The sequence below is a fragment of the Eulemur rufifrons genome, chromosome 18 (genome assembly GCF_041146395.1).
Source record: "Eulemur rufifrons isolate Redbay chromosome 18, OSU_ERuf_1, whole genome shotgun sequence".
Classification (NCBI taxonomy): Eukaryota; Metazoa; Chordata; class Mammalia; order Primates; family Lemuridae; genus Eulemur; species Eulemur rufifrons.
The window spans coordinates 64,614,143-64,902,500 of record NC_091000.1 but is presented as its reverse complement, the minus strand read 5'-3'; the positions used below and the strand labels follow the sequence as shown (position 1 = coordinate 64,902,500).

The 288,358-nt window shown below is 46.3% G+C and overlaps 1 protein-coding gene across 8 annotated transcripts; it reads left to right on the top strand.

Annotated features, from left to right (window-relative positions):
* The first annotated feature begins 78,780 nt into the window (after positions 1 to 78,780).
* Positions 78,781 to 255,916, top strand: RREB1 (ras responsive element binding protein 1). Of its 8 annotated transcripts, none has more exons than XM_069493447.1 (13): positions 78,781 to 78,800; positions 184,119 to 184,237; positions 187,376 to 187,506; positions 188,480 to 188,692; positions 193,535 to 193,624; positions 194,679 to 194,842; positions 217,400 to 217,544; positions 218,120 to 218,256; positions 232,877 to 233,066; positions 234,632 to 237,536; positions 244,723 to 244,887; positions 250,493 to 251,308; positions 252,530 to 255,916. In XM_069493447.1, exons 4-13 carry the CDS (start codon positions 188,522 to 188,524, stop codon positions 252,982 to 252,984), a joined length of 5,238 nt encoding a protein of 1,745 aa, XP_069349548.1. In that variant the 5' UTR covers positions 78,781 to 78,800; positions 184,119 to 184,237; positions 187,376 to 187,506; positions 188,480 to 188,521; the 3' UTR covers positions 252,985 to 255,916. The 8 variants fall into 8 exon arrangements, with proteins under 8 accessions (XP_069349548.1, XP_069349547.1, XP_069349545.1 ...); XM_069493446.1 differs by lacking the exon at positions 78,781 to 78,800 and adding an exon at positions 123,515 to 123,788; XM_069493444.1 differs by lacking the exon at positions 78,781 to 78,800 and adding an exon at positions 123,515 to 123,792.
* Positions 255,917 to 288,358: the final 32,442 nt, after the last annotated feature.

The window sequence follows — 288,358 nt, the reverse complement described above, 5'->3', positions numbered from 1 at the left end:
ACAGTGGCTCACACTTGTAATCCTAGCACTCTGGGAGGCCGAGGTGGGAGGATCACTTGAGAGACCAACCTGAGCAAGAGCGAGACCCCGTCTCTACTAAAAATAGAAAGAAATTAGCTGGACAACTAAAAATATATATAGAAAAAATTAGCTGGGCATGGTGGTGCATGCCTGTAGTCCCAGCTACTTGGGAGGCTGAGGCAGGAGGATTGCTTGAGCCCAGGAGTTTGAGGTTGCTGTGAGCGAGGCTGATGCCACGGCACTCTAGCCGGGGCAACAGAGTGAGACTGTCTCAAAAAAAAAATAAATAAATAAAAAATAAAAGTTTGTACCCTTTGACCAGCATCTCCCCATTTCCCCCACCCCCCAGCCTGTGGTCACCACCCTTCCACTCTTTGCTTCTGTGAGTTCGACTTTTTTTAGATACCACATGTAAGTGAGATCATTCAGTACGGAACCACCAAAAGCCAAATAGCCAAAGCAATGTTGAGAAAGAGCAAAGCTGGAGGCACTATACTTCCTGATTTCAAACTACATTACAAAGCCATAGTAATCAAAACAGTATGACAGTGGCGTAAAAAACAGACACAACACATAGGCCAATGAAACAGAATAGAGAGCCCAGAAATAAACCCACACATATGCAGTCAACTAATCTTTGACAAAGGCACCAAGAACACACAATGGGGAAAAGATAGTCTTTTCAGTAAATGGTGTTGGGGAAACTGGATATTCATATGCAAAAGAGTAAACTTGGACCCTTATCTTATGCCCTCTGGAGGGTCCTCAGAGACCATGGGTCCATCCCTACCCCATCCCAACCCAATGTTTGTACCCGTCAGCGGGAGGGCTGGTTAGCAATTCGTCAGCCTCCTCTGAAATACTCTCGGGGGACTCACTGCCCCTCCTCCACGGCCTCCTACCCTGAAGCTGCAGTCACCAGCCTGTGGCTTCTGACATGTAATCCAGTCAAACCCCTCAGATAAAAATCTCTGTGGGAGTGGCTTTAAGAGTATATGCACAGATTGGGTGCTTTTATTAGCATTTAGGAATTTACAACTAAGAATGGAATTCTCTTCACTTGAAAATGGGTCCCAACAGCATGTGTCACGTGACAATGCTCCTTTCATGGCGCTTTCCTGGTTTGCTGCCCGTGGGTCTGTCTGCACTCGTCCACTGTGGCCTTGGTCAGCCTCAGCCCCTCTACACTCACACCTGAGCTCCCAGCCCTGTCCCTGCCCTCCCAGCCCCGTTTTAGCATCAGGATCACAGGTAGGACGGGCCCCAGGCAGGAGGCTTTGTAGACCCTCAGCCCAACCCTCGGACTCGTGGCCTCCTTCCCTCCTACCTCCTGCAGCTCTGTTATTTCACCGCTGTGATCCATGCGCTGCTCCAGACCCCACAGCCCTCCCCTATACTTCAGTTCTGAAAAATGGAATCTCATCTGTTCCTCTTGTCTGGAAATTTCTGGATATCTTAGCATCCCAGTCCTTCAAGACTCCCCCTTGGACGGAGGCTCTGCTTCATTTTTGCAGGGGTGTGGGGCCCGCCACTCTGAGGCCTGCCGTGCCCGCAGCCCCTGCTGCACAGAGCAGAGCCACTCCAGACACCGGCCCACACCATGTCACCTCACCACCTTGGCCTCCGCTCGCCGCACCAAGTAGTGGACGTTGCCCAAAAGCAGCCACCTATAGGCCAGCCTGAGAGTAGGATGGCGACCCCAGCCCGTGCCCAGCCTCAAACTAGGTCTCTATCCTTAAGAGTTTTCAACGCGATGCACAAAGAGAGAACCAACAGGTAGTCTAGCGGCACACAGAGGCGGGAGATGCAAGCAACGGTGGCACGCAGAAGCCACGAGGTGGCAGCCGGCTTAGGAAGGAGAAGAGCAGATTGGGAACAGCAGGAGAGTAGGGCAGAGGAAGACAGAGCCGGCCCGCCACAGTGGAGAGACATGAGCGGAGACAGTGCCAGTCCCACCACACTGTCCAGGGGAGAAGGACTGGTCTCAAGAGTAGCACCGGGAACAATCTCCCACCAGGTCCCCACCTCCCTTCCTTCTCTGGGTGTCCCTTCACTCGACCCCCACCACCTGTGCCAACCTGCCTTGCTCTCTGCTCTTTACTACCTGAAATAGCCTAACTAAATCAGCAAGGATCCTCTCTATGGACCAGGGACCAAGGGTCCAACGCTGAGCCCAATCCGGCCACCCCAACCCACTGTGCCCACTGAGCACGGCAGCGGTGGCCCTCCCCAACTCCCAGAAACAGACAGGCCTCAGGACAGGAAAGCCTGGGCCCTGCAGCCGTCTGGGCCTCTTCGGGCACATTATGCAAGTCTCCCTGTGGTTAATCTCCCGTCCATAAGCTGAAATGATCGCACCCGCTCTACACACCCACGGCGGTGCTGGGAGGATCAGCTGAGGCCGTGGCAGCAAACGTAGCTTGAAGGACCAGCAGCTGCCTGCAAGAGGGACGCAGAGGTATGATTGTGAAAAATCACTGGCTACCCGACACCCAGGCTGACGGGTACTCTATGTGTGTCCTCCACACCCCGTTCGTCACTTCTGCCCTCCCGGGCCCCGTCCTGCGCCCGTGCTGCTGGGTTCAGCCCCTCTGCTGCTGCTTCCTTTGGAAGTCGCCCCTGCTCTACCAGGGCAGAGTCCCACGGCTTGTTCTCGCTGTGTCCTCTGTTCTTCCTCTTGGCAGAAGCTGAACTTTCCCTAGGAAAAGTCTGGTGTCCTTGGGCGCATCACCATTGCCCGGACAGCTGGCACTTTCTGCCCCCGGGGATCCCACAGGTGAACAGGAGGGACAGGCTCAGCCTCACACTTTGAGTCCATCAAATCGTCGCCTTTCGCACCCGGGACTTCATTGCTCCAAGGCACTTGGATCAGCAGCGCACTCGGGCTCCCCCGGCCCTCACTTCCCTTCAGGGGGTCTGTGGCCAGGGACTAAACCACTGGCTCTCAAATTGAGGTCCCCAGACCAGCAGCAACAGCAGCAGCTGGGAACTTGTCAGAGACGCAAATTCTGGTGCCCCAGACCCCCTGAATCAGACCCTCCAGTGTTCTGGGTGTAGCGAGCCCTTCGGGTGGCTCTGATACACACACAAGTTTGGGAGCCACTGTCCTGTATTATAAACTTCCTCACCTCTGTGAATGCACAAAGTCCACCCATGTGTCCCCCTGGCGTCCACCCGGGACACAGCTAGAGACATGCCCTTCAGGGAGCGAGGATCTGATGGCTGCTGTGACCGCGGCCCTGCTGATTCCCAGGGCGGCAGCTCTGGGTGCCCTCCCCTCTCCCTGAGCTCCTGTTCCGCTCACCCTCCCTTTCGGCGGCAACACTGTGTCCTGAGGAGGCTGCTGGGGTGCGGGACACAGGGCTCTGGGCTTAGCAGAGAGGCCCAGGCCCCTCCGCTCACGGGCGTGTGAGCTGATGGCGGCAGTGAGCATCTGGCCCGGTGCTCAGGGCACCACAAGTTGCTTCCCAGCACCGCGCTCCGCTCCCCCGCCCGCCTCTGAGTCTCCTTCCTCTCCAAAATGGACGCTGACACCCAGCGCATAGAGGCTGCATCCTAAGTTGTATGCACAAAAGCACTTTGTAAACCTTAAGCTTTGCTGACCAAAGTGCGGCCCATGGGCCGGCAGCACTGGCATTCCCTGCGAGGGGGTTAGAAATGCAGAAGCCCAGGCCTCCTGAATTGGAATCTGTATTTTAACAAGGCCCCAGGGATGCATCTGCACTGAAAGTCTGAGAAACGCTGATTAAAAGAATTCCATTGCCCCGGGTAGAGTGCCATGGCGTCATCATAGCTCACGGCAACCTCAGACTCCGGGGCTCAACGATCCTCCTGCCTCTGCCTCCCATGTAGTGGGAATACAGGTGCTCGCCACCACGCCGGGCTGATTGTTCTATTTTTCTGTAGAGAGGAGGGTCTCACTCTTGCTCAGGCTGTAAAGACCGACATTTTTAAGGTTTCATGTCCGAATGGCGAATCGGTTGTCTCAAGGAGCACAGATCCTGCTGGAAAGTAGGACAGTGCTCGTTTCTCCAAACCCCAAAAAGCCCAGGCACTGTCATGGGAACAACGCGAATGTCACTCTGGTAGATAAAAGTGGAGTCTAATGGTTGTGCCAATTTACATTTTTTAAAGTGAAACATGTTTGCAAGTGTAATGGCATGGAACTCCTCTTTCATGGACTTCTTCCTTCTTTGTGCCCCACTCCGAAACCACATTGTTTCTTCTTTGATGACGTCTCTTTCCTTTGTCCCCGTCCCTCAGTCTCTGATGTCTCCAGCCCAGTCCAAGCCCACGTTACAGCTCCCTATTGTCCTGGCCCAGCGTGTCTCGGTGGCCCTGGCCCTGCCCTCCTCCAGCCCTGCCCATCTTGCTGGGACAGCCCTGCCCTCAGGTCACTCCCTCCTTACAAAGCTCAGAGGCTCCTGGCTGCCGACAGATGGAGTCTTCGCTGGCTTTCCAGGCTGTCCGCAGAGGACCCCTCCTGCCCGTCTAATGTGCTCCCACCCCTCGACTGTGTGGGGCCTGCCCATCCCCCCTCCCCCGCCAGCGCTGCTCTTCCTGCGCGCACCAGACTTTGAGCTCCTCTCTGCACTTTTTCCTAGTTACGAGGCTGGAACTCTGCTACTCGCCTTCCTACCGCACGATAGAAGTTAGCCATTTGTAACTGAAAACCCCGTTTCCTCTAGAAACATGTTAAATGTGGACAGCCTATACCATCAAACAGCTTGAACCCAGAAGAGAGATGAACCACAGTGCCAGTGGGCCTTCCCCACACTCAGGGTTTGGGAGGCATGATGCTTCTAGAAATAGCACGTCATATAAAAGAGACCACAGCTCAGAAATGTCCCCGCTCTACCACCTACTAGAAGGGACCGGGGAAGGTTATCTAACCCTGAGCTTCCACTTCCTTGGTGACGAAAGGGGTTCCAGGATGAAGGCGCTGAGGTGGAGTTCAGCTTGCAGGTTCCTTACTACTGAGCACCTGATTTATTACACATCAGCAACATCCAGTGGAGGAATCAGGTCGGGTGGAGGGAGAGGCTGGACTGCAATGCAGGCCTGACCAAGCCTCAGCCAACCTGCTGGGATCTCTGGAGCATATGTGGGCCATCAGAGTTGACCCCTGTTGGCTGGGATGGCCAGGCCTCTATCCCCCGGCCTGGGTCCATCGTCAGTGCAAATGCCCAGGATGGACATGGCATTGAGCAAGGGACTGACCGCTGAGGCTCTGGGCAGCACATCTCCATGCTCACCACACGCTTGTAGAAGGAAGCAATAATAATTGGCCGGGCAAGGTGGCTCACGTCGGTAATCCTAGCACTATCAGAGGCCAAGGCAGGAGGATCGCTTGAGCTCAGGAGTTCGAGACCCGCCTGAGCAAGAGCCAGATCCTGTCCCTACTAAAGTAGAAAAAAAATTAGCCGGGCATGGTGGCACACGCCTGTAGTCCCAGCTACTCAGGAGGCTGAGGCAGGAGGATCGCTTGAGCCCAGGAGTTTGAGATTGCTGTGAGCTAGGCTGATGCCACGGCACTCTACCCACGGTGATAGAGCGAGACTCTGTCTAAAAAAGTAAAATAAAATGAAAAGAAGGAGGTGATAATAAACAGGACCTACCCTACGTTGTCATGATGAAATGAGCTAAGCATTTAGATGCAGCATGTCAAGCACAGAGTGGCATTCAATACATGCATGCTGTTATCGTTACTGTCATCACAGGTCAAGTAAGAGTTGGAGGAAGAGTTCTCCCGTCTTTAATTCATCCAGTGCACACTCGTGGAGCACTTACCTGTGTTGGGCACTGCCGTAGGCTCAGGAGCGCTGCTCTGAGGTTCCAGGTGTCCAGTCGATGGCCACGGCTGGCCTCATCAGGAAGAGAAAGGCTGAGCGAAGGCTGAGGCGGTGAGAGACAGAGGAGACAGCCGCGCAGCAGCCCTACAGAGGGAGCAGGCCTAGAACGTTCTCGGCCAGAGGGGCTGAACAGAGTGGGCCAGAGGGCGCGGGGGAGGGGAAAGGCAGAGGGGTGGGTGGGGTGTGTGCCAGAGCAAACCAAACTCAGAACCCACCCAAGCTCCCCACCAACTTAAAGGCACAGAAATCAGCTGATGGAGCAACAGGGGACACAATCCGCGAAAGTTAAGGCTGTGGGAAACTCCTTGGCAAAAATGGTCCAGTTCCTTCAAACACAACCCAAACCTGCAGAATTGGAAGGAAAAAAGATGAAGAGGAACCTATCGATTAAGAAAGACTTGAGCATATCAATCAATCCCACTACAAACACAGTGTGTGGATCCCGATTCAAACAAGCAAACCACCTTATAACTGATCCCCATCATCACCTTACAATTGAGAAAATGAAACAATGGCCGGACGTTTTAAAATAATAAAGAATTACTGCAAACGGTTTTTAGGCATCATAACAAAATTGGGTTTTGTTGGTTATTTTTTTTTTTTGCATCCTTATCTTTGCGAAATAAATACTGAAATCTCCATGGATGAAGTCATATGATGTCTGCAACTTACTTCAGAAATAGTCAGGGAGTGGGGGGAAGTGGATAGGGGTGAGGATGGAAAAGATCGGCCATATTTGACAATGGTTGAAGCCATGATAGTACATGAAAGTTTGTTATGCTAGTCACTCTGCTACGGTGTTTCTTGTATGTCTGAAATTTCTCAGGACAAAAAGTTGAAAATGTACGCACCGATCATTCTGAAGCATCATCTCAAACTCTTCCAGTTACCAAGTTGACCGGAATCCAGCCCACAGCCTCCCTGGAATCTCTCTGTCATCCTCAGACTCTCCCATGATCACTGAAAGGAATGCTGGTCCTCTCCAGCGCCTGGAGCCAAAAGCAGGTTTTTCCAGGCCCACCTGACACCCCAGAGCTTGACAGCCGTCCAGCCAACATGCTTGGCTGTGGATGCCAGACAACCGGCAGACTCATGACCTCCCAGGGCTGGAGATGAAAATCTGTGCGTGTGCACCGAAAGACAGGTACAAGAACGTTTATGGCAGCTTTATTCCTAATCATCAAAAATGGAAACACCCAAATGTCCATCCACAGCAGATGTGTAAATTATCATATAATCATATGATAGAATACTGTACAGCAATGAAAAGATCAAACTTCAGACACGTGCTGAACAGAGATGAATTTCACAGGCATGGCACTGAGTGATGGCAGCTGGATACAAAAGAGTACATATTATCTGATTCCATTCATCCAAAATTAGTGGGTCGGGGGTGAAGGAGGGCTACTTACCAGAAAGAGGCATGAGGGTTCTTGGGGGTGCTGGAAATGTTTTCTACCTCGTGGTTACTTGGATGCACACATATGTCACATTTCATCAACCATACATTTACGATTTGCTCACTTTACTGTGAGTTATACTTCAGTTTTGGGGGGGTGGTTTAATGAAGAAAAAATGTTCTAATAGGGAGTCATATGTATCAGGTAATCATATAAAACATTGTCCAAATTTGGAGACTCTTCAGAATAAAAACAAACACTATTAAAAAAGATGTCACGGCAACAGGCCTAAGCCAGGATGCGTGGCCACCCTGCTTTACTGGACGATGACTTCTCGGAGCCCTTTCCTGCCTAGAAACCAGTCTGTAAAGTCCAGTCACCTCTGGAACTTTTAAGAATTCCCCACTTGGGAATATTGCTTGTCTCGGGAATTCTGGTTTATTTGGTCAAGAGCAGGGCCTGGTATCCACCTTTTTTCCTTGCCTAACTCCTGGGTGCGAGTAATGTAGAGCCAGGCAGGCAAGGTTGCCCCGGTCTCAGGACAGCAGTGCCCCGCCAAAAACGCTCAGCATATCCCATCGGCTGATAGGTTTGAAAAAAAAAAACAAAAAAAGGAAAGAAGGCCATGTAGAGAAGATCAAGGGCCAGTTTAATTATATGTGAGTTTGTATTTATTGGGGGGACTTACTGTACATGAACCTGTATCTCAATGTGTATCTTTTATTTCAAAGGTAAGTGCCCTGTTTGCTCATTCTTATCCGTTGAGCTTTTAGCTCTCACACTTAGGTTAGATGTTGTTGATTTTCGATTGCAGAAATGATCTAACAGAGCTTGGTTATCCACACAAGGTGAGCAGCCATCCTGGTTTGCCTGGGACTGGCCAGGCTTTCACCCTGAAAGTCCTACGTCCCAGGAGACCCCTGAGTCCTCAGCAAACAGGGCCAGCTGGTCACTTGCAGTAAAACACATTACTTTGGAATGGTTCTAGCGGCCACACGTGATTTAGGGAAGAGAGATTGTGGATCTGGAAACTGCTGGGAATTCAGGGACATCTCCAGTCCCAGCACTGCAGACACGAGTTTAGATAATGACTCTGTTCCATAGTTCCAAATTCCTTTCCTCTGTGTGCGGGAAGCTCAGCCCCAGGCCACAGTGGTAAGTATGGCTAACAGGCCTGGGGACATTCCTGTCTTGCCCAGCTCACCTCCGTTCCTTGTAACATTGAGTGAGAACCAAGACACTAGTCCACCTCCAATTCCCACCTGTGCACGGCGTGAACTGTCTCTCTGCCTTCCACAGGCCAGGCTCTGATCGGAGCCTGAGAAGCCTTCATCAGCGAGCACAGCTCCTGAATCTGGAAGCTCCCTGCTTTGGTCCCTAACCTGGCTTGAAGACTGCCTCTTCACCCACTGTCCATGCATTTTGTTATCCTTAAAAGAAGGTTCACACTCAGTCTCCTTTGCAAGCTGAATGCTTCAAGTATCTGAAAGCACACCCCTAGATCATGCGGATTTTTTTTTAAGCATTATAGGAAGAGGTTTCTGAACCAACTGATTTCTACCGATACTTTGCTATATATTTTGAAAGAATTGGAAAACAAAATGCACAGATACTACACACTTCATGTGTGGGCAGGGGGCCAATAAGCAGCCCCTCCCCTTTTTAAAAATATGAACCCTTTTCTTTCATCAGCGTATGATGCCCCTTTTCTTGCAAAACCTACTCATTTTCACCCACTTGACATGCTTAAGAAACTTCACTTTATGCTGCCAACAGGTCTCGAGAGCCATTCCTACGTGGCTAAGAAAGCTCACCCTCTCCCCCACAGAGAGATGGGTGCTTGCTTGTTGTTAAATTTATGAAGATTTACTGGAAGACACAGTACCCAGGAAAGAATAACCAATGACACTTTTCATCAACACTGTTTCCTGAGGAGTGGTGGCCAGGAAAAAAAATACTTGAACTAGAATCACTTTTCAGAACTGCTTCTAGCCAGCTATGAGATAGCTTTTGCCTCTCAAAACCTTAGTTTTCTCATCTATAAAATAAGTCGTTTGGATAAAACTATCTCCATGGCCTTCTTTCTGGTCCAAATTGCTCTAATTTACTGCATTACTTTTCACTCATCCTTCATCATTTATTTCTGATGCACAGTTGACAGGGATCAAATGTATGTTGAAAACAAAATAAGATAATGAATGATTACAATGCAGTGCATATTAAAGATTAAACAAGTCCATTTTTAAAATATGAATAATAAAGATATTCATTATATTTAGAAACACAAATGGCTGATAACTATATGAAAAGATGTTTAACCTCACTACCAAGCAGGAGAATTAAATTGAGATTCCATTTCTTGTCTACCAAACTGGTAAAAATGTAAAAGATTGATAATGTCAACTTGGCAAGGATTTGGGGAAACAGAAGTGCAATAGACTTTTTAGGGGCAATTTCACATTATCTACCAAAATGTAAAAGTTTAGTAGCCTTTGGCCTGAATCTACGAACCAGTACTACAGAATGGCCACATATGTTGCATCACTGTGTGTAATTTTTTAAAATCAGACATAAACTAAATATCCTTCTACAGGACAGTTGGCTTAAATGTGCTTCCTCCAAAGAATAATTAAAGATATTTAGCCTCCCTTTAGGAATCTGCACATTGGACTTCAGTATTTAAAAAAAAAAGTTGAAGTTACTTCTTCTCTCTGCTAAGAACTATAATTTGCATTTGGCATCAACCACTTAGAATGAGTAGCTTCCATCTTTTTTGCATCGGGCACACAGATAATGTTCTTAGGTAGAAGTTCATTGCTCTACCTTTTGTGCCATTCTTCAAGGTGATACAGAGAAATCAGAAGGAATCAAGCATGCAAGAAGAGAAACCCCGTCTCTTCGAGTTGAGAGTTTCGTTCGTGTCTGCGAAGCCCCTGCGTGAGTCAGCCTGAGAACCATCCTGAACAAGCAGAAAAGTCCGAGTGTCTCCCCTACAGGTAACTTCAGTCTGACCTTCAGTATTTCTTGGGGTCAAAGAAGCCACCATGGAAGGGACAAAAATCCAGGTCAGCTGTAGCACAAGGAAATCTGAGCAGAAAACAAGCCCATCGGGACAGAGGAAGTGACTGTGTCTTCTTTAAGTTAAAGTAAGACCAGAGCTCTTCAAAGGGGGCGCTGCGCTGCCGGAAGGAGGAAGATCAGCTGGCGACAGGGAATCTCAATCCTCACAAGAAAAGGCATTTCTAAATGGAAGGTGAGAAATTCAAAGAGTTTTTGAAACAATAGTCACTTCTCATACAAAGCACAGACTTTTTAGCTGAAAATGTGCTGCTTTTCCAAGCACATTAAAAATTAACCAAAAGAAGTTGTGTTGGGCCCATCTTCGTTCTATTTGGGAAGTTTTATTAACCTGAAGTTTCTGAACATACTATTCTCTATATAACTAAAAGAGAAGACAGTCTATCTAAAAGAGCAAGCAGAAAGTATTTTACAGAAATAAACTACATATGGATTCTAGGCTGCGTAGCTAATCATTACGTACACACACAGACAACCGTGGTCACGGCCACGCCAATAACCAAACGCCTTTAACACTCAGCATCCTGGATGTTTGAACATTTCCTCCAGGAACGCAGTGTTTTCACAGACACCATCGCATTTCTGCACATGACATTCTCAGGATGTTCTGACAGGCAGAAACGATTCCTATTTGGTAACTATAAAAAGTGAGATGCCAAAAACCTAACTGACCTGCCCAAGGTCACAGAGCCATCAGCTGGGGCCTGCACACCAAGCCTGCAAACTGTCTGTGCCTCTCAGGGGCCAATGTCATCCACACAAAAATTATATTTGAGCCTTTCAGCAACCATTTTAGACACGATCTTTCTCCAAACCACATTGTGTTAATAATAGAGTTGTCACTTTGGTTCCAAGAATTCGCTTTCCTGGTGAAGCATTCAACAAGCCTCTTCCTCCATCCAAACTGGTTTGCCCAGGTGTCTCAGCTCCACAGGGGGGAGGAAGGGAAAATCTGGGAACCAGGACCTGCAAATTGAGCCAACTGCAGGGTCCAATCACCACCCCAGCAAGTTTCCCCCACCTGGATGTTAGTTAATCCCCACTCTGGGCATAGGTCACAACCTTTACACTCAGTGCAAACAGCAACCAACCAACGAAATCCCTAAGGCGTTTTCTCAGTATCCCTGAAAGTGGTCGGCTGGTCTTCCCCCACAAGGCCTTTCGGGATCTAGTCTTGGGTTCTTGGCGTCTAGAACTGATAGCAGTTAGGGAACATTCCCTGCTCCCTCACCTCTGGGCCTCTGTATATGCTGTGCCTCTGTCCAGAAAACTCTCTGCTTGGTTCCCTTGTCCACACTGCTCCTTACCCACCCACTTGTCCCCGATCTTATAGGTGGCTTCTCCCAGGAAGCCCTCCTGGCCTCTCTCAGCTGTGTTTCCATATCACCCGATACATCCCCCATCGTAGGACTTAAACAACACTCCACGTGCACTTCCCTGCTAACCTGCCTGTAACCCCTATTCAGACCAGAAACCCCATGAGGGCAGGCACCGGCTCTTCTTTGCCTTTGTAGCTGCAGCCCTAGGACAGCAAGCGGTTGGCTGTAATGTTGGAAATCAGCGGGTGTTTATGGCTCACCACCGTGGCAGGCCTGCTGCTACACACTGAGGATAGGAACATGAAGAAGTTACACACTTTGCTTTCAGATAAATTGTAATCTATTAATTCACGATTTTTTTTACCTTTATTTCATATACAGATAGATCTTTACAAAAACACAGCTACCCAGTGGGCACCTGCTGAGAAGGGACCCAGAGAGCCCTGAAGCTGGTTACAGCTAGAACAAGAATGTCCTTCTCTGTGCTAGGAGTGATGTTCCCAAATGTGTAGCCTCAGATCTGGCCTTTAAACTCCTGCTTCATGGGAACAAACAAATAGATGAGAATACTCTGGACCACAAAGAAGCACCATGTCTGCTGTCTTAAGTCTCCCAGTGGCAATGAGATTCCAGAATCGAATCTGATTAGCAACAAATGCAGGGTGAGAAGTGAGAGAGAGAGAGAGTTTCCTTTCCTTTGCAGTCATCCTTTTCACAAAAGAACTGCAAAAACATGCAGCCTCCATCCTTCTACCTGCGATCAACTGTAAAGGAGTGCAGTCTGCAGGCCCTTGAATTTATCTTCCTGAGCTGTTCCTAAACTAGCACCCTTATCCCTCGAAACCATTATCCTAGTCTGTGGTTCTCAGAGTTGGTCCAGGGGCCAGCAGCATAGCATCACCTGAGATCTTGCTAGAAATGCAGATTCTCTGGCCCCAACCTGGTCACACTGAATAAGAAGTTCTGGGGTGGGGCCCAGCCCTGGGTGCTTTACAAAGCCCCCTAGGTGCTTGGGATGCACACTCACATTGGACAGCCACTGCCCAGTTCCTTATCTTCACAGCACTTACTGCAAGCTGAGTTGTCTTGTGTTTTTATTTAAATGTCTTGTTTATTTGTTGTCCTCCCTTCCTGGAGGATTTCAGCTGCCTGGAAACTGGCATCTTGAGGTGGGGAAGGGAGAAATGAAAAAAAGAAAGAAAGAAAGAAAGAAAGAAAGGAAGGAAGGAAGGAAGGAAAGAAAGAAAAAAAGAAAGAAAGAAAGGAAGGAAGGAAGGAAGGAAGGAAGGAAGGAAGGAAGAAAGAAAGAAAGAAAGAAAGAAAGAAAGAAAGAAAGAAAGAAAGAAACTGGACCTTTGTCTGTGTGGCTCAGGTCTCTGCACCTTCTGAGGGCTTAGAAAGGGGCCATCACATAATAGGTGCACAATGAATAATTGTCAAATAAACAAACAAATCTTCCTATATTTGCTTGTTTTCCCCAATTTCCGAAGAGCTGGCCCTGAACAATCCCAGAAGAAGCTAAACCACCCTTGTGAGTCATCTGGCCGAGACTGGTTATCTGTCAGCTGGTGATAAGGCTTCAAGGACAGGAGATGCAACCAAGCACAGCCTGCCTTCGTGTCCCTGTGGCCCAGATCCCCAAGGCTGGAGTGCTCCCTCCCCCCCCCCCCCCCCCCCCGTGCTGAGCTCCCCTCCCCTGCTTTCAGAGGCCCCATCTCATAACTGAGACACCTTAGGCTCCCGAATGGCGTCAGGCTCACTAAGGAGATGCCCTGTACAGGTGAATCAACTCTCTCTCCTGCACAGGGAGCCCTCCCTTCTCCCCTACCTGCCACGCCCAGAGAAGAAGAAACCTGTTGCCATTACACTACATAAAATCCTATCTCCAGGTTTCACTGCAGAATTGTTTGACAAGTTCTTCCTTTATTAGCTGAAGGGGCAGAGAAATAACCATTCATAAAAACAAAGAGAACAGCTTCCTCCTACTCCACGTTGTGCTGACTGCATCTTGTGTAACCTCTCAATGAGCCAAATGTAGCACGTGGTGTCTGTTTTCCTCAGCTGAGGATACTAAGGCTCAGAGAATAACTCTTCCAAGGTCTTGCCGTGAACCCTGACCCCTAACTGGCTCTGACCCCAAAGCCCTTCTTAACCTCTGGCCTCTCCCCTGCATGGGCCAAGCCGGCTGCTGTATTTCACCCAAACACCTGGGTGGTAGGGAAAGAGAAAATGAGGTCTCAGGAAGGAGGGAGCCAGGCTTCCAGCTCCTCCGCCGTCCGCCCTGCCCTGTGGCTGCCACACCTCTCTTGCTGGATTTGCCCTGGGCCTGCCTGGGATGGTTAATATTAACCCGGGGCGCTGGGCGGCTGTGCCAGGGCCCCTGTGGAAGGTGGGATGCTGACTCACGGCCTATGTGGCAGCCAGCCGGCGGCCTCCTGGGTCCTCGTGAGCTGAGCGGAGGGGGGCCCTGCTCTCGGGCAAGGGAAGCGAAACTGCTGTTGTCAGTTTCTCTGTCGGAGGAGGCAGGTTGGAGGGTCCCTCGGCAATGGAAGGAGAAGGAATTCCAAGCAGTTTTGCAAAAAGCTTCCCTTGGTGGCCTCCCCACTGCTCCCTCTGCTTTGTGTGTGTCCAAAGGACGTACCCACTTTTACCCACTCACACTAACACGCACAGGAAGCCAGCTGTGGCGTGAGGGCTTACACTGGCACAACAAGGAGGAGCTCCTCGCACCACGCACGCCTGCCGAGCCTCAGACCCTCCAACAAGCCCCTGCGGACTGCAGAGGTCCCAGTCGCTCTGCCTCTGCACCCTGTCCCCACCCTCCAGCCAGGCGCTTCCACACACCCAGAGCGCGGTCCAGGATCTCCGGGAGAGGATGAGGAAGCCGGGCCCCACGTGCCTTTCTTCCTGCCCCATGTGCTTCCCACCAAAACTACAGACGTGCAATTGGAATGGTAGAAATGGACAATTACAAAGAGGAGGGAGAGGAGGACCAACAGATTTTAAATTACAGTATCCTGAATGCAAGTTTGCCCTGCTTCTTGTGATGCCTCTAAACTGAAAAGACAGGGCAATGCTGAGACAGGCTTGGGTATGTTGGCATGGGTGCAGCCATCCTCTCCGCCTGACACTGCCAGTAAGTTCAAAGAAAGCCACTCTCCATCCTGCGCTAAGGGTAGCAGAGGTTGGAGGTGGAATAGGGGCGGGGTTGGGGAGTAGGGAGTGCAGAGGGGCAGGGGAGAGCCCCCACGGGGCAGAGGCAGGGCTGCAGGCACAGCCACAGTAAACCCAGCCCCCGGCCACAGCCCTGAAATAAAGCCCCGGCTTTCAGGAGCTTCTGTTCTGCTGCAACACGCCTGAGTGCTCCGTGCTGTGGGCGCTGGCTAATCGCCCCTCTGATTCACACCGTTATTAAACCAGCCACTTGGGCAGGACGGAAAATCAGCCAGGGCCCAGCACTCCGGGCAGACACCACGGAGAGCAAACTCGGAACACACAGACGGGCAGGTAAGGAAACAGAACAACTGCCCGATGCACTTTCTGCCCCAGATGGCAGCTCCATGTCCCCCTGGAGCAGAGGAAAGCCGTAAGTGGAGAGGCCGGGCTCTCTCTGGACCACAGTGGCTTCTCCCTGGAGCCACCATTTCCCCTTGCCGTTCACGCCCTGATTCCTGCACCAGAATTGACCCATCCCGCTGGCCGCAGGCATCCCCACCAGCCTGTGCCCCAGGTGTGGGTCAGAGCACACGGCTGACATGGGCCCACAGTCTGGGTGAGCTGTGCTGGGGGCCCAGATCCTGTCACTCCCTCGCCTGACCCTGGTTTCGACAGTGGGTTAAAGTTCAGAAGCAGCCTGGTGAAAACATCCCTGCAGATAAGCTGGGCCTTTCCTGGCAGATAACCCCAGCGGGAGAGAAAACATTTGACAATACCTCTGAGCTGGCCTCTAACCAGTCTTTCTGGTACTGATCACCAATTGCAACTGGGTTAACAGAATTTGAATATTTTTTTCCAAAATAAACAATAAGCCTGGTGCTTTCTTTTCCATCCCACTTTTTCAAGTGTTCTAGCTTATGTTTTAGTAAAGCAAAACATGGTCTTCCAAGGCGGTTTTTCTGCTTTCAGGCTGCTTGTGGAGCCAGGGTTTGGGACCCACCAAGCAGATCCAGGGTGACTCCACTGATTTATGGAGTCACCCCGAGCCCCAGCCGTTGGCAGGGAGGATGTGGGTGTAGGACTCTTAAAAGGGACCTGAACTTTTTCCTCTAGCCGAAATGTTCAACTGGACTCAGAATCTTTATGAATCCCATGGCACGGACCATCAGCACACTCAGAGTGAGATGGTGACTAGTGTCACTAATTGACTAAGTGGAGACGGGATGCACAAATGGAGCCCAAGCCTTCAGGAGCCTGCAGTGGAGTTGGGAAGACAAGAGCAAAACACAGAAAAGACAACAGAAATACAGAGTTTTCGGACCCAAGACATCTCCGGCATGGTCATTGCTTAGGCGGAACTCGAGCTGCTGAGATTTTTAAAAGGAGGCCATGCACAGAAGACAGGGCAATCGCTGTGGGCTGTGGGTTTGGAAAGAGATCGTAGGACAAAGGACTTTGGAATGGAAAACAGCTGTTGCTCCTCAGGACTCCGTCCTACCCTCTTTATTCTTTCTCTTTCTACATACTCCCCCTGGGCAATCTCGCCCACAGCTTCAACTACCACCTCAATTCAATGACTCACAAATCTTTATCTCCCGTCTGGCCCTTTCTCCTCAACTCCAGACTCCAGTGGTCTGTGAGGTGCCTTCACTGAATCCCAGCTGGTGACTCCAACTTGCCATCTCTTTTCTCCCCCTGTACCTGCTTTGGCTCTTCCGTTATCTCCTACTTCTGTGCACCTTCCAAAGTGCGATGCCCACCCAGAGAGCTGGGACTCACCCTGGACAACTCCTCCTCCTCCCTGGCCCCACGTCCAAGCCCAGGCACTCATACCTCCTAATAGACTACAAGCCAGCCCCTGCTCTCCACCTGGGCACACTCTGTCTTCGTCTTAGGTCCTCGCTATTTCTGTTGCCTTCTACCTGGTCTCCCAGACTCAAGTCTTGGTGCCCTCTGATTTTTCATAGCAGGTCAGTCTTGCTAAAAGTCCTTCACTGGTGAATGCAAATGAAACCCTCTCTCCAAAGCATGGCCACAAGCAGAGAGACCTGGGCTCAGCCACAAGGTACCTGGGTTTAGTGTGTGCAGCATTTTAAAATAATGATTTTAAAAGTTTACCATGTACTTAGAAAGACTAATTAGTTAAAATAGGAAGTTTCCAGTTGGTGCATATTGTTAATAACACCCATAGACAGCCATCTAAGAACACCCCGGGCTGATTCGAAAGTGCTGTTCCCTGTTGCTGCCCCTGCACCCGAGTGGTTACCTTGGGCACTGCTTATGAGACTTTCAAGGTCAGGCCCATCCACCTTGCAACCTCCAGTCTACCAAGTTCCACCCACACCCAGTTTTGAGCCACTTGAGGGTGTCGGAATGGGCGTGCTCTGTCCCACCTCCATGCCTGAGCCTGATGCGGTTCCCTGTGCTTCTCCTGGTGACTCAGTGGTTCTCAACAAGTGCCCGTTTTTGTCTCCGGGGGGACATTTGCCAACATCTGGAGACATTTTTATGGACATAACCTAGAGGAGGGAGGCTGCTATCACTGGCATCTCGTGCCCAGAGGCCAGCTCGCTCCAGACATCGTGCAGCGCACAGGACAGCCCCACAGCGAAGGATTCTCCAGCCCGGGCCAGATCCACCCTCGCGAGACCCACTCCCCAAAGCCCTCCTCTCCTCCAAGAAAGAGAGAGAAGCGATCTCTTCAATCTCTTCGCATAGGTCCCAACCTCCCCTGTAGCAATTATCGTGCTGATGTGACTGTTCCCTTCTGCGTCCCTTTCCTGAGCTCCTTGAGGCCGAGGAACGTGTCTTCTCCATCTCCTTATGCCACTGCAACACAGCACGTCATGAGGTTTTGGTGACCGACATGCAAAGAAGAAAGTGACTGAGTCTGATCAAGGCCAGAAGTATTTATATATCTGAAACCAGTATCTACCCACCAGGATTCACACAATGTCTCATTCCCACTGCCATTAGCGACATTTAACTTATAAAGACTACCCTGTGCCAAGTATCACAGACAACATAGATTCTAGACATGGATTATTTTTCACTTCTGCTTACACAGTAAAATTAGCTGTGAGTCAGAGCATCAAGGGCAAAAGAGTATTTCAAATACCAGCTATTGCTCTTCATCAACCACCAAAAACTATATGTACACGCTTAGTGCACGTGCCGCCATGAGAACAGTGCGGACATGGCGGTAGGAACATCAGTCAGAAGAACAAATTCTTGGGAAGACTGTATGCCAGAAAGAGGCCTCAGAAACTCTCCCTTTGGGCCACAAAGTAGGTATAAAATATGTGGAAGCAAAAAGGCAAAACATCCCCAAAGTAAAGCCTCCCACACAGCTAGGTTCCAGACACTAACTCAAGTCAGTTGGTAGGCAAGCCAACGGGTGAGAAAGTGAGGAAAATGTAAAACACATCTGCTTGGGTCCTCGCTGGCTTAACCCAGTGTCTGCTTGCTGTCACCAACAGGGCTGCTCCAGACGCTGGTACCCACACACCCTCCCCTCTGATGCTGTCGGTGGCAGGATGCCCTTTATCCAAGAGACTGGACACCAAGCCGGTCAGCCAGAGGGAGGGAACCTACGATGAGGAAGCGCAGACATTACGACCAAACTGTGAAGTGAACGGGCTGTAGGAAAAAGACAGGCAGACTCAAAACCAAAGAAGCTAATGAGACCATGACCCTCCCTTCCACCACGCATGCGTTTCTTGTGCGGTCTGCAAAGGGATCTGTGAGGGCCCCCGGCAGCCCACGTGGGAGCCACGTGGAAGGACTATGACTTGGGGCCTGTTCTCTCCCATCTGAGAGCTCATCTCCGTCACAAGGCTCTGCTCAGAGTGGTAACCACCGCAGGCCACCAGGAGCCCCTGAAGATGAGAAGGTGCGCTAGCAAGAGATGAATGTTGTGCTGTTATTGTCGTGCTGGATACGGCGTTAGATACGGAAACCCTACCGCACGGCAACATCCCCTAGAGATTAAGATTATAATTGAGCAGGGTCGCACTGGCCCATCAGGGAACAGTCTTTGCTTCAGGTGTGGCAGTGAGTCCTGGGGTACCGCAGCCGCTGCTGCTGCCCCTGATGCTCCCAAAACAGGGTCTCGCCTGCTTCTCCCCAGCAAGCCCGGGAGTCATGTCTGTTCTCCGTGGGCCTTCAGCCCTCCTCTGCCGGCTTCTAAGCTGTCTTGTCAGGGTGGAGACAGGTCACACTTTTAGGAGCTGGACCCTCCAGGGGCTCACCCTGACAACATCAGTCAGACTCCAGCTACCTTGGGGCTGCCTGTCCTGGTTTCTCCTAATATCCCCACAAAACGCTAACCTTCCATTGTCCTCAGGCTTCCTTGTAGAGTGCAGGGGACAAGCAAGGTACAACAGTGGAAACCAGGGGAGTGATGAGCACGTATGGGATTCGGAGGGCCACAAGGTCAGGCCTACGTACCCAAAGAGAGGTGAGGATGTGGGCAGCTACCCAGGCAGTTCCACGGAAAGTGTTTGGCCATCCTACTCTGCCCTTGATTGCATGGACGTGTAAAGGGAAAGGATGTTGGTCAAATACAGTGGTTCTCAAAGTGTGGTCCTGGGACCACCATCGTGGCCTGGGAACTCATCAGAAATGCAAATGCTCCCACCCTACCCCCCATACACTAAATCAGAAATTCTGGGGTGGGCACCAGAGAGCTGTATTTGAGGAAGCCCTCCAGGTGACACTGATGCCCCCCTGCTCTAATCTATCCGGACCAATTCCTCAGCTTTCCTTTGAAGAGTCCTTTTGATCAGCAGTTTTGGCATCTGGGCTCAAAGTTGCCATTTTTCTTTTCGGTTTCTCTAGCAGAACGAGGAATAAGAGCAGAATGAAAGCAGGTCACGTGAGAGAAACGAGATCCCAGAGATGGGAGAAAGGACCCCGCACCCTTGACATTCAGACACCTCCCAGCCAGACGGGAAGCAGTGAGCCAGGGCTTCAGCCTCTTTTCCAGGCCTTGACCCTGACCGCGCTCACCTCCCTCAGGAAGGTCAACACCCCCTCGCGGCCACTGCTCCCTTCTTTTGAAAGCTCATCCCAGCCCCTGGGTAGGGTTGGGAGCATTTCCTCAGAATACTATGCGTCCCGTACTTTTGGAGGGAGTACTGAGTTTAACGCTCACGATGACATCATGGACATAAAGTCTAGACAAACTGTAATGTGCTGAGAAATAGGTTGCCTAGCAGCAATCCTGGAACACAACCTCTGTTAGTAATGGAAGCAGCAGCAATAATCCCTTCTAGTTCCAACTTCTCGTATCTGATTATCTCTGTATCTTTAGAACTTAGCACCACCCACAGTAGGTAGTTTTAAAATGTTTGTTGAATAAATTAATAAATGTTTACTCACCTAAAAAAAATTGTTACTACCGCATTTTGCAAGGTTGCCTCTCCTGGTTTCTCTCAACCTACATCCACACTCCCCTTCTCCCTGCCCCTTTCTTCCTATTTGGAATTCAGACATGATACCTGGACGCATGGCAGCTATCTGTGGCCCTGAGGAGACAGACAATATGATGAACCCCAATGACTACGGATGATGAGATGGAAAAGCGGAAAGACCCCAATCCCTGGAGGCGCTGTTGAACAGATGCCCAGCTCTGGTCTGTCCTCTCTGTACTGCTTGTTAAGTGGGCAAAAAGAAACATTAATTTGATGTAGAAACTATAGCTGGTCTTTTCTGTTACAGCTAAATTCACTCCCAACTGTTGAATGCAGAGGGGCTTGGATGGGCTGAAAAATATATTGAGGATGTAACGGAGACACGTTATTGTTTAAAAAGGGTTGGAAAAGAGGACAGAGGAGAGACAACAGTGACCGTGGTTTTGCACAGCTCGTGTCTGCAAAGCTAGTGAGTACGAGAAGGTAAATAGTGAACACCAGCAAGAGGCGGAAATGCAAAGTAAAGGATTTACCTGCAAGTCTTCAACCTAAAAATCTTTTCTGCATGACTGCCTCCGTACGATGTGCTGCAAAGTTGCTGTCCACAGCCTGCTAACCAAAGGGGACAGACGTGCCCACAGCTCTGCACGTCAAGTCCATGAATTTATTCTCCACAGTTTCTAGTCCAAATTAGGTTGCCTAGCAACAGTCCTGGAACACAACCTCTGTTAGTAATGGAAGCAGCAGTAATAATCCCTTCTAGTTCCAATTTCTCATTTCTGATTTGAGAACAGATTTCACAGCAGTAGATACAGAATCACAAAAGAACCCATAACCCTGGTTTTTCAGTCCTCAAATTATCCTGAATCTGAACTCTCTGACAGCTTCTCAAGCTTCATTATCAAAGAGACAAATAAGAAACCTCAAGCTGAAGGCAGATTCACCAATGGGGGCCAAAGCTTTGGGAGAGAGAGGCTCGATGCCCCTCTTGGGGTCTCCATCAGCATCTGGTCCTCCCCTGGCAGCACCAAGGCATTAAAGGATCAGGAGCAGGAAGGCTCCCATACAAGAGCCCTGCTCTGGCTTCACCTCTGCTGGTCGATAGACACAATCTGGCACCTGTGCTTGGCCCATAGCAGTTTGCGCAGGACTTTCTTGTGTATCATAGGCTTTTTTTTTTTTTTTTTTTTTTTTTTGAGACAGGGTCTTGCTCTGTTGCCCAGGCTACGATGTTGCAGTGGCATCATCATAGCTCACTGCAACCTCCAACTCCTGGGCTCAATGGCTCTCCTACCTCAGCCTCCTGAGGAGCTGGGACTACACGTGTGCACCATGATGCCAGGCTCATTTTTCTATTTTTTGTAGAGATGGAGGTGGTCTCACTCTTGCTCAGGCTGGTCTTGAACTCCTGACCTCGAGCAATCCTCCCACCTCAGCCTCCCAGAGTGCTAGGATTACAGGTGTGAGTCCCTGCACCAGGCACATCATCGGCTTTTATTTTGAGCCTCTCAGCTTCCCTGTGAGATGGGAAGGCAGAGACCATCAGTCCCTTCTGGCAGGTGAGGGGGCTTGCGTGCCCCCAACCTATCTGTCCCCTGCTTCAATACGGAGATCTCAGGACTGAACAGGTTCTTGGAGATGAGCTAGTCCAGCCAGTCACCTGCCTGCCACCTGCTCACTATGTGCCAAATCAAGATTCTATCTGTGCTGTTATTTACTTGGAGTGTTTCTATAATTGTCCTAAATAATAGCATCACAGGCTGTATGTGTTAATTATGCTTTTCCCAATATCTACCACCCAAATTCATCTCTCTCTATCACTAGTGGTGAACATAGCACAAGTTGGGAGACTCTGACTTAATCCAATCCTCTGATTTTTGCCTTAAAAGAACCTGAGGCCCAGAGGGGCAGCATCACTTGTGCTGGGACCTGAAACATTCCTCTTCTCTCAAACCCTTGTGTCTCATGCATCAAGTCAGCCTGGTTGGTTCTAGAACTCCCAAAGGACTGGCCCTGAAAGTTCCAGACTGAGCCAGACTTTCAGACCCATTCCAGCACGACTTCAGTCACCTCCTCTTACCCTCCTGGGGAGAGCAGGCCCCACAGTTGGCCTAAGGTGAGTTGGTAATGATATAGGTCCCGTTCAACCCTCCTCCTCTTCCTACTCTACACCCCCAGTGGTTGCCACAGACATCATAGATCCTTTAACATGAGCACCAGAGCTAAACACAAAATATTTGGCTACGCACAGAACGTTACATTCACTCTCCTAGTGACTTGCATTTGCCCAGCAGGCACAGCCTGTACCCCCACGTTGGTCAGCAGTGGCTCTGTTCAGTTGAGCTCGGACTATGTACCAGGCATTCTACTGAATCTGACAAATGAGGAATCAAACATGGCCTGATTCCTACCCTCAAGAAGCTTCTAGTCCTGGAGAAGGCTTCTAGTAGGAGAGTCAGCTACTGAATTGGATCATTTCAATATAGCATAGTTGGGGCTGCGGGAGGGACTTACCTGGAACGAAGCAGAAGGTCGCTCCAAAAACAAGTGTTCTGCTCGTCCCTGGCAGGTACAACAGCAGTCACACTTAAAATATCTCTACATCAGCCACATGGAACTAAATTCTCCCTTTCTCCTCCCCCAGAATTTTAGGGGAAGAGAGGAGCTGATATGCCACAGGCTGCAAAACCTAATCAGAAATAATCTGTTCCACTCGAGAAACATTTACTGAGCATCTTCCATAAACCACCCTCCAGATGCCTGCACAGTTCATGGAATTTTAAGTTGAAGAAAAAGTATATACTTATTTGATTTCAAATGAAAAGAGTAAAATTTAAATTAAGGAACAATTTAAGCTCAACAACTCTTCTGAAATAAATGAAGAAATAGATTTTGTTATTGACTATGTAACAGCCATGTCATGCTTGGGCATAATAAGGTTACAAGTTTGTCCATGGAGCTTACTATTAGAAGAGAAGGTCACTTTCAATAGAGCAGGAGGAATTTTGTTTGTCTTTGGTCAAATATTTCTATGTATTAAACTTCAGAATGAATCCCAACCCCAAAGCTGTTGCATATCCTATTGGGTTGAATGGGAAAACATGAAGAAAATAGATTTGCACATAAACCATTATGTGTGGCCATTGAACTTTTTAGAATGTGTATTATTTATAGCTTTAATTGAGCATCTGAATGTGCCCAATAAATCACCACACATATTAAAAGGGTGCCTACCCTTGCTAGTGGGTATGTAAAATGGCTCAGCCTGTGGGGAACAGTTTGAGGGCTCCTCAAAAAATTAAACAGAATTATTGTATGACCCAGCAATTCTACTCTGGGTATATACCCAAGAGAATTGAAAGCAGAGACTTGAGCAAATATTTGTACACCCATGTTCATAGCAGCATAATTTATAATAGCAAAAAGATGGACCCAACCCAGGCGTCTATGAACAAATGGATAAACAAAATGGAGTACATCCATGCAACGGAATATGATTCAGCCTTAACAAAGAAGAAAATTCTGTCACATGCTACAGTATGATGAATGTTGAAGACATTATACTCACTAAAATAAATCAGACACAAAAGGACAAATGTCATTCTGCTCAAAAGAGACACCTACAACAGTGTAATTCATACAGACGGAAAGTGGAATGGTGGTTGCCAGGGGCTGGGGAGGAGGGGGATGGGAAACCATTGTTTAATGTATACACAGTTTCAGTTTGGGAAGATGAAAAAGTCCTGCAGATGGATCGTGATGATGGCGGCACAATGTGAATGTACCTAATGCCACTGAGTTGTATGCTTAAACAGACGAGAGCGGTGGCTCACGCCTGTAACCCTGGCCCTTTGGGAGGCTGAGGCAGGAGGATCACTTGAGCCCAGGAGTTTGAGTTTGCAGTGAGCTGTGAGGACCCCACTGCACTCTAGTCTGGGCAAGACAGCAAGACCCCATCTCAAAAAAATAAATAAATAAAATAAAAATAGTTAAAATGACAAATTTTATGTTATGTATATTTTACCACAATAAAAGAAAAGAAAAGCAGTGCCTGCCCTAAGGATAATACAACCCTCCAAATCCTTAATACCTGTGGCCACCCTGGCCCTGACCCTTCCTACCCACACCTTAAAAACCACTCTCCTCAGCCAGATGCGGTGGCTCACACCTGTAATCCTAGCACTCTGGGAGGCCAAGGCTGGCGGATCGTTTGAGCTCAGGAATTTGAGACCAGCCTGAGCAAGAGCAAGGCCCTGTCTCTATTAAAAAAAAAAAAAAAATTGAAATTAGCTGGACAACTAAAAATATATAGAAAAAATTAGCCGGGCATGGTGGCACATGTCTGTTGTTCCAGCTACTCGGGAGGCTGGGGCAGGAGGATCGCTTGAGCCCAGGAGTTTGAGGTTGCTGTGAGCTAGGCTGACGCCACAGCACTCACTCTAGCCCGGGCAACAGAGCGAGACTCTGTCTCAAAAAAAAAAAAAAACCACTCTCCTCATAGGCAACAGGGAGATGCTCAAAGGCTTTGGAGGATGAGTCTTTACCCCAGCTGGGCAAGATTAACTTACTTCATAAAGGAGAAAGGGCCAGAAGAGACTTCATTTTCCATGACTGAACTAGTGACACTGTCAACAAAAGCCACAGTGCTTGCGCACCTGGGATATATCACCGTCAGGACAAAGGCCACACTTTCCAAGGCCCTTCTGGATTAAGGGAGCTGGAGAGAGTCCCTCTTAACTCCAGCTGTCTCCAGTTCTTACTAAAATTAAGAGGGAGAGGCAGGGGTTTTGGTGTGAGAAGAAAGAGCCAGTAGAGAACAAGAAGAGAGAAAAGGTAAAATCACATAAACCGCTGGGACCAACAAACTGTAAGCATAGCGGTTGTGTCTGATTTACTGGTCCAAGAAGTCAGGATTGGGGCGGAGAAGGAATTTGTGTTTCTGAGAATTCCTTCCACAAAATTGTAGCCTCTTACCTTGAACGAGCACCGTATACCATTTATCACAGCTGCAAAAAAAAAAAAATTATATCACCCCAGAAGCACTGACAACATGCCGGGGGAGGGGGACTTGGGGTAGAAAGTGCAAGGAGTCTCTGTCAGCTGCCCGGCTGCGCTGTGGAGCGCACACCGCGGAGACAACATGCAAACCCATTCTCAGTAATACTTCACGATGCAGCAAATGTGAGCACTGAATTAAAACAGATTTCTACATGCTACTGGATAGTACTTTGTTACCCCTTCAAGCAAAACATAAAAATGTTAAAAAGAAGATGCACAGGAAGTATTCTGCAAGATTTAAATTGCAATGTAAACGTTAGTTTACTTCTTTATCAACCTGCTCGGGCCACCAGAACAGAATACCAGAGACTGGGTGGCCTAAATAACAGAAATTTATTGTCTCAGTTTGGAGGCTGGAAGTCCAAGATCAAGGTGCCAGCAGGGTGGTCCCTGGTGAGGCCTCTCTGCCCGGACTGCAGATTACCGTCTTCTCACTGCGACCTCACGTGCTTTCCTCTGTGCGACTGCAGAGAAGGTCTCTGCTGTCTCTTCCACTTCTTATAAAGACACCAGTCCTATCTTAGGGCCCCACCCTTCTGGCTTCATTTCACCTTAATTACCTCCTTAAAGGCCCTGTCCCCGAACACAGTCACATTGGCAGTTGGGGTTTCGACAGCCGAATTTGGGGGCACCCAATTCAGTCCATAGCAACCCGCTGCCCTCTTTGCCTAGGAGTTTACAGTTTTCAAAGCACTTTCACGTACATTCTCATTTTTCATCCTCACGACAAATCTGGAGACGGACAAGCAGGCGTCACCCGCTGCACGGAGGCGGAACCTGAGGGTCGGGGCTTCCACGGCTCAGCCAGAGATACGACACTGGTCAGTGGCAGAGCTAGAATTCAAATCCAGGTCGGTGGGACTCCAGGGTCCTTCGCAAAAATAAAGAATTCCACTGGTTCAAGTGAAAACATGTACACTGTGTTTAGTGCTTGCTATGACACTTCACAGGGGCAGTACAGAAGGAGAGGCCCAGGAGGGGAAAGCGTGTGGCCTTGGGAGGCAGAAACGTGGGCATCTGTGCCCCCGCGTCTGGGGCCCCCCGTTCCCTGCTCTGCTGCCTTCCGTCATATCTAATACGACCTCCCTTCTGTACCGAATTTAGGTCGCCCCTTCTCCCCCAGCGCCTTGTGACCCCTGCTGAACTTGCCCTCTGAGGCGTTTGTCTCCATCACTTTTGGAAATGGACCCCTTCTGCCCAGAACTAGCCGTTTCAGTTTCACAGAGCTACCTCCTGCGTCCCAGCCTGGGCCACCCAGACCTGCATCTCAGTCCCGCTCTGCTCTGCCCTCTCCACCTCCACAGTTCCAGATTTGTTTTTAAAAGTCTTCCCTGAACCTCACACACCTGCCAAGAAGGAATCATTGTGTTGATAACAACCTGCATCTCAGTGACGTTACAACATCCTTCTCCCAAGGTTGAAAAAACATGAAACAAAGAGCCATCCATCTCTGCCGTCCTAGAGGCCACGTCCCCTGGTCCCGGGTGAGAACTGAGAGCTGGGAGCGTTCCTTATCTTTGTTTTTGCTTTCTTCTAGGAGAGTTTCCAAAATAAAGAGATCCTGCAAGCTGGCCCCCCTTGAATGTAAAGAGACAGAGTAGATGTCCCCTCCCTCGGCGCAGTGTTGTGTAATTACGTACGTTCTGAACGTCAGTGATTCTGCAATGTATTAAATTCCAGCCGCGAGCGCCTGAGCGCCGGACTGTCCGGGGAGGTGGGTCCCGTGTGCTGCTTCTCCGGCTGGCCCGGCCCAAACCCCGATTCCCTGACAGACACGCAGCTGGCAGACCCTGTAGGTGGGCACCCTCCACGCAAGCTGTGCTCTTTAAATGCTCACCTCCTTTGGGTTAAGAAATGCACGTTGAGATTATAGTGTCATTGTTTCAACCGGTGAACTAAATGCAGAGCTTCCTTCTGATTAAAACAGGCTGTGTTTCAAAGTTGTTTTTACGTTTTAGGTTAACTATTCCAGTTTGCCCACAATTGAGGAGTCTGCCAGAATGCAGGACTTTCGGTGGTACAAGAGGGAGAGTTCCAGACAAACAGGGACACTTGCTCACCCTATTAAATGATGGGAAACTTGGAACCCATTGTAGGATGCACGACCTTTGGGGGCAGAGGGTTTCTTCTTGGTTAAGTCACTTCGTTTTTCTGTACTTATCCCTACGTTTGTCCTAGGCAGGGGTACTGTCACTGGCCCCAGTGTTCCGCTGTGAGGGGAACGTATTCCACTGTGCACGTGTGCAGAGCCAGCACTCGGCAGCGTCAGGAGGGTGGTGGGCAGGAGCAATGATGGACGGGCCGTTCCCAGTCCCAGAACCGGCAGCCATGTGGAGTCTCAGTTCGACAGGGTGTCTGTGCCAGGAAGGGCTGAGACACGAGGGGTGACGAGGGCCAGCTGAGGTCAGGGTCTGGAACACCAAGCTGGGCTCAGCAACACGGACAAGTTTCAAGATCGAAGCAGGAGACTAGTGTGTGTTGAGGACCCTAAGAAAGAGGGGCGTGGGCAGGGGATGGGGGGGCGTGCAGGCTGGGACCACCAAAGAGAGAGGCATGCCAGGCAATGGCATGGGAGGCCTCTGTCCAGAGCAGTAGGAAGCTGGAGCTCAGACCCAAACTGCCCCAGAGGGCACCTCCCAGGAGCAATTTCAACCGCCCAGGACATAGCTGAGAAACTAGAAATACCAAGGGGATAAAAGACCTCAAAGGAGCCAAAATCAACATCACAGTCCCTCACAAAATAGCCCCTCTTGGACCACGGTCAGATCTGTGCACTTTATTGTATATTAATCATACACCATTTAAAACAGTTCTAAAATACATTTATTGATGGCCTTTTTCTGATTCAAAAGTAATACATGTTGTGTCGATTATCTGTTTAAAAATTCAAAAATCATGAGTCACAATCATCCTTGGAGAGGAAAAAAGGGGAAAAAAGATCAAAAATTCAAAAATCAAAGTAACTAAAAAGTATACAATTACTCAAAAGTTTATACAGGTTTGTGAACTCAGACAATTTACATTTCTCTGTAAAATGTAAAACAGTACTTGTTTCTTGATGTTCTAGGGAGGATTAAATGATAAACATGTATGTACAATGAACCTGACTCATAGTAAGTGCACGATACCTGGTGGGATTTTTCATGCCAAAGCCCAGCTCCATCTGCCCTCAGAAGCAACAGAGGTCTCCACCGCCGAGGAGCAACATCTCCTTAGACGACAGTCAGTGGCAGACCTGGCTTGTCTGGGTGAAAAAGTTTTCAGTCCAGGCACTCATGAAATGACATGCCTCGAACACTTTTTGTAAATATAGTAGCAAAACAGGAAACAAGGCAATGTTAAAGGAAGCCTCCCTCCTCCAGGAGTGGATTTGCGTTTGTCATCTTTCATTGCCCACATCGTATTGCGGAGCATATGTACGTGGTGCTATAAATCACATGTTCTGCCAGGAACCTCTGGCTGGTGCAGAAATGAGTGGTTCACTTACTAAAAGAGATGAGATGGATGTAGAACTATACATCACAAATTTGTCAATGTCATCTGCAGGATGCTTATTTAATCTCTATTGTGATAAACGAATTAAAGAAACCTGATATACTTTAGCTAACAAGCAGCTATGTACAGATTTTAAAAGTTTTTTCCTAAATGCCTTGATTTACAAACTGTAAGAGTTCACTCTAAAGCATGTTAGGACCCCGTGGCAGGCCAGTGGGGAAGGTGAACAGTGGGGATATGCCAGGAGAAGATCAAAATTAATTGAACCGTACACAGTACTGGGACACACAAAAAAGATGCCCAGCAGTACAATACATAGGGCCCCAAGACAGGTGGCAGACTGCCTTGTCCTCAGTCCATAGAAATATCCAAAAGCAGCTGGGCATGGTGGCTCACACCTGTAACCCTAGCACTGTGGGAGGCCAAGGTAGGAGGATCCCTTGAGGTTAGTGGTTGGAAACCAGCCTGAGCAAGAGTAAGACCCTGCCCCTACCAAAAATAGAAAAAAATTAGCCAGGTGTGGTGGCACATGCCTGTAGTCCCAGCTACTTGGGAGGCTGAGGCAGGAGAATCCCTTGAGCCCAGGAGTTTGAGGTTGCAGTGAGCTATGATGACATCACTGCACTCTACCCAGGGCAATGGAGTGAGACTCTGTCCCAAAAAAAAAAAAAAAAATCCCAAAGTGCACAGGTTAAACTTGGGTGCTTCTGTTACTCTCTAGAGTCAGAAGCTCTATCATAGCTCACCACAACCTTGAACACCTGGGCTTATGTGCTCCTCCCACCTCAGCCTCCCAAGTAGCTAAGACCACAGGCGCAGCATGCACCACCAGACCTGGCTAATTTATATTTTTTTATTTTGTAGAGATGGGGTCTCACTATGTTGCCCAGGCTAGTCTCAAACTCCTGGACTCAAACCATCCTCCTGCCTCAGCCTCCCAAAGGGCTGGGATTACAGGCCTGAGCCACTGCTCCTGGCTCATAATTTCATTATTAAAATAAAATTTGGAGTCTTTAATAGACAATGTCGGCTGGGCGCGGTGGCTCACACCTGTAATCCTAGCACTCTGGGAAGCTGAGGCAGGAGGATCACTCAAGGTCAGGAGTTTGGAACCAGCCTGAGCAAGAACGAGACCCCATCTCTACCAAAAATAGAAAGAAATGATCTAGACAGCTAAAAATATATATAGAAAAAAATTAGCCGGGCATGGTGGCACATGCCCGTAGTCCCAGCTACTTGGGAGGCTGAGGCAGAAGGATCACTTGAGCCCAGGAGTTTGAGGTTGCTGTAAGCTTGATGCCACAGCACTCTAGTCAGGGCAACAGAGTAAGACTCTGTTTCAAAAAAAAAAAAAATAGACAATATGTTTGTCCTAGGAGTCACTCTACTGTCCTTCATTTGTGGAAAGTCATTATAACAAATGTTTCAGGCAGTTGGAAACTTTGAGACCCTTCAAATGATACTTGCAAAGGCATCAGGCTGGTTTAAATGTATAAAAGCCAAACCTTGACATGTAGATCAACAGGGGATATATTTCATGCATTTCCAATCTCCTCCCTGCTAGGAATTTCCAAGCTCATGGGCCCCACTTTCCCAAAGTGGAAGCCAGAAACTACCTTTCCCAGCCTCCTCTGCAACTAGGGCAAAGACATGGATTTAACCTCAGCCAATCAGATGCACCTGCGTGATTCTTTTCCAGCTGTGTTATGAAAAGTTTCAAACAAGAGTACATGTAGAATTCTGGGAAGATGGAGGCAGGGGCATAGTTTTTTAATCTCTCAGGACCCCCACATAAAAACAGATAAAGGAACTGGAAATCGAAACCTCATTGCCATAGACAACAATTACAACAAAACAAACCACAACATTTCCCCTCCCCCCCCGCCCCCCCCACCGTGAACCCCAGAATGCAAGCTCATGAAGACACCCCATCAGCAGTCACGTGGCCACATTGTCTGTGTGGGAGGAAGCAGAGAGAGGTGTTCTGGGGGGCCTGAGAAGGCGAGAACCCCAAAACAGCCAGCAGGTATTTAAAGGAGAGCTCAGTGGGACATTTTCAGAACAGCAGCTGAAACTGGAAGAGCTTTTGCTGAATACAATAGTTATTGAGTACAAGAGGCTTTCAGGAAGGACTAATGGATCAGGAGAAATTAGCTCCTGTGAATTCTTTTTTTTTTTTTTTTTTTTATGTGAGGCAGAGTCTTACTCTGTTGCCCAGGCTAGAGTGAGTGCCGTGGCGTCAGCCTAGCTCACAGCAACCTCAAACTCCTGGGCTCAAGCAATCCTCCTGCCTCAGCCTCCCGAGTAGCTGGGAAGCTCCTGTGAATTCTAGAAACTGGCAAGTCAGGCTCCCTTTCAGGACACAGCCCCGCACTGAAAAGACACTTCTGGGAGTGGAATCAAAATTGAGGCAGGCAGGGACAAAGGAAAGGGACAGTCCAGTTAAAAATAAGAGAGAAGAAAAGAGTCAGGAAATCTCAAGAAACTAAGCTACCATATTTTTTAACACCACATGAACACAGAAGAAGGTAAAATTACAAAGCGTACTCTTACCCATGCCTCCTTCTAAAAGTTCAGAAGAATTAATTTCAAAAATAAGCAGTGAAAAAAAAGAATCATAAGATCAAATCCCGTTTGCTGTTATTATAAAAAAAAAAAGGATGATACGAAGCTGAAAAACATCTAAATAGATAATGAAAACCTGCCAGAAAGGCATGCCTAAAGAAGAGACCAAAAATGTCACTTTCTGCTTAAAAGAAAAAACTAAAATAAAATTTTAAAGGACATAAGACATAAAAGAACAACATAAGTCAGAACTAGGATAAACACAGAAATACAGAAATGAGGGCCGGGCGCGGTGGCTCACGCCTGTAATCCTAGCACTCTGGGAGGCCCAGGTGGGTGGATCGTTTGAGCTCAGGAGTTCGAGACCAGCCTGAGCAAGAGCGAGACCCCATCTCTACTAAAAATAGAAAGAAATTATATGGACAGCTAAAATTATATATAGAAAAAATTAGCCGGGCATGGTGGCGCATGCCTGTAGTCCCAGCTACTCAGGAGGCTGAGACAGGAGGATCCCTTGAGCTCAGGAGTTTGAGGTTGCTGTGAGCTAGGCTGACGCCACGGCACTCACTCTAGCCTGGGCAACAGAGAGAGGCTCTGTCTCAAAAAAAAAAGAAAAGAAAAGAAAAAAAAGAAAGAAAAAAACAGAAATGAGGTAACAAAACTCAGGAAATAATTGTATATAAAAGATAACATCACTTCAAAAATGAAGAGAAAACTAGAATGAATAAATACAATCAATAATGCCTCAAGAGAAATAGAAAATAAAAAGAAAGGAATTTTTAAGATCAAAAATAAAGAAAGAAAAATTAATAAGGGGCCAGTCACAGTGGCTCACGCCTGTAATCCTAGCACTCTGGGAGGCCAAGGCAGGAGGATCGCTCGAGCTCAGAAATTTGAGACCAGCCTGAGCAAGAGTGAGACTCCGTCTCTATTAAAAATGGAAAAAATTAGCCGGGCATGGTGGCACACACCTGTAGTCCCAGCTACTCAGGAGGCTGAGGCAGGAGGATCACTTGAGCCCAGGAGTTTGAGGTTGCTATAATGTATTGACACCACGGCACTCTAGCCCATGACAACAGAGCAAGACTCTGTCTCAAAATAAATAAATAAATAAACAAACAAGGTATGCAAAAAAATGTGACAAATACTGAAACTAGGCAAAGAAGATCCAACATTTGGAATTATAAGAAGCTCAGAAGGAAACAAAAAACAAAGCAAGGAAGTAGAACAAATACTAAAAAGTTTATTTCAAAAACTTTCCTAGAAAAAGAAAAAACTGGTTGAAACTACACACACACTGAAAGAGCACAATGAATACCTAAAAATGCCAACCCAGAATGACCAACACCAAAATATATTCTAGTAAAAATTACTGGACTTTGAAAGAAGAATTAAAAACCCTTTAGGCATCTAGGCAAAAGCAGATAGTGACCTTTTAAAAAACAAAATAAAATTATCATCAAACTTTTTGATAGCAAGACTTTATACCAGAAGAAAACAGAGTAATGTATTAAGATTTTCAAGGGAAGAAAATTTGATCCAAGGGATTAATATCCTGTAAAACTGACTTTAGACTATAAAAGGCACAAACCTCAGACATGAGAAACTCAGGGAATATTGTTGCCATAAATCTCTTCTGAAGACTCTACCGGAGAACAAGACTCAGACAACGAAGATGGCCAGAGAGACTCCAACAGAAGGACAGGTGCTGAGCGTGAGTCACCGAGGTAGCTGTAGAGCTCGGACTGACTGAGGATGGAGGGGAGAGAGTACAGTGTACAATGACCAGAGACACTCAGTAAAGTAGAGGTAGAATAACCATGGGGAGAATGGGCAGAACATAGGGAAACAACATATATATTTAACTGTTCACAGTAATGCTACTGGCCATGGTAGTATTGGTGTTGTTAGTCTGAGACTTTGTGTTTTCATTACTAGATAAAGTAAATGAGCAATTATAGGATATTCTAATTATATCAACCCCTGTATTTCTGAGGATCAGGATTTTCAATATGAAAGAAAGGATGTATAGATTCAATATAAAAAGGTAAAATTTAAAAACCTAGCCATGGATTTGAATTGAAAGTACCAATATAAACCCATGCATTATTTTATCTTACCCTTTATCTTAAAATATATATACACATAAATGTATATACATATATGTGTGTATATATGCACATGTGTATATATAATACGTGTATGTGTTATACACACATACATGCATGTGTGTGTACATATATTAATATATACCCACTGATGAGGCCCAGAAACAGTTGCCAACCCAATAGCAACAAATGTTGTTAGTAGCCAGATCATGGTCTTAAAATGCCATTTCTCACTGAAAGGAAATAGAGCTTCTTTTTTTTTTGAGACAGAGTGTTGCTTTGTTGCCGTGGCTAGAGTGAGTGCCGTGGCGTCAGCCTAGCTCACAGCAACCTCAAACTCCTGGGCTTAAGCGATCCTGCCTCAGCCTCCCGAGTAGCTGGGACTACAGGCATGCACCACCATGCCCGGCTAATTTTTTCTGCATATATATTTTTAGCTGTCCATATAATTTCTTTTTTTTTTAGTAGAGACGGGGGTCTCGCTCTTGCTCAGGCTGGTCTCGAACTCCTGACCTCGAGCTATCCACCTGCCTCGGCCTCCCAGAGTGCTAGGATTACAGGCGTGAGCCACCGCGCCCGGCCAAAATAGAGCTTCTTAAAGAAATGGCTGATTCTGGTCTGAGACACGATGTGTACAAAATGAGCCTGAAATTTCTTGTCAAACCAGATAGTGAGGAAACCATTAAGGACCACAGAGTCGTGTCAAAAGAACTCAGGAGCCACATGAAAAGGTTTCCACTAGCAAAAGATAGAACAATTGTAGCTTCAAAGATGATAGCTATAATTGAATGAAACTCATCAAATATGTTGTAATTTATGAAGTCATGTTGATTTAAAAAAAAACTATTAGTTCACAAACTGTGGCTGGTAAAATTAAAAATATATATATACTAATTGGTCATCTTTAGAGGATGATAGGGTGATAGGAAACCAATTCATGATATTGAAAACTTATAATAAAAGGAAGGAACCAAACATTTATCCTGCCTTTGTATTATGACCTGAACAACCTGTAACGAAAAAAGTAGATAAGCGTTAAGAGTATCTTTATTAAATTATTCTAACTAAAAGTTTTCCAAGAAATGAATAGAATATCATCATTTTGCAACCTCCAGTGATTTAATGGATCCAGGCAATGACCACCGATAGCTGCTGTCGTCACAAACATAAAGACAAGCAGCCGTTCTGTGCCTCCTGGTAAAACAACGTTTCACAGTGATGCTGTGTATCTCGCAGTGGACCCTATTCTGCTGTGTCAGATTTTCTCAATATAAGGGATGCTAAATTTGATCACTTGGTAAAGGTGGAGAATACATGTGATTTTGATTTAGAAAGGATTATTTTAAAAGATAAAAGAGATGGTTTTTAAAAAGGAGGAAGTCACCCGAGATCCATTCTGGCCAGGGCCCGGAGGACAAGAAAGGGTGGCATCTACCTTTCACGGGGACTTGGCAGGGTTCCTAGGAGCAGTGCCTCACGCCCAATGCTGGCAGCAGTCAGTTTCCTACTAGCACAGTCTGACAATGGCATCGATGTAATTTAGCCATCATTTCTAAGTGCAAAGCTCTCCTGGAAATTTTTTGAGCTAATTGATGTTACTAGATTTTTGTTTTTCCTAGAATGGATTCTCTTATTTGTAACTAAAACACGCTGACTGACACAGAATCCAAAAGATTGACAACTGCGTGTGTATGCGCGCACACACGTTTGTGCAAACTTACATAAATGAGTATCCTAGATGCTATTGATTGCTCCAAATTCAATTTTAAAACCTGGTTGACTGACAAAAAGAAGTTATTTGATTTGATTGGTGTTTGCCTCTGAAAGCCTAGAAGATGAACAGAAGCTTGGCTTTCACAGAACGCTGTTTATTTGACAACTGCTGGGGGCGTATGGACAGTAATCTTTGGTTTGGTATAAACCTGACAAGAGAGTGACAATGACAAGCTTTCTCAGAAAATTCTTAAAGAAGCACTTGTTCTGGAAGCAATTAAGTCTAAAAGCCCCCTCAGTGTTACTGTTATTCCGCATTTGCGTGTCTTTTCTGCACCACACTTCCTTGTACTTCCTACAGGGTATTTTGCAACTGTAAACTGTAATAGTGTCCAGAAACGTTCACTGCCTCTGCCAGGAGAGAAGTCTCTCTTCTCTGCCCGGTGCGCTCAGGCTTGGCCACGGGACTTGCTCTGGCCGGGGACGGTGAGAGTAACGCATATCACCTCCAGCTCGGAGAGCCAGTGTGGCTCTGCCATGCTTTGCCCTCTGCCTGTCTCTGGTGTTCCCAACAGAAGCTTCTCCGTCAGCCTGAGTCCCAAGGGAAGGCGACTTGGAGCCTCAGGTCCCACAATGAACGTAGAACATAAATATGTGATGTTGAGACGTGGAGCCCAGTCTACCAGTGGAGCCCAGCCCATCCTGCCTGATAGGTTTATTAATTGCTTATTATTGGTAATAGCTACTATTTTGTAAGCAGCATTTGTTACTTGGTTAGTATTTTGTAACTTTACAGATGAGGAAACAAGACCTGCAGAGGTGAAATAACTTCACACCTGATTAGACGCAGCTTTCAGACCTAGACTGAGTCAGTTTAATGCCACCTGACAGACACAGCCCATTCCCGCGTGTCCTCCGTGGCATTTATGGTGTCTTCCCTGCTCTCGCGGGAGTGCTCAGCAAATGCGCACACCTGATGGACCGGAGGGCAATGACTGCATGGCAGCTGCCGAACGTGCAAATAAACAAATGACCACAGCTGGTGCCTGGCTTCACAGTGGTGTGAAAGCAGTAAGTATTCAGTACGCTCCTCAACATACGGGGAATGTCCAATCAACTCATTATCACGTGAAAATATCACACGTCAAAAGTTGTGATATTTTCAGTTTATGGGTTTATCCAACATAACCTCGTCATAGGCAGAGGAGTAGCTGGATTTATTGAACGCTAATTGAAAATCACATTATGTAGGCCGGGCGTGGTGGCTCACGCCTGTAATCCTAGCACTCTGGGAGGCCGAGGTGGGCGGATCGTTTGAGCTCAGGAGTTCGAGACCAGCCTGAGCAAGAGCGAGACCCCATCTCTACTAAAAATAGAAAGAAATTATATGGACAGCTAAAAATATATATATAGAAAAAATTAGCCGGGCATGGTGGTGCATGCCTGTAGTCCCAGCTACTCCGGAGGCTGAGACAGGAGGATCGCTTGAGCTCAGGAGTTTGAGGTTGCTGTGAGCTAGGCTAACGCCACGGCACTCACTCTAGCCTGGGCAACAGAGTGAGACTCTGTCTCAAAAAAAAAAAAAAAGAAAAGAAAATCACATTATGTAAAGTTGTTTAGGATCTCTTACAGAACACAAAAGAGATACAGACCACATCTTCAAAAGCTAGATCATGAAGATGTGAAATGGACCAAATATAAGATTTAGAAGCAGTGTTGGAAGTAGGCTGCACAGTGGACAGAGCACTAGACCAGGAGTCCAAGGGCCCGAATTCTAGTGTCTCCCACAGCTGTGTGATGTTGGTAATCATTTTAACCTCTCTGAACCTGTTTCATCATACAAAAAGATACTAATAAAACCAGCTCCTGGTGTCAAATGAAATAATATATGTGCCATGGTCTGAATGTGTCCCCCACATTCCCTGTGTTGGAAACAATCCCCAATGCAACAGTGCTGAGAGGCGGGGCTTTGGGGGAGGTGCTTAGGTCACCAGGGCTCTGCCCTCATGAATCAACGCCGTTATAAAAAGGGCTTTCAGTGGTGAGTTTATGCTATTCTGCCTGGTGAGGATACAGTGTTCTTCCCCACCGTGAGGACAGAGCATTCACGGTGCCATCTTAGAAGCAGAAACCAACCTTCACCAGACACAGGCTCCTTGATCTTGAAATTCCCAACCTCCAGAACTCTGAGAAATAAATTTTTGTTCTTTATAAATTACAAAGTCCCAGGTATTTTGTTATAGCAACACAGAATGGACTACGACAACATGTAAATCACTTTAAATCCCATGATAGGTTGAAATGTCCCAGCCGGGGGTCTGTCTGAACAGGGAAATGGGTAAGTTCAGAAGAGGACTGGGAAGATTCCTCATCCAGGGACCATAACCCTTTTGCGGCAGGGCACTTGGAGAAAATAGAATTTTTGAGTTACTGAAGTGTCTCTTTTATAGAATACATAACACATATTAATTTTTTATTTAATTAAAACTTTCTGATTTAGGAAACATACCATAGCTATAAAGTACAAAAGAGTAAGGAATTGCCAAATTGGAGGCATCTCTCAGCAATCTAAACTTCAGGACCTTTGTTGTTGGACACAGTGTGATGTCATTTTCTCCCTGTAGTCAGGGAGAGGCTTGGAATTCATATGTAAACATAAAATCTCTGTGCACACATGTGTACATTTGCAATTAGGGCAAGAAGTGTGCTGAAACCAGTGTACATACACCTCTCAGTCTTCTTCACCCTAAAAGGCTTCAAATCGGAAATGGACTTTGTGTTCTGGGTTACTGAATTCTAGTTCCAGAAATATCCCCAAGCAAAAGAAAAAGGATTGAGTGCCCCGTGCATGAGGGGAACTTTTCACAAGTTATCTCTAATGTTCACAGCAACTCTTCAAGGTCTGGAGTTTAAGAGGATTATATAACCTGCCCAAGGTCACACAGTTAGCAAGTGATAAAAGCACTTCAAATCCTAGTCTGGGTGACCCCAAAGTCGAGGCTCTTTCCACCAGACCAGGGGTTGACAAACTGCAGCCTGCCCACCACCTTTATTTTTGTACTACCTGTGAGTCAAGAATGTTTTTCACATTTTTAAACAGTTGGAAAAAAAAAATATTTTGCAATATGTGAAAACAATAAAAAATTGGAATTTCAGTGTCCATAGATAAAGTTTTTTTGGAACGCAGCCCCGCCTACTTGTTTACATATCATCTGTATCTACTTTTGTGCTACCATGGCAGAGCTGAGTGGCTGCGACAGAAACCCTATGGCCAGAAAAGTCTAAAGCATTTACCTACCTGGACCTTTACAGAAAATGCTTGCCGCCTCCTGTTCTAAACCCTACAGCCCTGTAGGTGTTCCTTTCACAGACAAGGAAACAGAAGTCCATAGAGATTTAGTAACCATGCCCCAAATAAACAACATTGAGACAGACGTGGGTCTGACCAATGAAAACTCCTAAACGTGGCGGGTTTCGAAGGAGCTCACAGCCTGTCCAGGAAACGTGCTGCCCACAACGGAGACAGCAAGCAGAGTGGAAAGCCCAGAAGCTGCACAGGCCACACCAGAAATTCAGACCCTGGCAGAGAACAATGGAATCATCTTGGGAAAATGGAAAGACAAAGAGACAGAGTATCCGGGAAAGACAATTTCATCTGCAGTGCGCAGGCTGGATTAAGGGTGAGAACTCAATGTGAGAGGGTCACCTGCTAGAGCAGAGTAAATCACTCTCAAACTTGATCTTTCACTCAGTGAAACAAATGAAAATCAAACAGTAATAAATGAAAACTATGGTACAGCTGCAATTAGTATGTTTATAACATTGAGAAAAAGTTTATGAAATGTGATTGGTTTTGTAAAAAGAAAAAAATGTCCTGTGTGAGTGTATATCCATAGGGAAAAAGCCAAAGAGAGACTTACATGGAATTTTTAATGGGGCCAGCGCGGTGGCACACGCCTGTAGTCCTAGCACTCTGGGAGGCCAAGGCAGGAGGATTGCTTGAGCTCAGGACTTCAACACCAGCCTGAGCAAGAGCGAGACCCCCATCTCCACTAAAAATAGAAAAAATTAGCTGGGTGTAGTGGTGCGTGCCTGTAGTCCCAGCTGAGGCAGGAGGATCCCTTGAGCCCAGGAGTTTGAGGTTGCAGTGAGCTACAATAATACCATGGCACTCTAGCCCAGGCAGCAGAGCAAGACTCAGTCTCAAAAAAAAAAAAAAAAAAAAAAAACTTTTAATGGTAGCTGCTTCTTCAGAGAGAGAAGGAATAAGAAGACTTGTGTTCTACTTTATACACAGTTACAGCATTTGAATTTTTATCTTGAGAACACAATATTTGCAAAAACTTAAAAATAAAATGATCTAAGAAATAAGCAGACCCTAAAATTGTGTTAAGTGTGTCAGTGTGGAAGTAACTAGGAGGTAACCCCCAAAAGCTATTAGATTGGTAAAATCCAAGCAAGTCCTATAAACTGGTTAACTATATGATGCCAATGTCAATCGCCTCATTCTGATTAGCGTACCATATTATGTAAGATGCCACCACTGGGGAAAACTAAGTGATGGATACATGAGACCTCTCTGTATTATTTTTGCAACTTCTTGCTCACCTATAGTTAATTTAAAATAGAAAGTTTAAAAAAAACCTATTAGGTTAAACTACATGAAGTTATCAATGCTGGACAGTCTTTGACCCACAAATAAGGCAATTTCATATAGCTAACTTTATAGCTAATCTAAAAGAAAGCTGTAACTGAATTAGTTGTATTTGACCCTGTCTGAAAGAGCTGTGGCAACAGACAGGGCAACCTGCTCCGAGTACACCTTTAATTCAGCAAGGTTTCTGGGGAGCAGGTGTGGTCATGAGGTCCTCAGGGGCTCCAGCTCCCTCTGTTCCAACTCCACCCTCACTAAGCAGCTTAAGTACTAGGAACGTGGGTCCCCTGTAGCCCCTGGAAAAATACACACCTCTTGCCATGCAGGCTAACTATCCTTCCCCTAAGAGTTTCATTAGCAAAACGCAGTTGGCACAGTTCTTGGTGAGTGCACAACATGGAGTTTGAGGCCCTACTAAGCCCAGGATAACGCTTGAGCATAAGAGTCACGTGCCCATGCTGTGCCTGTGGGGAACTGACCATGGCTTCTGAGTGGTCAGCACAGGCCAAAGACACAACTGGGACATTGGACCTCAGAGAGACCCACAAGGAGAAGCCGGGCCTTCAGCAGCTGCTCCACAGAACCAGCCCTGGGCTGCTACTGCAGCCCTTCCGACATGGCTGGGAAGCGTGGGGCTTATTTAGGCCAAAGAAAAAGAGCATATGTTCTGTCAGGTAGAGTTGGACACAAATCTTGCAGGCAACAGAAACTGTAGGATTGGATTAAGGAATAAATGGCCCCAGGATATTAGCCTCAATGGTAGAATACCAATAAAGTCCCTGAGAAAAATTGTCAAATATATTGCTTCAGGAAGAGTGTTTGCATCTTCAGTATAAAAAAAAAAAAAAAAAAACTAAACCAAAACTGTCTTAAAATTAAATGAAATGTTTACCTTTTCCTTCTTTTTTTTTTTTTTTTTTTGCCTATAACCAAGCTCTGTTCAGTACTAAAAAAATATTTTAGAGAGCATTAAATATTTGGGCGAGAGAGTATCCGAAGACAAGAATAGCGCAGACAGCCAGCGAGGCCCCCTCTGAGGGGCGTGTGGAGGCGCACGCGCATTAGCTCCTAGGGCTGCCCAAGCAGTTGCCGCAGACTGGGGGCTTCAGTAACCGCCCATTGACCGACATTGACCGCCTCCCAGTACTGCAGGCTGGAAGTCCAGAACAGAGGTCTTGGCAGGGTTGCTTCTGTTAAAGGAAAAACTTTTAGACACAGTAAATTTAGCCGTTTACTTGAGCAAAGAATGATTCATGGACGGGGCAGCCCTCTGAACAAGAAGAGGTTCTGAGAGCTCCACCCAGCAGGAGCGGGGAGCTTTTACAGGCCAAATATAGAAGCAAGTAGAGAAATCACCTGATTGGCTACAGCGAGGGGCGTTTGCCTTATTTGGGCATGGTGTGATCAGCTGGCTGCTTGTGATTGGCTGAAGTCCAGCCGTTAGAAAAACATACTGCTAAGTTAGGTTGCAGCTTCTTACATAGGAACTCTAAGTATGGAGACAGCCTCGGGCCAATGCCTTCCTGCTTATTTAAATTAAATAAATTAAATTAACACTTCCTTCTTAGGGCTGTGAGGGAGAATCTGTTCCATGCCTTTCTTCCAGCTTTGTTGGCTCGCTGGCAAGCTTTGGTGTGCCATAGTGTGTTGAAGTATCACCCCAATTTCTGCCTTCATCCCTGTGTGTGTTCTGTGTCTAAACTTCCCTTTTTATAAGAATACCAGTCATATCCCATTAGGTGTCCACCTCACTCGAAATGACCTCATCTTAACTAATTACATCTGCAAAGACCCTGTTTCCAACAAAGGTCACATTCTGGGGTACTGAGCATCGGGACTTTGGGATATGAATTTGAGGACACAGTTCAGCCCACCACAAGGGGCAATGGTCACTATTCACACCGAAGCCTTCCAAATTCCTTCTCTTATAGTCACTCTTTGTGGTCATCCCCAGGGACTGATACCTCCTTCATTAAATATGAAATGTGGTAAAAGTAGACTCTCTGAAGCAACAGGAAAGCCGCCAACAGGGTATAGAAAATCCAATGGCATGGGAGTAAGACTAGTGGCTTTATAAGAAGAGGAAGAGAGAACCGAGCTGACACCCACGGCCCCCTCACCATGTGACTCCCTGCGCTGCCTCGGGACTCCGCAGAAGCCCCACCAGCAGGAAGGCTCTCACCAGTGAGGCCCCTCAACCTTGGATTTCTCAGCCTCCATAACTATAAGACATAAATTTATTTCTTTTATACATTAATAAGAAAAGAAAGAAAGAAAATCTGATGGAGAATCACTGAAGTTAAATGACATCAGGTCGCAGAAGGTGTCCTGGCTGGCCTGAGCACGGAACTTGTGGGCTGTAGCCCTGGTTCTGACTCTAATCCACTGGGAAGATTTGAGCAAGCCACTTTGCTTACTGAGCAGCAGTGACCTGCTCTGTAAGATGGAGAGGCTGGACAAGCTGGCTGTGCCACCCCAACTTCCCGAATGAGCCAGCCGAGGCTCAAAGAGCATAAGTGACCGTGTTCACCCATTGGCTGTGTTGGAACCAGGGAGAGCTCTTCTTGTCTAGTGCTTTCTTCACTGTTCCTACATCTTGCTGAGGTTCCAAGTGCAATCTCCTGGGCTCTGAGACTCCAAACACTAACTACAGCCTTTAAGTCTAACCTTCCCTCAAAACCCCTGGCCTACCTCAAGATCAGTAAGTCACCCCATAATCTTTTTAGCAGGCCTGGTGGCCAGACAGCCTATAATTAGCTTGACTGGCATCATCCAGCCCCACAGAGCACAGAACTGCTCTGGGCGGGACAATTGCTGGTATTGAGTAGACTCTGAATTTGCTCGTCTCGGCAGTTGGTTTTGCACGGCCGCAGTTCACAGGGGGCTGTCTGGACATCCCATGCCGAAGCCAAGTTTGGGCAGTATTAGAGGTTTGCATAAAGTCAGACCCAGCATGCCAGAGTTTGGTTACTCCTACTCCTATGCCCAGCCAGGATTTCCCCAGGGGTTCCACACATCTGAAAATGGAAAAAGCACTAAATCCTTAACCAGTTACCCTTCCTTCAACTTTCTTCCATGTTCCACACTCACAAATAGCATAAGAAGTCCTTTTTCTTATGAGAACAGTCTGAAAATGGTTAACACAGATTGCTGGTTAGCGTTAGCCACAGGGAGGGAAAATGTAAGATATTAATGTCACCTTTTTACCCAGCAGTGTGAGCATTTGAGGGTAATAATAAACTCTTATTTGCAGGGTCATATGCCACAATATGTACATATCCCTAAAGAGCGCTTGCAAAAAAGGCAATAATGGCTCAAAATAGACTGTCTCAGAATGGCTAAAAAATAATAAGCTTCTTGCCTTTAAAATTAACAACAAAAAGGCAGCATATTGTGTGTGGGCCTTCACTGGGCCAGCAGGGCTGCAGTAGAATGTGCTCAAGACCTAGTTCTTGTCCTCACTGTTGCTTCCCTCACAGCGGCGAGGCAGGGTCACACAAGGCAGTGACAAGAGCAAAATCTGACTGAAGAGGTAACACGAGAGAAATGCAGGATTTTAGATCTCGAAAGAACTTTTGTGGCCCTTGAACTCCAGCTTGCCTGGTCCTCAGTGTTCAGTAATCTGCCCAAGGTCACACAAGGTGAAGCAGGAAATGCCAGAGGAATCTTCCAGTGGAAGGGTGTTAAGGTTTGGGGTTGCTACAGAGTACGCTGGCCTTGAGGCCAGGAGTCCTGCATTTCAGCCCCAGCTCTGCTGCTGGGTGACCTTGGATACATCCCAGAGCTCACAGGAATCATGTTCCTCTGCAAGTAGAAGTGGCAGCACCTATTCATGGTGTCGCTGCAGGTATTCAAGGAGATAACAGAACTTTGCAAATGTAAAATGGCATTAAATGAAACTCATCAAGCAATAATATGAGTAAGAAATGCTGTACAATGATTGCAAGATTTCAGAAAGCTAGTTGCTATCCAATTGATAAACACCTCCATCTTTGCAGCAGGAAATAATTGCCATAGAGGAATAATAACACTGGATACTTATTCAGACCTTTCCTGGTTACCAAGTGCCTTTACTACAGCCATCTGCATTGATTATCACTGAGGAAGCCAGTGAGGAACCAAAGCTCAAAGCAGCCAGCAACATCCCCAAGGTGTCCAAGTTAAAGAATGGCAGGGCTAGACTTCCAGTGCTAAATGAGGCATTCTATTGACAAAACCATGTTACCTCTGCAAAACAAACTGCCTAGTCTGGGCAGACTGGTATCGAGAAGTGTTTGCCTTTTGTTGACAGAGACTCGTCAGGACCCAGGACCGTGGCTGGGCTGGTTTGCAATATCACATGGACAGTTGCCGAGGGTGCATCCGAGCACCCAGCCTGCAAACCAGCCTTCTCCCTTCTGGGCACTGGAGAGGAGACTCTGCTCTGCTGCATGCTCAGGGCAGCAGGAAGTGAGGCTCAACACAGCCACGTGGTGTCCCCGACCTCAGATCCTCCTCCTGGCTGTCAACACCTCTTGTCAATCAGCACAGCAGTATACACCTATGAGCCCTGTCCAGTCCCTAATCCCAAATCCCAACAGAACCTGCACAGAGCAGCAGTAATTCTGTCCCTGGGTGGAGAGGTAGGGTTCAGGGTACCAAGTCTCTGACAGAACATGGGGAAAGAGAAATCAATCAAGTATCCAGATGTTTTATGTGTGTGGTACCAAGAGTGCACATGAGAAACTATTCAGCTGAATTCGTAAATTCGGTTTTTTATCAGAATATTTTCTCACTGTAAAGAGAGCAACAAAGACATAAAGGAAGTCTCTCTGCTCCTCCGTTTCCTCCTGTTAAAATCTCAGAGTTGGCCGGGCACGGTGGCTCACGCCTGTAATCCTAGCACTCTGGGAGGCCGAGGCCCGAGGATTACTTGAGCTCAGGAGTTTGAGACCAGCCTGAACAAGAGCGAGACCCCGTCTCTACTATAAATAGAAAGAAATTAGCCAAAACAACTAAAAATAGAAAAAATTAGCTACCCGGAAGGCTGAGGCAGGAGGATCGCTTGAGCCCAGGAGTTTGAGGTTGCTGTGAGCTAGGCTGACACCACGGCACTCTAGCCCAGGCAAGAGAGTGAGACTTCATCTCAAAAAAAATAAATAGATAAAATCTCAGAGTTATTTCTGGAAGCCCTTTTGGCATTATCCACCAAGTGCTTTAAGATATTCACACTCATTGACCCAGTGATTCCTTTTATACGAATCATTAGCAGAAATTCAGACAAAGATATGTGTCTGGAGATATTCCTCACTTAAATCTCAGTGTTTACCACAAGAAGGAAATGTGCCCAAAGTGTTAACAGTGACGGCCTGTAGGCAATGGGATTATAATAGAACTTTTTTTCTTTTTCTTTACATGTTTCTGTAATTTCCAAAATTAGCTATAATGAGAAACAACCCAAGTATACATCAACAGATGAAGAGATAAACAAAATGTGGTATATGCATACAATGAAATAGCCTTCAGCCTGTTAACGGAAGGGAATTCTGACACATACTACAACGTGGCTGAACCTTGAAAGCATTGTGTTCAGTGACATAAGCCAGTCACAAAAAGACAAACGCTGTAAGGTCCCACTTACAGGAGGGACATGGAGTAGTCAAATTCATGCAGACAGAATGTAGAGTGGAGGCTGCCAGGGGCTGGAGGGAGGGGCATGGGGAGTTAGTGTTTAATGGGGATGGAGCTTCGGTTTGGGAAGATGAAGAAGGTTCTAGAGATGGGTGGCGGTGATGGCTGCACAACAGTGCAAATGTGCTTGATGCCATTGACCTGCACACTTAAAAATAGTAAGTTCTATGTTATGTATATTTTACCAAAATAAAAAATAATTAAAGAAAAAATATCTGTAAGTATGTATTTTACTCTGATACTCGAGGGAAAGAAAAATAAAATTAAGGGGAAATTCAATTACTGTTCTGGTTTTGACTAGATGTTCTCCCTTCCAGCACTCGCTGTCCCAAGCCAAAGAGAGATTTCCAGTCTGCAATCTCAGATGTGTGAAACAGATTCTTATCTAGGAAGAGTTAAGCCTCATTGTTTCCTTTTAATAAGTTGCTTTATGTTTTGTACTAAGTTTTTGGGGGGTTTTTTGTTTGTTTTTTGAGACAGAGTCTTGCTCTGTCACCCAGGCTAGAGTGAGTGCCCCAATCAAAGCTAACTGTAACCTCGCATTCCTGGGCTCAAGTAATCCTCCTGCCTCAGTCTCCCAAATAGGCTGGGACTACAGGGGCATGCCGCCACACCCAGCTACTTTTTTTTTTTTTTGGTAAAGACAGGGTCTCACTATGTTGCCCAAGCTGGTCTAGAACTCCTGCCCTCAAGTGATTTCTATGCCTCTGCCTCCCAAAGTGCTGGGATTACAGGCATGAGCTACTGCACCCGGCCTACAAATTTTTTTATTATGGTAAAATATACATAAACCTAAAGTTTACCGTTTTAATCATTTTTAAGTGTGCAGTTCAGTGTCACTAAATACATTCACATTGTTGTGCATCCAACACCATCATCCATCTCCAGAACTTTTTCATCTTCCCAAACTAAAATTCCACCTATTAAACAACTTCCTATACCCTCAACTCCCATATCCTCGACTCACCGTTCTGTTTATGAATTTGACTGCTCTGGGTACCTGTTATAAGTAGAATCATACAATGGTTTCTTTGTGACTGGCTTATTTCACTTAGCATAACGTCCTCAGTGTTCATCCATATTCTAGCATATGATGAGATTTCTTTCCTTTTTAAGGCTCAATCATAGTCCAGTATATATACCACATTTTGCTTATTCGTTAATCTGTCCATGGGCACTTGGGTTGTTTCCACCTTTTAGCCATTGTGAGTAACACTACTATGAACCTGGATGTACCAATATTCAATGCAAATTTTAAGAACTGATGATCCGTATGTGTCCAGGAAAATAAGTAGATGACCTCTGTCTCACTGATACCAGGAAATCGCTTAATTCATGGAATCAGAAAACATTAGAGCAGGAACAATTATAAAATCATCATCTATATTTATTTATAGACAAGGAAACAGACATGAAGTGACTTAACTAGGATGGTCTGTATTAATAAAATGTTCAGTTCCTGCGTTTGGGGCGGAGGGGCTGTTGGAAAGAAGCCCCTCTCCCAGGCAACTATCCACCCAACTTGTCCGGCCACATACCTCAAATTCCCAACACCAGAGATTTATTTACTTAGATGAAGACACTGGTAATTTTACCAGGAATCTCCTAGTAAAATAAAAATAGCTCCAAGGGAAAGTCATTGTTGACCCACAACCCTTTGTCTTGAAAGACTGGTTTTCCACAGAACAATAAGCTTAGAGTGGGGTTCTTAGGGAAAAGAGCGACACAAGGAGCTCGATGAGCAGGCACGTCTGGGGAATTTTCAGCAGATACTCCACAGGCAGACAATCGCCTCTTGAAAAGCTCCAGGCATCCAAGGTAGTGAATACCAGGGCTCAGATGCTGAAGACCCTGACAAGTCAAACTAAAAGAGGCCAAAGGCCACCTCAGGCAGCACTGCCGTGCTCTCTGGCTAGCTTGCTACTGTATGCTGTGCAAAGCACAGGACTTCCCTGAGTGACTTGGGCCATGACTCAGTTCTGGATGTTCAAGACATATTGTACTAGGCTTTCTCAGCCATATAAGGAAAAGACTTTTTTTTCCCATTAGCAAGAATGGAAAATGCCCAAACTGAGGAAGTCATTTTGTTTCAACAGGTTTCAGTCTCCAGCGCCAAAACGTTTTTCAGATGGAGCTGAGGGAGCTCTGTCAGTAAAATGCAGCGCCCTGAGACCAAGAGAACTCCATTATCACACAGCTCGTTAGCACCGGCATCTGAACATGCCTTGGTCAGAACAGCTTTCTATAAACGCAGCAAGCACATTGGCTCCACCCTAACAAGGTTGATTCTTGAGGGGAGTGTTATTTCTACCTCCACTTCCAACGTTGTGAAGTGGTTCCACCTGTGCCCGAGGAAGAACAACAAGGTTTGAAAAGAGAATTACGGTGGCCCAAGGAAATCATGCACCTACAAGTATATTTGACAATAACCACAAAGGTTTGTGGAATTGCTTTTTGCAATTCCACAAATCAAGGCCAACGACACCAGAAACCTTTCTATTTGTTAAAATAATAATAACAATACACAACAAACTAATTGGACCATAAGACATGAGATTTACTGTTATATCTGCAAAGGAGTCAGGATGATGTGGAAATTGTGTAATTAAAACCAAGCCAGATATCACGGTAATTAACACATTGACTGCCACACTAGGGGAAAACATTTTTTCTGTGGGGCCATGGTGTTTTATTACAAAAATCAAATAAAAACTTCTAAAACAAAATGATCCTTTCTAATTTAATGAGAAATTTTTTAACTTTTTATTGTTTCTGTGTATGAGTTATATGCAACTTGAAAAATAGTTCTTGCAGCTCCCAAGGTGAATAGATATGGGAGTTACATGTGCTTCACGAGACCCGGGGCTCAAAACTATCGTGAGTTAAATACAACTCACATGGCAGTTAATGTGCTAAGGAAGTTTACACACATTTGCTATATAGTTTATGAAACTGGGAATCTACCATGCTCTGGTGAGAACCCAGAAGGCAGTGTTTTCTGGGGTCCTGCCATTGTGGTGTGTATAGTATCTCATACGTATTGCCCACAATAACAAAATAAGTTCACACCAAATTAACCTAAACCATAAAAATAAAATAGTAACATTAACCCAATTCCCATCGTGGTGATGTTTGGTTTACTTCACTGGCAAGTGAATTGAGTCAACATCTGTTTTATTTATCCTCCCCCATGTCCCAGTAGGCCGAGTTCACATTACCTATTAAAACCCTCCCCCGAGCTTAGCCTCTGTCTCACACGGTCTAAGCAAGCACACAGGGCCGTTTGAAGCTAACCCCTAACTGACAGAGACCACAGTACTGTCTGCCTTTATGGATCTTACTGAGGTGTTGATAGCCCCAAGAACTGGGCTGGGATTGTCAGAATCCTCTCCAGCACTTGTAAACTCAGTTTTATCTTTCTGTTAAAAAAAATTGTATGCACGAAACACATGATGTTAGCACACACTCTTGCTAGAAAGGACTGTAGAGGGAAGCATGGAATACCTCATATTCTTCCATCGCCTTTTCTGAGCATTTACATACATGTCTTCTGCCCTCTTTTGCAACTAGTGTTTTTGTTTAACAAACATGGCTCAGATCCTAGGTCTTCCGCAGGCTCCCTGTAGGCTTCTTATCAGGGGTGTGAGAAAGGGTTTGGCCTCCACAATGCCCCTCCAGAACCTGTTCCTTCAGCCCATTCTCTCCATCAAACCCTTCTTGCTCCAGGAAAAGTCATGTCAAAGCACGGGGACGCCTAGGATGCCTGTCGCTACAACACGCCATGCCAGGAGGGGTGCTCCGGCCACACCAGAAACCACAGTGAAGAACAGAGGCCCAAATAAAGGTAGCGAGTGCGAGAAGGCAGCGCATCTAGGATGCCAAAGGAGGATGGGGTGGGTCAGGTCGGAGGACAGAGCCCAGGGTATGATGTGTGGGCTGGTCTGCCAGATTTAGAGTCCAGAATGGGACAGACAGGAGCACAGGACATTGGGAGCTGGGGGAGGGACAACAGAGCAGTGAAGCAGGAAAGAGAGGAAAGAAGCCAGTTTGAGACAGAATCCGCTGCATTCACCCCTGTGGGCTCGGGGGGAGGAAGAGCTGCGACGAGTCCCTGTCACCCACTGCGAGAAAAGGCGGTGCCTTCACAGAAGTAGAGAAGGCAGGGCCCAGAAGCAGGTTTGGAGAGACGGCTGAAGTGAACATGTTGGGGGAGGAAGATCATGGTGGATTTTTCCTTGTGGTTCCTTTCTGCTCCCTGACATCATTTACTGCAATGCGCGCATCGAGCTGAGAAAACAGGTTACTGGTTCCTCCCTGAATGCCCTCATCCCTCACCCCACCTTTCTTTGGGTTCGCATCCTTGCTAATTCTCTTATCCCCTGTGATATCTGTTTCCTTGGGGAAGACCGCCTGTCTTTGTCACCTCTGTAGCACTTCACAGAGAATTCAAAGGGGACTTCCAGTTTGGCAAAACAGCCAGCTCCTTCTTTCACACTTGCAGTAAGTTTCTACCTGCAGTTATGTCACCACAGCTGAGGCCCGAAGCCCCCCAAGCTTCCCAAGGGCCACCAGGCAGAGAAGGCAAGTCACAGGCTGCTAGAAGGAAACAGCAGTGATCAGAGTGGTGGAATCCAAGATGTCCTTATAACAGCTGAGTCACAGGGAGGAGGAGGGAGTTGGAGAGGAAAGATGGAAAAAGGCTGCATAGGGACAGAAATAGGAAGTCATGGGCCATCTTCGTGGAAAGCCCGTACAAAATATAGGTGGAGCTTATGCCCTCGGGGAGAAAAGAATGAGGAATAAAATCCCCAAAGCTTAGCAGTATTAGAAGCTGTATAAAAACATTTGGAAACACCATGACTCCTTTTTGGCATGGGAGCAAATATGAAAGACAATAGCTTAAATGAAGATCTTCAGTGTCAAGAAGCAGAAGCCTCTCTGGAAGAAGCTTTGGCGGGTGTCCCCAGAGGCCCTTGGGCCCCAGGTTGCCCAGACGGCCCATCTGACCCTCAGGGCTCATTGGCTCGAGCAGCATGAATGTCCATCCCAGCCGGAGGCCTGAGACAGTAAAAGTTGGGGAGAGAATGGAATCAGAACACTGGTCCAGGAAAAAGCAGGCCCTGGCAGGGGTAGGGCCTAGGACTTCTGAGAACTTTACTCCACCACACTCTGTCCAAAAACCAACAGTAATATAAGTTTCTCAAAAACAAGTAAACACAGGCCAGGAGCAGTGGCTCATGCCTGTAATCGTAGCACTCTGGGAGGCCAAGGCGGGAGGACCGCTTGAGCTCAGGACCAGCCTGAGCAAGAGTGAGACCCCGTCTCTACTAAAAAATAGAAAAATTACCCAGGCGTGGTAGTGGCGCACCCGTAGTCCCAGCCACTAGGGAGGCTGAGGCAGGAGGACTGCTTGAGTCCAGGAGTTTGAGGTTGCTGTGAGCTATGATGATGCCACTGTACTGTAGCCCAGGCTACAGAGACTCTGTCTCAAAAAAAAAAAAAAAAAAAAGAAAACAAGTAAACACAAAGGAGGGGAAGTTATAATAGGAATAAATAGTATTAATAGTTATAATAGGAATAAAAAGTCAATTCCACTGCCTATACTTTTTGGAAATGCATTGGAAGAGTGGATCAGAGAAGGGTTCCTTGTGGCTTCACAGTACACAGGGTCTAGCAGACGGTCCCCTCAAGTTCCAGGATATCTTGTCCCTTCCAGCACTTAGAAGACCTGTAGTAGAAGGCGATTGTCATGGGGGTGGCGAGGGCGGGGCCAGCGTCTGGGCCGCAGTATGCCTGTGTACAATACTATATATTGTGTTGTAATACCACCTTTGTTTGTATCTAGCTGTATTTATTATAATGCAATAAGTCTGCCTTATTTCACTGTTTTCTCTCCTCATTCTGCCACAAACATTTCCCCACTTGCTTTTGTCACCATGAGATCCACAACCTGTGGATGCATGTGACTCTAGTTTTGAGCAAGGAAGTGTGACTTGGAACCAAACGCTTTTGAGGAGCTGGGGGTAAGGTGGCTTCAGAAGGGACGAGAGCAGCCAGAAGTGAGAGCAGAAGGACAGAAGTGAGACGGGCAAAGGAACATGCGTTTCATTGGATTTACTTCGCTTAATATTTTATTTCCATGTGCGCTGCTAGTCTGTACTTCCCTTCAGTGGTAAGAACCAAACATCTCCCCCCTGACATTGCTTAATGAATTACGCCACTTCAATCTTAGCACCGCAGCTATAGAATGGTAATTGAGTTCATGCCTAAAAGTGGCATTTAAAAAAAAATCAATAAGCAATCTAAAAAGCTAAATTTTAGCAATGTTAATTCCTAATGTTTGGCCCTTAAATCCAGGAATTTGATTTTTAAAGGTTTCCTAATTACTTCACCCAAATCAGGCTGAGTGAAAACCACTTTTGTCTAAAATGGTTTTGCACATAGCGACTGTGAAGCGATTGCTTTGTTCCGTTTTACACTATGCAATTTCACTGAAAGGCGGATGGATAAAAGCCAGCCAGGCGGGTTTCTGGACATTACCCTGTCCTCCAGAGGACACGCCTCCAGGGAGAGCGCTACCTTTGGGCCTGTCCTCACAGGGCCACTCTGACTCCCTGGCTCTCCCAGGAAGGTTGGCCAGCGTTTGTAGCCAAGGGCGCAGACATGGTCCTTTACTTTAGGAGAATGGCTGCCTCCTGCTTCTGCCAGGGGGAGGAGCCCAAAGGGACCCTCACATTTTCCTGAAGTCACAGGAGAGGGGACTCTTATCTTTGAGCAAAACTCACCTCCCTCTTCCTTGTTCACTCATGTCCAGCAGGTGTTGGGGTTGGGGCCGTGCTCTGCCATGCTCTGGGAATACCAGGGTGAGTTACCCCGGGCCTTCAGGCCCATGGACATGGGGCAATTGCTCAAGAAGACGGTTACAACCCAATGTAGAAGGTGCTGGACCCAAGAGAAGCCCAGGTTCCATGTGAGCACATCAGAGCAGAGCCTAAACCAAGCTAGGGCTGGAGGAGTCAGAGTCAGGGAAGACTGCCTGGACAAGGCAACCCTAACACCTACATCCAGTCAACTGGTACTAACTGAGTGATTACTATGTGCCCACCACTGCTCTGAGTGCTGAGATATGAAGTCTTCCTCACTAGAAACTCACACTCCAGAGGAAGTGACCTGCTAATGGGTAGAGGAATGTGACAGAGAGTGACTCAGTGGCCAGGAAGGCCTGATGAGGTGATTTTTAAGCTGAGACCTAATGATAAGATGAAGGGAAGGGCTTTCCAAACAGAGGAAATGGCCTGAGCCAAGGGCAAGCTTGATGTGCTACTGGAGCAGGAGGGGAAACAAGACCAGTGTGTCTAGAATTTAAGTGAACTCGGGCAGTGTGACATGGCTGAGGTCAGAGAGACAAGCAAGAGACACCCAAGGTTTTATTGTATTCATCAAGGGAAATCATCAGAGGGTTTTAAGCCAGAGTGACAAAATTAGGTTTATGGTTTTAAGTGGTCATCCCAGATGCTTGGTCTGGCCAGGGAGTGTGGAGAAGGGAAAGTGTTTGAAGGAAGCAGCATGTGCAAAGGCCCTGGGACAGATGACCCATTGGCAGGGGTGGGGGTGTCCAAGGCTGTTCCGAGTGCCAGCCGTAGAGCACAGGTGGGATACAGAGAGGCCAGACCAGAGACTCGCACCAGGGACTGACCAGCAAGATTCTCACATGCCACGCCACGCTCGCCACGCTGAGCACAGTGGCATCATCTTGAAGGATGCGGACAGCCACGGGAGGCCTGGAAGTAGGACTGACATGATCGCGCTTTAATAAGCTCACTCAATGGCTTTGGATCGTGGGCAATGTTGAGGTAGGGGAGTCCCCAGATAACAAGGACCCAGTGTGTGGAATAAATTCTATCTGTAAAGACCCAAAAATCTACGCTGTTTTTCAGAGTTACTAAAATGTATTAACATTCTTCACATTCTTACACGTGAAACAATGGTTTTCTCATTCCCCAAAGCTCAGTGGGTAAAGGAGAGAATTTGATTATTCCAACTTAAGGCATGTGGATATAAAATATGGATTTACATCAGAAATCCACTAGTCCTTTAAACAGAGAGGCAGCATTTCCTAAGGACGCAGGTTCTTCAGCCAGCAGGGCAGCGCACCTTGCGAGCTACGTGACGAGGGTCAAGCTGCTCATCTCTTGGGTTTCAGTTTTCGTGTCTGTGAAATGGGAGACAACACGATATCCACCTTATAGGGCTGTTATAAGGCTTAAATAAGTTAATACAAGTAAAGTACCTAGACCGGAGCACAGCACAGAGTAAACACCTTCTACTTGAGTGCCATCTTATTCTGTTGTTCTGACGACTTTCCTACGGCACCTCACACTGCTGATCACTCTCTTCCTCCTTAAAGCTCTCTGCCTTCCTTTGGCTCCGGTGACTCTGGACCCCTCTGGCTTCCTTTCTTTGACCGCTCCTGTCCAGATTGTTTCACTGCTTCCTCTTCATCTGCTCACCCTCTAGGGGTTCCTCAATCTCTTCCTCAGCTATTTCTTCTGTATGGACGAGTCCCAAGCCAATCTCCACGGTTCCAGCCTCCCCGCTGGGCATGGCGCCCCCATTTCCAACCTTGCTGCCCCACCCTGATGTCCCTTCCCCAGCCGTCTTCTCCAGTTCTCTGTGACAGTGCAGTCGCCCGTCTACCCCAACTGGAGTCCTCAGTGACTCTCCACTCTTCTCTCTCCCGAGTTCTCCACGCTCAGTTGATCAGCCAAGCCCGGGCTGTGTTATTCCCTCCACGCCTTTGGAACATGCCCTCTCCTTTCCTTTCCCATGGCTACCATCCTCGTCGCCTAAACTGTTGCACCTGCCTCGCAGTGGTCTCCTTGCCTCTGATAGTTACCTGATATCTCTACTTGCTCTCCTCAAGTCCCAAGCGCCATCTCTGAACTGCCTTCGTGCTGCTCAGAGTAAAGAGAGACCATTAGGTTTGAATGTTGTCAAGCCCTTACCCCCCGAGCCTACTCCCACCCCAACCTCTCTGTGTGGACGCGTCTGCTGGGCTCCTCCCCCGTCCAGCCTAAGCCCTCACCTGCGCTCTGCATTCTCCTTCTTCCATCTCTACTCCAGATTCTACTTCCTCTCGTCTGGACTTGTCCCTCTTCTGTACAACCACCGAGTTTTGACTCCCGTGGTCAGTACTCAGGTCATTGTCAGAAACTAAGGGATTCTCACCAGGGCTAAAAAATATGCACCAGCTACCAAAGCCAGTCTGTCTCCAGATCCTCCTCCGGCACGTAAAGATAACCAGGGATCACCACACATTTGAGAAAAATCAGCAGATGCACTGAAGAAATTAGACCCTGGGGAAACAAGCACTACAGGAGAGAGATGAGAACATTCAATTAAGTATAATTAGTGTCTCAAGAGGGACGTGCGAGGATGCCAAGCCCGTGAGCGACTGGCTGCTCAGGAACAGAAGCCGTCAGAATGATCGGAAATTGAAGATGGAATTGCGAGAACTCAGCTGAGGGGATGAACCACAGTGGGTGCCCTTGAAGAGTGAACCCATCAAATGGAAGACTGGGCTAACTCTCCCCGCCAAAGCTCAAAAGATCAAAGAGATTTAAAATGTGAGCTAAAAATTAAGAGGCATGGAAGAGAGATCTGTGAGTTAGCAGCTGTCTTGTAGGGATTCCAGGAGGGCGGGACAGAGGACTTGGGACAGGAATAAAGAAATTATGGAAGAATATTTCCCTGTGCTGAAGAAAGATTCACGTCTTTGTAACAAAAGGGCTCAGTAACTAATGTGCAGAAAGAATGAAAAAGCCGGCTGGACACGGTGGCTCACGCCTGTAATCCTAGCACTCTGGGAGGCCGAGGTGGGAGGATCGCTTGAGCTCAGGAGTTCGAGACCACCCCGAGCAAGAGCGAGACCCTGTCTCTACTAAAAAAAATATAGAAAGAAATTAGCTGGACAACTAAAAATATACATAGAAAAAATTAGCCGGGGCTGGGCGCGGTGGCTCACGCCTGTAATCCTAGCACTCTGGGAGGCCGAGGCGGGTGGATCACTCGAGGTCAGGAGTTTGAGACCAGCCTGAGCAAGAGCGAGACCCCGTCTCTACTAAAAATAGAAAGACATTATATGGACAACTAAAAATCTATATAGAAAAAATTAGCCGGGCATAGTGGCGCATGCCTGTAGTCCCAGCTACTCGGGAGGCTGAGGCAGTAGGATCGCTTAAGCCGAGGAGTCTGAGGTTGCTGTGAGCTAAGCTGACGCCACGGCACTCACTCTAGCCTGGGCAACAAAGTGAGACTCTGTCTCAACAACAACAACAACAAAAAATTAGCCGGGCATGGTGGCACATGCCTATAGTCCCAGCTACTCGGGAGGCTGAGGCAGGAGGATCGCTTGAGCCCAGGAGTTTGAGGTTCCTGTGAGCTAGGCTGACGCCACGGCACTCTAGCCCAGGCAACAGAGACTCTGTCACAAAAAAAAAAAAAAAAAAGGAAAAAAATTAAAAAGAAAGAATTTATTCCCAAGGAAAGCAACAATATGCAACAATAGAAAGGCAAATAGACTAACTGAAAAATGGGCAAAGGGTTTGAACATACACATCTCCAGAGAAGATACATAAATGGCCAATAAGCACATGAAAAGATGCTCAACATCATGAGTCAATAGGGAAATGCAAATCAAAACCACAATGAGAATCCACTTCACAGCCACTAGCATGGCTATAATAAAAAAAAAACTAACAAGCGTTAGAGAGGATGTGGAGAAAATGGAACCCCGTATGTTGCTGGTGGAAATGTAAAATGGTGCAATTGCTTTGGAAAAGAGTTGGCAGTTCCTTACAATGTTACATGACCCAGCAAATTCAACTCTTAGGAAAATAAAACATATATTCACACAAAAAGTTGTACAAGAATGTTCACAGCAGCATTGTTCATAATAGCCATAAAGTGGAAACAACCCAAATATCCATCAATTCAGTAATGAATAAGCAAAATGTAGTATATCCATACAATGAAATATTCTTTGGCAATAGAAAATAAAGTACTCATATATGTCACAAGAAGGATGAACCTTAAAAACATCATGCTAAGTGAAAGCAGCTAACCACAAAGACCACATGTTTGTGCTACCTTTTACAGGCATATTCAGAATAGGCAAATCTAGAAACAAAAACTAGATTATTGGTGCCTAGGGCTGGAGGAGGCAGGGGGAAAATGGAGAGTGACAACCAAGGGGTATGGGGTTTCTTTTAGGGATGATGAAAATGTTCTAAAATTGATTGTGGTGGCAGTTGCACAAGCAACAAATTACAGTTGTTGCTTCTGGGAAGGGGAACTTGACAGCTGGGGCCAGGGGTGTCCCTGCATATATATTTTTCACTATCAGCCCCGTGTGCTTGTTGAATTTTGTATCACGTATATATAACCTACTCACTAACAAATAGATAAAATATCATTTTACAAAGGAATTACATTCAGAATGACAAAAGAGGTATAACTACAGACACAGTAAAAATTCAGAAACTATTAGAGAACCTCATTTATATTTTCAGACCCATACATATGTAACTCTAGATGAAAAGGGTAATTTTTAGGACAATATAAATGTCAAAAATTGACTTTGAAAAAAGGTAGAAAACCAGAGACCCAGCTAATGGCCAGATAAAGAATTTAAAAGATAGCCAAAAATATATCTTTCCCCCTCAGAAAAGAGCATCAGCGGCAGAGAGGCCTTACTGGTACATTCTTCCAATCCCTCAAAGAACAGATACTTCTTCCTTATGAACTGTTTCCAGGCATAGGAAAATATCCACTCATTTCATAGGGGCAAACATCATGTACTACAAAATGGATAAGGATAACAAAATGGAAGGAAGGAAGGAAGGAGCAAGGGAGGGAGGGAGAGAGGGAGGGGGTAGCAGAAATAGCATTTCAGCTTTGTTTGACCCACTCTGTTTCTCTATTGATTCATTTTAATTCGCTGAATTTTTGGCCAACATTTAAAAACCAGCATATTTCCCTGGTGGTCTAAGTGGTTAGGAAAGATAACAAAACAATAAGCAACAATAAAACACAAAAAAATTAAAACAGATATTTCACATAAAATCAGACTGAAATAAAACATGTGACAATTGTTACAAAGGATTAAAAGAATATTCATGTTTTTAATTCTATAAATCAGCAACAATGACAATGATGTTGATAATGTTCACTAGCATTTATCAAGCACTTAGCATGTGCCACAACCTTTATATACTTTTTTTTCCACAGAGGAAAAGGACAAACAACTTAATACAGTAAAAAGCCAAAGATACGAGCAGGCAAGCATAGTTAGATGATGATCAATAGATGATGACAAGTCGAAAGATATTCAAAGAAACTTACCTTCAATAATATTGAGGGAAGCAAAAATTTAAACAAAGCTAGGACACCATTGTTTACCCATCAGATTAACAAAATTTGAAAAAACTTACAATAATCAGTGTCAGTGCTAGTATGGGAAAATAGATACTTTCATTCTCCCTGGTAGGAGTGTTAATCGGTACAATATCATTTTAGGGAACAATTTGAAAATACTTATTAAAAATTTAAAGTGCATGCCTTTGACCTCCTGCAAATCCACTTCTCTATGTCGATCCTAGAGAAATACTGGAAAATGTATTCAAACGGTCATGGTATTAGTTTTCTATTGCAAATTACCACAAACAGCAGCTTAAGGCAACACAAAATTGTCACCTCACAGCTTCTGAGGGTTAAGAGTCAGGCACATTTTAGTTGAGTCCCCTGCCGGGGATCTCACAAGATTGAAGTCAAGGTGACAGCCAGTGCATTTTCATCAGGAGGTTGGACAAGGGAAAAAGCTGCCTCCGAGCTCCTTCCACTTGCTGGCAGAATTCATTTTCTCGTGATTGTATGAGGGTGGGTCCCCATTTTCTTCCTACCTGTCAGAAAGGCCCACTCCACCAACTAGAGCTCACTATCATGTCCTGGGAGGCACGTGACCTTGCCACATGACCTCCTTCCTGTGCCTCCCTGCACCTCAAATCCCTCCCTTCAGGGATCCTCTTTTAAGGGATCCCCTGATTAGGCCAGGCCCACCCAGCATAATCCAAGTCAGTCAATCCAATCACCGGGTTGTATATCATCCTAGTCTGCGGTCCTGCCCACACTCAAGGGGAGAGGTTAACACAGGGCAAGTGCACTGGGGGGATGGGAATCTTAGGGTAATCTCAGAATCCCACCTGCCACCCCCTGCTCGAGAATGTTCTTGCCAGCAGAGTTGGTGCAAATAAAAAATTGGTAACAACATAGAAATGGCCAAATAAACAGCGAATGTTTACATAGACTATGTACATCTATACTATGGAATATTGGGTGGAATTGTTAAATTGAATAAGATAGATCAATCTGATATTATAAGTTTAAAAGAAAAGGCAAGTTGCAGAACAATACATACAGGAGGATCTCATGCTGGTATAAATAGATAAATACTGTGTTCCTGCCTCCAGGCTTGTCCTCTGTGATCCTCTACGCTGCTGCCAGAGAGGCCTTTTCACAATTCAAATCTGATTGCACCACCAGCCCCTGCACCCACCACGTTCCCTGGCTTAAAACCCGACCTTGGATTCCCATCATTCTTAGGATAAAGGCTAAACAGATCTTTATCCTGGCCTGGGGTGTGGCCTTAGCCGATCTCTGCCGCCCTGTGCTCCAGCCACAGCTCTCGCCGTGCACAGTTCTCCCTCCACCACGGAGTCTCACCAGCGACTTCTCCCCCTGAAATGCTCTCTAGTCACCCGCTTTGCTGGCTGACTCAGTTCATTCTTCAACTCTCAATTCAAATGACACTCTCCTTTCCCCCAATCCTTCCTCTGCCCCCAGCCCAGCTGGGTACCTTGTCACAAGCTCTATTCACACTTCCTCACTCCTAGGTGTTAAGTGTTCATTTATTTGTATGCTTATTTCATCTATATCTGTCTCCCCTAAAGACATTGAACCCCAAAAGGGCAGGACTTTTTCTGGCTTTGCTTATCATTGTGCCCCCAGTGCCTGGTTCACTGCCTAGCACAAAATAGGGGCTCAACCTATATCTGCTTCCTGACTCTGGCCTTCCTGTCCTTTTCTCATCAGACTTTGCAAACCATGCCCACGCACTTTCACATCTCCGGGCCTGCGCACATGTCATTTCCTCTTTCTGGAAGGCCTTTCCATTTTTGATTAGCCCAGTAAACTCTTACTCATCCTTCAAAGACCAGTTGAAATGACCCCTCTTGAATCCAGGCTGAAACCAAAAAGGAGAACACCAAAATGTTAATGACAATGAGATTGCAAGTGATATTTGTTTCTGTTTTATACCTTTTTATGCTTTCTAAATGTTTTGCAATGTTATTACTTTCATAATTAGAAAAAGTAAAATAATTTCCCAGCATATTCCAAAAAAAAAAAATAATAATCGCTCTGTGAAACAACAAATGAATTCCCTTCTCAGTCCTCCAGATCCCCCTTCTCACAGGAGCGTGGCCTCTCCATTCCCCTTATCTATGTGCATCTGTCTCTGGGTGCTCAGTGTGCTGTACGGGACTGTTTGCTCACAGACCAAGCAGCCCCCTAGACTGAGCTCTTCCCATCGCAACCCCCAGCACTCGCCCCAGAGAGGAGCTCAGTAAGTGCGTGATGAGTGAGTGAATGGACAGCCGGTCTGCTCTCTCCCCATGTCTCCATGGCTCCCTGTGGATGTCCTCTTTGGGGTGGCCCTGGGACTGTGAGGCTCACTGCAGCGGGCAGGCATTCTGCCCACAGGAGGGTGGGGCAGGCTCCAGGGGCGCAGGCTTACTGCAGTGGCTGGGAGGGAAGGAGCCCCTGTAGGGAGGAGGAAGATGGGAACAGCAAGCACAGTCATGGGAGAGGGGAAGTGCAGTCAGCACAGTGGAGGCCCACCGCAGGCAACATGGCGTCTCACCAGGCAGGAAGAGCAAGCGCCCCAGGGCAGCCCCTGTAGTGAGTGAGAGACCCCCAGGAGGCCTCTCCTCAGCCCTGCACTGTTGCCCAGCGGGACCACAGGCCATGTCCCAATCCCCGGCCCCTTACATTTGCACATGATGTCCTCTCCACCTAAAATGGCATGCCACATACCCAAATTGGGGAGTGAAAGGCTGAGGAAAGAATTCTGGGGCCAAATCCAACCAGGAGCCTTGTTTTCCCAAAGACAGTCCAGAGGGAGGAGGAGCTGGAGCTGGCTGGAGGACAGGCCAAGGTCAATGCCACAGGGCTGAGGGTCCCATCCCCAGGGCTGTGCTGTAACCCTGAAAAGAAAAGGATGGGGCAGAAAGTCAGTGAGAGCAAGCAGCTCAGAGCCCGAGAACACAGGAGTGTGCCGGAGTCCCCGCCAAGTGGTACTGTACTCAGGGGCCTACCCAGAGCTAAATCTCTCCCTCCTCCCTTCCACCCCCAACTCCAACCATAGGAAACCGCCAACAGTCCACTGGGTTTGTCCTACAAAAATGGCAATTTCAGGTGGTTCAATCTGACAGGCGGGGAACTGCTGATAGCAGGATCTTTTTCTTTACCTGTATTTCTTGCCGTGTAATAGATAAAAGAAATAAGAACCAAAGAAATTGTTGGTCTTATGAATTTATCTTTACTTTGTCAAGTAATTTATTAGTAGTTTCAGAATTCCTCTAAAGTCTTCACAAGAAATTTAGTCTGTGTGCAAGCTTTTATTACATAAAATGGAGCCCACCCGCAGCCCAGGCACAACAAACACAAAGAGAAAGGGAACTGCCAGCAGCCAAGACTCTGGCGGTGTCACTCCCTACTCTCTCACTCACTCACTAGGACAATCTCGGAAGGAAGATAATGTTGGTCTCATTTCAAAAACTAGGGAACTTGTCTTATGGATTGATCTTAAACACAAGAAATCACACATTTAGCTTTGAAAAAATTCAGGAACAGAGGTTCCCAGAGGTCAAGAAATATATGGAACATCACATAGCTAATGTGAGTGGCAGAGGTCTAGTTCAGGTCCTGATGGTTCTAAGGCCCATGACCTTCCAACCCCAGCCCTAAGGAGATTTTCTCGTAAAGCATTTTATCCATGCCCACGGAATGAACACACCCTGCAAAGATGAGTTCATCAAGGGAAAGCATGCACACAAACACAAAGCATAAAAGCAGCAATCACTGAAAAGTAAGGAAGATGTCTTCTTCAAGATTCTGCTGGTGTTAAAGTTTCTTTGCTTTTGTTAAAATAGCCCACTCGGGTGTAAATGTGTTTGACCCACATGTATCTGTGTCAAGGTGTCATTGTTCTGCATTTGGCCTGCGGGTTCCAATTCCATTTTGTGCCATTTCCCTTGTTATTCATTCTCTGGTCCTTGGGAATGACAGGCTGGTCACAAATTTCTTGAAAGAGGCACCCCCTTTCTTTCTAATACACCGTGCAGACTGAGGTGTGAACACATCACAGGGTGATGAGTTTGCATGCCAGGGCTTTGTTGCTAAGGCAGTCCACATTTTTGCACATAATGATGCAAAGTGTTCCCCCCACAGAGCTTTGATATTGCCTGTCAGTGAAGGATGAGAAATGCAACCTTGGGCCACGGCTGGTGGTTCATGCATGTAATCTAGCACTTTGGGAGGCCGAGGTGGAAGCATTGCTTGAGGCCAGGAGTTCAAGACCAGACTGAGCAATATAGTCAGACCCCATCTCTACAAAAAATTAGCCAGGTGTGGTGGCACGTGCCTATAGTCCCAGCTGCTCGGGAGGCTGAAACAGGAGGATTGCTTGAGTCCAGGAGGTTGAGGTTGCAGTGAGCTGTGATGACGTCACTATAATCCAGCCTGGGCAACAGAGCAAGACCCTGTCTCAAAAATAAAAAAGAAAGAAATGACAACTTGACCCTGAATTCTAAGCCCTCTGGGCCAATATTTTCCCTGTCCCTCTTGGCTATGCATGCTCTTCCTCCCTTGCTGCCGAGTCTGAAAAATGAAGAGCCTGCAGTGGCAATATGGGGCGGAAAGTAAAAGGGAAGGCCATCGAGTGCAGAGCAGAAAAATCAAGACATGAAAATCCTTTTAAGGGTGCACACTGAAACTAACACTCTGTAAACTGTTGAAATGAGCATCCCCCCACCCCACCCCTGGTAAGGAGAGGCAAGTCATGCGCAAGCGCCCCTGTTCACAGTTACCAGGCATTGCGTGCGAGTGGTGAGGTCCTCCAGCCCAAATTCTAGGCACTGCATCACGCTGTTCCTCTCTTAAAATCCGTCATTCTCCATTGTGCTTTCACACAGATAGATCTGACTTCTGCAATTTAGAACCCAGAATTTACAAAATTAAAGGGAGGCAGAAACTAGGAGCACACAACTGAAGTGATCCAACAGAACTTCCAAAATAAGGGCTTCTCCCTGACGGTGCATGTGGATTTTCCAGACTCAGCCCTTGCCTTCAGCGTCAGGCCTTTCTGGACAGAAAGGAACGTGCTGCAGACACTGGGAGGCATTGGGGAGCAAGAGCACATGGGATTGCAAAAGAAGGGCCACACGAAGGGACAAAGGGGAAGGAGGAGAAAAGAGCCTCTCAGCACTTTAAAAGCAGAACACGGATTACTGTCCCCACCCTCCTCTCACCATCTCCACATTTCCTTAGTAAAATAAAGTTGGGTTCGGGGTGAAATGAAGCCACCAAGCCCCTTCCTCTCAGGTCTACGCCACAGAGAATCTATCTGTTGCCTTGGACGTAATATGAAGTTTCTGTTTTTTGGTTTTTTTTTTTTTTAGATGACAGCTTAGCAAATTTTAATGTGTTTATTTCTACAGTTTGTTTTTATTAAAAGTTTTGTGAAAAAGGAAATTCTATAAATAGTAAAAGGAGGGAAACAGTGCCACGTGGCCTGAAGCGAATGGTGTCAATACATTTATAAACAAGGTAAAGGTGCTCAGCCCATTAAAAGGACAAAAATAAAACTAGTTACAGATAGCACAACTGTTCATTTCACGAGTTGGGAGTGAGAAGTGTTGCATCTCAAGTTTTAGTGCCCTAAAATGGCTGGCAGTAGTTAATTCTCCATTCTCTAGCCTTGATCATCTGTGCTGAAGTTTCTGTCTTAAATTCTCTGCATGGGGCTAAGAAAATCAAAGGAAACTTAGGCTACACATTTAAGCAACTGGGGTCGTGTAGAAAATGGGACTTTTTCCTTGCCAAATAAAGTAGCTACAAGGGAATTTTCTAAGGGAAAATTTCCCTTTGGAAGAATTAAAAGAAAGAAAAAGTCACTAATGCTTTGAAAAATAATGAGGCACTAGAGCGGGTACCAGGAGGGTGACAGAACAGGTGAGTTGGCGTGGACAGACCCCTCAGTCACGAGAAACGGTCAACACCTGGCAGACGAACTTACTCGGGGGTTCTCGGGCCTCACTGGAGTAACCCCCATGATTTCCATCATCATCTAGGGAACTGTGATGTAGTTCAATTCTCAAAAAAAAAAAAAAGTTATTCTTCATTGGCTTGAATTTTTAAAAAAAAAAATATTGTCAGAGGTGGGAATATATTAAATCAAATAGAAAACAACATGGAAAAGAAACATCAAACATGAGAATTGTTGCCCTATTTCTGTGGCTTCTTCCTCAGATGCTGCTACTCGCCTAAAAAAAAAATTCCTTTCCCCTTCTCTTCTTACCGAAAAAGTTGACGGGCACGTGCCCCATTCATTACACTCCATGACTCACGCATCAAATGCCCCAATCTAAGTTTTTGCCTATGTGAAGCAAAGTATACAATAATACCTCTCTTCCTCTCTCTGTTTGTTGGGCAGGTACACAAGAGGCTCCAATCAGTTGATGACAGTGAAATAGTTCTACCGGCACAGTCTCACAAACCAAAAGCTGACAAGGAACTTTCTGCAAAATGTCAAGTAAATAGACACACACACACACACACACACACCCCACCTTGATCTTCAACTGTCACAACTGCTCCTAGCAAGCTTTCTACTCAGAGGAACAAAAAGTGTATTGTATTAAAAAAAAAAAAAAAAAAAAAAAAGACATTGGAGGTTGCTGATTTAGGATACAAACATGAAAAGATGTAGATCCTCAGCTGGCATGGGGTAATAGAGAAGCCTTTCTATTTTCCTACCCTACCCTCAACAAAATATGGGCAGGGATAGTACAATATGCATTAATATTTATTGAGCAGTTATCACATGCCAAACTCTGCATGGATTATCTCCTTTAGCCCTCACAACAATCCTATAGGCAGATGTCATTATTATGCCCATTTTACAGGTGAGGAACTGAGGCTTAAAGGGTCTAGCAAATGGCAGAAGCAAGCCATGCACCCAGACAGTCTCACTGCAGAGCTCATGTTCTCAACTGTTAATAGGGAGCCCCGCTGCCTCCCTGGAACACATGGTGGCCAGAAGTCAGGAGACTGGCTTGGCCTCAAGACCTTCGATTTCTTGCCACTAGCTTGTTCGAACACACTGAATAAAATAGAGGAAGATCTGAACATGTTTAACCAAACAATGGTCTGCAGATACTTTCTAGCTCTTCCATTCTGATTTTCCAGAAACTTCAAGTCTGACTTTCCTGCGTCTCAGGGACTGCTGGGGAAGGAAATGAGGCGATCTCTGCAAAGGAGCTTTAAAGAGTAGAAAGGGCTGTATCAGGGGTCGGTGACCTACCAAAAAGTGAAGTCAAGGTTCTGACCTTTTTCGCTGGGCCTGTGGGATAGCAGTGGGGCGGGCGTGAGAACGGCTCTGGGTAGATCCCCAGCTCTCCGGGCAATGACAGCAGCTGCAGCCCCCTGTGCTACCCAAACCGCAACTGCCACTAAGAGCGCACGTTCGTACGCGTGAGAGATGGCACCACACGGTCTGTTAACATCACGCAGGGAGGCATGGGTGCAGAGCTCTGCAGGAAACATGACACAGCTCGGCTTTGTCTTCCAAGAGCTGATAACCTGGGGATGTGAGACCAATAATCAGAAAAAGTGGTTCCAAAATATGTAGCAGAAAACAAGAACAAGAAAGAGCTGTTATTAAAGCTTGGGGTAGCAGGAGAGAAACAGACAATGGAGACGGGTGATGTCAGACCAGGAGCTGAGATGGTCTCGGGGCAGCAGTGACAGGACTGCCGGGGCAGAGTGGCGCTTTGGTCTTTATCACTCACACGTTTGAGAAGAAGAAACACCAGTGCCACCTCGCCTTCTATGTTTTCCACTCTCCTGGGGGAATTTTCAGCTTTCTTCTACCGAGGGGAAATTCTACAGTAGTAGGTGTTCAGTAAATACCTGGCTGGATCAATGAATTGGCGGGGGGAGGAATCTTAGTGCATTCATTCAATACTTATTCAACAAGTCCTGTGGTGGCTTTAAAATATGTCCACAAATTCTTTGATAACTGTGTCTTTCAAAAGGGGGAGCCTAATTCCTCTCCCATTAAATATGAGCTGTATTTGGTCTCCCCTAATGAATTCAGCATTGCCAATGTGGCCAAAATAATGCTCCAGGTGACACTAGGACAAGCAAGGCTCAGCAGTTTCCTCTCTGCTCGTTCTCGTGGGTCACCCCTTCTAGGGGAATTCAGCTGCTGTGTCTTGAGGACGCTCAAGCAGACATTTGGGAGACCCACACAGTGGCAAACAGTTAAGGCCTCCTGCCAAAAGCCAGGTGGGCAGCCATCCTGGAAAATGGACCTCCAGTCCCAGTCAAACCTTCGGATGACTGCAGCTGCATGAGAGAACCACCCAGACAAGCTGCTCCCAAATTCCTGACCCACAAAAACTGTAACATAAATGTTTGTTTGTCCTTTTTTTTTTTTTTTTTTTTTTTAGCTAACCACCATACCAATGAGGAGTGTTTATTTGTCTTAAGCCACTAAGTTTTAGGGTAATTTGTTATGCAGCCATAAATAACTAATGTGAGCCTCTACCCTACTACGTACAAGGCTCTAAAGATACAATGGTATGAGATAGTTCTGTCCCTGCCCTCACCAAGCTCAGCCTATTAGGCAATACAGGCAAAACCCAATTCATGTAGAGTGTCAAATGCTCTCACAAGAAGAATGCGGTGCCAATGGGCAGGGGATGAGGAGGCAGCAGAGAGGAGGGTCAGCCAGCCCAGGTTAGCAGGTCATATCTAAGTGATGCCTGAGCTGTAGACCTAAAAGATAAGCAGGAATTAACCAGTTGGAAGCAGTTGAGGAGAGGGGAGAATAGTCCAGGTGGAAGGATTAGTATGCACTGAAGACTATATAGGCAAGACGTAGCATGCTAAATTGGAGAAGTGTGGGCATGAAGTGAGGGAATAAAGCAAAGACTGGGGCCATGTTATATAGGGCCTGAGAAGCCACATCAAATCATTTAAACTTTATCCTAAGAGCAGCAGCAACCACTGGAGAGTTTTAAGAAGGGGAGTCACATCTGCACTCAAATGTTTATAGCAGCACAATTCACAATTGCAAAGATGTGGAAACAACCCAAGTGCCCATCAATACATGAGTGGATTAATAAATCTGGTATATGTATATCATGGAGTGCTACTCAGCTATAAGAAATAATGGTGATCTAGCACCTGTTGTATTATCCTGGATAGAGCTGGAACCCATTCTACCAAGTGAAGTATCCCAAGAATGGAAAAATAAGCACCACATGTACTCTCCATCAAATTGGTTTCTCTGATCATCACCTAAGAGCACATTTAGGAATAACATTAATCGGGTGTCGGGCAGATATTGGCAGGGAGGGGATGGGTGTATACATATATAATGAGTGTGATGCGCACGGTCTAGGAGATGGACACACTTGAAGCTCTGATTCGGGGGGCAGGGGGGAAAGGGCAATATATGTAACCTAAACTTTTGTACCCCCATAATATGCTGAAATAAAAAAAAATCTAAAAAAAAAAATAAGAAGGGCAGTCACATTATCAGAGTTGCATGGGTTGGCAGGAAGGAGAATTCACGAAAGGAAGAAATCATGGTATCATGAACTGAGGTAGCAGTGATGGCATAGAGAGAAAGAAAAAAATCCAAGTAGTTATGGGATGGACTTGGAGGAATAGTGGTTGTTGGGAGAGAGAATGGGAAGGATGGGATGATGGTGGCTCTTGCTTGGGCAAACATGGCCAGTGGTACCCTTCACAGAGAAAGAGCACAAGAAGAGGGTTTGGGGTGAAAAGGAAAAGTTAGGTGTTGGGCCTTGTGACTTGGAGGCTGCTAAGAGCCACACAAAGTAGTTGGGCACAAGTTCTGCACCTGAGAAGAAAGATCTAGTCTGGAGATAGAGACTGGGGAGCCATTCACACAGAGCTGACAACAGAAACCCTGATAATGAATGAGATCTCTGAAAACGAGAGTGCCCCAGGACAAGAGAATAAATGTATCTTTGGAAAACACCCACCCAGACAAGACAAGCAAAGCATGGCCTGGAGGGATAGGAAGGAGACCAGGAAGCCAAGACAATAGATTCATTCAGAAGATGGCAATCAGTGCAAATGATGCTGAGAATTCACATACTGAGAACAGTGATGTGTCCCTTAAACACAGCAACAAGGACATTGCCCAAGACCTTGGGAAGCGTGTCAATTTCAGGAATGTGCGTTCGGGGTCTACAAGGCAATTTTAGTAGTCTTAGACATATTAGAAAGAATTCTTTTTCTTTACGAATAGGTGAAGGGAGAGCTACTCAGTCACAGGTACAATCCAAAAAAAATCCCATTCTAAGCAGGTGTCCTTCATTGGATTAGCAAAATGGGCCCAAGTTTTCCCTAAGGCCAGCAGAGAGCTCACTGAGATAGAGTCACGTGGCAAACAGCAGGAGCTTCCTGCTAAAGGGTAAGGAGCCAAGGAGGCTCTGATGACATGCTTCAAAACACAGCCAATGCTGGCTGGGCATAGTGGCTCATGCCTGGAGTCCCAGCTGCTTGGGAGGCTGAGGCAGGAAGGTTGCTTGAGCCAGGTGGTTCGAGGCTGCAGTGAGCTATGATTGCACCACTGCACTCCAGCTTGGGCAGCTGAGTGAGGCCCTGTTTCAAAAGACAAAAAAAAACCCCAGCCAACTTTACCCAATATCCTTCTAGAATATAAGAAACAAATGCTTTTTTAGGGGAGCATAGGGGAATATCAGGGAGATAACTTGATTTCTAGTGCTGACACAGGTACAGGCAAAACCCTATTCAAAAAGCCCTAGCATGTGTTTCTTTCCCTGGACAGCATATCCTGGACGCCGGAGTTTGAAATTAACTAACCACTTTGCGCTCATGACTTAACCTTCCCAAATCTTCATTCCCTCATCTGTAAAATATGAATGAAAATAGAACGCGCCGCAAAGGGAGTTAGTATGAGCACTTAGTATGGTGCTTGGCACACAGTAAGAGTTCAGGAAAATGTTTTGTTATAGTAGATGATAATACTATGCCACGAATATCATGATGGTTATTACCACTAGATCCCAGGCACCATCAGAAATCCTTCTCCTTGTCTCGTAACATATGAGTCTGCGGGTCTTTCTCAGCCCTCCCCATCACCACTTGCACCTCCCCCACGTGTGCCCTGCCTGCCACCCTGCTCCTGGAGAGCCGGGGCTGGGCCTCAGTGTTCTTATAGCACCCCCCACGTCTAGCGCAGCGCCTGGCACGTGGGGTAAGTCACTAATGTTTGTGGGATGAGTTGATAAATTCCAAGTGTATTTACTAGAATGTACTTATTAGAGCTGAGAAACGTTGTTTTCAGGAATGGAAAAAAGTCTTGTACAAGGGGCCAAGGAGAGGCTAGCAGTCTGAGGAGAAGCACGGAGATCCTCTCTGAAAGGAGGCTTGGCCAGATACTGAGTCGAGCGACAGAGCAGCCCGACCCACAGCAGGAAGAGGAGATAACGGCAGTGGGGTTTGGTTGAGTTTTTTTGCCCTTGTCAGGGGAACTCCCTTCACAGGCAAGAGAACCAAGAGCGCAGTTAAAGATGAATGCATATCTCTTGGTAAATGCCAAAGACTGCAAATTTCTGTCACATCATTAATCACAGGAGGTGGAAGTGGCAGGGGGGTTCTGGTGACCGGTGATGATTTGGGAACACCAAAAAACAAACAAACCCCAAGCATAATCCAGCAAAAAGCCAACACATTACATGACGTTTCAAACCCAGCAGGAGACAAAACACAGACCCCCAAAGAGGAAGTGATGTATTCACCCCCGCCAAACAATGAAGTCAACACTTTGAAGGGGAAAAAGAAAACCCAGTACAAAGGAACAGCCTAAATTCCTTAGAAGAGCCTGGAGGCTGTGATTGTGACCCCATCCTTTGCCTCTCAATCCCATCTCCCACACACAGTCAGTCCTGTGGCTGAGATCCATGGGCTACCGGGTTCCGGAAGGATCCAAGAGAAACTAAAGCCTCCTTCCCTCTGGAGACAAAACTTCATGCAAATGACATCACCTGAAGTCACTGTGGAAAAGAACAGAAGGAGGGGATGTCACCAAATGGCAAGTAAGAAAGATGACCCAAAAGACCTTGAATGCTACCTATTCAGAGATATGCCTCCGTTTGACAATAAAGATGTAATCCTGCACGTGATGATGCTTTGCCATAATCGCTAAGAAACATAAACATTACTTAGGTGTTCCCAATGCCTCCAGGGGAATTCCATTTTCATCCTTCACTTAACTGAGAAACTGAGGTGCAAAGAAATGGAGGAAACCGCCTAAAGGATGGCAGTGTGAGTCAGCAGCCCTACCAGGAAGCCCGGGCTGCGGCTCCTCACTTCCTGGTTTCCTCTGTAAATATTAGCAGACATTCCCTTCCCTGGGCACAGGTCTGTCCAGCAGTCCTCCAGCTTGGAGAGGCAGCTCTCCAGGAGAGAGGAGGGGTTCGTCTCCTGCTGAGGAGGGCCAGGGAATCTGACATCAGGTCCACAGGTCCACGGAAACTGAAATGCCTTCCACGATGGGGTTTCCCCCTTCCTTCTCTTGGAAAACCAGTTTGCCCCATGCCCTGACTTCCTCTCCTAGAGGAGTGTCCCCCGGCTCCCCATTCCAAAGCAGCGGCTGCACAAATTAGCAGCGCTCTTTGTCCCCAGAGCTCCAGAATCCGATTGTGTTCCAGCGTGTGCCAAAAGCCTCCCATGTGTGCCATGCATTGTAAAACGCTGGCACGTGCTTCCGCAAAGAATTTTGTTCTTCTTAATGGCCACCAGAAAGTTTGTTTGGCCATCCATCCCTCTGAAGCAAAAAAAAAGGAAAAGAAAGAGAAGAAAAGGCTGTGAACTGCTTGTTAGAAACCTCCAAAGCTGAGTGGAAGTTTAACCAACTTCAAGGCAAGCACACACACACTAAACCCCCAACTGTTTGAGGACTTTCCACTTCTTCCTACACTGGGAGCTGGATTCTGGAGCAAAGGGCAGCGGTGATTATTCTAGAGTTATGTCGTAGATGGTGTAACATTACCTTCTGCCCACTGGGATCTTATCAGCCACGTGTGCCTAGTCTATTTTGAGACCCATCCGAGCCTGCTACCTGGGACCTGGGTAGTGCTGACGAATCAACGTATGGCTGACAGGAGTCTGACCTGCCTCATCTGGTTAAGAACAATAGAGCAAATTGTCTCTCAGCAGCTGAATTTATGATTTGAAGTATTGCTTTTTCTTCCACATGAAATTTAGAGGCACGGTGTAAACTCTGCGACTGTGACCCAGGTCAACCAAGCAGACTAAAAAAAAAGAAAGAAAGAAAAAAACACACCACACACACACAGACACAGAGACACATCTTTTTATTTAGATTTTTTTTGTTATTCAGGAAAGAGAAAAAGCTATTAAAAAGTTGAGCTCTTTCCACGAGACAGGGCTGAGAGCCTGCGTCCAGGCAGGCAGGTCAGGCCCAGGGGGTGCAAAGGACTTAGGTAGGGGAGACTCTGGCCTCTCTCTTTGGCACTGGCTGGAGGCCAATCCTCAGGGCCTAACTTCACGCTATATTTTCTGCTACTTCCACAGAGCACACAGCCTCTCAGCCTCACTGAGGGTTAGCTGCTGTGAGAGCCAGTGCTCTGGCCTTTCCACTGTCCCCACGCCCCCAGGGTCAGTGGCAGTGCTGGGACCTGACCACACGTGCTCCCTGGCTTGCTGTCTCACTGTTTCCCCGGACCCAGAGACCACTGTTTCTGGACTTGCTGAGACACGCCTCTTCCTCCCAACTCCCAGATATAAGTGGCTTACTCTTAATTCTCTACCAGGTGAGTGGTGATAATTTATGCAGTGCAGGGGAGATCTCAGAAGATGTGAGCCTGTTCTATCGCCTATATTTGGTTGTCTTCCTAATAAGAAAGGGGAGGAGTTTATTTCTGGCAGACAATCCTACTGGATTTAAAGTAGATGCCTAAGGCCGGGCGCGGTGGCTCACGCCTGTAATCCTAGCACTCTGGGAGGCCGAGGCGGGTGGATTGCTCAAGGTCAGGAGTTCGAGACCAGCCTGAGCGAGACCCCGTCTCTACTAAAAATAGAAAAAAATTATATGGACAACTAAAAATCTATATAGAAAAAATTAGCCGGGCATAGTGGCGCATGCCTGTAGTCCCAGCTACTTGGGAGGCTGAGGCAGTAGGATCGCTTAAGCCGAGGAGTCTGAGGTTGCTGTGAGCTAAGCTGACGCCACGGCACTCACTCTAGCCTGGGCAACAAAGTGAGACTCTGTCTCAACCAAAAAAAAAGAAAAAATAAAGTAGATGCCTATAATCCCAACACTCTGGGAGGCCAAGGCAGGAAGATCACTTGAGGCCAGGAGTTTGAGACCAGCCTGGGCACCATAGTGAGACTCCATATCTACAAAAGTAAAAACATTAGCTGGGCATAGAGGTGCATGCTTATAGTCCCAGCTACTCAAAAGGCTGAGGCAGGAGGATCACTTTAGTTCAGGAGTTCGAGGCTGCAGTGAGCTATGATCATGCCACTGCACTCCAGCCTGGGCGACAGACAGTGAGACCCTGTCTCTAAAAAAATAAAATAAAATAAAACAAAGTCAGAATGGTTAGAAAGCCTTCTCCATCCATCTCAAAATGGACACACTGAGGAAACGATGAGTTAAAGACTTTAGCTAATGGCAAAATGGCTCAGAGTCCTGAAAAAAATGTAGAAAGTGACAGGTGAGTTCCCATCAAGGCACCCAAGAGAGGCTGTGGGGTTGGGGTGTGGGTTAAGCCAAGAAGGTGCTCCACTGGTTTAGCCACCACATGTGTCAGAGAATGGAATCTTCCAGCTTTCACGTGTCATTTGTGGACTTAATAGCTATTGCCTGCAATATCCTCTTAATTGACTTCTCCTTAGATAAATAATAAAATAAATCATCTCCCTTTCTACAGAAAAATTAGGTACTCATTTGCCTCAAAAATAATTTCCCTCTTCTTTCAGGTAGTAATACTTAAACAAGTCTTTCAAAGTCTCCTCTTTTTGATGACTATTTCTAGAAGTAAAAGCCAGAAAAGCCAGAATAATTAGGTCAAGTCACATCCAGCCCAGTGCCATCTGTGTGTCCAATGTGGGATGATCTGGATGGCAGTTAAGCTACTTACTAAACTACTGTCCACTGGGAAGTGAAGAAGGAAGAAGTGACTAATGATGCCGGGCCAAGGAAAAGCTGTCCTTATTTGTGTTCAGTTTACAGCAATTCGTGCTTTTGCAAAGTTAAGAATCCCCAGGTGCTTAAGGCATTAGACCTATGACCTGGTGCAGAGGCCCCTTCTGTGCTAGTTAAGGCTTTGGAGTCGCAGACCTGGGTTCAAATCCTAATTCTGTCACTTACTGGCTGCATGACCTTAAATTCCTTAACCTCTTTAAGCAGCAAATTCCTCATCAAGGGAAGAATAATAAAACTTGCCTCGTAGGGTTGTTGTGAAGACTAGGACAAAATGCCAGGTGCAGCGGGAAGGCTTAGTGGTGAATAACTATTGGACAATAAATGAAATGAAGAGGATTTGCTAATAAACAAGACTTTTCCAAGTAATCCCACCTCCAATTATGATTTGAGAGCTCAGTGTATCATCCTTCACCCTGGAACTCTGCTCAACAATGATGCCATCTGCTTGTTTGCTTGCTGTGATAATCCAAGACTAAGACAAGAAAGAAAGACAGAAAGAGAAAGAAAGAAAGAAAGAAAGAAAGAGAGAGAGAGAAAGAGAGAAGGGAAGGAAGGAAGGAAGGTCGGTCCTGCTGAAGGGAAAATAATAAGAAGTGAGTCGAGAAAATTAGAGTAAAAATTTACTTTGTAATAAGAACCCTCTGCGTTCCAGCAGAGACCTCTATCTTGGGTGTGTCAGGTCTGATAGTGTACAAGGATTGTAAAACCTTTTTTTGGCTTTGGACACTAAAGTAGATTAGGTAAGTATAAACAAGTGGCAAAGAAGGGAAGTTTGGAGCTTCCAGTTCTGATAGCCAAATGATAAAACAAATCTGATGAGTGCACAGAATTAGCCTAGCACCACTTTATCTCTCATGTTATATATCATACAATAAACAAAAAAAAATTATGTGTCACATAAAATAAGCGAGAGAGAGAGAGAGAGAGAGAGATTGCCTTACCAAATTGATGAAGAGCTTCTTACCAGAGAGTTGGTTCCCCTTTTGTGGCCCCTTCCATATATATAAGGCAGTAGATGTACATTTAGTATTCATTGACTTTCAGATATATAAGAACAAAGTGAGAGTATAAATTTAGAAACAACTTTAAATGAATTTGTGGTTTATTAATTAATGACAAAGACATACATTTGCACAGAGCACCTTCATATGCCAGTACTATTATTATTCCATTTACAGGAAGTGTTGGATGCACAGAAAGCATCACTGACCCTTTGCAACAACTCAGTGTCCCCGAGGGAGTGTTCAGCCACCAACTGGGAACCACTGACTTAGAGCAGAGACATGATTATGAAAGCAGGATGCTCAAAACATCCTTCAAGTGTTTTCTGTAACATAAGCAAGGTGAGATAAAAATACTTCCCCCGAACATGTGAGCACATGATGTTAGTTTCAACTTGGAATTAGTTTCATGTTTTTGTGCTTAGAAATCCCACCCATGTTACAGTTTTCTAGCTCTCTACAAAACCACAAATTTTGCCAATTAAATATTTATTGAATGACAGTGATCTTGCTTATAACCTCAGTGGTGTCTATCCCTTAAATTAACCACATTCATTATATTGTCTTTGAGATATTTTGATAGTTTCCAGATGCAGATACACCTTATATGAATAGAAAGGGGGAAAAAATCTGAAGTCACTCAAAATAGAACCAGAACTGTAGCTACCGCATGTGTTTTAAATATATTACCCATATAATTAAGAATACAGTATTATAAACCAGCTCTATAAATCTTAAAAACAGTAACATACCAACTCATCTTAGCCACAAAGAGGCCCTGAATAATACTATAGATTCCATGATGATATGGCTTTGGGATCAACTTAATATTCCATAGGAAGAATGTTAGCTGGCTGAAATAAATAGCAGCACATCCCTTTTTGGGCATACTTAAAATGAAAGGGAAAAATTTTTCTTTCATATAGACAAAAATTATTTTGGAAATTCTTAGAGATACACAAAAGTAGGGATAATATAATAAATTCTCACCACCCAGTTTCATATATGACATCCTATTTCATTTATATTTTTTATTTCCTACCCTATTTTTTATTTTCTACCAAAAAGAAAAAAATAACAGTTGGATTATTTTATCACCAGATATCATTTCAGAAATATTTCACCATCTATGTCTAAGGCATAAGAACGCTTTTTAAAAATTGCATGACCCACTAATACTCAAACCAGTAACAATAATTCCTCAATAGTCTCTAATGTGTAGTGTCAGTGGAAATTTCCCCAAAGGTCCCATATTTATTTATTATCAACTCTATCTTCAACTTTTAAGGACAGCAGCTGTTTTCAAGGTACTCACATAGGTGAAATCCCCTTGAAGTTCCTCTTAGAAATATTTCTTTAAGTAAGTTCGTAGTCAGGGGTTACTTTACCGACAGTCACTCTAGGTCTTTACTGAGATGGCCCCAAGCACTGCACAACAGTAGAGACAGACTCTGTTAAGACTTTTTTTCACTATCTCTCATTGCAGGGTAATACCTGCAATGAGAGATAGTGAAAAAGAGTTGGGAGTCAGAAAACCTTCATTTTAATCTTAATTTGGTCATTATATAACCCATTGTATAACCTTGGGCAAATCCCTCTTCTCCTTTGTATCTCAGTTTCCAGGGCTGTAAAATGAGTGGGTTAGCCTATGCAATTGCTAAATTTCTTTCTGGCTCTTAAGATTCAACACGCTTAGTTTTATGTTGAATTGATTTGAAAGGCTGTATCTATCTGCATGATGTTGTTTGCAAAGATGAGAGCCCATCTATTGTAGAAGAGAGCAGGTCTCATGAAATTGTAAGACCAGTCGAACCCTGACTCCAGTTCCCTTGGATAAGTCGTTAATCTTTCTAAGCCTTAATGTTACACTATATTACAACTATTTATCTTACATATCATCTCTCCTACCAGACTTGAACTTCTAGAGAGTGGGGCTTTCTTATTTGTCTTTCTGTCATCGAAGTCCAGTGTTGTGTCTGGAGCCTGGTAGGTACTAGATATTTGCTTGTGACATAAATGAATGGGCAGGTATGCAAACCCACCCATGGCTGTTCCCTCTACCTTACAGGATTATTGTATGGTGACATGAGCTAATGTATATAAAATCCACATGTTACATCACATATTTTAAAACATAAAATGTTATTATTGTATTTGAAACATTCCAAGTAGAATATTTTATTTGCTTATAAAAATCCAGCCTTGCGTCTAACCTTTAGTAAGGGATGAGTGATAGGCATTTTTTCTTTCCTATGCCCAATTTAATCTCTTTGGAAAATCTTATAGGTCTTTCTTTCCTTTTCATTAGAGTACACTTCTATGCACTCACCACCACATTTGATTTTTCTATAACAACATTTTGGGGGAATTTTTGAAAGTAATTGGTGAGTAGCTTAGTGCCAATCTAATTTAAATAAGGTATTTTTATTAACTTCTACAAATCAAAATAATGCAGGAGGCAGTGTAACATCAATTAGGTATATGAGATATATGACTTTTCTGACCTACTAAATGTTCATGGGAACCAGGTCCCTAAAGATGATCCTGCTTCAGTTGGTTCAGTTTCTACTACAGCCAAATTCGAACAGTTCTGCCTTTAAATAGTTCCTCAGATGGTCTCTCTCTTTTGTAACTAGACTAAATTTAGTTTTATCATTTAATTAATCCTAAATACACCATTTTGAAACGTGAACATTTCCCTTAACTGTGTTCGAATCTGGCACAACCCCTACAGCAGCAGTTCCTGAAAGGAATACTAGCTCTCTAGGCAATAATCCTCCCCCCAAAGCAGTGACTAGACAAATATATTAAGGAAAGTTTGCATATTATAACTTCTTGGTGATTCACAAACACCTTAGCACATTGAAGATTCTGAAAAACCTTGCTAGAAAGCTGTTATATTTATTTGTTGTATAACAAACTTGGTTTAACTTTTTTAACTCAGCATTTTTCAAACTTCCTTATTTTATGGACCACTAAGAAAGACATTGTCAATTAAACTATGACTCAATGCTAAGACGTCATCAAATATAAGATATCGGAGATGTTAAAATTCAAAACTACGTGCATCTGGGAATAGCTTATGGTATAGGACCAAGAACCCTTTCCCCCCATAGAACCTGTGGACATCCTGAGGATTTAGTTCTTTGGAACAACACTCTGGAAGATTATGCTCTGGCTTAGAGCTTTCACAGTTATTTCACAGGACAAGGTAGGAGGTTATTTTTTCCCATTAAGAAGTAAAAGAACTAAAATTTTTGAATTTAATAAGAAAAAGAGAGAGATACTGGTCACTCGTTTATGGTGTGAAATAGATCAACCTCATCCAGTTAAAAAGTAATTTCCAGGTACACATCTGAATGTAACTGTCCAGCTGTCCTCAATGAACATGCAAATCTCCTTAAATTAAGATGGCATGTAATTAATCATGCAGCTGGTTGGCAGGCTTCTCCATGCAGGTAGTTTACTTTCGCTTGAAATAACCCCTTTGCATCTGAAGATCCTCACACCCTAAAGTGACTCAACTTCCAAACACCTCCATTAAAATCTCTAGCTTTACAGGCAATAGGCTTGGGCATAAAGCGTCAGTAACTCTACAGTGAGTCAGACGAACTATGTGAGTGCTGGGGAGGAAGGCTGGAAGCTTACTAAGTTCGCTTCTAGGGAATGGGTGCGGCAGATAGCTTGGGCTCTCCGGGTTCCCTTTGCATGAGTGCTCCGGCCTGCCTCCAGCCTCTGGATTTACATCCTGCTGTCCCCAATCCGACTCCCAGGCAGCTGTCCCTGAGAGGGTGTGTACATGACTTCAGGGACATCGGGTACCATCCCAGGCTGGCCCAGGTTCCCCGTCTTGCCCTGTACTCCGGCTTCTGCCACGTTGAGGAGCACCTAGGCTTATTCCAGGCTCTCGGGGATGGCAGGACCGGCCAGGGCCGGAACAAACAGCTGATGACTCGGGGGTCACCTTCACATTCGCCTCTGCCCCACGCCTCGCAGCCCCCGCCGCCGGCACCCGGCCAGTCCACACCGCCGGCCTGCTTCCTGGCTGGGGCCTGCCTCTCGAGTGGGGCGCGGAGGGCGGCAGCCTCGGGCGGCTCGGGAAGAACAACTTGTTCGAGCTGGGCCGCGCTTCCCTGAGCCTGCATCCGCCTCCGAGATGCTAGCCGACTGGGGACGGCCTCGCGCGGCCCTCTCCTTATTTATCCTCCCAGCACAGTTTCCATGGCTCCGCCGCCATCCTCCCGCCCCTTCCCCGCGCGGAGCCCAGCAGCGGTCGCCCGCCCCGCCGGAGGGGCACCGCGCGTCCTTTCCAAGCCTCGGGACGCGTGCGTGCGCCCCCCAACTCCTACCCCACGGGCAGCTGTGCCACTTCCCCAGCCCAGCCCCTCCCCACTGGCCCGCACCCCCGGTCTGTCCCCCGAGGCGCCGCGCAGCCCCCGGCCCGGCCCGGTGGCGCGGGGGAGGGGCGCGCGGCGCAGGCAAAGTTGCTGAGTTGCTCTGCACGCTCAGAAGTTGCAGCTGCGACGGCAGCTTCCCGCCCCCTTCCTGGACTCGGCGGCTCGGAACGCACACCCACCCGTCACCACCCGCTACCTGCCCTCGCCCCTGCGGCCCCGGCCCGGACTCGGCAGCATCCCCGCCCCGCGCCCGCGAGGAGCCCAGGTTTCCAGCGGAGTCGGGCTGGGGGCGGGCGCACCCCCCTCCCCGCTCCGCCTCGGGGGAGGGGGTGATGGGGGGCTGGGATCCCCTCCACGCAGTAGCCGCTCGGCCGCGGCGCGTTTGCACTTAGCGAAGCGGAGCAGCTGTGCAGGCGTCTCCCTCCGGCCCCTGCGCCCTCCCGGGTACAGCGGGGTTTGCCAAAGGGGAACCGGCCAGTGTTCCCCTTCTCTCCCGCAGGGGGCTTCGCCCCGGGTGGGGGGGGGCGGCGGGAGGGGCAGGGCTCGGGACTGAGGTCGCCAACAGGTGCTCGCGAGTCCATGTGACCGCCGAGGGAGTGCGCAGGGGAAGGCGGCGGTGGGGGAGGGGCGGGCTCCCGCGGGGTCCCCCGCAGTGCCCGACGCTGGGTGCACCCCGCCCGCAGCGGCCAAGGGAGTGCTCGCGGGTGGCTTCTCCGAGCGCTGGCGCCCTCGCGGCCTGCCTAGGAGGAGGAGGAAGAAGAGGGGGAGGGAGGGGATGCGAAAGTGGGTCAGGAATGTAACTGGATGCTGCACACCCCCCACGCACACCCCCCCTGTGGCCGACGAAGGCAGCCAGCTCCAGCCTTGGAAAGCGAGTCATTCGCTGTTGTGGTTCCCCGGCATTATCGGTGGACGGTTACCAGGGGATCCCGAGGGATGTGTTTCCCTGTGACCCTTTGGGAAGAAAAACTTAGTTGCCTCAGTAACCGAGTTTGGCTTGGATGCAATGATGCAGTGAATGTTCTAGGTGAGCCTGGCCTTGGAGGAGGCTGCAGTTGCACTAGGGGGTGGATTAACTTTTCTTATTATTGAACCAAGACGTGAAAGGAAAGCTGGGAGGAGGTGGAGTTTTGCTCTGTTTGGTGTTTGTTTTTTACTATTTCAGAGAACATAAATTAAACGTTTTTGCGTTAGGTTTTGAGTCTTCCAAATGCAAGCCCGGGCTGCCATAAATTTACCAAAGTTCTCAACAGTTGCTGACTTAGTTGGTACAGAAGTCTGAAGTTGATACCCTAGAGTTGGAAGGAGCAGGGGACAGTGACAGTTTTGTATTTGAGGAAGGCCTAAGAAACAAACATGAAAAGGCCTTTATTAAAAGGAGAAGAAGAAAAAAGCCCAGCCCTCCTCAAAGCAGAAGGAGGGCAGCCCAGTTCCCTCATGAACACAGTGGCATCTCACACCCCAAGCACATGATTAGCAAAGGGAGGAATGGAGATTTAAAAGGGATGGGCTTTGGGTTTGAATCTGCTGCTGAGACAAGCAGAGTCAAGAAAAGATATATATTAAAAGATGAGACTGCAAAAGAGAAGCTTAGCATTGTTGAGTTTTGTAGTCCAAGCTCTTCTTGAGCACCCTTCCTGGTTTCTGTCCCATTTTCTTTCCATCTGGTTTTGCCCAGTGGACCTTAGTCACAAGGGGCTGCTGAACCAAGGCCCAAAGAGCAGTGAAGCTGCAAACCCAGAAGAAATGTGCAACTGCAGGAGTTTCTATTCAGAAGCAAAAAGGGGTATGTTATCCTCTAAAGTGATCTTAAGAGTTATCTGAAAAGCTGACTTAGGAATCAATGTAAATTTCTGTTGCCAAGGCACCTTAGATAAAGAAACATCCATTGAGATGTATTTACTTTAAAGAATATACAGTATATCCCTAGGAGACAAAAACTGATAAATTGAATTTTTGTAAATTGAATCATCTTCTAAATAAAAGTGGAGGTTATTTTGTTGTGCAAACTTTTGTGGGGATCTAATCATCCCCAGTTGAATGAATGAATTAATTAAATTTTGGTAACTAGGTGACCTTTGCTGAGTTGTCTCACTAGTAGAATGGGAAAAATAATAATAGTTGGCCTTTTTTTGGAAAGTAGCTTGGACTTTTTACATTACTTTCTAGATAGAGGATCTTCAATTCAACTGGTAAAAGTTGTTACTTTCACTTATGGTATTTGCTTAAATTGTGGAACAGCTATAGTTGGAAAATGACAAATTTTATGTGTTGAGTAGTCTCGCATTCTGAATGAAAATGGCAGAGTTATACAAAAGTTTTTTGGAAACTTGAAAAAAATTAACACATTCATGATCTTAGATCTTGTCATCCTGTTAAAGAGCATGATTTCCTTCTATGGAAAAAAAATAATTAGACTTTAAAATCTTGGTTCAAACCAGAATCATTACTATACAAATGAATTGAAAATTTAAGTATTAATAAAATGAAGTGGCAAAGTCACATTCTTTGTCCCTACCCTGAAATTTCATCGCTGAATTCATGAAATACTTACATATAGAGTGATCTGCATTTAAGTTATAAATCAGATTTGTAAAGCAAATCAAATTAAGGAATGAACATCTGTTAAGAAAGAATTAACAACAGGTTTCTTAATATTGTGAAGTGTTATGGTATATTTAAAACATTTGAGATAATATACATTTGAGGGGGCAATTTTCAAGAAGTCGTCTACATGACAGGTTTTCACATAGATTACTGTGGACAGTGCATTTGGAACCATTTACTCATTAATATCCCCCAAGTATTTTTTGAATGAATGTATGTTTTAAACATCCAAGCCACCTACTCTGTGTACAGAACTGTGTTTAACACTGTGGGAATTAAGAGAGAAGCGAATGTTCCTAAAAGAGTCAAGTCTAATCTGGTCTAGCTGGGTGAGACGGCTAGATGACAAATACAAGAAGTTTAAATGTTCAACAGTTAAATACCCGTAACAAAATATGTGCATAAGAAGAGATGATGAATTCATATATGAAAGGTACTATGGGTTAAGAAGTAGAATAATGAGAGATTTTTAAAAAATTGTTCTTCTATTCTCTAAAATGCTAGTAATGAAGCTGTATTATTGGTTTGTATAAAAATAAAAGATTTGCTCTTTTTGGGGAGCTATTTATTGCCAGGCAGCCAGTGTATGTATGAAGGACTACCCATGAGGGGTCAGACAAAATGTGCCACAGGAACCTCCAGAGGGGCAGGGAGCAAAGTGGGCTGGAACGAGAGGACTCTGTAGAGAGCTAGGAACCAAGTTCAGCTTTGTCAGAAGTAAAATGCAGAGGGTACCAGGGAAGGGAAAGGGGAAAGGCCTAGATGTTGCGAGGCACCGGGTGTGTTCTGGGAGGGTGGCTGTCAGGTGGAAGGCGTCAGGAAGTGCTTCAAAAGGGAGGTGGTAAGACTTGAACTTAGGCCTTAAAGGATGTACGTGATTTTTATGCCTAGAGAAGGAAAGGCATTCCTGGTAGTATAAGCCTAGCAAGATAAGCCAAGAGGCAGGAAGTTGTGGGGCACCTTTCGGGAATTTAAATAGGTCAGCTTTGCTAGAAGAGATGGATCAAGTATGAAATTTGTCATTTGAATGATAGAGTAGGGCCAGACCATTTAGGGACTGTGAATGCCTGGCCAAGCTTGGTGTTAGGACTTTATCTGCAGGTAATGGGAAAGTTTGAGGATTTTGAGCAGTGGTAATACATGGTCAAAGTTGGATCTGGGGAAGGTTAATCTTGTTAGGTTGGATTGGAGTGGGAGTTTAGGGACCATGAGTGTCTATTGGAGGGATCTACGGGAACCTGCACAAGGATTGTGTCAGTGGGAATTAGTCAAAAGGTAATGCTTTGTGAGTCACTATGAAAGAAAAATTGATAACATTTTATAGAGTTTGGGTGTGGAGGGTAGGAGACTTGAAGAGTCCAAGATGACCAAGGATTTAAATGTAGATGCCGTGAGAGGTGGAACTTTCATCAGAGATGGAAACAGAAAGCCAGGGTTCAAGGTAGGTTGAAGAGTTGATTTGAATTTGAGGCCACAATGAGCAGCTGGGTGTAGATGATTTAGGGCGATGGAGGGGTCATGGCTGAAGGTAGAGATGTGAGTCATCTACATAGAGGCGATTGTACGGGTCACTCACAGGTGCAAATGAGCTCCTAAATGTGAACTTGGTGGCAAAAGACCAGTTTTAGGGAGCATTCACAATTAGCATTTGCCTCAAAATATAATTTTGCAAATTCTCCTTCCTCATAAAGCACAAGTTAGTCATTCCTGGGACTTTAGTTAGAGCCAATATGCTGACTCAGCACAGTTCTAACAGAAATGCTTTAACCCAATGGCTTCCTAACCTGGCTCTTCTGCTTAAGGGGCCCCACCCCATTGGCGCTACAGTACAGTCCCCTGGCCCAGCAGTCCATATTTGTCATAAGGCTTATAGGCCACTCTGGTATGGATCATTTTGGGGAACGAGCTCCTTAGCTGGTTTGTTATACAGCCCAAGACCTCCCCCTGAGGCCTCCTGTGTCTCTCTTAGGGACAGAAAGAGAGTTCTAACTTTTCATGTGTTTGTTTCAGCCTGTTCCTTTGCTTTTATATCTGATGGACAGTCATTGATAGGCAGTGCTTGAAGTTGTTTTTATCCAGATGACCTGCTGCTTTCCAAATTTAGCACTGGTATGGAAGAGTGGAGGGCTGTGTCAGAAGTCCTCCGCCCTGCTAGGCTGGAAGGGAATTTGGGGTGAAGAGCTGTGCGTGGTGGGGAGTGACTCAAACCTTGTACATCGGAGCACGTTGGGATGACGCAATACCCAGGCTCTGGGCAGACCCCTTCCTGTACCTTTGGGTTCGCAGGCCCGGGCGTGGATTTGGGAGTGTTCTCAGGAGCAGGCAGGCTGATCCTCTTCAAGGGAGCTGAGTAGTCAGGGGTAGGGCAAGGCAAGCGACAGGCTCTAAACCCGCAAGTCTTCTAGTCTGGAGATAGATCAGGAATTTGGGGGTAGATTTCTAAAAGGGGGTGACTAGTAATACCTTTCTCAAGCAATTATTGACTATGTAGGTATCTATTTCCTTATCGTCAGAAAACAGATGCCTGTCCCATTGAGCAGCAGTTATATTACACGTACATGTCGTCGCAGCCAACTTTGAGTTAGTCTGATGTTGATGATCTGGCTGCAAATTATTATTTGTTCTTCCTTTTCCCTTTTTGTTTATATGCTGTAAAGAGACGAATTTCACATATCCACATTATTACATGCCTGGCGGATGAACAGGCAGAAACTGTTTAAAATCGAGGGTGAGGTTTGCAGCATCTTCACCGCCTACCACTCACCCCCTCTACCTTCTATACACACAGAATGTAAACCATCTGTTGTTCTAAGTCTCTAACTGTTGAAGCCAAGGGTGGGTTATTTTGTCATTGAACCTACCCCTCTCCACCACCACCAAAGAAGAGTGGAAGATTTAGGTGTTCCTTTTTTTTTAATTGTGGGAAAATATATATAACATAAAATTTACCATCTTTTTTTAATTTATTTCAGGATATTAAAATTTACCATTTTAACCATTTTAAGTGAACAGTTAAGTGTACATGTGTTCACGTTGTTATGCAATAGAATCTAGGTTTTTAAAATTCATTTGGAATATAAGGTAATATCTAAAAATGTCAGAAAGTGAAACCCAGGTTATGCAGAAAACTGTAAGTGAAAGAATGGTTTTAAGTGCAAACACTTATGCACTCATATTCTTTCCAAAGAGAAGGCACATAGATGGCTTTTCTTTTAGGACAGGCTTGCCTGAGTATACCCTTTCTCGGTAACTAATTGTGAAGTTAACCAGGACAGAGGAAAAGACAATTTTGTGCTTGAGTTGTCTTCAAAAAGCCAGAAATAGTGTTAGCATCTTGATACAGATCTTCAAGTTTTCTTGAAGCTGTAGTCGTACAATGAGAGAAGGCAATCAAAGGTGAATTTATAGAATTCAATTTACACAGCTTCCTAGAGTTTGCAGAGTTTGTTTTTCTATACTCTATGAAAATATTCTCTTGACACACACTGAAAAGTAGGTGATATTCGCACTAGTTTTCCTAGTGAAATACTTATTATTATATATGAAAATATCAGCATCAACAGCCAAAAAAAAAAAATCTAAACGAACAGGAACCTTGAAATCTATTATCAGATAAATGGCCACATTGTTAAATGAAACTATTTTTAAAGTTAAATAAATCTTACTTAAGATTCACAAGAAAGATTAGAATATTATTGCTGTTCACCAAAGTTGTTAGTCAACCCAAATGTGTTAACAGTACACTTTCTTTCTTAACATTAGAAAATTTATTTTCACAACCACTTACTGTTTGCACTCAGTTATTCATAATACCCACAGAACAGGTTTGAAGGCAGTCAGTCCAACAGGATGTCAGCCGCAGTTCCAAACTGAAGGTATAGGTTTGGATTTTACCAAAGGAGAAATACCTTCATGTATCTTTTGCGGCTTTGGAAATTTATAGCTTAGTTAACAACCCTCCATTTAAAAAGTGCTGCTGGATTTGAGAAAACTTATAAATAATTCTGAGTTTATCTTACTCAAAACTACTTTAGTAAACCTTTGCTTATCAGTCTTAAAAAGATGTGTTAAAACCAGTTTGGCAACTTTTTTAATATAGCATGCTAGAAGGCCTTGAGAAAAGAGTTTTGAAACAATATCAGCATTGGAACTGACACGGAATGCTTTTAAACAAGAATATTCATGATACACATTTCTGTGTGTTTGGAGGACTCATCTTTTAAAAGCTAAGATTTTGTGATAAGACTTAATTACCAGTGGAAGATTTCCTGATGGTAGATCCATACCAGGCATGGGCAATTTAGAGCTTTGCCAAGACCACTGGAGACCACTTATCCTGTTTGGACACCTACATATTCACAGTCTTGCCCCCTCCCATGTAATTTACTGGAATCTGTTTAGAAGCAGTCTTTACACAGATATTTGAATACTTTGTACTGTAATAATATGGAAATACAGTATTTTGGATGAGAGCTCTCTCTAAAGGATTAATTGATTAATTTGGGAGTCACAGTTATTTTTAATAAGATACAGTCACTCTAGCAATTTGAAGGGTGTGAATCAACGATTTCATGTTGCAGTTCTAGAATATGTTTGCCTTTCCCGTTGCAGTACAGCTGGGAGCTTCAGTGGGATTGCCAAAGGAAAGGGGCGGTTAATTCACATCGCTGCATTGCAAATCTGTAGAAAAGGCAAGCTGAGATGTCCCTGAGAGTCTAGCGTATTTTAGTTTTAACTTTTATTTTAAAGCTGAGTTCTTACATTTTACTGGAAAAATGCTCCAGCTTTTAAAAACCAAACAATTGAACAATCCACAGAAACCTATTTTTCTGGTGATTCTCTGTGATCGTAAACTTAGGAAATTTAGGTACCGCAGACGAGGACAGAAGTGTATTGTTCTGTAGCTGCACCCCTTTGTTTTGTCATGGCTGTGTTTAACAGGACTTTCTGCCTCCTGAAATGTCACCTTAGCCCTCGAACTCATGTCTATTCTACTGTTGATTACCTTGGTCCTCAGCCAGCCTCATATTTGAGGCTTTCAGCATAGGCAGCATAGGTGCTTCTTGATGTTGAGCTGTTAATCTTTTTATTATTTCCTGTCACTTTCCCCTGTGATTGATGCTCTAGAGCCAAAGGAGGGAAAAGTGATGAAAATGCCTTTGAAAACAGCTTTGAGAAGGAGTACTTTAAGTTGAACTTGGGTCTTACCTGAGACCATAAAACGATTGAAAAAGCACACGGGACGTTTTGTGAGGCACCACCTAGGCCCTCGCAGCGCAGAAGCGAGCGTGCTGACCAGTGCTTGGCGGTAGAAGTGAAGAGGGCTCTCCTGGTATTTTTGCAGTGATTCAGGTCTGTGGTGTGAGGGCTGCAAGACCTTCCAGATGGTCTGTATTTAATTCTATGGAAAGGTTACAGAAAGGGGCCGTCTTTCATTTAGAATTAAAAGTAAAATTCTTGTTGAGTTGTAGGTGTTACCAAAGCTCAGACACTGATAGCTCCCCAATCTTCCCTCTCCCCCACATCCAATTTATTAATTCTTGGTTCCCTGTGGCATGCAGGGTGACCCAATGGGATGTGAGAAGAAACTATTAGAGCCTCTATTTGTATTTTCATCTTGTCCTTTTTGTTTTTAAACTATTTTATTGTGACAAAATATATGTAACATAAAATTGCCATGTCACCATTTCTATGTATATGATTTGATGGTATTAATTACAGTCACGATGTTACATAACTATCACCTCGATTTCCAAAATTTTTCATCACCCCAGACAGAAACCCCATGCCTATTACGCAGTAACTCCTCACTCCGCTAGTCCCTGGTAGCCTCTAATCTACTTTCTGCCTCTTATGCTCATTCTAGATATTTCATATAAGTAGAATCATATGATATTTGTCCTTTTAGATCTGGTATATTTCATTTAGCATAATGTTTCCAAGGTTCATCCATGTTGCAGCATGTGCCAGAACTTCCTTCCTTCTTAAGGCTGAATAATATTCAATTGTATGTTTTACCACTTTTTGTTTATCCATTCATCCATTGATGGACACTTGGGTTGCTTCTGCCTTTTGGCTATTGTGAATAACGCTGCTATGAATGTAGGTATACAGATACCTCTTCAAGACCTTGCTTTCAATTCTTTTGTGTAGACCCAGAAGTGGGATTGCTGGATCCTATGGTAATTCTATGTTTGATTTTTAAAGAATCTCCATACTGTTTTCTCCAAACTATTTTCCATAGTGGCTGCACCATTTTACATTTCCACCAGCAATGTATGAAGGTTTCAGTTTCTCCACATCTTTGCCAACACTTGTTATTTTCCTTTTTTTTTTTTTTTTTTTAATTCTAGCCATCCTAGTGGTTGTGATGTGGTATCTCATTTTTTTTTTTTTTTTTTTTTATTGTGAAGGTACATCCTCAGTCTTTCAAACACATGTTTTGGCTTGTGATTATCTTTCAAATATTTCTTAGAGCAATTTTTGTGAATTGTGAAATTCAAAAATTGTGGAATGAATAAGTGGAAAATTTGTGTTATTTTCAAATATGAGTTCTGTCATGGAACTAGTGCAGTACAGACAGCTCGAAATATCAATGAAGTATTTGGGAAGGATGTGGTAATGAACGCACAGTACATTGATGGTTTGAGAAGGTCCATTCTGGTGATTTTTTTTTTATTTTTTTATTTTTATTTATTTATTTATTTATTTTGAGACAGAGTCTCACTCTGTTGACTGGGCTAGAGTGCCGTGGCATCAGCCTACCTCACAGCAACCTCAAACTCCTGGGCTCAAGCAATCCTCCCGCCTCAGCCTCCCATAGGGATAGGATTACAGGCGTGAGCCACCGCGCCTGGCCCATTCTGGTGATTTTAATCTTGAAAATGAGCCACATGGGTGACCTGAGACCAAGGTGGATAATCATGAGCTGAAAGCTGTAGTGGAAGCAAATCCATCTCAACCCACTTGTGAATTAGCACCAAGCTTTTGTCAGGTTTTAGTCTGAAATGTCTGTTCTTACTGTGCTCAGGGCCGAAGAATGACCAGACACACCAAAGTAAGGCAAGCATGAAAATGAGGTTTATTGGCCAGGTGTGGTGGCTCACGCCTGTAATCCTAGCACTCTGGAAGGCCGAGGCAGGAGGATCACTTGAGGTCAGGAGTTCGAGACCAGCCTCAGCAAGAGCGAGACCCCATTTTTACTAAAAAAAAAAAAAAATATATATATATATATATATATATATATAGAAAGAAATTAGCCCGACAACTAAAAATAGAAAAAAGTTAGCCAGGCCTGGTGGTGCAGGCCTATGGTCCCAGCTACTCGGGAGGCTGAGGCAGGAGGATCACTTGAGCCCAGGAGTTTGAGGTTGCTGTGAGCTAGGCTGACGCCACGGCACTCTAGCCCTGGCAACAGAGAGAGACTCTGTCTCAAAAAAACAGGTTTATTGAGGACAGAAAGATAGGATTCTAGGGCAAGAGCAAGATACAGGCTTGCAGAGCATGATACATACGCCACAGATGACGAACGGACCCATTGTTGCAGCAAAGGGAGGAAAAGGAAGGGCACAAAAAGGGACGTGGTTATGGTCTGTGTCTTGTTTTATAGTGCCCAGATTGGGACCTCCCTAGTGGCTCAGACGTCACCATGGAGCCACTTTCTTTTCTTTTTCTTTCTTTCTTTCTTTCTTTTTTTTTTTTTTAATAATTTAAAGAGGTTTATTCTAAGCCAAATTTGAGGACCATGACCTGGAACCATGCCCAAGAAGCCTTGAGCAAGTGGACTCACTGTGGCTGGGTTACAGTTTGGTTTTATGCATTTCAGGGAGACAGGGGTTACAGGTAGTCATAAATCAATACATGGAAGGCATACATTGGTTTGGCCCGAAAAGGCGAGCCATCTCCTAGCCTCATTGTGGTTTTGATTATCATTTTCCGGATGACTAATGATGTCGAGCATCTTTTATATGCTTATTGGCCATTTGCATATCTTCTTTGGAGATATATCTATTAAGTCCTTTGCATTATCCATTTTTTCATGTTTTATAATGTATAATGGCAGTACAAAATAATTTATAATTAATAAAAATATGCATATGCTTTGGTATATGTACAATGTTTTGTAAAGATAGGAGAACATACTTTTAAAAAGTTGAAAGACCGTTATCATGGACCATAACAATGATTCATTTTATTCCTTTGCGCCTAATATTAGCAAGAAATTATTGATGAGAATTCTTAAGCATTATCAGGGGAATCTTATTTGGTCAAATATGTGTGTAGCAAAGCCTCCATATGAAATTAACCACAGGGTCCCAAGGCTGTCTTTTATTATGCTTCCTTTTGGTACTTAAGAAAGTGAATCTCCTTGGATGAGTTTCACCTTAGGCTTGCCTTATGCTCAGTCCCATTTTTTTGGTTAATAGTCGCATTTCAGGGTGCTAGTGTATCTTATTAAGAGATAGGAGTGGTTTTTCGTACCATGTCACATATGAGAACCAGAAGACACATATTAAATTTAAAGGAAGAGGCTTGACTCTAAAATAATAATAATTATTAGAATGTTATTTATAAAACTCATTTGATTATAAAAGAAATTACATTTGGGCGTATGGAACAAGCCTGTTTAATGAACCAGCAAGAGCATTTGAGGTCTTGGGGGTTGAATTTTTAACAGCTTGAATTTCCCATTGTTGTCCTATTCTCTGAAAATAAACTTCATGAAGTTACCCTAAAACACCAGCTTCTATCAAGGGCTTGACATCACCATCCTGGTACATCCTGGTGTGTTTCTTGGAAAGTGTCCACACTGGCAGGCATTTTCCAAATAAAACATTTGTTTCAGTAAACAAGTGTTTTATCCCGCAGCCCAAGTGGAGAATTTTAAAACCAGTGTTTGTTTTGCCAGCAAACATTTTGTTTCAATCCTTGCAGCTAAACAAGTGGGTAAGATTTAAGTGGCCTCCTGGTAAAAACAAATGCAGAACCATTTTCAGAAAACTCCAGATGAGCAAAAATCTATTTGCTGATCCTACTCCCACTACTGAGTATTTACCCAAAGGAAAAAAGGACATTTTATAAAAAAGGTACACGCACCCAACTATTTATAGCAGCACAGTTCACAATTGCAAAGATGTAGAAAAACCCAAGTGCCTATCAATACATGAGTGGATTAATAAAATGTGGTATATATATGTACACAATGGGGTACTATTTAGCCATTAAAAAATGGTGAACTGATACCTCCTGTATTAACCTGGATGGAGCTGGAGCCCATTCTTCTATGTGAAGTATCACAAGAATAGAAAAACACCACATGTATTCACTATTAAATTGAAACTAATCAAACAACACTTATGGGCCCACATGAAAAAAAAACTCATCAGAAAACCAAGCTGGGGGGGCGGCGGGGAGGGGGAGGAGGTGAGGCACAATGCACAGCTAACGGGCACAGTGCACACTGTCTGGGGGATGGGGACACTTACAACTTTGACTCAAACTGTACAAAAGCAATTTATGTAACCAAAACATTTGTACCCCTGTAATACTCTGTCATAAACAAAAAAAGGAAATCTATTTGCTGTCAGAGAGTGAGTTTAGACATTCAGGGAAATAATTTGTACTTTCTGTATAGTTCTGTAATTTTGTACTTAGTTGCAGTCAGAGTGGAAAGTTGTAGGTTTGGGTAAGAGCCTTTTATTTTTTAAGGCAAATGATGAAGAAATAGAAAAGAATTTTTAAATAAAAAATATCATTGGATTGCTATACTTAAATTTTGTAGCCTACATTTAAAATCTGACTAAAACATTATCAGGTATTTACTCTGCTCTGAATTTCTTACCTCTTTTCTAATTATTTTTATGGTAATTCCTCCAGTGTATAATGCAACCCAACATCCGTGCTAATTATCAGCCTTCACCTTTTAACTTTTATAAAGATGGTAGTAAAATCAAATTTTAGTGAGCTGTTTTTGCTTTTATTTTGTGTGTGTGTGTGTGTGTGTGTGTGTGTGGAGACAGGGTCTCACTGTGTTGCCCAGGCTGGTCTTAAACTCCTGGCCTCAAGCGATCCTCCTGCCTCAGCCTCTCAAAGTGCTGGAATTACAGGCGTGAGCCACCATGCCCAGCCTGTTGTTGCTTTTATATATATATATATATATATATATGAATTTTTAAATTTGAAAGTTTGATTGTAGTGTGCTTTTCTTTTTAAAAACTAGGCCTCTTTCCTATTTAGGAAGGTGCCATTGTGCTTTCTTAAGAGGTTAATCAGAAATTATGAAATATAGCATACATACAAAAGAATGTATAATGTGTATATATATATATATCGTTTAAAGAATAATTAGCAAGTGTACATTCATGTAACCTCCATCCAGATTAAGAAATCGAACATTGGCCAGGTGCGGTGGCTCATGCTTGTAATCCTAGCACTTTGGGAGGCTGAGGTTGGAGGATTGCTTGAGGCCAAGAGTTCAAGACCAGCTTGAGCAAGAGGGAGACCTCACCTCTACAAAAAAATAATAGAAATATTAGCTGGGTGTGGTGGCATGTACCTGTAGTCCCAGCTACTCAGGAGGCTGAGGCAAGAGGATCATTGAGCTCAGGAGTTTGAGGTTGCAGTGAGCTATGCTGACACCAGTGTACTCTAGTCTGGGAACAGAGTGAGATCCTGTCTCCAAAAAAAAAAAAAAATAGAAAAGAAAAAAGAAAGAAAGAAATTGAACATTGCCTTAGAATCTTCTCTACTTCAAAACCGTATCCCTCTCCCTCCTTAGTGTATTTACAACTACATATGTATCCCTAAATGACATCATTTAATTTTCTAAGTGTCTGAACTTCATATAAATTAGAACTATATATATATTTTTTTCACTTATTTATTTTTTTCAACAATATGATTGCAAGCCTTGGCCAGGTTGATGCCAATAGCTATGGTTTGTTTTCATTGTTTGGTATCTATGTACTACAAAAATGCATTTATTCATTTTCCTATTGATCTGACATTTGAACTGTTTCCAGCTTTTGGCTCTTCTGAAAAAGGCTATCATGAACATTCTTTTATATATGTCCTATACAGTTGTGCAGAAGTTTTTCTAGGGTGTATGTGGAAGGTGGATTGTTGGGTCATAGGCTATTTTTAACTCTATGCCATAATTCCAAGTTGTTTTCTAGAGTGGTTATTCCAATTTATACTCTCTCTAACAGTGAAAGAGGGATTTTCTTAAAGATTTTTTCAGCTTTATTGAGGCATAATTGACAAATAAAAATATGTACATGTAAAGTGTACAGTGTGATAATTTGATATCAATATCTATATTGTGAAATGATTACCACAATCAAGTTAACACATCCATCACCTCACGTAATTACCTTTTTACAAATGTTTTTGAATGAGAATGTTTGTTACTCCATATTGTCACCAAGACTTGGTATTGTTAGACTTTTTAATTTTTGCCAATCTGGTGAATATGAAATGGCATCTTATTGTGGTTTTAATTTGCTTTTCCCCAATTACTAACAAGGCTTATTGGCTGTTTGGATGCCCTTTTTTCCCTAAGTGTTTATTCAAATTTTTTGCCTATTTTTCTATGGATTTTCTTTTTCTTATTGATTTGTAACTGATTTGTAGGACTCCTTTATATATTCCGATATGAATCTTTTGTTGACTATATGTGTTGCAAATAACAGCTTCCACTTTGCAGCTTGTCTTTTTACTCTGTTTATGATGCCTTCAGATGCACATATATTTTTAATTTTAATATTGTTGAATTTATCAATTTTTTATGGTTAATACTTTTGTATCTTAAGAAATTCTCCCCTATTTCTGAAGATATGCTTGAGGTTATTCTCCTGTATTCTTCAGTTTTTTTTCCTTTCATATTTTATTTTATCATACTTTACTTATCTAGAACTGATTTTTGTGAATGTCATAAAATAAGGGTCCATTTTTAATTTTTATCTAAATGGCTGTTTGCTTGTCTGTGCACGGTCACTGAGGTATGTGTCTTTCTGCACAGTCTGGAACACTGCCTGTGTCATGTGGGTGCCATTTCTGGGCTCTCTGTTCTGTTTGTGTCTTTTTGTCAGCCAGGGACCCAGCTCTACACTGTCGTAATTATTAAAGCTTTCCAGTGAGTCGCGCCATCCGAGAGGGCATGTTCTTCCACCTGGTTCTTCCAGGCTGTCTTGGTGTTCTTGGCTTTTCGCCCTTCTGTATACATTTTAGAAGCAGGTCAAATTCCCTAATAGAACCTGATGGGGTTTTGGTTAGGACTACACAGAAACTGTAGACCAATTTGGGGGAAACAGACGTTTTTACTATGGGGCATCCACCAGTTGAAAGGCAGCGTGCAGAGTCATTGAAAGGATGGAGCTGGGCTTCCTGGATGCAGATCCTTGCTCCACTTCTCATTGACCACGCAACCCTGGAGAATTTATTTAACCTTGATGTGCCTCAGTTTTCTCGCTTGTAAACTAGGGATCACAGTAGCACCTGCCTTACAGGGTAATTGAGAAGATTAAATGATTAAATGTGTTGTATGTAATATGTGTAAAGTGCTTAGAATAGTGTCTGGCACATAGTAAAATTATGTAAGTGCATGAACACTGATTATCTCTGTGTATATTTATATATTCTTCAATGTCCTAAGGAAGTTTTGTGTTTTTCTTTATAAAACTCTATCTGTAGTATTGATATATATAATGCAGCCATGCGTGGCGTAATAATGGGGATACGTCCTGAGAAATGTGTCATTAGATGATCGTTGTGCAGACATGGTAGCGTGTACTTACACAAACCTAGGTGGGATAGCCTACTACACCCCTCGGCTATATGGTATGTTGCTCCTAGGCTACAAACCTGTGCAGCACATGACTGTACTGAATACTGTAGGCAGTTGTAACACAGTGATATTTGTGTATCTAAACATAGAAAAAGTACAGTAAAAATATGGTATAAAAGAGACATATATATATATATATGTATATGTAGTCCCTTATGGGACCACCATCATATATGCAATCCGTTGTTGACCAAAATGTCATGACTATATAATACCTACATATCCTAACATATGTAGGATAACATTATGTTACATATGTATTAGTATATAGTATATATTCCTACATATCATATAACATATAGGAATATATTAATATATAATTTATAAAATACTAAAAAATTCCTTAAAATTTTGATACTGTTGTAAATGGTATTTTAAAAGTATTTTTTTGTGTGTACACTGTCATTGTGTTTATTTAATATGTTTCATGAGCTGATCGTGATATCTTTGATTAATACTTGTTAAGTGCTAGTGTTGTATGAGACACCGCTCAGAACCTGCAAGAAATACGGACACTTTCATCTGGGTGATGGCCCATCTGCCCTATTCTCATGAGGTGGAACATTTTACCCATTTTGCATAATTTTCAATCATTGTATCCCATTGACTTCTGTTGCTGAAACCTATCTGAGAATTTTGCCAACCTGCTTCATTTTCTCTTGTGTATCAGGCTGTTTTGGGTTCATCATTGCTTTTTAATTGATGAGATCATGATATTTCAATATTTACTTATAGCCCAGCCGCAGCGTGCCTGAGACTCTTTTGGGTTTTATTCCCCACGCTCTCATATTTTCCGAGTTTCTGTTCTCGAGATGCCGTGCTCTTTGAGATTAGAGTCACGACTTCTCACATTGACCCGCCTCCCACGTGAGTAAGCTTTCTCTGGATGGGAACAAACATTCTTTTTCTGTTTTTCAGACATGTCACACATGTCTCTAGAGTTATAGTTTTTTTAAAAAGAAAAAGTAAAAAGATATACATATATGTGTGTATATATAATATATGTGTGTGTGTGTGTGTGTGTGTGTGTGTGTGTGTAGGTTCCCCTTGCCTTGTATGTCCCTCTGGTTTCGGTTCTTCAGCATCAGGCAGCCTCAGTCACGTGGCTCTGCCTCCCGTGGAGGCCCAGACCCAAGCTGCCAGGCTCTGTATGACTTTGCTTTGGGTTGCAGGAGGCAGAAACTCAAAGTGAAACCCATGAAGAAACCAATGTGTTCATAATGGTTTTTACCCAAACCATAAATCCCTCTCTTGGAGAGACAGGGGAATCACCCAAGATTTGGCCCTGTTCCTGCAGTATGTTCTAGAGCAGTATTTGTCAGGTTTTTTGCTCATATTTGTCAGTTCAGTGGCCACCTGTGTCCAACACATGCGAGGAATTCATTGAAAATGCAGATTCCTGGGCCTGACCTATTCTAAAGGAGTAAGTGTTGGAGAGGAAGACACCGAGGTCTGCATGTCCTGAGGCCCTCGGGGTGCCGACAGTCAGATGGGACTTAGTAACAATGATGAACGCATTGGGGGCTCGGGTTTTCATTGATCACTCTATATTGCTTAATGGAAAATTTTACCAGGTTTAAAATAAGATAGCTAATGCTGGGCGTGGTGGCACATGCCTGTAGTTTCAGCTACTCAGGAGGCAGACGCAGGAGAATCACTTGAGCCCAGGAGTTTGAGACCAGCCTGGGCAATATAATGAGATCTTGTCCCCATATATATAATTATATATATTAATTAATTAATCAAAATAAGATAACTAACACTTATTAAGTGCCATTTGTCAGGCAGATACTTCACATTTAAGGCTATGTGTAGGCTATTATTTTTAGTCCTATTTTATAGAGGTACAGAGAGGTTAAATAACTTGCCCCGAATCAAACATGTCAGGCAAAATTGTCATGTTCTTTATGAATCTTCAAAGCAAAATCCTGACACTTGTGAATTTACAGACTAAACTAGTCTCTGGTAGAAATGGGCCCAAAGGGTCTACTTGGATCATAATTGTAGCTTGGTGTTGTGTTAGGAGTCTTATAAATTATTCATTCTTTTAGCAAGTTTTTACTGAGCATTTAGAGTCCCCATCTTAGACTAGGGATCCCACTATAGGTCAGCGTGTGTGGGAAGTTATAGTACATAGATGAGAGGACTTTGGGAGAGGGTGTGTTGAGGGAACTGCTGTCCAGAGAGCTATTACCTTGTACCTAAGGCTGTGTGCTAAGTGTTTTAAGTATATTTTTTCATTGATTTCTCATAAAAACCTTTTTGTTAAATTCTATGAATAATCCATTGTACAGGAAACTGAGGCTTAGTAGTAATACAGCTTCTACGTCATGGTTGTGATGTGAAGATAATGCCGACTTCTCCCCAGAACCTGGCATTTATCCATTGCGTTTTCTGTTTGTGACTATACAGTCAAGTGGGATTTTGTCTGCTAGAGGAGAATTGTCATCTCTCTGAGAGTGACCCAGATGGCCCAGTCACTGGGGGTTTAGAGAGATCATTTCAGTGGCTTATAATGTCAGTCATCATTTGCTTGGCCTCCCTATTTTGTGCTCTGGTCCTGGTGTCCTTAGCTGGCCCTTAGGCCAGGTGAGAAGACTTCAGAACTATGAGTATCGTGGCCTATAACCAGAGTGGCAGGTGTCTGTGGGCTGGAGCAGGCCAGGAGCTGTTTTGTGAATGAGCATCACAGCTCTGCCCTTAAGGGCTTAGGCCTGTGCAAAGGTGACGTGGCCTTCTGTGCCCTACTTGGGCTCTGATCAGTTTCATGAGAAGATGTTCAGTGTTTTGGATTATGCCATATGCAGGTGGAAACGTAATATAATTATTTTTGAACCATTTCAGAATGTTACAGTGGAAGAAACCTTAGAAATCATCTAGTTGGATTTCTCTGTTTTACTGAAAAGGGGAGGAAAAACCTACATATTAAGTGACTTGCTCAAGGTAACAGCTAGTTAGCGGCAAGACTGGAACCCAGTTTCTGACACCCAGTGCAACACCTTCCTTCCACCTCTTTACTCTGACTTTTTGCAGGCACTGCCCTAATCAAGCTGAATGGTGTAGTGAATAAGCCGTAAGAATTTTAACTTCAAAATGATTCCCGTGTGGGGCTTTCTTTTTAGAGGTGGATTTATCTTCCTAGTTATGTATTATTTAGGCTAATGCTAAAATTACTTTTTGTTTGTGTATATACAACGGCAGATGATGACAGAGGCTCTCCTAAAATATTATCAGGCCTGCTGGAGAGTTTAATATCCAACAAAGTGGAAAACCCACTTATGGACATTCCGTCTGCTTACACATGTTTTTAATGTGAAAGAAGAAAGCCTAATAAAAAGATAATAAAGGAAAGAGATACATATTGTTGTTATCATTACTGCTTTTTAATTTATTTTAGGCCTGCTACGTTATTGTCAAGACCTCAAATACACAAGCATGGGTTGTATGATATCCTATAAAATCCCTCTGAGCCATTGTCCTTGGAGAATGGGCATATGAGTGGCACACAGTTAATAAATAATCCATTCATTAAATTTACTATTTCATTTATTAAAATAATCACATCATTGTTGAATAGTTAAGTTAGTAATGTCAGAGCCCATGCTTCTAACTCATTACAGTTGACCTTCCATATTCACGGGTTACACATCTGAGGATTCAACCACCTGAGGATCAAAAATATTCAGAAAAAATAAAAATAAAAAATAATACAAATAAAAGCAAAACAGTATAATAGCTATTTACATAGCATTAGGTATTATAAGTAACCTAGAGATGATTTAAAGTCTATGGGAAGATATGCATAGGTTATGTACAAATGCCATGCCATTGATATCAGGGACTTGAGTGTCCTGCAGAGGTCCTAGAACCAGTCCCCTGGGGGACACTGAGGGACAACTATGCTTTGTTCTTTTGCTCTACCTGTGTTCTTAATTTTGTCACATTGATTTCACACTGACATATAGAAGAACCCTGTGGCCTTTTTCTTTTTACATTTTATGGCAGTGTAATATTCACACAGAAAAATGCACATATCATAAATGCTCAGCTCCCTGAATTTTCACAAAAGGAACACACCCCCGTGAGCTTGTGAGTACCACAGACCTGATTTTAAATTCTGGCTTCACCATTTACCGTACATGTAACCTTGGGAAAATTATTTAATAATTTGGAGCCTCAGTTTTCTCACCTGTCAAATGGGAAAGCAATAATAGCATATTATAGGTATTAGTGAGACGTAATGTGTAATAACACATCATTTACCTGACATTCTTCTTTGTTTCCTCAAATCCTAACAGAGCTTTTGCAAACGAGCACCCTCACAGTGCATTAGATGTGTGGTGGCTGACTGTGTGTAATGTTAACAGCTCCTTTGTATCTGGAGATGTAGTTAATAATATGGACTGTTGAAAACAAATGGCCAAGGGCTTCCCTCCTTCCTACTTTGCAATATCTGATTTTTGACCATTCTCCTCAGGGACTCATCCGAGAAAGTTGATCAATATTTACTTATTCATATACACCCTGCTTCATCCCAAAAAGGAATTATAGACGTACACATAGTACAACAGTATTTATTTATTTCCCATGGGAAAAATATTTATTATAGGAATAAAAATAATGTTAAATTTGCAAAGGTTCTAATGAATTTATTTTAACCAGCCAGGCTGTTTTAAACAGTGTTGTGAATTTTTGGGGATCTGTGTTTGCCAAAAGTTTCTTTCAAAATACCCATAGTGCTCATGCCTGTAATCCTAGCACTCTGGGAGGCCGAGGCGGGTGGATTGTTTGAGCTCAGGAGTTCGAGACCAGCCTGAGCAAGAGCGAGACCCCATCTCTACTAAAAATAGAAAGAAATTATATGGACAGCTAAAAACATATATATAGAAAAATTAGTCAGGCATGGTGGTACATGCCTGTAGTCCCAGCTACTCGGGAGGCTGAGGCAGGAGGATCGCTTGAGCCCAGGAGTTTGAGGTTGCTGTGAGCTAGGCTGACGCCACGGCACTGTAGTCCAGGCAAACTCTGTCCCCCCCCAAAAAAAAAAAATACCCACAGTGTTTTCATGTTGCTCAGCAGTGACTTGTAGATGACACTTCTTTTCTTTTTTAAAAATTTTTAATCATTTATTTATTTTTGCTTTTATTATTTTTAATTGACACATAACAATTATACATGTCTATGGGGTACATTGTGATATTTCAATATGTGTATAAAATGTATAATATCATATGAAGGGAATTAGCATATCCATTGCCTCAAACATTTATCATTTCTTTGGGTTGGGAGTATTCAAAATCTGCTCTTCTAGCTCTTTGAAAATATACAATAAATTGTTATTAACTATAGTCACCCTTGAGTGCTATAGAGCTGTGGTCCCCAACCCCGGGACCTCAGCCCAGTACCAGTCTGTGGCCTGTTAGGAAATGGGCCACCTGAGCTCTGCACCACCTGCCCCCCAACCCATGACACCCCACCCCAACCCACCCTCAGTCCATGGAAAAATTGTCTTCCATGAAACCGGTCCGTGGTGCCAAAAAGGTTGGGGACCACTGCTATAGAGCACTAGAACGGATTCCTCTTATCTAACTAGCACAACAGTATTTAAAATAAATAAGTGGGTGAATCGAGGCCAAAGCGTGGGGCAGGGTTGACACACAATGTGCGCACCATGGGAGCTGCATTGTCTGTGAGATGTGGTCTTCAGAGTTGGCTTTCAGCTTCCTGACAGCACTCAGAGCAAGCAGGGGAAATGATCAGTGATACAATGGGGAGGGGCCTTATAATATGAAAACAAACCAGTGAAACAGGAGAAATTTGGTTGTATTCTTGTCCCAAGACCTTCCTTCCATGGGTCTTCCCAAAGAGAACTTGATGTAGAGTAGTGGGGGCCCCCATAATAAATAAGAGTGTCCGCTTATGCTATGCCTCTGTGTAGACAAGTGACACGAAGCCAGTGCTTCACTTAATAACAATAGTTTGATAAATGGCCATAAAATAGATTAAATCCTATCCTTCAATGTTATAATGAGGCAATGAACATTTATCCAGACATGTAACATGTGATTAATTCATTTTTGAAATTCTAACCCTACCAAGCAGTGACATGGTAAATGGGAATTCTATGTTTAGGCCAAACAGGGAAAGAAGAACTTTCTATTACTCTTCTAAAGAAGACCCAGGGAGGAAATGCGGTTTTAGGAAGTGCTTAGGAAGAAGTTAGGCAACACGGAGGAGGAGTGAGTGGGCTTTCCAGGTGTAAACTACAGAGAGAACTCAGGCCTGGGTCGTGAAGGACCCCTAGGCCTTACTTTGGAGAGGTGAAAAATATGTTTTATTGAAAACTTAAAACGTGTTAGTACCCCTGCCACTGAGGAGCAAGTTTAAGGATGAGATAAGGAGGTCAGTTTTGGACTTTTTGGGCTTTAAGTACCTACTGCACGGGGAGTTGCATATGTATAATAATAAAATAGGCAAGATCTCTGACCTCGTAGAGCTTATTTCTAATAAAAGTATATCACAAAATCAGAAAAAGATCAATCTTGGTATTTGCAACTCTAGAATTGGTAGAAAGAGAACCTCCAAGGGGACGAATCTCACTCTTCACCATGGGCCAGGCACTGCGCTGAGGGCTTGTGTGCATTATTTAATTTGTATAGCAATCCTGTGCAGTATGTAAGGTTGTATGTCTCTGTAGGTGAAGAAACGGAAGCCCAGAGAAGGTAATTTGTCTGAGTTGTCAGCTAATAAGAGGTAGAACCAGGATTGGTGCGTTTTTATACCAACTTTGCCCTAGGTCGTCTATGCTAAGAAAACAATAGACTTTCCCTTTAACTCTCCCCATATCCATTTAGAGGCGCGGGCTGGCCTTGCTGTACTGTTGCGGGTATCTTTTGGATCCTGTTTTCCAACAGGTGCAGAGAGCAATGATGAAGAAACCTTCACATCCAGGCTGTGAAACTTCCTCCGCAAAAGCAGCCTGGGGCACCTAACTAGCATTATCTAAGAGGGAGTTGCCCAAACTGAACACAAAAAAGGGCACAGCTGGGAATGGTGAGGAGCCCAGTTAGCTGGGAGAGCCCACCCCCCGGGGCACTGCCAGGGCACTAGAAAATATCCTCGGCAAGATCTGTGCTCTTGCACCCTCTTTCTGCCACAGCCAGCTCAGAGTTCAGATCACTTCTTTCTTTATCAGGGCAGATTGGTGTGAGTCGTCTCCTAGAGGAGACCTTTCTGGACCTGTAAATGATTTTAATTTGGACCTGTGCAGGGATGGTGGGCCCAATCTAGGAACACCCTGGAATTCAAAGCCAGTAAGTTTCAGCCACTTGGGGTTTCGTGGCACCTGCCACGGTAGGTGTTTCTGTTCTTATAGGAGCCTCGTCTGAGCTGTCTACCCATCGCCCACCCTCCCAGAGAACTTTCTCCATCAACTGCCAGAAAGACATTGTGACTGTGGCCATGCTCAGTGGGGTGACTGTTTGTTAACCCTACCAGAAAATGGTATAATTCTTTCAGAATCTGGAATCTTTCAGAATCTTTCAGAAGTCGAAGGAACTGGAAATAAGTCTCTTCTAAATGGAGAGCACACACATACAAACTCACAAATAATCTTCATTTCAGGATGGAATTAGGGCCTCTGCTTGGCAGATTTTTGAGTTACATCTTACCTTGACTGATTCGAAACACCCATCATGAGTGTGTGGATACAGCTTAATGAGGTCGCTGGTGACGGTCAAATGTGCAGAAAGGAACAACCACTTACCATTTATCTGACTTCAAAACATTCCATTTTAGCAGTTTGCTCTGTAGAGTTGCTTCGGTCGAAAGTCCCTTACCCTAGTTAACTTGCTGACTAAACCCTCTCAGTGGATACTGATGTTTCTCCTTCTCTCCTTTCCTGTGGCTTCTCTTCCTGGCATTCCCATAGCCATGGCAGTCCTGGCCACGAGCTCGGTTGGGGATCAGCCCCTCCTAACCTTTGCCCTGTTAGCTTGATGAAGTTTTGGCGCATTGCGGGGCAGGCAGAAAAGCAATACTTCCGTGCTCGCAACAACGCTCCCGTCTCCTCCTTATCACTCTCATTTGAATAAGAACCTTTCTCCATGTTTCCCAAACCTGCTGTCTTAATGTGCGTTTGGGGAAAAGAGGGCTGGCAATTCCAGACAGGGATTCACAGCTCGCCGTGTTTGTAGCTGGTAATCGTGAATTCCGTCCCCTTTCTCATCTCAGGAAATCAGTAATCAGCTTCTCCCTTCCAGCCTGGAATTCCAGCACCCCCTCACTTCCGTCCTCAAGGTAGGGGCCACAGACAGGCAAGGTAGGGCTTCAGCAGACCTGTTTGGTTCCAAGTTGCCTGAGCAAAGCAAGTTGGATTTCTTGGTCTGTTTTAACCACAACCCCTTTTAAGGAGGTCAGAATTACAACCTTAAGTGGGGACCACGTCTGTCAGACAGACCCCCTCACTGGGATGATTTCTGGGCTTTTGGCAAAGGGAACTACATCATTTCACTATCTACAACAGGGAGATAAAAACAGGGACTTTGGAGTGACCTGGGCTCCCTCTGTGACCTTGGGCGATTTAACCTTTCTAAACCTCTTTTCTGTCAATGGAGTCAGACTATCTACCTTGAAGGGCAGTTGCAAGGGTTAAATAAGATCATGGAGGCAAATCACTTGGCTCAAAATTGAGCCAGGTCTCTTAGTACGTGTTAACTTTTATTTTTATCTAACTCCATGATCCAAATCTGTTGACAGTGCAATTTCTCGTTGCTTGGAAACCCACTATAATTATTAATAGCATTAAGAAAGCTGAAGGAGACCAGGTCCACAGGGGTATCCTTAGCTGCTTGGAAGACAGAAGAGAAAGAGAGCAGAGAGACAGATAAAAGCACCGCTTCAGGCAGCCCGGGTTGCCTGGGGAAGGCTGAGTGGGCCTGAGGCCGCGTCTGGGTGGTTTGAGTCCTGGTCTGCTGTCCTTGAAGGGGCTTCCCCTCCTTCGCTGACTCCTTTCTCTCCTGAAGAGGCTGCCACCAAAGACTGGAGCACTTGGCAGGGTTCCGGGGATCTGTACCAATGCCACGGCCCCTGATGACCGAGTGGAGGCTGGTGATGCTAGCACACAGCCACGTGGCCTTGGCCTTGTCAAGCTGCTCTCTGACGGATGCTGGCCCCTGCCGATGCTTTCAGATTTCTCATAGCGAGAAGACTACTCAACGCTCACACTCTGGGGTCAGGAGGTCTGCACCCGAGTCTGAGCTTTGCCCAGCTTTGCTGCTTTAAGTAGCTTTGGACCTTCAGCAAGTCACATCAGCTCTCAGAATCCTAGTTTCTCACTTTGTTAAATGAGTATTAGACTCATTTAATGAATGGGCCTTGTGGTCCTTCCCACGCTGGCTGGTGTGCATGTGAAAGGCAGGGGCACCTCTCCCAGCCTTCCCCTTCAAGGCAGTACCACCTGTCAGGGTCAGCACCTAAGGCACAGACCCTAACTACCAGCACCTCCCACACCCTGATCCGTTCTTGAACAGTTGTAGTTTGGGGGCCTGTTATACGCAACCATGGCCAAGTTTGCTTGAACAACTCAGCTGAGGCTCTGGCACACCCACGGCCACCCCTCAGCCTTCCTCAGCGTCCACCTTTGAGCCTCCTTCTCTGCGCTGCACAATCTGAGAGCCAGAAACTCATCCTCAATGAATCTTTCACTTTCGGTGTGTAACTTGCATTTTCTCCTGGCTTCCCTCTCTGAGCTCAAGGGCCACATCTAACAGAATGCTCCTGGGTGTGGGGGAAGGAGGGGGTTTTCCAAGTCTCTTTCTCTATTAATCAGAACTTCGGTTTAAATTCAAAGATTTACACAGAGCTCATTTAGAATACTAGAGCTCTTCATTAGAAAGTGAAAGTAGCTGATAATCCTTTTTTTAAATATGAAAAATAAAACAGCAAGTCACTTAAACCTTTTCCCCCAGTAAACTTAGAAAAAATAAGCAGAGGTACTTGAATTTTATCACTTTTTCTTTTTCCTTTCTTTTACCCAGGATAAAGATGTCATAGAAGCTTTTCCATTCCATACTGCTGAACTCCTTAGGTGCAGGAGAAGTAATTGGCTTTTTCCTTGAGAGAAGGAAGGGCAGTGACAGGCTGTGTCTGAGCTATTCTCTCGCAAATCCCCACGGGTCCTGCATAATAAAGTCTGTCTAGCTTTGAGTCTGCAACTCTTCTCACTTTCCTTTGAACAACGGCAGTAAGTTGCTCTTTTTCTGCCCGGCTCTGGCACTGAAAAAATCCAGTAGGTGGCCAGAGAGCCTTTAGAAGACTAAAGGCAGCTTCAGAGAGCCATTGGACCAGGTTTTGAAAAGAAAAGTGTGCTTGTATCTTTGTACAGCAAACAATGCTGGAGGAGTTGAATGGTGCTTCAGGACCCGGGCTTAAGGACAGGTGACTTATTTAGGCCCCTTACAAATTGACATGTTTGACTATGGCTAAATTAAGTTCTCAAAATAATCCCTGAAACTGGAGCTCAGACTATTGGGGCAAGTACTCAGAGAGCCTCTCAGTTGCATCTCATTCTGGCCTTTAATTTATGGCATCATGTCATCCTTACAGCGCCACAAAAAAGTGTTCTCTGTGGAACACGTAAGAACTCTGTCCACACCATACGAGCCAAACCGCTGGAGTTCCGTGAGCTGAGAACTTTGCCCTTTGTCAATTACTTTTGTAAAACATTCTAAATTGAGGAGATGGTGATAAGGAAATTGCTGTACATTGTTTTATGGGTTCTAGCGTTCGGTTTCCTGTGGCATCCCGTGTTCTTTGATTTGAGTCATGAGAAGAGCCCAGCATCACCCTGCTCTCAGCTAGGCACCTGGGACTGGCTGCCGCGCCGCAGGTATGTGCCCTGTCACCAGGACGTTCTGAGTAGCAACCTGCTTCTTTGAATATAGCACTCGCTGAATGTGACTGGTGCCCTCGGCAGTTATGTGACAATGTTTATTTTTTCAAATTGTGGTAAAGTATAAATTACATAAAAATTTACCATCCTTGCAGCAACATGGATGGAACTGGAGGCTGCAATCTTAAATGAAAGAACTCAGAAACACAAAATCAAATACCACATGTTCTCACTTATAAGTAGGAGATGACTAATGTGTACCCATGGACATAGAGTGTGGAATTACAGGCATTGGAGACTCCGAAGGGTGGGACGGTGGGAGAAGGGTGAAGAATGAGAAAAATTACTTAATGGGTACAATGTACATTGTTTTTTATTGGTTACAATAAAAGCCCAGACTTCGGTACTATGCAATATATCGACGTAACAAAATTGCACCACTTGTACTCCTGAAATTCATACAAATAAAAACAAATTTACTGTCTTAACCATTTTTAAATGTGCAGCTCAGGGGCATTAAGTACATTCACAATGTGTGTAACTATCACCACCATCCATCTCCAGAACCTTCCCAGATACTCTGTACCGATTAAACAATAACTCCCCAGTCCCCCCTCCCACCAGCTCCTGGCAATCACCATTCTATCTTCTGTCTCTATGAATTTGACTACTCTAGGAACCTCATATAAGTGGAATCATGCAATATTTGTCCTTGTGTCTGGTTTACTTCACTTAGTGTAATGTCTTCAAGGTTCATCTACTGGTAGCAGATGTGTCAGAATTTCCTTCCTTTTTAAGGCTGGATAATAATCCATTGTGTGTCTAAATGACATTTTGTTCATCCATTCATCTGTTGTTGGACACTTGAGTTGCTTCTACCTTTTGGCTATTGTGAATAATGCTGTTATCAACATAGGACTATAAATATCTGTTCAAGCCCCTGCTTTCAATTCTTTTGGGTATATACCTAGAAGTAGAGTTGCTGAATCGTATGGCAATTCTATTTTTAATTTTTTGAGGAACTGCCATTCTGTTTTCCATAAAGGCTACACCATTTTACATTCCCACTAACAGTGCATAAGGGTTCCAATTTCTCTACATCCTCACTAACACTTACTATTTTCTTTTTTCCTTCTTTCTTTGATAATAGGCATCGTAATAGGTGTAAGGTGGTATACCTCATTTGGGTTTTCTTGCATGGCCCCCTTACTCTTTTAATTTTAGATTTATAATAGTTGTGATATCTAGTACTCCCTCTTCTTGTAGTTCTTTAGCAAAATTTTATTTGCTATTCCCACATGTGGGAATTATTTTGTTACACATCTCACTATAAAATATTTTATCCAGCTGTGGTTTTGATTGGAATTGCATTTAACATATAAATTAATTTAAAATGAACATTTAAAAAATAAAATTAAGGCCGGGCGCGGGGGCTCACGCCTATAATCCTAGCATTCTGGAGGCTGAGGTGGGAGGATCGCTCAAGGTCAGGAGTTCGAGACCAACCTGAGCAAGAGCGAGACCCTGTCTCTACTAAAAATAGAAAGAAATGATCTGGACAGCTAAAAAATATCTATATATAAAAAAATTAGCCGGGCATGGTGGCACATGCCTGTAGTCCCAGCTACTTGGGAGGCTGAGGCAGAAGGACTGCTTGAGCCTGGGAGTTTGAGGTTGCTGTGAGCTAGGCTGACACCACGGCACTCTAGCCTGGGCAACAGAGCGAGACTCTGTCTCAAAAAATAAATAAATAAAATAAAATTGTAGTCTTCCTATCTAAATCTTCCTTCATCTCTCTTCTTTTATATGTCTAAGTTTATTCTTTTCTTTTATTAGTTACACACAAACCTTGTTAAATTTGTTGCTTTGTGAATGGGGTTTTAAAATTCGTATTTTTGTGATGGTTATTGCTTTCATATAGGAAATGTATATGTGTGAGCGTGTGTGTGTGTGTTTGTATGTGTGTTTGTGTTATAACTGTCTACAGAGCAAAGCAATAACATAGTGAAAAGAACACAGTCTTTGGAGTTAGTCAGATTTGGGTTCAAATTCTAGCTCTGTTGCTAACCAGATTCATGACACTGAAAAAATTTTAGTGCAGTGTTTTGCGTGTAGGACTTCAATAAATGATGACTATTACTGCTAAATTTCTCTTTAAATAGTTTCCATCAATTTCTTTTCTAGTTTTCTGGTTACACAATGCTATAATCTGTACTTAATGATGATGCTTTTTTTTTTTTTTTTTTTTTTTTGAGACACAGTCTTGCTCCGTTGCCTGGGCTAGAGTGTAGAGTGCCGTGGCGTCAGCCTAGCTCACAGCAACCTCAAACTCCTGGGCTCAAGCGATCCTCCTGCCTCAGCCTCCCGAGTAGCTGGGACTACAGGCATGTGCCACCACACCTGGCTAATTTTTTCTATTTTTAGTAGAGATGGAGTCTTACTCTTACTCAGGGCTCAGGATGGTCTTGAACTCCTGAGCTCAAGAGATCCTCCTGCCTTAGCCTCCCAGAGTGCTAGGATTACAAGTGTGAGCCACCATGCCTGGCCCTTAATGATAATGTTAAACTTTTTCTTTTCAATATTAAAACCTCTTATATCTGTATTATTTCATTGGCCAGAAAAAAACTTGCGGAACAATATTATATAATTATGTTAACACATTCTTTCCAAGGGATTTTTATTCTGATTTAAAAAAAAAAATGCCTCTAGCTTTTCACTATTAAAAATAATCTTGGCAGTAGTTTAAAATTGATACTCTTTATAGGTTGGAGATGTATATTTCAGTTCTTACTTTTTAAGTGTTATTAAATTGAAAGTCAGTTATCTTGGAAGATTTATACAATTTGAATTACTTTATTTATAAATTATAAAATTAATGTTACCTAAGAAGAAAGATGAAATTAAAGATCAATCCTCTCATTAATATAGAGGCCATTATTTCCTCTAAAAACACCTGTCTCTGTATGAAGTCTTTATGTGTTCTCTTATGGATTTTAATACTGAAAGGCAGTTTCAGTATTAAACTTAATTTGCTTGGGGAGTGGGTTTGGGGGGGACATTTTCCTTTCACTGGCCTAACCATCAATTTCTTTATATTATAGAAATCTGTGCCTTACTTTTAAATCTGGTTTGGGTCCCACAGGCAGGTTTTTAATCTTTGATTGCCATATATAACAGAGCTTGGAACATTTAAGTTTTAAATAATTCTATAATCTTAAACTAGGTATTATTTTCCTTAAACTTTATTGATATTTTAATAGCAATTGTTTTCTTGATGTAAGAGCAATATAGTGTATGTTCCCTTGTAGAAAATTTGGAAAATGTGGACAAGTACCAAAACAAGAATTAAAAATAGCACATACAATTTTGTAAGATGCTTTTTTTCTCTCTTACTATACTTTGAAAATTTCCCAACCTTAGGTAGCCTTACACCTCTTGATAGTTAATGGTTAGCATTATCATTCCATCATGTGGATATGTTTTCATTTATGTACCAAAGGTCTATTAGTGGCCAGTTTTTCTCAATGGCAAATAATCTAATGACAATCATCCTTAAAGGATATACTCCTTAGATTTCCAAGTTTCTGTTCAGGGCAATTGAAAACAGCATTATTTCCACAGCAATGTATACGTATATCCATTTTCCTCAGCTTTGATAAAACTAGGTGTTGAAATTTTAAAATATTTTTTGCCGATTTGATAGCAGAAAAAAAACTTATTGCGTGTTTTAGTTTGCATTTCTTTTATTACACATATTTATACATCTTTTGTGAATTGTTTCTTCATATCCTTTGCCCATTTTGCAGTAGAGGTGCTCTTTTTCATATTGATTTGTAAGAGTCGGTAGAGCATGGCAATTAAGAGCAAAAGCATGGAACTCAAAAAAACTACTTTCAAATCACTATTTTGCTACTTATTAGCTATGAGACCCCCGGGCATGTTACTTCTTAGCCACTCAGTGTCTCTGTTTCTTTATTTTAAAAGTGGAACTAATTGTATCTCCCTCATAGGATTATGGTGAGATATTGTGTGCAAAGTGCTTAGCATGTCTTACACTCAATAAGAAATCAATAAAGCATAGCTTTTATTGTCTTGAGGCCCTTAACTAACTCTGCCTATAAATATGCTTTTTTCCTAGTTTGTAAATTTGCATTTCAGTTTAGCCTACAGTGGTTATTTTTTTATCTTGGATATGTTTAAAATTGCTGTGTAAATGAAAACGCACACCTTTTCCTTTAGTTTATTTCTTTTTCTTCAAAACCCTTCCATACCCCCAAAGATCAGATTCGTATTTAACCTCCTTTTCTTCTGGTTCTTAAATCATTTCATATTTTACATTCGGTTCTTTCATCCATTTGGAGTTAGTTTTTATCTTTAGTGCAAAGTTGGTATTTGTCATAACATTTTCCCCCTCAGATCATTCCAACAATATTGACTAATCTATCCTTTTCCCTGCTGATTTGAAGTGCCATTTTTATCATGCACCAGATACTTCTAGGCCTTCTATCTGCTCCATTGATGGATCTGTTGTACTGTACTCTAACATAGGACATATATGTGTACGTTCTAGCTTTATTGCCTCATGTCTGGAAGCACTCATTCTCCCTCCCCTTAACCCCATCTATTTTCACAACGGCAAGTTTGTTCCTGTGTGTAACTACAGACTTGGATTACAGCCTCATCAGGATTGAAATTGTTCTGTCACTCCATACAGTGCAGAAGGAAGAACTTGGGCTGTGGACTCGGAGGGCGTGAGTTCCAACCCGGCCCCACCACTGGCAGCTGCTGAAGTTGAGCACGTTATTCACTGTGAGCCTTGGGCTCTCTGTTGAAGTAACCAGGAGGAAATCAGCACTTTCACCAAATTCATCTGAAATAATGGGACCAAACTGACAAATCTTAGAGTTGAATCACTCAGGTGTATACCTTTCTATAAAATAAGCCACCGTTTTAGTGACTACGAGAAATTCGTAACTGAGTATTTTGGTTATAATTGTTTTATCCTGTGTGATGTTACCATAATATAATTTTAATAACATCAGGGAATATTATGAGCAACTTTATTTTATAAGCACCGTATATGTATGCACATGCACACATATATAAACCCAGCTATATGCTCATAAATGAATGGTTTTCGTCATGTAGTAGTTTAGAAATAATGACCTTGATGTGGCACTAGTCTGTTTGTAAAAAAAAGGTCACATAGGCAATTTGATATAACCTTAACATTTTTATTGGATTGCAAAATGTAACCGTTAAGCATCTAATTTTAAAATATACAATGGGAGCTACAGTTTATTGTGTACCTACCTTGGGCCAGATGTCTTATTTGAATGCTTTATGCATGTCTTTTCTTTTAATCCTCATCACAGTGCTGTGGGTGGTTATTACATCTGTTTTGTAGGTGAAGAAACTGAAGTTTGCTGGAGTTAGACAACTGTACCAGTGACACAGCGGGAAAGCGATAGAGCTGGGCTATCTGACTTCCCAGTCCATACTCTTTATAATCTGCTGCTGTCAAGTGCTTTTGCAGTCCTCATCTTGCTTTATAAAATCTAATTTTTGAGGAATTGGACAAGAGAGAAACACACTTCTTTTAGCTGAAGGTTGAAACTTGGATTTCAATGCAGGAACGAAGCATGGTCTGATATACAAGTCTGTGGACGTAATTCATAGGAAATGTGGAAGAAGAACTGGTGCAATCATAGTGTAAAGATAAATTGTGAAGAAAAGGAATAGATTTACTGTGGAGAGAGCTGCGTGTTTTAAAATTTGTATTACTGGCCGGGCACGGTGGCTCACGCCTGTAATCCTAGCACTCTGGGAGGCCGAGGAGGGAGGATCACTTGAGCTCTGGAGTTCAAGACCACCCTGAGCAACAATAAGACTCTGTTTCTACTAAAAATAGAAAAAATTAGCTGGGCATGGTGGCACATGCATGTATTCCCAGCTACTCGGGAGGCTGAGGCAGTAGGATCGCTTGAGCTCAGGAGTTTGAGGTTGCTGTGAGCTAGGCTGACGCCACAGCACTCTAGCCCAGGCAACAGTGGCAAGACTCTGTCAATCAATCAATCATTCAAATAAAATTTGTATTACTGATATTGCCTATCACATTCTCTAGACGATTGCTTCAAATCCTTGACTTTGATAGAGATATTTAGGACAATAGTGACTTTGTGTAAGGATTTGATGAAACTGATTTTTCCTTATAACAAAATTATTTCATGTTTATTGTAGAAAACTTAGAAAGTAGAGATAAGCAGAATGGCAAAAGATACAATTCTTTCTAATCCCACTACCTGGAAATAACCATTGTTTCACATTTTTGTTGTCCACCCCTTCCATCTTTTTGTATTTATATGTGAGTATAATTTTTTGTTTGTTTACAAAAATGGAATTATGTATTTATAGCTGGCTTTTATCACTTAAAAATATATCATGAACTTTTTCAATGAAATGAAGTATTCTTCTCACGACAATTTTTTTTTTTTTTTGAGGCAGAGTCTCCCTCTGTTGCCCGGGCTAGAGTGCCGTGGCATCAGCCTAGCTCACAGCAACCTCAAACTCCTGCGCTCAAGCAATCCTCCTGCCTCAGCCTCCCGAGTAGCTGGGAGTATAGGCATGCGCCACCATGCCTGGCTAATTTTATATATATATTTTTTTAGTTGTCCAGCTAATTTCTTTCTATTTTTTTTAGTAGAGATGGGGTCTCACTCTTGCTCAGGCTGGTCTCGAACTCCTGAGCTCAAATGATCTGCCCACCTCAGCCTCCCAGAGAGTTAGGATTACAGGCGTGAGCCACCACGCCTGGCCACACGATAATTTTAATAATTGCGAAGTGTTTGTTTCATGGCTATAAGTTTAGTAGTTAATTTCAGATTCTTAAACAGATTGCTTCCAATTGGCTTTACTTTTAGGATCATCACAAGTGTGTTTTATAATAATACCATCTAATACTGACTTACTCCTGTAGGATCTTCTTACTCTATCGTGTCTTCGTAGAGGCTCTTATATCCCAACATCCTAGTTTACAATTCTGATGAAACTGTCCAGTTTACAGAATATTCCTTATACTTGGGCAGATAAACTTTAAGCTTTGAAGGTTGTATTATCAGTTTGCTTGGGCTGCTGTAACAAAGTACCACAGACGGGGGGGGGGGGGGGTGGGGGGGAGAGAGCTTGAACAGAAACTTCCTCGCAGCTCTGGAGGCTGCAAGTCTGAAACCAAGGTGTTGGCAGGCTTGGTTCTCCTGAGACCTCTCTCCTTGGTTTGCAGACGGCCGTCTTCTCCCTGTGTCTTCACGTGGTCTTCCCTCTATGGGACTCTGTGTCCTAATTTCCTTTTCTAAAGACACTTGTCATATTGGATTAGGGCCCACCCTACTGACTTCATTCTACTTTAGTCACCTGTCTCCAAATACAGTCACCTACTGAGATCCTGGGTGAGGAAGTCAACACAGGAATGTGGGGGAAGGGAGAGGGCAAGGGCACAGTGCAGCCCGTAAGAAGGGCATACAGGGGCTTTATGTGAAAAAGTCTCACTGAGGAGGCAACTCCTAGTGTGACTTGTGAAGTTTTCATGACATTTATGGTTTAAAACATATAACCAATCATTAGCCCGTGAGACCTGCTGGGGCAGGGATTTTGTGTGCTTTGTTTACTGTTGTTTGTAAAACCAGAAACAGCATCAGTGCCTGTCAATTGCTGATTCAATGCATAAGTGGACGTCAAGTTTCTTTAGTAAGATGAAGATTTTATTTTCAGTTTGTATCACTGTATGTATTTTAAAATATCTTACTGAGCACATACTCTCATAAGAAAGTGCTGGAAATTACTAAATATTATAAAAGTAAAAGACAGTGGGTAAAATCATTCCAATTCCCTACTTTCCGATGTGAAATGGCACACAAGCAGTATATCTGATTTTATTTCTTTCTAAGAGAGAAAGAGTTTTCTATCTAGTAGGACCTATATATTGTTATTTTCAGTATTTACCAGTGGGCAGGATTTTCCATGGCTATGTCGTCTTGTGAGTTACTGCAACTTCTTCAGCAAGTTTCAGAGTTGAAAACTCTGGTATGATCCTTTGACCTAGGAACATGGGGGCGCATTCTGTGAGCAAGATGACCAGTGGCCAGGCAGTGTGGACAGAGCTATTATTATAGTGAAGCACTGTCAGTGGTCCCCACGTGCAAGCACCACTTAAGGGTCTATTTCACAGAAGCAGCAGAAATGTTACCTTGGTTCTGCATAGTGCTCAATTGAACACATAAAGATATGCATACATACCACTTATTGAAGAAGTATTTATTTCACTTATTTGTACCCTGGTTCGTGAATGAAGAGCTCCATCTTATAAAGAAACATTGAATTATAAATAGAAGTCTTTTAGGCAAAGAAAGAATCTTCATCCAATGAGAGTAGAGCAGTTTTTTGTAATTTCTATCATCTTGTCCTAAGGCAGAAGGGGGGAAGATTGGCCCTTCCCATGTCCCCTGAATTAGATAATTTTAAAATTCTAGTTAAGCAATGAACTTGTCTCATGAATGGAAGGCTTAGCAGATTTATTTAACCCTCCATGTTATCCTGAATAGTTATATCTTTGAAACAGGGTGTATAGCTTAGAAGTATGCTAACAATTCATCCATCCAAAACCCATTTAAGAATCAGGAAATAGGCTGGGCGCGGTGGCTCACGCCTGTAATCCTAGCACTCTGGGAGGCCCAGGTGGGCAGATCATTTGAGCTCAGGAGTTCAAGACCAGCCTGAGCAAGAGCGAGATCCCGTCTCTACTAAAAAGTAGAAATAATTAGCTGGACAACTAAAAATATATAGAAAAATTTAGCCGGGCATGGTGGCACATGCCTGTAGTCCCAGCTACTCGGGAGGCTGAGACAGGAGGATCGCTTGAGCCCAGGAGTTTGAGGTTGCTGTGAGCTAGGCTGATGCCACGGCACTCCAGCCAGGATGACAGAGCAGGACTCTGCTTCAATATAAAACAAACAAAAAAAAGAATCAGGAAATAAGCAACTTTTGCCTTCTGGGCAGTAAAAGGAGATGCTGGTCCTCACACTGACTTTGACACATTTCTAACAATCTTGGTTATCCAGTTTCCTAACCATTGCAGATTAGAAATTATCAATTAGAAAGGGAAGAGGAGGTTGCTATTGGCAGGCACACTGAGTTCAGAAAAAAGTGACAAGGGACAGCAGAGAGTGAGGGAGGAGAAATAACAAAAAGCAGACAGAAAAACTCCCCTTGGAATTTACTGTGGAGTCATATAGTATCCTAGCAAATAGCTACGACATGCCTCAAACATGGACAATTTCTTGAGGTTGAAACCATCTGTGGCCCAGTGTAAATATTATTTATAAAAAGTAATCATTATGTGACAATCCAGTATGACATTAGAAGTTTATGATCATATCATTTGTTCACAAATTAACTTTCTGATTTTAGAAAAGGGAGAAAAAGCAAAGCAGCATGTAATACATTTTTAAAAAAATTTCCTCTTTGAGTGGTTAACGTTTAAAGTGAAATACCCTCAACCACCAGAAATAATGTATTCCTTAAGTCATCTGGGCAGCTGGGGTAATAATGTATTCAGGGTAACAGAAGCCGTGTTAAGGTGTTCACAGCAGCCCATCCCTGTGCCTGGGCACTGCTTGTCTGAGAGAGTTTAATTGGCTGCATTACTAAGGAGATTTTGAAATTCCAAATAACATCTCACCACCTGCCTCCCAGCCTTCTGCTTTGCTTGCAAACTCTAGGCAAACCCTTCCTCCAGACACTTCCTTTATGCCCCCACCCCTTTCCAGCTCATTCCCACCCCTCTCCCTGCCTATTCTACCTCTGTACACTTTGCAAAATATGTTTAGGAGCCTGCATCTTTCCTAAAGTGGCAGGTAAAACAAATAAACAAATTTAAAAAAAGACAGCCCGCGAACATGCAAGTCCCTGTAATAGCACCAGAATAGGGAACTCATTTGCCAAGACGAGTCCCTACTCCCAGGAGACGTGTCCTCCTTTGAGGCTTTGGAACCCCTTCCTTGTTCTAAGAAACTACAGCTCTCAGCCTTCTCCACAGCACTTTCCCTGCCACCGCCCTGATGGCAACTTGTTTTGTCTTTAGAGAGAGCACTTCCTTCTAGAGCCTTTCCTCAAGAAGACGAGTTCACCCAGTTCACAGCGAGATGTGGAGGCTGTGAGTATGTTCTCTGCAGTCCCTTCCCCCTCGGGCTTACCATCCTGTCCATCCTCCCTCCTCCCTATCAGCCAGCTAGGGCTGTGGGGGTTGGGGGGGAGTGCCACAGACTAGGCGCTTAAACAACAGAGGCTGGCCTGGCGCGGTGGCTCATGCCTGTAATCCTAGCACTCTGGGAGGCCGAGGCGGGTGGATCGCTCAAGGTCAGGAGTTCGAGACCAGCCTGAGCAAGAGCGAGACCCCATCTCTACTAAAAATAGAAAGAAATTATATGGACAACTAAAAATATATATATAGAAAAATTAGCCAGGCATAGTGGCGCATGCCTGTAGTCCCAGCTACTCGGGAGGCTGAGACAGGAGGATCGCTTGAGCTCAGGAGTTTGAGGTTGCTGTGAGCTAGGCTGACGCCACGGCACTCACTCTAGCCTGGGCAACAGAGTGAGACTCTGTCTCAAACAAAAACAAAAACAAAAACAAAACAAAACAACAGAGGCTGCTTCCTCACAGCTAAGGAGTTTGGAAGTCGGAGATCAAGGTGTTGGCGGGGTTGGTTTCTCTGAGGCCGCTCCTTGGCTTGTCGATGTGCATCCTCTCCTATGTCCACACACGGTTCTCTCCGTGTGCGTCTGTGTCCTCATCTCTTCTGAGGAAGACACCAGTCAGATGGGATTAGGGCCCATCCCAATGACTTCATTTTACCTTAATCACTTCTTTAAAGGCCCTGCCTCCAAATACAGTCGCTTTCTAAGGTCCTAGGAATTAGGGCTTCAACACAGGAATTTGGAGGGACACAAATTCAGCCCATGGTTAGGGTTTCTGCTTCAGCTCAGAGAGTGGGGGGGTTCTGCCCCCGAGGGCTCCGTCCCTGTGTCTCCCACCCTCCACACCACCAACTTTCCCAGTACCTGCCTCAGCCTCCCAGTCACTAAGCCTGCAGTCGTCCCGAGTCCTCGTGCCTCCCACCCCTCCCAGCTCAGCCCCCTTCCTGCCTCGTCCTCCTTGCTCTGTTTGGACCTGGTCATGCCTACACTGGCACCCGGTCCTGTCCGGAGGTCCAGAGGTTTCTGGACCCCTTTGCTTCTGCGTCTGCCTTGCTTGTTGAAGTTTCCACCTGCCAGTCATCATCCCCACTCTGTTTTCTCCTCTCTGTGGTCTCCATGGCTTTGGAAGGGTGCCGGGACAGAGCTGAAGTCTTCTAGCACCAGTTCCTGCCTTCGTCTCTGCTGGGCCTCAGCCCTGGGCCTCTCCCCTTGCTCTCCTCGCTGCTGCTTTGCACGTGCAAGGCCATCAGATACCAGCTTCCACAACGGCCTTTTTCTCACTAATATTTCTCAGTATGTTCCTACTACTCTCTTCCCTTCCCTCTCATCTTAGAATATGAATTATCCCTCATTACCTTCTTAGGCCGGTCTCTCTACCTTTTCTCCTCTGTCATAGATACTCTCCCTCTCCCTGCACCCGCCACCCCCCACTTTCTTCCAAAGTTGTTTTCTGTTTCATGTATGTGTATTTGCTCCCTCTCTGGATCTACATTCCTTTCCTGTTGACATAAATTGTCTGGGTGATTCACCTATTTTAAAACCTCTTCCCCAGACTCTGATACTCCTAGAAATATTTTTAAGAAGTGTATTTTTAAATTTTTAAGAGATGGGGTCTTGCTGTGTTGCCCAGCCTCCCAAGTTGCTGGGATTATGGGTGTGAACCACCGAAACCAGCTCCTAGGGATAATTTTCAAGGCACTTTTGAGCAGGGCTTCTCAACCTCAGCACTGTTGGCATTTGAGGCCAGATAATTCCTTGCCGTGGGGGCTTTCCTTGGCCTTTACTGACTAGATGCCCGTCGTACCTTTTCCCCAATTTTTGGTAGCCAAAAACATCTCCAGACATTGCCAAACATCCCCTGGGGTTCAGAATCACCCAGTTGAGAACTGCTGGTGTAGACATTAGGGGTATGGACTCTGCTAGTCTCTAACCTTGCTGTGCTAGGGTACGTTGGAGTCCACAAAATACCCAGCTACAGCTTCAGAATTTATTCTACACATATGGAATATAATAATTGGAGAACAGAAAGAGTTTTATCCTTTATGTTCATGTGAGGGAGGGATGATTATAAACCAAGTTAGCGATACTTAAAAATGTACATTCACATCTTTCCAATTAAATCCTTGTTAAACAACTGCACAAACAATAATGGCCCTTCTGCAAAACTCAAAGAGCGTTTTATTGAGATTAGTCAAGACAATCAAGAAGGCATTTCTTTAAATTAGTAAACTATTCATTCTCAACTGGCTGATAACAACAACAATGAAGACAACCACAGTAAGAGTATGGGCTGTGGGATTGCATCCTAGCACCACCACTGACCAGCCTGGTAACGCCAGGGCAGCTGAGGAACCTCTCTGCTTCAGTTTCCTCCGCTGCAAAATGGGGGTGATCCTGGCGCCTACCTGATTGAGGGTGGAAAGGGTGGAGCAAAACCATACAGAGAAGGCCCTGGAACCGTGTCATAGTCGGCATTCAAGGATGTTAGCTGCTGTTATGGTCGCTGTTGCTATTTTCCTTTCTCTCCCTTCCTTTCTCACCTAACTTCTCACCAGAGCAGGGGCCTTCACTTCCTCTTCTTCTCCTCCTCACTTTTTAACCCCTTGCTTTCTGGCCCCTGCCTTCCTCACTCACATCAACTCACTTTCTCAGTTCTCACCTTTTTTTCCCTGCTACTTGCTTTGTTTCTCTCTGTCTTAACACTGTAGACCACCTTTTCCCTTGGAAGCTTCCACTTCCTTGGCTGTTCTGCTTCTTTGGAGGAAAAAGAGAGGGTACTCCCTCTTCTTTTCCCACCAGATTGCAGGCATTCCCCTGGGTTCAGCTGCTAGCCTTTGACCTGTCCATTGTCCTGTCCCTAGATGTCTCTCCAGGCCTCTCTCCTGAGGCCACCTCCTGTCCTCTTCCACACATCACGCCCCCGCCCACAATGCATGCCACTGGTGAGTTGCCACACCCTTCACCCAGCTATCCAAGCCCACACCTGGGCTGGAGAATCAGCCTGCCAAACTCCCCATCTTCTCACTCCACAACCAGTGGGGACCAAGCACTGGTGTTGAACTGCATCTCTTCAACACCTCACGCCTCTGCCCCTCCTGCACTGCCGTCAGTCATGCTAACACCGCAGTGGCAGTTTCCCTTCTTTTGTTGCTACAGGCCTTGGTCAATGCTCCAGAGGGATTGTTTCCCTTTCTCCCAGTATTCAATTGATCAACTTCTATTGATTCTATGGCCTAATTATGTCTCAAACCAATTCATTCTTTTCCACCCTGCAGCCGGCACCTTACCAGGTCCTTATTCTTCCTTAGCTGAACCCTTCTATTAATTGCTAGCTTGCCTCCCTGTCTCATCTTGCCATCCTTAGACCCTCCTCCACAGTACCAGGAGGAGGCTCTGTGTACCCTCCTCTGTAGACCCTTTCCTGGCCTCCCTGTTGGATGACGTCCAAGTCAGCTTCGAGGTGCACAGCACTCCTGGCCATCTGGCTGGCTGGCTATTTCTGCAGCCCCATCTTTAGCTGCCTCCCCGCCTCCTCTGCTGCTGCAGCCACCAGGAGGTATTCACAGTTCAGGAAACTGACCTTGTTTTACACCTCTGTACCCTTGGGCTTGCTGCTCCCTGCCCTCCTGTCTGCAGTGCCCCGCCCCTCCTCTGTGCTTGGGGGACACCTACACGTCTTATGAGACTCTGCAGACTGTCCCCTCATCTAAGTGGCCTTCTCCAACATCCACATCCTTTTTCTTCATCATCTTCTTCCATGGCCTAGCTCTGTTTTCCATTTCTTTCTTTCTTTCTTTTTTTTTTTTGAGACAGAGTCTCACTCAGTTGCCCGGGCTAGAATGCAGTGGCGTCAGCCTAGCTCACAGCAACCTCAAACTCCTGGGCTCAAGTGATCCTCCTGCCTCAGCCTCCCGAGTAGCTGGGACTACAGGCATGTGCCACCATGCCCGGCTAAGTTTTTCTATATATTTTTAGTTGTCCAGCTAATTTCTTTCTATTTTTTTTAGTAGAGACGGGGGTCTCGCTCTTGCTCAGGCTGGTCTTGAACTCCTGACCTTGAGCGATCCACCCACCTGGGCCTCCCAGAGTGCTAGGATTACAGGCATGAGCCACCTCACCCGGCCTCCATTTATTTCTGCCTCAAGGTTCAACATCACCTACTGTATTGCCTTCCACCTCAAAGGGGTAGTCACCTCTGATTCTCATTTTTGTCATTCTCTCAGCCACTTGGCTAAGACCCAGGCATCATCTTGGTCCTGACTTCTTCACTGCCCCGCCATGCCTGCTCCAACAGGTGCTTTTCTGTCCATTCTTCCTCTGAAGTGCTTCTTGATCTTTCTTCTCCTCCCCTTCTGCTCACACTCTAGTTCAGGCCCTCAGTACCCAAGCGTTTCCATGGTGATATCAGAGTTCTCTGTGGGACAACCTCAGCTTATTGGCCTTTTAGTCTTATAACCCAACTATTTCTGAGCATGTTATAATTCAACCGTGCTTGAATCCTTACTGATCTTGCAGTTGGACCCATAATCTGGTACAATCATGCCTTTGCATCTGCTGTCTTTAATCCCAGTCTCCATCTATTAAATGTCTAGCCATTTTCCATGGCCCAAATCCATTGCTTTCTCCGTCATGAAGCTTTTCCTGATCACTCTTATCAGAAGTGATCCCTTTGCTCTGAACTCTTGGATTTTGTACCTACTTAATGCTTCTGATATATGTTGGTCTGCATTTCATGATCAATTCTTGTGAGTGCATTTTTACCCACAAAACCCCCTGTATGCATTAGCAGTTGATCCCCACTTCCCCCCAGATTCTCAGCTCTAGACAATCATTAATCTACTTTCTGTCTCTATAGATTTACCTATTCTGGACATTTCATATAAATGGAATCATACATTATTTGTCCTTTTGCGTCTGGGTTATTTCCTTTAGCATAATACTTTCAAGGTTCATCCATGTTGTAGCATGTGCCAATGCTTTGTTCCTTTTCATGGCTGAATAATAGTCCATGAATGGATTTACCACATTTTGTTTATTTATTCATCATTCGATGGATATTTGGGTTGTTTCTACTTTTTGATTATTATGAGTAGTGTTGCTATGAACATTTAAGTTTTTGTGTACATATATGTTTTCATTTTCTTGTGTATGTATGTAGGAGTGGAATGGGTGGATCATATGGCAATGCTATGTTTAACACTCTGGGAAACTGCCAAGCTATTTTCCAAAGTGACTGCATGATTTTATGTTCCCACCAGCAATGTGTGAGAGTTCCATTTTCTCCACATCCTCTTCAACATTTATTGTCTGCCTTTTTGGTTGTAGCCATCCTAGTGGTTGCAAAGTGGCATCTCATTGTGGTTTGACAGCAGGACTTTTTTTTAATTTATTTTGGAGACAGAGTCTCGCTCTTTTTGCCCTGGCTTGAGTGCCATGGCATCAGCCTAGCTCACAGCAACCTCAAACTCCTGGGCGTAAGCAGTCCTTCTGCCTCAGCCTCCCGAGTTGCTGGGACTACAGGCATGCGCCACCGTGCCCGGCTAATTTTTTTTTCTATATATATTTTTAACTGTCCAGATCATTTCTTTCTATTTTTAGTAGAAACGGGGGTCTCGCTCTTGCTCAGGCTGGTCTCAAACTCCTGACCTCGAGCGATCCACCCGCCTCTGCCTCCCAGCGTGCTAGGATTACAGGCGTGAGCCACCCGCGCCCGGCCAGCAGGACTCTTTACTTATTAGATGTTCAATAAATATTTGTTGGATAAATGATATATATATGAAATATGAACAAACCTTTGAACAGGTGGTTTGACTTCCAAGTTTATTATAATAATTAGCTAGAAATGAGGATCAAAGAATCCAGTATCATTAGAATCCAATTTACAAAAAAAAAATGACAGTGTTTGTTTTTGTAGTAAAACTGTTTCACTCTTTTTCATTGCCAGTATTTTCTTTTCTTTTCTTTTTTTGAGACAGGATCTTGCACTCTCATCCAGAGTGGAGTGCTGTGGTGCAATCATAGCTCACTGCAGCCTTGAACTCTGGGGCTCTCGTGAGCCTCTTGCCTCAGCCTCCTGAATAGCTGGACCTACAGGCATGTGCCACCACACCCGGCTTTTATTTTTTTAGAGACAGGGTCCCTCCCGCTATGTTTTCAGGCTGGTCTTGAACTCCTGGCCTCAAGTGATCCTCCCACTTTGGGCTCCCAAAGTGCAGGGATTACAGGCATGAGCCATTGCACCCGGATGCCAGTATTTTCTAGATGGCATTATAAAGACGGTGATTTGTCATGTAGCTATGGAGGTTTAGATGTTTTAGATGTACTAAATTACGAGTAAAATTCCAACTTTAATATTTTTCCTACTAAAAACTTATCCCCGAATGGGGAAACCAGGCAAGGCTAACTTCTGATTCAGAGGCAGGGTGAATAAATAAAATAGTACTATCCACAGGGCCTTTCCTTTGCCCTTTCAATGGAACATGTTACAGGGTGGAAGCACAGGACACCAATTCTGTGATGACTGTGTGAATTATTACTTCTGTTTAAAGACCTGCCCATTCCTTCCATGATAGGCTTGTCTTCAAAAAAGCATTTGGAGGGAGGCTCAGAAAAATGCAACCGCTAAAATTTCTCTGGATAGATTTTTCCTCAGTAAATACCAGACCCTGGGAAACATAACAGGTTCTGAAAACTTAATTTTGATGACTGCAAGTCAGAGAAACAGCCAGCTGAACTGGTTCCCTCTTGGGCAGTGGTTTAACCTACTTATCTCAATTCAGATCTAATGGTCCAATTGCTTTTCCTTGGTTCTAGAGAGTTCTATCCTGGCCAGGGCCCATCCTGAGACAGACGCTTATGTCTCTAGCCCTGAAAACTAGAGTGCAGTGGAAGGCCTCAAATTAAAGGCCCACAATTGGGTTTACAACTTTCTATGGTGCTGAAGCCTTCTCAGAGGAGCTGGTGTGGTGGGGCCAGGGTCAAAGGTCACAGTAAATAGAAAGTAGCCATCTTTCTGCCTGTATAACATCATCTTGCCTAACCAGTCTCAAACGCATAATTCTACAGTAATATTCTATGCACATTCATCTTTAGAATTGGGGGGGGAGGTGGTGTTTATTTTCAACAATCACAATCATCCTTATCTTTCTGAGGATGTTTCCAAAGGCCGACAACAGACCCCTTTCAGAACCTCAGTGGCTGAAGTATTAACAGCTGGAAACATGTCAGCTGCTGTATGGAGGAAGCACAGCCTAGGCCTGGTTTCTCTGGGCTCCGCGATAACTTGGGGCAAGGCAGCCAGGGCGAAGCGTGGTGGCAGGAGCCCGAGAGATGGAGAGCGGCTCGGAGGAGGGCCCTGCTTTTCGGAGTTGAAACAGGAGCCCTCTGAGAGAAAGAGATACTGCGTGTGGCTTCCCTGATGCCTTGGAGGGCGACGTGGATGACACAGCATCGGCCGTTCCGTCGCGGGGTGGGGACACAGCGGCGGTAGGAGCCGTCCTCGGCCCCTCGTGGGCAGGCAGTCCCTCGCTGAAGCATCCTTTGTGGGGTGTGGGGAAGGGAAGGTGGCAGAAGTCGAGTCGAAGTGGAATGTGTTGGAGAGTACGCTCAGGGCGGCAGCCCTAGAGCGAGGATGGCCTGGGAGAGAAACAGTTTGAAGTTGGGGGCGGGGTGAAGCGCCTGCTCCTTAATCTCCTGCCCCATCATCTACTCGCCCCACCTGGATGCAGCGCGAGGACCGCGTGTAAAGGAAACGGCCCGGGTGGGGCTCCCCCGCCCAGATGCCTCCGAGAGACCGAGAGGGGCGGTGCCGAGTCGGGGACCCCGAGGCCCACACTCCGCCCCCACCCCCGCCCCCGCCCCCGGGCCTCCGGGGCACCCCTCTCGCGCCTCCGGGGCATCGCCCTCTCTCCCCCTCCTCTGTTAAAATAGTGAAACAAACCGTGGAGTCAAGTGATGGACAGCTGGGGGTGGGGAGTGGCCCGCAGCGAGGGGCTGGAGGGGAGGGGGTCGCGGTGGCCGGAGAAGGTGGCCGGCCGACTAGCGCAGGGCCGATTAGGATCACGCCCAGCTGCGGCTTCCAGGACCCTTCCCCTTGGGCGGCAGGGCCCTCCCATGACCCGGGGCGCCTCGGGACTGCGTAGGGCAAACCTGGGGCTGCGGTGGGGGGTGGGGTGGGGACTCCACCTCCATCCATCCCGGGATGGCGACTGCGGTCGCCCCTCTAAAGCCGGGGTGGCGGTGGGGGCGGACAGGAGGGTACCGCGGTCCCCCCACCCCCCCAGCTCGGGCCGCCGCCGCCGCCGCGGCCGCTCAGTAACACGTCCCCAGGAGACTCGCAGGAGCAACACGTGATGTGTCTACTTATCAGGGTGAGAGGGGGAGAGCCAGTCTCCCGGCGTGCGGGCGAGGAAGCGGGGCGGGGGGCCGAGACGGGGGCCGGGACGACGGCTGGGGCGCCGGGGTCGCCAGCTCCTCGCCCACCTCCCTCCCTGTGGGAGAAGAGGAGGAGGGGAAGTGACTGCGGAGTTGATGAACTTTGCACATCCAGAAACGCCATTTTGATTCCTTTTCCGGAACAAGTTTGCATCTCTCCTCGTTCTCTCCCCGAAGCCCACCGGTGCCCACCGCATCATGCCTGGGAGCCGAGCGTCCTGCCCGGCCGTAAGTACGTGCCCGGGGTTCCGGCTCGCGGGACTTGGGCGGCAGCGAGATGTCTGGGGCACAGCCGGAGCGACCTTTTAAAGAACTTTTGGGGATGGGAAGGGTGAAGTCTGCAGAGCGCGTTGTACTTTTGAAACTTGGCGTCTCCTGGAGCGGAGGACCCGCACGCCCCACGCCGCGCAGCATGCGCTCGGGGCGGTGGGGCCGGCCGGGGATGAGCGGGGCAGCCCTCTCCCCTCAGGCTGTGCCGGGCCGCTCCTCCTCCTCCTCCTCCTCCTCCCCCCCCCTTCCTCCGCTCCTTTCCCCTTCCCGAGCCGCCGGCTCTGCCAACCAGCTCCCGGCGCGAGCCGCCGCGGCTGCCGCAGCGCCGGGCCAGCAGGACCTGATGCGCATCCATATTAGCCGTCCGAGCGCAGGAATCCGGCCCGACCCGCGCCGCCGAGTTTATTTTTAACCAGCACCGCCGGGACTCGGATGGTGCGCTCACCGCCGGCCAGAAACATCTTCCCAGCGCTGCTCTCCATCTTCCGCCCTCTCTCCCCCGACATCCTCCCCCCCATGTGGGAGGGGAAACTTTTCTCCTACATACTTTCGAGTCCCTCTCGGGCCGGGAAGCGCGGAGATGACGGCGCCCGCCCGCCCGCCGCTGCCGCAAGGTATCCGGGGGTGTCCGCTCGGGGGTGCCCGTCTGGGGTGCTCGCGCGGGGGTGTCCCGCTCGGGGCTGCTCGGTGGGAGCATCCGCCGCGCCCTGCTCTGCGGACTTTGATCCTCCCGGGCGGACGGCGCCGGCAGGGAGGGGGCCGCGGGCAGCCCCTCGCCCTTGCCCGTTCCGGGCTCGCGGTAGCGGTCATGCCGACCACCGCCCGGGGGTCCGGGAGAGAAGGGGGGGTGGGTTCGTGCGGTCGCGTATTGTTCCCTTGCCCTTCCGTTGGCGGGGTACGTGCTTTCGTGGGAGCCATCGGTGTGGAGCGAGCCTGCATCGCGGGCGGGGGGGGGGGGGTCGGCGCCCGGCGCCGTCACGAGCACAGGAAGGAGGCCGGGAGCATCCGAGGCGGGGCCGGCCGCCGGGGCTCGCTCCGCCGCCCAGCTGTGGAGCGCGCTCGGAAACTTTTGTCCGCCGCCCGCTGGACCAATTTTTCGCGAGTTCTGGGGCTTCCCTTCCTCCTCCCATCCCGGCTCGCACCGCAGAGCTGGGGCGGGAGGGCGGCCCGCTGCCGACCGTCCCCCCCCCCGCCCCGCCAGCCTCGGGCCCGGCCCCCGCGCCCCCTCCCCGCTCGCGGTCTCTTAGGAAACTGCGACCTTAATGGTCGCTAAGGAGCAGGGGAGGTCCTTCCCGTCGCCGACCCCCTCCCTGGGAAGCGGCGTGTTTTCTGGACCCGGCCAAGGGCGCGTCGAGGATGTGACCCGCTCCCCGGCCGCGCGTGAGTGCGGGACGCGGCGGCCGAGCCCCTTCTCGGCAGGGCCGCTTTCCTGTCCGGGCGGGGCGGGGGTCTGGGGGCGCGGGACGGGCCCGGACGGCCGGCGGGCCGCTTGACAGGCGCCGCGTGCAGCTCGCGTCCCTCGCTCGCAGTGCATCCGTGATGGGTTATAAAAGAGGAGGAAAGTATTTCTCCTTGCTCAGCAGATTTGCCCTCCCTCGCTCCTTACTGGTTAGGAGATAGAACGTGAGCCCAGATCCGGACGAGCAGTTCACATTCCATTACGAAATTCTACACGGCTTCAGAGCCTGTAGCAGCGCACATTCGGGGCACTTTGGAGGGGGTTTCTTCTACTTTTGAGGATGCTGCTGCTGTTGGTGACAGAGAGAGGGAAGGGTGATTTGAAAATGTAACTTTTTGGTATGTTGAAAAACCTGTCTAGGGATTTTCATTAGTAGAGAAGTGAATATTCACGTTGTAGAGTTTAGATTTAAGCTCAGTTCCTTTAAAAGCCAATGGAAATAAAGTTTGCCTGTTGGATGGGGATGCTGGAAGTAGCGAGGAATTCGAGTCTCCTCAGTCTTGAGACTTGAAATGATTTTCTGCAAAGACGAAGTTGCTAGTGCATCCCGGTGTTTTTGAGATCGTTGCTTTTAGATATGTGGTGGTCTGTGCGTGTGCTCGAGTTTGTTCTGAAATAAGTTTGTTAAAGTGGAAGGTGAGAGAAAGAGAACTGCAAAGAAAAGAATGTATGGTGGTGTTTTTGTTTTTTCACACCCGTGAAAAGCATCTTCTAGATTTGGTGCTTTTTCAAGTAGGCAGGTATGGTTTCTAAAGGCACATTTTAACCCGGAAGTCTGAGTTAGAGGTTAAAGTCTTGGCTAAAACCTCCTTTAAAGAAAAAAACCCAAACGTTTTGTTCTGTGTTGCCTGTAGGAGTCCACAGAACTTTTGAATGAATGGGTTCGAAATACTCTTCAAATAATTTGTACAAAGGTGGACCACTAATTTTAGGATTTTTTTGGTTTTGTTTTTTTACCTCTGCCCTTTGGGAGGGAACCTTCTGGGTACCCTCTGATGGGTCCTGCTTTGATGTGCTTTGAGCTTTGGTTACACTGATAAATTAAACATTTGAATGGCTTTCATCAAGTTTTAAATGTGTTAAAAAATACCTCCCCCCTTTTACAAAAGAAAGGAGTAACTCTTTGATTTAGTTATTTGCGTAGTTTGTGCTCCATTTTAGGTTAGTGAAGTTGCACTGTCTTATTGTTAAAAATACTGCTAAGCTGGTAGCATTTTACGATGTTTTGTCTTTAAAGAAGATTTGCTGGACATGTGATACTTTCAAGAAATGCTGTTGATGCTTACTGTTATATGGAATATCATCCTCTGAGTTTTTCTACATACCACTTTATTTCTCATTAGAAATTCTAACTCTAAATAAGCCCAAATGGCAGACAAGTGCTTGTTATGTGATAGGGAACATGAATCTTACTCAGCTGGTACAGGTAGTGCATCCATTCCTAACTATTTACATCATCCAACAAGTGACCTTTGGATTGAAGGGTCTTTACTTTAAATTTCTTCAGGCAGACTCCTCAGATCTTATCTGCATCCAACACAGGTACAGCATATTGTGGGAGGAAAATAAGCCTAACCTTATTAGTCCTCCATCTGATCAGCTGTTTATTGGTTACCTGCTGTAGGCCAGCACTGTGCAATGTAGCTGCCGTTACCTGGCTTTCATTTTTACTTTTCAGAAAAGTTTTGAAGTGCTGTGTTGGTCCATGTCCGAGGTCAGTTTGAAAGTCTTTGCTTGCTATCTTATGCTCACTTGCTGACATCATTTATCACTTTCAGCTAAGGAAATTTCCTGGTTGATGAAGTTAAAAAAAAAAAAAAAAATCCACCCTTGTAGGATTTTGCATGGCATAATTGATATAAATTTAACTCCTACAAAAATTGGTTAAACGTGCTCTCTGGAAACAGTCAGAAGTGAATTCTTTTGATGTTTCTATTCATTATCCTTCTGAAAAGTAGGTGGTGCTTAGAAGGTCGTAGGATAAGGGTTGCTAAGCAGCTAAACAGAAGGATGCTAAAATTAACCGAAGCATTTCTGAAAGAGTGTCCTTCCCTGTTTTACATTATTTACTAGGTTTAATTAATTTCTGAATCCTCTATGTCTTTTGACCTGGGAAGGTAGGATGTTAAAGTTTGTTTTGTTTTTGTTATATTTAAATAATCTCTTTTGTAAGTGTCTTTAACTGAAGTTGAGTACTCTATTACCAGCCCTCTGGTGTCAGATGGCAGCTTGTCTGGGTGGACTTTTTGTTTACACTCATGTATTCCGATTAAACCTTCCCCAAGGATGCATGTGTATAACATCACCTTATTTCACGTGTTAATACTAGATTTTTTGGTCTGTTTTGGAAATTCTACATAATTATAAAGTGATATTTTATCTTTACTCCTAATTAAACAGATTTGCATTCAAAAGATAGAAATGCAATATAGTATCAATAGAAAGTATGCAATATTGCATCTCCTGATCAGGGGACAATAGCTTTCTTTCCCCCTTTCCCCAGATTACCATTCCCTTAGATTAGGTCTAGATAGGGAGGGCTCTTCTGTGTCACTCCACCTCCCTGGCTCAGTTTATTCAGCCCAGTTCAGGGATACCTTTTTAAAAATAATGTTAGGTTCGGAGTATCTTTGGAAGGACTGGCCGAATGTTAGAAAACAAAAAGAAGTGTGATTTACATTACATTTCTGCTATAAGTATATTTAAGAATCTTGAAGTTTTTTAGTGAGATAAAATGGTTGAAATCTAATTGAAGCCACACAGTTGGTAACCATCATCTCCTGGTCGAATGGCAAGCCTACTATACGTCAAAAGTTTCCCTGTCTCAGGGTTATTTGTGTATACATCTGACCTGTCAAACAGGCAATATTGACTCATTTTTAATATCCAAATATAATTAAGAAATTGATAAATGAGTTTTCTTTTATTTATTTATTTTTCCTTGGTGGTTTTTTTTTTTCTTTTTTTTTTTTTTGACAGCTAAAAAGGCCAAGAGATAAATGAGTTTTCTTTCTGTTTCTTTTCTCTCTCTTTTTCTTCTCCTTTTAGACTTGGAGAGTAACTTTTGAGCAGAAATAGCCATGGCCCTCTTCAAAAAGCAGGAGTCAGATGGTGATTTCTACTCTGGGGTGAGAGGCTGGGTTGGGGGAACCTCCCCATATATCAAAGGTAAAAGGTGTACCACATGAAACCCACAGAGAGGCATACGATGTGCCTTCTGAAATGCATTACTTATTTTTAATTTCCCCACTCTCAAAGAAGGCAGAATACAGAAAGGAAAACCATCTGCTGTTTTCATGCTACTGAGGTAGAAGAATGAGGAAGGTGGAGAGGAGCTTTTCCTTTTACGTTAGCAGTCCTGTCGGGCAGTGTCATCAGCTGTGCTCGTCTCAGTTTCTCTTGTCACGTTCCCTGGGTGCTCAGTGTGGTCTGAAGTGCAGCGGAGTGCGGCTGGGGACTGCACTCTGCCTTCGGCAGAGGTGGGTGGGGTGGAACGGATGGGGAGGAGGGGGCAGGGAGCTACCGGTGCATCTTGTTTTTGGGGGGACTTCAGGGTACAGGTTGGCAAGTCTGCCCATCAGTAAAGGTGGCTGCCTGTGAATAAGTGCTTCAGACAAAAGCAGTGGGAGAGGGTGGAGATTGTTTGTTCTGTGTGATTCAGGCAAGTAATGCTAAGAGAATTTGAAAACCTCTGTGCAGTCTGGGGCCTGGGTACTGACTGCTCCTGCAGGGATTCACCTGAGGGCTTGCAGACCTCAGGGCGGTGGGTGGAGAAAGAGAATGAAAAACCCCCACAGGCTCTGTCAGACAGCCAGACTGAAGAGAAAAAGTCTCAGTGGGGGTAATTAGATAAAGCTTTTAAATACTCTATTTGTTTTTCCCTAGCTCGCTGAGTGTTTCATCCCTTTCCCCCTTCTTCAGAGACTGTGGGGTAGGATTGTTATAGAAATAGGTGATATTTCTGGTGGTTTAATTACTTTAAAAATTTCCTTTTTAATTTTGGATTTAGTTAATTTCACCCTACTTTTGTGAAGGCTGTTAGCAAAGATTCCAAGTTTATGCTCAGAGCAACAATGTGAGGGTTACGTGGGTATATTGACCCATTTTACAACTGCTCCGTGGTCCGCCCAGAGGCTGGTGATGAATCAAGCCCCAGACCCAGAACTCTTAACTCCAGTCTAGCTCTGTAGTACAGCTGCTTTTTAGAGGCAGCTTGGCCTCAGTGGACTTAGCATTAAATATATCCTACCTGTTTATTTCTGTGTCTGTGTGTGTGGTGTTTTCTTTGAAATAAGACCAGGTCCTTTTCAAAATAAATCTGTGGTTGAATTTGAAGGTGTAAGGGAATTTAAAAAGAAACTTTAGCCTTTGGTAGTATTTCTGTTGATGAATGTGATTATATGCATCTTTTCAGTAGCTTTTCTACCTCGTGAGATTTTTGTAAGGGCAAAATAAGTATTCCAGAAAGTCAAAATCTATATATGGAAGAAAGTGGAATATTTTGAGCTCAGGAAGCTTTGTGGGTATCCACTTTGGATTTCCTTTCCAGAATTTTGCACAATTCTATTACCTTAGGCAAAATTTGCCTAGGAGTTGATGTTCAAATTGAGGAAATGCAGCACTTTCTTTTGCTTTGAGCACTGGAAGACAAGACCAGTGCTCACTTAGGGATGAGTTTTAAGGATAAGGCAGGTGGCAGGCTTGGGACTCAACTCTTTAAAGCAGTGGTTCTCAACCTGTTGATTTGGTCCCCAGGGGACATTTGGCAATGTCTGGAGACATTTTTGAGTGTTTTGCTGGGGGGAGGGGGGAGGGGTGCTCCTGGTCTTTAGTGCATAGAGACCAAAGATGTTGCTCCACATCCTACAATGCAGAGGGCAGCTCCAAATGTCAGCAGAACCAGGATTGAGACAGCCTGCTTGGAAGGTACAGTAGCCGTGGCCTGTGTCATATCTACAAGTACGCTAGGTATGCTCCCAGTGTCGCATGTGATATATTTGGAGATCTGAAATTTTGTAATGCAAGTAAGCTCTCATTATGTGCCTGTACGTTAGCATGGTTGGCAAGTTCAAGGTTTCACAAAAAAATTGGGGTTGGGGAAAACATTAAGTGACATTAAATGTATTTGAAAACCCCTTAGTAAATAAAACTTCTAGAACTCATCTGCTTCTAAAACAAACCAGATTCACTGGCCCCGTGAAACTGTTCTGGTAGGTGGCCCAGCTTTCCGAGTCCCCTCTTCAGTTATTTGGGACACTTGCTCTGATGCTGTCATCTGCTAATCCCCCTTGTGTTTTAAGCTATCTGGAATATACCCTTTTTAAAAAAAAAAAAATTCAAATGTTTAAACTAGCCCTTTTTGCATTTATAGTCTCCTTTATTTTATTTTCTCAAGTTTTTGCAAAATTCTTACATAACTGTCTGCCCTTTTTATAGGGTAGTGTTTCTGAGCCAGGTCCTCTGTCCATATGTGTCCTCTTGAGAGGCTGGTGGGAGGGAATAAGAGGGTGCAGAGAAGGAGACAGTGATGCTATTGATGTCCCACGACCCCCAGACCTCAGACCAGAAATGTCTTGTATAGTGTGACAGGAGTGATCTTTTAGCCATAAGTGCCACTTGGCCTGAGCCCTGTGCCTCCACATCCTGCCCCCCACCACCAGCTGCCTGCGGTGGGCAGACAGTTGCCCCAAAAGGGGCCTAGGCTCCCACTTACTTTACAGACTTGCAGCGCTGGAAGATAGCTCTTTTTACATCGGAGACCCTTGGACAGGCTGTAAGCACCCTGTTGACGGCAGTTGCTCCGATGGTTATCAGTGAGGCCACCTTTCCAGCCCTGTGCCTGGGCACAAGTTGTGGTCCCGCGGAACGCCCCATGCATTCCGGTGCTTTTCCGTCTTCTCCTCTAACCTATAAACCGGCAACTCCCAACTCTCTATCTCCATTTACAACTTCTCCCAAGCTGGAACCTTTTATCACCCTGCAGGTACCTCACCCTGCAGGTACTTGTAAAAATGAAAGTCATCCCACTCCCTTCTGGACGGTGATCTTAAATGCACCAGCCACCCAGTCTTCTAGGCCTGGAACCTCACTGCTGTCCTGACTCCTGTCTCTCTCAGCCCTCATGTTCAGTCAGTCACCAGAACCTCCCTGAAACCACGCTCCAGTCTGGCACTGACACTGGCTGTTCCATCGCTCCTGACCTAAGGCCTTCATCAAGTTGCAAATGCCTCCTAGGTTAATTTCCTGCCACCAGTTTCTCCCTACTGCAGTTCATCCTGCAATCTGCTGCCAGAGTTATCGTCCTCAAAAACTAAAGTTGCTCATGTTGTTTCTCTGCATAAAAACATCTCTTGGCTCCCTGTTGTCTACAGGAAGAAATCCAAACTCCTTAACTTGGCATACAGGGACCTTCGCCTGCTTCCAAACCAAATTTCTAGTCTCAGCTCTTGTCACTCCCTTCTACGCCACTGCCACACTGAATAATTTCTTACTCCCTCTGCTTTTGCACAGGTTGTTCGTTCTTTTGTGTCCCCATCCCCATCCCCTTCCCCTGGCAAGGACCATTTCTTACTCTTCTTTCAAGACCTTGTTCAAATACTACATCTTCTAGGGAGATTTAGGCCCTCTGTCCTAAATAACTTTTACCTCTGTCAAGTCTGTCTGTTGTCATTTATCTGTTAACATGTTTCCCCCACCTCAAGAATATTTTTCCAGGCCCTGTACCTAGCAAGATTGCATAGTTAGTGCTTACTTGATACTTTGTGTTGATTTCTAATACAAAAAAGGAGAGTTTTGGAGATTTTGGAGAAGAGCCACATGTAATTTGGAAACTAAGGCCTAAATTGCGCTACAGATTTAGTGAAGGAGACGGACATAAACTAACATTTTCAGCATATCCGTCATGCAGAGGTTTGGTGCTAGGTGTACACTGGTGGGAAAGAATTTTAAATGACAAAAATTCTAAAATTAAAGTTGGCTCAGCTTAATTTAAAGAGAAAAAAAATCCTTGTTAATGCCTGGTTGCGCTAAAAGCTGTCACACTGGGGCCTTTACTAATTATAACCATTTTTCATGGCTCTTGGTTTGAAGTTTACATTAAATAGGAGAGATGGGCACACAGATCAAAGACCAAAATCATTTCAGAGCTCCAATGTGTGGGCCCATTTTCTCTGCTTAGTTAGAGTTTTGTTTCATTATTGGTATGAGTTAATAGGAGTGTTGGTCTGTGTATAATTTAACTTCTCTTTTTTCCGTTACTCCTTGGATTTAAAACAAAATACCAAACCAGAAACCTACAGGGTATAAATCTTGCTTTATTTTTGTGTATGTGCAAATATATACTTGATAATAGCTGATTGTAGATCATATTTATAAAAATGATAATTTTCACTGTTTTAGGGGAATTTCCTTTATCCCAGGACTTTATTGTAAAAAATAAAAAAAACCAAAACACTTCTCTGAATACACAAAACCCAAATCTTAACTTTCTTTTAAAAGAGGTACATACATCTTTGGAAATAGGGGAGATACCAGGAAGATGGAGTGGGTGTTTCTAAATACAGGGTGGACCCCGTAAATGGAATTCCTTTTCAAACAATGAATTCTTTAAAAAAAAATTGCATGGTGGAAAATTACTAAGTTTAAATATTCTTTAGTAAGTGCTTACCTGGTATTTAGAGTTTAGGCTCAGATCTGACAGATACATGCAGATATAATATTCTTAGTTTTATTTCTGAGGAGGCTGATATATTTTCCCCTCTGATGTAGAAAATAGATTTTTAAAAGCCATTTTCCTCTTTCACTTTAGGACTTTTATTGTTGTTTTGGGGATAAAACTGTTTCGTGAACATCTCAAACAGATTTTTCCATGACTTGGTTTGTTAAATCTGTATGTATTTGGTTAAACTGTTCTACTTAAAAGTTTTAAACCGAGTATAATTTAAAGGAGGCTTAACTCCTGTGTCTCTGAATTTGATTCGTATTTAAATCATGAAAATTAGGTTTCTGAGAACCATTTGTCATTCAAGAGCTTAGTATGGCTTTACAGCCCCCCTTTTCCAAGTGCAATTCAGTATCAGATTCAGCCTCCTTTTGGAAAACAGGCAGCTTTCCACCACCACCAGATTTGCCAGCCCTGTGATGTTACTTTTTAACATTTACAGATTTTATTTATTTATTTATTTATTCATTTATATCTATCTGTCTGTCTATATAGATAATAACTTTAGATAGACAGTCTCTTGCTCTGTCACCCAGGCTGGAGTACAGTGGCGTCATCACAGCTCACTGCAACGTCCAATTCCTGGGCTCAAGCAATCCTCCTGCTTCAGGCTTTAATAAATATTTGAATTATCTACTATGTGAAGGTACTGTGTTAAGCACCAAGCCCTCTGGTATGGAAAGAGACAGTTGCTAGCCTCATCAAGGATGTATCACATTGAAAGAGACACGTTCGGCAATGAACAGGTCATTTGTATCTGTGCTAAGTGCTAAACATTAAGTATGACAAGGACATATGAAGTGAAGTTTGGCCTTTGTGTGGCTGGGAGGAGTGGAGGATGCTGGGAGGCAGGTCAAGGAGGGCATCTTGGCAGAGGATGCTGGGAGGGAGGTCAAGAAAGGCATCCTATGGAAATGACATTTGAGCTAATGTCTGAAGGATGGTGAGAGGAAGGAAAGAGTATTTCCAAGAACAGCTCGTATAAAGGCCCTGAGGTTGGAGAGGGAAGTGAGAGAAACCATGTGTTTGGGGGAAGAAAAGACACAGAGTAAGTGAATGGTAGGAATGGTGAGGTAGGTGGGGCTATAGCAGGCAGCTAAGAATTCTGGGAAGCTATAAAAAGTGTTAGGCCCAAGATTGGCATGATGAGATTTACATTTTTAAAGATTACTCCTACCCAGAGTGGAGAATAGACCTGGCTAGAAGGAAGCAACTATTTTGCCTTCTTTTTGCAAGAAGGTCAGTTAGAAGGCTAGCTTTTGAAAACATTGAAAACCAGTGGTGGCCTGGAGTGCAGTGGCTCTAGAGGTAGGGAGCTTCGATGGCTTTGGTAGAGATTTCAGAGGTGGGATAGAACTTGGTGACTTTGGGCTGGGGGAAGGGAGAGATGACTCCCTGGCCTCTGGCTTTTGTAGCTGGGTGGATGGTGGTGCCTTTCTCTGAAATTGGAATGCTTCTGGATTAAGCAAGTTTTATGCACAAGGTATGTTCCCTATCCTTTAAAGACTTATATTTATGTTTCCCATTTTTTTTTTAAAGCTTTTTCTCTACTACTATGTTTTAAGTTGGTTAAAAATTATGAACCTCTGTACCTGGTATGGATGAAGCATGAAAAGTACTTAAATAATAGTTGTAATAGAAATGGACGTTGTTGTTCTTACCTATGGAAAGAAATGACTAGCGTCCTCCTTCCTTCCCCTCCTTCTTTTCCTTCTTTCCTTTTAATTTCTGATGCTTTAAGGAACAGGAAAGATTTCTTATAGGTGGCCTGAGCTTTTGAATGATTTTCAGATGAGATGGACACCTGTGTCTTAAGAGTGTTTAAGTTTGTGCTTGTTTTAGTGATGGTTTATCTCTGAGCATGGCTTGTGGGGAAGAAGCTTTGGGTAAGAACCAAGCTAGGACTCTCACAATTGCTCAAGCCTTTGCTTAGGAGTATCAGAACTCCTTTCATGACCCGATTTTCTAACTTATTTCTTAATTGGAACCACATAAAGGACCTCAGTGGTCACCTGATGCCCTTAATGCCTTAGAGTTACATCAATATTTTGCTTGACCAGTAATCTGTATGAAAACAAAGTTCATTCAGTAAACAAAACTTGTTGTGTATCTACTGTGTTCTGGGCTCTCCACTGGATCTGTGGGTGCCAAAGGAAAAGAAATAACCCTTTCCATAAGGAGTGGAACTTGTCTCCACAGAGTGATTGTCTAGCGGGTATTTAAACACCTCTGGTGATGGCAGACTTGGTACCTACCCCCAGGCCGTCCTTGGGTTTCTACTGTGTTAATTAACTTTTTTTTTTTTTCCCATGGCAAACAAAATCTTTTTGGAGCAAGCTAGCTAATGACGTGTTTTCTGCTGAGTTGGTACACACTAGAAGCTGGAGTGCAGGCATGCTGCCCTGTGCTTTATGCAACTAGTGAGGCAGCCTGCAATCTGACCCTCAGACAGTTCCATCAGGGTTTTGTGTTCCGGGCTGGTCGGCCAGTGGCCATCTCCTACATTAGGATTTCTGCTCCCCAGGCTTCCCTCGGGCTGCAGAGCCATCCCCTTGTGTGTGAGTTGGGCCACCATCCTTTAAGATGATCTTACAGGAAAGTCTTATCAGGGCTTCTGTTTTGGGTAATGCTTGTCTCTGATATCATCCAAATGACTCATCAAAACCTCAGGTGAATCCCAGCGTGTCCCGAAGAAGTTTCTCTTTTATGGTGTCTGTGTTGATGGATGTGACTTGAACGTCCGTCTGGGCCCCAGGTAGCACTGGTCGTTTGCCCACATTGGGGAAAACATGATTTTCCTTCTCTTGCTTCGGAGCATGGATGTTTCCACATCACCACAACCGTATATATCCCATAAGGGCAGACACCACACTTTATTCCAGTCCTGTATTGATAAGATGAAGGAGGGGCTGAGGGGGAGAGAACTCAACAAAGATCCTTCCCCCACCCCACCTCCACCCACTTTTCAAAATTGGAATAGCTTAGTGAGGAGATGCTGTGAAGAAAACTTTTAAAACCGGGCTTAAGTATATTTTTTTAAAAATTTAAATTGTAAGGCTCTCTACAAACAACTCAGAGTCCTTCTCCACACTGTGACCCAAGCAAGTGTGTGAATTTGGAGGTCTGATGAGAAGGTTGTTATAAATATAGCTTACTAGATACTTGCCCTGTGATGAATATCCAAAATTGGTGTCAGTAGTACATTCAGTAACCGATTTCTGCTGATAGACGTATACACTCACTTTTGGATAACCTCTTCATAGGTACTTATTTGGAAAGTGCCAGATAGTGGTGACCACACACCCTCTCTGTTGGGTGATTTTGCACCACTGTGGTGTCACTTCTTCACGGGCCTCATGTGTTAAGTTCTCTAGGCTTTGGGGTATTGGCATGTCTCCCATACAGTTGTCTTCGGGATACGTTAGACCATCTGTTGCATTAAGATTACATGAATGAAAGTTGAATATATTTTATGTAAAGCTCCTGAGGAGATTAATGAAATAAGTTAATAAATAAATGCTTTGGAATTTTAGTGAGCTTTCTCCTCAGAGAAGTTCAAAGTGGTATCAGTTAGGCCAGGCCATGTGATGTGTCTTTAAGGGTGTCTGTGATATGCCCCTTCTTTGTGGACCCAAAGCCATTGTCACCTTGCTAGGAATGTGGCATTGGGATATGTGCTGTAAAAATTACTTTTTCCTCAGGAAAATGGGTGTTCTGCCTCGGAACAGGAGAGCGGATGCATGGTCGGTCCTGTCGCGGCAGTGTAAGTGCTGAGGGCAGGGGTGGGCACCCTCTTCTCAGTTCTGCTGTTGGTTTTGTTTCTTTTTTTAAGCGACTCTTGATGGCGATGTGGGCAAAGAGGGTGGCAGGTGTGTTCTGAAGCTTGCCGTGTGCCTCTGTCTCTTCAGTCTGCACTGGAGAGTAGATGGCGTGTGGTCATGTGTCCATTTTGTGGTGTACTCATGAAAAACGGGGAGGAGCACGTGTGTATTGGGAAGTAGTGTGGGTAGCACTGGTCAAATTATTGTATTTAGGGACCATGATTTCTTTCATTGTTATCTTTACAGTACATGGAATTTTGGAACGGCATATTTGGCCGACTTGTCTCTAGGAAGTCTGATGGCAGCTAATGCTGCCTCTCGTATCTCTTTAGAAAACTGGATCCACAGAAATCCAGTCTTAAACAGCAGAAACTTTAAATCAGATAAACCAGGAGTTAAGTATTTCAGTTTCTCTTCTGCCTTCGCTAGACTTAACTTCATACAACTTCAATCTGACAAGTCAACAATCTAAAGTCATTACACTTTAATTTTCCACCTCTTTTTGGTTGTTAGGCTTTTCATGGAGAAATACTCTGTATAATAGTAATAGGAGCAGCACTCTTAAGAGCTAACATTTATTGAGCACGTACTAGTTACCATCGTCCTAAATTCTTTACATGTCTTTACAGGCATCATCTCATTCATTCCTCACAAGTCTTTGACTCAGTGATGTAGGTGCAATTATTATCCTCATGATTCAGAGGAAATTGAGACCCAGAGAGGCAGCCCCTAGGAGGATTTAGACAGCGACCTGTGCTTCTAACCCTTGCTCAATTACCTCCCATAGTGACATGGTCCGCTCACCACATACTCACTGAAAACCTGCCATGTGCAGAGCCCTCCCTAGGATGCACATCAAGGGGAGACATGGGCAAGAACGAGTGTGCTGTGACTGGAAATAGCAGATGACAGCTTACCGGTGGAACAGCTCTTTCTAGCTGGCGTTTGACGAAACGAGCTAGAGCATCACTTCTGTGCCGTCAGGAGGGGAGATCGGTGTTCTATGGAGTGAGGGGCTTGCAGAGGTGATGTTAATATCTGAACCAGCTGGCTGGGCTTTGGGTGCCCCAGAAGGGTGAGGGATCAGCAAGATGTTAAAGCAGAGACTGGGAGCCGGCGAAGCCCTGGACAAGTCCTGCCGAGGATGGAGCTTTCACCACATTCCCATTGGAAAGGTTAACGGGTGGAAAAGAGTTGATTTTTCATAAGGGGGGAGATGTCCTGGAAGTGGAAGAGGGTGGGCTTAGACTCCAGGTTTCTCCTGGTCCTCTGCCTCGTAGGTAAAGAGGGGCTCTCCTGTCCTGTCTCTTAAAGCCTTTCTTGCGGACACCTACTTTTGACCTCGCTGAAAGTGCCAGAGCCCTGTTTCAGAGACTTGTATGTTGGCCACTTTTGGAGAGACCAGGAACTGTAAGCTCTGTAAGTACTTGGGGAATTCAGCTTTGCTTTGGGTAGGGCCAATGCCTTGAGAACAGGTACATTGTTGTTTTATACTATAATAGGTTATTGTTATTTCACTTAATTTATAAGCTTGAGATTTTGTCTCAGAATTGGTATTGAGGTAATTCTAAGAGGCCCAATGATCTGTGGACCTAGTGAAGTAGGGGCAGCAACTGGGTTGATGTAATTACTAACCTGATCTTAAAATTTGTCCAGGTTCCAGTGCGGTAGCCTGTGGGAGGTGTTGTTTCTTTGTTGTTTTGCTTTTTAAGCAGGAGGAGCCATGTGGAGTGGAGGCCAGGGAGAGAAGGATGTCCTATCGTAGAGTGTTTTGTGGCGGGGGTCACCAGTGTGCGTTGTTCCTTTTATGAGGGTGCCTGCGTAAGTTATGGAACTGGCAGGTCTTGAATTGCGATGAGCACTTGAAGGTCTGTTTCCTGTTTCTGGTGGGTCTGTGGAGAAGGACTGTTTTGAAACCAGTAACAAGTAGAGAATTTAAGCCTCGTGAGCTACCAGCTCAATTATAACCGACCTGTCTTCTCTATTTACTACTATTATTATTATCATCACTGTTATTTTGCTCATCACAATTTGGTAGTCTCAGCAGAGTAGTGAAAACCAGTCTGGATTGGGAGACCAGCATTCTGAGCTCTGTCATTTTTCTCATCTGTGGAATATCACCATCAACAAGCTTGCATCAGGAACCGCTTCCTGACACCTACCCCTGGTACCAGGTTCTGGAAACACAAGGATGAGTAAAGCATGGTCCCTGCCCTAAAACTCACCAGTGTCTCACAGCCAGCAAGGACATGCAGCGGACCTGCAAGCAGGAAGTGGTCAGGGAAAGAGGAAGTGATGCTCGCAAATGTGCAGGGCTTGCCACGTGGAGGAGAAGGATGTGGGGAAGGGAGAACGTACTTCTAGGCAAAAAGAACAGTTTAAGAACAGGCGCTGGAGTATGAAAATACAAGGCTTATTTGAGGACAGGGCAGTGCAAGTAGTGGAGTGGGACCAGAGGATTGATTGAGTGTGTGGAGTGTTGTGTCTAGCTGGGGTGATGACGGGGGTTGACCCTGGAAAAACAGACGGAGGCTAGGCTGTGTAGGCCACGTGAGCCATCGAGTGCTTGACGCAGGGCCACGATGTGAGCAGCTCTGTGTGTTAGAGACCTTTTAGAAAAATTAAGGAGGAGAGGAGACAACTGTGTTCAGCAAAGTGCAGCATGAGCTTGGAATTTGGTGTACCCTCTTTAACAGAATAATTTCTTCCTTTGTTTTTTTTAAAGAGATTTTTCAGCCCAGGACTTGTGGGCTGCCTTCTGAAGCACTGTTAAATGATAATGGAAAGGTGGGGACGTTTATTTTCAGAACACAGAATTCAACTGAACAATGTTGAAACTTCTCTAATTGTGTTTTACTAATTGGTACTTATTTAAGCTCATTAGCGAGTGGAATTCTTTAGACAAAGGAGAGGGACTCATTTCTTTTCTCTCAAAAATATTGAAGATGGACTCTGGGAGTCAGATAGGGACGATGTATTCCTGGTAACCACCGGTTTGGCTTGTCAGCTGGGCATGAATATGCGGGGAGAGGGCGAGGGCCCTGGGAGTGAAGGCTTTGGGGGCTGAAGGCCTCTGGTAGAAACTGAATCTCTTCAGAGGTGGAGCTGTCTTACAGCAGTTGCCAGCTCACTGCTCACCTGCAGAATGCGGGCCCTCACCCAGGTAACGGCTCCGCCCCTCGGATGTTCCCTGTCCTCTGCTCAGATCCACCCTCCCTCACTACAGATGAAACGGCCAAGAAAGGGAGCAGCAAGAAAGGGAGCAGCGTGTGCCCAAGGCTTGAAAAATGGGGTGAATGTGAGCGAAGTCAGACTGCAGGCCCCAAAGACAATTAGTGGGATAGTAATTATTGTAGAGGTACAATATTGCTTTGTACACTTAGGTTTTCAGAGTCCTCTGTCCTCTGGGGAGGAAATACTAATTTTTTATAGCCTGACTTTATACATTTCAAAGCTTGTGCTCACAGACTAAGGGGATCTGGCTGAGAGGGCTGTGCAAGGGTGGGCACCCTGTAAAATTGGTAGGTTGGACAGAACACATACCTTAAAGTTAATCATTTTTATCACCTAAAATGGATTGATATATTTTATAATTTTCCAAATTGTTGGCAACCTTTTTTTGTTTAGTTTGGTTTTTTAACGTGTTCTCTCATTTGAGCTAGGGTTGTGCAGGAGGAAGTAGGGTGCTGGTAAGCTGAAGTGGGACTTTGGGGGACTTGGAGGGGAGTTGGGGTGGGGGCAGCATCTGAAAGTGCTATGCCCAGGGGGTTCCTCCTGCATGTATGACCCGGGGCACACTAGTTAGGGAGGGCAGGCACTGTGTATGTCCATGTGTAATGGTCTCAACAACCTGATGAGGCAGAGCTATTATTTTCCCGTTTTTAAAGACAGGGAACTGAGGTTTAGAGATGTTCCTATTTCTGAGATCATGCAGCTAGTGACAGATGACCAGGAAGCTTTATGGTGCATTTCTACAGTCAAAAGAAGCATTCTTTTTGTTGTAGATAATCTCACCATACCTTGGTACCTGCAGAGTTTCTACCACCTAATTGAATTCGTTTGTCTTGATTCTTTGCAAACAGTTGGCTTAGATTTGAGCATAACACATTATTTGATAGCTCCAGCTTTATCTGGATTACCCTTAATTGAGCAACTGCTGTGTCTAGGATGCTAGGTCTAGACATGGTAGAGCATGGTGGTTCTTGCCTTTGGGGAGTAGATATTGTGAAAAGAATTCGCAGTGCCATGTGGACCCTGAGCCAAGTTCCCATGGGAAGGCTGAGGCTCACGGAAGCTAACAGGACTGCGTCTGTGCTTCCAGGAAAAGCACCAGCAGGGGCTGAGAGCCCAGCAGGAAAGTGCAGGTTGATTGGGAGTTTAGGGTGTGATTTCTTGTTGAGGATGGTGTACTAGCAGATGGCAGGGTTGGAGGGATACGTGGGGCAAAGTGGAGGTTGGGACAGAATTCTACCTTTCCTCTGTACGTGGTAGGGCATCCTAAGTTTTTTAAGCAAGGAAGTGACAAGTTGGCCTGCTGGGGCCTTGGAGACACCCTCAAAGGGGGGAACGTGGTTTAGGTGTCTGTGCTGTGCCTGGCTCGATTCACTGTTTGCTTCTGGCCCGAGGCAGAGCACATCCCAGGGCAGCTGGTACAGGATGAGCCCAGCGACAGCTCTCAGGATCTCTGAATTGCCTAAAGCCACTGCAGTGATGTACACACAGAGAAGCTTGATTTCTTTATAGCCAGACTTGTTGAGAAGCTGAATCACATACTCTGGCTTAATATTTGACTTCGTAGTTACCAATTCTAGGTGAGCCACCTTGGAGAGGGGGAACATCCTGTCATAGGAAGGGTGCGGCCAGGCAGCAGGGAACCTGGATTCCATTTTCACCCTGACAAAAGTTTTGGTTCATCTCCCTTGGGTCTGGTAGGTTCCTTTTGGGTGCTTGTTTACTTAAATGATATATCATGTTTATAATGTTGGTAGGTGGGTTTATCTATGAATACCACTGGCTTACTGAAGGCAGGGCCGAGAGCTTTCCCGTAAGTCTGTGCTGAGTGGCGCTTTGGGTTAGTCAGAACACCTGGCCCTGAGCTGGGGGCCTGCCCCTGGCCTCAGGTGTTGTATGTGGCACTTGAGCCTACTCTGCCAGCTCCCCCGCCCAGCCCAGTTTTAGAGTCATGCCTAGTCTTCGGCTGTTGTGTTCTCTGCCTGGGCCCAAAAGGAGAGAAGGGGCGCCCTCGCTGCCCTCGCTGCCCTCGCTGGGGGCAAGAGCAAGTCTGGATGTGTGACTCGCACTGATAATTCCCCCAAATCATTTTTATCCTCCACAGCCAACGCGCCTTCCTCTAAAAACCTGCAAAGCAGTAGTAAATCCCTTTCCATTCCTCTCCTTTGCTCTTTCAGTCCTCTGGTAAAGCTGGAAGTGCCTGAAAGAGAGGCAACCGGAGCCAGGGCCGACATAATCCACACACTCTGGACGTCACCCCGGGTGACTCAGATTTGGTTGCATTTGTCATTTCACAACCACCTGCATCTGATCCTACTGTGTGGGCAAACTGTGCCGGAGAGTCTCTGCCCGGCGCCTGGTCTTGGGAGCACAACACCACCCTTCCCCAGGATGGCTTTTCCCAGTCTACTAGGGAAAGATGCCTCGCCTGCCCCCGCTCCCCGCCCCATTCACTTCCGTTAATAGTCATGTTTAAGCGGCAAATACGTGCCATCATATGCCAGTCACATTAAACCCTCTCTGGGCATTTTCTCCATAGTCCTCACCGCAGTCCTATCAAATCGGTATAATTATCCTCATTTTGCAGATATGGAAGATGGCGTTTGGGCAGATCGCCCTAATCTTTCCAGTTACCCTTGATATATAGGAGACACTGCACCTCTCACTTTCTGTACTTTATCTCATTTAATCTTTGCATCGGCCTTAGGAGGTCATTGTTATTTCCATTTACAGGTGAGGAAGCTGAGCTTAGAGAGTTTTAAAAACTTGCCCAGTGTCACTCCAGCCAGTAAGTGAAGGCATCTGAATTTAAACCCAGGCCATCGGACTCCAGTACAAGTGTTCTCAATCTTGGCTCTTCTGTATTTGTTTATTAAGTAAAAATTTCTAGTTTGGGCTGACAAATATGATAGCTTATCTTGGATTTGTTTTCTAATGCTTTTTCCATTTTTTTTTTTTTTTTTTTTTGAGACAGAGTCTCACTCTGTTGCCCAGGCTAGAGTGAGTGCCGTGGCGTCAGCCTAGCTCACAGCAACCTCAAACTCCTGAACTCAAGCGATCCTCCTGTCTCAGCCTCCCGAGTAGCTGGGACTACAGGCATGCGCCACCATGCCCGGCTAATTTTTTCTATATATATTTTTAGCTGTTCATATAATTTCTTTCTATTTTTAGTAGAGACAGGGTCTCTCTCTTGCTCAGGCTGGTCTCGAACTCCTGAGCTCAAACGATCCGCCCACCTCGGCCTCCCAGAGTGCTAGGATTACAGGCGTGAGCCACCTCGCCCGGCCACTTTTTCCATTTTTAAATGGGGGATGAGTCCTAGGAAACTAATGTTTATCAAGTACCCACTAAGTTTTAAGCCCATTTTCTGCCTAAAAAATCTATTTTTTCTTCCTCATACTAGACTGTAAGCTCCATGAGGACCTCTTGTTCTTTTTAAACGTTTTATTCACGGACGCATCCCAAGGACATACTCGTGGAAGGAATGAGTGAGGCAGGGGTTATGTGACCCATTTTGCTGGTGGAGATACCGAGGCAGGGCACTTGGGTGACTTGCCCATAGGCACACACCATCCTTGAAAACAACTTTTACTTTTTACACACAGATCCTTTTTACACATGTAAAATGAGAGTAATCAGATTTATGTCATGGGATTGTAGGGTGTGATATAAAACACTAAATACCCAGACTCTGGTGCGGTGTAAACATTCAGTAAGTGGCGTATACGTTGTGGTTGGAGCTTCTCTTCTGCATGTGCCTTCATTTCGGGCAGGATGGCCACACAGATTAGTAAAGCTGAAAATTTGTGAGCCACAGAAACTTTAAAAAACATTTAATTAATCTAATGTTCCTGTCTTTGCTATACTATCCATCAAGCAATACAAGTAGTAAAATAATGAAATCAATTCAGATCTACCCTGGGCAAGTGGTTATAACTGGCAAGACTTGATTAACCGTATTTGCATTTTCTCTGTTTACACTCATAGAGTATTGCACTGGAAGGGGCCTCAGGGGTCATGGTTCATTTATTCTCCTCACACCCCCTTAATTTATAGGAGAGGATAATGAGGCCTGGAGAGACACGGGGTAGGGCTGGGCGTGGAACCTTGGTCTTGCGTGCTAGATTCTCTCAGATGTCAGCGCACCCTGCCAAGTCCTGGAGCCTGCAGTTTTGTCCTCATGGGCTTGTCTGAACACTTGTGTGGTAGAGCCACAATTATTCCTGCTATGATGTTAGTGAGTAGATTATATCAATAATCCACCAAGAGCCAATAAATCAAAATCACTACTATTTAAACACTTTTTTACTCATTATAAAATGTTCTTAGCCAGGCACGGTGGCACATGCCTACAGTCCCAGCTACTTGGGAGGCCCGAGGCAGGAAGACTTGCTTGAGCCCAGGAGTTTGGAACCAGCCTGGGCAACATATTGAGACTCTGCCTCTTAAAAAAAAAATTTTTTTTTAATGTTTTTATTCACTACAGATAATAGGAGGGAATATGAAGAAAATCAAAACAATCTGTTGTCCTGTGACTCCCAGGATTTCAAAGGAAATAATCCTAAGAATTAAAAATCATTTTTCAATTGGATTTTTTATTATTTCATTGCACATATGACTCCTATACACCATAGAAAAGTTCTAAATGAACTAAAAGGGAAAAACATCTAATATTGCAAAAAGGACAAAAAGTAAAATTATTGACTCCCACAAGTCAGAGATAACCATTGTTGATACTTTTACTATATATCTTCTTCTAGATGGTTTTCTGTGGATACACACACATATTACAAAAGTGGGATTTATTGTGGACAAAAAACATATTTTTGTACATGCCTTTAAATTATACCATATCTATTAAGAATTTAATATGATATGACAAGTCTTTTGGTGTACTCAAATGTTCTTTGACATGAAAATCACATTATTTTGATGTGCCATAATTTGAGGAGGTGGGGCCATAGGCTAATGTTTTGATTATTTTGCATTCACTTGCCCTCACTTTGTGAGCAGGGGAAAGATATTCTTTCAGGTTAAATGAAGCCAAACTAGAATTAAAATTTTTACTGTAAATTATGAATATGTAGTTAATCAGAAATTGATTTATTTTAAAAAGGAAAGTACTGAACTGACAAAATGTGTTTATTTTTTGGAGTGTGTGTGATCTGTCATCTTAGTTACCCCAAAACGAGTGAGGGTCGCTGATGAAAAACAAATCAAGCAGTTTAAAAAGTCCTTCTAGAGGGTCAAACTTTATGGAGAGGAAGGTGCTTGTCATCTTACTTAGGGCACGGTGTTGTGAATGTTAGGAATGGTGTGATATGGTCTTTACTTGTGGTTATATTTTTGTTGGAAATTTTGCTTTAATCAATGTCATGTTGTTTGGACATTCTGAAGCATTTATTCCCAATCTTTTTAAGTATAAGGACCTTTTAGTGTAAAAAATTTTTCCAGACCAAATATGATTTTAATTATTTTTTTAGTGAAGAGTTTGAGACCAACCTGGGCAACATAGCGAGGCCCTGTCTCAAAAAATAGAAGCATAGCAGCGCTTGCCTGTGGTCCCAGCTATTCAGGGGGCTGAGGTCGGAAGATCTCTTGAGCCCAGGAGTTCAAGGCTGCAGTGAGCTATGATTGCACTATTGCACTCCATCCTGGGCACCAGAGCATCACCCTGTCTCGAAAATAAAAAATAATAATAATCAATAATTATATTTTAGTGGAACTTATTCTATTAATTATGGTGTCTTCATACATTTGCAAAATAATAGTACACATATGTGTAAATTTACTTGATTTTTAGATGCATGATGAGCAGATGAATAAGTGGATCCCTTGAAATAACTCCCTGGGGGCCCTGGCCCCGGAGGAAGACAGCTGTAAGGAAAATAACGATGAGATCAGTTCTGAAGTTCTGAACTGCAAGTGTAATTCTCTAACTCCAGCGGTAAAGACTGTTGTATCACAAGTTTAGGAAGATGCATTTTCTTCTATCTGTTCATGTACTGAACAGTGTCCAGAGGGACCCTTCATACTCTCTCATTCTTCTCATCATTTCAAAGAAAAGAATTGAATTGGAGAAGTGAATTAAATCAGCCAGATTGTCAGAAACATTTCAGCATACCCCATTACATATCTCCCTCAGCCCTTTTAATTGATCTATTGGAGAGAGGGCTGGATTTGTTATCTAGGAGACAAGGGGCCCAAACCAAACCTTGATTATGATTAATGGAAAGGTAATACTTTGTGCCTTGGTTTTTCCATCTCTAAAATGGGCAGAGTATCTTCCTTGTGCCATGGTCTTAGGACATGACATAACGATGCCCATATGCAGCATTTTCTTTTCTTTTTAATCACTAAAAGCAAACAGAAAAACCTTTGTGAGGATAGAAGCTATTGGAAAGTACCATATAAAGGGATGGTACCATAAATCTAGGGAAATTCTAAGCATCCTGAAAGCGTCTTTAAGGCAGGGCAGCAGCCAAACGAACAGCTGGTGGAGTGAGAAACTTTATCTCCATTTGCCTAAGTAGTCCTATTTTCCTCTTTTTAAGGGGGTCGGGGGCAGTGTCGTAGTAGCTTAGCTGTGGTTATTCAACAGTGCTGCCTCTTCTATTGCTATTCTTAGGGTTCTGACAACAAAGTTCTTGTACTGCTTAACTCTCCAATATGTGGGTAGGAGACGTGCTGCCTCATTTCTGATGTGCCTGTACTGTCTGCAGGAATTGCATCCCAATGTGTGCCACCTTTTTCTCGCAGTTGGGGCTGGGAACAGGTATTGTTTACGTTTTATGCAGTGTCTGTAAATTTTCAAAACATTTAATGTGATCTTTATTCTGAGCCTTTGTAGCCTTTTCCAGTTGCTTTAGGGAATCATCTGCAGTTTTTTTTTGTTTGTTTGTTTGTTTTTAGCAAAACCAGGTAGACAGTAAGTACAGATCATCTGAGCCCAAGAAAGAGTTGGGTTTGGGAAGCCGGTACCCTGAAAAGACCACGTTGTTTCTCCTAATACTAAAACTGGATTTTTACAACACAGGCAGGGAGAATTACCTTTATGTAGTGGAGTTGGTGAGAGAGGTGGCCTACGACTAGAGAGTCACCTGACCTCATCTGTACAGTGGGACCAATACCTCCTCCAACTGGTTAATTCAGCTGTGAGGCTCCCATGTCCAGATCAGAGACGATGATTCCTTTTGGTAGACACTGACTTCACCAAGGTTTCCAGGGAAAAAACCACCCAAACATAATTTCAAGAATTCCAAAGCAATTTTGACAAATCCGATTCTAGTAGAGGTTTGATTTGAAAGGCAATTCCATCTGTGCCTTCTCTTTTGCCTTTGTTTTACCAGTAATTACGGTTTTCTCAAAAAGTAGAAATGAGTTATAAAGTATATCTTAAGGATTTTAGTTTGTTTTGTTTTGAAGAATTGTTTAATTGGCTAGGATTTTTCCCCCTTCAGTAGCTTGTTGCAGGTCCCAATAACTAGGCAATATGGAGATAATGTTAATAGTAAATAACTAAGCTCTTTGTAATAGATGTTATTTGAGGAAGGGGTTATGAATATATAATAAACTTAGGAATACATACATAAAAGTTTTCTCTGAACCTACCTTTGTGAACAAGAGAAAAGGTGATTTTTAGGCATAATAGTGTACAAAGTAATGAATAACAATCTCTAAAAATATTTAAATCTAGAAACAAAATATAAATATTTTTATTCAAAAAGAATTGAATTCTGAAGCCTGATGCTTTCAAGAGTTCTTTATTGTCAAGTGGCTTGTGAAAGCCTGTCCTTAATCAAACGTGTGTTTCCCTCAGCATTTCATTAAAAAGGTACACATAGGTTCACATTCTCCTACATGGAGGGGGCAGTGAAACAGAAACTTGATAGAAATATTAAGGAGGGGAAAAAGATAAAGCTACGGTGGCACCTGGCCTCCCTCTTTCACTTCCCTTCCCAGCTCGGCCCCTCTGAGATGTTCTTCGAGAAGATGGAGGAAGCTGCCGTGCTTAGGGTCACCACCCTGGATCTGGCTGCTCCTCTGGATCTAGGGACTGGAGTGGCTCAGCACTGTGATTCCTTTCCCAAAGCCCAGAGCTGACTTGTCACATTCAGCTGCCATCAGGAGTTGGGCAGTCCTGTCTCCGGGCTTTCCCAGGAAGGCCCTGAAGGGAGGGACTGAGAGAGTGCCCTGTTCCAGTGGACGCCCCCTGGGCCATCAGGGGAGGAGGTGCCCTCTGGGATGGGGTATAGGGAGAGGGATAGGGAGTTGGAATCCAGAGAAGAGGGTGTAGGGGCTGACTGCAGTCACTGACATTGTCTCAGTACAGACCAAGCTGTGGTTCAAAAGTTGTTTGGTGTTGGCTTTCTCTCTTCAGATGTTAGTGTTCAGGGAATGCATTTGATAAGTTTATGGTTTACTAACATGAGTGTGATACACACGTACATTTTTGGGTGCTGAATAATAGGTGAATAAAACTAAGGAGCCAAATGCTGAGATAGTTGTTGTTTTACTGATGAATTGAAACTAGCTTAATTGGCTGAACTGTTGGAGTCATTTGCCCAGACTACTCCAGGTAGTAACTTTTGTTTGGTCTACTGAAAGATTACTTGGAAAGATGCAGTATTAAATTAAGGTGTGAAATGCTCCAGTTGTGCTTTCATCTCTCTTGGTGATGCTGGAAGGAAAGGATGGGAGATGAGAGTCATTTCACCTCTGCCTGACTCCTCCTCTTCCTCTCCCTGCCCTGGAGCTGCAGCTTCAGCTTTCAGAGTAGCTCAGCCAGGCTAGGCCCAGCGGTTGGATTTTAAAGTATTTCTCAGTAGTTTTCAGTATCATCAGTCATCACTTTCGGAGTTTCTTTTCATTTTCAAGGGTACCCAGTCTAACCGTTTAGCTCCTTTTCAATAGCCTTCCTCACTCACTTATGCCCAGTCAGGAAGATTAATAATGTTAACTGATTTACTGTTGCTGCAAAAAGCATTAGTTAATTAGACTTTTACACCTCAGTCAGATGGCATTAGACACCCTTTGTGCACTTTAACTCAAGGATGTTAAAGACCTAAATCTTTCAGAAAAAAAGAAAAGAAAGAAAAAGGACAGGCACTTTTCCAGTTTAAGCTGCATGTTGGTCCATGTTAATTAGGCATTTGTCCTTTAGTCTGGAGGTGATAGAAAATGCCAGTTACTGTGGTATTTAACTGACATCAAACTCCTGTCCAAATAATTCAGTTGGGCCCAGTTTTCCCTCTTAATTGGTGGGAAGGAAAACTTCGGCACACACCCAGAATAAGGAGGAAACTGTTACTTACATAGAACATTTAAAAATTTCATTCTGAAGGATCTGAAGAACAATTGAATATTTTTTTAATTAACTATCCAGTTGAGCTTTTTAAAAACAGTAACAACAGAATCTCCCCTAAAACTTGAGCTACCCAAAATGATGAGCTGTTGTGCAGTAAATGAAAGTTCAGTGATTGTTGTTATCCAAGGTCAAAAAAGTAGTTCTTGTTATCCAAGGCCCTTAGAGATTTATGTGTCTGTTTAGTACTGTTTTAAAAAGTGTTCTGAAAATTGACACTTAATTTTCTTAGGGTTACATTCTTTATCAATACCAGAAATTCACAAGTGGTTATACACACATTTGAAAAAAATATATAGGGTGGCTTATTTAAAAAAAAAAAATGACATGGATATGATGGTTTCTAGGAGTAATTAGATGAAACATACTTTTTTTCTTTTTTTAAAGCAACTTATTTGTAGTTGCTGGAGAAGGTAATCCTCAGTGACAAGAGTGTAGTTTACTTTATTCATTCATGAGGTATGTGAAACAATTCCAAGAATAATGAAAAGATTTTTTTCTAACTGGGAGGTAGCCTTATTTTACTTTAAACTTCACTTACTTTGTGTATGGTTTCTAGCCAAAGGTTCACACATTTGAGAGCACTTCATTTTTAGTACTGAACTACTTTTTCGTGCGCTGAATGAATGCAATATGTTAACACTCCTGTACAGCCCAGAATTGCTTGGCTGCCCCTTGCCCTGCCTGCCTGGTACTGGCTGAAAAGGTACCATTGTTTGTTCTGCAAACACTGGGTGATGTTTGTTTCCAAGGTGACTGGTTCTATTGCTGCCCTTTAAGCAAGGTGGGGGGGGGGGGGATGGGAGAGAGAAAGTTGGCTTTAAACACCTGAGAGCATCCTGTTCTGGATACAGTCTGTGTATGTGTGTAAGTTGAAATTTTATTTTAACTGAGATAATTGGAGAAAAAGGGATAGTGTGGAAATGGGAGGAAAGGACAGTAAGTCTGATTTTTCACTCAATATACATGGAGTGAATGTAATGGTAAGAAATGTTAGAATTAACGATCCGGTTAGACTGAAGTTAACTGTGTTTACATTTGGAGAACTAAAGAGTTACAGGGAGAAAATATTGTAGATGATAACTGTTAAAAAGTGAAATTTATTTTTGTATGAAATGTTCTTCTGTAATCTATATGCAGCTAGTCAGAGGAATAAATGTTTGAGTTTAATTTAATTGGTTATTGATGTCAGGTGGGCCTTCAAAAAAGTTTGAGAGAATATGAAATATAGACACATTTGTTTCAATTTTAAGTTCCATAAAAAAACAAAAATTAGAAAATTCTGTGGAATCGTTGAGGTGTATTTGTAGCAAAAATTTTCTGAAAAGATAGCAAAATAGATTAAAAGCATCTTTTCATTGGTGATGTATATTGACTTAATTAGAGTTTGGAAATTTGTATTTTATCAGTGAGAAATTTTAGCTTTAAACTAGAAAAAAAAATTCCTTCTCCCCGCTTCTTTATTGTACATAGATGCTGTTAGCAGAACTTTGCCTTTTCACTCCTATCGGGTTTAGTACAGTTCATGCGCAGGTTTCAGTAAACATTAACTACTTTTATCTGGGCTTTCAGTGTGCTGAATAGTTAGCAAAGAGTATCCTGCAAGAGACAGATGAAAATGAGAGTCCAAGGTTACATGGATGTTGAGGTTCTTTTTTTTTTTTTTTTTTTAAATTGAGAATCTCGGGGAAGGATATAAGGCCCACACTTTAAATATCTTCTCTTCATGCGGGCCTACCCCAAGGCTACTTTGCCTGGCAAGTATGTACTGAGGCTGAAACAGATTTGTCCAATTGCTCTGAGTGGTAAGGCAAGTGATGTTAAAACCTTGTTTTTCCTTTCCTGTCAATTAAAAAAAAAAAAAAATCTCAGTTTTATTCAGGCTGCCTTCTAGGATGAAAGGTTCTCAAGGTCCCAGCAAAGATGTAATACAACATTTATCATGGTGATTCTGAAGACCTCTTTAAGTTTTATAGAGATTTCCTTTTTTCCTTTTCTGGACGATTATTTGGGTTGCCCTTTGATAATCAATTTTGTTTCTGGAGTTAGCACAGTAAATCGTAAACAAAGTGCTAGAATGAAATACGGTCAGATAGAATAAAATATGTACGTTTCTGGTATCATGTAATATTCCAAAACTTTTGCCTATATCCATTTTCGAAAATAGGAACGTAATTTGTGCTTATTTTTAGTGAAAAGGACATGCCAGTTTTAAAAATTACTGACAATAAAAATCATCCTCTTCCTGCCCTTCCAATCCAGGAGGTATTGAGGCACCGAACTTAATCAGCTGGCCTCGCCTTTTGGTTCTGGATCTGCCCTGGAGACTGTGGCAGCCAACTCTCAAGTGGAAAGTTGCTAAGAGAGAACAAGAATTGTTCTTAGACTGGTGCCCCTAAACTTGAAACACTGAGTTTTAAGCTTTGAAAGCGGATTTGGGTCCAGTGCTCTCCGGCCGGGTTTGCTCACAACAGGATGCGCGTCGCGCTGGTTCGCCCTCGAGCTCCGGGGTCGGTGACCTGTCGGACGGGCAGAGCTGCCCCGGCCGCCGACAGTCTCCCCCCGGTTGCTGGGGAGCGCCGCCAGGAGGACAGCCGGCGCCTTCCCTCAGAGCCGGCCCTCGGCCCGGGCAGCCGTTGAGCAGCTTTGTGTTCGCACAGCTGAAGGCGCTCAACCGCCGCCCCGGGGCCCTCGAGGGTCTGTCCTTTCCCTCCTCGGCCGAGTGCGGCGGGCTGGCGGGCGGGGACCGGCTTGCGTCGGCCGGGCTCTGCCACAGCCGCGCCCGTTCAGGCCGCCGGCCCGGGCTCGCGCTTTGGGCGCCCGGTGAGCGGGCAGCGGGGCCGTCAGTCAGGGAGGCGGGCGCCGATTGGCCGGCTGGACGGCGGGGGCGGGGCTCGGCGGCGTTCGAGGCCGGCCTTCCCCCGCGCGGAGCACCGCGGTCTCTTCCAGCAGACCTTGACGTGCTCTCGTCAGCCTGCGGCGGGCATAGCAGCCTGTGGCCGCTGGAGCAACAACTTAATGAACAACCAAAGCTCTTGAAAGACCCGTTTAGCATCTGAGCTTTTTTTTTTTTTTCCCCAGATAAATTCCTCTCAAGAAGAGTTTAGAAAATGTGTGTGATGTGAGCCATCCTCCCCCGCCCCCGCAATCCGTTTTGGCTAATTTGAGGGGTTTCTGCCTGTGACCACTTTAAATTGTCGCAAATTTTGCATAGACGTTGAGCTTGCCTACTCGCATGTTGTATTTCTTTAGCAGAGTAAGTCCCCATTAAAACATTTGGTTTCCCGATGGCTGTTCTGGAATGAAAAACAACATGTAGCTAGACAGTGCTCTCCTAAGCCCCGTTTGAAGAGGAGGAGAGGTGCAGGCCTGAAAGGAGCGGGGCCGTGTGGAGAGCGGGGAGCAGCGGGACCAGGACAGTGTCTGCAGCCAGGTGGCTGAGCCAGAGGAGGACAGCTTCGGCTACAGGTCCTTTCTGGCCCTTTCCGCAGAGCATTGGGCAACGGCTCTGTCCTTCCTAAAAGGACCCGCCTTCCGAGAGTGGGGCAGAGGGCCAGCGTGGGGCAGAACTGGCCTCCGGGAGCCGGCTCTCACGTGCGTCCCAGCCATGTGCCGTCAGGACCGGGCGCCTGTCCCTGTCCTGAAAGCAGAGCACCCGTGTCCTCTCCCACCTGCCCTCCGTTTCAAGTCTCTCTCTCCAGGTCAGTTTGTTAATAATAAAAATGAGCCCATTCAGCTGGGATGCAGTTTGTTAATGTTCTGTACTTGAAGTACATCACCAGCGAGGACAACAGGAACCATCAGCACAGCTCCTGATGGCTAAAGGTTGCCTGCCACCGGGTGCCTTGCTGAGTGTGCCCCATCTTACCCTGGGACAGTCCTTGGGGTCCCCCGGCAGGCCTGCCCCCTGATCTGGCACCTGTCTTTGGTCATGTGACCCGGGCCAGCTCACTGAGCCAGGGACTCTGAGGTCTGCCCCCACTGCGTGGCACTCTAGGACCCCAGCATGAGTGCAGTGGCTCGTGTGGCACCACCTCTCCACTTTGGGGCTTGTCTCACTTTTGCTCTGCCACCTTTGGTGATTTTCTCAAAACAGTGATTCTTAACCAAGGAAAAAACGCCCTACTACACATGCCAGGGGCCCACTCCAGAAGATTCTGATGGAGCAGGTCTGGGTTAAGACTGGGGCATGGCCCTTAGAAGCTTCGCAGGTGATTCTGATGCATGGCCCAGCCCCAATAAAGCCTTCAACACTTTGCATTAGAAAAAGGTAACTTTTACATTTGTGTTGGAAACTTCTCTTGAGATAAATGTTAATGAATACATTTGAGCCACTGGGATCTGAGGGAAGAAATACCACTAAAAGGGTTAGAAAATGGTAGATAAGGAAATTCTCCCATCTCATTCTTGCTTGCTGCAAACCTGAGTTTTCTATTAAGTGAGGTATCGTACCTGTGCTAGAACCCGGATAGGCCCTCAGCACTGGCAGGTGTGAATGCCACTCATTAATTTTTTAAGAAGTTGGAGCTCTGACAATCATCAGGGATGCTGAGTAGCTGGTACCAGATGTTTCCTTTGTTAAGGGCATGGAGAGGCAATGTGACAGGTAATCAGGCTATGGATGTTGATTGCTTTGGTCTGAGTCTATGGATTTTGGGCTGCTGAATATTTTCTTGAAACTAAGAAGGGTGTGGGGATGTGCACGTTCTGGCTTCTAGTTGGGCTTTCCCCTCACATGGGCTCTGGCAGTATTATCTTATGTAGAGGTGTTGATTCAATTATCATCAGGCCCAGCTCCTGTTAGAAGCGGGTAAATGGTACTTGGGCGCCTCTTTATCTAGACCGTTTTGCCGCAGCTGAAGTGACAGCATGTGCCTCTAACTGAATTCAGTCCTTTTTTCACTCCTTTACTGTGGAACAGCAGGAAAGTCAGCCGCTCATCATTTCGGGTGCAGACTTTACAGCCTCTGAACAGCCTCTGCTTTTGCAGTTTATGAATGCACCATTTGTTGTTTCGAGCACAACTGTTAGACACAACTGGCCTCAGCAGCCCACTCTGCCTGCGACCAGTGTGCATCACTGCAGCCTTTTTTTTTCTTTTTGTTTCATTTTTTTTTTTTACATAGGCCAAATTTTTGTTTTAAATACCACCATTTTGTCCACACTAGAGTTCCTTTGACCCAGCTTACATTTTTCAAATGTAAGTTTCAGAAATAAGGTTTTAATTTGCTTAAACTGTTTGTCTAGGGATCCTGAATATGTACAAGTAATTTATTTTACTAAACGAGGAGATTGTTTTTGTGGCTTGGTTTTGCACACATGCTTTTTTTTTTTTTAATCTCAAAAAAACCATGTGACTTTGAAATTTTATTGTAAATTGGGTTGAAGTTAGAAAGTTTTATTATTTCCTAGGTCACTATATTTTTTTATTTTTGAAGTTTACACACGATCCCTTTGTCATCAAATATTGTCTTCAGTTTGGAATTTAAGATCTTAAATATTCTCATGACAAAAAAGTATATGAGGTGATTTTAAGATCTTAAATATTCTCATGACAAAAAGTATATGAGGTGATTTAATTAGCTTGATTTAACCATTTCACAGTGTATACATATGTCAAAACATCACCTGTATACTGTAAATATCTACACTTCTTGTCACTATACCATGATAAAAATAATTAATTTTTTAAAAAGAATTTTGAGGGAAACTGTCAAAACCAAACTACAATGTGGTATTCTAGAGTATTTTTAGAGTACTTAAAAATAACTGTTTATCATCCTTCTTTTCTTGAAATAGGGTCTCATCCCAAAGTGTTACCATTAATGGTAGAACTTTCACTTCTATTTTGTTGCTCTTACATGTACATTCTTTGGCTTTGTGTAATTATATAGGTCTTGTGTTCTGTAGTTGCATATGTTGACATTATTCCTTCTTTACATTTATTTCTTCATATTTTAGTTAAAAGAGTATATGAACATCTTTTTCTCCTGTGTTTTACGTGTTCAACTACTGGGGCAAATGACCTGGCATGTTCCTCATGTCTATAATCCTAGCACTCTGGGAGGCCACGGTGGGAGGATTGCTTGAGGCCAGGAGTTTGAGACCAGCCTGGGCAGCAGTGAGACCCCACTTCTACAAAGACTAGAAAGAAAAAAAATTTAGCCCAGCGAGGTGGCGCATTCCTGTTGTCTCAGCTGAGGAAGGATCCCTTGAGCCCAGGAGTTTGAAGTTGAGAAGTTGCAGTGAACTATGATGATGCCACACTCTAGCCTGGCAGCACAGTGAAAGCCTGTCCCCCCCCCCAAAAAAAAAAAGAAGGCCAAATTGTCAGTTTGAACTGCTTTTAAGGCCTTGCTTTGGTGGAGGAGATGAATTTCTGTTAAAACAAGTAAACATCTTACAACAACCAGTTCTACAAGCCTTGGTGTCCTGGAGCTTCCAAAAAATGAAACAATCACTTGCTGAAATGAAGAAGCTTTCTGCAGTTGAATTTTGAAATAGATTTATTTGTTGTTTTTCAAAGATGTTATGGAGGCCTTAGGTTGCATTTGCATTTTTGCTAAAAGTGGGACATACAAATGTGTTTAAGGGGAGAAAGATGTAATTTTTTGTGAGATTAGATACATGGTTTCTTTTTCATCTCATTATATAAAGGAAAGATCTTGTCTTTTTGTGAAGGTTAGCCTCCCCCTACTACCTGAAGAATCCTTTAGGTCCCTGTGAAGACTAAGCAGCCATAAAACAGCACGTTAGGGGAAAAGTGAAGTGAGCTCGTGGGTTCGTGTTTCCAGGAGCAGTTTTCTCACCCCTGAGTCTGTTCTGACTTTCACAGAACGTTTTACTTATGTGTTCCCATGTTTTGATGCTTGGTTTTGATCTGCACCTTTAAATGGAGTAAAGTTGGACTCCCATTGGACTTTTCTCCCTTTCCTGTCGTTTCTTGATGGCTCTTCGCTTGTGGTTAATATGTGTGTTGCTTACAGTGGCAACTGAAACATCACCAGGAATTTTCACCAGGTAGAAACTGCTTTTCCTATGTCAAAACAACCAGTGCAGCTTAGCCGATGCTTCTGTTGCTAAGCAGGTAAATTTCTGGTCTGCAGGCTGCCCATTAACCCTATAAATGCCTAATATCATGCAAAAAAGAAGAAGAAAAGAACTTTATGATTCTAATGCTTTGTTCAAGTGCATGAAAACTGGACGTAGCTCAACCTAACATTGATTTACCTATTTTGGAGGGAGAGGAGGGCTGGGAGATGGAGAGGGCTGGGGGGCTAGTAGTTTCCAGTGAGATGACAGCCCAAGCAGCTGATAGTGACTGGTCTCAGGCTTGGTGATGAAAATTATGGGTCTGATTCCAGTCAGTAATGAGCTTTGCCTTTTTCTTTGGGACTTTTCTCTTCAAGTCTGTTTTTAATTGCCCCTATGGCTGTGGGGAAAAGAAGAGGAAAGAAAGGGGTTGCTGTTTGCATCCATTTGCTAGAAAGGAGTTAACAGAACATACCGCAGAACAGGTTGGGCAAGACTGTTAAAGCCAGTGATGAAGCCTTCCCCTCCCTCCCTCTTTCTCTCTCTTTCCCTCTCCCCCTCCCCTCCCTCTCTCTCCCCCACACCTTTCTCTGTCCCTCTGCATCCCCACCTCCCAGGACTTTTAACACATCTTCAGAGTGTCTCCTCCAGCCACCACCCCCCCTCTTTTAATGTCTGGCTTTCCTTCTAGGCAGAACATTTGATGTGAATAAAATACTTTGTGGAGGCGAGGAGCCTGTGTGAGAGGCAGGCCGAGGTCTCAGCCTTGCCAGCTGTTTCTCCAGCAATCGATGGTGCGCCTGCCTGTGCCCTTGACATGTAACATAGGCCCCATTCAGCAGCAACATTCTTGAGTGTGCATTTATGCCTCTGTGGGACTGCAGAGTGGACAGCCTGCAAGGGGGAAAGCGGGAGGCGGGGTGAGGACGGAGAAGGAAGTGTGTGCACACGCAGACAGGCAGGGCAGTGAGGTGGAGTCACTGCGCCTCGGTGCCAGTAAGTCAAGAGACATTGCTGCTGGAAGCATCCTCGCTAGGTCTGACTTAGGGATGGATGCGGAGGAACCGAGCTCTTTAAAAGCTAGTTCGGGTCTACTGTAAGTGTCCATTCACTCCGTAAACATACCATATATAGTCATGCTTGAGCTCACTATAACACACTGCAAGGGAACCACTCGTAGTGCACACATCCTTTGGCTTTTAGAAGCAGACTCACATAGGCTATTTCTGGTGTGTCATGGCTTGCTTTTTTTCTTTTTTTTCTTTAGGGAGGGAGGGAGAGGAAAAGTTGCTCTTTTTCCTTCCATCTTCACACTGTTTGGAACATGTTTCTGATCCTAGTTTGGCATTTGGAAAGCTGAAGAACCCGTACTATTACGCAGGAGAGATGGAATTCTCTGGTTACATCTGTTTTAGAATAAAAACCTTGTTTTTCTTAGTATCTTAAATATCACACACGTTTTGTGTTTTATGGTTCCCCAGTTGTCAACTATTTGGTTTTGGAGCATCTTTTCCCTTTGTGAGGGTGAGCGGCAGCCTGTAACGTGGGTTATTGGTGGTAGCTCGTGGAAAAGTTGCTTTTGTCATCCCTTCTGCTTCCTCTCCAGATCCTCCCTGCTGCCGCGTCTGTTTACCAGGCTTCACCTTCAGATTGCCAGGGCAGGGCACGCAGCTTTCTGCAGAACTGACGGCAGCCGTTTTCCACTTGGCAGAGCTGAGTCTGTGGAGCAGAGAGAGACAGTAATAAGAAAGAAATGCAGTTGGTTTGTTTTTTCCCCCTTCTGGAATACCTAGGATACTCCATTTCAGCTTGGAGTGAGCAGCATGAGGCATTTGTGGTTCAGATAAGAGGTCTTCCCCCGCTTTATTTTCTTTTCCATCCTTCCCCTCTACTCCCCAAAGGCTTTATTGCCTTTTTCCAGGCCACACGTGAAGATAACCCTTGAGGAAAAGATGGTTTGCCATGAGGGAATATTTGGGTACTGTATAAAGAGACAAGCTGGGCCCTTTCTTTGCCTTGTTTTCTTTCATTGGCCTCAGAGTGAATTATATCTGACTGTGTGACAGTTAATTGTACCATCCTTCCCGTTTCCTAAGCTGATAAGCCCCTCTCTGTCTGCCTCCATCAAGCCTCTTTGTTTGAGAAGTTCCTAATGCAGTAGAACAAAGTGACAGTTTTCTTATTTACTGAAGTCTCTAAAGCACATTCATGATGTTCTTCATCGTATCTTTTTTATAACTTCATTCCTTCAACTTACATAATTGAATTGTTCCATTGTACAAGTGACTGGTAAGTTAAAACTTCCTCAAAAACATCAGTGAGTTCAGGGGAAAAAAAAACCAAAACCACTTAAATTTTCTTTTTAAAGCTGTGTGTATATTCCAAACTATTCATAGCGCTTGGTAGAGTAAAACACTGGGCACTGCCTGAGTACCAATTACTAGTGTGGAAACAGCAATTGATTAGCTGGTTGACTCAAAAGTAATATATCCCTTATGAGGAGGACACTTCCTTGGCATTGTTAGGTCCAGAATATTCAGCTGATACGCATGTGAGTGAGCCAGCAGAGTATGTGGGGGGAGGGGTGCGTGAAATAAAGCTTTCAAAAGCCACTAAGGTGTTAGGAAGTCCTGGTGCTAACACTCCTACCCTTGATTTCTATTGATCCTTTAGGCCTGCACTTTAGTACTGTTTATTCTTACTGTAGATGACCCTGACCACCTTGTCTCTCACATTTTCCAGTCAACAACACATTAAAGACCGAAGTTGGGGGTTGGGTGGAGAAAAGCCATCAGGAGATAGTTGACAGCAACCAGAAAGGATGTCAGGGGATGATAGACAAGAATTCACACAGCACGGCCAGTTACCATTGGGGCAAATGGACAGACTAGACAGAGTAGCCCTCTGCATTATTTCTGACAACTGCATGTGTATCCACAATTATCTCAATAAAAATTCCAATTAAAAAAGCATGGCCAACAGAGCTATGTGGCATGGGGGAAAAGTAAAGTAGGAGGGATATTTTGCTCGTTTCCAAAGGCAGCCACGTGTAAGAGTTGTTCATCTTGGTGATCCTGAGTCATCCCCCCAAGAGGTTAAATTAATCATATGTTGATTCACTATGCTCTGCTTAAGGAGATAGGGAAGTTTGAAAGAGATTTTAGAATGATTTATACCCAGGAGTTTTATATGGAAAATTAATTTCTGAATACTTCCTTGCCTCCCCCCACCATGATGTGTGACTTCTTTATGGGTTAACATGGGTTAACACAAAGTGTTAGAATAAACTTTCAGTATTGTCAGATATACTAAAATATTATTTATTTTGCCCAGATTTGTAGAAGTTATTCATTAACAGATTCAAATGATGTCCAAATAACCGTCCCCAGGTTGTTTGTATTCCTAATGTAAATTGTTCTTTTGTATTCATAACGAAAGGAGTATATAAAATGTCATGGATTTTTAAAAGCAGGTGATGGAGAAGATCTTTGGGTACCAGAGAAGTCGTAGACACACTTTGGAAAACACAGTCTTTATAGAAAAGGAATCTTGAACTTAAGGAAGCCCCAGAAAGCTTAAATATATAAACAAGTTAGCTTTAAACCATCAAATGATGAACTGGAAGGAAGGAGTGCTTTTCTCCCCTTAATCCTAACTGTAGACATATTCTAAGAACCATAGAATTTTAGAGCTGAGAGAGACTTGAGAGGTCACTTGGTCTGTTTGTATGAGTTTGTATTCATTTTACTCAATATTCTTCTGCAGTTCATGTCTGTGCCCAGAATTGAATAAGTCACCCGATAGTAGTGTCCACATGTTTTTTTTGGCCACGAGGAATAACCCTAACCTGAAAAATAAAATGTGCTTACTCAGCAGAAATTATTAGGAGTGTGTGTGTTATTTGCTGATTTTATTCTTCTCAGTAGCTCCATTCTACAAGTAGAGAACACTTCAGCCCTCCATGGTGGTACACCAGACTCTTTTTAATAAGACATTTTCATGGAGGTTGAAAATCTCCCAGAGTTGCTAATATCTTCTAATGGTTCTCAAACATTTTGATATTATCTGCATAAGTATTGAGCATTGCTGGGCCTAGGTTTTAATAATCAGACTCATAGATACATTTTAAACATTGGCATATTAGCCTTTAATAGTATTAAATGTCTAAATCTTCTGTACATTTAGATATCCGATAATGCATAGTTAACATATTTATAAGGGTGATATAAATTTCTGTTCCTGATTCAAATAGATTTTTGGTGTTTATTTATTTTTACCTAAGAGAATTTGTTCGCATTAAAAATTTAATTAGTTTTGAAATTTGGTCTTGTGCATATCCATAGAAACCATACCTCCTGATTGCCTTGCAGAATGAAGGTAGAAAGTAGACGTTTGTGACACTGTCAGGCAAGGGAAATGCATATGAATTGCATACAAGAAATAGGAATTAGTTCTTTGAATGTTAGCAGCTCAGGGCAGATGGAAAAGTAATAAAAGCCAGGGCTTCCCAAGAAGCAAGTAGCAGGAGTGTGTGCTGGCTCTTTTGGGGGTGGGGGTAGCAACGAGGGGACTTGCTGGAGGGATGTGGCCAAGGGTAGGAGAGCTTGTCTTCGGTACTGTATGATATCCTGCGTAAGTGACCTGCAGCTCGTAGTGATGCCAACTGAGTTTGAGATGATGTGCATGTGTAACATCCGCCGGGGAGGTGGAGCCTCAAGGACAACTGTGGAGAGGTTGGGATGGTGGAGCAGGGGGTGCAGGGAAGGGAGCATCCAGGCATGGATTTGAACAGCTGCTGGCTGCCGGGTGATCAGCCTCCATGAATCATAGACACAGAGAACTCATCTGTGTGTCTGGAGGCTGAACTTGGAGAGAGAAGGAAGGGAGCATACTTTCAATTAATACTCTGATGTGCCCAGAACACTGAAAGACAGGGCAGAAATTTGGGGGCAGTTATTAGCATCTGTGTCCATACACTCATTGTTTGTTTAAAAGCTTTGCCCTCTTCACCTAATCCTAATCTTTTGTTTAAAGTAAAGGCCATCAGTCTACTTTAAAAGCTGACTGCAACTGCTTTTACTAGACATTGCATTATTTATAATAAGGGGAGTTGAGACCTAAAGAGGAGAATTTGATCAATTGATTTAAGGTTGTTGGAGGGTTGAAATGTTACTTGATTGCTGGTCTTATTCAGGATTTCAAGGAAAAGTGGACAATGCCTGCTTTTATCCAAGGGATTTCAGCAGTCATATGATCTACAAACCAGCCCTCAGGAGCAGCAAGCCCTGGCAGCCTCTGTGCCTCAGAGTCCATGCAGAGGAAGAACTTCAAAGTGGGTGGGATGTGCTGGCTTGGGAGTCATTTAGCTGAGAACTAGTTTTAGTCATGGCCTTAATGTCTGCATAAAAGTCATGTGTTGCAGGGACATGACACTTGAATGACTTGAGATTTATTTGGGTGCAAGTTGGTGGAGCTCAAGAAGGAGGCAGCAGTAGTGAGGCCAGTGGTAGCAGCCTTGGTGCAGAACACACTGCAGTTCCCTGCAGTGCGGTGGCCCCAGGAGAAGGTAGCCTGGCCAGATTGGGGCTGGGAATAGAGAGATCATCTTGCTAAGCTCTCAGAAATAAATTACTGACATGTGGACAATGTGTCAAAGTCTGAAACCACAAACCTCTTTGGGCATAGGTAGATGGAAAGAGGATTTTAGCTATATAAAGCATACCATTTATAAACGCCAAGGGATTTCCTTATCGCTTGATTCTCTCTTGTGATGAATATGACTATGGGAGAAATAAACTGAGCAAATTAGATCACAAAAACTACATGAAATCGCTTTTATGTGGCCTTCATTTTCTGCATGTTGGATATTCCTATTATGTTTCTCTTGCAGATACACACAGGAGGACTCTGATTTGAGGATGCATTATAAGTGTTATAAAATGACCTTGCTAAGTAATAGGGAGCTCAGGGCCCTTATGGGGGAGCACTAGCAAGACACGATGCTGAGTTTTATTTAGCTGTGTGTTTAGTAATAAATCCACTTACTATCTAATTGATTACTCCTGTAATTTCCAGTAGCCTAAAAGAATGTTCGCCAGTGTTAGCTCCTTATGAAAATTTAAAAAATAATCCTGTTTTAGGCTGTGCATGGAGACTTTATTGGTCTTCCTAACAGGATGTCATGTGATGTTTTGAAAAATAGGCCTTCACTAATGTTAGATTTTTAGGTTTTCATTATTTTTAAGTGACTTTTTCATGTCTCCTGAAAGACATGAGAAAAAAAAAAAAACACCAAAAAACCCAGCAGTTGCTAAATAGATATTTATATGTTAGAGAAATTCGTGTTTTAGCATTAAGGCCTTTTTATTATTTTCAACTTTCTGATTTTATAGCTAAGGTATAATATGTGACCAAATACATTGCATGAGTGTTTACTTTTTTTTTTTTTGGCTACATGGAAGTACCTAAAGAGATGGAATGTGACACACCTAGAGAACAAGGCCGTCAAGGGGCCTGTGAACTTGAGAAGGCCAGGAGCAGCGGGGTCCCTTCATCTGAATGCTTAGCTTTGCCAGTGCTAAGTGGGGGGCAGAGAGCCACTAAGCTCCTTAGTAAATGAGTTTTTAAAACGTGTGTGTATGCACGAAGGGGTTGTCCTCCTGTTCTCTGTAGAAGGACCTAGGGAGAATTGTAGCAGGAAACTTCACCTTTGATGGTAGTTGTAGATCCCACTAAAAGTCCTCCTAGATAGCCCTCCAGAGGAGTGCGTTTTTCCTCTATAGACCTGAAAGGTCCTATATGATTCTGTTACATATTTTTTTAATTGTCTCTTCTCAATTCTTTTAATTTTGTATATTTTCTAGTTTAAGTTGTTAATTGAGGTGTTCTAGATTATAGTTTGTTTTGGGTTCTCTGGGAAGGAGAGGAGAATCTTTTTTATGTTTCATTCCATATGGTCTGATAGGTATTATACTGTGGACAGCTCATTACCTATGTGTTAAATTGCAAAATGTTCCTAAGCAAAAGGTTAGGAAAACTATGATTTTTTTTTTTTAAAGCAGTTATTTTATTTTTTTTGAGACAGAGTCTTGCTCTGTTGCCCAGGCTAGAGCGCTGTGGCATCAGCCTAGCTCACAGCAACCTCAAACTCCTAGGCTCAAGCAATCCTCCTGCCTCAGCCTCCTGAGTAGCTGGGACTACAAGTGCATACTAGCATGCCAGCTATTTTTTTCTATTTTTAGTAGAGATGGGTGTCACTCTTGCTCAGGCTGGTCTCGAACTCCTAAGCTCAAGTGATCCTCCTGCCTTGGCCTCCCAGAGTGCTAGGATTACAGGCATGAGCCACCACGCCCGGCCTTAAAAGCAGTTTTGTGGTTAAATTCTGATGCTCTTAAAGAGATCACCTTCTCCTATTTGGGCAAAATAGGTCATCAGTTTATATGTGATTAAATAAATAAGATTGAAACCCTTTACTCTTCGTCTGCCACTCAGGAGCTGAATTAGAGTCAAGGGATTTCATTCAGTGGAATCCTTTGTTTCATGGGGCTCCTGATGCGAATCCTTCAGTGTATTTACTTGTCATGTTTTAATACATCTTAGCATATTTAGCTTTCCAAATTTTTAGTAGCTGTTACATAATCATGCAGTGAAGGATTTTTATATTTCATGAGAAAAAGAACCAAAATAGATGTTAGAAAAAATTCATCTACTTTGATGAATTGAAGTGATAGGTAGAAATCCTGGCTAACTGATTTCATAAAATATCTCACATCTGTGTTTGATAGGTTAGGCTTAAGACTGATGTGGATATTCTTTTTATAATGATGGTAGGCATTGTGTCAGGTTAAGTGAAGCTATGCTGAAGCATCAAACAAAGCTTGAATTCTCAGTGGCTCGACCCATGAAACATCATTCATTACTTGTTCTGTGAAATCCTGTGCAGGTCTAGCAGCTCTCTAGTACAGCTCCCTTCCAAGCAGAGACCCAGGGATCCAGGCTGCTCTCATCTTACAGCCATCCCTGCCCTACACATGCTTCCAGGTTGCCACCAGATGGAAAGAGCTAGTGGGTCACACATCAGCTTTGAAGCTGTAGCCTGGAAATCACAGTCCATTGGCCAGAACTAGTCATGTGACCTGCCTGACCACAGAGGTGTGTATAGGGGTACTGGGAAATGGGGAGGAACATGGGGACATTCTCGGAGCAGTGAATGTCTTTGCTTTACTCTCCTTTTTCGTTTCATCCCTGCAAGGCTCTCTGTGTACATAAACTAGGTGAAGCTTAGGCCCGAAGCCTAGAACATAATGAGTTAACTTAGAGCAGTGGTTCCCAAAGTGTGGTCGCCAGACCAGCAGCGTCAGCATCGCCTGGGAACTTGTTAGAAACAAATGCTTAGGCCCTATCCCAGCCTTTCTGAATCAGAAGCTCTGGAGGGTCCAGAAATCTGTTATAATAAGCTCTCCAGGTGCACTCTAAAGTGCATGAGAATGACTGCCCTAGCTGAGTGGAATGTCTTTAAGCATCTGTTGAATTCGTGAGTGCAGAATTAAACCCAAAACACTGGTAGGCACTTGCTTGTGTGTGTGTGGGGGCGGGGGGAGTTATAAATGTGTGCTCAGGTGTGAGCACGTATATGATAGTAGGAAGCACTTAGCGGGTAGTGCTATGTGTCCCAGACAGTGTTTAAGCACCTTACAGATCTGAGTCATCTGTTTCTCACAACAGCCATATGAAGTAGCTATTATTATCATCCCCATCTCACAGATGAGGAAGCTACAGCACAGAGAGGTTCCCTAACTATCTAAGGGTGGTGCTTCAAGGTCAGGCCACTTACTACAGCTGGCAGGATTTGGCAGGGAGAGGCAGGATGTGAACCCAGGCAATGTGGCTCCAGAGTCCACGTCTTAACTTGCTGATCTTTGAGCAGTAACCCACCAGGCCCTGCGGTAGTTTTTCTTGAATGGAGACAGTCTATCAGAATTAGCAGGAAGTGTGGTGTGCCGGTGACAGTTCACATTACAAGTTAAGCCCCTCACCAGGAGCTTCATTCGTTGGTGGTTTACGTGTGTGGTGGGCTGGTAACAGTGTTGGCCAATCCTGGAGGTGCACTGCTAGGCAGCAGCCACCCTGTCATTTAAAACTGAGCAATAAATAGAATGGAGTTGTTAGGGGTAGAACCAAGGAGCCCAGTGGGAAGTGGTTTCTCAGAGGGAGTTAGTTCAGTCGCACTAGAACAGCTTCTTCAGTTAACTTGTGTGTGATTTTCAGGCTTGTGACAACAGAGGCCCTGTTCTCATCACCTTCCTTTTTGATTCTTGGTCTTCTCAGTTTTCAATCATACATCTGCCTTCCCTGAGATGCTTATCTGAGGCCTGGTTCCATCAGGTGGTCTGAAGGAGGTGTCTGTTAAGTCTTTATGAGTTAGACTTCAGTTTTAACAGGGAGAATGTGTTTCTCCACCCTAGAAACTTGATAAAAGAGTTCTCTCCCTTCCACTCGGGAAATTCAGATAGTTAGACAGATGAGATCTAATCTTTTTAATTCTGAACTGATTGAAAAGGATTTTCCAAATGACACTAAGAACTTCTTGTTTCCTTGCATTCTTTTAAAAATTTTAATTATTAACTGCATTTTCTCTCTTCCAGGTGGGTTGTTATTGTTGTTTAGGTGTCCTTCACTGGCCCATGCGTTCCCTTGCTTTCTTTGTCTTTCGTGCTCAGCACACTGGAACTGAGATGGCTCCTTGGCAGCTCTGCTCTGGACGGTACCGGCTCTGACTGTAGGTAGAGGATAAAGATAGCATCGCCCCTTTCAGGTTTCATGTTGGCTGGGAACAGCTGCTAAGCTTTGTATAGCTCTGAACGTAACATTTCATTCCAGAATTGCTGAAATTTTTAGTTTTCTGCGAGCCAGGGCTTAACCATGGGGTTTTCACATTCAGACTTAGAGTCTAGACTTTTCCTTTGAGAAGTAGCTGCTTGTCTTGGAGTTTAGTAATTGAAGAAAACAGAGATGGGAGAGGGAGGAAACTATTTGCATAAGTTGTTTTAAAGCTCCGTCCACTTCCTTTCCCTTCATCACCTTAAATGGTTTAATTTGCTTAGGTACTCCAATAGAGCTATAGATAATTGAAGTAAATCTTGAATCAAATCTCAACAAAAGAAAGAGCTGACCTAAAAAAAGCAACTGAACTCACAGTAATTGAATCACAAATGTGCCCAGACCAACTTAACCTGCAAGAAAGTCCGGGAGTACTGTGTGCTTGGTGGGCTTTGCGCCTCTTAAGAGGGAACCCCAGCCAGCCCCTTGCCACTCCCCTGGCCTGTTCAGCACTGAGCCACATCTAGGTTAGAGTTACGAAGTTCAGCCTGGAAAAAAATGTGAAAGCCATTTTGATTTAGGCATTTGGAAAATGGTTTCTCTCTTCTTGGAGACCTGGTGTATATAGAATTCACTTGTTATTTGTATATGGAATCCACTTGTTTACTCTTTGGGAGAGCAGCTATGTGTGTGAATTGGCATCTCTTAGAAGAAAAGTAACAGGCTTGCCCCTAACAGCTGATAATATAAGTTTCAGTCCTTTGAAATAATACAGTTTTCCTTCCTTCTCCTTACCTAGCTATCCAGAGTAAGAAACAGGATGCCTTAGGTACCCTGAGTAGGAGGAGAGGGTTCCAGAGTGCCACTTAGCTGCTCCCATGTGGCTGTGCTTGTTCAAGAGCACCTTGAGGTTAAATACCTAAGCTGGCCACGGTCATCATCCTTGGCTGCTGGGGAGGCCTTTGTCTGTCTCTTGACTACTGCCAGCTCCCTGAGGTCCTTTGCTCCCTTAATCCATCACTTCCTCTTTTCTGCTCTTCCTACTCACAGGTAGGACTGCCTATTTTCTGGAGATGAATAATGAATAAAATATCTGAGTGCCTACTGTGTGCTCAAGATTAAGACCATCCAACAATTGGCTTTGTGCATGCTCTATGCTCTCCATTGGTCCTCTTTGCTCTTTCATCTTTCTCTGACTCGGGAGAAGGGTTCTGCCCAACACTAATGCTTTCCCAATTATCTGGGTACCACATTCTTCCCCCTGCTGGGGACCTCATTTCTCCCTGTCCTTTTTCCTGCCCCTGTGGCTTACCAGGGGTTTTCTTCTTGTTCATGTCAGTGACCCTCTTATCTCTGAATCTCATCAGCTTACCTGGCTCAGGCCTTGCCTCTCTGTGGAGGGGTCTGCCTCACATGCATTCATACTAATTCCACAGCACCAAAATCTCCGATCTCTCCCCATTTCTTCACATTCAGTGCCTACAAAAAAGAATGTAGCCCCACCCCCTTAATCTAAAATTCCTCCCAGTCACCATTCTAGTGCCTCCAGGACACTTGCCTGTGGCCAGAGCCACTTTCCTCCTATCTGCCCTTTCCGTTGCCTACCCCACGTACCTCCAGGTCCCTGTGTTTCTTTGAAAGTTGTTGAGGTTACCTTTCCCTCCCTCTTCCCTTTGTTCCTGTTTCCAGCAAGTCTCCCTCCCCTGCAGTCCCAAACCATGTTCAAACAAGTTTTCTTAAAACTCTTACATCACCTTCCTCAGCCTACACCCCCTACTGCCCCAGACCCAACCTCAGCTTCCCCAGCTCCCGTAATTTGGCCCCACACACCCTCTGTAATGAGCCCCTGTCCTTCAGCAGGCCCTGGCTCCCGGGTTCCTCCCAGCCCTTTCTGGCTTCAGCTCCTTCTAGCCTCCACCTCCGACCCCTCCACTTATACCACACTAGTCCAGGGCAATCTCTGCTTTTTCTGGACTTCAGATTAATATTGTACGGACAGCACTTCATTCTCTCACCTTCCCAGGCTTGCTCTCTGCCCTCTCACATAGGCGGGGAGCTCATGGAGCCCCACCCCCAATCCTACAGTGCGGTAACTGACATGCATTTTTATCATCAGGAAATATTTGAGGGCCTTAGGTGGAGTATTTTCCCCCAAGATCATCTGCAGGGAGATCGCAGGTCTATCTTTTTTTTTTTTTTTCAGTTAGTTTTTTAATTAACCTCTTGACAGCTTGAAGGCCAGAAAAGTTGGTTAGTTTTCATCTTCAAAGGACACATGAGCAAACAAGGACTGAGCCGCCTCCCCAACACCTTTTAATCACAATCACTCTTTCCAGTCCCCTGATTGTGACTTTTTAATTTTATAGTTGATATAATCCCTCCTTTTGTAGTCTATGCGTTGTAATTTAAGTAAGCAGAACTGTTCAGTGCATAGGAGGACTCAGATTTAATTCTTGGCTTCTATTTAAAAGGCTCGCTAACGGCCCCCTTTACCTTTCGTTAATTGCAAAACAAACATCCTCTGCAAGACCGCCCCCTCTATTCCGTGACCCCTTTGAGGTTCCCAGGAATTGATAGTGTGTGGGCCATATTTACACCTACAGGAGCATCTCTTACCAAAAACCTCCTGGGTCGGTGCCTTTCATGGCCTAGAGATGGCCACAGTCACACTTAGAAAGTTTTAACCTAATAGTCACCATTAAGAAACTAACTCATATCCCAGCATCATTCCTGGAATGTCTGGTGGGGGTGGAGGGGACCATGCAAAGGCAGGGACATAGATGGTGCTCCCAGCGATCTCTCCCCTCCCGGAGGATGAGTTCTGCTTTAAAATGTTAACTGTAGCAGGCATTGGGGAATTGTTTTGGGAATGGATTTGACAGACATTTATTGAGTTATTGTTATGTGTGGACACTTAAAACAAGTGAATTGTGTGGTTTATCTCATCTCAGCTTCACAAGAAAAAGGATTTGCTGTTGCCAGTGTTTTTACTTATTGCTGGGAGCCTGCCTAGAACTGGTGGCAATAGGAAGGAAAAAGCTTTTGGGTCACCTTAACTCTCCAAAGGTGGAATGAAATTTGCTGAGGCTTGGACCACTGACCTTTCTTGGGAATCATAGACCTTTTGGAAAATCTGAGCAAATTTAGGGACTTAAAAAAAATGAATACCATGTAAATTTTATGTATAGTTTCAAGGGTATGACTCTTGTACTTGTCTATAGAACAAGGTCTGTCAACTTGACTACGGCATCTGTTAGCTGGCCCCGTGCAGCCTTTCTGTACGTATTTATAGACTGAGATAACCAAGTGCCTACTGTGTGCCAGGCACTGAGCTACTGACTATAAATAAGTTGGGGGAGGGAGGGCAGGGAGCAGCTCTGCATCTTAAGAAGATGGATTGAAGTTTAATCATTTTCTTTCTTATATATTTTTTAAAATAATGTTTTAAGTTATAAAAAAAAATTAATAGTGACATTAAACTATACTTCATTTAAAAAGAATTCACCATATTTTGATGACCCATAACTTCATTTCAGATAGCCTCTTCTAGACTTTATCCATAAATATGTTATCATAGCATAAAATGCTTAAATGTGCCAACTTGCTTTTTAAACTTGACCTAACTTTATAAACATTTTCCCATGTTTTCTCACATTGACCTTCATGTTTGAGGTGGGACCAGGTTCAGGCAGGTTTTGGGTGGGTGGGGCAGGGTAGTAATGACTCACCAGGAGAGGTCAGCCTGCTTAGGAGATGTCCCTCTGGTATTGGTTTCATGGGTTATTTCCCTCTATAAACTGAAACTCTTATAAACACTAGGCAAAGTAAGTTACTTCTGGGATCCACTAACCTCCCCTCCCATGCCTGCAGGTAAAACCATAGCACATAATCTTTATTCTTGCCTCAGGGCTTAAAAACCCCTGGAAGCTAACAGATTAAGGACTACAGAGCACCTCAGGATGGTTAGACTTTATAATGATGCAAAAGAGAAAGCTACACATTCACCAGAAACCCTACTTGGGTACCCATCCAACGTTTCTGTTTTTCAGTTTCCATACAGTATTCAATAAATTACAAGAGAAATCCAACACTTTATTATGAAATGGGTTTTGTGTTGGGTGATTTTGCGCAACTGTGGGCTTATGTAAGTGTCCTGAGCACATTTAAAGTAGGATAAGCTAAGGTATGATGTTCTGTAGGTTAGGTGTGTTAAATGCATTTTCGACTTAGGATATTTTCAACTTATGGCTGATTTATGGGAGCCTAACCCCATTGCAAGTCAAGGAGCTTCTGTATAATCTAGTTAACCCAAGATTTCTAAAGAAAGAGAAAAACCATAGACCTACCCTGTCTAGTACAACAGCCACTAGCCACGTGTAGCTCTTTAAATTTAAATTAGACTTAAATAAAATTTTAAAAGGTTCAATTCCTTGGTCACATTAACCACATTTCAAGTGTTTGGTGGCCACACATGGCTAGCAGCTACCATATTGGACAGTACAGGTAGAGGACATGTCTTCAACTGAACAGCACTGCTTGTGATCAGATCAATAAAATGGTTTATCCAGTATTGTTTCATATGATAGGCTTTTTTTTTTGGAGACAGAGTCTCACTCTGTTGCCCGGGCTACAGTGCTGTGGCGTCAGCCTAGCTCACAGCAACCTCGAACTCCTGGGCTCAAGCAATCCTTCTGCCTCAGCCTCCCGAGAAGCTGGGACTATAGGCATGTGCCACCATGCCCGGCTAATTTTTTCTATATATTTTTAGTTGTCCAGCTAATTTCTTTCTATTTTTAGTAGAGATGGGGTCTTGCTCTTGCTCAGGCTGGTCTCGAACTCCTGACCTCAAGCGATCCTCCCGCTTTGGCCTCCCTTTGTGCTAGGATTACAGGCGTGAGCCACTGCGCCCGGCCTATGATAGGCTCTTTGAAAGAGAGAAAAGGATGGGTATTGTTTTTCTCTTAAGTTTTATATTTGATGAAGTTATGTGCACTGCCCCCAACCCCACCCCAGCAGCTTGTGGCGGTCAGTTTTGTTTATAGAGTCTGATTTGACTTTTAACATGTATATTTATATGGCTGCCTGTGTTGGGTGTTATGTTTCCCCACAAGTGTTTCATCTTCTGGTACCTGGGAGCCCCCCTGCCCTCTCCCTTTTCACCTCCCCCAAGACCACCTTCTTTTCTCATCTGCTCTTTTTTGGCTATGGACATTCATAGATTTTCTTTAAAACAAAACTCCTCTCCTAATCCTACGACTTGATAACCATCCTGCCGTGTGCTCTTTATTCTCTCTTGTCCTGGGAGTTCTCTTCGTGACTCTTGCCTGATGCAGGCGGCCCTGCCTCCTCACTCTGGATGGCTGCCTGGCCTGCACAGCCGGGCTGCCCTGCCTCCTCCGTTCTCCCGCCTGTCCCCTGGACTATTGCAATAACCTCCTAACTGGGTTATGTGCCTCTAACCATCCATTTTTTAAACAGCTGCCAAGAGCTCTTTAAAATACGGGTATGAGTATTTCATCCTAGGCTTTAAAAAAGGTTGGGGGAGCCCTTCATTGGGTTTCCACAGCAACAGCATAAAGTTCATCCCTTTTAGATGCAGCCTTGACCCCAGTGTCATGCTGCCAGCCACGTCTTTGCCATTTCCCCCACTCCACTCTCCCTCCGTTCTCACAACGCACTGGTGCACTCTGATGGCTCCCAGGGGTTTTGTCTTAGTGGGCTAGAAACGCAAGACTTTTGCAGTTAGACACAGGGTTGCCATTTTTTTTCTTTTACCAAGTTAAGGACATTAAAAAATGATCCCAACCATTTACTATCTTTATCATCTCATTTTAAAAGGGGGCACTTGAACCTAAAAGAAAATGAATTCAGCATTGTAAGAAATTTGACAGATTGCCCGCTGTCTCTCCGTGCTGTATCCCAGCTTCCGGCATGTGGCTGAAAGCCGCATCCTTTCTCCAAGCTCAGGGTTGCTTTTGCCCCACTGCCCTCTCCCCCCATGACTGGGACCTCTGGTGAGCCTCGCAGCCCTTGAAGCATTTGCCTCCTGCACTGTTTTCCCCTGGGTTGGAGTTTGCCTCTATGCGTCTCCTCTGCCTCCCCAGCCTGCCAGCCCACGGGGCCAGGGGCTCTGTCTTACAGCTTGTGGTGGTTGTAACATCTGGACTGTTAGTAGGTCGAGTGTCACCGTGTCTCAGGTTTTTGCACTGATAACCAAATCTTGCCCTACATCTAGGCCCTACGAAAACAGCATAGAACATTTTAAGCCACTGATTTTAACACCTTGTAGAGAACACCCATTTTTCTGTGCCTGTGGATTGGACACACTGGGAAAGCAGCAAAGGTGGGCCTGGAACTGCAGGAAACTGAGGAGACCCGTTGTTTTAATGACATGCGTGCTTGGTGGCTGAAGCCATAGAGTGCGAAGCACAAAGAAGCTGTGGAAGTTTTAAGGCCTGGCCACATTAATGGGTTCCTTTGTTTTCTCTTTCTACAATCTAAAAAAAGTTAAAGGAAGATTTGCCTAATGTTGTCATTGTGAATAACAATATTTGACTATAAATTTGGGTTGTACAGAATATATGATTAGAACCAATAGCATGGTACTTTCAAAATCTGTGTGTGAGATAGTCGGAAGTAGTGTTACTTTGCATATGTCTTCTAGGCTCTCATCCCATTAAAAGTGAATGTTGGCTAATAGTGTAAAAAAGTCATTATCACAATTAGCACTTGTTGTGGGGGAAGCCTTGGGAGGATTAGTCTTGCCTTGGCTGGAGCACAGCTTAAAAAGTTGACTACAAGGAATTAAGAGACAGTATTTTTTTTCCTACATCCCTGTCTTTCCTGCAAATAGCATTTTCACTGTGGCCAGGTAGCCAATCATTTTCACCTGTCCCCAACCCCCAACCCCCCACCCCCCCCCCCCCAGAAAATTCTATTTCCAGACTGGAAACATGCCAGGATGTCACCGGCCTCTAACAAACTTAATGGAAATGTGTTAGTTACCGCTCTAAGTAGGTCAAGAAACTGAGGCTGTTCTCAGATTCTCTTTTGACTTCTATGATTTAGTTGTGGGGCTGGCAGAGCATGAAATTGGGTTTGTGTGAACATGTGTGTGCCTGGGTATAGTGGACCTTGTTTTTTTCCCAGAACGGTAATGAAGCATCTTCAAGGGCTTTGAAAGTTTCCTCAGGCATATTCGGCAAGCACGGTAGATGCCATTGTTTCGCAAGTTTTCTGTTTTCTTTGTCTGTACAGGTTGTTCCTGACTTCGTGGCTGGGAGGAAATTGAGGATGCTGAAGAGCACTTGCCGTTTGGCCGGTGGGGCCGAACCGATTAGCTGGCTCCTGTGCCCCGAAACGGGGCCGGGCCTGTAGCTGTAGGAGAGGGCGGCACAGGAGCGGGGCTGCAGGGGCTGCAGGGGCGGTGCCTCCTCTGCTCGCTGCGCACCCTGTCTCGCTCTGTCTGCTGTCCAGCCTCACAGAAAGAGATCCTAAAACCTACTGGCTCCGTCCTGGAGTGTTGGCATAGACGCTGGGCTCATGAGCTCAGTCCCCATAATTGGCTTCTGTCCTTCACCCTGGACCCTTTCCCTATGGCCTTACCTACTGTCACCCATCTGTCCTCACGGTCCCCATCGCCTTTCCCCCACCCACCCTCTCACCTGTGTGATTGTGAGTGGTGAAAGGGTGGGTATTTGGGCAAGGAAGTTTCTCTTTTCTTTAACTGATTTTGAAAAGGTTCTTTATACCCCAGAAAGGAAGTCTGTCTGGGGGGACTGTTGTAAACGTCTGATTTCATCATCTTCTGAACACATTCACCTCATGTACACTGATGGGATGCCAAGAAAATGGAACTCCTATGCTCGTGTGGCAGGGAGTCCAGGTCCTCTGTCCTCTGGTGTGTGAATTCCCTCTGGTCATCCCATCCCATGAGTGACACACAGTCTCACAACCCCCTTGATTGATGCATGAAGGAGTGGATTTTGCAGTTGTCCAGAGTTCTGGATATTCACGGGACAGCTCTCAGCACCAGGCAGATGGAAGCGCTTTTGAGACCAGACCTAAAAACACCTAGACATCCCCACAGAGTCAAATCTTAGGCTGGGAGGGACATCAGAGACCACGGACTGGCCGATGGGTCCAGTGTATGCTGGGCCATTTGCTTATGCAAGCACATGGTGTTCTGCTCTCAGTTCCAGTGGTTAAGGATACTGTTAAATGCTACTGAATTATTTTGAGAATAGTTATGTAAAGTATGTTTAACTGGAGCTACTGTAATGAACTTCTGGGGTTGATAAAGATAGCTCTTGTGTTTGCTGCAGACAGAAAGCAAAATATATAAGTGAGCGGGGAAAGTAAGTCGTGTTCTTGGAAGCATCAGCCTCTCCCACACGGAGGCACAGGGAGTTGCTGGTCTGTTGGACTTGCATGCTGTTGAAGTGGAAGCTGAAATGGATGCTGGGTAGGTGTTGTGGGGCATTGTTCCAGTGTTCTGGAGGCAAGTATTTTAAACAAGTCAAACAGCCCCTCTAGGCAAGCTGCAGGAAGTCCAGCCCCTGGCTTCGTGTGGTCAGCGGGAGATAAAAGTGTGGACTGTTAGAGGCTGGGCCCCTCCTATCATTGGATGGCAAACTGTTAAGGGAAGATAAAAGGAAAGAGTAGGGATGTTCTTTTTAAACAACACAAGGGTGCCTTTATCACATGCATTCAAGTAAATGAAAGGGGGTGAGCAAGAGATGGCTCCGTTTTATGACTGCAAGTGTGTTGAAGAACTGAGAAGTAGCACCAGCTTCACCTCATGACAATATTGGTGGAGGCCAGTGCTTTGAGAGTGTTCACATCACATACTGCTTGCATCAAGTGGGCATTCGCTTGGGTTTCCAAATCCATGTGCTACAGAGGTTTTCCTCATCGGGGTGTCTGACCCATGGGGACCGGTGGATGTGTCCTGCCATCCTTGGACTGAGCCGATGAGCAGGCAGGGTGGCCGTGTTGGCGGGTTGCTGGGAACCGCCTGGCTCTCCTGGGCAGCGGGGGTGCATTTCTCGGCTGCGTGCCCTTCCCTCAGCTGTACTGATGCCAGCCAAATTATCACCCAGGTATGAGAGAGTTTAAGGGAAGGGAGCTCAGTGGCTGGCATTTATCTCCCCTTTTTCGGTCTTCCTGTTGTTTGTAACCTTTGGGGGAAGTTTAGAGGCTTGCCAGGGGTTATCTGGTTTTTTTAGGGTGGGGCTGGTAAAACGTGAACCCACATTTAAGAGCCTGGGCACATTTGGTGCCCTGTGTGAACTCAGGCCAAGGCAAGTGAACAAGTGTGCTCCAGGGACACGATGCTTGTTTCAGGCTGTGCTGGGTTGTGGGTCGGGGGGTGGCCCTCTATGTGGGTGAGACCTCCCCCAGGGAGCACAGTCATTGTGAGCTAATCATCGCCCAGAGGGCCTGTGTGCCCTGGGTGTTCTCCAGGACCAGCGTGCCACCTCCTCTCCAGCCACACACAAGCTGTCAGGAGTGGCCCATCCTGCTCAGTAGCCACTTTGGGTTTGCTCAGTTTACTTTAAGAAAACCCATCGCTTGCCAGTGTTTTTGGCTGGTTGGCTTGCGATAAACACTAGTCAACCACTTACATCTTGGCGTATTTGTTTTCCTTCACTGATACAGTGGTGAATGCTTTTCTTAGGGGCAAAATTGAGGGTGGGAAGGCCATCCGTTACATGGCATAGAGGGTAGCCCATCAAGCTCCTGGGAGCTGGGGCGTGTAAATTCGCCGAGCACAGTCATTGCCAGCTGACGGTTTGTAATGTCTGATTACCCACTGTGAAATTTTGACCACAGCTGACCATTTTTTCCAATGGGCGAGGAAAGATGTATTCTCCTGCTTCCATCGCCTTCTCTAAGCTGTTAGGGGGAGAAGCATTTCAGACAACACTTTTATCTTCCACAGAGTCATTCTGGTTTTCTAAGGAGTGTCATCCTGAAACTGCCCTGAATTCTGGGAATTCAAAGCCCAAATCCGAGGTTAACCACCTGCCCTAGGGTTGCTTAGCTTGCAGACAGCTCCTGCTCTGGGGAAAAGTGGACAGTCCTGTTGCTGCTGCGTGTCAGCAAGGCTGCCCCTCGACCTCAGGGCCTGTGAAAGAGTTGCAGGATATTGCCTAAAAGTCTCTGCAAACTGCTACTGAACTTTACCCCAGCTGCTTCCCAGAAGCTGTAAATGTGACTGAAGATACCTACATCTACTCCAGAGAAGTGTCCGGAACAATCCAATTACTACAAAACAGTTGCCTAGAGCCTGAGGCAGGTAGCAGGGTGTCAGCTGCACTGTATTCGGGTGCTGTAGTGGGGAGAGGTGTTGGTCAATGTGGGGAGGAAAGAGCCAGTCCTTGTGGGAGCCAATGGTGTGGACTTCCTTGATGAAGCAAATGTGAAGCTGACCAGGATTTGTTTCAGCAGTGAACTGAAACCAGAGGGGTTTTATTTCCTGCTCGCTGTGCAGGATGGGGAGTGTGTCAGCAGCTGTTCTACTCATTATTGTCAGTAGGATTGCATTTGTGATAAGCCAAATCATGTTTATTTTTGATTGTCCAACTTGTGGGCTGGGACAAGAGTTTTTTAAAAAGATCATCAAGCTGTGCTCCTTCCCCCAAAGCTTTGGCAATCCAGTAGGTGAAGCAGGGCGGCGAATTGAGGGATTGGGGAGACTCACCCCAGGGGTTACCTGGAATGTTGGGAGGTAGATAGTGTATCATCAGCAGCTGGTACTGGAGCGTGTACTGTTTGCAAAGTATTTTAATAAATACTTCTTTGATTCTATGTTATAAGGTAAGGAGGACAGGTGTTATCAGCCCTACTTTGCAGATGAGAGAACCGAGTCGCAGAGAGTTTGGTGGCTCCGTTGGTGGCAGGCAGAGTTTCCAGTCCAAGATTTAAGGCTCCACATCATGTGCTCTTTAAGTTATCTTATGATGGTTTATCCTTGTTCGTGCTTCTGAATCTTACGGTATATCAGAAGTACAAAATCTGGAAGACAGAAGAGTCTTACAACCTGGCCTCCCACACATTGCAGGACTGGGGTTTTTTGTTTTATTTTTTTAAAACTAGTGGTTCCCCACCCTCTGCTTGAATACAGCGAGGTCATTACCTTATCAGGCCTCATTCCATCTGAGGGCTGCTCTGGTTTAAAGAACGATGGAGTTCCAGAGTGCTTCCCTGCCTTCCCACTCACAAGGCGGTCCTGCCGTGGGGGGCCCAGCCTGTAGGATGTATGTGCTCCTCTTCCACACACCAGCCCTGCAGCCTTTGCAGCTGGCTTTTGTGCCTCTCCAGCGCTCTCTGATGGGCTGAACATCTCCTATTCTGTTTTCCCTCTGTCTTGGCTTCCCAGTCCTCCAGCTTGCTTACCACGTTTCTCTGAATGGTTTTTCAGTGATCCTCTTTGTGGCACAGTGGAAAGTACGAGAATTTTGGAGTTGGACAACCCCAGGCTAAAATCCTGGCCCTGCCCCTTATGAGCCATGTTATATCCAGCAAATAACCTACTCATTACCTTCTAAGATTTGGGGAAGGATTAAATATATGTAAAATGCCTAACACATTTGTGGCACAGTTTATGTCACAAATAGCTAATACCCCTGAGTTATCAGGGAAGGAGGGGCTCTGGAAGAAACATAATTGGATACACACTGGATTTGTGATATACTCTGACTTGTCCTATTTTCTATTACTTACAGCAACATCCTTCTTTTCTGTTTTTAAATTCCTCAACCAAGATGTGTTGTAGAGGCCTCTCCACCCTTTTGTACCTGTGTCTACCTGATAAGCCAGCAGAGCAGATTTCAGGGTGGGATGGGGTGGAGCTGCTAAACTTAATTCCCTGCAGGATTCAGCCTTGGCCCAGGAGACCCTTCCCTGCCCTGGGGGTGGGTGAGGGTGCCCTGTCTGCTCTCTGCCCCCTGGGGTCCAGTGTGGGTGCCCCCGCATTCAGACTCTGGCTGCCTTGGCTGCCCACCCCCTTTACCACCAGCCTCCTTGCACAGAGTGGAGAGCGATACAGGTTTCTGCTAAGTTAGGCAAGTAAGTGATCAAATACCAGATCCTGGTGGGCAGGCTGAAAAACAGAGTTTAGGAAAAGTCTGAGAGCGGTCCAGGGACTCTGCTCTTCCCACAGCTGGGCGCCGTGTCCCCCTCCCAGGGGAGCAGGGTGCTGTGTGACAAATGGCTGCCATGTGGCCGCTGTGTCTCAGCCTCTGGAGTCTGGCAGTGGTTAGGTCCTGGCAGGAACACGTGCTCCCGGGAGAAGAACTGCAAGAAGTGGAGTCAGCTTTTTCAGTCTTCACATACCAGCAGAAAAGCTTGTAATCGGGGCTCTGCTGATTTCCTTCCTCTGGAGCAGCACAGAGCCCGCGGAGAGGTGCAGGAAGAAGAATGGGGTATCACAGGATGGTTTTATCTAGCATCTACCAGAAAAATCTCTCCACCTTTCCAGCAGTTCATGATTTCGGTATACAGTTTAATCTGACTGACGTAGATAAGGTTGGTAGGCAGGGACCGTGTCTTCCCAGTCAACACGCGCCGCCCTGCTGAAGTGGTATTTAATGTAACAGTTAAAATGTCCAAATGATTTTTATTTTTAAGAGAAATTGCTTCCCGCATGGAACCTGTCACTCCGCTCCTTCCCCTACACTTTACTAAATATTAAAGTGTTCTTTTACCGAAGGACAGCTGACATTCCTTTTAAAAAGGCACGTCAGCAGCTTGTTATTCCTGGTAGAATGTTCCAGGTCAAGACCACAGGGGTGCCTGAAATGTAGTCAGAGGAAGGGGTGCCACTTTGTCCCGTGGGAGGGATCTCGGTTCCTTTTCCGTCCTCTGCTTGTGGGTCCTGATGGGACAGATGGTAGACGGTGAGCTGTTTCTACGGCTTCGGGAGGGAGCCTCAGGGTTGCTTGCCCTCGAGGGTCATCCCACCTAACTCTCCGCTCCTCTCCTCTGCTGTCTGCCCTGTTGCACATTCCTTACTGCCCCGGGGCAGCAGAGAAGCCAGGGAGGGTACTCAGGGCCTCCAGAAACCCTGGCCGCAGGGCTCCAGTTTGGAGGCCATCATCCCCCAACACCCTCAAGGGAGCTTTTCAGAGAGTCTCCCGGGCTTGGCGAGTGTCATTCGCTGGACAGATGGCTTTTAGGACCCAGGGCCAAATGAAGGCCCAGGCCCACTGGTTGTGCCACTCTGGGGCTGCAGGCTGGCCTGCCCCACCCCGCCCCATGTGAAGGTCTCCTCATCCTGAGGAAGCAATAAATAGGTCCTGCATAGATTCATCCCCTTTTTATTTATTATCTTTTTTTTATTGTGGTAAATAAAGCCAAAGTTAGAATTGGGTCTTTTCTCTGCTCCAGCATCTTGATTTTTGCCCTGGGGCTGGGGTGTGATACACCAGCATCTCCTCCCACATCTCCTGTGGAGAAGGTTGGCTCTGTGCTACCCTTTTTCATGAGCCAGGTTTTCAGGGCTCCAACCCTCTGGAGAGCTGTTGACACACAGACTGCTTGGCCCAGCCCCGCAGGGTTTCTGATTCTGTAGGTCTGGGGTGGGCCCGAGAACTTGCATCTCCTACAAAGGGCTGCGGTCCTGCTGCTCTTTGGGGTGGCTATGGAGGAGGGTCCCTGCCATGTCGGACCAGTTGGATCAGCCCCTCAGACAGCAGCAGGCTGTTGGGATTTCAGGCAGAGCCTCGTGGCTTCCCTCTGTCCTCCCTTGCCTGGCTGCGTCTAGAACACAAGAGTACAGAACATGAAGTGCCCCATTGCTTTACACAGCAAGGGTTGTGTTTCCAAACTCCTGCCTGGTGCAGTGAACCTTTTAGTCTGAGGTGGAAGTCCAGTCCTGTCTCTTGCCAGAGAGAGGAAGGCAGAGGTGAAGGTGGGAGGGGAGAGCTCCTGTTTCCCACAATACACAGGCGGAAGTGGAAGGCCGGGCGCAGAGCATCTGGAAGGGCAGCAGTGACTCAGGATGAGATTGTTAGAAGTCAAAGAACGTGACTAAGGGAGCGCATTTGTGCTCTGAAGCCCTGTGCCAGGAGTCACACATTTTCTCCAAAAGAAATTTAATAGGGTTTAGAAACTGGATTCAACTTTGCTCTGCCACTTAACAGGTCTAGGATCTTGGAGACAAGTGACGTAACCCCGCTAAACCTTGGTTTGTGGCTCTACAGTGGGAATAACTCTTACAGGGTTGTTACTGTGAGGATTTAATGAGACAGTGCACTTGGCATGTGACACACAGTGCTCAAAATTTGTTAGCTGTGATTGTTATTAAGTATGATGGCAGAGTTCGAGGTAAGTGTGTCCTGGAGTTTGGAACCAAGAGCCACGGGTCAGGAGAAATCAGGGAGGCATCATGTAGAAGATGGCCATGGGGTCGGGGGTAGAGTGCAGATGGCATTCTGGGGCAAGGAACTGAGCAGGGGACTGACTGGTGGGCTACAAGGCCAGAAGGGAAACTGAGGCCAGAGCGTGGAGAGCCTTGAATGACAGGTTAAAGAATCTGACTGTTTCCTACGGTCTTGAGGGACGGGAGTTGGGAGAGTGTTTGGGAGCTCAGCGCACAACCAAAGAGGAGGCCGACATACATGTCATGGGGCCTGGTGTTGCCACCCCCTTCACCTCCACACTTCGGTCTTGCATTTGCCAAGGGGTGTCTCCCCCACCTTTTCTCAGCACCCACCTCACCAGGGTAAGAAGACCCAGAGCTGGCTGGGTCTCATGGTGCCCAATTGTACATTGCCTGCTCAGATGCTGAGAGACACCACATGATACTCTGAGGTTCCATCTTACCAAAGCCTGTGCCAGCCGTGGGTGGGGGCAGTGACTTTCAGGGGTTGCTGCCCTATCCAAGGCATAGCCTGAATCCCAAGCCAAGAAACACATCAACTTCCTGGAACTCAAAGCCATCATCACAGCTGTCTCGGCCCTCAGAGCACATGTGAGGCTGTCCTTGTTTGAAGAGATGGTTTTGCCCTGATCTTTGCAGGCAGCAAAGAGAACAGGCGTGGCTCTGGTGGAACATCTAGCCTGGTTTGGTTCTGTCCCCAGCCTAGCCAAGATTCAGCCCATCCTACAAGAGATGCCTTTGCTGTTTGTCAAGCTCCCTAGTAGCTCAGGCCATTTTAGTATCTGAACTCCTCTTAACTAAACTCTTTTAGCTTGTCCTGGGTTGGCCTGGACTGGTCAGCTAAGCTCTTAGACACATGGATCATTGGTCCCAAGCATTTGTGGGCATTGTGGAGACTCAGCACTGTGTCCATCTCGGTTAAGTGTTGTAAAGTCCACTGTTCCAGAATCTCAGCCATCATCCTAGGCGTCTAAACTTACTCCATGTTTTTTCTAGGGCTCTTAGGCTTAGGACAGAGTTTATCTTGCACTCCAAGAACCCTCAGGTTTTTCAGAAGCTGGGGTACACCCTTTGTTTCTAGACCATCTTCTTTTTTATCTTTCATCTCTTCACTGCTATCTCCTTGGACCTGGAGACCAGCCCTTTAATCTTTTCTTTCTGGCTTTACATAGCTTTGTCCCTTATCTCCTCAGGGCTGGGGGCTGGGGCCTGGGGGTAGGCCTTACCCTCCCCCCTAGCCATCTCAGAGGAACTTCTGCCCTCTCCCAGTCTTCCTGTGGGAATGCAAATTCCGAAAGCCAGCATCCTCAACTCACACCCCAGGGTCCTAGCCTGTCACATTTCACCTATAGGAATCATCCTCTAGGGCGAAACTGCATCCAATCTTTCTTTTTTCCTTTTCTTTTCCTCTGAGGTGGTGGTGCTAGAGGTAAGGGGTATCTTGAAGTTTCTTGCAAGAATTGTCTTGTACTTTCCAAGTTCAGTGAATCCCTTAGGCCTAAGAGAACCCTAAACAAACAGGGTGGTGACTCTTGTTACTGTTGCTTAATTGCAAGACATTCTCAATATTCAAGTCATTTACACCCAAGGTCAAGAGGATGAAAGTTTCAAGGTCAAGTCTCTGAGCTTGGCCTTCTTGCTCTAAAAGGATCCCCCTTTCCCTGCTGTGTCCTGTGTGTTTCAGGGAAACTTCTTGGTGGACTTTGTTTGAATATCTTTTTTAAATGAGAGAAGGAAGCGAGTCTACATTTCAGTGGAAATCTTAGCTATAGTCTGGAAATTTTTTAATTCCAGAGACTTGTCTCTGACCCTGAAACATGTTTTTATTAATTATGGGTAGAACTATAGTTTACTATACTTTACTCTACTTTACTTACGTGGCGATCTTGGCAGTTTCTACAAAAAAAACCATGAGGTTACTGCTCTTTAGACTTTCTTCCTAATAAAAATTTGACATTAATTTGAAAATGCATAACTTTGCTTTTTTTTTTTTTTAAAAAACAGTATTTAATTTCACCTTAGGTATCTTTAGGGTTAGATGGGTGGGGATGATCTGTACATTTCTGAAAACTCCATGGGGATTTTAATAAAGTTGACTTGATGCATAGTTTAAAGGAGGGCAGGTCGTATATCAGGTAAAAAACAAGGATTCTTATCCTAGGGTGGGCAGTGTCTGTATGTTCATCCGATTCTCAAGGAGGGTCCTGCTGCAGGGAACACAGAGAACTACTGGGGTAGTCATAGGGTACTTCTGGGCTTAAGAGTCTCTGTGCCCATTCAGGGGCTGCGCCTGTGAGTTACTCCTTGTTTCCTGATACTTTATTTGAAATCCAAAGAACTTTTCAAAAGAGAAAGGCACCAAAGAAAAGATGGAGAATTGAAGCGTTGTGGTGAAGGTACTCGGAGAAAAACTGTCCTGGGATAATCAATGCAGAGTTTTTCCTGGTAGAAAGGGTTGGTGGGGTCTTCTCACCTCCAGCAGGCTGGTCTAGCTCCAGGGTTTGCCTGCAGAAGTGCTCAGTAACTGTGGACAAAGCAAGTAAGATTCAAAATGATCACCGTGCGGAGTGAATGGGTAGTTTGTCTCCAGACACTCCAAACGGGGCTAAAAGTGAGAAAATAGGCCAAATAGTTGTTTCTCGACAGGTGTTGTCTGTACGGGGTTTATGTTACTTCTTAAGTCTTCTCCCAGTTTTTCACTCCTCAGCTTAGCTGAGGGATGCTGTGTTCAGAGCCAGAGAGAATGTGGCTGAATGCCGTAGCTCTGGGAAATGCTACATTCTAGTTTTCTCCAGCTTTCTCCCAGGGCAGGGCTTTGCAGCCCTTGACACCCCAGAGCAGACTTTCTCAGAGTCTTGAAGGGCATATGTAATTGGAGATGTCTTCTGCATCTTCCCTACAGAAAAGAAGAGGTCTGTGTTTGGTTGGTCCTATTTGACATGCGTTACCAACACTTCCCCCCTCACTTGGGAAAAGATGTAATAATCTGTCCTTTACATTAAGGCACTGTTTAGTTGAATATTTCTTACTTTCTTCAGCTCTCTTCTTTTTCCCCCTGTGTTTCTGGTAGCATTGATTGCTGTCTTGCTTTTTCTCTTCCCATTAAATTGGCGGTCCATCGGCATCTGCTATGAGCACGCCATTAAGATGCTCCAAGCTCCACTCAAAGCCTGTGGTCCAAGCGGTCCTCATCTGGCGTTGCCCTTAACATTGTGGGAGTGTGCTTGGGGGCAGGGGGGTTCCTGTCCAAGGCACACTCAGCTCCAGTGGCTCTTGCTTAGATGCTAATGGAACAGCTCTGGGTGGAATCGGCCTAGAGCCAGCAGCTTGCTTATAATTGCAGGCAGGAGATGGGAAAGGTTCTCTTGTCCTAATTTTTGACTCCCAGTGATGTTGAGTAGTGGATCATTTCTGGTCTTAACCTCTTTTTAATGTCACCCTTTTTTGTTTTTGTAGGTTGCTCCTACTCTGTGCTCCAAGAGTGGTGGCTCTGAGGTGTGACCCTGCCCACGTCTGGGCCCAGCTAGTGCCAGCTCCTCAGTAAGGAGGGCAGCTTGAAAACACAAAGAAAGCAGGTCAGTGAAACTTTATTGACTTTCCTGAGTCACAGTAACGTTGAATGTTGAGTTTCCTGTGCCCTCCCCACATACCCTTTGAGTTGTCCTTCCTCTTTTCCAGGTCCTCCTGAGGCTCTGGTGCAAAATCGTGTTGAAATTATAACTGTAACTTGCTGGTTCTTCTTGATCTGATGGGCCTGAGATGTGGGATGAGAAATCTGAGAAAGGATGCTGAGGGCTTGTCTCACAGGAAGCAACAGTGCAGACTCCTCACTCCTTTCTTCTCTCTCCCTCCCTCCCCTCAAGTCCAGACCCTGTGTGTTAAAAACCGGAACTCTAGCCAGTCCACTTGGCGGGGTTGTTCATGTCTGTGTCTCGGGAACTTCATCTGGGTTCCAGTCCTCTCTGATTCCAGTTGAGAGGATTGTATTAAAACAGAGACAGTAATTTTTGTTTTTGTTTTTAATTTAATTTTTTAATTATCATCATTGTTATTATTTTGCGTGTGAGGTGATGTCAGGGAGAGGAAGTGGTGCAGAGGAGAGAATGAAAATTCTAGGATTGTAAATATTCAGAAAGAAAAATGTGCTTTGTGAATAGACCTTAAACAGTTAAACTATCTTTCATTCCCTGAGGTTGAGAATCAGAGGGTTTAGGTTTGTTGGTTTGAGCTGTTCTTCGGGTACAGTCTGGGGTGGGGCATGGGGCAGGTAGGATCCACTAATACTGGCCAACTTGCTCTGGTTAAATTATCACGTAGATGAGCCTTTGTGTTACGGTGGATTTTTTTTTTCTAACATAGAACAATGAGCGGCATTGTGCATTGCACCAGCTTCTCCTTCTGCCCTGCTCTGTGGTACCAAAGGGAGAACCCAAATGTAAGACACAGGAACAAACTGGAGTACAATCTTTTCACAGCCCAAGGGGCTGGTTGTTGGTTGCTTCTGAAACAGCTTCTCGGGGATGAGTCCAATGACTCTCCTGCTTTTCAAACAGTAAAGCCAGGAATTTCATTTTGTTAATTACATTTTCAGGTCAGAGCTGAGAAGTATATCTATTTTTAAAAAATGCTATTTACTTACATTTAAAATAGGAAAAGGAAGTAAATGTAGGTGATCTGGATGTCATCAATGGGTAGTGTCACACTTTACACTTTATTCCCAAGGAGGAAATACATTTAGTAAATGTCTTCCTGTCCAGACAAAATGGGAAACTAGCTTGCATGACTTTTCCCCTTTTCAAGTGGGATAAGCCCTTGTAACTTTCAGCTCTTATGTTAGTTAGCTGTAGTGACTACTGCTAGGCATTCTGTTTATTTAAGAAACTTTGGTAGCTTGCAGGAATTCTTACTGGCAATTTGGCTCTGTTTAGTGAATATATTTTTGTCAATTTGCCTATTGCTTATTTCTCTCCTTCCCTGTTCCTTTACTGATCAATAGAATTAGTGTATATTTTTTGTAACTTAAAATTTTACATTTAGTCCTAAAGGTATTTAACCTGTTCCCAGATTTAAGTAAACTCCACTACATTTTTCTTTTCTAAATGTAGTAATAGGACAAAAATGAGATCTTCTTCAAAACTCTTAGTATAAATTGGTAGAAACGTTCATTTTCTTTTTACTGACATAGCAATAATAGTAAAGATAGATTTCTAGCCAGTTATTTCATAGTTTTCTGTGTATTAAAATTATGGGATATTAAAATTAAGAGATATTTAAAAGAATGAGGTTAATTCAGTATTGAAGATATCCATTTATGAATCAAATTCATAATTACATACTGATTGATTACAAAAATTCTAGGGAACTGATGATACTTCTGTTAGCAATACATTAAGAAAGAAAAGAGGATTTGTTTGTACACACTCGTATGTATACACTGTGTCTGCGTGTTTTTTTTCCTCAAGAGAAATCACCCACATAAACTTTCAAAGACAGTTAAAAACAGGAAGTTTAAAGTATGATTTTTAATAAATTTAAATGATCTGCTAGCATGGGGAGACCTCATGGAAAGACAACAGTTTGGGTTTTTTTTTCTTTAATTTTGGCCACAGCTTTCATCTCATTGTCAGGAAAGATGGAAATAAGACTGGCTTAGTCATTGTAAATTGTATTCTTCTGTAGTTAGACCTTTTCCCTGCCGTTTGGAAAGCCATTTGGTTCATGAGGAAGACACATTTTGTCTCTCGAAAAGTACTATTCCTAAGATTCTCTTTGGCCCTTTTGGTAGGATTTCAGGTGGGTACTTCTCAGCTGCCGGAAGCATTATTATAAAGGCCTCCCCTCAGACATTGCTTACGTTGCAGCTGGAAGGCTGCATGTTAGTAGCTGCTGTGGGTGTTGCTGTTTGTCATAACCTGGGTTCCATCCCCTAAAGTTGGAGGAGGAAACCACAAAAAATCATGTTCTCTCTTGTGTTGTTTCTGTGCATTCTCTTTACAGCTGAGATGATGAGCGTGGTCTTTGGCGGTTGTTGTGGACTTGTAGAATTTATTAACACACACACTAGGATAATAGGATATTAAGATAATTTAAATATCACTTTTAGGCCTTCAGCTATAGAGTATCTTCCCAGATAAAATGAGGAAAACAGTTTATGGACTTCTTACCTACTGGCTACAGTACTTCTAGTTAATTTTGACATGGCCGTAGTTTCCCCTGTCCCAGTGAGTTCTCTTGTTGGCTTGGAAGGTTCCTTTTCGTGTTACCAGCTTTATTTTAGGTTTGACACGATACCTTCCAGACTTTGAGCCTTGCGTGAATGCCTGAACTGTTTGTTTTTGGTCAGTGTTAGGTGAAGGCACGAGGGGGTGGGGCGGGGTGGGGGGGGGCAGGTGGAGCCTGAGAGCTCTCCAGAGGGACTGGGGCAAGGTGTGAAAGAAAATTTGATGTATGTGGATAAATTTGAGCTTCAAAAAGTAAAATACTGCACAGTCTTTTTGGCCGTTGGGAATGAGTGTGGCAGCACTGTAAGGTCATAGGTCAAGGTTGAAAACTACTGAGTGTGGTTTGGGAAGAGAAAAAAAGACTTAGACATTGCCTCTCATTTGTGCTTTTCATATTTTCATGAATATAGTGGTCTGAGATTACACTAAGTGAAAAGATGTTCACTGAACCTTTTTTTTTTCTTTCTTTTTTTACCTTTGCTTGCCTTCCAGTGTCCACGAGTGGTACCGAGAGAAAGAAAAACAAGTCAACACAGACTCATTTCCTACCCCATGTGGATATCAGCTATCACACTATCACGGGGGGAAATTTCATAGTATACCAGTTGGGGCAGAAAATGGAGGTAATTAGCAGTCTGTGGGGGGATCTTTCCATTTCCTGGGGTATATTACCTACCTGTATTTTTTTAAGAAATGGCTTTTTTTTTTTGGCCGGGCGCGGTGGCTCACGCCTGTAATCCTAGCACTCTGGGAGGCCGAGGTGGACAGATCGTTTGAGCTCAGGAGTTTGAGACCAGCCTGAGCAAGAGCGAGACCCCATCTCTACTAAAAAATAGAAAGAAATTATATGGACAGCTAAAAATATATATAGAAAAAATTAGCCGGGCATGGTGGCACATGCCTGTAGTCCCAGCTACTCGGGAGGCTGAGACAGGAGGATCGCTTGAGCCCAGGAGTTTGAGGTTGCTGTGAGCTAGGCTGACGCCATGGCACTCACTCTAGCCTGGGCAACAGAGTGAGACTCTGTCTCAAAAAAAAAAAAAAAAAAAAAAAAAGAAATGGCTTTTTATATGTCAGTTTGAAATTTGGTTGTAATTCTGATAAGGTTGGCTTCTCAAATCTCTTATAATATTCAGGCTTCCCAGTAAAATCACTGTATCGCAGCAGTGGAGTTAAATGAAACCTGAAGTTTCTCATCAGTACTTTTAGGTCTAGAACCTTCGTGGAGTAGTAAATGAACACAAGTTCTTGGGAGGATGCTGGCTAGGGGGCAACTCCCTGGGTTTCTTAAGTGTTGGCTTGGCTTTTCCCACCTCTGCCTAACAAAGCTTAGGAACGGCAGAGAAACCTGCCTCCTATACCTTTGAGTGCTGCTGGCGACATACACTCAGAAAGGAAGCAAGGTTATCAGTTAGTCTTTGCTATGCCAAGACTTCCTTTAGTTGAAAGCTTCAATCATTCTGGGCATGAACTGAAGAAGGAGGGTGTTGGACGTTGTTGTCCTGAGTTACAGTTAGAGAAGCTATGGCCAGCGCCCCCTGGCTATAACAGAAACCTAAACTTCCCATGATCACATCAGCAATTTCTCATTTTCAGTTTTATGGCAGAGGCTTCTTAGAAGCTTAAAGCCCTGACCCAATGATGTCAAGTTCGCCTGTTGGCTTGGAAGGTTCAGACCTGTCTTCCATCAATACCATGATGTCAGCGGTAATGAGCGTAGGGAAGGTCGCTGAGAATGGCGGGAGCCCGCAGAGCATCAGGTCCTCTGCGAAGCCTCCAGGACCAAATCGGATTGGCAGAAGGAACCAGGTAAGCATTTATGCTCCAGGTGGTGACATTTGGTGGGTTCGGTCTATGAGAACATCAAGAAATGTTCCCCAGCTTCCTAAGACAAAACTTTGGAAGTGTTCAGAATGAAACAAAGATACCCAGAGGCCTTCATAATTTTTCAAGAGCAAATTTTACACAGCTTATGTCATTTTCCTTTGATGGAGAAAATTTTCTTTGCCGTGGGGTCAATGTTGGTGAAAGCGCCCTTATTCCTGGCCCATCATTTGATTTGAATGCAAGCTTTCTTCACATGATGGCCACAGCAGAGAGTGTGACCGATTCCTCTGCTGGCATGTGGTTTGTTCCCTTTTTCACACAGCTGCTTAATTGGCCTTTCAAAGCCACCTTCTTAATATCTTTTTTTTTAATTGTCTTCAGATTCGGTAGCAAATTAGTACTGTTTGTGCTGGGGCTGCTGTTCAGCTTTCCATCCTCGAAAAAGCACAGATTTTGGCTCCAAAGAATTCCACTTAAGACACTATTAATATTTAGTCTTGTTCAATTTTCAGTGTGCATCAGATCAGGGGACATAAGAAAGAGTAAATAAGTGGGATTGGGAAGGATTAATGGTATCATAAAAGTTCATGTCTCCTCTGTTGGGAAAGATGAATCTTGAATGTACACATGGGCACTTTGGAAAAGTTTTTGCTATCTTGATGGCAACATGTTCAACATAGGGTAGGTTAAGGCGGGAAGTAGAGGCTGAATAATTCTCATTTTTGCTCTGAATCCATAGAATGTGAGTTGACTTCTTCATGTTTAATTTTTGGTTTAACTGATTTAATGGGGCTGCACTAAACCTGGGAGAGAGATGTTCTGAGTTTGTCTAGGAACCGGGGATGGACAAGAAAGTAAACTTGCTGGGCTTTTGTGAATATATTTTCTTTTTTATTAATAATCCTACTGTGACTATCCTTATACAGAATTCTGTGAGTACGCAACTGTGATGGTTTTCTATAAATTCTTAGAAGTAGAACATTAATTAAGGTTTTTGATAACAACTTGCCCTCCAGGAGAAATTTCACCAACCCAAAACCCCACTCCTCCAGTGTGTGGGAGTGTGCGTGTCTCCACACCTTGCTCGAGGCTGAGAACTGGGCAGCGTTCTGTGATGCTGTAGGAGCATTGATGCTTTTTTCTTTCTTTTTTTCCTTGTCTCCCTATGCCTCTCTTCTATGGGTGCCTGAGAAAATACTCAGCTTGTGTGACTGTGGCCTGAGTCGAGAAGGAGCGCTAGCTCTGGGAAGAAAAGGTTTATTTCCACTCTCATGTGACCATCTGTCTATTCATCTATCCATCCATCTCTCCACCCATCAAACAATATATACCCAGCTCCTGTGTTCAGCTGGCCACTGTGTCTGGTGCCAGGGATTTTGGGATGAATAAGATAGTCAAGGTCAGAATCCTCCTCATCTTTCTCTGCTTTACCAGGAATAAGTGGAGTAATAGGGAAGAGCTTTCCCTTAAATAACACAGAGTTGGCCCAAGTCCAGGCTGTAGTTTGGATTTGATAGTTAGGGCCCTGGAGGACGCCCACGGCACCTCCCATGCCTGCATGCTCAGTGGAGGTTGCCTCTCCAGGTGTGAGGCTGCAACTGTGCAGGTGTAACTGGACCTCTCCCGTCCCCCTCCTTTCTCCTCCAGGGATCTGGTGCTCTGGCTTCATTTTTGAAAGGGATGTCTGAACCAGAGATAGCCTGGTAAATACAGTGCTTAATCTAAAAAAACAACACAGTGAGGAGAAAGTTCGGGAAGCAGGAAGCGTCTTCCTTACCTGGAGTCTGGAGGGGGAGGGCTAAGAGAGCGAGCCTAGGGAAAGTCCCATCGGTAGGAGCTCAGAGTTCCAGGACAGATTAGCCCCAGCCGGATGCTGACAAGGGTGCCAGATTGTTTCATTATGGAATGGTTAGTTATCACATTAGCTGCTAATTTTATCTTTCAGCTCAGGAAGTGTGCTCCTCCACCAGCAAGGCTGCAATAACTGGATCCAGAAATCTCCAGTAGGGCCTCTCTTGCAGCATCACAATGCTCTCTTTTCTTTTAAAATTTGGTTTGTTTTAAAATATTAAATCTGAGCCCACAGACCTCCTTCCAGACCCCCTTGGATTTTGTGGACCTGTATTACAGCCTCTAGTGCCAATTACAGGGCCAGCCTCAGAGGTTTGGGTGCCAGTTAATGATCAACCCCAGTGTCAATACCAGTCAGCCCACCAGTTGCACAGTTTGTCTGGTGTCTACTTCAAGGTGAACACAAGATGAATTTTTAAAAAAATTTGTCTCCTCAAGGGGCTGGTCCCTTGGAGTTTTTTAGATATATTTACATTCTACTGGTGAATCTTTTTTCAACATTTAAAAAAATATATATGTATTATTAGCTGGGTGCAGTGGTACACACCTGTAATCCCAGCTAGGGAAGCTGAGGCAGGAAGATTGCTTGAGCCTAGGAATTCGAGACCAGCCTGGGCAACATAGTGAGACACCTGTCTCTTTAAAAAAAAAAAAAAAATATATATATATATATGTGTGTGTGTGTGTGTGTGTGTATGTATATATATATAAATTGCTGATCTAATAATTTAAAAATAATGCCTCCCAGAGTTTGAACTCTACCCCAACTTTTGGCCTTGCCATCAGACATCCCTCATTATTATAGCGAGTGCTCTTATTTTGTTGCTGTTGCTTTTAATTTTGTTTTTCCCTGTGAGGTCTTTGGCTAGCTCGATTCTGTCTATAGTTGTAGAACTGGGCTGAGAAGGTGTAACAACCCCCTCGCCCCCGAACAATTATACCTCTGAAAGGACTAGAAGTATGTAAGCAGCTAGGTGAGACTGGGAATGTTTGTTTTTTTACTGCCTCCGGTATTCAACTTGTGTAGAATTCATATCCTTAATTGTTTTTAATTTTAGAGTGAGAAGATGTGTGGAGTACCTAGTTCTCAAACCCAGTTCCACAGATTAGGAAAAGGTTCCTATCGCTTAGAGTGAGACTTGCTAGTCTTTGAAGAGGCATAAGAGAGGAGGTTGCTACAAACTAGAAGCCATCAAGCTTCCACTCCACCCGTCTGGTTTATGGCGCCATTTGTGTTTATAGTCTTCCGGGTGACTTTTATTTTCATCATCTCTCATGAGCAACCACAAGGGTGTTTCCTTTCTGTGCCTTGGGGTTAATCCATTTTTGGGTTATACTTTATATAGCATAGTGGTTTAGGGCACGGGCTGTGAGCATCTGGCCTGAGTTTTAATGCTGTGTCTATTACTTAATAGTTCTCCAACTTGGAGCAGTTTACTTGTCTCTCCACACCCCAGTTTTCTCGTCCAGAAAATGGGATTCATAATGGTGGCTGTGCTTAATGGTTGTGAAAAAAAAACCTGACATTTCTGTATATACAGATTTTAGAACATAGTAAGTGCTCAATAATTGGTATTATTTACAAGGAACAGAAACTTATTTAAGTGCATACAAGTGAAAAGAGATCTGTTGAAAGATGCCCGAGGACAGAAGTGACCTATAGCCTGGACAGAGCATCTAGCCCCAGAGTCAGTGTCCTCCTTCCCACCACATCCCAGGCTACCTAGTCTCCTACTGTCTTCTCCAGCTGCTTTCTCATGGCTTAGGCTTGCCAAGGTGCTGGGCCCCAGCCCCAACTCTACTTGAACCCTCAATTCAAGTGCTTGTGATCACCTAACTTAGTAACATAGTCATCCCTGAATCTGGGCACAGTTTAGCATCTTTGGGGGAGCTTTTGAGACAAACAGATTTCTGCGGTTTGATTCCCCCTTCCTTCATGATTCTGATTCAGCATGTTGAGAATCTGGTCTAGAAGTGTGTATTTCAAAAAGCTGATCTTTAGAAACCCACTGATACTAGTCCCTGAGCATCCCAGTTGTAGATTCCTGGGAGAGACGTCCAACTCTGGGTCCAGCTAGTTTGGGAAATGAGAACAGGGACCCGTGGTGCTTAGCAACTGTGCGGATGAGGAGTCAATGATGGGCACGTCCTAGCAACTCTCCAGGAATTATTTGGAAAGAGGAGCTGTCACATAGGACTGGTGAAGGAGGCTGGCCTTCTCCTTAAAAAGGTGAAGCATACTGCTTGAAGGAAGCTTGTCCTGTGTGTTTTGAGGGAGCATAAAATGAGCCACCTCAGCAAGTAGTGAGCTGGTTTTTTGTCACCCTCTGTGATGTCTTCCCTTTGGGTTGTCATTCTTATCAAGGTCTTCAAAAGGGACCGCATTCTTCTTACCATTATATTTTTAGTTATTTTTTGTGATTAGTGTCGAGCAGATGCCAGCATTGGGCAGAGGAGCCATGTCATGCCCATTGGGTACACAGCTGGGTGCTGGGGGCTTCCGCTATTGCTAGGGTGGGTTTCTCTGATGAGAACCTCATTACCTCTTCAGGGCCTTGAAAGCCACTGCTTGGAGCCTGGATGAGACTTAAGTAGAAACATATTCCCTTTCAGCTCTTTCTTGACCTGACAGTTAATTTTTTGCCATGACAGACGATTAATTAAATGGTGTCCGTGTAATAAGAATGCTAACATTTATTGAGCACTTACTATGAACCAGGCACTGTTCTAGTGCTTTGCATGTGTTAATTAATTTAATCCGTATCACAGCATGCTGTGGTAGATGGTGGTTTTTCCCATTTTACAAATGAGGAAACTGAGGGCAGACAGGACAGTGACCTGCCCAGGCTCACACCTGGGCAGGCTCCAGAGCCCGTGCTCTCAGCCAGTCAGACACAGGTGCTTGTTACAGAAAGCAAAGGCACTAGTTCACTGTGATTTGAAATTTATCTTCCTTTTAATTTCTCATTTTAGGAAACGAAAGAGGAGAAGTCTTCCTATAACTGCCCCCTGTGTGAAAAGATTTGCACTACCCAGCACCAGCTGACTATGCACATTCGCCAGGTGGGCAGACACTTTTCTATTTTTGTTTGAAGTTATTCTTCATTAATGGAGGGCGCAGTGATGGATTTTAACAGATGAGTTGTGGCTGTGCTTAATTTAGATTTAGTGTCTTACTAGTTTTGAGGGGTGGCCGTGGCAATGATTTTTGTGTGTTTTCGTGTTACTGTCACAAAGCACCAGGTCAACAAAGAATACCTTTTCGGAATTTAACAAACATCTAGTGAACTGACCACCCATATAACAGAAGACTTTTCATTGTGTGTGGCTTGTCAGTATGAACCAAATCCCTTACAACATAATGAGATTATAGGTGCGACCCCTCTTCTTTTATGTTGGTATAAACTTATGTTATGCTGCAGGGAATTTCTTGATTTGGGATCTTTTTTGGCTTTTCTCCTTAATTACGAGATTTCTCCTTCTTCCCCTCCTTCAGTGGCTGATTCATGACAGAATATTGATGAACGCTGAAGGATTGATGATCTGTTAAAATCATAACAGAGTACTGAGTAATAACATCAAGTTACTAAAGTAACTTGGGTTTGGATAGAAATGTTCCTTCTTACCATACTTCAGATGCCAACTCTCGACTCTATGCAGGTTTCAGTTCTCTTTCTCTGACAGCAGGCCCGAGTCATCAAATTTGAAGAAGGGATGTTGACTCTTAATGTGAGGATGGAATTTTACATACTTGCTTCATTGTTGAGAGTCCTGCTCTTAGGAGTTAACATGTGTGGTCGGTTAATCTACGTACGTTTCAAGGAAAGACCTTGCAAAGACCCCACTTCTCTCTGAGCCTTACAATAGAAGTATTTTCAAAACAGGAACATGAGAGTGGAAGAAGATTATACAAAATATTTATTTGCCTGTGTTCCTGATACATTTTGGCCCTTCAGGAAGACATTTAAAATGAAACAAAAAAAATAGCCAAGGAACTTCACTGTTTTTTTTTGTTTGTTTTGTTTTTTTTAAAATGAAACTCTGGATCTGCATTTCCTAATAGCCGTGTTTTTGACCCACCTTCTTAAGTGACCACTGCCATAATTGCTCTCTGCAGCACAACACGGACACTGGAGGAGCTGACCACTCGTGCAGCATCTGTGGGAAGTCACTGAGCTCGGCCAGCTCCCTGGACCGCCACATGCTGGTGCACTCTGGCGAGAGGCCTTACAAGTGCACTGTGTGTGGCCAGTCGTTTACCACCAATGGGAACATGCACAGGTGGGTGAGCGTGCCCTTTGCCTGCGCAGCTGGCTGGTATCTGGAGGTCGACAGTCAGTACGGTGGCCTCTGAGCCATCATAGGACTTGCCTAAAGGCACAGAGAATTCTTGAGTTCTGTTCACTCTATGGAAAAGCCAGAGATGGTTTTGTTTGCCTGTGCGTACTATCTGCAGGATATTAGAGGTGCCTGATCATGGAGGACAGAAGTACCTGGGCTAGGTCTGTGGCTCTTTAGGGTTTTTTGGGATAAAACACAGAGTCATTGTCCCTCTGCCAATTGGAGTTTGTTTGTTTGGGTGCCAGAGGTGGACAGCTTATCACATCCAAGGAGCCCTCAGGGAGTAACATTTATGTAATTTTGCCCTCTTAAAAATATTTGCATATGCCTACCAGGTTCCCGCAGATGTTTTCCTTGCAAAAAAATTTCTGGAACCTTTTAATAAATAGGTGTCCTGGTCCTAGAGCTTCAGGGTATAAGCTAGGATAAAATGAAGAAAAAGAAAATGTGATAAATGTTAAGAAATTACTTTCTGAAAGAGAAAGTGCTCACTAAGAGGTGGAAAAGAGCACAGTGGTGGGCATATTAAAATTCTGTGAGATGAACCAATAGAAAATACACTTTATAGAGTGATTGTATATATTTTGAAGGGTTGGAACAGAAAGAATTTTTGGATGCTGACTTTTTTTTACATAAACATTTTAGGAAGATGAAAATTCTAGGAAAAAGGAAAAAAAGGCATTCCAAATTTCTCCTTCTCAGAGAATTAGACTATTTCTATTTTTTCATATTTCTGTCTAGTCATTATCATGCTTTCTTTAAAATGTTGAATAAAATTTTTTACACATTTATTTTAAAAGAAAACCTTATGTAACTGTTACAAAATTGATACGCTAGTTACATTTGGTTATATATAAATGCTAAAATGAGATGGGTCAGTTTATTCTACCTAAAAATCATTTTATGTGCCATTGATAGTACACTTGAGACCTACTGGTACAGTGGTAAGTTTCTTTATTTGGGAATTAGACCCCGAATTCAAGTTTCAGCTACTACTTGTAAATTTCGTATCCTTGAGCATGTTACTTAACTTCTTTGTACCTCAGTTTCCTTGCCTTTAAGATGAGATTTTTTAATAGTGTCTACTTCATTGGATTAGGAGAGGGATTAGGCGATAATGAGTTTTGCACACAGTTTCTGGTATAAAGTAAGCACTCAATAAATGTTATTTATTGTTATTTTCATTTCTAAGTAATGCTGCAATAATTTAAAGGCTGTGGATTTCTCAGTCCAAACTCCTAAACATGGGGTAGAGTATGACTTCATAAAAGGTTATGAATATTTTAAGAATTAAAAAATTTTTTAAGAGACAGGGTCTCACTATGTTGCCCAGGCTGGTCTCAACTCCTAGGCTTGAGTGGTCCTCCTGCCTTAGCCTCCCCAGTAGCTGGAACTATAGGCCTGAGGAAATAGTTTGAGAATTTTTACAAAATGTTTTGCTTTTTTTTCCTCTCTCATAAATTTCATAAATGGGTTTTTCTGTTTGCCCCTGATCTCCTCCTAGGAGTGTTTTTGGATGCAAAGAAGGTATTGAACAGTGTCGTTTTTTAATATGATATTTTGCATTTTAGCCTTTTGATTTTTTACCACTAAATTGGCCTGTTGGTATCATTTTGCCTTCTGTTTAGGCCTGCTCTTCCTACCCTCCACTCCTCACAAAAAGTCCTTTGTATTTTGTGTATTTACCCTTTTCAAAATCTGGTCCTGGAGGTATTGTCTGTTCCACCTGTGAGTGGTTTCCCCACTTTTTCCTACTGAGCTCCCAACTCATTGGAACTCCCCATGGGCCACCAGCTCTAAGTTAGAGGGGCGGTGGTTCATTAGTGAGGAGAAGGACCTTGTTGCTGTTTTGGCCCTGGCCGTTGACCATTTGTGATCCTCCTTGAGACCTTTCTGGTCTTAGGCCCAATCCATCAGTCCTAATTTGCATAATTTCCACTTTGAAACAATGTCTGTGATTGAACATATAAACAACCATGTTAAACACACCTGTGAAAGCCATAGTTCCTGTCTCCCATAGTGATGTATCTGGCAGTGCACTTCACAAGTAGTTATCACTGAGGCTCTGGCGCCCTGGGTATCATCAGGCACCTGGGCTACGCACTTGCCATTTATTTTATTTTACATCTTAATTGAGATATAGTTTATATACCATACATTTCACACATGTAACATGTACAATTCAATGGGTTTTAGTTTCTTTTTTATTGCCAAATAATAGTTCATTGTATGGATATACCATGTTTTATTTATCTCTTCATCTGTTGATAAGACATTTGGGTTATTTCCATGTTTTGGTAATTATGAAAAATGCTGCTGTGAACATTCTTGTACAACTTTTTGTGTGGACATGCTTTTTATTTTTCTTGGTAGACACTTAGGAATGGAATTGCTGGGTCAGGTGGTAACTCCATATTTAATGTTTCAAGGAATTGCCAAACTGTTTTCCAAAGTGGGCTGCACCATTGTACGTTCCCACCAGTAACTCACGAGGGTTCTAGTTTCTGTCCTTGCCAACACTTGTTACTTCTGTCTTTTTCAGTGAAGCCACTCTAGTAAGTATGAAGTGGTATCGCATGAGTTTCATAGTTTTAGTTCTTACATTTAAGTTTATGATCTATTTTGAGTTAGTATTTGTGTATAGTGCAAGGAAGGGCTCCAGTTTAGTGTTTTGCACCATTTGTTGAAAAGATTGTTCTTTCCCCATTGAATTATCTTACCACAATTGTCAAAAATTCAGTTGACCATAAATGCAAGGGTTTATTTCTGTACTGTCAGTTATGTTCCATTGATCTATATATCTCTCCTGAGACCAGCACCACACTGTATTGATTACTACAGCTTTTTGGTAAGTTTTAAAATCAGGAAGTATGAGTCTTTCAAATTAGATCTTTCTCAAAATCATTTTAGCTATTCTATTACTAGGTTGCATTAATTTTTATATGAATACCAGGATGAGCTTGTCAATTTTTGCAAAAAATGCAACTAGCTGGGATAATTATAGGGATTGTATTCAGTCTGTAGATCAATTTGAGGGATATTGCCATTTTAACAATATTAAGCCTTTAGATCTATGAACATAGGATTTTTTTTTTTTTTTTTTTAGACAGAGTCTTGCTCTGTTGCCCGGGCTAGAGTGAGTGCCATGGCGTCAGCCTAGCTCACAGCAACCTCAAACTCCTGGGCTCAAGCAATCCTACTGCCTCAGCCTCCCAAGTAGCTGGGACTACAGGCATGTGCCACCATGCCCGGCTCATTTTTTTTCTATATATATTTTTAGTTGTCCATATAATTTCTTTCTATTTTTAGTAGAGACGGGGTCTCGCTCTTGCTCAGGCTGGTCTCGAACTCCTGACCTCCAGCGATCCACCCGCCTCGGCCTCCCAGAGTGCTAGGATTACAGGCGTGAGCCACCGCGCCCGGCCAACATAGGATGTTTTTTCATTTAAGTCTTCCTGAATTTTTCAACAGTGTCTCATAGTTTTCAGAGGACAAGTTTTACGTTTATTTTGTTAAATCTATTCCTAAGTATTTTATTCTTTTCCATACTATTATAAGTAGAATTGTTTTCTAATTTCATTTTTAAATTGTTCATTGATAGTGTATTGATATACAGTTGAAATGTATATATTGATCTTATTTCCTGCAACCTTGCCGACTTCATTTATTCATTCTAATAGTTATTAATGTTTAATGGAATTTTTTTTTTTTTTTTTTTTTTGAGACAGTCTCACTGTTGCCCTGGCTAAAGTGCAGTGGTGCCGTTGTAGCTCACTGCAGCCCCAAGCTCCTGGGCTCAAGCAATCTTCCTGCCTCAGCCTCCTGAGTAGCTGGGACTACATGGGCGTGTCACCACGCCTGGCTAATTTTTCTTTTTCTTTTTCTTTTTTTTTTGTAGAGGCGGAATCTCACTCTTGCTCAGGCAGGTGTTGAACTCATGAGCTCAAGCAATCCTCCCACCTTGGCCTCCCAGAATGCCTGCTACAGGCATGAGCCATGGTGCCTGGCCTATTTAGTGGATTTCTTGGGATTTTCTGTATCATGTCTATATTCCTTTTCTTGTCTACTTACCCTAGCTAGAACCACCAGTGTAATGTCAAATAGAAGTGAAGAGAGTGGACATCCTTTCCTTGTTTCTGATCTTACGGAGAAAGCATTCAAGTCTTCCTGTATTACATATGTTAGTTGTGGGTTTTTCATAAATGACCTTTATCAGTTTGAAGAAGTTCCTTTCTCATCCTAGGCTGTTGAGTGTTTTTGTCAAATGATTTTTTTTGCATCTATGGTCGGGTTGTTTTTGTCCTTTTTTTCCCTATTCCATTCTATTCTGAATGTTAAACTGCCCTTATTCCTAGGGTAAATCCCACTAGGTCAGTAGTGTATAATCATTCTCATATGTTGATAGATTTAGTTTGTTAGTATTTTGTTAAAGATTTTTGAGTTTATATTCATAAGAGATGCTGGTCTGCAGTTTTCTTTTCTCTTGATGTATTTGGTTTTGGTATCAGAATAATACTAGCCTCATAGAATAAACTGGGAAACATTCCCTCCTCCTGTATCTTTTGGAAAAAATTGTGAAAGGTTGGTATTAATTCTTCTTTAAATGCTTGGTAGAATTCACCAGTGAAGCGATCTGGGCTTTTCATTCTGGGTAGTTTTTTAATTACTGATTTAATCTCTTTATTTATTATAGGTCCATTTAGATTTTCAATTTCTTTTTGAGTCAGTGGCAGTAGTTTGTATCTTTCTAGGAATTCTGGCCATTTCATGTCAGTGAGCTAACAGGTTGTCACACAGTTGTTCATAATATCCCCTTATGATCCTGTTTATTCTGTAAGGTCAGTTGTAACATCCTTTTATTCCTGATTTTAGTAATTTGAGTCTTCTCCCTTTTTTCCCTTTGTCAGTCTACCTACATGTTTGTTAGTTTTATTGATCTTTTCAAAGAACTTGCATTTGGTTTTATTGGTTTTCTTCTACGGTTTTTCTGTTCTCTATTTTGTGTGTTTTCTGCTATAAGAAGCATTATTGTTTCCTCCCTTCTGCTTGCTTTAGTTTTAGTTTGCCCTTATATCAGTGTTGTAAAGTATAAGGCTTAGATTATTGACTAGATGTTGGTAAAACCATGCCTCAGGTTGCAACAACCAAAAATACGCTAGGTGTTGCCATATATATATATATATATATACACACACACACACACACACACACACATACACATATGTGTGTGTATATGTGTGTGTGTATAGTGATTTTTTTTTAAATAAATTAAGTTACAATAGTAAAACTGATGAGAGTTGGTAGTTTTAGGTAATAACATGTTAATGCATATTTGCTGAGTACATATGAATTAATAAAGAATTGACAGATATAAGAACAAATAAAAATTAAGAAGCTTAAAAAAAAAAAGACTAGATTATTGATTTAAGAACTTCGTTTGTTTGTTTTGGTTGTAGTTTTTATGTATGTGGTTTTTTTTTTTTAGATGGGATCTTGCTATGTTGCCCAGGCTGGTGTCAAACTCCTGTGCTTAAGCAATCCTCCTTCCTCAGTCTCCCAAGTCACTGGGACTACAGGCACATGCCACCATGTCCAGTAGAACTTTTTAAATATAGGCATTTACAGCTATACTTTGCCTTTAAACATTGCTTTAGTTGTTTCCCACAAGTTTTATATGTTGTGTTTTCTTTTTCATGCATCTCAGGGTATTTTCTGTTTTTTCTTGTGATTTCTTTTTTGACCCATTGGTTATTTAGGAGTGTGTTCAATTTTCACACATTTGTGACTTCCCAAATTTCTTCCTGTTACTGATTTCTAATTTCATTCCATTACATTCTGGGAACGTACCTTGTACGATTGCAGTCTTTGTGAATTTATTGAGGCTTGTTTTATCGCCTAGCACCTGGTCTGTCCTGGGGAATGTGCCATGTCTGTTTGAGAAGAGTATATATTCTGCTATTGTTGGGTGGAGTATCCTATAGATGGGCTGTTAGGTCTGCTTGGTTTATAGCATCATTCAAATCTTCCATTTCCTTGTTGCTCCCCATTTTATTTTTCTGTGTTCTACATTGTAAGGATTGTATAATTATTATCCCATTTTTCAGATAAAGAAAGGGTCAAAGTAACAGCGCTGGGATTTGAACATAGGCTGCCTGGCTTCAGAGGCCATGCTGTTAACTGCTTCAGGCTTAGTGTCACTTACCTAAAATGCTTGGGACCAGAGTGCTTCAGATTTCTGATTTTTTGGATTTTGGAATATTTACATATATATAATGAGATATCTTTCGGATGGGACCTGGACTCAAATCTAAACACAACATTTATTTATGTTTAACATATACCTTATCACATAGCCTGAAGCTAATTTTGTACAATATTTTGTGTATGAAACAAAATTTTGACTGCAACCAATCACATGAAGTAAGATGTGAAATTTTCATTTGTGGCATCGTGTCAGCACTCAGAAAGTTTCAAATTTTGGAGTCTTTCAGATTTCAGATTTTCAAATTAGGGATGCTCAACCTATATGTGAGAAATAATTGATGGAGCTTTTGTGTCACTTTGCATGTTAGAAAGAAAGCACTCTTTCACTTTTTTCCCCATTCTCAACACACTTCCATGCTGTCATAGAGCATTACTTTCAACATTAAACTCTTCCTGCTGGCATAGTCCGCTGTGTATGGTGAGCATGGAATAGTTTTGGGGCAACTGTTTTAACTGAATTTATTACTGTATGTTGTTTGGATGTACTTGAATAGGCTTAGAAATGATCTTGTATTTTCTATACCAAAACCCTTGATATTATCCTAAGATATATTTCTCATTTATGATTACTGTATTTTAAGAGTTGTTTATAAATATTTTTTTAAAGCAGGCCTTAGGAATGTTAGTTTGTGGTAATTTTTGGGTTTGTGTTTAGTTTATTTTGAGACATCTTGATTCGGAGGAGAGGACTAAATTGTTGTGGGTGTAGTTCTAGTCCTGTTTCTGTAGAACTTTGCACAAATCTCTTAATTTTTTGGCACTTTAACAAAATGGCTTAGTAATACCTTATTTAGAACTTGGGCTTAAATGAAATAATGTTTGTAAAAGAGTTCTGAAGGCTTACAGTATACCTGGATGTGTCCCAGGTGGGGAATGTTTCTGAGTCTTTATTGTTAGAACTGAAAGCACCAGAGTGACAATCTGTGAGAAAAGTTCCACTACTGGCTGTGTGACCCTAGACAAGTTATTTGACTTCTCTGTGTCTGAGTTACTTCATATGTAAAAGGTAGTATGATCCGTACCTACCTCGTGGGAATGGTGTGGCAATTAATGAATTAATACCTGCAAAGCTCTTAGGGCAGTGCTCGTTAAATAGTACATATAAATATATCGTTATTAATATTATTGTTGTATGTGCCACGGAAGGAAAATAAAGTGAGTAAACATTCATATAGTGCCAGATAAATTGAGAGGGTGTTTTTTTAAACTTGTTTATTTTGCTTTTTGCTATACTAAATCTGTAATTTAAGCAACAGAAACTTATTTGGAATATTTGAGGTTTTCACACTACATTTATTTTGTCTTCTGTGCAGAAAATTGCAAATAATGGGTTAACAGAACATTCAGGTTTTGGTAATCAATCACAATAAAGTCATTATCACCTTCATTTGTTGGTGAAACTGTACTTTTGGGGGAAAAAAATTACAAAAATGTTTAAACACTTACAAAAATGTGCCAGAGAGAGTGGAATTAGATTTATTTGCCCTGGGGGATGTGTTCCAGAATCTGAGCCCCAGCAGTGAGCTATGCCGTCTCCCAAGCATGTCCCTGTGTTACCTTAATCAGGGCCCAGACCGCCCTGGGACACGTGCAGGAACTAAACAGAGTAATGCAAACCCTGTTCCTGATGGGCCTAGAAGGAAGTCAGTTGACTATGAGAGTTTGCTGCTTAGCACCAAAGTTCTTTTTCTCACTTCCCTTCTTCTGCCCCTGTTTCCCAAGGTCTGCTGGCACCTGCTGGGATCGAGTAGCACCCAGAAGCCCCCTGGTGAGGGCTCTGGAGCCAAACACCGAGCTAAGGGATCAGAGAATTGAATTGCTGCCTTGGCTTCCCCTGGTGTCCGGTGTCTCTGTTCCATCTTCTTTATAACCTGTTCTGGGCCCTCTCTCAACTGTGCCAATTTCATCTGACATGGCTCAGTGCTCTGATTTTTCAGTCTGTCCCTTGAGGGGCACAGGTTGGGTAGGGCCTCTGCTATGCTGTCATTCCCTGTAGTATGGATTTCTAGATTTCTCTTTCGCCTAGGGCTTGATTCCTCAAGGCTGGTCTGGACACAGCACAGTTGCGGACCACGCAGTTCACCCTTCCCCTGCCTGCTGCTCATGCCCTGCTCTGCAGGCCATGCACACGCACATGTGGGCTGCACGCCCTCCGAGTGTGTGCACACTCTTCCAGATGAGCCCGGCCCTCCTGTTTTGGCTGCGTGGGGCAGATCTGGGCTCCACCCCAGAATTCTTGCTGCTGAAACACTCAGAGGGTCACATCATACATCTCATAACATGGAGTCTGAGGACTCCGTCCTTTTCAAGTTTGGAGTTAGTCTTAGCTGATACAGAGGTACTCTTTATAGAGCAACTCTTTCCTTTGGTCACTAGTCATTTTATGTATATGTGTTAGTTATCTTTGTTTATAATAGACTAATCAGTCTTTTTGTAGAGTTCCCATTATCTTAGTTCTGTAAGAGGACCCTCAGTAGAACTGTTACGTTGGTAAAATAAAATAGACTTCACAGAGTGAGATAGTACATTAAACTATGTGTCGTCACTTGGACAGTTGCCTTATAGCACTGATAAAGCCTGTGACTTCTTATGCTTCTTTAAAAGTAATTATATCTTGGTAAGTAGGGAGATGAGAGTGACACTAACTGCAGCTCGATTTGAGAAAGGTTGGGGGTGAGACCTCCTTAATTTATTACCGTATCTGGCATGGTTTTTTGAGTTGCCACTTCCCTGTCTGCGGATTCTCGTGTTTTTGAGGTTTGAAAATCCTTTATCCCCAACCTTTCTAACCACATCTTATTTCCTGAGCAGAATAATAGGTTGCCGTCAAGTACAAAACACACGGCATGGAAATATCTCCGTGGCTCCAGCTTTTAACTTCCCAGAACTCTTTATCAGTTGCTCCCACGTTGAAAATTTGGATTGAGCGGTGCTTGTCTTCCAAAACAAACTTGAGAAACTGAGCCAGAGCACGCCCTCTGGGAGTGCTTGATGTAGGAAAAAGGGCATTGAGCTTCACAGTGTGCAAAGCTTGTTCCAGAAAGTGCTGGGCTGCGGTGCAATGAAGAAGTGATACTTGAAACAGAGAATTGAAATGTACCTCATTTGGAATAAAGCCTGTCTCTAAAATGAGTATTTTTCTTTTGCAGACCATAATTGCCTTGGGAAAATAGGAAATTCATTCCTACTTTGCTCCTCGTTTTACAAACTATAGACTTTTAAGCTATAAAGAGAGTTGTGGAGTGTGTATTATTTTTAAGGACACACCAAAGACCCTGGCAGGGGCAAGCTTTCATGACTAACTTCTCCATTTGTTCTCCCAAGCACAGGGATGTGTTCTCATTTCAGCTGTCATTAGAAGGGTGACAATGAGAAAGGGAAATCCTTGGAACACCGTCTAGTTGTTTTGTCACAGGCTTGCTTTCTCACTGCCATGGATGTGATTTTTTTCTGTTGCTAAGTATAGGAGACATAGGCCCTGAGGATGCCTCTGGACAACAGATAGTCTTCAGGAACAGAGGCTTATGTGTTCCTATTATGCTTGAAGAAAATATTAGCTGCACAGAAATGTGACCTAGTCCATGACAAATGAGAGCACGGAGGCTCTGAATTTAGCATGCTACTCTCAGATGCTTAGGCCAAGCCAGCCCTTGGCATGCACAACTGCACTTGGGTATCTGGAACAGGTGGCCAGTATTAAATGAGAGAAGGAGCAGAGCTAGGACAGTGTCTCCCAGAGCAGGGAACAGTCACTTCTTTACCCTCAGTGCCCAGCAAATGGAAGGGCCCCGTGAACTTCTGTCGTGGTCATTTCAAGTTTCTAAGGACACCCTATAGCTAGTTCTGGCACTTGCTGCTTCTCAGGGGTGGAAGTGACCACTCAGAGGTTCAGTCAGTCTCATCACACAAGGAATCTCTTAATCTTGGTGCCTGCTCCTCCTGACATATTTCTGTACAGGAAGGAAGGTATCAGGACAGTTACATGGGAAGAAATTATTTGCAGGATAAAAATCTGTGGATCACCCCCTCCAGGACTTTGTGAATGTTTTGTCTCCCTTGAAATATTTCTGTGAAAAAGAAAAACCAACCAAGGGGGAAAGACAATTCAGAAGGAAATGTCCTTCGGGGATGCTCAGAGACCTTAGCATGTTGAACTCCACTTAGAAGATCATAAATGTTCTGTGACCAGACAGGCAGCTCTCTGCAAAGATTATTGAGGAGTCCGTGTAAATGTGACTTTAATGGTATATACGTAGTCAGCATAACTGCATGAACTGTGCTGGATATATATATGTTTCTTTTTCTTTTTTCTGTTGTTTTTTGACATATATGTTTATATGTATCTCCTTATGTATGTTGGGTATCTGGTGAATATTTGGTGCTTTAGTTGCATGATGATACCATCATGTACTTGGTATCAAAGCAGTTTTCAGCATATTTAGTACTCTGTATACTGAAGTAGACATAATTCTGTTGTAATATCCCACTTAATATGCTTTTCACACTCTTAAGAGTTTACATCAAGAGGCCTATAATCTTCCCTCAGGAGTGAACATTTACAAATCTGTTTATCACAGCAGAATGTCTAAGCTACCAGTTTTCTTCTGATAGCATTATTAAGCTTTCAGCACATAAGTTTATTGTGTGATTGTATTTAAGCAATTTCAGCCTTTCTTTATATCTCATTGGCTGGATTTGAAATCTGTGTGCTTTCATATTCACTTCAGTAGTGGTTTAAATAAAGGTGACATTTTCTGTGATGCTTCCGAGTTCTCTGATAGCTCTTCCTTCCTTTCTGGCTGGGCTGATAAGGCCACTCCGTGGACTGGTAGGAGCCTCCATCTCTTCACCTTTAGTGGGGCTGACGTTTCACTCACAGAATCTGTTGTGGGGGTTAACTGCTACCATAAGTGCCCAAGCCTCTGGCTCACATTAGGTGCTCCACAAATTGTAGTTCCCTTCCTTTCTTTTCTCCCTTAAGATATTTAGCCCTTCTGGGTGCCAGTTAAGCATGTGGATTTACAAAAGCCAGAAAGTGGACTCTGTACGCTTTAACAGTGGGATAACATAGGCAGCATTCTGAGAACCCGTAACGGTGCCTTGCGGAATTGCTGTGGGCCATATGCCTAAATGTCCATTTCTGAATTGGGCAAATCCTCATTATTATGTGAACATTTCCCTTTTGGGGGGTGTGATCACTTGTTCTATGGTGTTTTTATAATTTTTAATGTGGATTTGCATTTATACTATTAGATGAGACTCTGTGGTCCTTCACAGAATTTTTACTTTGATTTTAGATCTGTAAATAGTAAACAGCTACTACTATTCTCTGAGAAAAAGAGTAGGCGAGAGTGAATTGTCACAGAATTTTATCATTCAAGTAAGATAAAAAGCGTAAGAAAATATCAAATCTGGAAGTTGACTGATTTTAATTGACAGTCTCTTGTGTAGCCTGTTTTGTGTTTGCTGGACTTGACAATCTTCAAAACATCTTCCCTTTTACTTTGTGTTGGTTTTCTTTTCTAATATCCTTTAGCAATCAGCGCAGCTTATTTTATTTTATTGAAAGAACATTTGAAAAATGTACTGTGTCTGGTGCTTACTTTTGACTCCGAATTTCTCTCTGAAGGACCAGTTCGAGCTCAATTGTGCCAAAGGGAGAGAGAGCTCATAAAACTATCCAAACGTCAGTCAAGCCGTTTTGGTCCTATCACTGGTTCTCAAATTTATGATCTGGTTCATATTAAATAGGTGAGGTTTTTTAAGCATTTGGACAACTGGACACTAATATTTATAACTTAAATGTTTTTCTGTTTTGGCAGAAGTGGTGTTTTGTTAGTTTGTTTCTTAGAGATCAAGCAGATGCAAAAGAAATTTTCTCTTCAATGCAGGCAGTACAGTACTTTTGACTATCTTGTTCAAATATTTCAAAAGCTCAGTCTTACCAGGTAAAACTGGTGGATGGCATCAAAACCTGGAGCATCATGCTTGCCCACACTTGAACAGTTGTGAGAGCTAGAAATTAGGTCAGGGAAGGTAAGGGATGGGTTTGCTGGGGTAGGATGAGGAGTGGAGAGCGGGACGTGTCCCGGTCCCCTCTCCCACTGTGCCCCTTGTCTGCTGCCCTGAGAACTTTGAACAGACCCCCATTGTGTGTCCAGGTTAGTTCTACAGCATAAAAGTGGCAAAGTCGAGAGGAGGAGAGGGCGCCTGCCTTCCAGTGTCAGATCACAGACTGAAACCTGCGTGTGCTGGCTACGGCTCCACTGCTGCACTTCTTAGGTCTTTATACCTTGCATTCTTCCGCCTTTGTTTAAATATCCAACCCGTCCAACCTGTTTGGGCTGAACAAGCTGGTGCTAGCAAACACTGAAGCATGCCCACTCACTGTCAGCCTCTTTCTGATTTGTTAAGGAAGGTGATTAGCGGCAACATCTCCCCCCCTTCAAAAAAAAAAAAAAAATGAACAAGAAGCACAGAAATCTTAACGTGTGTGTTTATGGCATGGGATCCCATTCTCACCCTTGGCATGTGTGTGTGCCTGTGGGCAGTTCTCCTCGGCTTCTTTTGGGGGCTTTGAGGTGCTTAATGGAGAGGTTGTCAGCCTTCAGTGGAGAGATTTTGTATTTCCTTAAACCAGAGGTGCAGTTGCATAATGGGCTCATTGGTATGTGGTGTCAGCACTTAATTCTTATTCTTCCTGCTTACATAACTCAGCTCGCTCAAGAGGTTGCTGTTCCAATTTTATGGGCGGGAAACTGAGGTCTGAGATGCTGGGTTCAGCCAAGATGGAAGCCCGTCTCCCGGACTCTCCCCTCTCCCTGGGTGTCTGTTGGTAGGACAGCGTGTTGCTCCACCCTCAGAGCATGTCATTTGATTTTGTGTGTCACCCTGGAAAGCAGAGACCACATGTGTACCATGTCCACCGTTTTAGATCAGAGTAGCTGCAGACTGCCTCAGTTGTACAGAAGGGGCCCTGTTGCCTAGTTGGTTTTGGCAGGGAACGTTTCTCTTTGGATTCATTTATATTCATTCTCTCTCCAGCCTTGGTTCCCCTTTCCTGCTCAGTTGTTTTTCACTGGCCCCTGCACACTCTAACATGGTATCCCCAGGGCGGTAGTGACGTTTCTGTTCCACATACTCCTTCCCTGCGCCCACCAGCTGTACCTTCCACGTTCCTCCTTGGCATGGGGCAGACCATCTCGAATGGCCCCGCCTGCTCATTCTCATCCCTCTTTTGGAAAAGGTGGAGGGTGTCTGCACACTACCCTCTTGTGAAGATAGTCATCTCTTTCTGCAGAAAGAAAACGAATGTGAATGATTAGGTTCTGCCTTCTTGAAGAAACCTGAAGTTAACCTGCTTCAAGGCTGAAGTGAGAAACGGTCTCTGTGACTTCAGCATTTCCATTCTGCCAGGCTTCCTGGCTTTGGGAGCTGGTGTGTGGGATTCTAGCACTGCCAGGGGAAGCCGGTCTCTGTGGCGGGGCAGGCAGTTACTCCCCTCAACGGTAACGGTAACGGCTCTGGGCCAATGAGGCCACTTTGGGAATGGCGACTTCGGTGGGGTTCCATCACGCAAGACTGTAAATATAGGGCTGACTCTTGGGACAGGCCAGCTGTGGGTGTGGGATTTGGACCCCTGGCTATGTGGGAGTGCAGCCCGGGGAAGGAGTGGCTTCCCTGAGATGTTTTAAGGGACTGTCAGGTGGGGAGATGGTAACTTTCTACTTGTTTCTCCGGATTCACCCAGGGAAGGTCCAGTCTCAGCTCTGTGTAAAGGAGAGTTCTCTCTGGGTGAGAGGGAGAGGTCGACTCCCACCTCCAAGGTCTTTTTTTTTTTTTTTTTTTTTTTTAGAAGCTGTGATTTTGCATGGAAATATATAGTGTACTGTGTATCTTTGTGGGTTTTCTAAACAGGTATGGGGGAACCAAATCATTTATGGAGAGGATAGCAAATGAAAAATTATTTTGGCAAAACAAGAGCATGCAAAGGAAAAAGAAAAGTGCAAGAGGGTTTAGGGTGTGCTGATTTAAAGGTGCAGTAGTTGGGAATCGTGTCTGGAGTGAAGATTTTTAAAAGGTTGACATTGGCTGACGTGGGCCAACTGCCAAGCCCCCACCCTCTGAAAGTCAGGGGAGGAGGGAGGAGCTCCAGAATCTGCAGAGAGCGGCCCTCTGTTTCCTAAGCAGACAGCTAACAGCTAGAGAATGCCAGGCCTCCTCTCTCTTCTAAAGCCAGCGGCTTCCGGAGGGTGGGGAAGGGCGAACTGCAGCAGCCACCGGTGTCCTTCTCCTGCCGGAGGGGTGCTGGGACCTGGAGGTGGGAAAAAGTATTCTTCAGGCATGATAATTCTCGCTCAGTCCATCAATGAGCAAGTGTTTGCTCCAAGATTCCCAAAGAGTTTTTAACCAGGACCCAGATAGAGAAGGAACTGCCCTCTCCAAGCAGTGCAGAGGGACTGAGATGGGAGAGCAGAAACATTTTCTGGCCGGAAGAACTGTGGGCCTGAGTCTGGAGCCAGAGAGGGCTCGGGGTTGACGAGCAGTGGAGATAGAGCACCCCCACAAGCGTTTGTTAATGAGGAATGTGAAAAGGGACCTTGGTACACCGCTACTCTGAATTAAGGTTCCTTAACTTTTAATGAGATTTAGCTTTGTCCGTACACTGGCTCCATCAGAGTGCAGTCAACAGATGAGAGAAATTCTCTACTCCTGGGACAAGTTGCCCCAGTACTGCGGGGAAAGAGGGTCTCGTAGAGGGAATCTGCGCCATGGAGGGTGTGATCTTTACGGACACCTTCCTGAGCAGAGGCGATGGGGAAAAGCTTCGGTATCGAGACGGAGGTGCAAAGCACTTCACTTTGTCGTAGGCTCTCTGGCTCCGTGGTCCACATCAGAGGACGTGGGATCTAACCGGCCTGCAGTAGGTGGGTGCAGCGCCCAGGGCATTTCACCAGAGCATCCCAACAGCCCTGGGAGCCACCCAGCCGACGCGTTCCCACAGCGCGCCTGCAGACACAGGTTTACCCTTCATGCCAGGATGACTTCTGGACTTTTCTGAGAGTGCAGCCTCTTGGGTCAGCACAGGTGCTTACGCATCGTCAAACCTTCCTCCACACCCTGGCACAGCTGGTGTGACCTGCCTTCTGGACAAGCATGACTGAACCTGAACAACACCTGAATTACTAGAAGGTGCCTCTGCACTTACAGGTGGGGCCACACCAGGAACCGCTGGGTTGTTGCCTTGCTGTCCTCCCCTGCCCTCTCGCGCTCTGTCTTCGCTCTCCATCCCCCGTCTCCTTGCAGCAAACTTGATTGGCATTGCGGGCATCACTTACAGCCCTGTGCTGTAAACTGCTCTCCAGGGCATTTGTTATGAAAACATGCACAAATCTTTCTGGAGACGTCCTTTTCTTTGGCCAGAAATGTAGGTTGTATAGCTCTGATTCTTCTTAATCTTACTCATTCCCTCTTTGGTTATCACAAGGCTTTGTTGGACAAGAAAAGCGAGCACCAGGTATGGATGGGGATGTAGCTGTCACCAGGCTGCCAGGACCTGTTTGAGCCTGTTGCCTTCAGTCTGGCGGGCCCCAGGCAGTGCCGAGCACTCTTTGTGTACAGTGCCCTGTGTACTGATGGAGTGGCCTTCCTTATAATGCCATCCGCTTAGAGGATCCAGTAATTCAGCTCCTCTGTTAATAAATCTATGAAGAAATTAAGACTGAAAAGTTAGCAAATACTGGAGTGTCTCAACCTCTCCTGAGGGTTAGCCTTCACATGTAAATTAGGTACAGGAGAGCTTGAAGAATGTCTGAGACCTGCTGTGAGGACAGCTGCCACTAGCCTTCTCTTTGTAATCTTTGGTTTGTGTCACTTTTGAACTTGAGAGTTTCCCAGAGGATTTTGTCCCCAGAAGAATTTTAAGAATGTTAAATTTCCCACCTTTTGTTAATAGGGATTTATGCCTGGTAAACTGACGTAGACACTGCTGGTGTATTGGAAGATGGGTCTGGGAGAGGTTTAGTGCTTGTATCCAAAAATGTCAACATCCTAGTCAAATAGTGAACCAAAACTGCAAACAGTGCAAAGGCTGGAGAAGTTCACTGTGATCCTGCGGTTCACCCTTGGGCAGGCTTCAGTGTCACCTGCAGGGCTCCTGGAATGCAGACTGCTGGGCCCTGGCCCAGAGCCTCCCAGGCTGCAGGTCTGGGGAGGGGCCTGAGGATTTGCATTTGTGACGTACTCCCAGGTAGATGCCCATGCTGCTGGTCACAGGCCTGTAGTTTGAAAACCAGTGTTCCAGCAGACTGGCAGTATTGTCCCCATTTTACAGATGTGAAACTGCACCTGACGTAGCCTGAATTACTGTGAAGTCCCCATGGTTACTAAGTGGCAGAACCAGGATCTAACGTCTAAAGTGTGGTACAGCTCAAAAACCACCCCAGAACTTCACTGCATCGAGTGTTCTCTCTCTGCTACACCATCTTCCCACCCAGATTGCTTCTTTACCCAAATTCCCACTTGCTGCTCAGAGCAAGCAGTGCTTGAATGGCTCAGAGCTTAACCCCATTCCCAAATCCAATGACTGAACATGCCTAAGAAAGGTCAGCAGAAAGTTCCTATATTTGGAACTGGAAAGGAAGATGTTCCAGGAGGTGGGGAGGGGGGTTTTAGGGATTGGTCTGTCTCTCTGGGGTTACTCCATTGGCATTCAGCCCTCGTACAAGCTGTACTGTTGGGTTTAGCTCTGATCTCTTCAGTGTTCTCACGAACAGCCCACCCTACTAAAATGGACCTTCTCAAAGTCTAGAAAGAAAATGATTATGTTTACAGGAGGAAAACTTACAAGTTGAAAATCAGTATCCACCCCAAGATTCAAAGTAGACTCCTATCAGTGCTAAAAAGTAATCAGATTTAGATTTTTAGATTTTCCCCCCTAGTTTAAAACAAATCTGTAATATTTGTGTTTGTTCATTACTATAAAAGCCCCTCTGGGTGTTATGAATAGGAGAAAACTTCTCTTGACTCCAGAAGTTCTGATAAAATTCCTTCTTTAGACCACAGTGTGGCAGGATTCCTACTGTTGAAATGTCATGCCTTCAAAGGAAGATTCTAGAATTTTATGCAAATACAGAAGAATACTTTGATTTTTACATTAACTTTTCTCTCCTGTGGGTATACAGAAGAATACTTTGATTTTTACATTAACTTTCTCTACTGTGAGTATAGGTACTGTTTTGAATCAACGAGTGCAGATAATTCCAATAAAAAAATAAATTAACATGTATCTTCAGCATTCATTGTTAGGGTATTTTTCATTAAAGCCCCTTCAGTGGGGCACTGTTTACTGTACAATCTCATATGGAGTTTGTTTACACTAAAGCCTAGTAAGGTAAATTCTAAGGTGTCTTCGAACCTGAGGACATTATAGTGATACTCTGAGTGAAACAAACATTTTCTACATATATCTCCCTCCTTCCTTCCTTCCTTCCTTCCTTCCTTCCTTCCTTCCTTCATCGCCCCCGTCCGCATGCTCCCACCCCCCACCCCCCCATCCCCGCCTGTTCAAGGGTTCAGCAAATATTTATTTGTTTCGTCTTCCATCCAGCCATTTGGCCGATACTTAGTGACTACCTACTGTGTGTCCAGGAGCTAGTGCAGAGAAAAGAGGCTGGGTTCTTGCTGTAATGGAACTTCCTTTCGATCGAGGGTGAGGACTAAATACAGGATCTGTTCGTTTCCTGCGGTGTGCTCTGGAGGGAGCAGAACTGCGTGGGGGGCCTGAGAGCATGTGCGTGGGTGGGGCGTGGGGCCTCAGGACGGCCTCGCAGGAGGCGTGTGTGACCTAAACCTGGACGGCAGGAACCTGGCCTGGGAAGGTCTGGGGAGCTGCCTCTCAGGCAGAAGGAGCAGCAAGTGCCTGAGTCCCAGAGTCCAAAACTAGCTGGATGAACTTGAGGGGCCCAGAGAGGGCGACTGTGTCTGAAAGGGCCTTGGGATGAAGAGTGCTCACTAACGAGGTCCAGGAAGTAGGTGGGGGCCAGGTTTAAGTCTAAGAACAGGAGCGTCAGAGGAATTTAAGCAGGGAGAAGTGCGATTGGACCTTTGTTTTAGAAGCTCAGTCTGGCTGCTGAGTAGAGAACGGACAACAGGAGGGCGAGAGGGAAAGCAGAGCGGCCAGTCTAAGGTACTAGGACCAGTGTCGTCATTAGTGTTTGTGCAGCTTATCTAGCGGTGAATTATGATGTTACATCAATCCTTGTATCTAGATTTTTGCACACTTGTCTAATTACTAGTCCTTAAGACAAATTTCTAGAAGTGGAATCACTGGGGCAAAGGACATATGTATTTAAAATTCTGATCCTGTCACTCAGCCACTTTGCAGAAAGGTGGCTACTGATCTTCATTCACTCCCACCAGCACCGCGTGACAGTCCCAGTCTTCTGAACCACACCAATGCTGCATGTCGTAAGATCTATCCTTGCCAATCTGGAAGGTGAAAACCCACCCAGTGACGGCTCAGGTACGGAGTGGGGGAGACGTGTTTGACAGCACTTTGCACGAAGGATCATGGGGATCATTGTTGACAACAGCAGGAACTGGGGGATGTAGCCGAACACACAGCAGAACCAACCCAGACTCCGTTTATGCAGCCTCTGGAGGGCGTGGTCCCAGCTGTGCACCCTGGGGTTTGTGTCTGGATCCAGCATTTTTGAAGGATATCTGCAAACTGGCGAGTATCCAAGGTTAGTTAGCAGCCAGTGTAATTCGACAGACTTGTGGGCAGAGCTGGGGTAGGGGAGTCTGGAGTCGTTTAATTTTGGAAAGAGAAAACTTTGGAGAAATGCAGTCATGCCTTGCACTGTTTGGAGGGCTGCCTCATGGAAGGGAATGTAGCGGATGCTGTGTTGCCCCTGAGGACAGATAGACATTTAAAGCAAGGACAGAATCTCTGACTCGACATGGGGAAGATGGTTTTTAACAATTAGAACAACCGGTGAAAATGGAGAAGTCCTTTTTGCTGGAAGTGTTCCGGCGGAACTAAATGGTGACGTCTCCAGTCTGCCGTGGAGAGGGACTCTGTGCAGAGTGGAGCTGGATAACAGCTCCCATCCAGCTCGGAGGCTCGCTGTCATTCATTGACACTTGGAAATTAGCTGGATTAGATAAAACCTGAGACAAAAACATGTCCATGCCTTCTAAAGACTAAGATTGTCTCTTCCTGGCCACCCCTGCTTTCTGTTCTGGCCACACCCTGAGGGGAAGAGGCCATTAGAGGCCCATCATTGTCCACTTGCCATGAGCTTTTGGGAGGAAACGGGTAGCTGAAGTTGCCACTCCTGCTGTTAGAAGCCAGGGAAGCAGGGGAGGGGGCAGGTGGGGTAATCTCTGACTACATCACGTCCAACGTCAGACCTGGCTGGACCTCTCCAGCCCTGGAAGTTCACCGTTGGCTGAATTGAGGTCTTAAAGGAGCCTGCTGCTGTTGGTCATCACGTGGTTGGGAGGACAAAGTGAGAACTACCCGTGTGGTGGCCAGCAGCCGGAGCAGGGCCCGTGCTGTGACGCTGACGTCCTGTCGGGGCTCAGGCAGAGGACTGCTGTTAGGCTTCACTGACCCACTGTCCTCCTGCTGCCTCTAGAAGTGGTGTGGTTCAAGGGCAGCCCTGGTTTTCAGACGAGGACAGCGGCTCCGCAGTCCTTGAGCGATCCTGGAGGTGGGGGACGTTCTTTGCCTGAGCCAAGGGCTCCTTGCCCCCTTCTCTCCCCTGTGCAAATTCGTTTAGAGTTTGGTACCAGTTGTTCCAGCTTGGGCCACAGTCCACCACAGAGGCATGTCCAGGTTCAGGTTGTAGCCCTAAGATTCCAGCCAGTGATCCATAACACTCAACTGGCTGGCATGGCCTTCGGAGGGGGGTGGGGGCTGGGGAAGGGCGTGAACATCAGAGTTGCACACCTGAGTTGGCTCAGGCTGTGAGGCCGCGGGCAGCTCAGCCTCTCTGCACCTCAGCTGCCACCTCTGCCAAGCGCAGACGGCGATCTAGACCCTCCTCTTCCTCTCCTTTGTGAAAACAGCTTCTCTCATAAATCCCAAGAACAGAATAAATAAAGCAGCATTTTGTATTTCTAGAAATACTGTGTCATATGATTGAAAAGATGTAGCTTGAAATGGGCCCATGAGCTGTTTACAGTTGTCGATCCGTAATTTCTAATATTCTCATCGTATCAGCTGTAGAAAAGAGTGTGAATTTTGTGAATTAAAGCTAATTTTGAGTAATTTATTGAAAGGGCAGGTTTAATATTAATTTATAATACAGCCCTTATATTGTCATACTTCCTCAATTCTTAGATGCTTTTTAAAGAAAAAAATTAGCATTTCCAAAATTGAGGTGTGCCAAGCAACAAAGGCCGAAAGAAACTTGCCAGCTTTTCCTCCTCTAAACGCTGATATTAAGTGATGGTCTCAAATCACAATCACTTTGGAATGGAGCAGGTACTTGGAACAAAACTCTTTGCTTCCATTAACTTCCTGAAGGCCTTGAAGTGGCCAAGAACTGAATAATAAAGCATCTTTCCTACCAATCTAGGCAAGGAGTTATGTGGGCACAGCACGGGGATTGTCTGTGATTCCTTTTCATGCTCTCCCACTAGATCTTTCTTCACCCCCCCCCCCCGCCCCCCGCAGATTCCCTCCAGGAAGGCAGAGGCTTGGCCTGAGCCTCCTCCCCTGAGTCCGACGTCCTGGAAGCTTAGGCCGCGTCTCCAGCAGTCTGGCTGGTGGGGGCGGTGGGGCTGGTGCTGCTCTGGCAGGGCTCAGGTGGGGCTGCCCTCTGCCTTCAAGAGTGTGTCTGTGGTGCCCCAGCCAGAGAAGGCGGGTCTGCTGCGTCGCACGCGCACAGACGAGAGGGCTCTGCGCCCTGGCAGGGTTAGGGGTGGGAAAGGCATCATCTCAGCCACCCGAAATCACGGGCGCTGCTCATGACTCACCAGCCTTCCCCTCCGTCCTGGCCTTCACATCCGCAGCCTGTCTCTCAACATGGCACAGAGGGAGCAGAACTCTGTTGACAGGACAGTTCATGAAAACCTGGCTGTCTTTCCTCAGTCCTGAGAACTTCTCAAGTAAGACAACTCTAATGTAAGTTATTCACCAAGAGTGGTGGCCGCAGTCCCACGGCTGGCACCGTCCAACCCCAGTCAAGGGATGCTGATGTTGATGACAATTGTCGTTAACAAAACTAAACTTTTTTTTTTTTTTTTGAGACAGAGTCTCACTGTGTCGCTCAGGCTGGAGTGTAGTGGCTTCATCCTAGCTCACTGCAGCCTTGAACTGCTGGGGTCAAATGATCCTTCTGCCTCAACCTCCCGAGTAGTTAGGACTCTAGGCATGTGCCACCATGCCCAGCCAATTTTTGTATTGCAAAAGAGGGAAATTGAGGCTGTTTGTAATGTCATTCTTTTCCTATATATCTTAGGAACTTGTTCTTAGGATGTTTGTTTTAGAATTTAATAAAGGAAGGTCACTTAAACTGGGTCACTCGTAAGACTCTCTTTTTAGAACAGACATATACATACTATATGTAAGACTTTCCTTTTATATGTGTATCCTAGTTCTGAGTTGCAACATGTAACTTTCTCATTCGACGTCTGAACTACTCTCAGGATCTATAAGTCTACATAATACCATGAGCAACATGGAGAGGCTTTCAGGTCTTAAGCACTCTGGACATCTGCTCTGTCAGCACCTCTCAGATTTGACCCCAAAATGCTTCCAAAGGCAGAAGAGAGAGACATGTACAGTGGGTAGCTGGCGGGGGGTGGGGGTGGATTCTGGGGCAGATGCAGAGTTATCATGTGGTTTAGGAACTCGTGGAACAGTTTAGATATCTGGGAATTCATTATTCCATAGAATTATGTGTCCTAAAATAGTAATTTTTTGTCTGAATATGTAGAGCAGGTCACCAGATAGTTTGTTTTCATCTCACTAATGCCAGTTAAGCTCGTGACCATCTTCCAACAAACAGCAAGACGTTGAGCAGCACTTCGGGACAGCACTTGCAAGAGCTTTAAGAGAGGTTCAAGGAAATTATAAAGTTTTAAAAAGAAGTTACTGTATAATTTATACCCTGTATCTCTTAACTAAAACATTTTAAGTACCAATCCCAACTATAAGCAATTTGAAAGAAAGAAGTGAAATGACGGTTTTGTTAGATCACTGTGTGTGTGTCTTTTCAGACATATGAAGATCCACGAGAAGGACCCTAACAGTGCCACAGCTGCAGCTCCTCCGTCTCCGCTGAAGCGCAGGCGGCTGTCCTCCAAGAGGAAACTGAGTCACGATGCCGAGTCAGAGAGAGAAGACCCAGCACCAGCTAAAAAGGTCCTCTCGGCTCCCAGCACAGACGCGCCTCCTCAGGGGACTGTTGTCAGAGACGCCTCTAATCTTTATTTTCCCAGCATGGCGACTTGGCAGACATCCATCCTAAGCTTTTAACCTGTGTTTTCCCACACTGTTTCTGTGAAGTGTCTAAGAAAAGAGTACCTGCGTGCACTTCCTCTTTGGAGCTCCTCCACTGAGCCCACAGACAAAATGAAGAGCTTTTAGAATTGTTTCCATGCTTTTTATATATGTTTTTTCAGTTAGAATGGAAGCTTCTTAAGCATTAGGGACTCTTTTCTTCTCACTCTTTGATTCCCAGTGCCTGGCAGACACCAGGTGTTGCATGAGAATGTGTCGAGCGGATGGAGGGACGGATCGGTGGATGGGCTGATGATTGAGAGTGGTGTTCCGTATTTGTTGTGTGAGTGAATGAATGGTCAGCCGTATCCTTAGTACCCAGAGGTGGGGAACGCAACCCTTTCCTTTCCGTAGAAGTCTCTAGCGTTGGTGTCTCTTCTGAGGCCAAGCCATGTGGGAAACCTCCTTCATGACTTCATTTTTCCCTTTTCCCTAAGATGGTGGAAGATGGGCAGTCGGGTGACTTGGAGAAGAAGGCTGATGAAGTCTTTCACTGCCCAATATGTTTCAAGGAGTTTGTTTGCAAGTATGGACTGGAGACCCACATAGAGACCCATTCAGATAACCCACTAAGGTAGGAGAAGGGGTGAGCTGGGTTTTTCTCACCCCTGTTTCTTCTGGCATTTAACATGTTCTTGTTTCCCGTTATTACTCCTGATTGAGCTTGTGTGTGACGACATTGCCAAGGCAGTTAAGTGGGGTGTCGGTGTGGGGAGAAGTTGGGCTGAGAGTTGCCAGGGGATGGCTGCTGGGGGGGGGTGTGCATGGGGTTCACTCTGCCTCTTGTGCTCCTGGCGAGGGCCCTTGAGCGTCACCAGTGAGCCCCTTGCACACTGGACAGTCTCCTATGACAGTGCTTTTGGACAACAGATGCATTTTCTTTGCATAGGATGTTGCAGCCCCAGTGATTGTCAGCTGTACGTGAATATGTGGTCGGGACAGGGACGGCCCATGGGCTGCATGCACTGGCACAGCGCTAGGACCCACTGGGAACTTTGGACTCGTTTTTTGAAGTTCAGACTGAGCTGGACCAGTATCATAGAAACCTAAGAAAGTATTTCAGGGCAAGAGAAAGTTCTATTTAGTGTAAGATACTCGACCAAAAGTGAAACCTGTTACGTTTCAATAAAATAGTGACAGATGATTGTTCCGCTTTTCCGGCTTCGAGTGCAGGGCCCCCCCCCCCCCCCAGCTCCAGCATTCCTGACCCTCAGCCTCGCCAGGCAGAACACGTGGGTGGTGACAGGACTTTCCAGCAGAATCTGGGGGGAACCTGTCTTTTCTCTCTACCTTCTCTGGTAACTCCTCAGGCAAAGAGACCTGTGTTCCTGATGAACAACAGATAGATGAACAGTTAGATTTAGAAATGTCTCCTACAGAATTACCACTTCAGAAACGTTAGACTACCAGAGATTTTAGGCGTTGAAAAGAATGACAAGCTGCGTAGGAGCCTCTGCTGAATTTGAGAGACCTGAAAGTCGCCCATCCTGGGCATCACACACAGCCGAGGGTTCGTTCAGGAACAGAGGGTGGCCCACACGTGCTGCAGCTTTGGGTCTTAGACGACAGCTCAGGAACGTAGGGACTGGGGTGTCTGTTTGCGTGAATCTCTGATGTATGAGCCGGATTTCCTTCCCGAGCACACGTGTTCAGCTGTGACTCAGGAGTAAAAGGGTCTGAGCAAGCTCAAAGCTTGTGTCTTATGGGGAAAAGCCAAATTATATGGTAATTTGAAGCCAGGTCAAATATCAGCATCCTTAATCACATTAGCTTGACATCTTTCTGTTGGTGAGGGAAAGGAATTTATGAAGAATTTAAACTGCTGAGCAGCTGAAATGCTATGAAACGTCTTACGGAGGTGCCCGGGCTCAGGACACTGCCCGCCATGTGGGCACGGGCGCGGGCTGCTCACCGGGCCCCACGCCCCAGTCCTCGCTCTGCTCACGCACGGCCTCGGCTGGCTGCGTCTGCATCTCAGCTTCCTCATCCTTCATGCCCTGTGTTCCTGAAACCAGGCTCTTGGCGGTTGTTTTCTTCTGTCTACCAAGAGCAAGCATGTGGCTTTGCAGGCCTCTAGTTCTGAGAGATTCGGGAACTTGACTTCGAGGTTCCATTTACGTCCCCAGCATCCCCCGGACATGGGCTCTCGGTGGTCGGTGACCGCTGAGTGCTCTGCAGACCGAGGGCCTGAGCGAACAGAGCTGAGGCTTCCAGGCAGCCACACTGGGAGAGTCACGGGCAGAGGGGGTCCGCTTGTGGGACCCCCCTGCCACTCGGCGTCTGCACCCGACAGCCGTCCAGTTCTGGGACTGGCCTTCGGGATAAGGACCTGCTCCAGGGAGGGGCCGGGCTTCCCCCTCAGCAAGGACGGGGTGGGACTGCGCTGGATGCTGGTCGTTCGGTTCCCGGTCAGGGCGGGCACCATTGGGTGGGTCATTCACCCACCGTGATGTCAAGGCTGGTGGCGCAGACGTCCGGCCAACAGAGGAGGCGTTTCCTCACCTTTTCAGTACTAACACCTGTGTTTGGTGGGCTTGGCTGAGGACGTTTTGCAGCTTGGTGGAGACTCAGCCCCTCCAGGCAGCCTCCATCCACCGGCCCTGCAGCAGCTGGCGAGGGGACGGCTGGTGGAAAGAGGTCCCCGGCACCCCACGTGGAGGTGAACAGCCCGCCCCCGCCTAGTGGCTCTGTCTGTAACTGTTGCCAGGTGGGGTGGGGCTGCCGTCTGAAAACCAAAAGGAGTTGATTACAGAACATAATTTCCCTTTTCTCCTCTCTGCTCTGCCGTTCCCCATAATAGCCTGCTATCGGAGGAGGCCCGGGGCCGCCCGAGCCAGCGGGGCCTCGCCGGGCGGTGAACTGGGACAGTAGCTGGTGGGAGAGAGTGCTTGTTAACCCAGAACTAAAATAGACACCAGCTCCATTCCAAACCCCAAGGGCAGCAGAACCACAGTGGGATGCTACCAGCTCAGACAGAAAGTTCGTAACTCAAAACAGCTGTTGCCTTCTCTCTCCTGCCCTCGTCTCCCTTCCCCGCCCACCAGAGCTGGCACGGTGCCCGTTGTTCCTTAATAAAAAGCGTTGGAAATCCAAACTCCTGTAAACACCGAGTCCGTTTCCCCCCGATCCGCTGTGTTGCCAGTGAACGAAGCGTTGGTGTAGAACAAAAGGAAGACACAGAGCTGCTTGTCGAGATGCTCGCTCTTAGGGCCGAGTATTGGTTGCACCCTGGCACGACCAGCAGTAAATCATCCGCCTCCATACAGCTCCTGAGACTGGGAGGAAGGCAGGGAAGGGGGCGGTGTCGGGTTTCTAGGAGCTAGTGTTCGGAATCAGGCGAGGGACCGAGTGTTTAGAGAGCAGGTGGGTGCACAGAGGGCCCCTGTGTGCCGGTTCCCCTGGGCACGGGACACCTTGCTGGCTATCTGAAGAGAAAGGCGGTGGCCGCACCTATTGTGAGTGAAGTCAGCTGGGGGGAGAGTCCAGCTCAGCACTGGCCAGGAGAAGTAGAATCCAAGCCATGAGTGTCATTTGAAATTTTCCAGTAGCCATGTTTTAAAAAGTAAAAAGAAACAGACAAAATGAATAATGCTTTATTGATTACACAATATAGTCAAAATATAGTGTCAATTTTTATACTGATTAAATAAAAATTATTGATGTGGTTTACATTCTCACTTTCATATACCGACTCTTTGAAATCTAGTGTGTGTGGTGCAATCCCAGCCCACCTCGATGCGAGCCAGCCACAATTCAAGTGCTTAACAGCCCGCAGAGCAGGTTTCAGACAAGCCACCTATGATGGGGCGGGCACGGAGGGCCCTGTCTTGTGTGTGAATGCCTTGTCTCTGGGCCGGGTGGGGCGGTGGATGGATGGTCACCGTGTCAACGCAGCTGCTGCTGAAGCTGAGACTTGGCCAAAGTTCTTGTATAATCTTAGATGTCTCCTCGCTGAAAGGAGATCATGTAATAAGTAATGTTCACATTATTTCAGTTAAAAAATATCCAGCAAGCGATGGAGTCCTCCCCGTGTGCCAGGCACTTGCCCAGGCTTGAGGACAACAGTCGCCTTTGAGACATGGACTATAGGCTCGTCAGAGAACTAGCAAACGGGTGGTTGGTTATAAAACAAAGTGCGGGGTAGATCAGGGTCAGGAAGGGCATGTTCTGCCCGTTGTCCGGGCAGAGGGGCCCGGTCGGTGCAAAGCTTCTCTTTCAGACTTTACAGCAGAGGTTGTGGCACTTCACTGTGTTTCCTCCTGGTCAAGGGCCTCCCCCATCTGGTCACATTATCGATCTTGGTCATCTCTGAAGTGATTTTAAAGATCAAGGCGGTGCCCTCAAATCTGTGTCAGGAATTGGTACGTGGGCAGCCCAAGAGGGCTCTGGCCAGCACCCCTGGCTCCTTGAGTGTGGAGCTTAAGTGTTGCTGCAGCTGGGAGGACAGGCTGAGGGCCACCCCTCTGCCATGCATCTTAGCAGTGTGGCCACCAGAGGGAGATGCTGGAAGCTTCTTTCTTCTGAATTATCCACTGTTCCAAGTAATGTTCACCTCCCTTCACTGCACACCCACCACCTGCCGAGAGACCCTAAGACTCATCCACAAGGCATTGGTCCCACCTTTGTTGAATGGCATCCGAAAAATAGGGAGAAGGTATAACAAAATATTTGTTAGCATCTTTCATTTAAGAGTCTAGGGGGCCGGGCGCGGTGGCTCACGCCTGTAATCCTAGCACTCTGGGAGGCCGAGGTGGGCGGATCGTTTGAGCTCAGGAGTTCGAGACCAGCCTGAGCAAGAGCGAGACCCCACCTCTACTAAAAATAGAAAGAAATTATATGGACAGCTAAAAATATATATAGAAAAAATTAGCCGGGCATGGTGGCGCATGCCTGTAGTCCCAGCTACTCGGGAGGCTGAGACAGGAGGATCGCTTGAGCTCAGGAGTTTGAGGTTGCTGTGAGCTAGGCTGACGCCACGGCACTCACTCTAGCCTGGGCAACCGAGTGAGACTCTGTCTCAAAAAAAAAAAAAAAAAAAAAGAGTCTAGGGATCTGAGGCTTGGCCAGGTGGAAACATTTAAAACACTGCTGGGGGCTGTGGACTGGGGGCCTTCTGGGAGAGGAGGATACCTTCCCCCCTACCCCACCCCCGCCCGCCGGCAGGTAGAGGCGCTTTGGTCAAGACTGCCCTGTCCCCCACCCCACCCAAGGGCCAGAGTGGGGACTAGCCTGGCCCTTGTGAGGTCCCTCGACTCTGCCCCGTACTGCAGCTACACTGCTTTGGCTGAGCAGTCGGAGCAGGGCATGGGGCTGCGGTGTGCAGATTCCTGGGGTGCGGGAAGGGAAGGCTACCCAGCCAGGGCCCTGTCACAGGGCCGTCACTGTGGCTCGCAGCAACTGGGAGAGATTAGTGCAGCTGTTGGATGTCAGTTCTCTGCCCTGGGATGGGCAGGGGAGGGTGGGCTGAGGGGAGAGGAATGTCTGAGCCGGGTGGGGCTCCAGGGGAGAGGTTGTTTGTACTTACTCCTTCTGGCCTCTGGAGACAGAACAGGAAAAACGAAGCATGAAATCCCTTTTAAGAAGGAATGCCAGTCTCTCGATTAAAACACTATAATGAGGAAGGAATTCAGTATCTCAAGGAAGTGGCCAATTTGAATTGCAGTTTCCCAGCAGGTATTTCGCAGGTTCTGCTGATTGGGGTTGCAAAGATTGGGAGCAGCAGCGTTAGGAAGTTCTCCCTGCTGAGCCGTGTCTGCACCAAGGATGCTGAGTGGGTCATGGCAGTAGCTGGAGCGACTGCAGATAGCTGTCCTCCGAATACCGCGTCCAGAGTGGAGTGAAGCCAGCTGGCTCCGTGGCCGTCTCTGTGACCTCGGCGAGTGGGGGCTCAGTTTCCCCATCTGGAAAATAGATTTGAAGACCGTTGTAAGGATGTAGGGGGAAAATTCACAATCCTCGGGCTGTAACAGATAACAAACTGCTTTCTTCTGATACTATTATTTAGGATGCGTGTCTTTTTTAATATTTTAAACCTTTGAACACGTTAGTGTTTGTTGTGCCACTCTGTGGTCATCCCATTTTAATGGAATTGAGGAGTTAAATTCCCAGGGCTTCTCCCAAGTACGATTTCCTTCACAGAGGACATGAAAGCAATTTGTCCTTCACTCTTTTTATAAAGAGCCACTTTTATCTAGTTTCGCTTCAGTAAAGACTGGGAAACCAAGTCGCTGTTTAAGTATGATTTGAGGCCTGCCTCCCCAGTTTTGTAATCCAGCTGCGTTGAAAAGCAGATATTTAGAAACTTGAAGGGACTTGACACCTTGAAATAATAGAACCACACATCGTTTTCCCTAAGATTGTTGGGGAAACCTGGGATTCTAAAGAAATCAGTTTTCTGATGTTTGAAATTTGCCAATGTAGTTTTTCAAAAATATGTTTACTGTCTTAACAACAACAACAAAAAAATTAACCCTTTTTTGCTGATTAGGGGGAGGTCATGTGTCTGCCCTCAGCTGCGGCAGTGGTCGAACTGATGGAATTACGTAACAGGAGGCCCCAGGGAAACACCGGAGAGGTTTATCATCTCTTTGGGCTGCTCTGTTAAGCCTTTTTTGTTGCCTTCAGGGTTTTCCTCTTGTGCTGGAGAGTTAAGGTGACCAGATGATAAAATGTTGCTGTAGCAAGCACTGAGGGAGCTAATCTTAAAATTCTTTAGCCACAAGGTTAAGAAGAAGGAAAAAAAAAAAAGACTTTTGGTGTCCTTGTTTTCTGTTTCTATAAATCACATTGCTGATAGATTTGCCTTCAGGCTTGACCCTTAATCTGTAGCTTGTATACATGCTCCCTCCCCATTTTAGGCACTTCCTGAAGGTTATTTGGGCAACTGCTCCGCTCCAGTTAGTGGTTACAGATTCCAGATTCATTTCAGGGCCGATGCTTTTAATCATGCTGGTTGTTCCTGATAAGTAACTTAGCCCTACTGTGAGCTGTCACAATGCTGGCTTTATTTGGGACTGGTTCTTTACCATTTCTCCCTTTAGAGAATATCCATACCATAATAGCATATTTATCATACCACATTTCTACCCCAGCCCAGAATTATGTGGTTTTCTTTTTTAAAAAATAAACAGAAAAAGAAAGAAGAATATCCCGTGTTCTTATAAGGACGTTTGCTGTCAAAAGAACAGATATCTCAGTGCCCTGTCTAATCAGGCATGCTCTAACACAGTGAGTTCTCAGTTCAGTGACTTTTTAAAAATTTGATTTTACCTTTTTTTTTTTTTTATTGGACCGAGAGTGAATCTAAGTGTAGACGAGAACATTATTTGTTGCATTAAAGTCTTTTGAGACTTGAAAGGACAAAACCTCAGCCAACCAATGAGAGTGTTTCCTTGACCTGTGGGAGCTAGTGCATTCCACCCCTCAGCTTGCTGTCCCCTCTGCCTTTGGTGACTCAAGGCATGTGGTCAAGCCGTGGCTGGCAGGGTTGGGTCTCTGTGACTCCAGGACAGAGTGGAGTTCGGCTCTTGTGGGAGTCAGACTTCTCTGACCACAGTAGCATTGTGCTCTTTCCCGCCTGGCAAAAGCCAGAGCCAGTGTGCTGTGGGGTTTTGCTTCTGTTTGATTTTTGAAGAAGGGACAGGAAGGGCTGTGGATATGAGAGTTTAGAACTAATTCTTGCTGTGACAGCACCTGCCTACACCACTGACAACTGACAAGCACTTCTCTAAGCACGTGTCGAAGGCTCTCTCTGGTCATGCGCCCCCAACCCCCGGTGATGGCAGCCACATGGAAACTTGGCTCACCTCGTGCCGCTGGGAGGCGTTTCCTTCCCCTGGGTCCCCAGGCCCCCCTCTCTGTGCTTCACACCCCCCAGGACCCTCGGTGACAAGCGGTGCTGCGGGAAGCAGGGAGGGAGGAGATAAGCTGCAGGCAGCTGCTTCCCCTCTGCACGCCCAGCACCGCAGCCCTCCCCTGCCACCCGCTCCTCAGAACTGCTGCAGCCCCTGCTCCCCGAAACAAACTGCCACAGCCGAGCAGGACCCCGCAGTTCCGGGGCTGGGGTGGCCTATATGGGGGTGGGGAATGGTCAGAGCTACGCCAGCATTCTAAATTAAAATGTCTCATCCTCTTTCAGAAACGTTGGCTAGCGTGCTAGAATTCAGGTGTTTTCTGAGTGAAATCGATCTTGTGCACTGCCTTGGGATGCAGAGACACTTACTTCTGTGAGCAGTGGTTTGGAGCTCACGTATTCTGAGCAGCTTCTGTAAGCAGAGGTTGGGCTGAATGTCCGTCTTGCGGTCCATGTGTAATCTCACCATAAAGTGTCATTTGGAGGCTTGTCCACTGAGGAATTTTTTTTTCCTTCCCTGAGAGTAACCTATTTCCATATGTGATTTTTAAAAGAAAAAGAAAGTTTTGTTTTTAGAAAGGTCGATGGGGCTTCTTTAAATCCTACAGATAGATACCCTTTCCGCAAAATGCATTCACCTCCCTGACGGCGAAGCTAGTTTCCATTTGGAAAAGTTGCCCCCAGTGTGCAGCACAGGGCAGTCTCTATTGCCGGAAAATCAGAAGGCAGCCAGTCAGATTTGTGCAGTTTCCCTCTGGCACGTCGTCAAGTTCTCTTGCAAATGAAGTTTGTCCTACAGCTCTCCCCTCTCCTGTGACTCTGAGCGTAGTTCTACCCCATCTAAATATTTTGTAATCATGCTCTTTATAAGTTCTCGGCAGGGTTGAAATACACACCACAACAGGGGTGAGAAGAAAGTTGTGGGGACCACTGGCCAATGCAGGGGTCTTAATGAAGCCCAAGTGAGGTTTGCAAATACCCTGGTGCCTGCCGCTGGCCCTGCCTCCAGCAACTTGGTCCACAGATTTACAATGACCTCCATTGTCCTTGAAGAGCTGCTTAGAAACAAGGTTGCAAAGCGTTCTCCCGGGGGCCTTGGGAGGGCTGGTTGAACCTGAGTGTCTCTGCCTGATAAAGGACGATCCAAATGTTTCTGGGCGATGGTTTTCTGCTGGTTTTATTTAAGATCTATCAGCAGGTGCTGAGTGTGAGGCAGGGAGGCAGGTCTTTTTCTGTGGGTGTTTCTTTCTTCCTTTTAACCAACCTCATGGTGTGCTTCTGGTTTCAAAGAAGGCTTTTTGTTTTTCCTGCCACTTTGGAGCCACTTGGTTGTGAGATGACATTCTGTATCTTTTCAGAAGTGAAATAGGAGTGCCTTGGTTGAAATCCCACGAGAAAGAAGGTGTGGCATGTGGCTCGAGACCGTGCTTAGCCTCTGTGAGGAAGCCGAGTGCATGCCCTTTTCTCTGAGAGGCAGGTGAAAAGCAGGTGGGACAGGACAGAGGGCTGGCCAGAAAGAACAGTAATTTCTCCCCACGTGTCTCAAGATTACACAGAACCTAGCACTCTGGGAGGTCGAGGCGGGTGGATCGCTAGAGGTCAGGAGTTCGAGACTAGCCTGAGCAAGAGCGAGACCCTGTCTCTACTAAAAAAAAAAAAAATAGAAAGAAATTACATGGGCAACTAAAAATATATAGAAAAAATTAGCCAGGCATGGTGGCGCATGCCTGTAGTCCCAGCTACTTGGGAGACTGAGACAGGAGAATCACTTGAGCCCAGGAGTTTGAGGTTGCTGTGAGCTAGGTTGACGCCATGGCACTCCAGCCCGGGCAACAGAGTGAGACTCTGTCTCAATTTTTATTTAAAAAAAAAAAAAGATTACACAGAAGAGTGAGGTCAATTGTGAAGTTCTTGAGAGAAGAAAGAACATATCCATTTGAAATTAAAACTCAGTTTTTCCTGCATTTTCATATTTGCTAAAATGTTCCAGGAAATGGGCTTTTCCTCATTTCTTTTTTCTCCTAGCAAGATAAAATAATGGTTAAATTTGGAATTGCACCTAGCAGTCTTCAAAGCACTTTGTTATCTGTTATTCATTGTTACTGCAGAGATCCCCTGTTACAGATGAGAAGGGAAACTGAGGCTTGGAGAAGAAAGGGGAAAGAGAACAAAGATGAGTACAGTATTGGCAGTTTCTATCCTCTGGGAGCTCTACTAGGCTTGTAGCTTAAGACGTTTCCAGATTCTAGATTCTTGCACTTAATTCTCACTGTAGTTTGTTTCCCAAACTTGTCTAAGAGTCAGCTGGTGTGCCTGTTCATATACAGATTCTTACACCCATCCTCCAGTTAGTCTGATTTCAACAGGTCTGGGGTGGGATCCAGGAATCTGCCTGTTTAACAGGGTCATGAGGGGATCTTATCTCAGGCATGTTTGGGAAATTTCACATAGCCAGCAACTAAAATGCAGACAAAGTCACACAATCTGAACTCCCTACTCCCACCCTAGTGACTGTGGTCCCTGAGCCCATCCCCCTGCCCCTCACTGCTCCACAGCTGCCTCCCCCAGGGACGCAGAGCTGTGACTGGTACTGCGTAGTTTTGCCACGTGCTGACTGAGCACCTGCTACGTGTGAAACTCTGTCCAGAAACAGGAGGGATTAGAGAGGGAGTGAGAGAATAGAGGAAGAGACAGACACAGATAAGTGATGAAAGCTCCGTGTTGTTAAAAATTCATTGCTGCCGTAGAGGCACAGCACATTCTAAATCTAATTGCCATAATAAGAGGCATTCTCCATTCCCTCCGCAAAACCTACTTGTTGATGTCACACTAAGTATTCACGGCCATTAGGCTATGCGTGAATACAGCAGTCTCAAAAATGGAGCGTTCAGGAGGATCTCCGGGGCATGGGGAGGAAAAATAGAACTTTTTAAATCTCATCTTTTAAAAAATTTCTCCTGTTATATTTTATAATATACCTGGTACATTATGTATGCACATGCTAATATATGTTATTTGTATAAATACATATGCAGATACATACACACATACACATTTCTCAGTTAAACAGCAAACAGATACAGGCCACACAGTCAAAAATTATTTTACTGGTAAGATATGGTTCACAGCTCAGGAAGTTTGCAGCTCACTTTTCAGGCCCACCTGCCCACCTTTTGTAGTTGACTTGCATGCTACCGAGAGTCAGTATTATTTCTTCCCAGCCTGTTTGTGTTGGTAACACTTGTAATCACTTACTATAATTTAATTAAATTTTATGTAAGCCAGTGAAATATTGTTTAAGAAAAGAAGAGTCTCTGTAGAAACTTAAGTTGGAGAGGCTTGTTTACAGTGCACGTTGGAAAGAAAGTTTTTTTTAACTGCTGTCAAATTTAGGATAGATGAGCTATCCGTGGCCAGTTGAGAGAAATGATCCTAAAAATCTAGGATTGTGCTTTAGCTTGGTTTGTAAAAATCTGGTTTCTTGCTCCACTTTAAAGCATGTAAAACTGGAAATCGAAGATATTGCGTTGTGAATATGATTCGTGCAATAACGATGACATGGAACTTTAGTCAGTGGAACAAGCCTCAAACACGAGTCCTTGGCCCCCCGTAGGAAGTCCGGCGAATGTCTGCACGGGGGGTTCTCAGGTGTGCTGGGGGGTTCTCAGGTGTGCTGGGGGATTCTGTGAAGTAGCAGTGAACACTGAACCACTGCTCCTAGGGTTAGGTTCCTGAGAGCCTCGTCACATTTTCGTCAACTGATCAATATATAACCTTGTGTTTTGTGTGTTTCTGTTTAAAGTTACCTTATTTAATATATATTGTTGATTCACTAACGTTGAACTCAGTGGCCGACAGCACCATCACTCGTGCCTGGATGAAGCTCATGTAACTCCCGTGCTTTCTTCACAAGGCACGTCCTGTGGCCTTGTTTGCTCAGGGACATCAGACAGCACTTCAACACTACGCCTGAGGACATTTTAAACATTGAAATCACCAGCAAAAAAGGCACAAAAATGTGAAGACCATGGCACAGAATAGATAGCAAAAGGACATTTATGTACAGCATGAGCTGAAATGAAGGCAGAGTAGTAGTCTCTTCCTACCTCAGCTGGAAACGTGTGCGTCAGGCAACCCAAATTTAGCGGGACTCTGCACATGTCTGTGATGACCACGAAAGCACCACAAGTATTGCTTTTGGATTTACAAGTAAATTTTAGCACATAGGCGAATTTGTAAATACAGAGTCCATAATAGTAAGGATCATTATTTTGTGATAGTCATTTACATTTACATTAAATTCATAATGATATGTTTTAGACAAGTCGTGTGTGTATATGTTTGGTTAAATACAATATTTAAGGTGTGTATGAATTATTTTATGAGCTCTTGTTTTGACTGGCTTGATTAGCAAGCCTTGTCTGCCAGCTGGAGTCCCGCTGTCCTCAGGAGAGACGTGCTGGGGATACATGCAGGACTGCGGGTGTGGCCGAGTGACCACAGACTCCCTCGTTCTCACTGACATTTTTTATCTCACTGGATCGTTCAGATGAAGTGAGTATAGGTGTGTGTCGCAACGCCCCTGCATCCAGGACAGTGCACAGCACTAATAAAAATTAATTTAAAGCACTCTGCAAATACTCTACACAAAATATAGGTAGTAAGTGCTAATTATTACAAGAAGAGTGAATTATTGTAGACTTCGGTGGGGGGGGGGAACACCTGCAGGATCCTCGGGTGACAGGTCTCGCTGCCTTTACACTTGGCCTTGGCTTGAGTCTTTCTTCCCTCTCCTCCCTGTTCTCACCCCTCAGGGAAGGCACAGGCCAACTTCCAGGCCCCACAGCCCCCCGGACTCTCTGCGGTTCATAGTGCCAAGCCAGAAGGTGCCGCAGGCATGAGCGCCCAGCCTGCCCTAAGTATAAATCCCACGTTTGTGGAGGCTTCCTGAGCCCCAGCCCTCGTGTGGTGGGTGTGCTGGAAGAAACGCGGACTTGCTGAGGCAGTTGGCCCCTTCATGCTCCCTGCGCCACGAGGCACTCCGTGTAGGGATTTGTCTTCTGGAGTCTGTGTAAATCGAGCCCCTCACACACGCCTGCTACAGATAGTGGTCTGGTCTGAACATCGTTAAAGCTTGGGAAAAGAGGCAAAAAAGTCAGCCCACTCCGTTGGCCATTTGTTATGTGATATTTCTCTCGTCTAGACATATTAAGGAACATTTCAAACATACACAAAAGTAGAGAAAACAATAGGAACCCCCATGTACCCTCATTCAGTTTCAGGAATTATTAGCTCACAGCCAAGTTTGTCCTGTCTCTTCCCCAACCCAGATAATTTCAAAACGAATCGAAGGCCCCATATTTCATTTATAAATACTCATTACATATCTGATTCAGACATTTCTGTCATCTTTCAGTCCATACAGAGCATTCCGCTGACGGGTGGCAAGGTGATGGTTTGGTGGCCACGTGGAGTGTGCAGCTGAGCTTGAGCTGGGGGGCCTGACGTCAGGGTGGTGGAAGAGAGGGAGCTCCATCTCCAGGGCAGCCTCCGAGGGTCACCCTCCCCGCAGCTCGGAGCCTTGAGCATGTTCTAGCCAGGAAAACAACCTGCGCCTTCTGCTTCCCTGCTGAATCTGTCTCATAGCCTATGACTCAGACCTCTGGGAACTTAGGCATCTGGGCTCCCAGCGTGAGGATTTCCAGTCCCTCCAAGTGTTCTGGGTTGTCTGGATCCATCCTTTCCCCGGCGCCTTGACCACACTGGTGAGCTCAGCAGAATTCCCTCAAAAGAAGCATTGTGTTGTGCGTGGCTCGTGGGAACCCCGAGTTCTAAATGCGGTTGGCTGATGGCAGGAATCTCCGTGGGGAGAGGAACTGGGAGAGGGGGCTGCGTGGTGGGATTGAGTCTGCCGCACCTGCCACGGCGTGATAGGGCAAGCACGGCTGCACATACCTGGCGCTTCTTTCTTTCAACACTTCGGGAAAGTGAGTTTGGCTGCTTCGTGGGTGATTTTGTTATCTGTTTATTTTCAGAGAATTTCAGAGCAAAAAAAGTTTCTATTGAGGTGTATGCAGTGCAGATGTGAGCGAGTTGCTTTACCTCTCTGTAAAATAGGGACAAGGGAGCCTACCTTAGAGGTTTTGTGAGGACCAAATACATCTGTGTGTCGATACACAGAGTGATGCTTGGCACCCAGCGCTGTCTATCAGCCGTGTGCAGTCATAGAAACGAGCTACGTCTGCGCTGCCCAACACATTGGCGCCCTTACGAGGCTGATGTGATGGAGGAAATTTTAATTAATTTAAACTGAAACAGCCACGTGTGGCTTCAGTTGCCACTGTATTCATTGCAGGTTTAGGGGACGTTGATAATGTCATAATTATTGTATCATTTTTAATATAGTTCTCAGTGAAGACCTAAAAGTCAACACTGGTATGAATAATAGAGACAGTATCATAAAAGTGGTGTTTGCTATGCACCTGTGTGGCCCAGAACATTTAGGATAGCGAAGATCATCTCTACAGTGAAGTCTTTCAAGGAAGGGAAGACAGCGTTGTGACAGGTGGGGGTGACAGCAGGAAGCTGGGCTCACATTCTGTCTTTACGTCTTACTGGCTATGTTACCTCAGTCACGTTGCTTAACACTTTTGATTCCCAGTGTTTTCATCTGTAAGATGAGGGTCGTGACATGTACCTGTCTGCCAGGGTTGTCATATTTGCTACCCTGGCAGGGTGCCTTGCACTTAGCATGGGCTCAGTAGATGAGAGCCATGGTTATCTTTCAGATAGTGATGATGATAATATGACAATGTAATACACAATCACTGTCACTTCTAATTCAGTTGGAGAATTTAAAATTATCATTTTATCCCTATCAGATGCCAGGGATGCTGATGTGAGTGCTCTAGCTGCTACATAAATGTGTTCTTTGACTTTTAAACATTTACACAGTAATGAGAATCCCTTGAGCTAAGGGAGGGAGAAAACGTCTCCTTCTGATCCCTCTGTCTACACTGCATGATTTGGATAAGAACAAGCAGGTCTGCAACAGTGGCTTCAGGTTCCCAGCTGTCTTCTCGTGGTATAGACATTGGATGTTTGGGTCATATGTACATCTTGTGCTGCCTGCAAAGATTTGATATCCAGAAGTTGGTAGATTATAATTTAAAAAAAAAAAAAAAAGTTTTTTGGTGCTAACCATGCAGACTGGCTTCTTGATATCCTATCATTTTTATCTTGTTCAATTGAAATGAAGCAACAAAAAAATGTAATAAGGCTCATGGACAGTGGAAACTCTTACTCAGCTGCCTCCTCATATCTTGTCCCTCTCTTCTCTTAGATGTGACATTTGCTGCGTCACCTTCCGAACACATCGAGGACTGCTGCGCCACAATGCACTTGTCCACAAACAGCTTCCCAGGGATGCAATGGGAAGGCCTTTCATACAGAACAACCCTTCGATTCCTGCTGGCTTCCATGACTTAGGATTCACTGACTTCTCCTGTAGGAAATTTCCTCGCATTTCTCAGGTATTCTCATCAGCCCGTGGAACCAACTGGCAGCTCCCTCCATGGTCCACGTACGTAGTTGGACTAAACTTCCTTAGCTGGAGGTTTCCTTTCCTCGGTTGGTATTTCCTCCTTTACCTCGGTTGGTATTTGTCTTTCTCATTACACCTTTGCTCTTACAAGTCAGCTTGGCCCTTTCAGTCTTCCTTGAGTTGTTGGGTTGAACGGGATGGGGAGTCTTTTATTTTGGGTCGAATTTCCTATTAGCTTGCCTGTGAATCTAGCTCATCAGTGCCTTCTGCCTGTTCTTGGGGCTTTGGCATTTAAAGTTGTGAAATGTAAACCATCCCAGCCCTATCATAATTTGAATTTGCATTTTTAAAAATCTTTCTTTATTATTTGCATTACAGATAAATATTTCCAATATTGTAGTTTCTATTAAAAACAATATGGGTCATTGTTGACGTGAGTAAGAAAGAAACCCTATTTGTTCTCTGCTTGTAAAGCTGCGGTCCCCAACCCCAGGGCCACAGATCGGTACTAGGCCACCGCCTGTTGGGAACTGGGCTGCACAGCAGGAGGTGAACGGCAGGGCTGGGGAGGGAAGCTTCATCTGTATTTACAGCCACTCCCCATAGCTCACCATTCCCTCCCACCTCTTGCCCCCTCACTTCCAGGGAAAAATTGTCTTCCATGAAACCAGTCCCTGGTGCTTGGGGACCACTGTTATAAAGCATCTACTACAACTACTTTGAAATTATTTTTCCACTTTTTAAAATTGAGATAGAAGGTGTCAACAGTGAAATTCTTCAAGTGCGCAATGGATTGTTCCATATGTGTATACCCATGCAGCCCCTGATGACCTTCCCTCATGCCCCTCCCAGGCAATGTCCCCTCTCCCACAATCACAGAGGTAGCCTGTTCTCCAGCCTCCGTCACCATTAGTTAGTTTTGCAAGGCACCCATTTTTTTTTAACCAAAGTCCTTTTTATTATTCCTACTATAACAATCAATTGTAACAGCCACTTGGTTTTCCAAAGACTTTCTCTCAACAGATATTTCATTCCAAGCAAAAAGAAATAAAAATAGACAAATACATATTTTGCCAATGTAAGTAATGAGCTACCACTATCAGTTACCAATACCTTTTAACCTGAGTGGGCCAGATTCCTATCTTTGAGAGTTTATTTTCTGAAACTTTTTTTTTTTCTTTAAATCTCAGAATATTACAGGGGTACAAATGTTTTGGTTACATGAATTGCTTTTGTATCCTCTGAGTCAAAATTATAAGTGAAGGCACCTATTTTTAAAAAGAATTCTACCTTCATGATGATGTTACTTATCTCAGTCCTCTGGTGAGATACCCTGGCAAGTAACGTCATTCATCAAACATGATTCTTGACATGTTTGTGGCTTTCCTTACTCAATCTGGGGTTAGCAAGCAAGCAGTCAGCTCCTTTTATATTATGGAGAAAGGCTGTATACTGGGGCAATTGTACAACAAATACTTTTTTCATCTCTGTTTAGCGATTTCTTTCTCAATCCTCACCTTTGTGCCCTTGCTTTTGCCGGTGGTTCCCACACAGGCCTGGTGTGAAACAAACCTGCGAAGGTGCATCAGTGAGCAGCACCGCTTCGTCTGTGACACCTGCGACAAGGCGTTCCCCATGTTCTCCTCGCTCGCCCTGCACAAGCAGACCCACGCTGCTGCGGACCAGGGGCAGGAGAAACTGCAGGCCAAGAGCCTGCCTGGTGACGCCCTGGACCAGAAGGTCTTCCTGGCCTTCCTGGGCCTGCAGCACACCAAAGACATCAGGCCTGCCCCCACCGCGGAGCCCCTGCCAGATGACAACCAAGCAATACAGCTCCAGACACTCAAGCGTCAGCTACCTCAGGACCCCGGCTGCACCAGCGTGCTGAGTCTGTCTCCTTTCGAAGCTGCTTCCCTGGGCGGTTCTCTCACGGTCCTCCCTGCAACCAAGGAGAGCATGAAGCATCTGTCCCTGCAGCCCTTCCAGAAGGGCTTCATCATCCAGCCGGACAGTAGCATCGTGGTCAAGCCCATCTCTGGCGAGTCAGCCATCGAGCTGGCAGACATCCAGCAGATTCTGAAGATGGCAGCCTCGGCTCCCCCTCAGATCAGTCTTCCGCCTCTCTCCAAGGCCCCTGCCGCCCCCCTGCAGGCGATTTTCAAGCACATGCCCCCTCTGAAGCCAAAGCCCCTGGTCACACCACGGACAGTGGTGGCCACCTCCACGCCCCCGCCTCTCATCAATGCCCAGCAGGCCTCCCCCGGCTGCATCAGCCCCAGCCTCCCGCCGCCACCCCTCAAGCTCCTCAAAGGCTCGGTGGAAGCGGCCTCCAACGCGCACCTGCTGCAGTCCAAGTCCGGGGCCCCGCCAAACGCAGCCACGCAGCTCTTCCTGCAGCAGCCACGGGTGGATCTGCCCGGCCAGCCTGAGATGAAGACGCAGTTGGAGCAGGACAGTATCATCGAGGCCCTGCTGCCGCTGAGCATGGAGGCCAAGATCAAGCAAGAGATCACCGAGGGGGAGCTCAAGGCCATCATGACAGCGCCCGGTGGCAAGAAGACGCCCGCCATGCGCAAGGTGCTCTACCCCTGCCGCTTCTGCAACCAGGTGTTCGCCTTCTCCGGGGTGCTGCGCGCTCACGTGCGCTCCCACCTGGGCATCTCGCCGTACCAGTGCAACATCTGCGACTACATCGCAGCCGACAAGGCCGCGCTCATCCGCCACCTGCGCACTCACAGTGGGGAGAGGCCCTACATCTGCAAGATCTGCCACTACCCCTTCACTGTTAAGGCCAACTGCGAGCGGCATCTACGCAAGAAGCACCTCAAGGCCACCCGCAAGGACATCGAGAAGAACATCGAGTACGTGAGCAGCAGCGCGGCGGAGCTGGTGGACGCCTTCTGCGCCCCGGACACCGTGTGCCGGCTGTGCGGGGAGGACCTGAAACACTACCGCGCTCTACGCATCCACATGCGCACGCACTGCGGCCGCGGCCTGGGTGGCGGCCACAAGGGCCGCAAACCCTTCGAGTGCAAGGAATGCAGCGCCGCCTTTGCGGCCAAACGCAACTGCATCCACCACATCCTCAAGCAACACCTGCACGTGCCCGAGCACGACATCGAGAGCTATGTGCTGGCGGCCGATGGTGGCCTGGGCCCCGTGGAGGCGCCGTCTGCCGAGGCCTCAGGAAGGGGCGAGGAGGGAGGCTGCACTGCCTTTGGGGACCGCAAGCCCCTGGTAGCCTTCCCAGAGCCCCAGAATGGCTTTCTTCACGGGGGCTCCACTCAGCCTCTGTCGCCTCACGTGCCCGTCAAGTTGGAGCCTCCCAGCAGCTTTGCAGTGGACTTCAATGAGCCCCTGGACTTTTCTCAGAAGGGCCTGGCCCTGGTCCAAGTGAAGCAGGAAAATGTCTCCTCCTTCCTGAGCCCTTCCACCCTGGTCCCCTATGACTGCTCCGTGGAACCCATCGACCTGTCCATCCCCAAGAACTTCAGGAAGGGAGATAAGGATACAGATGCTCCCAGCGAAGCCAAGAAGCCAGATCAGGACTCAGGGAGCGGTGAGCAGCCCTCTCTTTGTCCACCACTCTGCCCTTCCCTGCCAGCGACTTTGGGACCCAGTGGGATACTGGAAAGCCCTGCGGGTCCTGCAGTGGCTGTTACAACAGCCACCACCCTGGATCCCCACGCTCAGCCCCTCCAGGGCTCTGTTCAGCTGGCTGTGCCCGTTTACTCCTCAACTCTTGTCAGCAGCCCACCCCTCTTGGGCAACTCAGGCCTCCTGAGCAGCCCAGCCTTGCTGCGGCCACTGCGGCCAAAGCCCCCCCTGCTCTTGCCAAAGCCCCCCATGACGGAAGAGCTGCCCCCACTGGCCTCCATCGCCCAGATCATCTCATCCGTGTCCTCAGCCCCTACCCTACTGAAAACCAAGGTGACAGACCCGGGACCCATGAGCACTGGGAGTAACATGGCTTTGGATGGTTTAGGAGGCTCTGCCCCTAAAGCCACCACTGCCCCCACCACAAGCCCAAAAGAGTCCACTGACCCACCCCCTCCCACCAGCAGCCCGGAGGTGGCCTCACCCACAGAGCAGGGGCCAGGTGGCTCATCAAAGAAGAGGGGCCGGAAGAGGGGGACAAGGAGCCGACCCCGAGCCAACAGTGGTGGGGTGGACCTAGACTCCAGCGGGGAGTTTGCCAGCATTGAGAAGATGCTGGCCACCACGGACACCAACAAGTTCAGTCCGTTTCTGCAGACTGCAGAGGAGGATGCTCAGGATGAGGTGGCCGCAGACCACCACGGGCCCAGTGATGAAGAGCAGGGCAGCCCCCCAGAAGACAAGCTGCTGAGGGCAAAGCGGAACTCCTACACCAACTGCCTGCAGAAGATCAACTGTCCCCACTGTCCCCGGGTCTTCCCTTGGGCCAGCTCCCTGCAGAGGCACATGCTCACACACACTGGTAAGAGGGCCCGCTGGGCTCCCAGGCGGTGAGTCGTACTTCCTGGGGGGAGGCTGTGCTCCAGCCAGCAGGAGAGCGAGGGGTGGGGTGGAAAGTGGGGGGCTTTCTCCCAACTCCGTTCACTCCTATCTTCGCTTTTTCCTCGGTGTCGTAGGCCACAGGCTGCCTGGTGGTGCTGAGAGTTTTTTTCATGTGCTCTTAGTACCCACAGTGGCCTGTGTCCATGAGCTGAGCCCTTCCAGGGCTGCTGGTGAAGGGAAGTGTTCAACGTGGGGTGTTTTCAGTGAAAGTGGCCATAGGCCCTCGGATCACTCACATCCATCCACCCCGTCCCTCTTGGAGAAGGTAGTGCGATTCTCTACTGGTTAAGCATGGAGGTGGCTCCAGAGAGTTGGGACTTTGTATGAAGGTATTGGAGCATAATGAGCTCGGTGCTTTGACACAAGACATTCCATCTGGTGTCCTCAGTGCAGCTGTTTAAGTTTTGATCACTCTGTGAAATTATTTTGGCTGCCATATATTCTTAAAGAGAAATATTGCAAATGGTGATGTTGCTCATCTTCTTTTAGTTCACTAAGGTGGTCGCATCTTCCCCTGTTTATTGTGAAAATCAGCGATGGGTGGTGGTAGAATTATTTTTTAAGTTTTATTTGTACTAAAATTGTCGGCTGTTCTGGAGAAACACCCAAGTGTAAATAATATTCTAAGTAACAAACATAAATTGCCAAAAAGGTATCCCAAAAGTATTGTTCAGGCTGAGTTGGGGGGCTCACACGTGTGATCCCAGCACTTCGGGAGGCTGACTGGCGAGGATCACTTGGCCCAGGGGTTTGAGACTAGCCTGGGTCACGTAGCGAGACCCTGTCTCTACAAAAAAACGTTTTTAAAAATTAGCCAGGCATGGTGGCGCACACTTGTCATCCCAGCTTCTTAGGAGGCTGAGGTTGGAGGATCGTTTGAGCCCAGGAGGTCAAGGCTGCAGTGACCTGTGATTGTGTCACTGTACTTCAGCCTGGGTGACAGAGTGAGACCTTGTCTCTGATAAAAATAAAAATTTAAAAATTTTTACATTTTAAAAAAATATTGTTTAAATGTTAGTTTCTAGAAGTTGATTTTTAAAGAGAAGATTAGGATAGGAAAATACTTAATTTTATACCTGGTTCTTCTGATATTCAAATGGCTATAACAACTCTCATCTTAATTATAATTTTCTGAATATTCTCATAGGATTTATATCATCGAATAAGGGTAAACTAAGATTTTTTTTACCCTTTTAGAGTTTATAACGCAAATATTAATAAATAGATGGGACCTAAAACCAAATGGCACTGCATATATGGTGTAGGATTGCCAGATAAAATACAGTTAAATTTGAATGTCAGAGAAACATCAAACAATTTTTTACTATTATCTCAAATATTACATGGAAAGTCATTACCCTAAAAATTATTTGGTGTTTATCTGACATTCAAATTTAACTGCACATCCTGGATTTTACTTGCTGACTGTGGCAACCCCAGAGAATCAGACGTTTGCAGCAGTACGGTGAGGGGAAGCTAGTGGGAATTCCCTGTGCCCAGGTGGAAACACGTCGTTTAGGGTTGATGATCCTACGGAGCTTTGGAGAAGCTCGTAGAAAGCTGCTTCTGCTATGCAAGGTGCAGTAGCAGGCGGGGCACAGAGTGGAGCCGGGGGAGGGAAGGGAAGCTGGGAGTCATGGCTGGGAGGGTTGGGGTCTCTCGAAGGCCACACCAGTGGCGAGAGATTGCCACATAGATGCAGCATTTCTCTCTGGTGTGGTGGAGACTAGAATCCAGGAGTCGATTGGTAGCAAATGAGGAGCGCCTGTCCAGGGACGACTCACTTCACGGGAACTAGGATTTCTATTAATAGATTGGCTAAGTACATACTGCCTTTTCAGGCTGTCATTTTCTTCCCATTGAAATAATTTAAGCCTGACAAAGTAAAGCAACGCTTCTAATGACAACAGCAGTTCAGGAAGGCAAAGGCATCTTCAAGAGAAGGTGGCCCACTTAGCAGTCTCTTCGGCTCCTCATTTTGGGAGACACCTGTTTGTCGCCTGCCAAGAGTCTGTGAAGTGAGTCTTTCTGTTAGCGCTTTTCAGAAAGCAGATGGTCTGGATCTGATGGCCGGCTTGGCTCTTGCCCGTCCTCCCGCAGCCCCTCTCCCTGCGCCTCCCAGACCAGAGGCCTGTGCCTAGTGGCTACTGTGCACACTTTCCCCAGATGAGGCCACTTATTCTCGGACGTTTCTATTCCCAGCAAACGGATGGTTTCCCTGAGGGGACTGGGGTGGCCAGGCTTTCCTTTCAAGAGTTGTACCTGTGCCTTTGCAGATGGCTGATGAGCATTCCCACCTGGGCTCCACTCAGGATTACTTGGCTTTTGATGACAAAATGTCAGTGTTGGTTTAAAATTTGGTAGCATCGGGAAGCGGGAGGTTCATGTAAGAAGGCATGGGGTGGATGAAAATATGAGTCCACTCTGCCTCTTCTCCCTTCAGAGTTCCTGATAACCTTGATAGATGTGCATGTTTTTGCCCCATCCCTGAACGCCCTATCTGGGTAGGATGAAGAAACCTTCCAAGAGCCAGTCTTCACGACAGTCCTGGGAGGGCGATGTTGTCCACATCTTGCCAGGAGGAAACCGAGGCCTAGGTGGGGAGGTAAATAACCTGGCCGCAGTCACTGGGAATGAGGAGAAGAGCTGCAGTGCAAGCCAGGGGGGAGCTCCCTGCAGCTGCCCCAGGGTCAGGGCGCATGTGGCCACCTGGTCCTCCATGTGCAGGTGGACAGGGTGCACCTTCTGTGCCTCCCTGTGTCCTCACAGGTCCGAGTGCAGAAGATTGGAAAGTGGTTTGAGATAGAGGAGGAATGTCGCCACGGGTCAGAATGCTCTTAACTGCCTTGAGACCTGATGACTGCGGAATTGTTAGCCACATGCATAGATGCTGTTTAAAGGCCGGTGCCCACTGGGCTCTGTTAATTTCCTCTGCTGTGCTTCACTGTTCGGTTTCTAGGGACAATCTCAGCATCATCTCTATTAAATCACGTTATATTGAGTGTTCTGTGCCAGAGAGTGAGAACATTGTGCATCCATCGAGCGTTAGTACTAGAAAGAGCCGAGGAAACCACCTGAGCGGCCCCTCTCACCACAGAGCTGACCTTCTCCTGGCGGGCGGCTCTGCTGTCACTCAGAACTCTGCGGACCCCTGGCTCCCTGGCGAGACTTAAGAGTACGGAAATTAAACCCTGACTCTGCAACCGCCCTGCAAACAAAGGTGTTATACAGGGAAGATGTTTTTTGTTTTTCAGTGTGGCGTTAACATCTGGCTGAGTTCCAGCCAGGAGTGTTGAGCAGCGTCCGGTTTTAGACTGCGATTTAAGCGCACTGTCTATGCCTTGAGGTCGGCCTCCTCCTGCCCTCTCGGCAAATTCACGGAATTACCCTACTTTGTCTCACACACGTGATCGGCAGTCCAGCCATGGTGCAAAGGGCCAGCAAGAGGTAGACCTGATGTTAAGCGTCCAGCGAGGGGCCACCTGCTGGCCACAGGCAAGGAGTGCGTGGCCTCAGCCCTTTCCCGCTCCGGGCTCAGACTCCAGGAACTGTGTCTGAGGAGGAAGCTGGCGTGGCCGTCAGCTTTTCACACCCCTGGCACGGTCCCACACACACCTGCCTTTCCGCCTTCCACTGCTCTCCAGCTTTCTCCCAGCCCACAGCTTCCTGCTGATGGGGACAGTTCCTGGTTCCTTACCTTTCCCTTCCTGAACGTGCCACCCCCTCAAGAGACAAAAGTGCACTGTTCCTGCCTTTACCTCCTGGGAGCATCTTGTGTGTTTTTAGGCCACAGGTGGAGGAGAGAGTGCCAGAAAACACAGCCAGTCCGTTCCGGCCTCTGTCCTAATTTTCTTCCTCCTCTTTGCTCTGGTTCCTCATCCCGCAGTGACGGGAGTTGGGACCCTGGAATGTCCATTCCAGGCTCCCCTGCTCACTCCTCGTTGACAGTGCTGCTCTCAGCCTCCCAGTGCTGATGGGCGGCCAGCGTCGGAGTTGAAATCCAGGAGTCCAAACCTGAGTGTGGAAAGCTCCTCCCACACCACTTGTATTTGGCTATTTTTAACTTTGTTAAGTGGCAGCTTTGGCCATTTTAACCCAGCCCAATGTACACCTCTGCCAAACACAGAGAGAGAAAATACCCAAAGACAGGCGCCTTCACATGAGGGTGGTGGAGGGAAGGAGAGGAAGCCGGGGGCGAGGGCGGAGCGAGCAGGTGGGGGGGGGAGGGGGCTCAAGTTGTATCTTCTTAAAAAAAAAAAAAAAACAGAAGTAACTCCCAGGTTTTCCATCCTCGTTATAACCCAGCTTTCTAATCCTGATTTTCTTTGAAAAGTGAAGAGTGACATTTTCAGTTCTGCGTTCTTGGTCTCGGTGGCCAAGGTCACGATCTCGGCACACTTACTCTTGCTGTTCACCCTTCCCTTGCTCTTACCTGTGTCGGATAATACCGTGTAGTGTAAGTTGCCTGTTTTCCTTTCTTGTCTGTCCTGAGAGAATGGAAGCTAGCTGGCTGATAGTGCTAACACTCACATTGTGGAGGGGAGGCGATGTCATAGGCCTTGGGTACACAGGTCACTCATTGTGGGCACACTTTGGGAAGCTTCATAATTGGATATAGTATTTTGGCATCATTAGATTTTCTCCTGCATTTAGCATTCATAGGAATCTTCATCACAGGATGTCAGCCTGTCTGTCCTAACCAGTTGTGTAGGTGAGACATTCACTGGTGTGATAGTTACAGAGTAAATCATGTAATAGGTGGCAGCGAGAAGCCAGCCACTTTCTTTGTAATCAGGAATCCTGGCATAGCAGTGTCTGCCTTGTTTTCCTCTGGGCCTGGTTTCCTTCCTCTCCACCTGGTCAGACTCAGAGAAGCTGCAATGTTGCCTTTTAACAATAAAATGTTAAAGGAAAAGTGTTTTATTCTTACTTGAAATTATTAAATACCACGTTCCATTTTTAATGAAAAACAAGAAGTAATTTGAAAGATGCACCATGAACATTAAAATACTTTACAGACTAGTCAATGAAAAGTATGATATGTATGTTTCTTTAACGTGAGTGTTTTTTTACAAATTTAGCAGAAACCTGCAGAACTATATGAGGGGACACTTTAAAGCCACGGTCCCCAACCTTTTTGGCACCAGAGACCAATTTCATGGAAGACAATTTTTCACAGACCTGGGAGGGGGTGACGGGGAGCAGCTGTAAATACAGATAAAGCTTTGCTTGCCTTTCACCTCCCGCTGTGCGGCCGGATTCCTAACAGGCCACCACCGGTACCGGTCTGCCGCCCAGGGCTTGGTGACCACAGTTTTAAAGCATTCAGTGGGTTTTCCACATTATGTGCAGGGACCTTTGAGGAGCTCCTCAACAGTACGCAGACCAGGTATCTGGGTTTCTGATTAGGCCTTTAATTGTTACAGGCATCTGTATTCTTAAAAAGCCCCCCAGGAGATTTGGAAGCATCACCTTAAAGCCTCTTTCAGCTCAGCTCTGTTTGACTCCTGCTGCATAAGTGTGGCCGAGCTGCCACGTCGGAGGTGCTGGGTCCACACCTTCGCACGCTGTATGAACAGTGCCCCCTGGAATTGTGCAGCGTGGCAGTGCCAGTCGAGCCTAGTCCTTCCTTCTGAGACAACGCCCCTTCTGGCCACCCCAGGTGCCAGGTTCCTGCCGTACCGGCGCGGTGGTGTGTGGCCGTGGGTGCTTGCAGCGGTTCAGGCTTCTGCGGATGTCAGTTGGAGCGGAGTCTGCAGGCCCCGTGATTTGTGTTTCCAGGGAGCTGTGCTGGTTGACTCTTCCTGCCAGTTGTTGACTCACGTGTTTGATTGTGGCAGTCTCAAGGTTACAAGACACCAGTACTGGACCCTGGCTCTGAAGTCCTGTTTGTTAGTACATAAAACCTTTTGCCCTGTAATATTGGAAACTGGGACTCCAGAATCTAGTGATTGTGGAGAGGGAGTGAGAGGAAGAACCTGATGATACAGCAAATGACGTGCCACTGTCTTCTCTCTCCTGGAGCCCCTCATCCCGTCCCCATTCCTCTGCTCTTCCGGCACTCCTCCTCCCCTCCCCGCCCTCCTCCCTCCTTACCCGCTCCCCCTCCCTTTCCTCTTGCCCTTTCTCTTTCCCCCACATCCATCCATAGGAATCCAGGACAAGTTGCAGCGGAGCTTCGATTGCATTTTGAAACCCAGTGTTTACAGTACCAAAGGAATCCAAATAAAAGAGGATAGGCAGACCAAAGCAGAACACTGAGGGGAGGGAGGGCTGCGGCTCTCCCAGTGGCTCACCGGTCTGTGGGGTGGGGGCGGCGCGGGGCCTGCCCGCGTGTTCTCTTGCACGCACATCTGTCGAGCGGAGCATATGATCTCATGCAGACTTCGTTCTGTGCTGGTCACTCATTTACTACCAAGCAAGGGGAACAAAGAGCCTTTAATGTAACGAGAAGACCTCCTGTCTCTTGCCAGCTAGGACCACAGTGACCTTGAGCAGAGGTCACTGCAGGGCGTCTCGGCAAGTCAGACAGGAGTTGTCCTGGGAAACTCAGTGTGGGAGGGCCACAGCCCGCCTAGGTCAGGAGGGAGCTGGCCCCCTGGGCAGGGCCTGTGTGGCCCCCCAAGATATCCAGGAGGGCCTGGGCAGCTTGCTCGTCCCATGTGATCTCCCAGCATCTGTAATTACCGTGTACTCACCGCACTAGAGACCACCGAAAGGCGTCTTTCTCTTTGTGGTAGAACACAGGTGTCTTCTTGCTGCTAAAATCCCTGCATTCGCTTTTATCTTTTATTATTGTGTGATACTTTTAATTGTAATACCATTGTTTTACTGTAAACATACAAATCTTGGTTTCATTGTTACCTTTCTTTCAGTATTCTTAAGTCAAAACCTCACTCCGTTTCCACTCAGGAGAAGGGAGAATGACCATTTTAGTTATTGGTGTTCTCAATCTTTTTAAAAATGTGTTTTGTTTATTTTCTTGAAAGGAAAGGGTGGAGGGGGGAAACAAATGCCAATATTCCCAGGAGAGTGAATCAAAAGCGACTTTTCTTTTTCATTGCAATAGAAAGCCAGATAAATATATATTTTTTTTCCTGCTTCAGGTCAGAAACCCTTCCCTTGTCAAAAATGCGATGCCTTCTTTTCTACCAAATCTAACTGTGAACGCCACCAGTTGCGCAAACACGGAGTTACCACCTGTTCCCTGAGAAGAAACGGGCTTATCCCCCAGTCAAAAGAGAGTGATGTTGGATCCCATGATAGCACAGGTAGTGCCGCCAGGTGATGGAGAACTGAGAGAGAGGGAGAGACAGGAGGTCAGTTAAGAGTTGCAGCAAAGCCCGGTGTCTGAGCTGTGGTGGGGCTGCTCACTAGGCCCCAGAGCTGGCAGCCCAGAAAGGTGGGCCCTGACGAGGATCGGGAGCGAGAGTCCTGGGTCAGATCAGTCTGGATGTACGGCAGGACTGGCTCTTGAGCCAGAAGTCCAGGGAGTTTGGGAAACAATGGCTGTGGCCCTAGGTGACTTTTCAGGTCTGCCAGGGAAGACGTCCCCCTCCCAGCAGAAGGTGCCTTTGTTCCTGCTGCTGGGAGGCAGGATATAAGGGGAGAGCTACACTTTTTAGCCCTTGGTGTGAACACGTCCAAAAGGGATGTGAAAGCTCACAGGTTTGGGGAACCCCAGCCTCTGCAGCCTGCTCAGGAGCAGGGATGGGCCCCCCGGGATGCCAGGGTAGTTGCAGGGACGAGGGGTGTGAGCCCTGGGTAGGAAGGAACACAGTGTTTTCCTTTTCAGTAACTCTCTTCCCGGTACAAAACTGTGTCCTGTTTGAAAAAGCACTCTGCATGTCCTTTCTTTAATATATCTCTGCTTGACCTGAATCCGGGTATCGTTCTCTGTGCTGACGTGTGCTTCCCCCTCCAGCCCTCACAGAGCGATTAACGGCTGCCCACCAGGTCTTTCGCCGCCTGTCCTTCCCTTACAGCTTCTGTATTTACTCGTGTCCTCTATTCAGTACGCTTCATCCTCTCTGACCGCCCGGGTTCTCCACCTCCCACCCCCCAGAACAACAAAACAAAAGACAGCCTGCTACAGATTGCTCAGACACTGCCCCAGTTGGCGCTGGGTAGGGACAGTGCTGGATTCAGTCCTTCAGGCCTAGAAAGCTCCCCGTTGCTTGAAGCCAGGGAGATACCCCTGTGTTCTCCTGGGGTGTGATTGTGTCCTGAGTTGGAGGGGGGGACTGTGTTTGGGGAGACACCCCGCCCTCTGCCCCGGGAGTCGGTGTGGACAGAGGTGGGGCGTTAGCCCCCAGCCCTCTTGTTCGTGCCTCAGTTACGGAGGGAGCCAGGCACGTCTGAACGGAGCTCCTCCAGGAGGACGATCCGTCACACTGGAGAAGCCTCGCTCCGCCCTTCCCCAGCCTCCCGCCGAGCCCCAGGGAAGCTAATCATGAGTGCTCTCGCCTGCCTGGCCCTGCGGTCTGGATCAGACCCTCTGAGGGTATAAAAGTGTAGGCCAGTTTGCTCACTGCTTCCCCAGCTCCCATCTCCACATAATTCACCAGGATCCTGAGTAAAGAAAGGCGTGGATGCCCACAGAATCTTTCCGTAATTTAGATCCCCATGAGCCAAGGATGATCTGCTTTTCAAACCACAGAAAGCCACAGCGATGCCGGCAGAGCACACATTTGCTGCAGACCATCCTCCTAATGTTTAATTTAACCGTCGGCCACCATCTTACCTGTTAGTCTGGAGCGTGTTCTCTCCGCCTGGTTTAGAAAGCGGCCGTGTGATTCTTCCCATAGCAGTTCCCAAGGCGGGAAAGCAGTTGATAATGGAGGGAGTTGAAGGGAGCCCTTGGGTCCCCGAGTTTACAAACAATTCTTAAAAGTGTAGGAACTCACTCACGCTGGGTGTGCATGTTGCATTCAGCACCTTGACCGCAGGGGAGCTCACTGAGACTCCTGCTGACGTCTGAGGGCAGCCTTGAAGCTGCAGACACAAAGCTAAGTCGGAGTCACAGTCTCAGCTTCAGCTCAGCACCAGGTTTTAGCTATGGGTGTATTTATCAGTTCACAGTTAAAAGTTTTTGTTTTTCCAAATCCCATCAAAGCCCTTCCCCACCTCCACCCTGCCCCAGAAATTGTACAGGTTTTCTTGAAGGGACAAAGCCTCTAGAAAAAGAAAAGTCACTGAAAGTTGTAATGCGAAACCAGCAAAGAGAAAATGTTTGGTTTAATTGTGGCCGCAATCCATGGTGAGAAAAAGGCCTGAGATTTCAGAGGGAGACAAAGGGGGTTAGGGAGGTAGAGTTTGGTGATTTCAAGGAGGAATTTTAAAACCAGGTAAAGCTGATGGGGTTGGGGTGAAGGCTTCATATGGGCTCCCTCCCATGAAGCTAAAAGTGAGGCTTTGGAGGAAGACTGTTCATTTTAGAAAAGGCAAGAAATGACCAAGGAAGTTCTTGGGGGGTTTTCTAGGCTTTATATGCCTAGCCTAGATCACATTTTGTTAAAATTTCTTAACATGTTTTATAATGTAGGTCTGACTTTTCAGTCATATAAGGTCGTTCAATAAAATGTCCCCAGATTTTCCCTCAAAAGAATGCTACAAATGCCACAGTGGTGGGTGGGTCTCCCTTAAATGGGACCATATTGAATATTCAGCTTTAAACTGAAACTCTTCTCTCCTGGGCAGAGAGGTGTCCTGGCCCACTTTGCCCTTGGGGGACACCCTTTGTCCTTGCCACAGAGGTGCGCTGCCCGATCAGGTAACTATTTAGATTGGTTGCCTGTCCCATCCTTGGAGGAACATTTAAGTTTAGGAAGCAATAAGCTTTAATTGTTGGGCTGAATAGGGGAGTCTCCAGCGTCCTATAGGGGGAGCTTCAAGTTTATAGTCTACTAGGATTCCTTCTGCTTCCTCTAGCAATTTTCTTAGATGTTTAACAGCACAGATGCGGAACTGATGGACAGAGGAGAAATGCATGTTTTTAAGGTAGCATTTCGTATAAAAAGTCACCAGCTCAGCTACCTGCATTTAGGAGTCTGGGTGTTGAGGAGGGTAGGTATCTAAATAGGACCTGGCCTTATAAGTTACTTATTCACGATATGTGAAGGCTGTTGTTCACAAGAGTCACTAATAAAACTCAGTTGGGGCTGGACACAGTGGCTCACACCTGTAATCCCAGTACTTTGGGAGGCCCAGGTCGGAAGATTGCTTGCAGCCATGAGTTCAAGACCAGCCTGGGCAATATAGCAAGACCCCATCTCTATAAAAAATAATAAAAATTAGCCCGCTGTGGTGGTGTGTGCCCGTAGTTCCTGCAGCTCGGGAGGTTGAGACAGGAGGATAACTTGAGCCCAGGCATTCACGGCTGCAATTCAAGGAGTGCAGTGGTGCTATGATGGTACCACTGCACTCCAGCCTGGGTAACACAGCAAGACCTCATCTCTAAAAAATAATAAATAAGTAATTTTTAAAAATCAGTTGGAGTTAGCCGGGCATGGTGGCTCATGCCTGTAATCCCAGCACTCTAGGAGGCCGAGACAGGAGGACTGCTTGAGCTCAGGAATTCAAGACCAGCCTGAGCAAGAGTGAGACCCCGTCTCTACTAAAAAATAGAAAGAAATTTGGCTGGGCAACTAAAAACATTAAAAAAAAAAAAAATTAGCCTGGCATAGTGGCGCACACCTGTAGTCCCAGCTACTTGGGAGGCTGAGGCAGGGGGATCGCTTGAGCTCAGGAGTTTGAGGTTGCTGTGAGCTAAGCTGATGCCACAGCACTCTACCAGGCAGCAGAGTGAGACTCTGTCTCAAAAAAAAAAAAAATCACTTGGAGTTGTTTGGAACTTGAAGGGCACGGGCTACCCTGCTAAAACACTCCCCCTAGTGGGAGTTTGATAGAATACAACCAAGGCTCCTTTGTCCGAAGAGAAGTGAGTTGGCCTTTGCTTTGTTGTACTTGGGTGAACACTCCATTATTCCCACAAAGGAAGGGCCCAAAAGCAGGAACAGTTCGATTAGTATATTTACCTGGATTTGGTTTCAGAATTCATTTTGATTTTTTTTTGAGTTTTATCATTTTAAATATGTTCTGTACAGTTAAAATAATCCATGTTCTTTGCTGAGAAAAACAAATCAATGGAAACAGCATATATACTGAGACAAAGAGAAAGTAACCAGAGAGTAAACCTTTTTTAAAAAAATTGCCACAAAGTCAACAAATAGATTGAGCATTTTGTATTTTTATGGTAAAGTTTATACCAAAATCCATTCTATGGATACTCTCTATTGAAATGATTCAAGAAAATGAACATTTAGATTTTCTTTAGAATGTGGCCTAAACATTGGTGTGCATCTATCAGGATTCATATTCTTTAAGCTTTCAGATAATTTTCAGAAATCATTTCTTGTCAAAAATTTTATATTCACACCATAGTTACGTTTCCTTCTGAAACATCCTTTGATACCCAAACAGTGGCTGCCAAAAGGCGCAGTCAGAATAAAACGAATGAAATGAGTGGAAGTTGTGCAGACGGTTGTAGGTAAGCCAGAAGCCCCAGGCAGGGTAGCTGTTACCTCCTTGAGGCAGGACCAGCTCCTTACCCCAGCCCCCATGGCCACCTTGAAGGCAAATGATTGCGAATGGGTCATTAAAAAGGAATACTAGATGAGAGTTGACATTGTGCTGTGTCTGGTCACATCAAGTGCGAATCCAGGTTAGGTGCATGCGCCTGTGCCGGCCCAAGCACTGTAATCAGGTCTGGCATATGGAGGCAGCTGCATCCAATACATGTGCTATAAAGAAAAGGAATCCCATCCGCCTGATTCTCCGAGGAACTCCCGAACCCCTGCAGTAATAAGTTAGCCACTCGACCTACAGCTAAACAGCAGGTCCTAGCCAGCTTGGGATTCACTGTTACAGCACATTTAAAAATAGTCATTAAGTCCTAGTTCAACCTGAATAAGGAAAAGGTGAGGCAGTGCTTTTGACACTGTTTGGTGTCATTAATGTTGCCACAGTGCCCTCCCTTAAGAGGATCCTTGAAAACTGGTGGACTTCCCACATGTAGTTTTGCTGTGGGCAGTGGACAGATAGGAACGAATCAAGAAGCGGGAAGTCAGGGTCCGAGAGAGCCTGCAACCCAGAATCCCTCATCTCCAAGCCACCCACAGCCCTTCACAGTCGGCTCCCCTCCCCGTGTACCCTTGCTGACCCTGGCATTCAGGGGGTCCCTTCCCTTTGTGGTGTTCCCAACATCCACGGGGCTGACAGCAGCGGAAACCTTCAAGTGTGCATGCGCCTCCTGTAGCCTCTGAACTCTTTACCTGGACGTGGGCTCTCAGGCAAGAGCATATGTGCCATGTAGGGACACAGAATGCAGGCTTGGGGCCCTTTCCTAGGACACTCTTCAGAGACCATGCTTGGAGGATTCTGGGTGGTCCTGTGAATGTTGCATGTTTGTGTAATCTCTTTGCACTGGAAAAATAACTTACAACTTGGCTTCTTCAACCTCCCTAGTGCTGCGAGTCTCTGGAATGCACCCCTCTCCTACCTCGCAGCCCCTGTCTGCGCTGCCTGAGTCACTCACACCTTCCTGCGGGGCAGGGCAGCTGAGCGTCCCTGTGTGTGGCCGTGGAGGCCCAGCCAGCCCTGGGAACCCACCTGCGGGGGTGTGGGGGCTGTTTTTGCCCTTCTGAAGTCCCCAGGTTCATCTTGGTCCTCCTCAGGGATGTAAGGGGTGTTGAGAATGTGGGGTGAGAGAAGTCCTTACTGGGTCTGGGGTAGGGCCTGCTGGGGTGGCCTCCTTGGAAGGGGTGTCCTTGGTGGCATCCCCTCTGAACTCCTCCCGAACTGTGCTTGCCCACACAGACAGCCAGTCAGACGCAGAGCCGTCGGCCACGGCAGGCGAAGTGCTGGATCTCACCTCGAGGGACAGGGAGCAGCCGCCATCCCAGGGAGCCACTGAGCTTGGCCAAGGCTCAGGGGACCCCTCTGCGGAGGAAGCCGAGGAGGGATCGGCCTCCCCTGTGTGTGGGGAAGAGAAGGGGGCCCAGGAGAACCAGAAGCCAGAGGAGGAGCAGGGCACGGAGGAGAGAGCTGGGGACGCCGACGGCGGAGAGGAAGACACGGCCAGCAACAAGAGCCTGGACCTGGACCTCGCCAGCAAGCTCATGGACTTCAAGCTGGCCGAGGGCGAGGCGGGCACCGTAGGCAGCAGCGGCTCTGCCCCGCAGGACCAGAAGCACGCCTGTGACACCTGTGGGAAGAGCTTCAAGTTCCTGGGCACCCTGAGCCGCCACAGGAAGGCACACGGCTGCCAGGAGCCCAGGGAGGAGAAGGGTGTGCCGCCTCCAGAAGGCGAGGGTGGAGTGGCGGAGAGGCCACCGCCCAGCCCTGAGCCGGACGAGAAGCCCACGGAGCCCGAGGCGATGGCGCTAGAGCCGGCCCCGGGCGGGGAGGAGCCCGAGGCGGAGAAGCAGACCGAGGAGGCCGAGGGCCCCTCCGATGGGGAGGGCGCGGCTGAGAAGAGGTCCTCGGAGAAGAGTGATGATGACAAGAAACCAAAGACAGACTCCCCCAAAAGCATGACCAGCAAGGCAGACAAGAGGAAGAAAGTCTGCAGCGTGTGCAACAAGCGGTTCTGGTCGCTGCAGGACCTGACCCGGCACATGCGGTCCCACACAGGTAAGCGCGGGAGGCGAGTTGGGCCACAGGTTGACGGAAGCTGGTGCAGGGGGCTGCCAGTAGGGCACTTACCTGAGGTTGCCGGTGTACCCTCTGAAGAGGGCCCAGCTAAACCAGGAGTTTAAGGACTTGCCCTCTCAGCCCTTGAAAATGGTGTTGGCCTCGTATAGCCAGGCCGGAGAGTGGTCCCTCAGCAGTGGTGCTTTTGAGAGCGTTGGGATCAGTCCCTTAGTCCTCTGAGCCTCGGTCTTCCCGTCTGTAGAATGGGGTGGTGGCTGCCCTGTCTCGGGCAGGTGTCTAGAAGAAGGTGAACTCTAGGCACATGGGGCCATCAGGTCTAGTCCTGTGGCAGGAAAGACACCTGCTGCCCCCGGCCCCTGTGGGGAAGGCACCTGTCATCCGTTAGGGTCAGGTGGTTTTTCCTTTCTTGGCTGCGTAGCCACCGGGCTGAGGTGACTGGCTTCTCTGAGGCTGCACAAGCACAGCAGGGCTCCCGCACTCCTCCCGGGGCTCGCTCACCACCCGCAGAGTGAAGGCTGCAGACCCCAAAGCAGGGGCCTTTGTTTAGGCAGGAAGAAGGAGACCTGGGTATGCTCGTGAAGCCAAAAGATAGAAATATCCTTCCTCCCTCCTCAGCAGGCCCCAGGCCCTGGTCTCAGCTTCCCTCTCCCTCACAGCACAGCCCACGGCAGGTGTGTGGCCCCCACACCAGCCCCACGCTCAGGGGTGTGAAGGCTGCGTGCGTGGCTCAGAGGGACTCCTGGGCCCGACAGGTGGCAGTCCCCGCTGCTCCTGGCTCGGTGCGTGAGCCGTCAGGAAAGCCCGGCTGCTCCACATCAGATACGGGGAGCATCTCCTGCCTTTGACCCAGCGGTGCTGCTGTCCCTGCAGAGGCCCCGGAGACCCCTGTTCCTGTCTGTGCCTGTCCCACTACTAGACTCTTTCCCAGGCTGTGGTCGAGGCCGGTCTTGGTGTCCCTGAGGCCTCTGCTTCTGGGATTCTGGTTTCCTGGCTGAGTCTGTAGAACACTCATGTTGAGAGAGCAGCAGGAGAGAAGTGTGGCCCTTATGTGTGTCCCCTGCAGTTTGCCAGTTCGGATGAAGAAGAGAGCTCTCACTGAGTAGGAGAGGGAGCCCTCGTCCCCCCCGGCACTGCCCAGGGAGATCGGTACTGGTGGCCTTAGCACTAATGGACGCACCGTCTCTTTCTCCTGTTCTCCAGGGGAGAGGCCGTACAAGTGTCAGACCTGCGAGCGAACCTTCACCCTGAAGCACAGCCTTGTTCGCCACCAGCGGATCCACCAGAAAGCCAGGCACGCCAAACACCACGGGAAGGACAGCGACAAGGACGAGCGGGGTGAGGAGGACAGCGAGAACGAGTCCACCCACAGCGGCAACAACCCCGTCTCGGAGAACGAGGCCGATTCGGCGCCCAACACCAGCAACCACATGGCCGTCACCCGGAGCCGGAAGGAGAGCTTGGCCACCTCCGCCAAGGATGGCAGCCGCAGGGAGGAGAAGGCCTCGGCGGGGCGGGCGGCCGAGCCTGGCCGGGGCGACCCTGACCCCGAGAGCCCCGCAGCCCCAGCGCAGGACCTGCTGGAGCCGCGCAGCAAGAGGCCTGCCCAGCCCGCCCTGGCCGGCGACGGTGCCTCGCAGCCCCTGGGGATGGAATGATGACGGCCTGCCCGTCCCCCTCCGCACACAGACAAAAGCCAGCAGAGCAAAGCGTCCGAGTCTGCACTCACGCGGTTTCCTCGGTGCCCCCCGCTGTCGGGGAGCGAGCGAGAGACGCGCGAGTGTGGCCGCCCCCCCCAGTGCCATAGCCTCGCCACGGGCGTGCGCGGCCACCGCGCGCCCATCCCAGTGCCTTAACTACTCACCGGATCCTGCGCCTCATCGCGGGTGTTGTTTTTCCAAAATGACTTCTTTCAAAAAGAAAACAAATATTTTAATGAGTTGTCTGGAGAGGACCTGTTCATTTGAGCATTAACGTTCCCCTTGTGTTGGTGTGTGTGCGCTTGTCCTTGTGAACCTGTGACCGTGCTGTCCGTTCTGTGCGCTGGAAACAAGAAGAACATGCCCTTGGATACCCGTCGCCAATAACTGGAAGACAATGATGTGAATTTCATGAGCGACCAGAGGAGAGGTGGATAAGATGATAATTCCTCAAATAGACTTTTTTTTTTTCTGTTTGCTACATTGTGGAGCTGTCATCTGGTCTCTGGTATTACAGGATGTGGTTGATGAAGGTTTCCAATATGGTTTCAAGCCAAAACCAGGAAAGATTCTAGCTTCAGCCTCGTGTGTGTTTCTATTCTTTCAGCATTAGACGTGGTTACCGTTCCAGTTTCAAGACAGTCGTTCTTAATTCACAGAGAAGAGTTTAACCCCCCTGCTCCCAGCACCTTGACTCTGGAAAACATATATGGATGGCATATATTTGATTTTCCCTCTCTCCCCTTTCGGTATATGTATTATTAATGTTATTATTAATATTATTTTTAGTTCATCAGTTTCCTGGTCTCTGCAGTCAGCAGAAACAAATGGGCAATATTTGTCCTGGAGACCTGTGCTTCCCCCGGGTCCCCATGTAAACCTTTGCCTGTGGCTGCCGCTGGCCCCCTTGGTGGCAGCTCTTCTGCTACACTCAGACAAGCCTTTCTTCCGTGACTGCAGAACCCAGCAGGGGCCGTGAGCGGCCCTCCCGAACACGGCCAAGGAGCAGCTCAGAGAGGGGAGAGCGAGGCTGCGTGCGTCTGGGGCGCAGGCGTGGAGAAGCCAGGCTGTGCCCAGAGCACTGCAGAGATGGCTTTCGAGAAAGCAAGGCAGTGAGGAGCACGTCCCTCACGAGCAAGTATCCCCAGTCTTCCTGCTAAGCCCCGTCAGTCCAAGCCTTACCCAGCTGTGCTACTGTCATTTGCAAAGCGAGGAAATACTACTACTGGTAATAAAACTACACACGTACGGTGTCAGATGAGAAATAGGTTTATATTTACCTTCCTGCGATTCGGGGTTGGTGCTTGAAAATAAATGTGCTGTTCTAGTTTCTTAAATGGCCCGAACCCCTGGGTGCAAAAAGGCAGGATTCTTTTGACCCATGAGCATCCTGTGCAGGCGATAGACTCCCTCGCTGGGGCCTGCAGCGAGGAGAATATATCCTACTGTAGCTGAGCTCGAGGACGCCGAGCCAGCCTGCTGCCGGGGACTCCCTGTGTGCGCTCCGCGGGCAGCCTCCTGCCTCCCCTGGGGAGGCGTCCCTCTGCCCCACGTCCCTCCCCCGGCTCTCCACGGCCCCTCGGGCTCCTTTACTGAGATTTGTGCACACAGAGCCACACACACCCTTGTCCTCCACTTCACTGTGTCTAGCGGCTGGAATCCAACCCGCCAGACTTCAAAGGAAGGTAGATAGTCGTGAGATAATGAAAAGTGATATCTTTGCATATGAAAGGAAAAAGGTTGAGGTATATATGATTTTAACTGTATTAGGGATGTATGAACCAGTTTAAAAACGAAGTTTTATTTACTGTAGAGGTGAATGCAAATCAGAACCAATGATCCCTTGGTCTACTTAGTTAAAACCAGTTCATACATCCCTTAGGGTTTTTTTTTTTATTATTATTGCGATTGTTGTTGTTATTTTTGTTGTTGTTATTATTTGGGGTTTCTTTGTGTTTTGTTTTTCTTTGCAACTCCCCACACTAAACTCGCAATACTGTGGGGAGAAGCCGTGAGTAGACGCTACGCCGCGGTGAGATGTAGCAGTGATCGGCGCCCGGCCGTGTGCAGCCGGCACAGCTCGCAATAATCACTATTGATTTAAAGCTTTATTTAGCCTTCATCTGTACCCTCGTAGTCAATAGGGTCTTGCCATATTTTATTAGTGAGGTTGAGAAATGTATTATTTGTTTGTTGTTCTGCCCCTCCCCCAATATTAAACTGTGAAATTTGTGATTTGTTTAAACTCTGGGTGAATCATAGCTTAGATTGCATGTCCAGCTAATTTGTTTCTATACATTTTGTTTTGATTCTCTTTCTCCTTCTCTCAGGGCTTTTACAAAAAAAATATATATATATGGATCTTCTGAAAAGTTTTTTGAGGTGCAAGTTTTTTCTCTTTTGTTTTTTTCTCTTTGATTAATGGACACAATGCTGAGATTCAGTCACTACATGAAACACCTGGCTGTGAAAACAAAACAAAAAAGACCCCAAGGGGCTGTTTTCCAAGCAGCGCTGGGGAAGCTACGTGACAGTCGGATGCCAGTTTCAGAAAGATTCATCATGTGTTCTGACCCTCTGTTCGTCTCTTTCCTCTCCTCTCTTTCTTCAAGAAGGAAGTTGATCCTAGTGATTTCAGCCCATGCATTAAACAGGAAACAATAATAAATGTGTAGAATTCATATTTCTCTAAAGGGAACTTAAAAACTGCTGCTACGTGTTATGTACAAAACTGGTTTATGCCACATGAACAGAGAATCACAAGTTTGGTTTTGGTACTTTTTATTCCTCTTGTATTCAGTTGTATAGAACTTCCAAATTCAGAATGAAAAGAAAGCTGTTCTGTATCAAACCATCTAAGCAATAAATGTTATATTTTAAAAGCGGCAGATTGCCGGTCACGTGGCCGTCCTGTGATTTGCTGTGATCCCGTCCCCAACCGCAGCCCGCCGGGGGCGCGCAGGCCTGCTCCCCGACACTGCGGGCACCCCGGGTGCCCAGGGAAGTGCCGTCACCGGGCAGCATCGCCAGCAAGCGCGTGGCTGCGGTTGTGGGGCTGCCTTGAGAGACTGGAATTGCCTCCATCTGAGCCCCAGAACGAGACTCCGCCCTGGGTGCTCAGGGCCGGCAGGTGAGACCCAGGGGAGCACCGTGGTGCAGGCCACTCTCCGTCATTGTTTAGCGGCCGCTGAAGCCAGCGGTTCTGTTTTCTGTGCTCCCTGTAAGTCCACCTTGCCCCTCGCTCTTCCTGCAAGCCCATTGCAAGGGACTGAGGCAGCACCGGGTGCAGGGAGAACAAATCTGCTAGTTCAGCGTGTTTCAGTGAGCCAGGGAGGGACAGCTCAGAGCCCACGGTGGGGGAATCTGTCACAAAACAGCAATGGCAAAACCCCACGTCCCCTAACTAGGAAGTGGTTCTCAAAAAGCAACACTGAAGGAAGTCGGTTACGGAGGAAGCTAATTGTAGATACGCTAGAATTATGCATCGAGTGACTACACTACGTACTTCTAAGTGCCAGGTCACTGCAGGACCAGACTTGTGGCCCTGTGGGCCTTAAGCCTTCCCAGGCCCCTCTGTTGGGTGTCCCCTGACCCCTCCGTCACCAGGAGACTGGCGTGGTGCGGACCACTCCCACATGCATGCCCAGCTGGCCCGCACAGCAATCCTGCTGAAGGTCATTAACCCATGATTTAATGATGAGAAACTGGGACTTTCTGGAGGAGCCAGGGCTAGTACGTGGTGGGCTGCTTTCGACTTTGACCCACTTCACTCCGAGGTCGGTGCTCTTCACCCATGAAGCAACCATCGGCCCCTCTGTGCCTGGGGGATTTTGGCTCCAGCAGGGCCATTCTGATGTGTCCTTTTGTCACTGTCCCCCCCCCCACTCCTGGAAGTAGCTTTAAGGGACAGTTACCTCTTGCAACTGATCTCAAGTTAGAACAGCACATGTTTGTGTGAGTGATAAGATACACATAACAGGCCAGGGGAGGTCACTCACACCTATAATCCCAGCACTTTGGGAGGCCCAGGCAGGAGGATCACTTGAGGCCAGGAGTTTTGAGTCCAGCCTGGGCAACATAGTGAGACCCCCATCTCTACAAAAAAATTTTGGAAAAAAAATTAGCCAGATGTGGTGGCATGCACCCATAGTCCCAGCTACTCAGGAGGCTGAGGCAGAAGGATCGCTTGTGCCCAGGAGTTGGAGGTTGCAGTGAGCTATGATAATGCCACTGCACTCCAGCCTGGGCAACAGAGTGAGACACTGTCTCAGGGTAACAATACCACATAACATAAAAGTTACCATCTTAACCTTTTTAAGTGCATCGTCACCATCACTGTTACATCACCGTCATCCACCTCCAGAATATTTTCATCTTCCCAAACTGATACTCTGTTCCCATTAAACACCTACTGCCCATCCCCACCCCCTGCCGCAACCCCTGCGACCTCCACTCTATTTTCTGTCTCTGTGAATTGACTATTCTGGGTGCCTCATATAAGTGGGAAGAACATCCCGTGTTTGAAACACAACGTAACCAACATGCATGTACATGTGGGAGCTCAGAGGAGGGCATGCCTACTTGGGGGTTTACCCAGGTGGCCGGTGGGGTGAACCAGCCCTGGGTAAGGGGGCCCTAAACCTCAGGTCCTTCTGCCTGGAGACACAGCCAGCCACCTGCCCGGGCCTGTGTTCAAGAGGCCGGGTAGAGAAATGGCCAAGAGCCACGTCTCCTGGGACAAGCTGGCCGGCGTGCAAATCCCAGCTCTGCCTCAGGGCCGGCGAATGGCCTTGTGCCTCCATTTCCCATCCCTCAGAAGGGAATAGCAATAGTACCTGCCTCATGGGATTGTCTTGTGGGTTAGATGTCCGCGGGGCACGTTCATTCCAGGAGGGGCTGGTGGGAGATCACCTGAGTTGCAGGCACTGTCCTCGCAGCCCGTGGAGCCTTGCCACCTCCTCCTCCCTGACCTCCTCCGGCTCTATAATCCAGACGCCTTCCCACTCAGCCTGCTGGGCCCCCCATGGCGCCAGGACCCCATCGTGGCCTTGGCACTCGTCACACGTCCCCACTCTGCATCACAGCCTCCTCCAGTGGATGAGAGCGCGGGGCCAGGGGCTGAGGGCACTGGCCGTGCAGAGCTAGTACCCAGGATGAGTTCCAGCCGCTCGCTGCTCTGCTACTCACGCGTGGTCCAAGGACCAGCAGCACCAGCATCCTCTGGGGGCTTGTTAGAAACAAGAACCTCAGGCCCACCCAGACCTGCTGAGTCAGAACCCCCATTTTAACACAGGGATCCGTGTGCACTGTAACGTCTGAGAAGCTCTGGTGTGGACCCCAAAGCTTCTTGGTTCAGAAGAAAGTGGACCGAGCCACCAGCCGCAGAGACAGCTGTGGCTCCTCACCCCTGAAGACAGAATCCGTCTCAGGAGCAGCGATGCGAAGCCCAGACAGTGTTTAGAGTGTGCAGATCCCGGGCTCTGTGGTGGCTCCTCCCAAGGCTCCCACTCCAGCCTGCAGGAGACACGGTCACTGCCTGAACACGAGTCACCCGAAAGTCTTGTTTGGGGTTTCTGCATTTTTGCTCACACTCGAGGATTCCAAGGCTGCTTTGAGAGGGCCAAGGAGCGAGCAGGCCCCCCGCTTGCTGGGCACCAGTGCCAGCTGCCTGCCCGAGGTCTTGGGCCGAGCGTCGGGCACAGGGCTCTCGGGCCACTCCCTCCCGTCACCACCTCTGCGAGGAGCCAGAGTTGGGAGGATGACCAGGTTTATTTTAAACTTGTAATTGAAGGTTGCTCTTTAACAACAACAAAACAGTCCCGGCCAATTCTAGGCTGCCAAAGTCAGTGTCCTAAATAAGAAACAAGTGGTCACTCCTTTCCCGTTTTACTTTTACGGGAAGGAAGCTGCAGCTGAATAGGGAAGTGACATCCCTGGTGCTTGCTGTTTGCCGCCTGCAGCCTGGCCCTGCTGTCGGGGCAGGAATCAGTGTCCCACGCACGGTGCTGCTGGCGGCGGCACTTGCTTCCCAGGCCAAGGGGCCAGCGAGGGGCCGCAGCTGCTACCCAGCCCCGCCTGCCTCCTCCCTGGACCTGACAGGGCTCCTCTGTGGCAGTTTACAGAAAAGAAATGCCTGCTCAGTGTGGAAAATTTAGGAGCTGCAGGAAAATAAAAAAAAATTAAAGTAGTCATCTCACTTCTCAGATACTGTTTTAATTCATTGAATGTTGTTGTTTAGTTGGGCCCCACTTTTTTCCTTCCTCATTCTCAGTGTGTTACTGCAGAAAGTTCTCCTGCAGTTTTTGTTTCATGTCTTCACCTAAGTCCAGTGAAATGGGAAGGGGGAAAAAATCCTTATCCCTTCAGAGCAGGGACGAGCATTGAAATGATTTGCCCAGGTCAACCACCTAATGAGTGGTCTTGTTACGATGAAATCACCCACCAGAAAAATTCTAAAACAGAAGGTCCAGAACATAGGTGATGTATGTTGTCCACTCAAAAGCAGTTACAGAAAACTAGGAGCACATGGCTTTTATGAAACATGGAAATGTGATTTGGCACATATATATTTAGTGCGTATATTTCAAGGTCACTTGGCGAATTTCCAACTGTTGCAGTTGCATAACAAATACCACCAAGACTGGGTTTGGGCAGGGCTCTGCAGGGATGGCTCATCTCTGTTCCATGAGGCATCAGCTGGCACAGAACCTCCAAGGCCATTTCTTCTCCCCCTTGTCAGGTGCCTCAGCGTGGACATCTCACCCACTCACCTGCCTGTTAAAAGAGAATTCTCTGGGTTGCTTGTTAAAAATTCAATCTCAGATCTTCTGATTCAGGATCTCAGGAGGTGGGACCCAGCCATATGCATTATTCAGCAAATTCCCAGAGAATTTGCTAAAGCCCAGGAAAACCAGGGTTCCAGGAGTTAAAGACTATCCCAGATTCCTCCCCTCAGGTATACTTCTAGTTCACCCTTAGGCTAACACTAAGGCAAATTCTTTGCAAACATTCATGTTGGGGCCATTGTTTGGGCTGGAATAACAATCTGAGTCCTAGGACATGTGCCCAAACCTTCCTTCAAGCACCGCTGTGGGCCTCCTTACTCACCTGCCTATATCAGCACAGGTGTTCCCACCCCACTCTGGCTCAGACCCTCCACCCTCTGGAAGGGAACTTCTAAGAAGCTGTGGCTGGGCTGGACCTCTGCACTGAGTCTCGGAGCAGGAGCTTCAGGCCACCTGTCTTCTGATACTCGCTTGTCCCTTAGCCAGGGCTGGCTACATAATGTGTGGGACCCAGTGCAAAATGAAAATGTGGGCTTTTGTTCAAAAAGCAGGAAACAACCTTTTCCTTTCTTCTATATTTCTCTCTGAGAGTCATGGTGTTTCTTATTTGCTCTCTAAGGTCACCCTCCTTGGGACGGGGATGCTTATGTGCAAGTGCCCACAGGTTCCTGGGGTCTCACCCACAACCCCGAATGTGCAGCCCACACCCGACCCTCCCTACATCCACACCCGGGGTGGGGGGGCTGCGATCTATAGGCAAGAGAGGGGGAGTGGGCTGCCCAGGAGGCAGGAGAGGGAGGGAGGGGGAGGGAGGCAGGACCACGCGGGAGCCGAGGCCCCAATCCCCCAGTGCTCGCTCCACTGTCCTGTGGCACCTGACTCACAAACCCTGGTCCAAAGACAATATCATGAAGAGTTTCAAGACTGGGCCCTCAGAGCATTCGACTCCAAGCACAGGGCCCCTTCCAAGCACAGACAAGCTCTGGGCCGCTGCCTGCGTCACACTGCTGAGGCCAGCCCTGCGCTCAGCCCGGCCAGCCTCCCTGAGCTCCTTGGTCCTGCCTGGGCTCCCTGCTGGTCTCGCGGCACTGTCCACGCTCCTGTCTCTGAGGCCCTCCCCGTCCATGCCCAGGATTTTGTTTCCATACCAAGGCCTGACCTATGGCCCCCAATCCCGTCAGTGTTTCAGGCCTGGCCACTAATGTCCTGGGGGCCGGTCCTCCTGCTAACCTCGCGTCCACGGCTGACTGGCTGTCCTGGGGCTGAGCACAGCTGATTTGCTGCCCTCCTGCAACAGTCACCGAGTTTCATGGTCGGAGCTAGTGAGGCTCAGTGGAGCGAGAGCCAGTGGTTGGGTTTGGCGTCCTTGGAGCTTCACCGCACAAGGCCTGTGCCAAACCCTGCCCCTGGGCTCCCGGTGGAGGCCAGGACTCAGTTACATATGGTGAGTGTCGGGCCCTCGGTGCCTCTGTGCGGGTGCCCCTGCCCTGCCATGCTCGGGAGGACGTCCGCCCTTCCTCGAAGCTGGGGACAAGCGGTCCCCAACGGGGCGACACCAGCAAGCAGATCTTTCCCACACCTGCCTTGTGCTGGTCCTCTGGAATGTTCCAGATATTGCCACCTGCCTTTTCTCCTACCTCACTCCCTCTGTCCGAGTTACCCCTGATTCTGGAGGGTCTGGACCCTGCTGGAGAAAGCTGGCCGTGGCAGTGAACCCTTCCTGACTGTGGGGGAGAGAGGGGTGGGGGTCAGAGGGCCCGGCAGGGGGCAGGGAGAAGGGCATGCAGGTGAGGGAGGGAAAACGGGGGGAGGGTGCAAAGAAAAGGAAGAAAACACCTTGCCGTTTTTTTACTAAAATTAAATTACACATTGCCAAAGTTTCCTGTTATGTATTATCTATATATGTATTTTTAGTGTGTCTAACTGAGGGGTAAAAAGCAAGAAGAGTGTTTGCAGATAGGCGTCTCAGAGGTGCGAAGCAGTTATGTCTGGAAGGAGGGTTGGGGGACCTGGCAGGGGAGGAGGAAGGGCTCCCCTGGAAGGCGCCTGCTGGAGGCCGGGGGTGGGGCTGGGAGCAGGCGGCGTCCCAGGCAGGCGTCCGTCCCTCCCTTCACCCGGCAGATGTGCGCAGACCCTGGCTCCACACGGAGGAAATCTCAGGCCAGCAAGACACACCCTCTGCCCTCCAGCAGCTCAGTGGGGCAAAGGTGTCCGCAAGTAGCCCCAGCACCAGAAGGACATTGCTGAGCAGCGTGGCAAGCCTGGTGCACGCAGGGCGTTCAGAGGTGGGGACACTGCTGGCCGGGGACATGTAGACCAAATTCATGGAGGGAGGACTTCAATCGATGTGGTCAGTCACGTGAAGGAGCACAGGGAGCAGGGAGACTGGCCACGGGTGTCCCATCACGTCAGTGTGGCGTGGGCCGTGGCTGGAAGGTGGGGCCTCTGGCCGACCCCACAGCAGGGCAAGTCGGGGAGCCGCGGGAGCTTGGAGCTCTCAGGCCGGGAGGTGGGAGCCACTGAAGCCTCTTGAGAGCATCAGCGTGTCAGAGCTGCGCTCTGGAAACATCCCGGCAGCAACGTGTGACACGAAGCCAGCGGGGAAATGATCACGATCGTCTAGGCAGGCGGGAATGATGGTGCAGTGGGATGGGACGAGAGGAACGACAGAGAGGTCACACTCAGTGCGGCTCGGTGAAGGGGGATTAAGATGCGGGCTCGGTCAACCTGTCAGCGTTGGCACTGGGGGCCAGGAAGCCAGCCTGAGCAGCTGGTGGCAAATGGACCTTGAGGATTGCAGGTTCCATCTTGTTCGAGGTACCTTTATTAGCAAGTGACAAAAATCCAACTCATGCCAGCTTCGACAAAAATGAGACTGTGTTAGCCTGCGTCATGGAAAAGTCCAGAAAGTGGCTTTACACGTGGCTAGATCCAGAAACCCCAGGGCTAGTGTTCAAGTCCACCGTGTCCATCTCCCGGTTCTGCTTTCTTTGTGCTGCCTGCAGCCCCAGGCGGGGCCCCGTCGTGGCCCCAGCAGCTCAGCTTATATTCAACCGGCTTGGCAGGCCCAGCCGTGCGTCCTAACGGGAGGCCGAGTTTCTCCTTCCTGGCTGGTCTGAGGCCCGTGCCCGTCTCTGGGCCACATGCCTTTCTCGGAGCAGTGGGCACGTCACATAGCCCTGAACCTCCTGGACAGAAGGGCCGGGGGGCAGCTCCCGAGAGGAGAACCCGGGCTGCCCCCAGGAGGAGGAGGAGGGTTTGTGGGGTGCACTGCAGACATCGGGTGCAGATGTCTGGGGCTGGGGGGGCCAGGTGAGAGCTGCAGCCAGGTTTAAGTCATGGTGCAAGGTGACGCCCTAGGAGTGGATGAGGTCGCACATGGGGGGAGGGCAGGGGGCACCTAGCAAGGAGACGCGACACCCTGGGGAGGAAAGAGTCAGAGGATAACGGGGTAAGACGCGCACACAAGTGGGCTAGAAGAGCCCCTCCTAACAGAGGGCGAGGGTGAGGGCAGCCCGTTTGGGGTGAGATTATCGGCAACGGGCAAGGTGTGGGTGGGGCTGGTTTGGGAGCCGGCAGCGGAAGCACAGAGCAGCCCCTGCGGAGACCAAGGGACAGCGGACTGGACGACAGTGATGCAGGGAGCCCAAGCAAATGCTGCTCAGTTCAAGGCAAGTGTCAGGCTCGGGGCCCTCGTCCATCTTTAGTGTCAGAGGCAGCGACGGGCCGAAGGGAGTGGCTGGGTGCAGCGGCTCGGCAGGCGGGCGGGGAAAAAGAGCCAGCGGAGTTGCTCTCGGTCTTCTGGATGCAAACAACAGACACAGACTCTGGCCTGCTTAGGTGAAAACAGCGAAGACACGCACATGAGTGGCAGCAGCCAGGAGCCCAGCCCTGCCCTCTGCAGCAGCGCAGCCAGGGGCTCAGGGGCTCTCCCGGCCCCGCAATTCCCAGGCAGGCGCAGGGACTCGGGGCATCTGGGGGGTCCCAGAGAAGGGAGGATGGCGGGAGAGGGGTCGCTCCCGGGACGGGGGAAGGGGCTCTCGCCTGCTGCAAAGACAGGCCTTGCCGGGCGCCCTGTGTGGGCCCCACCCCCAGCCCTGCCTCGAGTGGGAAAGGGGGCCTGGAGCCGCTTGAGCCCGGCTTCCCCGAGAGCAGAGCGACCACCACATCCTGCCTTCTACCTGCAGAGCCCCAGGAAGCAGCAGCAAACGGCACATACCTCTGTCCCGGACGAGGGGTGACCTACTTCAAACCGGAGCCTTGGAGAGTGTGTCAGGGGCCGGGGGATTCAGACAGGGCTGCAGACGCCTGTCTCCTTCCCAGCACCCGCCCGTCACTATGGCCCAGCGCTTGGCTGCAGGGACCCTACAGCTGGGGACGCTAGGACAGCCGAAGTGGGCACACACCTGATGAATCTGCCTCAAGCACCTCTTTCTTCATGGGTCTTCCCTGCCCAACACCTCCAATGGCCTCTGTGCTTGGGGAATGACATCTGCAAGCCGCTTCCCAAACCTGACCGGACCCCCGGGGCTCCTGATGGACCACACCCTCGGTGTCCTCACCCCTGAACGACCTTGCCCTCTGTGGGGAGCGTGCCCTGGGTGACTGCCCTCGGCCCCTGGGCTTCAGCCTGGCTAGCACTCCCACCTGCCCGCTCTTTGGCCCTCTCCTGAAAAGCCCTCCACGTCCTGAATCCTGTTTGAAGTCTATTCTGCTCTTCAGTCTCACCTCCTCCTGGAGGCCCTCCCTGACTACCCCAGCTCTCCTCTGCCCTTCACTCACTTGGATCTTACCACACATTGGAGTATATTTGCATTTTTTTTTAAAGCTGAGCTGTGTCCCCACAGCTAGATTTTCTGATTCCAAAGGACAGGGTGGGGGCAATTATTCTTTTTGTGTCCCCTCCAAAACAGCCCAGCGCCTGGCATATTTTAGCTACTCAATCTACGTCCTTTCATAGACTGGAACAGAGCTCCAAGTCTCAGTCCCTGGGCAGGCTCAGTGTGTTCTGAGCAGCTGACAGGGGCACCAAGGTTCGGCCTCACCCCTCAAAGCAGGCCAGCGCAGGGACTGGTGTTTTTGCCCAAGCCAAGCCGATCTGCAAGTTTCTACTGAATGACTTCCCGCGCGCCTTGCTGAGCGCACGTTTTGTAGCCCTGACCGTCCCACGTGCTTTTCATCCGAGGCGGTGGTTCTCCAGGGGCTGCTGGTTAGGATCTCCCGGGAGCACTCAGCTCCCTCCAGGCCTGCCCCGGGCCAGTTTAATCCGTGGCTCTAGCTGGGGCCAGGCACTGTGAATTATAAAGGTCCCCAGAGCTTTCTAAAGAGCCCAGAGGGTTGGGACTGATCTAAGGGTATCCTGGAGGGTGACACCACAGCTTATGAGATTTGCGGCCAAGCAGCCGAGGTCCAAATCCCAACCCCACCATTTGCGTGCAGTTCAGCCACTCCGGGCCTCAGTTATCTTTATCTTCAAAATGGGTATAAAATGCCCGTTGCTCAGAATGCACACTGCACACAGAGCTTCAGCCAGTAGGAACCTTCTAAAATGACAGTCCCCGAGCCTCCCTGGACACTTAAGAATTCACTGAGATAGACCCTCAGTCTTCTCTATCCAGGGACACGTGAGGACAATGCAGCCCTTTCAAAAGAGGTGACTCCGACAATGTCGACCATGGTCATTTTACAGAGCTGGGGAAACAAAAGTCTTAATTTTACTTCTGATTATAAAGGAAAGGATTCATAGAACTCCTAACTTGACCATCTAAATGCTTCTACATATTATGCAAAGTTATCATCTGCAAAGCACGACTGACTGTCCTTTTCTAAAAGGCAGCGGAGATCCTGAGTGAGGGAGGCCAGAAGGCAGCTGGGGCGCGGCCGGCCGGCTGTGAGGCTTGGTGCTGAGGCCCTCTGGTGGCAGACCCGGGTACTGCTCCCCACCCAACCCCTTGGAATGGGCGGTGGACTCTGACAGAACTTTCCTTCCCAGCACTCTGTAGTGCCAGCCCTTGTTCCCTTCTGTCCCTGGAGTCAAATCACCCAGTGAGTGTTCGAGGAACGCTTGCCAACGAGTCCTTTTGTGTCCCAGAATTGTTGAACAAGATCCCCTGCTTATGCTACATGCTGGGGACTGCCGGAAAATTCTAGGCCCAGAGTTCAATTCTTTATTGATACTAGAGAGAGGCTCACCCAGAACCTGCTTAGAATTCTAAAAACGGAAGGGGATTTACGTATTTTCAAGAGCTTGGAGGCTGCAAATATCACATGTTTATCTGGAGATGAAGTTAACTGGATCCTGAGGTAATGAAGGAACATTGAAACTGGAGAGATGGCCTCTCTCAAATTATTATTCAAAGCCCGTAACCACATATATAACATATATATTCAAGTTCATGGCTGCTGTGGGCTGGATCGTGTACCCCTCAAAATTCACAAGGTGAAGCCCTGACCCCCAGCACCTCAGAACGTGACCGCCCCGGGAGACGGGGCCTGTAAAGAGGTGATTAAGTTTAAAGCAGGTCATTAGGGTGGGGCCAAGTTCAAGAGGACAGGTTGGCCCATGACAGCATTCTCAGCAACCTACTGGAATGACCGACCAAAGGGGACCTACCCTCCCTGTCCCCACCTGCCCCGGCCTTGGCCCAGAAAAGGGAAACTTCTGACCCTCCGGAAGTATTGGAAAGAACGTTTCTCCTTCTCCTCCTCACCCCTGCCTAACTACTCAGCGTAGATGACGAGTCCTGCTGCCCCTTAAGGGCCAGGGGCACCAGGTGGGGATCACGGCCCCTCCGTGGTGTGCTCTGTGTCTCACAGCTGTCCTGAACAGGCTGGCCACGGATGCTCCTGCCTCCTCCCCTCCACGGGGCCAGCCCAGGGGGCCGGTGTTGCCCTCGCCAGGGAGGCCCGAGGCCGGCCTGCCTTGGTGGGCGGCTACGGGTAGGTTGGGTCCATTTGGACCTTCGGTCTGAGCCGAGATTTTTAATCCAGCCTTACCAGGAATAAAGCCGATCTGTTGATGTGCATCTGGTTTCTGTATCAGTTTGCAAAGCCGTAACAGGGAGGGGTGTGGTAAATCAGCATACTCTCTCTCTCTCTCTTTTTTTTTTTTTTTTTAAGACAGAGTCTTGCTCTGTCTCCTGGGCTAGAGTGCCATGGTGTCAGCCTGGCTCACAGCAACCTCAAACTCCTGGGATCAAGCAACCCTCCTGCCTCAGCTTCCCCAGTAGCTGGGACTACAGGCACACAACACAACGCCCAGCTAATTTTTCTATTTCTAGTAGAGACGGGGTCTCGCTCTTCCTCAGGCTGGTCTGGAACTCCTGACCTCGAAGGATCCTTTCGTCTCAGCCTCCCAGAGTGCTAGGATTACAGGCCTGAGCCACCTTGCCAGGCTGAATTAGCATTCTCAAACCCCAACAACAAGGGGTTTGATTTTCCTTCGGAATGAAAGACATTGAAAAGTGGGCAAATAAAGACCAGCCAATACTTTTACATAATAATTCTACCAGGTTTTGTGAGGCTGAAAGCGAGGGCCCCAGGCTGGCCTGGAGAAGCAGAGGGCTGAGTCTGTGCTGGTCAGTGCTGGGTCTCTGTGGAGCCTCCTCATCGGCCTCGTTCATCCCGCCGGAGGCTGCACCTCACCGAGAAGCACATCTGCTGGGCTGGGGACTAGCAACGACGGCATAGCTTAGGCTTCCCTGCCCAGCCACGGGCAATGTCACAGCTGGTCCCGGCGGGGAGGTCTGCCTCTGCAAGACTTACCGCTGAGCCGCGGGAACGCAGGTGTCCTCGAGCATCTTGTTCCCAGGAGCAAGGAGGAGGGAGGGGACAGCCAGGCACCGTCAGTTTGTCTTTCCAAATTCAACCAGGTGATGAGGTGTGATCCAATGAGTAGAAGCAACTGAGTGCTCCACTCCACGTGAGGGGAACGGCAGGAGGGGCGGTGAGCACCCACCTTCAGCACCAAGCATGGAGGTGAGGAGCAGCTCGGACCACTCGCCCACGGCTTCAGGCACCTCGTCCAAAGCTGAGCCCGGCTAGTTCAGAGCCCTGTGCGAGAGCTGGGCACAGTTGGGGCCGCTGGAACAGGGAGAGCAGCTGGCTCTGCTCCACTCACTCACTCACTCTGCCTTTCTTTCTTTCTTTTTCTTTCTTTTTCTTTCTTTTTTTTTGACTGGGGTATAATTTGCATACAGTGCACAATATTCAGGGGTTCAGACTTTGAATACTAGACTCACATAACCCCACCTGATGGAGATATGGAGCATCTTCAGGCCTGCTGTTAGAGGGCTTGGACCACACCTTCTGCTGTCCTGGGGAACACCTTAGAGGCCTCCCTGGCATTAAATATGCCAGCCCACAGATATATTTTTAAATGTAAAAAATTCAATTTTATGACATCAACGCTCAGTTCCATCATAACATTTTTTTCCATGTTGACATTTAACTTACAAACGTAATCTTTAGAATATGTTCACTTTATTAATTCTAGCAACAGTTCTGATTTTTAAACATTAAAAGACTAATTTTTTAAGTTTAAAAAAATCCACTAATCAGGAGAGGCTGTTCTTCCAGGGAAGTGATTACATGTCTGAGGCGCAGGCTTCCTCTTAAAGAGAAATTGGGAGTTTTCTTTTCCCCATCCAAATCAGAATTCCCTCATCGAGGGGAGATTTCTCATGATTAGTCAACCAAAAACAGTCAGAGAAAGATAAAATTAATTGCAAAAAAGAAACTGCTTCTCCAGGATGTTTTTTTTTTTTTTTTTCTGGAATGCATGCAGCATTTTAGAGGAAAATGCATTGAATTTGTAAATGGGTATGTTGTCCTTCGATAATGCAAGTGGAATTCTCGTACTGAACAATTTCTTCCAAACCTTTGTCCTCAAGGAATTTTAGATACACATTAAAGTTTTAGATTATTGATTTAAGATCATGGTCCGCTTAAAAAATTTTTTAAAAATGGCAGATTACTTTCTTTTAAAAGGGCCATGAGATATGAAATAGATGAGCTCCAGGGAAAGTATACCCCATCACGAACTGTGTGTGTATATATGCATATAATATTAAATGTAATTTCATATTAAATCAAACTAATACGTGACACATTTATATAGCTATATGAAATAAATATTTCTATAGCTATATATTAAGTAAATATAATGTAACATAAATATTACAGCTCTCCCACCACCGTGTCTCCATACACTGCCTACCCGGCTGACAGTGTAAGTACAAATCTGAGACCTCTTTTGGGACCCCACCCCAGGGCCAGCAGGACTCAGACCCGTGCGTCCTCGCTTTTGTTAGGTCTGGGTGGCGGGCAAACAGGAGGCAAGGCAGGCAGGGGAAGTGGCTAAAGGTGGAGAGCGGGAACCAATCAGAATGCAGAAAAGAAACTGCAGTATCAGATACTTGTGACCAGAGACCTTTTCCCTGGAGGGAGCACATGCAATGAGGAGCTCCTAGTGACTTCAACTGACCTGGGACTCATTACAATCTAATTAGCATTATAGTTTTGAACCCTGGTAGGTTTCTGATGAAGGATTCTGGGAAGATGCATGCATAGAAAGGAAACTTATATAACCCCAACCTGTTATGTAACCTGTTATGTAACCCCAGCCTGTCAGTCACCTAGGAGAGAGCAGGACACACTAGTGAGCATATAAAAGACAGTGTGTGCTAAGACTTCCGGTTTTCTCCACTCATGGAGAATGACCCATCCCTCCCTCTGAGACGTACTCTCACTTTGCAATACACGCTGCCTGTGTGGGATGGCTTTGTGTTTGTGATCACTCCACCATTGGCTCAACTCAGTACCAGGACTCATCCCTGATGCCGGGAACTAAGGACCAAGGAACACCGAGGCAGACCCAACACTTTGACATAGCACTTGTCAGCCAGGCCTGCGACCATGAAGGCATTCGAGCACAAATCAGGTCAATGTATCAGCATGGAGAACTAATTTAGATGACACCAAACAAATAACTTGACACACTGACACGCAGCTCAGCGTGCGCATGCCCAGCTCGGGGCCAGCATCAGCGGTGATGAGCTGGTAGTAGCTGGTCTTCACGTGCGAGTTTGCTCTCGGTCTCCTCTGCAGCTCTGGCTGACGGTGCAGCCTTTAGGTGTCACATACACATGACTTTGGTGGCAACTGAAGCTTGAGATTCTCCAGAACACTGAGCCAGAGGACTGTCTCTAGCTGGCAGTGAGTAGTTGACCCTCTCTGGTAAAATTAGGGCGAAGAATGAGACACTGGGACAGGCTCATCTTAGCTCTAAAATGCCGCGATTCTCCATTAGAAACTTTGGGCTCGAAGGTCGTGGCTATGAGAAAGCAAACCGCAAACAGGACTCCATCCACATTGGTTGTTTTTTGTTAAGGTTAGTATTTTTAAAAGAATGTGAAAAGCTCCGAGAAAGACCTCTAAGTCACTGAAAACTCCAAAGAGATGTCATTCCCTTACCACTTCCTACTCGTCTGATGCCTCTGAAGAAAGCGCACAGGTGTTCCAAGAGCCGTGACAGCTCTGCTCCGTCGCATGGCAGTAACACACGATGGCAAACGCACAGTGTCTGGCGTCCAGTGCCACCGCCTTCTAGGAGCCTCTGTTCAGGACTGTGTGGCCTTCTCTCTTCTGCTGACATTCTCCGAGTTTATTTTAAAGCGGGGTTCACTTGGTGTGGTCGTATTCACGTGTGCGTTCATCCGGAGAGCGCGTCCCGAGTGCCCGTCCGGGCCAGAGCCAGGCCCACGCAGACAAGCAGGCTGGCACCGATCGCGCCCGCCCGTCAGAGCTGGGGGCCGGGAGGCCTTTCCGGGCGTGGGTCTCTCCCACCCCCTCTGTGGCGGAGGGACGAGGTGCCCGCGAGTGACGCAGCCTCGCCCACCTCCACTCCAGCCGGGCCACGTGCTTCCCTGGGACTTCGGAATGGGGCCGAGAGCGCAAGAGCCTGTCTTCTTCCGGACGGAACAGGGTGGCTGTCAAAGCTGCTTTCCACCAAGCAGCGGCTGCTGCAAAACTGAAGAATGAAGCAGGCTGGAAGGAGACGCGGAGGCAGCCGGAGAGAGGCGACTTCTGGATGTCCCTCCTCACTCACGGTCACGTCTCCAGTCTTCTACTGAGGCCCAGTTATATTCCAGCTCAGGACTTTCCTGAAATACCCCGCGCCCCTGTCTCCTCACAGTAAATCTCCTCTTTGGCTTCCGTTAGCCCAGCACGCGTCTGCTGCTCACAGTCGAAAGAGCCTCAGCGTCACGTCCTGGCCCACTAGCAGATCTCAGCTTAGGGAGACAGGCTGGGAAACGCGCTAGGCGACGCCGTGCTCCACAGTGTGACGGGACTCGAGTTCCTGGGCCCGGAACCGCAATCCTGTTGGTCCCTGTGTCCCCGCCACACTGTAGGAACTCAGTGCGATGTACGTTGACCCCACAACCAAACGAAGGAGGAAGAGCAGCGAGCCCTTGGGCGTTCTTTCCCCAGGTTCCTCCTCTGATGGGACCCTTAGAAATCGGGAGGCGGAGGAGGTGGAAGGGGAGGCTGGAGAGGCAGACACACTCAGGATAGCTCTTACTGAAAAAAATCCTAGTGTGAGTGGACTCGCACAGTTCAGACCCATCTTGTTCAAGAGTCGTAGACATATAGATTTATAAACATCAGGCCGGGCGCGGTGGCTCACGCCTGTAATCCTAGCACTCTGGGAGGCCGAGGCGGGTGGATCGCTCGAGGTCAGGAGTTCGAGACCAGCCTGAGCAAGAGTGAGACCCCGTCTCTACTAAAAATAGAAAGAAATTATATGGACAACTAAAATATATATATACAAAAAATTAGCCGGGCATGGTGGCGCATGCCTGTAGTCCCAGCTACTCGGGAGGCTGAGGCAGAAGGATCGCTTAAGCCCAGGAGTTTGAGGTTGCTGTGAGCTAGACTGACGCCACGGCACTCACTCTAGCCCGGGCAACAGAGTGAGACTCTGTCTCAAAAAAAAAAAAAGAAAAAACAAAAATAAAAATTTAAAAAAAAAAAAAAAATAAAAAAAAAAATAAAAAAAAAAAAAAAAATAAACATCACCCACCACTTTTCTTTTGCACATTTCAAAGTCTTTCGCAATTTTTCGTGACAAATGACTAGGGCAGGCCCCAGATGCTACAGGGTGCATCAGTCTTGCTTAGTCTCACCACTAATTGGGGCACACGTTCCTCCTCTGTCTCTCAGGGTTGGAGCAGCACTTTTAGTTAGTGAATTTTTAAAAAGGTGCCCAAGGTGATTATTCTAACCTGGGTAGCTTGTGCTTGTGCAACAGCAGGTGGGGGGAGTGTGAGAAGTTTTAGTGCTGCTCTGACATGTTGGCCAGGGCAGAGGGAGTGTGGCACAGTGGAAGAAAAATTATCTGAGAATGAGGAAAACTGGATCTTGCTAATGGCTGTGCCATTCACTGGTGGTTTGTCTCTGATTTCAGAAGGGACAAGTCCAAGAACCGGTGCAGACCAGGAAGGCTGCAGGCCAGTCTCCCAGGAGCCGAGGGGACTAACGGACGGTTGTCTTGTCCATTCTCACGGCAGCCCCGGGCGAAAGACGGGCGATGATCCCCATTTCGGAGAGGAGACAGGCGTTCTGGAACTCAGCGGCCGGACTTGCCTGCTGCCCGTCCGGCTCTGACGAGGCGGCTGCTCCATCCGCACAGGAGCCGGTGCCCGGGGCCGCGGCTGCTTTTAGGAGCCTCAAAAATGCTTAACTTTTATTTCTTTTGAAATCAGAAGAAACAAACTGCCACACACGGGGTGGCTGGAAGCAACAGGTGGGGATTGCCTCACAGTTCCGGAGGCCGGAAGCCCAGGATCAAGGCGAAGGCGGGATTCTGCTCTCTCCCAGCTGCGGTGGTTGCTGGCAGCCCTCGGCGCTCTTTGCCCTGCAGATGCGTCACTCCAGTCTCTGCCTCCGTCACCACAGGGACTTCTCTCTGTGGGTCTGGCTCCTCATGAGGACAGCAGCCACACTGGACAAAGGGGCCACTCTGCTCTGGCAAGACCTCCTCTTAACTCCACTAATTACATCAGCAACGACCCTTTCCCAAATAAGGTCGCATTCTGAGGTGTTAGGGGTGAGGGTTGCAACTCCTCATGCCCTTGTAGGAGACACAGAGCGCCCCTAACAATATCCGCATCCTAACACAGGGCTCACCATCTCCCCTTTGCAGAGCTGCTGCGAGGGGTAAGGGCAGTGGGGCTCCGTGCGGGCACACACAGTAGGTGCTCAGTGAACGGCAGCCTTGGCCACGGCTGTGCGACCCCTGCTCTGGGGCAGAGAGCACCGAGCACAAGCTGGGCCCCGCGCGCCCAGGTAGCTGAGGCCAAGGGGCAGCCCCACAGGTCCCCGGAAAGCTTCATGGCGCCACCTGAACTCCCTCCTCAAAGGAGCGAGGGTGTTTATTACGCTCGGCCTGCAGGTTTCTAGACACTCAAAATGGTGTGTTCGTTTATGTGAGAGGAGGAATGTGGTAGAGTAGGGAACACTGCACTGGGAGTGGGACCCGGGCTTTTGCTGACACTTGTCACCGATGTGCTGAGCGTCACTGACCAAGTCTCGGGGCCTCTGTTCCTTTGGGCCTTTGTGACTAGAAAGAAGTTGCCGGGCTAAATGACCTCTCCAGGGCCCCGTGTCCGTTCACGATTCTGTAGCGCGTGTTTCCCGTGTTCCCACCCCCACACTGGTTTCAGCATAAACCAACCCCGGGATCTTTTCTGTTTACCCAGTGAGAGTTAAATTGCCATATTATTGCTATTTGATGTTTCCACATCCATTGTTCTTTTAAAACAGAAAATTATTACATTATGTTCATTACATAAGAATTGAGAATTATAAAAAAGCAAATAAAAAATAACGTAGCGTCTGCTGTGGCCGAAGAGAGAGAAATGCTCCCACGGTGGTAACCGTTAGCACGACTGGAAACGTCTCAAAAGGCACCAAGGACCACAAATTGGAGATGCAGACAGAAGGGAAGGATGGAGCCAGGCGTCAGAGAGGAATCCCTGTGGCAGACGCTGTTGGCTAACCCGGCCCTCACCCTCCTCCTCCCTTTCTGCCTCCATGCTCAGCCTCCCTGGCCTCCAGGGGTGGCCGCGTGACACAGGCACGGCCGACGAAGTGGAAAAATCTACAGGAAGCTCCCGCAGCGGTTCTTGCTGGTCAGGAATGCCAGAAGTAATAAAATTGACAAATTTTATGAAAACAAAATGTTTAAACTTTTACATAAAAAATACATAAAACCAAAAAGAAACAATACAGGGAGGAAGGTTTGCAACTCAAATGATCAACCGTGGACTCTTTCTTTATTGTACAAAGAGCTCTGTCATATGAATAAGGAAAAGAGGAAAATTCTATTGAAAACTAGAAACTATCAACAGCCAGTTCATGACCAACAGACATGGGACAGATTTCTTATTTACGTTCGTGATTAAAGAAATGCAAGTCAACATACCAGTGCAGAATAACTAGCTATTTTCATAACATTGGCAACAAACACAGCCTGACAAACCCAGCATGTGGGAGGTGTACCAGGCAGCCTCCCACTGCTGGTGAGGGGGTTCATTTGTACAGCAATTCTGGTGGGCAATAAGGGAATTCCTGTTAAAATGTAAAATGCATATATCCTTTTTGAGGCAATTTACTCTCTGGGAATGTGTTTTTAAGAATATATAGATATAGAGAGATCTTATAGATAGAGGTATATCAACCTTAGATATTAATATCCATAGATAGATATGAGAGATAAATATCTATCAATGTCTGTTTATCTGCTATTTGTCTATCCACCATCTATCTGTCTGTCTATCTATATGTTGATGTTAATTGCAGCATTATTTGCAAGGCTAAAAACATGGTGGGACTCCTATGTCCATAAATAGGAGAAAGACTAGATAAATATTTTGCAGCTTTTAAACAGAATGAAGTGATATGAGCTAAATGTGCAATGTGGCAAGTTCTTCAAGTCATAATAAATGAAAAGGCAAGACTCAGAATCGTGCGTGTGTATACATAGATATGTGTGGGTATATATTTATATATGTGTATGTACGTATATTTATTTTTAATTTTATTTGGGTACAAATTGGAAGGATTTACTTTACCACTGAGTATTGGAAAGAGGTTAAAGGGACAGGTCTGAAGTGAATGGAGTGTGTTTTGGGGTCCAGCACCGTCCATGCTGAGTCAGCACGGAGCACAGGGGCTGCCTTGTGGGCTCGTGGCTCCAGGTCGGAAAGGTGGGCCCCGCTGGGCTGTGGGAAGTCCACTGGTTTCAGTTCACATGATTTGAAGCACATACATTAGTAAAGGGTCAGCCTCTTTTTCAACACCACTTCAGAGGGTTTCAATTTGACTTTGGGAAGCATCTAAACCTGAAGAACAAAGCCAAATAACACACACCAGGTGAGTTTCATCATTAAAACCATTGAACCTGGCTGGGATCCACTGCCCGGCTGAGCCCCACTCCGCTCTTTTTTCTTTTCTTTTCTCTCTCTCTTTCTCTTTCTTTCTTTCTCTCTCTCTTTCTCTGACAGAGTCTCGCTCTGTTGCCCAGGCTAGAGTGCTGTGGCGTCAGCCTAGCTTGCAGCAACCTCAAATTCCTGGGCTCAAGCGATCCTCCTGTCTCAGCTTCCCAAGTAACTGGGACTACAAGTGCTTGCCACAACACCTGGTTAATTTTTTGTTTCTATTTTTAGTAGAGACGGGGTCTCGCTCTTGCGCAGGCTGGTCTTTAACTCTTGCTCTCAAGCGATCCTCCCACCTGGGCCTCTCAGAGTGCTAGGATTACAGGCAGGAGCCACCATGCCCGGCCCCCACTCCACGTTTAGACATCCTTCCGACACAGGCATCAGAGGAGGAGCGCTGGCAATCTGGGCTTTCCAGAACACAGCGTGGAGACTCTGACCCTGAGGAGCACTTCAGCAAGGACTGCACACAGTGAGAACTGGGGCTATTACTCCTTTGAAAAAATTACATTCTCAGGAGCACATTATTTAATTCTCTCCTGGCCCATGTCAGTCTCCAAAGAAACACATGTCTTCATTCTGCAAAGCCGAGGAGCATTTTTCCCAAGAGAAAATAAACGGATTAGGCAAAAAGTATACGGCACAAGTCACTGCGTAGAAATGGATTGTCTTTGTTATATACTGACCCACAGAATGAAGAAAACCCAAACAATCTAACACACACACACACACACACACACACACACACAAAATCTGCTTGCTTCAAAAAGTTTGAACACTGTTAAGCTGTAGTAAGTCAGGCTGATAAATGACCAGGAATCTTACGTAGAGTTTAGTTGTAAAGTCCTTTCAATTTAAAAAATATCTACAAGCTAGAACCTGGTGTTCCTGTTTGGTTTAAATCTTTCTTCCCTGTTTCCTTCCGGCCACGGCCTGCTTCTTCCTTCCCTGCTGTGCCCCGCTGCCTTCCTCGCGCTGAAGGGCACGCTCTGCACCCTCCATGTCACAGACCCACCAGCCACTCCCACCTCCGTCCTTCCAGGGGACCTGGCTTTGCTCAGGGCACAACACGTGTGGCTCGAAGGAATGGCTCCTGATGGGCTCAGACAGAGGCAGCAGCTCGTTCCCTCGCCGGGAGTTGGTCCAGGAGGGAACTGGTGACCCTGTGTTGGCCAGGGGCATGCAAAGGAAGCCTGCTGGGGGCCGCTCGGAAATGCTCCTCCCCGATGAGGGAGACAGGGGCACGAGGACAGAGTCCTTTAGCTCCTCCCTCCCTTCCTGCCTAGGACCCTGCTGTGGAAGCACACGATGGCCGGTGACACTGTAGCTGCGACCTTCCATATTAAACGAAGACCACTTGGCCCAGCTACCTCTGAACTTCTTAAGTAACCTAGAAATGTCCTATGCTTTAAGCCAGTTTTTTTCTGTTGCTTGTAGCCAAAAAATCATTTTAATCAAGTGGGGAAAACCATTGTATTGAATAGAAAAGTTACAGTAAGTCATAGTAATTGTGATTACAGAAACATGTAGAAGAAGGTTGGGTTTCCCAAAGGCTGAACACCCAGTCCTGCTCCAAGGAGCTGGCGAGAGCTTCCCCGAGGAGGCCAAGAGCAGTGGCCTTGGAGGGATGAGGGATGATGATGCGCTTTGCGTGAGATGCTGAGGAGCTGTAGTTTTCCCCTCTAGAGAACTGGGGACACGTGCATGTGTGCACAAATGCTCACACGACACCCACACTGCTCCTGTGTGGTAAAGAATCTCACTGGCCTGTGTCCTCAGCTCCTGGGAGAGAGCCTCTAAATCCTTAGAATTTCCCAAGGGTAGGAGTGTCTGTAATTCATGGGGTGCCCTGAGAGTTCGTGCTAATGAGGTGACTCATGGTGGAGGCTCTGGATGGCTTCAGGATGGGCCATGGCCATGCTGGAAGAACCAACAATGCCACTCCAGGGTCAGGGCTTTGAGCCTGACCTCCAGGAGGGAAGGGGACCGGAGACAGTTTAACCCCCAGGCCAATGGCTCAACCTACCATGACTGTGTCATGAAATCCCAGGGAAAGCTCTGGACACCCGAAGCTTGGTGGAGCTGCCTGGCTGGTGAGCGCATCCGTGCAGCGGGAGGGCGATGTGCCCTGAAGACGTGGGGCTTTGCCTCAGAACCTTCCCAGACTGCGCTGTAGGGTCCCTTTCTTTGGCTGGTCGTGAGTTGTATCCTTTGTGATAAAACTGTTGTCTGTGTGGTGCTTTCCTGAGTTCTGCGAGTCATTCTAGTGAATTATCAAATCTGAAGGGGTCATGGGAACCTGATTTTGTAGCCACCTGGTCAGAAGTACAGGTGGCCTGGGGACCCCAGAGCCTGCAGCTGGTGTCTGAGTGAGGGTCATCTTGCTGGGGACAGAGCCCTCACCCGTGAATTTTGGCACCAACGCAGGGAGTCTGAGTCGAAAGCCCCCGCCCTGCACATTGCACGTCAGGTCTGTGTGGCTCAGGCCGGAGCCACAGAGGCTTTAGAGATGGGGTCTCCAGTCTCAGGGAATGGGGACGGCTTCTCTTCTCACCAGGTCCACAGAATGGTGGCTCTGCGTGAAAGAAATGCAGACCTTTGGTCACAAGGGAGCGGGGTTGTGACTGAAGGCAAATACAATAACTACCATTGTTTGCACAATAAAGGGAAAGATGCCAAATAAGTTTTTTTAAATCTGATTTTCATAACAGCCCTGCTGGGAGACACCATGCGCCTCTGACAAGTGCTGGGCGGTTTGGTGAAGGGCCTGGGTCTAGCACGCCCAGCGTCGCACATTAGAGCTGGCGCTCCCAGCACCGCACCTGAAGCCCACGAGACGCTGGGTGGGTCGGGGTGGGGGGGTTTCTGGGGCTTTGCAAGGGGAGTCACAGGAGGGGGGATGGCCAGCCCACCCTCCCTCTCACGCTCCCCCAGGCACCACCCTGAGAGGCTAAGCTGGCTGGGCAGAGGGTGCGTGGAGCGCGGGCAGGAGGGTCCTTTGGTGCGGGGACGGAGCGCGGTCTGGCGCCTGACCAGGATGCTGCTGCTCCGGCAGGCAAGGCAGGACCAGGCCCTGGCGGGGGAGGAGGGTGAGGCGCAGATATTTGAGGGGGGATGCAAAGCTGGGGTGGAGGGTCAGATGTTTCACTCGAGAAAACTGGAGCAGCCGTGCAGCCCGTGGAGGTGAGAGGCCACAGATGAAGAGGGCAGGGTATGGTCTGTGTGTCTCAGAGAGCCCTGGATTTGGAGCTTGCTCTGCCCCTTTCTCCAAGCTCCTATTTCCGCTTCTGCTTGGTTTCCTGATATCTAAAGTGGTGACAGTAGTACCTGCCTCCCAGAGTTGCTGTGCAAGTCAGCAACAAGACAGGCTAAGGCCCTGTACAACGCAGGCACAAAACGGGCATCCATAGAATAAAATTTATTTTTATATTTAAGACTGCCAGTGCATAGTTGGAAAAAAAGATGTGTACAAGGACTCTTTGGAGAAACAGCTTGTGAGCCACCAGCTCAGGTCCTTTCGACAATTCCAAGGGGTCCCACAGTTGGAGCCTTCGGAACAGCGTGTTCCCCATCTGGGCCTGCGGTTATGACTTAGGACACCAGGCTTCCTATCACCTCGTCCCCGGGGACAGGCACCACTCAGTGTTAAGTTCCAACTGGGGGACAATAGAGCTAAGAGACTGGACTCAGTACCTGGGGAATTTCCACTTTATATTCCCTAGAGAACAAACACTTTTGCACCCCCTGAGACGACATCATGGCTGGCGGGCAGCTGGTGGCAGCTCCCCATTAGCAGGGGCCACTGTGCCACCTCCTGGAGACATGAGGTGGGCAGCGGGCCCCTGGCCCTGACAAGCAAGGGCTGATCAGCCGGGGATGACTCAGTGCCCTCTCCCCGAGCCTGTTTTTCGAAAGGCCCTGTCAAGATGTTCAGACGCAGCACAAGGCGCAGGGCGTGACTGATTTCTGGAGACAGCTCTATTTTGCACTGTCCCTCCACAGAGCCAGCAATTTAGAGAAGCCTGAATCGCAGATGCGAAAGCCATCGGCCAGTCAGGCTTTCCCCGTGTCAGGCCCTACGGACCAGGGCAGAGCCACCCAACCAGCCCTGCGCCACGGAGGCGCCTGGTCCCCGGGAGCTGCCTGACTAGGGCTCCCCCAGGGCTTTCTCCACTCGGATTCCACGTTGGTCTGTCCCAGGGCATCTCCCCCGTGGGCTCCGTCCAGCCCCTGTGCCACTGGCACTGCGGGGTCCACCTCCCTCTGCCTTCCTGCACTTGCCACGTGGACACACGCTCATGTGTCAGCGACTCTGCCACCGCCCCTGCGGGTTGTGGGTGAGTAGCTGGGCATCGAGAGTGGAGCCGTGGGAGGATGAGCGAATACAGCGGACATTTGCTGCGCCCGGCAGACAGGTCCCCACCCGCTGCCTTTGCATGATAAATATGGGGAGGATGTTCTACCCCCCATGTTACATGGAGAAAGCTGAGCCCAAAGGGTAGGCTGCTTTGCTGAGGTCACTCTGACAGACACTCACACAGCAGAGACGGGCTCCCGTGCGCCTGACACCAAAGGCAGGCAGTGTCTTTCCACCCTGTGCACCACACGGCTTCACGGTCACCTCCCCAGTGACCACACCTGCCGGGTGCCTGGCAGACACGCAGCTGCTGTGCTCCACTGAAGAGAGTGTCCCAACCCCGGCTTCGCCACTGTGCGCCCTCTCTGGGCCTCACCTTCCTCTTCTGAAAATGGGACGGTGATCTCATCTACAGGGCTGGTGTCAAGAGAGCAGGAGCACATGGATCCACAGTGTCTGATTCGGAGCCTGGCGATCAACTGCCTGGTCGTATATGGAGGAAGGCACCCCAGTTTCCGGAAGAGGCGTAACAATCGAGTCTGACTTCCAGCAACTCACCCTCCCCTGCATCCAGACTTGGCGTCAGGAGGGCTTCACAAACCTTCTAGAACCTGGTGCAGGGACAGAGGAAATGCGCTAAGGTGTTCATCAGGAAGGGGTGCCTGAACCAGAAACCTGGTTCCTAGGCTGTTTCCCCAGGGGCAGAAAGAATACCCCCGGGAATTGGTAAGAATGTTTTTCTCTACAAATAACTCACAACCAAGCCTCAAGTAAGCTTAAGTATAATAATAAGGCTTTGTGTTATCACCTACCATGAGGAGCCCAGAGTTAGGGCAAACTCCAGAGACCATACACTGGGCTGTGTCCCCACGTGATTCACTCCTGAAGCACTAGTGCTTTCTAAGTAGCGGCTCTGCCGAGTGTCACGTCCTGACAAGGCAGAGGAGATACTGTCTCCTCCTTAGAAGTTATAGGCTCTTTTCCAGAAGCTTCCTGCAGACCTCTCCTCATGCCTCAGTGGCTAGGACAGAGTCATGTGAATGTTCCAAAACCAGTTACCAGCAAGAGAGTTGGGGTAAACGCGATGGGTTTAGCCCTGTGGTCCTTAACTCCGGCTGTGTGTTAGAATCACATATCTATTCCAAAAAAGAGAGCGGCCTGGGCTCCATCTCCAGAGGCTCAGGTTCCGTTGATCTGCAGTGGAAGCTGAGCATCAGGACTTTATAACAGGTGCATTCAGTGGCCAGAAAGAATTCAGGGCGCAGTGGATGCTGGTGAGGCACCGCCACGGCGGAAACACATACGGGGGGAAGAAAGCGGCTTACGTCCTCGTTAGACAAGACGACGTGCTGAGTTATGGTGCCGCATGAAGCTTTCCCCGCAACCTGGAGCCCTTGAGTGGGTTCTGTGACAGAGACACGGGCAACTCCTCAGCCGGCCTCTTGCACCTCCCGCCCATCCACCCCCCCCCATAACCCTTTCTTTGTGCTATGCCAGTGCAGACACCCAGAGCAAAGCCACCTGCAGGCAATTCTCAGAACGAGGTGTGGGCACCTCCAGGCCAACAAGAGAGAGGCGTCTGTCTCGGGCACCATGTTCCTGTCCCCGCACCCACTGGCTCCCGGGTTAGCTGGGGGTGGGGTCGGGGGTGGGGTCAGGGACTGGTTGTCAGGGTCAGGGATGCCAGGTTGGGTCGGAGCAGTGGCAGGGGCCCTGTGGTGGTGGCTGACTCAGCTGTAGCTCGGAAAGGTCTTCTCTATTTCCCACTCAGGAATGCACCGTGCACTGACATTTCCGTCAATGACAGGCCGCGTTTCCACCGGTGGTCCTGTAAGCTCATAACGGAGCTGGAAAGTTTCCATCTCCTAGTGACATCGTAGCTGTCCCCATAAAGTGCAGTTACTTTATTTTTTATACATTTAGTGTAGCGCAAGTACATATGATTATAAAGTCTACAGTCATGCACGATAACGTCCTGGCCTTCACATGCCCTCAGCTCCCACCCACCGATGCGCCCGGAGCGACCCCCTGTCCTGCAAGCTCCTGTCACGGTAAGTGTCCTCTACCAGGGGCACCGTTTTTAAAAACTTTTATGCCATATTTTTGCTGTACTTTTCCCATGTTTAGTTATGTTTAGATACAACACTTGCCATCGTGTTAGGATTGCCTGCAGTATTCAGTACAGTACGTCCACGCAGGTGTGTAGCCCGGGAGCCGTGGGCCACACGCACAGCCTGGGTGACAGAGGCTGTCCTAGCCGACTCCACTCTGTGACACTCGCACAACAAAATCTCCTGACGACGCTTTTCTCAGAATGTATCTCTGTCGTTAAGCACACGTGACTGGTGTTTGTCAAGAGGGTAAAGAATAGCTTGTGCTTCTTAGAAAAAGGTGCTTATTTTCAACTGGCGTAGGAAATTTTGAAAGAGGAAAGCTGTGTATCAAAGAGCATGCTGCTCTTTTACACACAGCCCACGCCCTCTCCCGACCCCAGCTGAGAACCATGGAAAGGCACAGAATGTGTCTTGCCCTCCTCTGTCTCCAAGACTTACACCTGAGGTCCTCAATAAATATCTATTGAAATGAGAAATGCAACTAGACAATCACATCTCAAATTTTCCAGAACACTTTAAATTTCATTTTATTTTATTCTTTGCAACAAAGGTGATTTAATATAAACACAACCAAATGAAGACTGCAAATACTGTGTAAAGCTTTCCATAGTAAAACATTTCACAAACTGGTTTCTTAAACAAGTCCTTTGAGAGATACTGATTCCTGCTTTGGGATTCCCAGGACGCAGTCGCTGCAGGGACGGTGAAAGGCACCAGAGCTGGCAGCAGGCCTCGGTCAAGTCCTTTCCCACACGGGCCCTTGCTGTCCCCTATGAAACAAACACAGGGGTTGGACTGGCTGACCTCCAAGTTCCTTTACGTGAGGCTGTTCCAGGAAGGCCCCTCAGATGAGCCCCCATCTACCACGCTGGGAGAAGACAAGGGCTAAGAAGGCAGCTGTGTGGGGACAAGGTCGCCACCAGCTAAGGTGCCACTCACAGGGTGGGTCCCCAGGCCCTAGCAACAGGAAGGAAGAGGCTAGGAGCGCCCTTGCCCCCTTTCACTGGAGATGACCCCTCGCACCTTTTATTTTTCTGTTCATTTTAACATATTGACCGTAAGAATATTCACGGAGCACTTACCAGGAGCCCTAGGCTCAGTGCTCTTAATGGACTGATTTAGTTCTTATACAGCACAGTGATGGAGGGATTATCATCGGCCACACTTCTAGATCCAGCGCACGCCACACATATTTAGTGAGTGCATACCACACGCCAAGGCTCTGGCTTAGGGCTTCAGTGTGAACAAGAGGGGCCGAGTCCCTGGCCTCGCAGACAGTAAGCCATCAAGATGAGTGAGCAGAAGGTGAAAGTGTTACTGAAGAAACAGAAGGGAAGCAGGAGGGGCGTGGAGAGTGGTGGGGCAGAGTGGGGCTGACTTCGTGTGGAACACGGTAGCCAGGGTGGGCCTTGCTGAGAAGGTGAGGTCTCGGCAACGACTGGGAGGAGGAGGGAGAGAAAGTTCGCTGAGCGGGTTTCTGGGGAAACAGCCTTCCAGGCAAAAGGATCAGCCACAGTGAAGGCCCAGAGGGGGCTGTGTCTGGCACAGAAGAGTCAGGGAGTGGGGTGAGCAGGGGAGGGGGTGGGCAGAGGACAATGGGGACTGATGATGGAGGGCCTGGTGGGCCACTTAAGAACTTGGGCTTTTCTTAGCCACAAATGGGGGCCAGGCAGGGTTTGAGCAGAGTGACACCATCGCCCTGACTTCTCTGTTCAGAGTGGACTATGCAGAGGGATGGAAGGGCAGACACGCAGAGGCCCGTTGCCGGCTGCCAGAGTCAGCCAGCAGAGACGGGACCAGGATGGTGGCTGGGACCTGCTGGTAGCAGTGGAGGGGTGACAAGGGGTGGGATTCGGGATCTGCTTGAATGATAGAGCCGCCATGATTCCCTGAGGAAACTGGCACTGACTTTCAGGGCCTAGGACAGAAGCCCTTCCCCAAGCCCTGTCCTTGGGCAGCTCTGTGGGTGGCCCTTGGGAAATGGGGGTTCCAGGTCTGCTGCGTTTCCAGGTAGGCTGGTGATGCTGGGCCGTCCAGAGGTGGAAAGCACCCCACGCAACTCCCCGTCTCCGGACTGCATGGGCCCGAATCCCAGTTCCGCTTAGCCTTACCATCAAAGGCACAAGGATGGTAACTTCCTACTGCACTCCCAGGAAGGTGACTTCCCAGTTACCTGGCCCAGCATTCCAGTTAAAGAGGAAGCAGGCAGAACCGGAAGTGCATTCGTGCCCAAGCATCCCCATACCCAGCCAGGAACTGGGGCCCGTGTCGGGGTCCAGGCACAGAGCAGAGAAGGGGGTTCCTCTTAGCGCCGCTGAAGTAACGTGAGCCTCCCCACCGAGCTAGCTGTGTCGGCCATGCAGTCAGAAGGCCAGCCCTTCCTGGACACAGCACTGGCGCTGCACGCAGAGATCTGGGTAACGGGGTCCTGCTCTGCAGTCTGAGCTACCTGATGATCAGCACATCAGGAAACTGGCCAGGCCTCTGCTGCATCATTTTTAAAATGGAGACAAAGGTGTCTATCCAAGAGAGCTGAAAGGGAGCACACATGTGAAAACCACTTTCTAAACCAGAAAATGCTGCACAGAGGTCAGGCGAATGCTCCCAGCCTACCCCCTGGGGTGAGGGCAGCAGACACAGTAAGGATGCCATGCTGGCCAGGGGGGAAATGACTCTTTCTAACCAAGGGGGACAGATAGAGGCCTCAAAGACAAAAAGGGGTCCTGAAGAATGGGAGGGATTAGCTCACATAGAGAAGAAAGGTATTCCAGGTAGAGGGAGCGTCATGGGCAAAGGCACAGTCCACAGCTGCAGGGAGGCCACCAGGAGCTATGGAAGAGTTTTGAGCAGGGGAGTGGCAGAATCTGATTTGTTTAGAGGTCACCCTGGCTACTGAGGAGAGTCAGAGTGGAACTGGCAGGGCCCAGCTGAGCAACACTGAGGCTTGGGCCAGCCGCACTCTCAGGGGAGAGGGGAGCCTGCCCAGGTCCCTGCAGTCAGGCTCTGTGTGGGGAAAGGCAGGTGGGAGTGGGAAGCTGGGGAGGGGGCAGCCCAGGCCAGGCTGAGCCAGCTGCGTGCCCCCCCTCCCCCAGGTCTCCCCCACCCCAGCCCAGCCCAGCTCCTGGGAGCCTGGAGACCTGTTTGCTTCCCTTGTAAAGAGGGGAGCCCTGCCCTTTGTGAGATTGCTGCTTGGCAGGGAGAGAAATCTCTACTCCTCATGCGGCCTGGATTTCCAGCTATTGACACAGACTCTGACACGGAAACCAAAGGCCAAGAGAGGCAGAGACAAAGTGGCTGATTAAATCCTCCTTCCAGGGGGGTGGTTCAGCCCTGCCCTGGGAAGGCCGGCTGGAAAACCTGGACCGCAGCCCCTTCCTCCAGAGCTGTAGGCCCAGTTAGAGGTGGGGCTTTGAAAATGGCTGCGAGTTTCTGCACCCCCACCCCACCCCACCCCAGCTGATCCAGCTCCCAAACCCACACGTCTCACTCCTCCCCTTACAACCAGCGTCACTTATAGGACCACAATTTGAGACTCAGTTTTTCGTTTTCTAGAAGGAGGGCAATGATAGTACCCACTTCATCAGGTTTGTTATGGGTCAGGTTCCCTAAAGAACACACTCTGAGAAGGAGCTGAGTCGCCAGATAAAATACAGGACATCTCGTTAAATTTCGTGGGGGCTTTGTTCTTCCCGTGTGTCTTGCCTCATTCCCGAGTTAGAAGTTCCAAGCCTGCAGCTGATGAGGCGGGAGAGAGCCTGCTCATCACTGGCTGCAGGAGGACCCCTGCATGCCAGCTGTGCAGGGCAGCCTGGGCCGGGCTCCCAGCCTCTCTGCGTTTGGCCTCCACAGGGACAGAGGCTACGGGCAGGCGGCCAGGGGCTGCCCCCATGTTTGGCCCTTGCTGGCTCTGGATGAGCAAGACCCTCACCCTCTCACTGCTCTACACACACACCCGTGTCCCACTGAAAACCCACCCGCCCTGCATGCTCCTTTTTCGACTCCAAGGCCCTCTGATTAACACTGACTTTTCTGCTAGCTGGGCCACAGAGCACAAACCATTTCCTGTGTTCTCTGGAATGTCCTGGCTGGGCACCTTTGCTCCTATCTGAAATTCTCTCTTCCTCTGTACTTAGCTATACCCAGGGCCACCCTCTACAGGCAGGTTCCCTGACTGTCACCTCCACCCTTCTAGCCACTACTACTGCCCACACGACTCTATTTAGCTCTAAGGCCCATGTACAGCTTGGAATTGGAGGGAGTCTGGCCTTTGCATGTCCCAAATGCAAGGGCTCCTCTTAGATTTCCGTACCTCCACAGGCGTCCCGCATAGAGTATGCTTTCTGTGAACGCTCTCCAGGTACGCAGTCAGGTGCCATTTTATTCTCATTGTACCGATGTGGAAAGTGAAACCCCAAGATGCTGCAGATCCTCAGGCCTCCTGATGCCAGGCTACGCTGCCACGTAGTACCGATGAGCGGTCTCCTCTCTCCTCACCGTAGTGGCATCCTTCACAGGAGTCTGAAATGGGAGTGGGGTGAGGGCAGGGGTCTTAGAGAAGCAAGCTCCTAGCTTTCCTCCTCAGGGAGCAAAAGCACCTTGTCAGGTGGCAAAACAAAGGAATGACCCAAGGAAGACCTTGGTGCAGGCTGTGGAGGAAGGAAAGGGTTTTGTTACAAGTATTTTGTCATCTTGGCCCCCTGGAACTTCTGTCCATCCTTTGGACTGAGCTCAAGCTCTGCCCTTTCAGGAAGTCCTTCAAGGACAGCCCTTCTGACAGTCGCCTTCTCCTCTACTTCATGCTTATACACACTTACTTCTTGTGGCTCGTAGTCTCAGAAACGCTATGAACTCCACTGTGGTTGCAGACAGGTCTCTCTCTGCCTCTACCACCCCCACCCCCCTAGGGTTTAGCTTTGAATTGCCCCTTCCCAGTCCTTCCTTCCCCCAACACTTACCCCAGGGGTCCTTGGGCAGTAGGTATGTCCAAAGTTATCTGAGGATGAGATAAAGCATGGGAACTCCAGAGGGTGAAGGGACCACCCAATGACCTCAGGAGGACCTTCCTGAAAGCTCAGAGGACAGGAGCTGGGTGTCCCCACCTGGGCTTAGCCACAAATATATAGAATACAGTTGGGACTACTTCCTGATTTACTTCCCCCTAGGGCTGGGACATGAGACCTTTCTAGCCTCTACAGGCACTCAGAAAATGTTTGAGGGGTTGAATCACCCAGATGGTTCTACATTATCATCATGGCCACCATAGCTAACAGTTATTGGTCACTTGCTATACACTCGGGATGAAGACAGCCAGGTTACTGTCAGGAAAGGGAGTTACAAATACAGTTGACCCTTGAACAACACGGTTGGCACTGTATGGGTTCACTTTTATGCAGGTACTTCCCAATAAATATAATGCAATATTTTTGAAGGTTCACTACAACTGGAAAAATCTTGCAAATGAACCAGACAGAATAGAGATAATCAACAAAATTAAGAAAAAGGTATGTCATGAATGCATGAAATATATGAGTTATAGATATTAGTCTATTTTATCATTTACTATCATAAAATATACACAATCTATTATAAAAAGTATACATTTCTCCAAATTGGGGCACACAGGCTACATGGTGCCATTTGCAGTGGAGAGAAATGCAAAGAAATGTAAAGATGTAATATTAAATCATAACTGCATAAAATTAACTACAGCATATACTCTACTACTGTAATAATTTTGGAGCCACCTCCTGTTGCTATTGCAGTAAGCTGAAATGTTTCAAATATCCACTTAAAATGCCACGTGACACTAATCATCTCCAACTGAGCACTCTGTCTTTCCAGAAAAAGTCATCTCTCGTGGTTCTCATGCATTTTTCACCTAACACCATGGGACCTATATGAAATTCCATTATGATGCTGTAAGTGCTCCCAAGAAGCAGAGAAAAAGTCTGACACTACAAGAAAGAGTTGAGTTGCTTGATAAGTATCACAGACTGTGGTGTGGAGCTGCGGCTGTCCCCCATTTCAGACAGACATTCACCTTGTAAACAGAAGATGTACACTGACATTGACAAATACAGTACAGCAGTATACATATATTTCCTCTTCCTTATGATTTTTGTAATATTTTCTCTCTCACTTACTTTAGTATAAAAATACAGTCTATGGTATGCAGAACATACAAAACATATGTTAACTGACTGTGTATGTTATTGGTAAGACTTCTAGTCATTACATCTTTGGGGAGTCCAAAGTTATATGCAGAGTTTCAACTGCACAGGGGTTCAGTGTCCCCAGCCCCCACGTTGTTCAAGGCTGAACTGTACTGAAAGGGAAAAGTAGAATGAACTCTTCAGAACCGGAATTAGAAATGTCAGTAAGAACTCAGAGTTTTCAGTACATTTTGCTACAGAAATACAGACTAATGGAAGCATGTACGTGTATTTGTGCATACACATGTGCTCCCTGCTTTGCTCACGGAGGAAGTCTGTGAGCAACGATGACCCCAATAGCCCAAAGCACACCTGCCACAACGCGTGCCTAGATCATGGTTTCCAAATATCATTCTCCCTTAAAAGG

What these genes read in the sequence shown, in the direction of transcription:
- RREB1 (XM_069493447.1), top strand. Translation starts at nt 188,522, where the DNA reads ATGATGTCAAGTTCGCCTGTTGGCTTGGAAGGTTCAGACCTGTCTTCC. An exon ending in ACCAATGGGAACATGCACAG is followed by an intron (nt 194,843 to 217,399) that starts GTGGGTGAGCGT and finishes GTGTCTTTTCAG; the next exon opens with ACATATGAAGATCCACGAGA. An exon ending in TGGATCCCATGATAGCACAG is followed by an intron (nt 244,888 to 250,492) that starts GTAGTGCCGCCA and finishes TTGCCCACACAG; the next exon opens with ACAGCCAGTCAGACGCAGAG.